At 43.0% G+C, this 288358-nt stretch overlaps 2 protein-coding genes across 7 annotated transcripts in view; both read right to left on the reverse strand.

Moving 5' to 3' along the window:
* The window catches only part of LOC126419230 (GDP-D-glucose phosphorylase 1), a 98968-nt gene extending 93919 nt beyond the window's left edge, over positions 1-5049 (reverse strand). For all 3 annotated transcript variants that reach the window (XM_050086369.1, XM_050086367.1, XM_050086366.1), the window contains exons 1-2: positions 4456-5049; positions 4079-4371 (exon numbers count right to left, since the gene is read on the reverse strand). In XM_050086369.1, coding sequence (XP_049942326.1) covers positions 4079-4371; positions 4456-4650 — 488 coding nt within the window. In that variant the 5' untranslated portion in view covers positions 4651-5049. The remainder of the gene's footprint in view (positions 1-4078; positions 4372-4455) is intronic.
* A 9826-nt stretch (positions 5050-14875) lies between these two features.
* Positions 14876-198542, reverse strand: LOC126419879 (choline/ethanolamine kinase). Of its 4 annotated transcripts, none has more exons than XM_050087130.1 (8): positions 198389-198542; positions 103772-103884; positions 44371-44599; positions 41010-41143; positions 39820-39936; positions 37971-38238; positions 31411-31581; positions 14876-16093 (listed from the first exon to the last, which is right to left on the reverse strand). In XM_050087130.1, exons 1-8 carry the CDS (start codon positions 198404-198406, stop codon positions 15983-15985), a joined length of 1161 nt encoding a protein of 386 aa, XP_049943087.1. In that variant the 5' UTR covers positions 198407-198542; the 3' UTR covers positions 14876-15982. The 4 variants fall into 4 exon arrangements, 3 of the variants coding, with proteins under 3 accessions (XP_049943087.1, XP_049943086.1, XP_049943088.1); XM_050087129.1 differs by lacking the exon at positions 198389-198542 and adding an exon at positions 132361-132543; XR_007576018.1 differs by lacking the exons at positions 14876-16093; positions 198389-198542 and adding exons at positions 33722-33909; positions 132361-132571 and having other exon boundaries at positions 31446-31581.
* Positions 198543-288358: the final 89816 nt, after the last annotated feature.

A 288358-nucleotide genomic window follows, 5' to 3' on the forward strand; every position in this document is an offset into this window, starting at 1 on the left:
AATTTCTTTAAAATCACCTTATTAAACCAAAACTAACCACCATATTTTATAATTAAGTTGATTGCTTATTTTAATTTCGTGCAACTTCACTAACAGTATATTAACCGATATAACAAAAACAAAAAATTGAGCATTTAATACAAACTGAAATAAAGTATGAATAAGTACAAGTCTTTACATAATAGTTCTGGTCGATGACGTTTGAAATGGAACTATTAAACAAATTAAATACGTAATGCTTGTTTTTGAGTAACAGGTATATGTACATAGCTTAATTTAACACAATAGGTACTAACAATAGTTTGGAAACATCTTTCTATAAAATATACATTAACACTAACCTGAGACAAAAACTAGGTTTTGAGTTGAAAGCAGTTTCCCTGTAAATTGTCTTGGAACTTCACATATTACATTTTAATAAAGCTGACTGGGTTTGGTTTCCATCACTTTCATTAAGAATGTATGCTCTCCCTGTCGGAGTAAATGGAGTCACTTTTGTGAGAACATCCACAACTGACACCCACAGGACATCTGCAGTGCAGGATAAGAGAATGACTTAGGTAGCTGGTCCACATGGATGAAGAAAAGTTATTTTCACTTCATCAAGTTCTTCGTTTTTTTCTAAAATGTACCCACGCCACCAGTTTCTGCCATATACAGCGGTGACATAGCCTGATACATCTTGTAACTTCAGTTTGTCTGGTGATGTAGTTACTTCCCTCCCCCAACTCTGCATATCACCTGAGAAGTATTTGACTATTAATTTTGATGTAGTGTTGGGAATGAAAGCGTGAAATTGCTGTGTTCCTTTGATTGTCAATGCCTCTTCAAGTCGGTTTTTTAAGAATATTTCTGAAGCAGCGTAGTCTTCTTGAGTGGAATACGCAAAATCAACATTTGTGATGTTATCTACTGCCCACTCAAATAGATCTCGTACGGGTTGGATCTGATTTTGGTATGCCCTTTGCAAACTTGCATGAGCTGCCAGTCTCTTTACTGAACCCCCTACTCCATCACAAGGCCTTTTCCCATGTGCTGTGGCTGAAAAGTGCCACTCAGCTTTTATGTTGAAGTCTTCCTCATGAAGGCAAAGGTTCAGGAAGCTTTTCTTATTTTTATACCAAGTGGCAGAACCGTCAGAAAAATAGTATATATTTTTTGGAATCTTTTGAAATGTATTTGTTAGATATGAAATTAGCTTCTTTTGAAAGGTGTAAACAGCAGCTGTATTGTGCTCCAGGCAATCAGAAACAATGACAAAGCTCATATGCTCAATTTTGTCGTCCTGTTTGTAATATATAAAAAAAGGATGAATGGTAATCTGTTGTCTTGTCCAGTGGAAACTCTGAGCTTCATCCTGTAGAATTATACTATAATTTTCTGAAAAATCACATATGACAACAAATTCAGATTTCATAAGGTTTTCTCTTGTGGAGTTAAGAAATGTTCGTTGTTGCTTGGCAATGAAGTCATGCTGAATCAAAGTCGACATCTTACTACAAAATAAATCTATGATTTCTTCAGAAGTTTTCTGAACAATTTCCAGATTGCATTGGTCAACTGACATCCACTGTCGGAACTGAACTTGTTCAATTAAGTTTTCATGAAAAGAGCCTTTTAAAATTTTATGTTTGACAGTTTCTTCTGGGCAGTATTCACTGTTTCCCAAGTTGCAATCAACTGATGATGGGTTGCAAAGCATTTTTGCAATGCACTGCTTATAATTGTTTAAGCTGCTGTTTGTTACTGTATTTAGTTTGGCATTTTCTATCATTAATTTTATGTCTTGGTGAGTTGTGCACATGCAGACAATGTGTGTTCCAATCCGGCCAGCTAATACACAATGTTTTGGTCTCAACTCAGCAAATTTAGAGAAACCCATTTTTATGTTAGGAAACTTGTCTTTAAAATGCTTGTAAGCTTCTTTAAGGTTACACAAAATAAGTCTTTTTGATATTTTTGTTTTATTTCCATTTGTTTCTGTAATTGTCACACAATCTTTAATACCTGGCATTGCCCTGCTAACTTCATCATTTTCATAAAATGAATGTACAGTTTTGACAGTTTCTGTTGGACTGCCGAACAATGTAATTAGGAGCATTAAATTCCCTCATTATTTTCCTGACACTCCACTTTTCAGGTAAGCTTGTAAGAATCATTAGTTTTTTTGCTCTACTTACAGAATTTTTAAAGTTTCTTTCAAGATTTTCCAGAACGGATTCATCAGTATCAGTATCTGACGAAGAAGTTTCAGGAGCAACAAAAAGTTCACGTGTCATTGATGAGATTTTCTTCACTTTTGATTTGGCGTAATGCCTAAATGTTAGTTTTCTCTTGTCAATTGGGGACTCACCTAGTTCTTGAAGCGTTGTGTTAAATGTTTTAACAGCTACTGAAGTTGGAGTGAAGTCAGGGTCTTGGTCTCGGATGATTATCTCTGATCCAGGAGATTTTTCTTCAACACTTTCATCACTGATGGGCTCTGGTGTATTTTTCAATTTCCTACATTTATCACAAATCTTGGCACCACTTGGTATTTGAGGAAATAATTTGGGCATCCATGTTGTGACATATCTCAGTTTTTTTTCTGTCTCTAATAAAATGATTTGATTTCTTCAATGGATTACAACACTGAACTCTTACAGCACTGCACTTTTTACTTGGTTCCATATTTATACAAAAACCACTTAAAAACTGGCCTTCAATGTATAGATTTACTTGAAAATGAACTATTAAATATAATAGATACAGACTGGTCAACACAGAGGTAATAATTGATTTGCACTAAAACCACAGTGCACAATAATGCTGTAGGCACACAAAGCCTTAGAAGGTAACAATGCAGACTACATCATCTCAACAATGGCTCCAGTCCCTGAATTATTGTACAGACATCAAGCCCTATGTATACGGTCCTCTACTGATGTACTACCTTATACGTCAGTTTGGTCAAGCTAGGGCCATTAGTGAAAAATAAGAGTCCGGAATAAATTTTTTTAAACAATGAACCCATCATCATTCCACATTTATGTTTTGCCATGTGATTTACAACAGTATGAAATAGTTATGGAAGTATTTTGAAAATTATCAATTATGTACTTTTTGTAAAAAAATTAAATCAAAATATTAATTACCATTTTGAAAAAGGTTATTAATTAGAAGCTATGGTTTTTTGTGTATCACTGGAAAGAGCATGAAAAATGCTACAAAATGACACCTTTCCCAGTTCTCTAGCTCAATTAGGGCAGCTCCTAGGGCAATTTAAAAAAAGTCCGTTCACACATTTTTGGCCAGTTTTTGAAAAGTTTACACGACCATATTTCAGGAATGGTTTGAGGTAAAAAATTGAAATTTGGTATTTTTCTTAGTTTCGGCACCCACTATGTGTGTACCAACTTTCAGCAAAATCTAACAGGGTGAGGTAAAATTTTTACTTAAAGTGTGTTGATTTGACATGGAATGACTCACCTGTATTACCTGAGGAATCTAGGATTATACTAAAATTCTCTATGTATTACATCCTTATAGGCTGTAAAGGCAAGATTACTCTTTAAATGTGCAAAGAATGATTTAAGCAATCATTCAACCTGTACAACATGTGTGAATGGAACATGAAGAAATTCTAATATGTTGTACAATGGGAAGTACCTTCTGCCACGCACTTCACGGTTGTTTGCAGAATGCAAATGTAAATATCCAATGAGATGTCTCAAAACGGAATGCTGCCAAAGAAAACAAACCAACAAGAAATTACCAAACTGATGTCTAGTATTTACATTCAAGGGCTGATAATCAAGTGACCACATAGTGACAAAAAAGATGAAGAAAGAGGTAAGGTCCCCATTAAAGTGTAGATGCATTACATTAAACATTATATCAGTATGCAAATAAATTAATAAATTATATGTAGAAACTGTCAACGAAAAATCTTGGCCACTTCCTAACTGATTCTGATAATATTTCAACATACTGAGAAGTTTTGCAAACCATTTAACAATGAAACACGTCTAATCCTTAGGCAAGGCGACAGTAATATTAAAATCACGAAACTGTTATAACTCATTAAAGAGATACTTACGGATTTGAACTAAGAAGCATAACTTCTATTGCCAGCTGCAAACTATATTGTGTAGCAATTTGTGGTAAGCAGTTCAGCCGTGTGGGTAAAAGTAAACAATGCCCAAACTCTAGTGGGCTCTCATTAATTATCACACAATGCCTATTTGTTGATGTGTCACATTTTCTTCTCAGCTCAAAAAGTATTTCAGTCTCGTCTATTTTCGTAAAATTAAATCTGTCGTGGTCAAAGGGCTGCGTCAGGCTTGTTATTTCCTCGGGGGCCCTTCTTTTAAGAGCGCGATCTGTATTTAACTGATGACAGTTTTTGCAAAAATTCCAGATTAATAAAACAATATGGGCTGTAGCGTTTATTATAGGTCTTTTATTGTTTCTCACCTGTGCCACAAAAGAAAATTTTCCCTCTAGAATTTTAGAATGTTGTATATTTAAAACGTATCGGAAGACACCACGCTCCAACGCATCTTTCCACGTATTTTGCAACGTTGAATCGAATACACTTCCACTTTGAACACTACTGTCACTCCGTGATATTTCGTAGATGAAATCAGTTTTACAGTACTCATATTTCATACCGAATTTTCAATAGATAAAACTAATGTAACTCACTCCTTGCGTCAACGTGTGCAGCACTGCTATTTTGACAATACCACAGTCTACTGTGGACAATACGCTGCCACGTGTTGGTATCGAATTTATTACCGATTATGATCACTACAGCACTAAGTGTTATTTTCAAATTAATGAACAACAGTATCAAAACACACGAAGGTTGGCGTTTAACGCCCCGTAATACTTTCATGCAACATATACAGCCAGTCCTAATATTACAGCATTTTTCAAATAGTTTCTGAATACCTATATTTTGGAGCAAAAGTCAAAAGGGAAGTAATATTACATGTCGCAGATGTTTATATTTATTTCAGAAGGAATCGGGATGATTGTGGTAAGACCTTAAAACTTTGACACGGACATGCTGCATTCAAATGAATGTTTAGCAATTGATATCGATGAATCGATGTAATTGATAACAATGAATCGAATAAGTAATCGAATTCAGAAAAGTAAACCGTGACTAATGACTATTTCTGGAATTGAAAGAAAACTTCGCTCGCAACATCTATTTTTTTGTATTATCGATTCAAAATTTTTTTCACCGTTCACACTTTAGTCACTAGTATGTAATGTTATAAACATCGTACCGCAATTTAATTGTTGTCTTTGTTGAGCTATCAGCAGCTTTACCGTTAATACATACATATACAGATTAATCCTTGTCATGAATACGACATTTCGTAATGATGTGGAATATGTCATTTTAACATAAGTTTTCTTTACACAATTTTTTTTACCGTTACTACTTCATATCTAAGAATTCATCTATTGAATAGGAGGAGTTGTCATTCGGAAATTCTTTTAATTTGCATTTAAATGTTGGTTGGCTGTCTCTCAGACTTTTGATACAATTTGGCAAATGATCAAAGATTTTTGTGGCAGCATAATTCACCTCTTTCTGTGTCAAAGTGAGAAATAATCCAGAATAGTGAAGATCATCCTTTCTTCTAGTGTTGTAGATATACACTTAACTGTTGTTTTTTAATTGGGATCGGTTATTAATGACAAATTAAATAAATGAATATATGTATTGCGATGGTACTGTGAATATCCCGAGTTGCTTAAATAAATATCTGCAAGGTGATTTTGGGTAGGCTCCAGCTATTATTCTGACTACACGCTTTTGTGCAATGAATACTTTGTCTCTTAATGACGGATTGCCCCAAAATATAATGCTTGATGAAAGAAGTGAATGAAAATAGGCATAGTAGGCTAATTTACTGATATGTTTATCACCAAAATTTGCCATAACCCTAAGTGTATAAGTAGCTGAACCTAACCGTTTCAGCAGATCATCGATGTGTTTCTTCCAATTCAATTTCTTATCAATGCACACACCCAGAATTCTACTTCTATTCATAGTCTATATTTATCAATGATGTTATGCCATTTACTGTACAGAATTGTATAAACTGTGTTTTCTCGAAATTTAGTGAGAGTCTATTTGCAGAGAACCACAAATAATTTTCTGAGAGACACTATTTCCAATTTCCTCAGCTGATTCTTGCTTGTTAGATGTGATTACTATACTTGTATCATCAACAAAAAGAACTCGCTTTGCATCTTCATGAATATAGAGTAGCAAGTCTTAAATATATATTAAGAACAATAAGGGACCCAAGACTGAGCCCTGTAGGACACCATTCTTGATATCTCCCCAGTTAGGGGACTGTGCTGGTTTTTGCAGACTATCTGCACTGATAATTTCAACCTTCTGCATTCTTCCATTTAAGTATGAATTAAACCATTTGTGCCCTGTCCCATTCATACCACAATAGTTAAGCTTATGTAGAATAATTTCACGATTCACATAATCAAAAGCCTTTGAGAGATCACAAAATATCCCAGTGGGTGATGTTCAGTTATTCAATGCATTTAATATTTGATAAGTGAAAGCGTATTGTGACGGTACGTCACATAAATATTGACATTTTTATCGGTTGTAAACCGCAGTTAAAGAATGCTATGAATATAATTAGTGTAAAAGATATAGTTAATGTTCTTGAAACAACTGATATGTAGAGATAATTTAAGAGTAGTATCTTTATTTAATGTCTATGAAAATAGAAAAAAGGATGTTATGTGCTACGCCATCCGTCGATACTTTTTATGCTCCAGTCATACTGTGCCTTGTGTTCTTTTAATTGTTGCAGTGTGTGGCTTTTTGTGTGCCCTACTTTTAAACAGTTTTTCATCTCCATTTTACAGTCCCCCTTTTTTTGTCTATTGCCTTCCATGATGTTCCCCCTTTTTTATATCTATGTTCACCATATTCTCTCCTTTGTATATTTTTCACTGTTTTCTATTGTTTGTTCTATGTCTTTCGGCTGAAGAGCAGCGCATATGCTGCTCTGCCAGCCCGCCCCGATGGGGAAATTTTTATTTTATGTAAGTTATTAGTATTTCTGCTATAATAAACCTGTTATTACTATCACAAAATGAATTTCTTTGTAATAGTTGTCACCTCAAATGCTCGCAGTGGCTAACTGTTTTTAATAGGCATTTCTTCAGTAATTTGCGCTGTGAGAAGCTCCCTTTTTAAACTGCAACAGATAATTAATTTATGTTGATGTTCATGTTTTTAAATTATACAGATTCCATGAGTTCAGTAAGTTTTATCTTGGCCGCTCCACGGCAACAATCGAAATTCTCTCAAGCCTTGCTTTGCAATCAATAAATAGAAATTAACAAAATTAAATTCAATTCAGGTAATGGCAACTATATTTTAGTCATCACGTTCAAAATCTAAAGTTGGTACATGAATAACTGAGGCCCCTCAGGAACCCGTTTCATATTTACTTATGCACGTAAGTAAAGGTGATAAGAAAAGGCAATATCCCTGAGAGAAAGAATCATGGTGATAAGTTAAAAATAAAAATATATGTGTAATTTCTTTTGTGTATGATGTAACGAATGCCACCGACATCACAGTATACAGCATTTTCTGTTGAAAAGCCATTCTAGAAACCAAATGGACATTTTGTTAGTACTTCATTTTTACAGATATGTGATGCTACTCTTGAATACATTACTTTTTCAAGAATTTCGGATAAAGCTGTCAGAAGTGAGATTGGGCGGTGATTGTTAGCATCAGATCTATCTCCTTTTTACGCAATGGTTTGACAATAGCTTATCTCAGTCTATCTAGATAAATTCCCTGCTTCAGTGAGCTACTACATATGTGGCTGAGGATCCCTCTTATTTGTTTGGAACAAGCTTGTAGTAATTGGAAATGACATTAATTCCATGCGAGCTTTTACTTTTGGGTGAATTTATTATTTTACAAAAATAAAAAAAGGAGTCGCGTATTTTGATAGGGCTGCAGCAAAATACTGTAACAGCAATGCGTTTTGTCCATCTGGCATGTTTTTTTGAGGCACTGTGACTGAGTTGCCGAATATTCGGCGGAAAACTAGCTTTTAGTTGTTTGGAATTCACATCAAATCATTTGTATTTTTGAACATTTGAATCAATTCATCACAAGTCTTCTTCATTAAGGCAGTTTTTGCCAATTCAAAGAATGTTCCAGCAAACTTTACCTAACATTAAAATGTACTTGTTTCTGAATATCATCTGAACCAGGTTTGATTTTATGGCATTCAATTTTGTAAAAAAAATTAATGTTTCCCTATTAACTTAAATAGATGTTCCAGCAGATCAATAAAAATGTAGTTTAAAGCTGTTAATTTCAAAATGCAACTATGTGAATTAAGTTTTGCATGCATAACAACCACATTTGAGACATATTTGACTTGAGGAACAACTCTGAATTGAGGACCCCTCTCATGCTGGAAAAACCAGTCAGAAATGTTTTAATGTTTGATTTCGCCTGACGAGCTTTCTTGGGGTGAGGCAAACTCGAAGTCATGCACTTGCTTGATTATTGGTTTGATTCAGGATTGTAAGCATAGAACCAAATTTTGTCACCTGTGATGATTTTTTAAAAGAAGTTTGGATCATTTTGGGACTTTTGTTCAGCAGTCAGAGCACGAATTTGGCACCCACACTTTTCATTCCCAAATCTTCTGTCACTGTTTGCTGCACTGTACTCCAAGGTATTCCTGACAGTTCCACAATTTTTTAAATGGGCCACTGTTGATGATTGCCAAATGTTTTCAACATTTTCATGTGTTCAGATTATGGACGGACACCCAGAATGACGTTTGTCATACATTGACATTTCACCATTTCAAAAATGGACGAGAAAACCACTCAAACACTTGAGTTTACCTCATAGCATTGTCGTTATATGCTGCTGTTAACATTTCACGAGTTCTGAGTAAAAAACATAATTTGCCGACACTGTTCACAGAAGTCAGCTATTGCAACAATGAAAATCACACAAAACAGTTATCACTATAATCTCTGCAGAGACTAGCCCTGACATTCTTCAGTGATGGCACTCTGCTTACCAACTCTGTGGAAATACCAGACTATGGCCATGTTTTTTTGATTTGGAGAAACCCTACGACACCTGCTGGTGGACTGGTATCCACTGCACTTTACACTAGTGGGACTTCCGATGCTGCCTGCGCCGTTTCCTTAAGGAATTTTTAAAATACCAAGTTTTCAAGGTATGTGTGGTTTTTATTTTGTCAGACACCTTCATCCAGGAGAACGGGGTGCCTCAAGGCTTTGTCCTGATTGTTGTCCTCTTTGCTACAGCCATTAACTCTATTTTGCCTCTCTCCCACCAGGCATCTCTGGCTCCCTTATCGCCAGTGACTGATCTACTGCAGTTCTCTAAGTTCCTTGAGCACCCTCTTCAGCAATGTCTTGATCGTCTTTACTTACTGAGCATTGACAATGGCTTTCACTTTTCCACTGACGGAACAATTTTTTTAAATTTCTGGTGGTGCTGTTAGTTTCTTCCACTATCTTTACGTCTTGGGCCTGTTGCTCTTCTGTTTGCCGAAACTATGAAATTCCTGGAGCTCATGCTTCATAGAAAACTTTCTTGGTCCTCCTATGTCTTTCCTGGCTGCAGCTGTACCCTGTCTCATAGTGTACTAAGTGTTCTAAGCGGTACTTACTGGGGAGCAGATCAGACCACCCTTCTCCATTTGTACCAATCCCTTGTTTGTCGAAAACTAGACTATGGGTGTTTCATTTACTCATCTTCACATCTGTCCAACTTACGCCCCTCGATACAATCCAATCTTACGCCATCTCGATACAATCTGTCATTGTGGAGCCTGTTTGACCAGTGGCACCTTTTACACTAGCCTGGTTAAGAGTACCTATGCAGAAGCTGTCGAACTACCACTGTCATACCAGCACGATGTCCTCCTCTGCAGATACGCGTGCTGTTTGCCTGCCGTGCCTACCCACCCAGCCTGCATCTCATTTTTCGATGACTCCCTTAACTGCCCGTGTGGAGCACATCCCTCTCCACTGTTACCTCCTGGAGTTCACTTTTGGCTCCTAATCAAGCAGCCTAACTTCATGCTACCTGCCACATTCCCAATGTGTGTAAACCCTTCACCACCTTGGCTTCATGCAGCAGCCTGTGTTCATCTTCATTCACTTCCTAAGGAAATTACTCCAGATTTGACCTATTGCAGTAATTTTCTTGATCTCTGCACACAACCTAGTGACAGCACCTTCGTATACACTGATAGCTTCTGCTCAATATTTACAGCAGAGTTCTGTGCCTGTCAGACCACCAGTACATCTGATGACACAGGCTTTTTAATTGTGTTATATTCTCCAATTTTCAGTGCCCTTCAGAGCCTGTGTGTGCTGTAAACAGCCCATCCCTTAGTGCAACAAGTCCAAGAGAGCTCACTTTTGAGGGAGCCACTGTGACATTCATGTGAGTTCCTGGTCACATTGGTTCGACAGGAAATGAGGATGTTGACATTGCTGCCAAGGCTGCAGTCCTCCTACCTCAGTCCATTAGCTCTTTCATTCCTTCGGATGATCTCTGTATTGCCATTTGTTGGCAGGTGGTGTCACTTTGGCATCACCACGGGCCACCACTTCACAGGAACAAGCTCCAGGGAATTAAACCTTGGCTAACCTCCTCTCAGCCCTCTCATCACAATATCATTCTAGCTAGTTTGCATATTGGGCATTATTGTTTTAGCCATTCTCATTTGTTAAGTTGTGATCCCTCACCACTTTGTGGTCATTGTCGTCAACCTTTGGTTTGCCATTTCCTGGCTGAATTCCCTTTTTTTAACCTCTTATGCTCTCATATATGTTTGCTGTCTGAGTTATCAGCTGTTTTAGTGAATCATGTGTGGGCTGTTTATCGTGTTATCCATTATACAAATATGGCAAAGGACATGTAATCTTTCGTTTGGGACCTCTGCTGCCTCTAGAGCATATTTTGTGGACCTTTCTACACAAGGAAGTTTTTGTTATTAGCTCATGTTCTTTCCATCGACTGGGCTTAATGTATTGTCATTTTTAAGTTCTTTCACTTCCTGATGTTCTAAGGTTATTTCATGGATGCTTATAACCTTAGTTGTTTTTGCACCCAAAAACAAAATAAAAGAACTGACTCTGAAATGTTTGCTCTTAGTGGCAAAACTTTGAACTACAAAAGCTCTGCTCACTAAAAAATTTGTTTGTTTCGTTTGGGTACCCACTCGTACTGTAGTCAATATCTCAAAATGTACAAGACCGGGCTTCTGCAGTGTAGTAACGCAGCCTATGTAAACAATCACTGTAAACTTCTTTCTTTTGATATTGTTATGCTATAGCCTAGGGTTTCTTTTTTATGCACTTCAAAATGTATACATTTAGATGTGTGAGAGTGGCCTCAGTTGCCCGAGATTGCAGTCGTGTGTGTGTGCGTGCGCGCTTGTGTGCATGTCGATATATGGTTTTCAGATATATATTCTACCTTTATGATTATTTCTTTGTGAAGGATCGACAAAGCAAACAGTATATATAATGTAATTGCTATCAGTTATTTTAGGGAGCATCCCATGCACTGACATTTATGATCACAATATGACTAATCACCAGCTTGAATGACTGAATACATAGCATTAGTGTGATATTTAGAAGTAAAATTCTGACTTAACTAGTCTAGTCATTTCGAAACAGCCATCTCGAAGAGCAAATGTCTGTCTGAAGAAATGAAATGAACTACAGCTGAACTTAACTTACATTCTATTAATTGTTTGAAGATTTTCTCTACACAATGTGCTCCAGTCAGTATGTGAACACACACTTGAGAAACTCTACGTAAATTTAAATTTAATCACATAGACATTCAATAACTGATCATCTGAGAAAATTTTAACAGGAGTCTAAAGAAAGAAAAGAGAGATGGATAAAAAAGTATCTGATAATAATTTTTTCATCAAAGCTGAATAGCACAAAATTTGAAATAGCACCATAAATCTAACAAACTTTTTACTTATCTGAAGACACTATATGATAGATTTTATTATGTTGTTTGACATATATGAATTACAAGCAAGGTTTAATGGTCACAAAGGTGCTAATTACTACACCAATAGATTATATATACATTCAAACCTCCATATAACGTTTATCAATACAACGATAAACCCGGGTACAGTGATAATTTTATATGGTCCCAGCCGGTTTCCTATATGTATTATGTTAATTATCCTTCATTACGATGACGACATAAATTTAGCTACACACTGTAATTACCAAGACAAAATTTCAAGGAATTTACTATTTCCTACTAAGCAGCTCACTATAGCGGTAGGTATTGTTTGTTTAGCTACTACACCTTTGGCACTTTATTTCCAGAAGCTTCACTATATACTACAGTACTGTATTCATTCTAGTAGTAAAGAGAATAGCGTACAACTGTGGGCGAGCTTGCTGAGTGGCAAATGTCAAAGAGGTCCTTTGTTGGAATGAATGTTTAGTTTGTCCATTATTGAGTTTCAGTAGCAGACAAAAGTGTTTTGTTGGGTTCATACGAAGCTTACCTCTCTGATTTTTGCGATCTGTGAATGTTTTTATTAGAGGTAAACACTTTGGCCTTCACTGATATCTGGAGAATGGCTGGAACTCTGAAAAAATAAGGTTGGAGACAAAAATGGAGATTTTCAAAGACACTGTAATGGAATGAAACAAATAGACATGGTAAAAAGTATGGACTTGCACAATCAAAGTTATATACATTTCTTAAAAAGTGAAAAGAAATTTGAAAAAGTTTTGTAGGTAGCAAATTTAACCCTTCAAGAAAAAAGAATGAAGATGACAGCTGCTGAAAATGTGGACAGTGCTACACTGCGGTGGTTTAATGAGGTGCATGTGCAGAATGTACCAATTAATGGTCAATTGATATGTCAAAAAGACTTAGATTTCACTAAGTTGCTTGGCGATTCTAATTTTAAAGCAAGTAACGGGTGGTCGTAATGATTTAAGGACAGGTATGGGATCATTTTTAAAGTGATTTCAGGAGAAGAAAAATCAGCACCTTTAGGTGACACAGAATTTGCAGGAAAATACCATGTGTAAACTATTAGAAAAGTACAGTTCTGAAAACTTTTACTATGCAGATGAGACAGGATTGTTATATCAACTGAAGCCAGAGAAGACGATGGCCTTTAGAGGGGAGAAAAATGTGAAGGAGGGAACTAGTCTAAAGTATGCCTAACTGTCCTTCTCTGCAGCAACACATCAGGGACACACAAATTGACACTACTGGTGATCAAACAATCAGAAAACCCACGGTGATTCAGAAATGTAAGAAGCTTACCAGGTATGAGGGTACATACATTTTAGTTTACTCTCCATTAATTTACAAGTTAATTTAGTACAGTATAGCTTTGGCTGTAATGTTTTGCTACAGTCATATTGTAAATGTGATTTCGTTTATTGCAGTAAATTACACGGCAAATTGGCATCTACTCTTTTTAGTGAGTGAGTGCTTTCGCTTCATAAAGAGATTTCAATGAAGACTAAGAAAATTGCATTGCTACTGGATAATTTCTTGTGTGCATAACATGCCAACCTTGAAGATCGTTTAACTCTGCTACTTCCCCATGAACTGTATTTCTATTCTTCAGCCTCTGGATATGGGGATAATTAAGAACTTCAAGACAAAATACTATTCAAGTTTAGTTCAACACTTGATCACAAACTTGAAAGAAAGGTGAGCAATTCCTACAGCTTCAGTGTGAAGCAGGCTTGTGACATGATTGGTAGTTCCTGGAACAGTGTACAGCTGAATGTGATTGTGAACTGTTGAAAAAATGCAAGAATTTCTGAAAGTGAAGATGTTGGTGAGAATGTTGTGGTGGATTAAATAATGCAGGATGATATTCAAAGTGATCTGGAGATTGATTCAGCAGTTACTGGTGAAACCACAGATGTTTCAGTAGTTGAATACTTGTCAGTGGATGATGAGGTGTTGGTGTTTGAAGCATATACCAATGAATCTATCATCAAGGAGTTAAAGGGCAATTCACCCATTGAAGATTCTGAAGATGACAGTGATGTGGTTAGTGTGAATCCTCCTCCTCCTCTGGTAGAGCTAATAGGTCAGTTAGAAACCATTCAGCAATTAGCATCTTCAATCCCCAGTCTTCCAGCACAACAATTGATTGCGTTAGAGGAGATAAAGACAATATCCACAAGAGAATCTTTAAGGAAAAATAAATAAAGGAAAATAAGCGAATTCTTCTGTACACAAAAGTAAGATATTCTACAGGTACAGTATTAATAAATGAAGTGAACAAAATGTGTTTTGTTATTTGTCTTTCAATACTATTTTTCATCAGAAACGTACTACAGTAATGTACTTCTCAGCCACGAAAACATGTCTGCTTGCTCCAAGTCACGACAACAAAACCTCATTATAACAATAATCCTGATACAACAATTTAATTTTCGTGGTCCCATGAAATTCTTTATATCAAGATTTGACTGTATAATGTACTTTCATGTTGAATTTTTGTAATACGACACATGGTCTCAAATCCAAATCATTGCCTTTCTGGATATATTAAGACCTGAGCTCACCCCACAGATAGAGTCAGAACTCCAGCCGGCATCAGTGCTCTCTGAACTCCACGAAGGCTCTTTCTCTTTCTTCCACATTTGGCAAATATCAAACATTGGTACAGTGTATAAAAAGGAGAAGATTCCATTAAAAAAGCTCTCACACATGTGTGCGTGTGCATGCGCACGCATGCACACGTGTTCATGGGTACAACAAGTTTAAGAAAGTATGAACAAGACTGTTTATTACAACTTTTATTTATGCACGTTGAATGATTCTGAGTTTGTTTTATAAATAATACAAATTTCTGAACACAGAACAATATCTTTGTACAAAACAAAAAGCAGATTTCTTTAAAAAATATATGGACAACACAAATTACAAACATAATACTTTGTAGACATACTCATGACACATGATTTAGGTAATGACATGAATACATGTGAGCAATGAGATTACAATGTAAAAAAGAAGAGACAGTCTCAAATATGCATTGCACCCAACATACTGCTTGAAAATTCACCACAGCCCTTTCACCTCTTACATTGGTTTAGTCGTAACTGCATATAACTGCAAACACGACTAATGCCACCACTGATGTGTGACATTACATGATTGCCTCATGGAGTAATGTACCCCACAGCTGTCTGCTCTGTTTCTAAGTCAGCCATGTTAAAAAGAACATTTTTGATGCAATCTGAGCAATCACACTCATTATACTGATAGATAATTTGTTTGCATTTGCTCTTGATTGTAAGTCAATGTAATAACTTCATGGAACTTTTATGGAGTCAAAGTAGCATAAGAAATAGCTGCCTGCATGCAGTTCTAAGCCTGTGCTTATTGCGCTAAGAGATAAAATGCAGTAATTCATTCTGGTGCTACGCTGCTTCATAAGTTTAAATATAATCTAAGTTATTGATATTTACAGCAGTTAGCAATGCTGCACTGGCAATTTATTAGTCAAATGCAACAGAGCTTCATTTAATTTAAAATGATCTACAGAGAGACTGAATAAATAGTCAGTTACAAATTTAAAAAAAAAAAAAAAAAAAAGAAAAAAAGGAATGGAATGATCTTAAGTTACATGGATGTTTCCAATGCATGAGGAGTCTTCCATGAACTTAACAGCTCTGCCTTGCTCTTACAGAAGCTAAACCTTTGAAATCAAAGGCATAGAGGCCCTTCCACACAGGTATTGAAATACCTCAGAAGGTACATAGCTGATATGCTCAAGTTTCAAGCCTCCAGCTGAACACGATCTCCATCACAGAATTTGCAACGAGACAGATTCAGTTGCAAATTCTGTCGAGGTCAAATTCTTCATCTTCTGATCTGATCGCTTCATTCTTCTAAATCACCAATTTTCCTCTTGGTGCCAATGTCACTTGCTGCACTGTTTAGAAGTTTGCTTTTAGAATAAAAGTAGGCCTCTAACCTCGCATCAGCATATTCCTGTGGACAAAGGATAAACAAGTTCAATTTTTCGATCACTGTGAATTATAGTAAGTGTTGCATTTCTGCCTTAATTTATTTTGTAAGTACATATTAAAGTTTTAATAAACAGCATAAATTCATATTTATTTTTTAATTTGAGGTTTCCAAATTGAAGTGTAATGTACCCGAAAGCAGTTTACCTCGTGAAGCACGAGTGTCAAATACATAAGTCTACATTTGTTTGGTTATTGTGTTTCTCCACTGATAACAGTGTAACAATTGTCACACTGTGGTACCAATATCTGTTGCCACAGCAGGTACAAATACACAGAAGAGCCAAAGAAACTGATACACCAACCCAATACTGTGTAGGGCCCCCACTAGCATGCAGAAGTGCCACTACACGGCATGGCATGGATTCAACTAATATCTGAAGTAGTGCTGGAGTGTGGAGTGAACTGACACCATGAATCCTGCAGGGCTGTCCATAAATCCATGAGAACTAGTGGGTGGAGATCCCTTCTGAACAGCGTGTTGCAAGGCATCCCTGATATGATCAATAATGTTCCCGTCTGGGGAGTTTGGTGACCAGTCGAAGTGTTTAAACTTAGAAGAGTGTTCCTGGAGCCACTCTGTAGCAATTATGGATGTGTAGGGTGTCACATAGTCCTGCTGGAATTGTCCAAGTCCATCATAATGCATAATGGACATGAATGGATGCAGGTGATCAGTCAGGATGCTTACATACATGTCACCTGTCAGAGTCATATCTAGAAGGATCAATGGTCCCATATCACTCCAAGTGCACATGCCCCCACACCATTAGAGCCTCCACCAGCTTGCACAGTCCCCTGCTGACATGCAGGGCCCATAGATTCATAAGATTGTCTGCATACCTGTACACATCCATCTACTTGATAGAATTTGAAATGAGACTCGTCCGACCAGGCAACATGTTTCCAGTCATCAACAGTCCAATGTCTGTGTTGATGGGCCCAGGCATGGTGTAAAGCTTTGTGTCAGGCAGTCATCAAGGGTACACGAGTGGGCCTCCAACTCCGAAAGCCCATATCGATAAAGTTTCATTGAATGGTTCACACGCTGAAACTTGTCGATGGCCCAGCACTGCAATCTGCAGCAATTTATGGAAGGGTTGCTCTTCTGTCATGCTGAATGCTTCTCTTTAGTTGTCATTGGTCCCATTCTGGCAGGATCTTTTTCCTGCCACAGCATGTTGGAGATTTGATGTTTTACCAGATTCCTGATATTCACTGTACACTTGTGAAATGGTCGTACTGGAAAGTGCCCTTTCATCACTACCTTGGAGATGCTGTGTCCCATCACTCGTGTGCCGACTATAACACCACATTCAAACTCGCTTAAATCTTGATAACCTGCCATTGTAGCAGCAGTAACTGATCTAACAACTGCACTAGACACTTTTTTTTTTTTTTTTTTTTTTTTTTTTTTTTTTTTGTGGTTTTCGGGCGCACAACTTCAATGGTCATTAGCGCCCTGACTACTCTAAGAATGCACCGTGAGGCACAAGTTGACAACAACAACTAAAAGGGAAAACACAATAAAAGACAGACTGACAGGCATAGGATTAAAAAACATCATCAAATGTCCTTAGCGAGGTGTGTCAAATTGATAAAACAAAGAACACGAGCAGCTGCTCGTGGGTCATCCGCTAAAATGGCATCGAAAGTATTAGGCAGGTTAAGATCGAGGCGCAGTGTGTTAAGATCAGGACAGGACATGAAAATGTGTCTAACCGTCAGCAAGTGCCCACATGGGCAGAACGGCGCCGGCGCAGCCGTCAGCAGATGGCGATGGCTGAACCGGCAGTGTCCAATTCTTAACCTTGCTAAAACGACCTCCTCCCGCCGAGAAGGGCGTGAGGAGGACGTCCAAGCCACGGGAAGAGGTTTTAAGGCCCGAAGCTTGTTGTCGGTAAGTGCAGCCCAATCGGCATGCCACAGCGACACAACGCGCTGACAAATGACCCTGCTAAAATCGGACGAAGGGACACAACAAGAAGCTGTCCGAGGCTGGAGGACCGCAGCCTTGGCCGCGGCATCTGCAGCTTCGTTCCCAGGGATACCGACATGGTCAGGAACCCACATAAAGCTAACCGGCGTACCGACGTCCACCAGCTGCTGAAGAGAGCGTTGGATCCGGTGTACGAAAGGGTGAACCGGGTACGGATCACTGAGGCTCTGGATGGCGCTCAGGGAATCTGAGCAGATGACATAAGCAGAATGTCGGTGGCGGCAGATGTAAAGAACAGCCTGGTAGAGGGCAAAGAGCTCAGCTGTGAAGACCGAACAATGGCCATGGAGCCGGTATTGGAAACTTTGTGCCCCGACAATAAAGGAACACCCGACCCCGTCATTGGTCTTAGAGCCATCTGTATAAATGAAAGTCATGTTTTTGAACTTCGAATGAAGTTCCAAAAAACGGGAGTGGTAGACCGAACCGGGGGTGACCTCTTTTGGGAGCGAGCTGAGGTCGAGGTGAACGCGGACCTGAGCTTGGAGCCAAGGTGGCGTGTGGCTCTCGCCCACTCGAAAGGTTGCAGGGAGTGAAAAATGAAGGTGTTGAAGGAGGCGACGAAAGCGAACTCCAGGGGGTAGCAAGGCAGAGACATACAACCCGTATTGAAGGTCAAGAGAGTCGTCAAAAAAGGAACGATAAGACGGATGGTCGGGCATTGACAGTAGCCGACAGGCATACCGACAAAGCAGTATATCGCGCCGGTAGGTGAGTGGCAATTCGCCAGCGTCAGCATGAAGACTCTCTACGGGACTGGTATAAAATGCTCCGATCGCAAGTCGTAAACCCCGATGTTGTATGGAGTTGAGGCGGCGTAAGATGGATGGCCGTGCAGAGGAGTATACGAAGCTCCCATAATCCAGCTTGGAGCGGACGATCGACCGATATAGACGAAGTAGAACGGTTCGATCTGCTCCCCACGACAGACCACTGAGAACACAGAGGACATTTAAAGAACGGGTACAACGGACGGCCAAATATGACACATGTGGAGACCAGCTAAGTTTCCTGTCAAATGTAAGGCCTAAAAATTTGGTTGTCTCCACGATTGGGAGAGCAACGGGACCGAGTCGTAAGGACGGTGGGAGAAACTCTTTGTAGCGCCAGAAGTTAATACAGACCGTCTTCTCGGCAGAAAAACGGAAGCCATTGGCGACACTCCAGGAGTAAAGACGGTCAAGAGAACGCTGAAGACAGCGCTCCAGGACACGTGCACACTGCGCGCTGCAATAGATGGTAAAATCGTCCACGAAAAGGGAGCCTGATACATCAGCTGGGAGGCAATCCATTATTGGATTGATCGCGATGGCGAAGAGAGCGACGCTCAAAACTGAGCCCTGTGGCACCCCATTCTCCTGGCGAAAGGTGTCGGACAGGACAGAACCCACACGTACCCGAAACTGTCGATCCATTAAAAAGGAATGAATAAAAAGAGGGAGGCGACCGCGAAAGCCCCATGTATGCATGGTGCGGAGAATGCCCGCCCTCCAACAGGTGTCGTAAGCCTTCTCCAAATCAAAGAACACAGCCGCGGTCGGGCGCTTCCGCAAGAAGTTATTCATAATGAAGGTCGACAAGGTAACCAGATGGTCAACAGCAGAGCGGCGCCTACGAAATCCACATTGTACATTGGTAAGTAGGCGTCGAGACTCGAGCAGCCAAACCAATCGAGAGTTAACCATTCGCTCCATCACTTTACAGACACAGCTGGTAAGCGAGATAGGTCGATAACTGGAAGGCAAGTGCTTGTCCTTCCCCGGCTTAGGAATCGGGACAACAATAGACTCGCGCCAGCATGAGGGAACATGTCCCTCAATCCAGATGCGATTGTATGTACGAAGAAGAAAACCTTTACCCGCAGGAGAAAGGTTCTTCAGCATCTGAATATGAATAGAATCAGGCCCTGGAGCGGAGGACCGTGATCGGCCAAGTGCGGTTTCGAGTTCCCGCATGGTGAATGGGGCATTATAACTTTCACAATTCGAGGAGCGGAAGTCAGGTGGCCTAGCCTCCTCTGCCTGTTTGCGGGGGAGGAAGGCAGGGTGGTAATGAGCGGAGCTCGAAACCTCGGCGAAAAAGCGGCCGAAGGCATTGGAGACAGCCTCAGGGGCCACAAGGACTTCATTCGCGACCTTCAAGCCAGAAACTGGGGAGTGGACCTTAGTGCCAGATAGCCGGCGCAGGCTACCCCAGACAACAGAAGAAGGAGTAGAACTGTTGAAGGTGCTTGTGAAAGCAGCCCAGCTGGCTTTCTTGCTTTCTTTAATAATACGACGACACTGAGCACGTAATCGTTTATAATTAATACAATTCGCCACTGTAGGGTGGCGCTTAAAGGTGCGTAAAGCACGTCGACGAGCACGTAAAGCGTCTCTACATGCTGCGGTCCACCAGGGGACCGGTACGCGACGTGGAGAAGAAGTAGGGTGAGGGATGGAATATTCAGCAGCAGCGAGAATGACTTCCGTGAGGTGTGCGACCTGACGATCGCAGCTTGTGAAGGTTTGATCCTGAAAGGTAGCCCTGGAAGAGAAGAGCTCCCAGTCTGCCTTGGAGATGGTCCAACGAGAGGAGCACGGAGAGGGAGTATGCTGCAGGAGATGGATAACACACGGGAAGTGGTCGCTCGAATATGTATCAGAAAGTGCATACCACTCAAACCGGCGTGCAAGTTGGGGAGTACATATAGAGAGGTCTAAATGGGAATAGGTGTGAGATGTGTCCGAAAGAAAAGTAGGGGCGCCAGTATTGAGGCAGACAAGATCGAGCTGGTTGAAAAGGTCTGCTAACAAGGAGCCCCTCGGGCAGGATGCTGGAGAGCCCCAAAGGGGATGGTGGGCATTGAAGTCTCCAGTTAACAAAAATGGTGCAGGTAGCTGAGCAATAAGTTGCATCACGTCTGCCCTGGTAACGGCAGATGACGATGGAGTGTAAACGGTACAAAAGGAAAACGTAAAAGTGGGGAGAGTAATGCGGATGGCAACTGCCTGCAGGCCGGTGTGCAACGTGATGGGATCGTAGTAAATATCATCCCGGACCAGCAACATAACCCCTCCATGAGCTGGGATACCTACCACAGGGGGTAGGTCAAAACGCACAGAGGTGTAGTGTGCCAAGGCAATTTGATCGCAGGGGCGTAGCTTCGTTTCCTGGAGGGCTACGACAAGCGGACGGTGCAAGCGGAGCAGCAACTTCAAGTCCTCTCGGTTGGAGCGAATGCTGCGAATATTCCAGTGAATAAGTGCCATCGTAAGAAAAGAAAGATGAGAGAAGTGGTCACCTCGAAGGCCGCTTAGGGCCTGGCTTCGAGCGAGCACTGCCGCCGCTATCAGTAGGCGGACAGTCATCGTCCATTGGGTCTATAGGATCATCGGCCATCTCGGGAGGATGGTCGGGAGGGGGAGCTTGCTCCGCCAGTGAACGGCCAGATGTACGGCGACCAGCGGTGCGGCCAGGCGAAACGGATGACGGCCTGGGGCGGCAGCCGCTGGGTGGCGCAAGAGAAGAAATGCGCCGTGGTGGGGAAGGAGAACTGTGCTTCCTATGCGCCTTTTTGGAAGGACGTGTAGTGGAAGTACCGGTAGAAGGCTGTGAGGTCGAGGTACGGAGGAAGTCTGCACGGGATGGTTCCTTCTTGAAGGCCCGTGCATCTGACTTCGGTGTCTTCGTTTTAGCAGAAGCTGAAGAAGGTGCTGGTGTCTGTGGGGTGATGGGAGGAAGAGGAGACGTCGACCGCGCGATCTTAGCACTGGCCGAACGGACGACCGTGGTGCTGAAGGTCAGATCGCATGTCTGGGTTGCTACCTCCCGGGTAGTCCGAGGAGAGGCGAGGACAGTACTGTATTTCCCCGCTGGGAGCAGCGTGGGCTTCCTACTAGCCAATAGCTTGCGAGCAGCCGAGGTGGACACTTTCTCTTTGACCCGAATTTCCTGGATACAGCGTTCTTCCTTATAGACAGGACAGTCGCGGGAGGATGCTGCATGGTCACCCTGACAGTTCACACAATGAGGAGACAGAGGTGGACAGTCACCCTCATGGGCATCCCTGCCACAGGTGACACATTTAGCCGCATTGGAACAAGACTGTCGAGTGTGATTGAAACGCTGACACTGGTAGCAGCGCGTAGGTGTCGGGATATAGGGGCGAACAGAAATAACCTCGTAGCCCGCCTTGATGCGCGATGGCAGCTTAACACTATCGAAGGTCAAGAAAATTGTCCGGGTCGGTACAAGGTCATTGTTGACCTTTTTCATGACCCTATGGACAGCCGTCACGCCCTGCTCAGCGAGGAATGATTGAAGCTCCTCGTCAGTCAATCCGTCGAGGGAGCCAGTATAGACCACACCACGAGACGAATTCAAAGTTCGGTGGGCCTCCACCCGGACAGGGAACGTGTACAGGAGGGTGGCCCGAAGCAGTTTTTGTGCCTGAAAGGCATTCTCAGTTTCCAGTAATAAGGTGCCGTTACGCAACCTGGTACAGGATTTGACAGATCCGGCTATGGCATCTACGCCCTTCTGAATAACGAAAGGGTTGACAGAGGAAAAATCCTTTCCATCCTCAGTTCGAGAAACTACGAGGAACTGTGGGGCAGGCGGTAGTACTTTTGTCACTGTTGGCTGGTCACGTTTCCGTTTTTGGGTCGAAGTCGAAAGAGATGGAGTAGAATCCATTGCGGAGGAATCCCCCATGATTGCCAGCGTCTCCGATGGCGCGCTCCTTCCTTGTGGGGACCCTCTCAGAGGGCACTCCCGCCTTAGGTGAATGTTTACACCTCAGGTCACACCTCCCGAGAAACAGACGGAGGGACCAATCGGCATGGTCAGAAGGTATCAGCTCAGGCAATCACCCCTCCCCGGGCCTGGCCTTTACCAGGGGGTACGCGCGTGCCTTACATGTCTACCCAGGGCGGGGACTTACGCGTTACCCCGTCACCGGCTACGCGTGCGAACGCGTGGGTCGGCCTTCAGGCACGCACAGGGAGGAAGGAAGAGGAGGAAAAAGAAGAGAGAGAGGGAGAAAGAGGACAGACTGTCTCAAACGCCGAGGCGGAGACCAGAGAAGGCAAGGAGAAGAAGGCAATGAGAAAGCAAGGGGAAGAAGGCAATAAGAAGGCAAGGAGAAGAAGGCAATGAGAAGGCAAGGAGAAGAAGGCAATGAGAAGGCAAGGAGAAAAAGGCAATGAGAAGGCAAGGAGAAAAAGGCAATGAGAAGGCAAGGAGAAGGCAAGGGAAAGAGTAAGGAAGACAGTGAGGTGGAGAAGAGCAAAGAAAGGAACCAACAAAAGGAAGGAAGAAACGAGAAGTGAAAAAACCAAAAGGACCACGATGATAGGTCGTGGAACCGTCCGTCTCCGGACGCAGGCGCGAACTACCCCCGTGAGGGGGATGGACTCCTTTTAGTCGCCTCTTACGACAGGCAGGAATACCGCGGGCCTATTCTAATCCCCGGACCCGCAGGGGGGACTAGACACTTGTTGCCTTATGTAGCTGTTACCCACGAAAGCACCATATTCTGCCACTTTACATATCTCCGTATTTGAATACGCATGCCTATATCAGTTTCTTTGGTGCTTCAGTGTAGGTGTAAATTGTTGATAATTGCAGTATTATACATCTTGAGATCTCTGTCCTAGCTTCTCTGATTCAGAACAATGAAATAAAGTTGAAAAGTCAATTATCTTATTCATGCCTACCTTTTCTTCTCAGCACAAAACACAGCTTTCTATCTGGAGCTGTCAATCATAATACCCAGACCAGTGCAGCAGCACTATCCATTTTAACTTTTACCTCAGCTCAAAGAACGCAATTTCTTCTAATTCAACCCTTGTCCAATTTCTTCCCTTTTCGTCATCTTGAGTTTTATCAGTATTTTATTTAAGTAGATGAATTTTCTTTTCACAGAGTCTGATCACTTTTGGCAGGGAATTTTCATTCACAATAAGAGTATTCAGACACAATATAATTTTGAGCAGAGGTGGATCTTCCATTAAGTCTCCAACTGTGTTTTTGCCAAGCTAGCTTTCCATAATGCATCTCTTAATGTCTGCCACTTAATTCTTTAGCTGTGGAAGGAGCGTGTCACAGTGCATAGTTATGCACTGTGACACGCTCCTTCCACAGCTAAAGAATTAAGTGGCAGACATTAAGATATGCATTATGGAAAAGTGGTTTAACTTTTGGGATCAGTAGCTTTCACCTCCCTGTGCATGATCTACTGTAATGTGCCCTTGTAGTTATACTCTTTAACAGGTAGTTAAGTCAGTACTGACCTCTCAGTTTGTGACTTCTCTCTGTTCCTGTCAGAGTTCAGAACACTGAACAGAAGTATGGTGAACTATCCAACATTCTTAAGCTCAATAAAGACAGTCTTTGGCTGTCAGCAAATGTGTCGACTTATGACTTTAGAGTGTGGAATTAGGTTGTATGCAGTTTATCTTTTTTTGCGTTATTGATTATCTGTCACTTTTGAAAGTATACTGCCACAAAGAGTCTATGTATATTTCTTGTGAGCAACTATGAGAACCGAGCCCTCGAAATTAGGTTAGCCCCAAGCTACACCATGACAACAGCCTCTGAAATTAAAATTACTCTAAACATGAAAGAAGATTTTTTTGCAAGCTATTGAGTTACTGGGTCATCTTGTGTTGCACTGGTTAGTAGAGAACATATGGATTAACAATCATCGGCAATATTAACTGTTCTGTTGCAAATTCAGAGAAAATAATATGCATACAAGCACTAAATATTGATCATGCCTTGTATACACACCAGTCATAAAAATAAACTGCTTTAAAAAGCTCTGCCACTACTTACGACTTGCATAGTTGTCTCTTTAAAAAAAAGAATTTTTAAAAAAAATAAAGAAAAGAAAAAAAAAAAAACCTCACTCTCAGTACTCTTTTCACCAACGGAAATCACCATACACAGCAGCATTCCAAGGGAAGTAACAGTAAACCTGTATTGTCTGTGAAGCTTAGTACAGTATAATGTACTGTGTTCTCAGTTGTGACTGGGACAATGCAGCTGGCGTATGCTATTCAGTCTGCCAACATGCCTCTATGGTTCATTTAAAGTTCAGACTGAACACAATTTGTGACTTTATAGCAAGAATGACTGTCAGCACTAGAAGTTGCCCATTGAATTTGTGTACACCACAGTGGCATCATCCAGACATCAAACTGCTATCAGTAAACATTTCGGGCCCACCCCATAGTGGTTGCCTTTGTTCAACAATGCTACCTGATGCAGCTATCTAAGAATAACGTGTCATAGCTGCCTAAAAAGTATGGCTCATAGCTGCTATGTGGGGTGTACAACAGAACTGTGCTGCTTTTTTTTTGCATCCTACTGTGATGGCTGTGTTGATCAGGAAAGTACACAATTGGCCCCTAGGCACCCATTATGAACAGCAGTACGAAACCACAACCACTGTGATGCATGAATAAGTTTGGCAAGGGACTGGAACTAGCTCAAAAAGTGTCATGTTGTTTTCATTGACAAATTCAGAATTTGTACACCATCCAAATTCAGAATTTGCACACCATTAGATTATTGTCTTAGAATATACATCTCAAGTGTATTGTTTGTTGGTTGGCTGGTTCAGGGGATGGGACCATACAGTGAGGTCATCAATCCCATGATGTAAGATGGCAGAAATCAAGGGAGGAACAACACAAATGGCATAGTTCACTCAAGGGGGAGGTATAATGGGCAATCAGTGAGAGGTGAAGGAATGTGTGGGCAGCAGGAAGAGGAAAGAACAGGAAGGGGATGGGTGGAAATGGTGAGGGCAAGGGTGCCCCAGAAACACTATGTGCATTGGGGTACCATCACCATGGACCCATCCTGACACCCACACCATACTGTTGTCATGATACAAGGGGGACGATACCAAAGAAGAAGATACTAGAAAGGAGGAAACAAAACTGTACAACAGTCTACAAAAAATGTAAGGAAAAGATGGTGAGAACATGGCCAGGGTGGAGGCAAGGACAAGGCCTCCATAACCAATGCCTACACTAACTGAGGCACTCAAATTCCAGAGGAAAATTGAAGGATAAACCAGGGATGACAAACCACTTTCGTGAAGAAAACTGAAGATAGATGTAACAATGCGAGGGTCTTCCGCTAACAACCGAGACAAGGAAGGTGGAAGGGCATATTTAGTGTGAAGGGCCAAAAGGCAGGGGCAGTCCAGCAAAATATGGATCACCATGAGAGGACTCCACAAGTAAAATAGAAGCTGCAGCTCATTACAGAGTAAAAAAAACATGGGTCAAACTAGTGTGGTGAATATGAGGATGGCAGTTGGCCAAGGATGGTAGATTCCCATCAGCAGAGGCAGAGGGAAGAATGCCACATTGTGGGAGTCTCCTTGAGTGCACAAAGTTTATTACATGTGGGGAGGTGGGCCAGGAACCACAAGGAAACCAACCAAATAAGCAGCATCACCAAGATCAGCAAGAAGGCTGTGGATGACAGAGACCAAGGGGTAGCAGGAAGCCTTTAACCCATAGCCTGAAGTCCATTCATTGAGTCCATACGCCATGAAACTTGGGCGAGGGACAACTCCAGGGGAAGCAGACATGCCACAGGTGGTAGGCAAGAGAGAGTGTTTCATGCCTATAGAAGACCTGAAGGCATATCCCACATGATCCATGGATTTACAGCCATCGGTGTAAAAAACAATGACATCCTGAAACTACCATTAGAGCATTCAAAAACAGTGGAATGCCATTGGAGCAATAGAGGCTTTCCGACCCCGCAATAAATCCATCTGAATCAGGGGCCAAGGAACTAATTATGGAGGGGGGGAGGGGGGGGGGGGTTGACAGAGAATGTGGAGAAGAGGACAAGGAGAGGAGTTGGAAATGACGGTGGAGAGATGTAAGGCGGAGTCTAACCAGTAAACCTACCCGAGGGTGGGCAGTGGGCAGGTGACGGGCCAAAGCCACGTAACAAATTGCATAGGGATGGTGAGCAGGGGAAGAGCAGATAGTGATGACATAGGAGACCAGGAGCTGCAACCATCAAATTGAAAGGGGAGGGATCCCAGTTTCAATGAGAACACTATTGACAGGGATAGAGAAAAAGGCACCAGTGGCTAAACAGATACCACAATGACAGGTAAAGGAAGAGAAGGATTGATCAATTCACATCCCAAGAGTTGTGGGCAAGGAAGTGAAGGACATTGAGTTTACAAAAACAGGCAACCTCCATATGATGGCTAAGGGGCAACCAAGTAAGCTTGTCGTCAAAAAGGAGACCCAAGAAATGGGACTGGGGGTCCATGCACTCACGTGCTGGGCTTCAAGGTGGAGCTTCAGATGAGGCTGGACTGTAGCACGGTGACAGAAAGGCACTATCTCAACTTAAGGGAAGAGAAGAGTCCATATGGAAGCTTCCCAGATGAAACCCTGGAGCTGTTGTTTGACAGAGATCACTGAGTGGGAGATAGTCCAGATGCAGAAATCATCCACTTACAGAGCAGGGGTGACCAATGATCCAGCAGAGACTACAAACCCATTAAAAGTGTTGAGAAAAAGGACACTTCCACTCATGGAGCGTAAGGAGGGCGCGAAGGTGTCAAGCTGTGTTTTAGGCTTCACAAAGACCGAAGAAAATCACAACAAGATGGTGGCGCTGAGTAAATGCCTGCCAAACTGCAGTTTCCAATCAAAGCAATGATTGCATGAACAAGACAGGGCCAGAACATACTCCCATTCAGTAAAAGGTTCATTGTAGGATTCTGCCTCACAAAGGGGTAAAACGTAACTGGGAAGCTTCAGTTTGTTGTTTCCAGAGGAGGAAGGCAGCTGGATAGGAGGCTGACTTTGATGCTATCCCAAAAAGGGGTCATGATGCGTTCTGCGAGAAGTGACGTATCTGTGCAAAGGGCACGTGCAAGCACAAGCCCTAGAATGGAAGAATGCTGCTGACAACCTTGGAGTGGGTGTAGTTAGCCCACATCCGTGACAAGGGGACAGAAGAACCTAGAGAGGAGACAATGCATTGCCAACACACCCACTTACTCTGTTTGATTAAGTAATGGGCTTTGGTGCAAAGACATTTAAAGGCAATAAGACTGGTGGAGATCGGAAGCCACTTAAGGTGTTACAAAGCATGACGATGATCATGGATGGTGGTGGCAATGGATGTGCTACACAGTGGAAGTGGCCACTGGTGAACGGGGCCTGTTGAGTGGGGAACTGCAACATGTATAATCTTATCGAACAGATCATGTATGACTTCTTCAATACAACCTGACAAAAAAGGTGTGAACACGACTTAGGAGATATACAGAGGTGAACCAGCAGGATGGTAAGCCTAGCATGATAATCTGGTCATCTGGAGTGGGAACAGAATGAGAGAATCATATAATCAACAAGACATAGTCACTATCACCGAGATCATTGTGTCATGGCCAGTACAATGAAGGGAGAAGGGGAAAGAAGCGAGCGAAAGATCAGTGGCAGAGAAAGTGCCATATTCAGCACTAAAATGAGTAGGAGAAACATCATTAACAACATACAGGTCATGGCTTGCAAGAAATCGGTTTATGTGGGGCCCCCGACTGGATGAAACACACTGCCCCACAAAGGGTGATGGGCATTAAAATCCCCAAAGACGAGGAAGCGAGGAGGGTGCTGCTGATGTAGGGTAATTAGGGCAGCAGGTGTAGGTGGCCTGTCAGGAGGGAGATAAGAGATTGCAAAAGGTGACTGAAGAGTCCAAGTGGACCCGGACAGCACCTGTTTCCAAGGTGTACAAAGTGGAACCCATGTACTAACAATATCTGTACAGACTAACATACAGATGCCACCGAAAGCCCTCAAAGGGCGGATCCAGTTCTGACAGAGCATGGAATCCATGCAGGGTAAGTGAGTGAGCATCAGTAAAATCAGATTCCTGGAGAACAACACAAGCTGCTAAGTAAAAAGCAATAACGGATTGCAGCTCTGGGAGCTGATGGTAGTATCCAATTATAGTTCCACTGAATAAGCATGGAGTGGGTATCCAAATGGGAGCCAAAGAAGCTGGAAGTAATCTTGCTGTCCTGTCAGCATCTGTCACCAAGGACTGGGTGACAACTGTAAATAAATAAGTTGTCGGGGGGGGGGGGGGGGGTTGTGCGCGATGCAATGGCATTGCCAGGGGCAGTGCACAGGGGCCTTGTCCTGGGGCTTATGTTTCTTCTTCTGTACTTTCATAGGTTGAGGAAGGCAGGGCACAAAGGGAAAGCAGGCTTCTGCAAGATCTGGAACTGAAAGAGAGCGGGCAATCTTAGGGTGCACAGACTATGTGTCCTGTGGCTTTGCTGTGATAGAAGGCCTCCAGCCTGAAAGAAGCTGGGGGGAAGGGTTCCAGGAGGGAGCCCCATCACTGATGGGCTCCGAAGAAGGGGCAGGCACTTCTTCAGTGGCATTTGGAGGGGAGGAAGTGGGAACCACATAGGATGAGGAAAGGAGATAGGGATGGGGCAGAGGTAAAGAACAGGGAGGAAAGGGAAAGGATGTAACAGAAGCAAAGGTAGAAGTCACCAACACAGTGATGACAAGTAGCACACATGCATGGCAAAACATCGGATCCATCCTCATGGAGTGGTTGTCCACAGTCACCATATAGAGGGTCCACCATACAGCTGGAAGACGTGTTCAAAACACAAACACCGAAAGCACCTCATGGGTGGCAGGACATACCACTTCACATCACACTGATAACACGGAACATTGACCTTCTCTGGTAGAGTATCTCCCTCAAATGCCAGAATAAAGGTGCCCGTATTGGTGCAATTTTCCTCACGACCTTTCCACACATGCTTATCAAAATAAACGCCCCATCATTCCAGATTGGCTCAGTGTTCAACTTGAACGATGAAGTCCCTGAACTATATTCAGACACTGGTAAGGAGTAATGGGCACCAGGACATTATAAGATGATCACAAGCATGAAGGGCTGAAGAATAAGTTTTGACCAACAGTGAACCCAACTGCATTTTACTGAGAGGCTCCATTTCGCCAAACTTGCCTTCTACATTTTCCACAAAAAATGATGGCTCTGTGGTAGTGAATGTGTCCCTGTCTGTGTTAGTGCAGTCCAGTTAGCATGGAAAGGGTTTCTCCCCTCACTGGCGAGCCTGGCCCACACTGAAGGGTGTAGCCAGAGAAGGGAATAACAAACAGCATGAAATGATCCATTACCAACTGAAGAGACGACTGTGAAAGAAAGGCCAGTTTTTTGGAGCTTGATACATTTCATATGCAAAGTGTGTACCCTATACCATCCACTCTGATCAGGGGCTCCACCCATGGGCACCATCTGGTATGGTGGCCATTGCTGGGAGTTCCAATGCTCCAGAATGACAAGGGATCTACCATAGACATACATGGGGATACAACAGCTCAGGTATCAGAAGTGTGATCCCTGTGATATCAGTGGGCTCAGCCAGTGGTTACATAACAGCTCTACCACACAAACTGGCCACATGTGCTGGTGACCTATTGAGGTGGAAAGGAGCTTTGGCAGGGAAGGAGGGGGAGAGGAATCCATGCCATAAAGGCTAGAGAGGGAGTTCTTCCACAAATTGCTCACACTACAAAGAGAAAATTTAGAATTGGATGTCAGACCCCAAAGGGTGACCAAATATGTTTGGTAAGGGGCAACAAAACCGCAAGGGATAAGGAAACAAAGTGGATAGTCAGGTTGACAAAAGTAAGAGCACCGTGGTCTGGGGAAGGAGTGAGGGCGGCGAAGGAAATGCTGCCCATCAAGGAAGAATGGGCTGCAATAGTTCAGGTCTCTCTGTGTACTACACATGAACTCACGAAAGAACTAAGTCCCCGGGGAGGGAGGGTTCAAGTATACAGTGCTATGGGTGCAGCAGGGGAGTCAGCCATGCTTAGGCCAATATCACGTATGGATGCCTGACACCACATTGTTATATTTTAAACTAGAAAGTTAAATGAGAGCAAATTTCTACGAGATGGCTTTGAACTTCTTGAAGCCTACTTATCTTTGTGAATTTCTTTAGCCTCCACCTAATTTCTACAGGTCTGATATCTCTCTATATTGTCACCATCAACTGAACATTTAAAGACATTTCTCCTTGTAAACACAGAACTTAACTACACACAATGATTCAACAGTTTATTATTTATGACTGTCTGCAATCTAAAAATTTGAGAATGCATAAATATCCTGTTTAATAGGAGAAAGAATTAAATTTTTAATGGATTTGGAAATGTCAAATAACTTGTGAAAAAAGTATGAGAACATACCCAGTAACCAAATGGGATCTGTGACAGTTTGGCATTGACAACAGCCCATAGTCCCCAGAAAAGATGTGAAGCAAGAGTGAAGGCTTGCACTTCCTTCAACAGTACTGTTTCTTCTTCAGTTGTTGGTTGTTTCTGATGGAAAGTCTTCAGGTAAGACCTTGCGAAGACCAGCTGCACAGGAACAGAACAGACCATGTCAAATAACTGTCTCCAAGACTTTAAAAATGAGAAAGGAAGAAAGTGTGTGTTTTCTCTGTGTCAAGTCTCTTTGCAATAAAAATGCACAATGACTGAATTTGAACTAACAGTGAGTTGGTTTGTATTTTATAAGAGACTGGTGCACTAAGTGTGTGAAGTAATTGTCCTTTACATAAATTATTCAACAATATGAACTACTTTAATTAGGTGCCATTCTTAACTTTCAAATTATGTAATGTGAACTTCAAAGAGGTCTGCACAATTTTCCAGATTTATAAATGTTTTTCATTAAAATAGTTATTGGTTCGGTTTATCAATGTTCAACTTTCAGCTGCTGTTCCTCCATGACAAATATAGATGTTTAGCACAAAATCATTGTTTAGTTACTGTGAAATTCACTATAGGAAAAAAATATTTCTTACAATACTAGGAATGTATTTGTTGGAGGATCAGTGCAGAAACCAAAATATTGTCAGTAATATTTTTCCTACAGTGTGAACTATAATTTTAACAATTTTATTCTTTTGTGCTGTATTCCGGTTAATTACAGTAAATTATTTGTTGCACCAATCAAACAATGGCTGTTAACTAAAAAGGTCTGGTTCAAAATGACAAACTGATGTTAATCAGACTAGCCAATAATGTTCTTGACCATTTGTCTTAGAATTTAAACATAAGGAGAACCATCAAGTTTAAATTTAAATTCCAGATGTGAATAAAAAATGAAACTAATTATGATATTTTTGTGAGGAAAAGGTCAGTACCAGACAGACTGCACAACATCCTACATTTTTCACACATCCGTACAAGTTCCATATCCTTGGAATGAATAATATATGTTTTGCATACTGTACCATTGTAGGCATGTTTAAAATATTAACTGAATTCCAAAAATTACAAATATAATTCTCTCTTCTCACGAGTCGTATCAACATGCTCATGGTGATTCTTTGAAACATAAATTATTATTGTTGATTCTATTTTGTAAAACTCGCATATAGGAAGAAAAATGTTAATGTAGGATGCTATGCACATTGAATTTTACTTCTTTAGTATTTGTGATATATGCTCCCATTAGTGGAGAGAGAGTTGGTTAAGCCTTAGCAATATATAAAACAATACATTAATAGGAATACACTATACATCATGATAGTGTCAGTGTTATCTGTAATGTACAGTACATTAAATCAGCAATTAATCTGATGGCAGGAAATGAACATAAAAAGCAAATCAATTGACAGTTTCTTTTCTTAATTTTTATCCATAGAAGGTTTAAAATGAGTGACTAGTTTTGTAGTAAAAAGATAATGTGAATGTTCCAGTGCAAGTGAATATTGATACAGAACAAGTAGAGGATTCAAAAGAAAATGAATAATGTGAGATAGGCAGTGCTAGCCTGAAATAAATGCAGTGTTGTTTAGAAATGAGTACCTTTTGGAAACAATGTCAGTTTGCTCATGGAGTTTTTTTGAGAGTATGAATAGTGGAAGAAAAATATGATACATAGCAAAAAGTATTTTGTTTAAAATAATACATTTTTCTGTGATCCATGCAGCATTAATTAAAGATGTGTATTCACGATTCGAGCCCAAACAAAAAATGGTATGTGTATTTTAAAAAATCTTGATTGAATTTTGGTACACCATAACACGTGACTGAACATTATAATATGTTGTTTTCTTGCAAACAAAAGCAAATTCTAAATAAAAACAGAAAGGTTTTGCCTGTCCCCCTTCTTATATGATAAAAATCTAAGCACTGGAGGTTTCCCACAAAACGTCTGCTAACATGGATCAGAAAAATTGGTTTGTAAAATAAATTTCATTGCGAATTATACTGAACTTTGTGAAATGAGATGTTAACACTTGCACAGTTTTAGATGGAATACTCGTAAGTGGCAGTAAATGATGTCTGCAGTAAACTGCACTTTGAGAGAGAGTGAGAAACACACATACATCAATAGCAGAGGAGTGTCTTAATTAAAGCTTTATGAAACACGTACACACAGCACAAGAATTTTTTTTTCCACAGCTACATGAAAATGTTTAATTATGAAGCAAGAATGAAAGCACTATGTAATAATTATATGGGAATCCCTGTCATGAAAATAAACCTGTGAGAAGTGTGCTATTTTCCAGAACATGAGGTCCGCAACCCGGTTCAGATACTCCACTTTAATTTGTTAGAATGTTCTCATAATTTTACTGTTCTGGCCAGTTGATGGTCGCTCTGCTGCAGTCTCAAGAAGGTGGGACAACAGCAGGGTCAGTCGCTCAGTCGATTCACTCAGCGAACACCCAACTGGGAAATGGAAGAACACAAAAATACCACAAGACGAATCAAGACAGGTGTCTTGGATCATCGATTCTCAGCCATTAAACAAGAGATTGCTGCCCAGTCTACACAAGCCTGGAAGAAACATGATTAATGGTTGTTTCCCTCTTGCTGTGCACTGGTTGATGATGGAACTGTTTCATTCAAGAAAAATTCTGACTGAACAGTAAAGACAACAAGTCATGACGATTCATATTTACCAATAGATTTGTAATGCACATTCTTTTCAAATTTCAGGTTCTCCAATTAATGTTCTCATGCTACAAAAATGACAACACATTAAGATCTTGATAGCACTTGTGTTACTTCTTTATGTTCATACAAAAGGATATCTCCAATGTGCATCGAGTTAGTAGTAGTAGTAGTAGTAGCTGCAGCAGCAGCAGCAGCAGCAGCAGCAGCAGCAGGGACGGGGTGGTGGTGGTGGTTGTAATTTGTTTTGGTTCATATTGAATCATACTCCCATACTCAGTGTGGTGGAACTCACACTTGAAGCAAAGTTCTTTCCCATCCCTGGAAAGCAGGTGCGTTATAACTTCAGCAGCCATTGATTTAGATAGAGTGGCTAAGGTATAAGAGATGTAGATGTAGAGATCAGCAGTTAATACTGGAACAAGTACTTTATGATTAATAAAACTATAAAAGAAAACATACAATAGGCTCAAATCAGGAAAACGTGAAAATTTTGTCCTAGGCCTCTCACAGCAAAATCATGTGTCTGGAAACTGCATATGATGTAACTCCTAGATATGTGACTAAGTGATGTTACATATTAATGACTTAAGTTACTGATTTCACTCACATTTGTTTAATACATAAATTATAAATTCTTTACACAAAGCTCTCAAGATGCAAATTAACCTCACATCCACAGAAATATCTGCAATCCACCAGCTAAAAACTGTTCGCGAACTTATAATGCTACCTGTTGACAAAGGCTCCAGCACTGTCATCTTGAATTGCAAAGATAACTTGGCTGAAGGACTGTGCCAGCTGTCAGATTTACCCACATACAAACCCTGCCACAGTGACTCCTTTACAGAAATACAGCAGTCTCTCCAGTCTTTCCTCAAATCCTTAGGCCCATCCCAGAACCTCTCCTGGGAATCTCTCTCTCTCTCTCTCTCTCTCTCTCTCTCTCTCTCTCTCTCTCTCTCTCTCTTTCTTCCCCCCCCCCCCCCCCCCCCACACACACACACACATTGTTTAACCTCTTGACTGCCCTCTCCACCTCGTCCCTGCACAGTCCTGCAGCAGCACTTTAATGATCACCATGTACATCAATTCCTGTGAAATGAGCACAGTTCTGTTTTTGTGTATCCACTGTCCATTACAAATATTAATTTTAAGTAATGACAAAACATTATTATGCAGCATGAGAGCAACAATTTTGTTAGTACATAATCTTTCTACATAAGTATTTACTTTCATTAATTAATGCAATGTACAATGCATTTCTTTTTTCCTGTGCATTACATTAATCTATTGGCAAAAATAACTCTTGAGCAAGTCTAGTTTCTTCGTTTTTCATTTAACGTGTGATATCCCCATCTCTAATTATTGTAAGTAAGTTAAAAGTTCTTACCTGAATACACTTTTTGATTACCTGAAAGTTACACTGAGTATATTATGAGCTGACTGCTGTGTGAATGAAGATTCAGATTTGATTGATAAAACTGAATTTATGATGCTTGTTATATAGTACTAAGCATCTGAAGTTTCTATGTGTTATGAATTCATATGTGACAATGAAATTTAATTTGCATTTTTAAAATATTAAGAGTCTAAATATCAACATATCTACATAGTAGTCAGCTCTAAGTGATATAAATATGTTATTAAATTTGTTTATCCCCTTCACTATTATTTAAAACAAATTAACATATTCTACTGCTTTATAGTATCCAGACAGATAAATCTATTGTTAGTCCTCCTGTTTCACTATATATAATACCCCAGCCAATAATCAACAGTAATCACCATCCTTTGAAGAGGATAAAGTCAAATCTGCTTTTTCTGTGAAATAGTACAAAATTTTCTGCGGTGATAGTGTAATTGGTTAAAAATCTTGTCTTTTTCGCACATTATTGCACCCAAGTTAGAACACGGCTGGAGGCAACATAGGCATGTTCCTTCAGGCTGAAATGAATCCATATCATGTGAAAGTAAATGTATGATCATGTTGCAATGGCTCTGATTTACATTAGTCATATGCTAGGGAAGTAAATAAAGAAAACAACTCAGGATGAACTAAAACAAAAAAGCTGGCATGGGATTAGGCACAATTATAATAATTATATGAACAAAAAATGAATTATGAATTTTAACAAAACGTGTGCTTTATAGAACATGCATTCCACAAATAAACAGAAAATATTCCTGAAATGCTCTCCATGTCAAATGCATTGTCAATGTATGGTCCACAATGCTGTTTACAAGGTAATCATATAGAAACATTAGTGACTTAGTTTATTAAGTGTGTCACAAATAAAAGCATCTATACCACTATTAAAGTTTCTTTACTTATTATAAGTATCTTTTTAAAGTATTTATTTACTTGTTATAAATAAAGAAAATTTTAATAGTGATCCCGATGGTTTTATTCGCAAAACATTCACAGTGGTCATGGAAGGAAATGCATTTTCTTTATTAATAATCTTGTAAAGTAATAAAGAAAAGTGGGTAACATTGTTCTGACATGAAAGAAAAGTCATTTCTACACTAGACTGGTTTCTTCATGGCCTTAAAATATTTATGGAGCTAGAACATTCAGATCATGGAAATGTTTGAATGTGCAACAGACAGTGCCATGTTATCGTACTGGATGTAACATGCAGAAGTGTCGTAACAAACTAAACAGATTTAGCTGAAGACCTTACTATGAAAGCTCTGACAATGAGCAGTCTACTCAATGTGACAGTCCAACCACATTTTTACACCACAATATCCAATAAGTTGCCATAGGTTAAGAACTAGTAGCTGAAGTTAGTGGCATATTTTATCAAGATTTGTGTTCAGTGTGAACTATTTCTGGCAGATACATTCATAATCAAAACCATTTCTGGAGAGACTTATCTCCATTCTGCATAGTGTCTATGTTGTCAATTATTATTGTTGTTGCCAACATCAGTGAGAGAATGGATTCACTGATGGTAGAAATATGTCTTCATTTTATTGTTCTATCCTTCCTTTGGTATTAACTGATGGAAATTCAGTATTTGATAGAGTTACAACAGTATAGCATTAGATATCAATGTTCTATTTTAGCAGCTATTTTATAGGCACTGAACTCAAGTGTCAATGGTACTACATGAAATCCAGGCATCAAAAGGCCATGAAAGTCTTGCAAAGTAAACAGAAAATGGTATTTTCAGCAGTGCTATATTAAGCCAACTATCTCAATAAAAATTAACACTAGTAAAGATCTAACAGACAACTCTATCTATTACTCCCGACTCTCCCCACTGCTACCCCCGTCAGAGGTTCGAGTCCTCCCTCGGGCATGGGTGTGTGTATGTCGTCCTTAGAATAAGTTAAAGTTAGATTAAATAGTGTGTAAGCTTAGGGACTGATAGCCTCAGCAGTTTGGTCCCATAAAGACCTTACCACAAATTTCCAATTTTCCTATATTTATCACAAATTTTACTTTGTGGAACGGAAAGTGAACGTTTAATCAGCTTGCAATATAAGAAATGCCAGAACATATAAATTTTGGAGACTCTGCTTCTCTGACTGTCTAAAACAATTTGCAGTGTCATTTATCGTAGAAGCAAATTTTACATCTGTATAACTCATGAGTGTAGGTTCCATTCTTTGTGTTATAATACTGTTTTGGCACTTTGTGTTACAATGCACACTCATATTCCACATTCATATTACTGCTCAAGAGGGAGACTTTGGCCCTAATAGAAATGAACTTCAGCATATTAAAAACCACCAATATGTTGCTGTAGGCAGTGTGGAATGCATTTTAACATTTTACCTTATGCCCAGACACCAAAATATTTACACATGCCAGAATTACTTACCTGCTGCTCTGGGCTGGGATAGTGGCTGTAATTGACTGAAAAGAATGGATGAGTAGGATATGTATAATCATACACCCATTCAATGAAGTGGTTAGCCAAATCAAAACCGCGGTAGTTGTACGAGCAGTACTCGAAATCTATCAGCACCAGACGTGGTGTGCTGAGAGCCTGTTGGTCAGTGAGGTTGTGGTTGTACAACAGAATATTGCCTTCCTGCATGTCGTTGTGGCAGAATACTACTGGAGACTGCAGCTTCTTCAGGAAAGACCTGCACACAGGAAATAACACAGTTCCAGGTCATGTTCAAATAAGAGTCACTTGATAAAACAATTACAACAGGCAGACATTAGCTTCTTATCTCCATTTTCCCTTTCTAAGAATGATACTACTTTACATGTCAAAGGCAATCAATGTGCAGAAGCTTTCACAGAATAGTCTGCTCCCTACAGAAACACCATTAATGTGGAAAATTTCAAAAGCGGATGCTCAGTGACAGTTTTTAAAAGCAACTGTTACTACAATCAAAACAACCTTTACAGTTTTTATGTTACTGTACAATTTTCCATTTGTTTTGTGCTGTGTTGTGTCAAGTTGTCCCACACCTAATCGACAATTTATACGAGCGAAACAAATTACTAATATAACAAACAATGGAAAATCCAGGATGTAATGTAACAATATACTAATACAACAGAAGTTTAATACCACCACATGGCAACCACTGGACTGATGTAATTTATTTCAAATGCTCCTATCAGAGGACAGAATTAGGATTCATCTGCGCATATGGCATCAGTAATGCATTTCTACACTGACAGAGGATACAATTTAGAATGTAGAAGGTTCAGTTTAACAAATTCTGTATACAGCTCTTTCTTTCATCTATATCTACAGCTACATAGATACTCCACAAGCCACCATACGGTGTGTGGCAGAGGGTACCATGTACCACTAATAGTCATTCCCTCCCCTGTTCCACTCACAAATAGAGCAAGGGAAAAACAACTGTCTATATGCTTTCATACAAGTCCTAATTTCTTGTATCTATCTCCGTAGTCCTTGCGCACAATGTCTGTTGGCAGTAGTAGAATCGTTCAGCAGTCAGCTTCAAATGACAGTCCTCTAAATTTTCTCAATAGTGGTCATCGAAAAGAATGTCACCTTGCCTCCAGAGACAAACATTGTGTGACAACAAGGGTACGTGGATAAAAGAGTCACTGACAGACTCTGAAAGGATTTACTAATCACAGTTCACCACTATACCCCATGACCAATATGGGCAAAGCAACACAGCTTTCCAATGCGGGACTGAGTGCACTGTTAGCTGCAGACATTCTTTTGAGTATTGTTTAAAAAATCACCACAAAAAACCAAAGCCCACTGCAAAAATGAATCAGAAGTTGAGCAGCAGACATTATTGTCATCCACAGAGCAATACAACAATGATGACCAAATAGAAGTGTGACAGCTCTCATACTCTGGTCAGTTATTACTGCAGCAGCTCTATGTGAACAATCTTCTGTCACTCACTTTGTTATTCTGATCCAGGTATAAGCAATTTTACTAGTATCGCAATGTGTAGTTGACTCAGATGCTTTACAAATCTCAACACAAAATGTAAAATTTTTCTTTGTGTTAAAAATCCACATGTGCACAGTCTTTTTCCCTCACTTACTGTAAACAGTGAAATATTTTAACCACCATATGACATTTGCTTTAGACAAAAAATAAACATTGTTAAAGAACAGCAATGGTTATTTAAGAAAAAATATAGAAACACACTCCTAACTTCACTGTTTACATCCTACTGATGGCAATTAAAAAAATTGAGATGTGAATGTGGACTTACATCAACCACTTTACTTCAGATCCTAGGTTGTACTTTTGGATTTTATTGATGTAGGAAAGAACCTCAGGTTGAGCACCTTCAACCTCCACCAAAATTGCCTCTGCACTCTGTGTCCACCTGTAACAGATATATACTGTGTAACAATAGCACCCTCCAAGTATATCAATGCAAGAATGATTAAGAAGGCCTAGATAAAACTTTTCAAAGTGATACAAATATCCATAATACATACAGGGTGAGTCAGGAGGAAAGATACATGCTTTGAAGGGTGACAATATTAGTGATTCTGAACAAAAATAATTCTTCATATGGACGTATGCCCTGTTCCGAATAGTTTCCAAGATAGAACACATTTAATATCACTTTTGTATGTTTTTCTTGAATAACTCTAAAACAGCACCGACCAGAAAAAACTTTCCCAGTACAAAATTAAACTATATTAAATTTCCTACAAAAAAGGTCCTATTCATTTATTTCTCTAGAACTAATGGTTTGTGTGAAGAGGGTGCGAGAACATTGAAAAACTCTTTCGACACGCACGCGCTATAGCTTACATAGTTTTTGTAGGCCATTTTGACGTAGCATATTGAGGTAACAAGTCGAGACGAACAGTTTGATATGGGACACTTGTGGTCTATCAAGTTGGGAAACTACCTCAAATTGGCCTACAAAAACTATGTAAGCTACAGTGCATGTGTGTTGAGCGAATTTTTCCAACATTTTCATGCTCTCTCTTCGCACAAACCATTAGTTCTAGAGGAAAAAATGAATAGGATCTTTTTTGTAGGAAATTTAATATAGTTTAATTTTGTACTATAACATGTTTTGCTGAAGGGTGCAGTTTTCGAGTTATTCAAGAAAAACATATAAAAGTGATATTAAGTGTGTTCTATCTTGGAAACCATTCAGAATAGGGCATATGTCCACATGAAGTGTATTGTTCAGAATCACTAATACCATCAGCCCTCAAAGCATGTACCTTTCCTCCTGACTCACCCTGTATATTCAGGATGTCACTGCAAAATAAAGACTGGGGAAAGACTGTCTCAGAGAAACAGTAGCTTTAGTAGCCAGGTCCAAAGCTCCTACTTTTCTTCCCCATAAAGTTATTTAAAACCAATTTGATATCCTCTCAGTTAATTTTAAAACATATGTAAGTAATATTAAGACAAAAACCTCAATAAACTTACCTATCCATAGTGTCCCAAAGCCAGCGTGGTTCCTTGCTTATTGGTACATTCATCCTGTGAATTTGAGCCATGCGCTCTGCTATCAGTGGGCTCAATTTGGTATCTGCCATCTCTCTGGTTTTCAATGCCCGTGCCTAGCAAGACATTCGAATTTTGATTAGTACTTACATAGAATGTTAAAAAAGTCAGCTCTCTTTTAAAAGAAAAGCATTTATTTGGTTTCTACAGTGCTTTCCTGTATTATACTATAAATCCTGGTTATGGTCTGATTAGTCCTTTCTCTCATATGTCAAATAAATTGTGTGCTGGTGTTTTAAATGAATAACAGTAACTACTTACAACTCTGTCAATAGAACAGAAATGGTTCTCATTTAAAGCTGTGGCTTTATAACAATGACTACTGCAGAGCAGTGTCATTATTAAGTAAAATAATGGATCAGTTCATCAAGTGACTTCTAGGGTATGTTTAAGGGGACATGGAATCATATTGTCAGTGAAAATAGTCAATTTTTTGTCTTAAAATATTCTATGAGACTTCCTCTTTAATATTATTTATTGCTCTTTGTTGTACTACAATCCTAATCATATTAATTTACTGGCTTTCCAAAGTAGTGTGGTCAGTTTTTCTCGCTGTCATGGTCAACTGGAGATCTGTCAGTCTTTTATTGTGATTTCAAGACTGCTAGTTTCCAGTGATTAATTTGTGTTATGAGACATATCCCCAGCTACACTGTTTGCCAGCTTTGAAAAGATACCCTCTTGTCTGTTTGCATATACCTTTAACTTCCGTGTTTATTAACATGTGGTGAATACACATTTTTGTGTGAAAATGGCAATGGCTAGTGGAAAAGTGTTCAAAAAATGTGAGAACTAGTAGAAGAAAGTGAAGAACAGTTTACACTCAATAGGAAACATTGTTTCAATGACCCTTGAAAATCTGACATGTACAACTATGCATTAGGCTTTGCAGCTCAGGATGTAGCCCACAAAACTGTGTGTGAAGCAGTAGATGAAGCAATAAAAAAAAATGAAAATTCCTGTGACCCCACAGTAGCTTTCAATGGTACACGGCAGAAGTGGGGTCTTACCTCCAACAATCGCGTTGTTACAGCTACAAGTGTTGACCCTGGAAAGGGGATTGATATGGCTATTGTGCCAAAATACTATTGCTCAACTAATAAACTGAATAACGAACATAGTGATAAGTGTAGAGCAAATTTTTCCAGGTAACAGTGGTGGTACTAAGGTTCCTGGAGTAAAGACGCTGTGTGATCATGCTTCTCAGTGGTATAATGTATGTTTTCTATATTATTTGTGGGATGGTGATTCAAAAGCCTTCAAACATGTTATGGAGATCAAGCCATATGGAAACAATGTTGAGATACAGAAGCTTCAGTGCATGGGGCACATTCAGAAGACTGGAAGCTACACTTAGACGTCTGAATGTGACAGTGAAAGGAAAAATGGTAAGTGATGGTAAAAAATTAGATGGTAAAGGGAGGTTGACTGATGCTGGAATAGAATTTATTCAGAACTAGCAATCCAACAAAATACTCATGATGCACACACTATGAGGAAAGCTGTATGGGTCCTGTTTTTCCACATTACTTCTACAAATGAGCACCGTAGTCTCAGATTATATCCTGATGATCAGAACAGCTGGTGTAAATATAATAGGGGATGAACAACAAGAGAAGATTACAATCATTATCACAGTTTACAAGCAGTTGTAATGTAGGAAATTAAACTAGTCTTCAGGAATCTGTCCAATATAAACCTCACGAAGAAATGTCTTCATGGTAGAACACAGAACCCTAATGAAAGTGTGAACAGTGTAACATGGCATTGTCTCCCAAAAACCATGTTTATGGGTATTAACACACATCATTTTGGTGGATATGATTCTGTGCCATCATTTAACCAAGGTAACATAACAAAATGACAGATTCTTGAGCTGCTAGGAATTCCTGTTGGTTCCCTTTTCTCATCTTTTACTGAAGATAGAACTATCAAATTTTCTTCGAGTGCTTGGGCAGCTAATGTGTATGTACTGAAACAGTATTACGTTGATTGCTTGCAAAATACAAAAATAAAAAAAAATACAGGCAATAATATGACGAACTGTTTTGAAAAGTGCAACTCATAGAGGAAAAAATTAATATTCAAGTCTCTGAACAAGATATTACAATGTTATTGTTTAAACGTTGCCAGGATACATATGAGCATAAACTGTAAAAATATTAACACTCTAGCTAATATAAATTCTGAGAAGAGGTACCTTAGGTCACATACAATTTTACATTGCAAAGATGTCAAGTCCACATCCCCTTAAAGTTTTGCAGAACACAATTCAGCAGCAGTATGGCTGCTGTGACACACAAAATAATACAATGTTAATAATACACTGCTAATTTAATTGTCTTAATATGACAGAATTGTCAACCTATTCAGTAACAGGTTTTGTGAAAGCTTAGATGAAGTGAAAAGTTAAGAATAGCTTTATCACTTTTCAATTGCCTAGTGGTAGTACTTGAGTTCTGCCTCCTGTAAGTAAGTACTGACCAGCTACTCTGCGTCTCTGTAATTTTATACATTTCTCAACTGAATTGGAGGTACAATAAAGTAATTGCTATGTACAGTTTATATACATTCACCATTCTGTAAGATGGAGGTTAGTGGCCAGTTTAGTGCAGTGGTCCCAAATTGGTAATGGCAAAATTTGAGGATCAAAAAATTCAACAGCATTCAGTTGGAGGCAGCTTGTGGTATTAGACATTCTAATACAAAAGTCTCTGATTTGATAGTAAAGTGTATTCATTAATGTGGTAACATAGTCTCTAATATTCCTTTGTGTCTAAAGCTAAAGATACACAAAAATGCAGCAGTAGCTGTCACCATGACACCATGACAACAATCTCTTTGCACTACAAGAGTAATTTGTATAACAAATCTTTTCAAATAATTGTGCAAAAGTCTACTGTCTATTTGAATATTAATCCTTTGGACATATTTTAGATATTGAGTTTGAGTGGTAGCTAAACCACTGATAAAAATAATGTGGAAGTACAGTTTTAATACTTTGACCCAACAGTGATGGCAGCAATGAAGCAATAGTTGTGTTAGTACCAGATGTGCTTAACCTATGTTCACAACGATTATTAAGGAAGACAATATTTGGGTACTAACGATGGTATTGATAGAACTGCCAGTAATAAGGCTTATGTCCAGCTGGTTAGTCTGTGCTCTATACTCACAGAAGAGGGACAATAGTAACAATCTTTGCATTTGTTTCTGAAATCAGTGTGAAACTCTGTTCACATGTGTGGCAAAGATTCCAAACAATTGAGAGGCAGAAGCTCACCGGTATGTATTCCTCAATGCGGCCTCCAGGGAAGATGCCGTGCAGCTTGGGCCCCAAGCGGCGCTCCGAAAGCAATGTGAATATCACAGACTCGGTGACGAGTGCCTCAAGAGCGCGCTCGCCGTGGGTCTGCCCGTAGATGCGCAATAGTACCTGCGATGGCTCACTGCCCTTGGGCGGTGTGTCCGTAGGCAGGGCGACGTGGAACAGCCAGTTGCTTAGGCCGCCACTGCAAATAGATGAGTAATCACACATAATAAAAACTACAGTCAAGTGTCAGCCATAAAGGAGCATGCACCACTGTATAAACAGGCCCTTCTGCCAGATCATTGCTGTATAAATACAATAATTTACAGAAGGAAATCATTTTGGGGAAGAAATAGAAATAGGTTTCTTGAAATCATAATGATGTTAGCAGAATGACCTGGTGACAGTGAAGCACACTTACTGTGGCAATGTCAATCATTACTTTCTGATGTCTGATATTGAATACTGTACTAGGAAAAAACTGGAACTATCAGATGTTGGGGTAGCCTACAGAGCGTCCTATACACTAATCACAACAGCAAAGTATTTCTATCAATCACGGTAAAAGCAGTGCATGCTACTGGTGTAATTTTCACTGTTGGCGCTTCGTGTCTGATCTGTATCGGCAAATTATGGGCAGTACTGTCATGAACAAATGCATTTGTTAAAAAAAATACGTAACGGTGGTTTTAGTTTTCCCACAAATCTATTCACTTCTCCACGTAGTTGTCGTTTCCTTATAAATAGTTTCCATGAGGTTGCATTAGCTTATACAAACTCTATTCAGGGAAGTTAAACAGTTGACAACTACCTTCTTCGTTGCATCATCTTGAAAGCCTTGTCCGGCATGCCATTATTTCAAGTGCAGCATGTCGGGATTGTAGGTTTGGTGGCCGAAGGTTCCAACGGAAATCCTGTACGATTAACTGATCTCAGTATGGGTAGTGTGTTGTCGTGGAGGAGACTACTCCTAGCAATGGTTTCCCGCTATGTCAATTTTTGATAGCGTATCTCGGTCTGCTGAGTGTTTCGCATTCTGCCGAAGTGGGGTGCAACTGCTGATCGAAGATCCATGAAATCTGCCACATAGATGCGCAATCCATCCCATAAACAATAACCATTATTGTAAGACTCGAGTAAGGAGGCGTTCATTTTTCTATTTGGGCGAAGTTGGAACGAGCCACAGCTTTTACTCTTGTTTAGATTATGCCGCCATATCCGTGACAACGCGAGGAAATAAATAATTTCCATCCGTGTAAGTAGCAGGACAAAAGGCTCGTCCACTTTGCTTTCTTTGCTCTTTGTGTGGTTTGTACGCAGTTTCAGCAAACACTTTGCACACAATTTTCAATGTCTGTGCTTTCCCGTGACAGTCGTGCAAATAGTGATACTCCCAACATGACTCCACTTTTTACAGGATGTCAGCGGTCTGAATTTTATTATTATTATAACGTGTGGTCACACAAAAGAAGATGTTTAGTGTCCATACTAAATTTCAAAAAATGGCTCTGAGCACTATGGGACTCAACTGCTGAGGTCATTAGTCCCCTAGAACTTAGAACTAGTTAAACCGAACTAACCTAAGGACATCACAAACATCCATGCCCGAGGCAGGATTCGAACCTGCGACCGTAGCGGTCTCGCGGTTCCAGACTGCAGCGCCAGAACCGCGCGGCGCATCTGTCTTCGAAACCAATTCACAGACAGCGCTGCATTCGTACAACTTGTTCTGAGCAGACAAACCGTATTATAAGCAAACGGCCTTTACTTTTCGAATATAGCTTATTTTAGACGATAAACCCTTTGCCTAAGGTTGTAAAACCATGTTACAAAACTATGTTCTTTTACTTCTGCACAAGGCTGCTTGCACAGTTTTGTCAACCACATTACCATTTACATCGAAAATTGTAGGATTCGTGTTATCAGACAGCCTGCATGCTTCTTTTTCTGATAAACTACGCAATAATCAGTATTTAATTCCCGGTGGGCTTATGATGTTTATCATTTCCGTCTTAGCAGCAAATACTGTCCAATATTGTTGTTGTTCGTTATTTATTGTTCCGAATACGTGTTAGCTAGGAATGCGCTGTTATCTTCTGTCAATTTCGTCACTCGACGTCCTCTGCGTGTTTCACTGGCGTTCGCTCTGTTAGTGATCCTAAAAATTCTGAGTAAATTTCCTGCCCAAACTGATGCGTGCAGACGAATATGATATGGCTTTGTAACGAGTTATGTGACTTCGCTAAGTGTTGTGAAAGCGTTGGTGGACGAGCAACTAACGTGTCAATGAAGTTCGCAGTTCTCGAGATGTAACAGACGCTGATGTTACGGAACTGAGGCAAATATTGTACTGTTGCAAAACATTATTCTTGTTCCAATAGATCGTGTGTGTGTGTGTTTTCCCCGTGCTCGGAATTTAAAAGAGACTTTCTGCTCGACAACAGCTTACCGATAAGCTTAGTGTTATCGTACGGCAACGCTGACACGACCAACGACAAACACGCCATCAACAGCATGGCGGCGGAAATACGGCAATTACGCATACACCACTTGAAGAATGAAGAGAATGAGTGGCGATAGAGAAATGGACATCCTGAGGGAATAATTTTCTGTCAGGCATTTCTATGGTCTCACACAGGCGGCTGCAGAACCTGGAGACGACGGGAAGCAACCATGGCAATGGGGTTTACCTCGTTAGGACTGCAGCCTCTCGTCATAAAGTGGCTAACAGTTTGTGAAAACGCGAATAATGGCATTTCAAGTCCCCTTAACATGTTCTACTCAGTCTCACTCATTTACTCCTCACTGCAAACTTTTTAAGCCAAATAAAAAATACAATGTTTTAACTACATTAATATCCGTTAATGATACATTAGAGTAGGGGTTCCTAAACTACTTTTCGTCGCGCCCCCCGCCCCCTCTGAAACATAAATTATCCCCCTCCCCGGCCACTACTTTTCTTTTCCTTCCTTCCTCAACCCATCTCGCACTTTTTGTAACATGATATCTATTTAATTTAGTCCAGCTATGAATTACAACAATAACAATAGTAATAATTTTTCGAGCACAAGAGTTAAATTTTTTTTATAATTTTTTATAATTACCATAGATTTGTACTATACACTGGTGGTGAAAATTAACATTTACAACAAGTTTATAAATAACCGCAGTTGCGTTTGCAGTTATTGAAACGGAGCAAATGTGTCTTTCACTACGTACACATTTCTTTAAAAATTAGCTCGCAAATTAGTTACTTAATGTTTAACTGTTTCCCTCCATGTTGCTTTCAGTTCGTTTGGAATGTTTTAATATTTGAGGTATCATGACGTACAAATGACGACAGAACAATAGTCGACATTTAAACGCCAATTTAGAAACTGTTACATCCAATCTGATCATCCAAAAAGGGAATAAACAAGAATAAAGACGCACACGGATCAAAATTCTCAACTTTTGCGATATTTCCAGATTTAGTGTGACGCGTGTGCTTAAACTTGTGAAGAAAGCAGATTCAGACTGAGTTGGGTCTTTGAAACAGCGGCTCGCAGATCCTCTTCCAGCTGGCGCCGAGAACGTTGTTTGGACGCTCATGCGTTCACCGCCGCCGTCTACCATCATGGTGTAGATGGTCACATTCTGACCGAAATACGTTACCATTACAAATAAATATTTCATTGCGGTCAAGACTGCTTTGACTGCGTCGTTCAGCAGTTTATTGACTTCCGGTTGCACTACTATAGAAATCAATGTGAGAATTTTACAGAAGGACAAACAGCACACAGTCTTCCCATGAAACTCCTTTCAGTTTCAGTAAATTCTGTCACCCCGTCGGTACGGACGCCAACACAATTTGCTCATAACAAATTACCACCGAAAATAAATTCACCTGTAGTCCTCCCTTCCAGAATTTATAAAACACATAGTCCCCGAGCATTTCACTTTCATAACAGCAGCATACAAAAACATGAAGCTGGAAAATATTTCCGATATCAATACTGTCATCAAGTTGCAGGACGAATTTTGTGATATCGTGAAGACTCGGTAGCAATTGATTTTTCATCATCTGAGAGGTATCGACTTCACTCTCGCCAAACCTTTCTCCATGCAAGATGTCGCACATTATGACAGGAAGAATTATTTTCTCACGAGTAATGTATAATCATTTGCAATTAAGTACTTAGGACACATCTAGGGATTCCCTTGGGGCTTTCTTAGAGACTGATATCTGTTTTGTGACGAATCTGGCATTTCCTTTAAGCTGTTGCTCATCACGCTTAGAAAATTCGATGGGTTTACAAGTAAAGTCTGGATGTTTTGTTGGAAGGTGTCTTTTTATAGGCTTCAAGCTACTATTGGGTAAATTCTTCAAACAAAGAACACAAGAATGCTGATAAAGCCTAATGTCAGACAATCAACATGATACTTATGTACTTGGATTTTTGAGCTGAGAGCTAATATTTCTGATTGGAACAGAGGAAGATGTGAAAGAAGAATGTATTTTCATCAAATTCGAATCTATTTCCTTATTAGAACTGTATACTTTCGAAGGAAAAGGGGCACTGGGCGAATCAGTTCTATGCGATCTCTTGATTTGTAAATCAGCCACATATCTATGTGAATGCCGGCACTTTCATTCCTTTCTTTTAAATCCGGTTACCCACTTCCACTGAAGACGCAGTAGAATTTGACTTTTAGCTGACTCATTACCCGTGAACTGACTCCGGAAGCATGGCAAAACCAGATGGATAGTCACAATGACTGGTTAACAATTGTTATTTTAGTCAGATTTGCAAGGAAGTGGCGGGAACATTATCAAGCGGCCTATTGCCATTAGTGCTAGTTAATTTGTTAATCGCTCCCCTGCGCGTGATTAGTGAAGGGGGTTCTGTGATGAAATGTTACTAGCGACTTTTCTCAGCATTCCTGCTGACAGGGTCTGCTTGTCAATTCTTGTGAAATGAGACAGTAAATTAACGATGGACGAGCTTCTTGGTTCGTGGAAATAGAGTCTGACGCTAGCAATATTTGTTCACCGGAAGTTTTTTCCTTACATAATATGAAATATAAATATTTCAATAAAAGCCGGCGCCCCCTTAGATTATTCCTTGTGCCCCCCCCCCCCAACCCCCGCCCCCGCCCTTCCCAAGTGGGGCGCGCCCTGCACTTTAAGGACGGCTATATTAGAGCATTGTATTACGTAGGTTGTGTGTATGTTGGTTGCATTCGGATATATTCGGAAACTTCAACACACTTTAATGAGACATAGACGACAATGCGAGTACGTCAGCATCTGACACACTAGGTTTATATCGGCTCCAAAATCTGGTATTCCATTAATAACTCCACAATACTATTTCAGGCTAGTGATGTAAACATTCCATTAGCAACTCCGATAATTCAGTTTTGGCTGCTGGATTTCAGTTTACGCAATCGATACGACAAATGTGTCCTGCAAACACATTGCTGCAATTGGCACTGGGCTGTCAGGCTGGAATTTGCTTTGCTACATTGTTTAACGTGGACAAGCTTTCTAGCTATTTCAAATCTCCAAACTGTTGCAGTACCGTATTTTCCACCAGTGACCACACTTTCTTCTCAATTTCTCTGCGTGTAAAGAATTAAATTTCAGCTAAATGATCCTAGCTGACAAGCTTGTGGACAAATAGAAACGACCCGCTCTTGTAGGAACGGTGAGATCTGAGCTATAGTAGCCGCGTGTGTGATATTTACGGCACAAAATCCACTATGAACATGGTGATTTTATCAGACCAATCGATGCTTAGGTCCTGCCCACGGCTGTGAAAGTTTGTCCCACCACAGAAAGCAAGTATTTTAATTCTGACAAGCAAGAACTGGACTCTTTACTGAGAAAGAATTTCATTTCGGAGCTAGAAGTATGTCGGTAAGTTTTTCCGATAATCTAACAATGTTTCTTGAGTTACACATGGAGGTACGGTTAGAAACATTGTTCCGCTGTGATAGGTACTAATATCTTAAAATGTTCGCTTTCTTGTCGTCCTTACGTCATCTGGAAGCCTATCACAGTAACAGGTAGTTGGGCCCCACTCACTGCTTGCGCTCGCCGAACAGCTAGTGGTAGCTCTCCGGAGTCAGCTCCAGTGCCGCAGAGAGAATGGTCTGGTATCAGCTGGAGCTTCAACTGGGACGGCAGATGCGGCGGACACGGAGGCGGCTCAGCGCTGAGCTGGTCGTCGCTGTCTTCCAGGAAGGCCGATAACGCGGCAGTACAGAACGGCACGGAAGCTCGCCCCTGTCACACACACACACACACACACACACACACACACACACATTCCTGGCGGCGTCCCAAGTGCCAGTTAAGTTGTCTGAACTGTGGGAAAGTCCAGTCCCACGATTTCCATCAGGTTAACTTCAAAACAGATTTTTTTGTTTTGTTTCGTGCTTATGTGTTATTAATTAATGCAAACGCATATTTAAAACGACTCTCCGTGTTCTTTTTGGCGGAACAACTTCGAAATGAAGGTAAAGGCACACCCACAGGACAAAAATAGTACACTTGAAGATGAGGCAAAAGATTATGACTACCTGTTTAATAGCGTATTGGTACACCTTTGCAATGTAATAGAGCAGCGATTATGTGTAACTTGGATTCGGCAAGTCCTTGGTAGGCGTGTTCTCGCCAATGGATGCAACCAGAGCTGGCGCGCTGAGAGTGTTTCCGACTGGCGCCAAGGGCAGGGTTTTGAAGCTTTCCGCTAACCACAAGCGCGGCCCAATCAGCAGCCTACGGGCCGCCGCCATTGAGATGGGCTTCCGCCTTGTGACAAGCGGCGGCCACAGGCAACAACGTACGGTTCGTGGTCAGCGTCGGCGTACCACAGTTCTACTGTTGAATTCTCTCGGGTTTTGCAGTTCGTAGCTACATTTCGTAGTGGGGATCAGCCTGCGAGGCTTTGTCTACAAGTGGAGTCGCCTGTAGCCTTCACATAGGGATACGTGTTTAATACAGTGATCGGCAGTGATGCGCCCAGGACAGACATTGTCATGTTGACACGTTTTTTAGTGACGCACGCCTTGACAGGCCACTACTTAGTTTTATCTGTCTGCAGGCGTATTCAATGGGTCGATGAACAATTTAAGTACCACAGCGCAATAAAGTGTATATTTGTGTGCCACTGATTTGTTTGCACTGTCCAGCTCAGAGCACCTGCACGTAATGCGTCGTGCGCGAGCCGTTCTACCCTGACAACCCGTACACATCAGTAGGTTTCCTGAGGATAGCAACTGACCGTCTCCGCACAGGTCACACAGTTCCCGCAAATGGCCGGCCGGTAGTTCGTGGGAGCGGAGCTGCCTCCCGGTAGCATACCAGGTGCGTTCCATCCGATTCACATGAGACGAATGTGGTGCCCAAGATTCCGACCTGAGTTCTCCATCACGCTCCTCCAACCGCTGTAGTACGATTCTGTGCTCGTGGCACAGATAATTACGCCGCTGGAAGACGTAAAACGATGGGATATAAGGAGGTGCGCAGTTGGTTTCACTCAGGCCACAGCCGTCACGATGCCTTCAACTATCACCATAGGTCCCGTGGAACCGCAAGTGAATATTCCCCGTAGCATGATACTGCCCCAGCCGTGCTGCGCCCGTAGCCTGATGGATGTTCCTAACAGCCATTCGCCCGGATGGCGGCAGCATTCAATCTCGCTGTGGTTGGTTGTTATATTTTTTCTGAACAGCGTGCAGATGAACTCCAGAGGTGTGTGCTCGCTGTGACTGTGGTCCGCACTCCATGTTATCCCGACTTTGTGAAGTACGATGTTTCCATCTGAGCAACCACACTGCAACTAGAAAGCTATTCGTTTTCTTTTGTGGTGGAAAGGTAAAACACAATCAGTTCCCAAAATATCTTTCAGTATACCAAGAACGCTGCCTCACCTTTAAAAAGCAGCCCGAAACAACAGAACAGAAATTGACAACCAGAAACAGCTTGATTAGAAAATTGCTGGACCAAGCTGGGGACCACTACATATAGCAGCAGATGCACTGGTCTAGTCTGTTGCTGAGTATTGCTCTCGTGTACGGAGAAGTTACCGTATTAAAGCGTATGATGTACACCTTAATGATACAATGACGCTAATATATGGAATAATCAAATCCACGCCTCTTCCACGGTTACCTGTTCTGTCGAAAATTGCCCATCTTTACCTTCGGCGACAGCTACACATGACTCTAGAGTGGAACAAGAGCGGCACTCGCTCTCCACATATCTCCTAGTAAATAATACTCTGAGCTCCTTGCCCCATAATAGGCTTAAGTCTAGGTAACCTACTTGGAACCACACTCGACCCACTTATGGCTTGAAAAGACAATGGAGGTCAGAATGACCAAATCTCTGCGTTTTCTACACTATAGCAGAACCCCACGCCATGTTGGTGTTTCACGCCCCGTCTTTAGAGACGTTTATTTTTCATACTCCGCTTACAAACTTCCGCTTTTGAGTATGCGTATAGGAGGTGCGACCGAATTTTTGTTTTTCTTAAAATGATTTCATTTGTCTATAACAATGCTATCCATTTCAAAATAGTCTCAAATATTGTGCACTTCAGCCAGCGCTTTCTCCCATCCCTGAAACACTTCTTCAGCTCTACAGTTTTCAGCTCTCAGTGATGCGTTTATAATCTCACCTATGCTTGTAAAACAAAGGTCCTTTAAGGTCTCTTTATTAATTATATAAGACACTGTCAGAAAAAGAGAAAGCCATCAAATTTAAATTTTTAAAAAAATTGTAATTTTCTAAATCGCATACCTAATCAAACATTAAAATGTGATGATGCTACGTAGTCAACGAACTAGTCGTCACATTTTAATGTTTTATAATGTACGCGATCTAGACAATAATCAGTAACTTTTTCTTTTTAATTCTACGTTTCCTTTATTTCTAGGAATAGAAATAAAGTCACAACCAGCCCTGTCTGGCGAATATGGAGGCTGTGGCATCATTACACAAAAACTTCAACAACAAGAAACTAAGTGTAAACAGGCGCATTATGTTGGTGCAAAACCCACGAACTGTTTCGCCAAAAATCCGAGCGTTTCTTTTCTTTCCTTACGGGATGCCTCGCGCAAATAGCGTTGAACTTGTACACAGTACCCATTAATGATCGATCGATCTTGTGCGAAGATTTCATGGTGCACTGTGCCATTAAAAGCGACGGGAAGCGCAGTCTTATTTCACCGCACCTGTGAAGCTTTTTTCGGTTTTGGCGACCTTCAGTTCTTCGAGTGGGATGATTAAGCCTTGGCGTCGACGTCATATCTGTCAATTCATGTTTCATCACCCCCCCCCCCTTATGACACGTTCCTGTTGTCTGCATCGATGCTGACATCTAGAGACTCTTAAGCAACTTGCATTCGTCGTTTTCGTTCCATATTCAACAATTTTGGAAAAAATTCTGCTGTCATACGTTCCATACTCAAAACACCGAAAGCTTTCATGGCGTAAGTTGATACGTCAACATCATCGCCGACTTATTGCTGTTCGGGAATCGTTCATAACCATTTCCTTCGCGTTTTCCACGATATCTTCAGTTGACGACCTGTGCGGCATCATCTTCAACGTCTTCACGTCATCTTCGAAACTCTTGTTTTATTCATGTGTAGAACTGTTGCGCTTTATTCCGTTCTTGTGGCAAAATTTAATACAAATTCAGATTAGTTTTTATACAAAGTAAATGATCATCGATAATATCGTAACATGAGTAATAAAAAAAATACAAATGTGTGTGAACTTATTGGTCTTAACTGTTAAGGTCATCAGTCCCTAAGCTTACACACTGCTTAACCTAAATTATCCTAAGGACAAACACACGCACCCACGCCCGAGGGAGGACTCGAACCTCCGCCGGGGCCAGCCGCACAGTCCACGACTGCAGCGCCTCGACCGCTCGGCTAATCCCGCGCGGCACATAAGTAATCCTTTTGCAGGTGACAACAGACTAAACATTGCACAGATACTTTTCACACATTTACCGACACAAAAAAAAAAAAAAAATCGCGTGATAGCTTTTAAACACACGTCTTGGATCTAGATACGCCCCCATACAGTAGTTGTAAGATGCAGCCAACGAATGCATTTCCAGGCAGCCCCAGTTGAGACTGTAGGTTTGTGGCGACAGGAGTTCTGCGTGGTCTGTCGATCACGCACTCAGCCAGCACACCGACGGGACGACGCTCTGGCACGTGAAAGCACGCACGTTTCCACGACATTTGAATTTTGCGGGCAAATGGCTACGAGTCCACAAACAGCGCTACGCATATCTTCATTCGTCCTTATTGAAGCAGCGTGGCGACGGGCGAACATCGAGTGGTGACGACCCGCTGCGGTCGTGAGGGAAGAGGGGGAGGTGGACACATCCGCCCAACACGTTTTGAAATCTTGTTCGAGAACGGGTTATTCTGCGCGAAAAATAGTAATACGAATACCTAGTATGTCAATTTCACTGATATATATGTTCAATATTTTATTCGCAGTAGTCTCGTCTTGATATTCCGCAGTTATATATGCGCTTCAAGGTCAAAATGAATAAACCTGCCGGCCGGAGTGGCCGTGCGGTTCTGGGCGCTACAGTCTGGAGCCTAGCGACCGCTACGGTCGCAGGTTCGAATCCTGCCTCGGGCATGGGTGTGTGTGATCTCCTTAGGTTAGTTAGGTTTAATTAGTTCTAAGTTCTAGGCGACTGATGACCTCAGAAGTTAAGTCGCATAGTGCTCAGAGCCATTTGAACCATTTTGAATAAACCTAAGCAACTGAAGAATTATGAACCGAAGTTAATCATATTCGATTTACAATTTAATCGTGTCATTAACGTTTAAGAATAGCGCATCTCCTGTAAATTGGAGTCTACTTGAATAGTGTCAGCTACGACAGCGATGTTAATAATCAAACAGTGGTACACTAGTTATTTGGTGATACACTGATTCGTTTCACTGACACTGCATTTGTGAACCGCAATATGAAAATGTTCAAAATAAAAAAAAAAGTCTCTGGCACCAGCTACAGGTTAGAAACCGCACGCTGAGGCAATTAACAAAGTATGTTACCAGTGTCGAAACAGTATTTCACAAACTCGTACTCGCTCCACTGAACGGTAATTGGCGCTCGGCCTATAACGGGGCGTAGCGGGTGACGAACAGTCGGTGCGCGCGGAAGTTTGAAAGCCGTACTTCCAGAAGGTCATAATTGCGTACTGCCAGAACTACGGTCGAAATTATCGCGCAGGATCGATTGTTGGGGCTGTTATCTAGCAAGGGTGCTTGTTTCTCCTTAAAACGCAAGTTCAAGTTGGTGAAGTTACCTTGTTACAGCAAATAAAGAAAATCGGAAGTGTACAAACTTTTATTTCGATATGAAAAAGCGCAGGCAAAGTCCTATGCGTATATTGATACAACAGAATCAACAAGGTTAACTACACAGGTTATGAAATTCTGCGAAACCCCGAAGTAATGCTAAAATTGAAACAACAAAATGGATCGGAGCATAATAGATGATCCGAAAGAAACAATAATAACACAGCTTGATATAACAGAGGAAAAAAAAATAGCAGAAAATTCACGACTGGGCTGTTGGCCTGGCGGAAAGAGGCAAGAGACCCGAAAAGCTTGGTCTGAGGAGCAGAAAAGAGCATATTCTGGGAGAAAGTTATACGGACACAAAGAAAAAATAAAACAGTACCTCGCAGCAAATGCCCCTTGTTGTACGTCGCGTGCTCCAGTATGGATCATACTTGAATCATAATTTGTGAGCGGGAGGAGTGTTAACACTGCTGACAAGTGCTACGGCGAGCTCTGACATCACGGTGGGTCCCCGGCGATCGATGGCACAGTCCGGTTTCCCTGGAGTCTCATTCATGTCTCGCAGCGTCGGGGACAACCGGCACACGAGGTATGAATGCTATACAGGGAGGCAGCTGCGTGAACCCGTTTCTCGTGGCAGCTCCCACGTTCTCCAGGATCTTTCTGCCTGCGGCCATTCCTAAACCCAAGTATACACTTCCTTGCGTGTGACTCACCTTTCATTGACAAAAGCGTCCATACAAGCACGTTTCGGTTGGCGAGCTCATCACGTATCCGTTCAAAACATGCCCCGACCTCCGGCAAACCTGTCGGGGGACACTCCAAACTAGCACCTGGAGAAGGGTTTACGCTTGTGTTCTCGTAAAAGTAATATAATAGTTCTAATGAGACGTCACAGGATCAGTTTCGTGCCAGGCGGAATCGTTAGCATACCCGAAAACTGGTTAATGAAATATTAACGTACTTACCGAGCCCGCAACCAAGTAGTTCAAAAAATCAAATAATTGGTGATTCCAATCCGTTGCAGATATACTTGGAGACCCTTTGCTAACGGAAGTGATGGCCAAGTGATGTAAGACTGGCTAAACAACTGGGCACCTGGAGTACGAATCAGTACAAAAATTAAAAAAGTTGTGGAACGCTTGCCTGCAGATCACAGTCCTTTCTTTGTGTGCGTGGTTGAATCTCACTTTTCATAATATGTGTTCCATTCTTTGGCAAGAGGATGGAAGCTGTTGCGAAATTTATACAGGATGAACGAGAACTCCACTGACAAACTTTCAGAGATGGTAGTATGGACGAAAAGAAGGAAAAAATGTTAGTAAACACAAATTTATCTTAAAAGCTCTTTAGCGTAAAAGCTATGAGCACTGTAAATATTCGATGTTGTGAAACATCTCTTCAACCGAACAAGACGTCATAGCTCTTACGGTACGCACTTTAGAGTAGTGAAGACAAGTGCTGGTACGTCTGATTCCTTCAGACTATCAAACGGCGTGAGACAGGGCTGTGTCCTATCCCCACAACTGTACAACATCTATGCAGAACACGTCATTAGGAAAGCTCTTAACTGGTGGGAGAACTATCAACAACCCCCCCTTTTGCTGGTGACACTGTGCTTTTAGCCAACAGCGAAGATGAACTTACTGAGCTACTAACAAGAATGAAGGACATTAGTCTAAAATATGGATTAGACTTCAATCTTAGCAAGTCCAAACTAATGATAACTGATCGATAAGAACAGATCCAGCTCACAGGTCGATTAAAGGAACTGGAAGACGTGCATTCCTTCATCTATGTTGGGCCAACCATCTGCAGCACGGGAAGTTGTGAACGTGAGATAAGAAGACGCATCACGCTAGGGTGAGTGGCTATGAAGCAGCTCACCAAGATGTGGCAGAGCAGAGCAATAAAAAATAGCACAAAGATCTGGCTAGTTGAAACACTCGTGTTTTCTGTCTTCTTTTATGGACACTCTAGGCCAGAGACAAACTGCGCATTGATGTGTTTGAGCTTTGCTGCTACGCATAAAATGGACCGAAAGAAGAACAAATGTGTCCATTACTGAACAATTCGATATCTCCAGACCCCTTTCTTCTCGAGTCACCGAAAAAATTCTCTAGTTCTTTGGCCATATTGTGAAAAGAGATGGAGAAAATCTAGAGAAAATAATCTTGCAAGGAAAGATCGAGGACACGAGATCAAGAGGAAGAGCAGCGAGTTGATGGATGGATCAAATCAAGAAGATCTCCGGTCCACCTCTTCAACAGGCAGAGAAGCTGGCAACCGTCCGGGATGGAGACGCTTAGTTCATGGGGTCACGTCGCTCAGCAATGAGCACGACTTATTATGATGATGACCTCCCAAAATACGGAAAGCCAAGAGCTTGCAGAAGAAGAAGTGTGTTTCACAATATCGAAGATCAACTAGTGGTCATAGATATTATGATATGCGTTTTAGAGCCCATATTTACTAAACATTTTTTTCTTGTTTTGGTGCACACCTCTGAAAGTTTGGCGGTGGAGATGTAGCTCACCCTGCTCATTGTTATTTTAAATAAATACATTTTGGTGCGAATAAAAGGGAAAAGGATCAGTGCATGTGTCTACATATTCGGCTGACGTGATTCCTCTGGGGAGAGTCTGCCATTTCATGGTACGTCTTCAGTTGTATCTAGTCACGGTACAATATTATTTTTCATTTTTTAAGAGTCATTCGCCACCTGCAAATATCCACGTGTGCAGTCAGTACTTAACTCTTAACTTCGCCGGTGCTCCTTGCAACTAACAAGGGAACATCCCCATCGCACCGCCCTCAGATTTAGTTATAAGTTGGCACAGTGGATAGGCCTTGAAAAACTGAACACAGATCAATCGAGAAAACAGGAAGTAGTTGTGTGGAACTATGAAAAAAATAAGCAAAATATACAAACTGGGTCGTCCATGCGTAAGACAGGCAACATTAAGGGCAATGTGAAGCGAGGAGCGCCGTGGTCCCGCGGTTAGCGTCAAGAGCTGCGGAACGAGAGGTCCTTGGTTCAAATCTGCCCTCGACTGAAAATTTTAACTTTTTATTTTCAGTTTATGTGAAAAACTCTTATGTTTTCATCACTTTTTTGGAGTGATTATTACATCCACAAGAAAACCTAAATCGGGCAAGGTAGAAGAATCTTTTCACCCATTCGCCAAGTGTACTAGTTAGGTGGGTCGACAACATATTCCTGTCATGTGACGCAATTGCTGTCACCAGTGTCGTACACAAAATATCAGACGTGTTTTCCTGTGGAGGAATCGGTTGACCTATGACCTTGTGATCAAATGTTTTCGGTTCCCATTGGAGAGGCACGTCCTTTCGTCAACTAATCACACGGTTTTGCGGTGCGGTCGCAAAACACAGACACTAAACTTATTACAGTGAACAGAGACGTCAATGAACGAACGGACAGATCATAACTTTGCGAAAATAAAGAAATCAAAATTTTCAGTCGAGGGCAGATTTGAACCAAGGACCTCTCGTTCCGCAGATGTTCACGCTAACCACGGGACTCCTCGCCTGACATTGCCCTTAATGTTGCCTATCTTACGCATGGACGACCCAGTTTGTATATTTTGCTTATTTTTTCATAGTTCCAGACAACTTCTTCCTGTTTTCTCGATTGATCTGTGTTCAGTTTTTCCAAGGCCTATCCACTGTGCCAACTTATAACTAAATGTTCCCTTGTAAGTACCAATTCTTCGCACCAATGATGCTCCAATTTAGAAAGCCCACTTCGGGTGAACGTCGATACGGTTTCTTAACCGCAGCCATCTCCTCCCCATGACCAACTTTTTCACCACTCCCAATAGCCATCTGCGCTATGTTTGCAATATCTCTAACGATCTCTCTGTTGTCGAGGCGTTAAATCCATTGATTTCTACTGCAATCGCTAGAAAAATAAATCGTTACAAGACTCAACATATTAGACACGTTGTTTGTTAACACTGCGGCCGTGTTACCCCCGTAATGAGGTGGTTTCCACATACTGCACCGCACTGCCGCTCCAACTGAGTCCGTTCAGATATCCACGCAGTTCTCATCCAAATGCAGCCATTTTACGAGGGCCTGTTGTACACTGAGACATTTCTCGCGTAATTACCAAGTACGAACGGATTATTCGACGTTCTACCCAAAATTACGAAGCGTGGGGGTGCTTGGATAAAATCACAAGTTTCACATTCGACCTTCCTGACTTATGTTTCTCTAAATCGCAGAGGAGGAGAAAGGCTGCGATGGAAAGGCCACAGCGGATTTTCTTCTGCATCATTGTTCATTTCGAGCAGCTTTTTGGCCCGTCACTAACGATCTCGTCGTCGACGGGACTTTAAACCCTAACCCCCCTCCTTTTCTTTTGGCCGCACGTCGCTAACAAAACCGGCGCAGATAAGCTTGGAGAGTGTAAATACCCCGCCTCCTGGCCCGCTTAAGGTGCAGCGCAACGCGCGAGGTTCTCGGCGGCTCCCTAACCGTGCGGCTCTTAGCAGGCTGGCACGCTGTGGTCCGTTTGTTTTCTGCGCCGGTATCGATCCGTTACAGCTCACGCGAGGGGGAAGCTTTGCATGCTCTACGCAACAGCAACTAAGAGGGACTACAAGCAACCTTCAGCAACAGAACTTTCTAATACAACTGTAACAGCACTACAGTCATGACCCCACAATATACTAAGTTCGCCACTACAGACTGTTCCAGTTAACAGTCAAAAAGACACAATAACTCAAATTAGTATTCTGTCTTTTTCTGTCGTCATAAGCGTTTTGAATCAATAACTCAATCTTTAAGGAAATCAAATGGCATTTTACAGATTACCAGCTTCACTTCCACCTGTCGCTCTAGAGACGAAGTAGCTCTTAGAGCAATACGGGACTTAACATCTACGGTCATCAGTCCCCTAGAACTTAGAACTACTTAAACCTAACTAACCGAAGGGCGTTACACAACACCAAGTCATCACGAGGCAGAGAAAATCCCTGACCCCGCCGGGAATCGAACCCGGGAACCCGGGCGCGGGACGCGAGAACGCTACCGCACGACCACGAGCTGCGGACTAGCTATTTATAGTTCTACTTTAAATGCGAACATGTGTGTTAGATTTTGCCGTGACTGTTCATTGATATCGAATGAAACAACAAATTTGCTGCTACCAGTCACTGTTTATTTATATCCACAATGCGTTTCAATCTGGTGGATTTTTGTGTGTCGATACGACATGTGAAATCTGTGTTACGACTTTGGAGTAACTAGTGGCACTGTCTAGTGGACAAACGAAACACTATTTCAGATCATGGTTTTGGGGAGGTTTCTGATTAAAAACTAAACGTAAATGTGAAATAAAAGATCTAAAACAGAATATCTCGGCTGGGCACGAGCTCACGTTTCTGCCGTAATTGCTCGAGCTCGTCTACCCATCTTTTGGGAAGGCCACAGCATTAAAGGCGGAACAGGAGCTGGGAACAGGGAACAATGGGAACGGAAATCAACCTTACCGAAGGGATACTTTAGCAAGCAGTGAGGACGCATCATTACGAAAGCACCTCTTACGCCCACGTGCTGTGTATTCAAACGTAGAACATTACATGCATCCGGCATACTTCCTCTACGAAGCCTAGAGTAAATAGGCTACAGACGCACCACGCAAAAGATCACAAACTTTCAAGGGGAAGGGAAAGACAGCATCTCTCCATCTAGTTATGGCGGGTATGTGTAATCCAGGCTGAACGGAACTTGTCAAGCAACGAAAACGATACAAGACAAAAAAATTATGATCAGAGTGAAAAGGCGCTTGCTGCCTAACGAAGAGCAAAAGAAAAATAATGGCAGGGGAGAAGGGTGTAGTGGTTGGAGGCAGTGCCGAGAAATGCAGCAAACTAGAAACATGAAAAGCATTTTAGCAAAAAATAACAATGAAGCTCCAACTTTTACCATCAAATATGTAACAAGACATAAAACCAATGACTGTGCACAAAAGGTAGAAGTGAATCGAAAGATCTGGGTTCGGATCGCCACTCAACCCTATTATTTTTCGTATGACTTGTCTGTTCCTGCATCTCTGGCAATGATGTGTGAATATGAAAAATGCAACTTCCATAAATATCGGGGCAAAACTTCAAAGATTAGGAAAAGAATAAGCATATCACCTCCAGTGCCTAAAAGCAGAGTGGCGTTCAAACGGACCTTCGGGTTATGCACAGCTTTGCTATTTTTTTACTAATTGTATGAAAAGTTAAATTAATTAAATATTACACCAATTTAATAGCTCATACGTGTTATACAATCTCGATGGTTTACCATATACGTTCACAAGTCAACTATTGATAAAACGGAAGATATCATTCGGAATGTTCAGATGGGTCGAGGAATTCCACATTTCAGGAGAACGTAGCAGTCATTGTGAACCTAAATGACCAGCTGGAAATGGACGAATCCTTTTGGGGTGCCATTTCTGTCGAATTGTAAGCATTAGTTTTCGCAGACTGTTTTCACATCGCAGTAATTGTTTGGAAGGGGGTGAGAACAATGACATCAGCTGGCCGTGAGACGTCCGTGATATCTACAAGATATGCCCTCAGCACTAGAATAAGACAGAGGCAGACGATTATACGTATCTCAGAGTCCGTCGACACACATCGTTGACGAAGTAAGGGACCCGTTCAAGACACTTTAAAGACAAGAGAAGCAGTCGGCATCTATCCCATACCCCCGTCCAACCCAACGGGACTGAAGGGTGGAAGGTTTCGCCCAGCTCAGCCGCCTCAAAACTTACTGGAAAGTGCAAAGAGACACCTACCCTGTGTACGCAGCAGCAGACCACCGCAGGTGTACGGGAGTTTAGCGGTCAACATAAACTGTGCTAGTCTGGATTTCGAAACGCGGAGGAAAACGCCGCCTACTCCATCAGCTCGCTTCTACGCGTCAGCTGCTCGTTTGCCAAGAGAGCGTACGGCCGCTGAGTCAGTGATTACGAGAAGGCAGAGAAATTTTCCACACGTCCGATACGGCCGTCCCGGAGGATACTGAACCTAGTCTGGCCACGACAGACCGTCGCCGGCCAAGAGTACGTCGTTAAACCTAACAGTGGATATCCGTGTTTGTCCTTTACGCTGACAAACACAATAGTATTGGACTACGAGCGTGCCAATCGATCTGAAATTACTAATTTACAACTACGGCGACAGCCTGATGAAAGCAAGCACTGAAGGGACTGGACAGTATAGTTGGGTTCGGGTTCGATTACTGGCTGGTCCAAAAACTTTTCCTTTCACATTTTCTCACTATTTAGTGTATGTCGAAAGAAACCCCGCACCGTCGTTCGGTCCCATATCAAACTATCAAACTGTAATCCCTCCTCTGCCCCCCCCCGCCCCCTACCACCATCACCACTCCCCCCATCCCCACAGCCAAACACTGTCAATGAGGAACAATGGGCTCTTAAGGGTCCAAATAACCACTCGCCGATCTCGGCTCTGAGTCGGTTTACATTCAGCAGAATACAACTTACAACAGTATGGTTATTTGGAGGATAAAGAGCGAGGTCATCACTCCCTAGTTTATGAGATGTTCTACCTAGAGCTAGTGACAAACAGAAATCTGATCGAAATGTGATAGGGAGAATGAGGCAATGCTAACTTCCAGGAGATGAGCATGTTTTTGTGTCACAGGGCGGAGAAAAGTGTTTTTGTGCTATTTATCTACTACACATTACGGAATAAAGAGGAAATGTATGACAGTTTTATTGGATCGCATGTCTGGACATTCGATAGAGAGGTCTTTAGACAAAAACTACTCAGTTTTAAACAATGGCAGTACAAACGAGTTGGATCTTCTCGAAGCAAGTACCTGTGATTCAGGAAAGTCACACGTTTTCAAAAGACGGACTAGCACGTCGAAATTCGATCATTTCTCAATGATTCGACAACTCTGAATTGCTGACACCTAAAAATAACAAGTGGTATGGGACTAGCAACTATAGTCAACAACTGCGAGGGCGGGGGAAATAACTGTAGTTAAACGTAAATTCTGCAATAATGAACGTTCTATTTTAAATTACCATTTACATTCACACGGACACCATCATCCGTGTCAGTTCATGGCGGTGGTATTTCAATAACCTGAGTAGTTACGACATCGAGGGTGTTCCGTATAAAGTAATGATCTGAAGCTTCTGTTCTCCCAATTAAGCTAAAAGAAGTTTAAACAATATTACGCCACCTTCTCTGCATCATTTTATTACCTCTTAACGCTTACTTTCAAGATAGATAACCTGATATCTGAAAGGAAATGCTGTCTAGTGTGGCCACGTCAGATAAAACATTGCGAAGCGCCGTATTACAAAATCGAGCACTCTATCAGTACACAATAAATGACCGGTTTATTACACTGTTGCTCGAAGTTTCTGACACATAATCGCTATCTCCTGGAAAAGATTAAAGATAAACGCTTACACCGATCTGGTTCTCAGTGGGAAAGTCGCGCCTGGTAACTGCAGCGGAGCCACAGAGCGTCTCCCTACCTCGCTGCACACAGAATTTACGCAGGACGTGTTGGGGTAAAAAGGTGCGGATCACGCACGGTCCTCTCAGGGTTGCAGCACAGTCTCCCAATTGTCAGTGTAAATCAAGCCGGCTCAGGGTTAAGGCATCAGATTTACAAGAGAGAGGCGAATGCTATGCTCAATACAAGCACATATGGCCACAAATTGGTTGGTTCCAGAAGACATTACGCTAATTCCCTGTGAAGCCGTCGGCACATGGACCGTGCACTCAACGCTGAGCTTGCCTAGCGAGGCCCACGAGAAAGACAGGCCGTGGCGCCTACGTCACGAAGGTAGGCCTGAACTCAGTCGTTCGCTCAGCTCAGCAGACAAAATGCGCTTCTAGACCTGTTAACTCGCAGCTCGGCGTGTACATACTAATGAGAATTATATCTTCTACTTTAATCTGTTATTATTAAGTCCTACTGATAACCACAAAAAAATTTAAGAGCAATATTCGACATACAGAAATGGTATAACAGCTTGTTCACAGCATTTACTCTCCTCTGCTTAACAGTTCTCATATCATACAAGTGGTGCCTTATGCAAATGATAATCATTTTGGCATGATTTTAGTTTCATTGTACCCCAGTAAAACCGTAACATACTATAAGCAGCCCTATGGACTTCTAATCATTGTAGGACTAATAACAGTGATTCCAGTAGAACATGCAATTCCAGTTTGTAAGTACACATCTAGTTACGAGTTAACAGGTGTAGAAACGTGGTTCGTCTGCTGAGTTCAGCGAACGAGCGAGCGCAGGTCTACCTTCTTCTGACATCATAGCATGGAAGAAGCACGTTTCAGAGTCTCTCCGAAAGTGAAGAGAAATACATAGCACGTGAGATATTATGAATGTGCGTCTGAACGGAAGACGCCATCTCTCTTCAGTACAAAGTCACCAGACACCACATTGGCCTGCAGTTGAAGCCCGTACGCATGGAAATAGATATCGTTTCCAAGCACCAGAAAATTGAGGATCCCTTGAAAACCAGTCATTAACTGTACGATTTGTTGTAATCAAATGACGGGAAATGTCATATTGGTGGTTGAGAATTATTGTAACTTGAGTATTATGGAACTCTGCCATTTCAAGACGACGGCACCTTGAGGATCCATAAAAAAACGCGTTGTTCTTCGCACAATTTGTGTTAAATGTCTTAATAAAATACCTACGATTAAAGCTTTCACGAGATGGTAAGATGGAAAATACGGTCGTAATTCGCGATCGGTGCAGCCTAATGACCAGAGACAAACAATTTTAAGTTATATAATGTGTTACTGGTTCGAGTCTCACTGGATCCAGGCTTCACGTTTCCTTACAGGTTCTGATACTTACTTTATAATTTAATTCAAGTCTATTATACAATAATATTCAATGTTATGTAAGTATTAAGTGCTCTCTTTGTGCCGAGTATGTTTGTCCGATTGGTTTTATCTACAGGTCAGTTTGCACTACTTGCAATAAGATATTTTGCAATTTCTAGTTTCAAATTTTATATTTCACATTTTGTTATGATTATGCTACTGAATAGGAACACTGATCAAATAATAACGACCTCACAGTTTTACTAAAAAGTAAGACTGATAAAATAATATTTATGTCGAGAACTATTGCAAATTTGTGTCTTATAAGCTGATGTCCTTACTGACTGTACATCGAACTTTCCATTTTGCCTTACAACATGTTCATGGGTACTCAAGTTTTCATTTATGTATGATACTGAGAGGATAACACGACTAGCATATGGACAAGGGAGGAAACGTGCGTTTTAAGAGAGATAACGTAGGAATTTTAGACCCAATGTTTTCGTGAGCTGTGTTATTTGCGAGGAGGATACAGCCGGTAACCGTGGTTGAGGCGCGCTGCGATCGCGTATCACACGTTGAGTCGCACTTATGCACCGGTTGCATCGTTCAAAAGCACACAGCATGTACCGACGGCTCAACCCCGCCTATAGCATTGATAACGTTCTCAATTCGGTTACGTGCAAAGTCCACAAATTTCTTCATGAATCCCATATTCATCCGGTTACAGCCGCTGATGATGAGACTCCACAGAGCTGCGAAATTGTGGCGAAGCTGATTGCTACATTTTACGTGCTCTTCCAAACAGCGCCAGGAATTTCCCATAAAATTAACGGATGATTAATAGCGACATTCCAGGTGCGATTAGGTGCCCAAGTGTCCGTCAGACTAGGAATATTTGCACGCAGCCCTGTGGACATAGTTCAGACGACGGGAGTGTCCGCAGCACACTCGCCAATACGACGCACAACAGGGGGCAACACTTATTCACTTCCGGCCTGAATCACACCCACCACAAATTGTTGGTACTTAACGCACAGTTTGTGGTGGGTGTGATTCAAGCCTCATTGCTCATCGGTGCAGCTGACGCCCTGTACCGTCAGAGGAGCTGCAAAACCACACCACACGCCTCCAGTCAAGCTGCTGTTCTGTTCCTGTGCTGACATTCCAAGACATGAAGCACCAGGTACCTCTGTAACCAGTGGCCTTATGCGAGCTACCAGATTCCTTCCCCAAGATCGCTCGGAAGCTGGTTGAGTCTTTCACAAGTGGTGATACTCGTCTCTGATCAGTATCTTTTACAGCCCTGTTCTTACGCCACGTTACATGGAATCGAATGGCATACCATCTCTTGTAGACACGTTGGACATTGTGCATTAATACAACAGCAAACCGGTGAGCTTCACCCACGGTGTGGTCCTGGGTATGTCCAAACACGATAGCTCCTTCCTGCACTCATTCCAGACAACCGACTGGTGCGTGAAAATGTCGGTTGGTTGAAGGAGGAAACCAAACTAGCGAGGCCATCAGTTCCATGATCTAATGTAGCAGAAACCAAGGAAGGAACAACACAAACTGCACAGTCCAGTCAAGGGGAAGAGAACTGGACGGAAGTGTGGGGAAACGAAGAGCAGGGGTGCCCCAGAAAAGTTATGCACATTGGGGCACCAGCACTGCCATCGACCTGTCCAGATCTCCACACCGTACCATCGTCACGATGCAGTGGGACAACACCAGGGGCGGAAGACAAGAGGAGGGGAAGTAAAATGGCACAAATGAACAGACAAAACGTAGGGGAAAAGGGGAGAGAGAAACAGGCTAGTGTGGATGCAAGGTCAACGCGTGCGTAAGAAATAGTAGTGCTAACCTGGGAGGACAAATCACTTTGCAAAGAAATCCGAGAACAAACGTAACCATGCGAAAGTCGTCCACTAACACCTGGGACAAGGAAGGTGGGAGGTCATATTTAGTGTGAAGGGGCAAAAGGTGGGGGCGTCCAGCAAAATATGGATAACTGTGAGCGGGGGAGGGAGGGGGGCGTAAGCACAAAGGGGACTGGGGGTGGGGAGTGGCTAATTGCGGAATAAAAAAAAACGGGTCAACCAAATATGGCCGATACGAAGACTGTAGAGAATGGTCTATTCCTGCCGGGGGAGGAATGCCACGTGGTGTGGGAGTTTACCTTGAGTGTGTGAAGTTTGTTAGACAGGAGGGTAGCCTCCAGAGAGTCGGCCCACGTCTGAAGACAAAGTGTTTGATGTAAGGCCACGGAAGTGCCCCGGGAGGTGTCACGGATAACACGGAGGGGGTAGGAGGCCGCCTGTCCCCCCACCATCCTCCCAGCCACACGATCAGCAAGTTCATTACCTGGGATACCTATGTGGCAGGGAACCCAAATGAAATCAATCTAACAAGAAGCAACGCCAAGATCTGCGAGAAGGTCGTAGATGGGAGAGACCAAGGGAAGGCGGGGAAAACACACAGCGATAGCCTGAAGGCGACTCATTGAGTCTACTCATACAGGTAACAAAAGCTGGGTGAGGGTGGACTGTTTAATAAAGCCGAGGGCCCCATAGATGGCCATCAATCCCTCGCTTACCCCCCACACGTGGCAGGCAAGAGATGGTGTTCTGTGCCAACAAAAGACGTGAAGGTGTATCCCACTTGTTCCGCAAGTTTAGAGCTATCAGTGTAAAAGCCAATGGCTTAGACTTTCGGACCCTGGAAGAGACCCATCCGAATCTGGGGTTGTGAGGGGGGGGGGGGGGTTGTCGGAAGGTGGAAATCACAGCTGAGCACAAACCGGTAGACCCACCCGGGTGTTGGCAGCCGGCGGGCGACGCAAAAAGAATAGGAGGGGTGAGTAGGGGAAGAGTAGACAGTGATGGCATAGGAAACCAGGCGCTTGGAATCGAAAATCGAAAGGGGAAGAATCCGAGCGTCAACCAGATGACTACTGACAGGGCTAGTGTGAAAGGCACCAGTGGCTGAACGAATACCACGACGGTGAACTGGGTCCACGAGGACCAGCGTGGAAGGGGCAGCTGATCCGTAAACTTCACAAACGTAGTCCAGAAGAGACCGAGCTAATTCCCTGTAAAGGCGGAGAAGGGTCGAACGATCTGCGCTCCAAAATATGTGGGCAAGGAAGCGAAGGACGCTCAGTTTACGGAAACAGCCAGTTTTCAAATGGCGGATACGGAGCAACAGAGTAAGCTTGTAAAGAAAATCCCTGGAACGTGATTGTGGGGCCACGGTCAGATGTTGGGGGTCGAAGTAGAGCTCTGTATCAGGAAGGACCGTAGTACGGCGACAGAAATGCACCGCCTTCCACTTAAGGGAAGAGAACCAACAACCGTGCGAGGGTGTCCACGCGGAAGCTCGCCGCATGGCACGCTGGAGGCGTCGCTCCGCAGAAGCCACGGAGTGGGGGCTGGCTTTCACTGCCGTCACCATGGCAGCCGCCTCTGATGTGAGCACGTCTGTCCGAATCGCTGCGTAAACGCAAAATGCTGCAGTTACAACAACACACTATGCATTCAACAAACTGACAAACACACAATACCTGTGCCAATTCCCATACAGTATTGCGCCAATATCTTTTTGTGTCCACTGCTTGCAGTTTCAAGTGACACTTTTAGCTCCGCCTGTGCAGTGCAAACGAACAAAAGCACATCCGCGGCTGTTGGCAAACAAAAGCAGTAAAGCGGAAAGAAAGCAAAGCTCGGCGATTGCTAATCCTCACGCAATGGCTGCTGCGTAGACGTCGTGAAAACACTGCCACAGAAATATGGCGTCAGTACTTAACATGTCCTCTACAACCACATTTCCCACGACTTAAATTTATTTTATTTACTTGTGAGCCGCCCTGCACTCCCTTCACCTCTGTGATCATTATTAAATATCGCTGTTATTACGAGATTCCACACCACACACTACTGTTGTTACAAGTTACGATTTGTGATGATTCGCCTGTCCCTAATATTTAGTACGTCATTCGCCACCCGCAGACGCATCTCATCACCAGCGTGGATTTCGAACGCCTGTTAGGATACACGCGGGGTGCCACAGATTGGAGGAAACAATATTTTACACGAGAATTTTATTTATGCGTAACAGATGTGCAAAAATCGTGTACAGGGTGAAGTATTTCCTGATAAATTCCTGCGTGGATCTACTGCGATGCTACTGATAAACGTGTAAATCATTCGGCAGGAATGTCTCGTGTTTCCAGTAGAAAAAACGCTGTTTATTCCATCCGTATTTTTCAGATGATTTGCTTTACATCGCTACAGCCTATCAATGAATGACAGCCTAAAAACACGTGTAAATTTCATACTAAGAGGTTAATAATAATGATAATAATAATAAAGCTGAAACTAGTCGGGCGACAGGGAAAGATAGAAATATAATGGCTTTGCACAAAACAATATAATGCTTAACACGTATCGTGCTATGGTAGGCGATGCATTTTTGCCTTTCTGCGCGAGAGGGGGTATTCCAGACCTTTATTGAGAAACTTACAGTCTAACGTAAAATGCGATGACGATGCAACTTTACTTTTTTACACATATACAGAGCATTGCCAACGCCTGCAAGTTAGAAGAAACGCTAGGACCAATGGGGGCTCGAACTACTAACGTTTGGTAGGAAATAAGTAAGGATGACTTGAACATTATGGTTCAACGTCCCGTCGATGACGCCATCATCAGAGAGCACTAGCTGGGACTGTGGCCACAGGACGCGTCCCGGCACTTGCAATAAGCGACTAACGGAAGCCAAGGCCGAACAGGGAAGTGAACCCCGGTCCTTCCGACAGCGAATGGAGTATCGCAAGCATTGCGCCGTCTCCCACTGTCCCAGCCAGCAGGACAGCGACGTGTCAACAACATTTTGCCCCACAATAGACATGAATGGACGCAGGTGATCATACAGGATGCTTACGTACATGTCACATGTCATTAGAGTCATATCTAGACGTATCAGGGGTCCCATATCACTCCAATTGCACACGCCCCACACCAATACGGAGCCTCCATCAGCTTGAACAGTCCTCTGCTGACAGGCAGGGTCCATGGATCCATGAGGTTGTCTCTATACCCATACACGTCCATCCGCTCGATACAATTTAAAACGAGACTCGTCCGACCAGGCAACATGTTTGTAGTCATCAAAAGTCCAGTGTCGGTATTGATGGGCCCAGGCGAGGCATAAAGCTTTGTGTTTTGCAGTCATCAAGGGCACATGAGTGGGCCTTCGGGTCTGAAAGTCCATATCGATGATGTTTCGTTGAATGGTTCGCACGTTGACACTTGTTGATGGCCCAGCATTGAAATCTGCAGCAATTTGCGCAAAGGTTGCACTTCTGTCACGTTTAACGATTTTATTCAGTCGTCGTTGGTCCTGCTCTTGCACGATCTTTTTCCGGCAGCAGCGATGTCGGAGATTTGATGTTTTACCGGATTCCTGAAATTCACGGTTACACTCGTGAAATGGTCGTACGGGAAAATCCCCACTTCATCGCTACCTCGAAGATGCTGTGTCCCATCGCTCGTGCGGCGACTATAACAATACGTTCAAACTCACTTAAATCTTGATAACCTGCCATTGTAGCAGCAGTAACCGATCTAACTACTGAGCCGGACACTTGTTGTCTTATGCAAGTGTTGCAGACCGCAGTTCCGAATTCCGCCTGTTTGCATATCCGTGTATTTGAATGCGCATGCCTATACCAGTTTCTCTGGCGCTTCAGCGTAGATGTGAATCACATTTTACAGTACAAATCCTATATGTCGCACCACATATTCTCGTCTTTTATACCCACGTCGCATGAGTTCGAAGCGGAAGAATAAGTAAATGATTTACCGTAGTATTCCCAGAAGACTAATAAACAGTTGCCTTTAGCACGGCTATGACGCTCTACCAACTCACCTAGTAGGGAACTTTACATTCAGATCTCTCAGACACGGTTTGCCCATGCTCTACAGCTCTGGCGATTCTTTTAATTACCGTTTACACATTTTCTACTGGACGACAGCACAAACTAAATCGGTGTTTTGGTTGATACTCTATCGACACACAACGTTCAGTACCGATTTGAGTGTCTGACATCTGGAGGTTTGGGTGCAAGAATCCTGGCTCGCGGATACATGTAGCTGGAAATAGTAAAAAGTAGCACCGCATTCTTTTGAGACGAGAGACAAATATAGCATTGATGGCGTTGGGCACGTTGCGGCTACTCAAAATTATAAATGAAAGCGAGGTTAGCTGGTGCTTCTTTTCTTTCTTTAATTTCGTAGAAGCATTTATGTTTTAAAGTTACTTTCTCGAGCGTTATGAGAAAAGGCACGAACGTTTCGCAGAACTTTTAAGTTATCTGCGTGGAACCTGGTTTAAGAAACGCTGGTCTAGGCTGTAGCAAAGTATTTCAGCTGCCAACTAAACTGGCAGACCGTACGAGGCGCCGACTTGTCCGACTCCCTCTGAAATATTGACACAGCCGTATGACCTTTCACTCCTTCTTCTGCACCTTTAAAATCCAGACTTAACGCCGCATGAGGTGCTCGAGGATACTGAAGATTCCTGTAGCGTGGACGAGCAACACAGACGCTCCGAGACCTCACAGGGGTATGAGTCAGACAAGCAGCTGACATGAGAACATCGTCACGGAGGATTGGTAGTAGAAGCTGGGTGATAAGGCAGTAGTCAGTCACAGGCAAACACAGGAAAAGTACGGCAGTGGGCCACGGACAAGGCCGCTGCCAGCGCATCCAGTCAACAGCTGGGAACACCAGCTCGCAGCGAGGAACACAATCTACCACTGCGCACTGACCTACGTCGCTTTACCGATCGAGGTGGCGCGGTGGTTACCACAACGGACTCGCATTCGGGAGGACGAGCGCCATCCACATTTAGGTTTTCCGTGATTTCTCTAAATTGGTCCAGGCAAATGCGGGGTCGGCTCCTCTGCAAAGGGCGAGCCGATTTTCTTCCCAGACCTTCAAAAAAATGGTTCAAATGGCTCTGAGCACTATGGGACTTAACATCTGAGGTCATCAGTCCCCTAGAACTTAGAACTACTTAAACCTAACTAACCTAAGGACATAACACACATCCATACACGGGGCAGGATTCGACCTGCGCCCGTAGCGGTCGCGCGGTTTCAGACTGAAGCGCCTAGAACCGCTCGGCCACAACGGCCAGCCCCAGATCTTCCCTGAGGGCCGAAGGTACATCGAAAATTATGAAAATACGATATCTTTAATTAGTGATTAAGATAGTTTGAAGTATTTTTTGTGCGAATGTAAAAGTATTTTGAACCAAATGCTTATTTAAGGTCCTAAAGGTTAGTTTAAATGGCAGCCCATAGATGCGAGACCCACTTGTTGCTATGTTACTTCTATTCTCCTCATTCCTAAGTCTAGGGAGCTTTTTCTTCACTGCTTTGACGTTACAGCTATTGCCCTACATTGTTCGTTGTTTTGGATCCAGTTGTTTGCTGTGATAATAACGTAAAACGCGTTTTTTTTAATTATTTCTAAGCGAAAAATTTCCAATATTGGACTTCACACTTTTCAAGGAAAGAACAAAATATGTTCAGTATAATTGAAACAGTATTAGTGTTGTCTATGGCATCCGTTTTATTGGAAGGTGGTTAACTGCAGGGAAAACTTTATGTGCTATTATGGGCTTAACCAAGCCCTTCTGCAAAATTTCGAAATATTCATCACTGCAGATGCTTGCAAATCAATGGCGGATCTACGACAGGCGTAGTGAAAGAAGCTGTGAATTTAAATGATCAGTGCATACCAGGAATGTAAGGTATTAAAGACACTATAAAACTTTATTTGCCGTAACTTTCGTTTTTTCTAGCGTAACGTAGCTTTTCCCTGAAACTGTTTATCCCAGAGCAGTGAAATTTTAACAGTCAATTGCCTTAGTGCGTGTCTATAAAGCGACATGCCCTTAGCTTTCTAGATATATTGTGAAGAACAATATGGCCTTTTTATTTTATAAAACTGCTCGAAAAACGGGTCGTTATTAAAACATTGTTCAAAATTATAATTTTAATATACTGTTTGTAAAAGAAAAGTCAGTTTGTTAGCAAATAGTGTAAAAGCATGATAAATAAATTGTTAATACTTCCTAAGAAATAGTTTCGTTTCACTTTGTCCACATAGAGCAAGAATTTTCTTTAGAGTTTATACTAGTTCAGGGATCACGAGCCACTCTGAGAAGTGAACTCGAGGCCGGAGTTGGCATTTATATTCGAAAGTATTATACATGCAGAAACACTGACACACTATACACCTGGCTGCATCCTCTGATTCTGAATTATTTATCGAACAACTACACGCATTATTAAGGGTTTTAACTTCCAAACAGTTATATGAAGAGCACATAGTAATTTAAATGTTAAGGGCAAATTTAGTATGCAGCTATACTCAAGTCCTTTGTCGTTTCATATAACGTATCTCTCACTCTTACTGTGTGTAACAACAGCGCTGCTATTAGCAGCATTTCTATACACACCGAGATTTCGAAACAGGTTGTATAAATACTTGCGGTCAAGCTACACGACTAGTGAATGAAAATGGAACGGACGACTAATAAATCAATAATTTTAATAGCACACTGGGAAGATATACACAACCCACTTGTCAGTGAAAAACGCAATATATTCCGTCGAGTAACCTAAAGCTCAAAAAATTGCATTTCCAAGCAAGTTTAACATCTTTCAATTCCCATTTTTTAATTTTTTCCAGTATTCGTGGAGATACGGAGATCAACTGTTACTGTTAATAAATATAACTTCATTTTTCGAAGCAGAATTTCTCTGCACAGTGGCGCTTGTAATACTCTTTGAAATTGCTAAGCGAATCGGTCCTCTGTGGCGGAATCGAGGCGAGAGAGCGATCGATTACAGGCGATAGCGCCAGCGATACGTCGCTCGGGTGTCGGGTCCTAAAAATGTCCCTTTCGCGTTGAAGGGGACGCGTGCATCCAGCCTTTGCTACCACGGGTGAGTAAGGGATGAAAGGAAAACAGAGGGTAAGCTGATACGCAGCATGACTTTCGATGAGAATACTGTTTTTAACAGAAATCTAAAAATAAAGGTACTTAAGGAACCAATTTCTTTATAAAATAGGGACCTAATGAACTTTTAAGGAACCAACAGGGAAACAAAATACGAAACATCAATAAATTTCTTTTTAACGAAATGCACTACCAGATAAATCCGAGAGACGATTTAAAAAAGAAAGTCCAACAAAAATTTGCAAGTAAAGAATAGTCTATTTTCCGTTAATGTGTTCCCTCCTTTTGAGGCATCTTCAGAATAATTGAGACGCAAAGCTCAGTCTCTGGTGCCTAGTCTTACTGGTTGAATATTTTAACTCCAGTTTATTTTTTGCATATCATCAGACACATATCTATTGTTCTGAAGATGACCAAAAGCGTGAAACGAGTTAGCAGTGTATAAATAAAGTGCAATCAAGGCTGTTCTAATTTGCAAGTCATTATCACAGTTTCTAGTGTCATCCAGTATCGAGTGGTAGAATATAAAGACTACACAACAAGAATATCACACCACTTGCAATTAGGTAATATAAGAAAATAACTTTGTCAAAGAACACTTTGATAGGGTTCGACATTTGATTCATTTACAATTTTATTTCATTTTTTCCTGTTCCTTTACATATCGCCATATTGGAATCATAAATCGAATAAAAACTCAAATTGTAAATTAAACTTCAACATTCTTAGCATCACCACAGTATCTACAAATGAGAGTTTTTGACAATTACAAAGACAACTTACTTTTTCTTAAAGCAAAACGCCCCCCTATGAAGTATCGACCTTGCCGTTGGGTGCTTGCTTGCCTCAGCGATACAGATATCCGTACTGAGGATGCAACCACAATGGAAGGTATCTTTTGAGAGGCCACACGAACATGTGCTTCCTGAAGAGGGGCAGCAGTCTTTTCAGTAGTTGTAGGAGGGCAATAGTCAGGATGATTCACTGATCTGGTCTTATAACATCAATCTGAACGGCCTTGCTGTGCTGCTCCTGCGAATGGCTGACAGCAAAGGGAAACTTGTTGTGGTGGTGGTGGTGGTCTTCATTCGAAAGACTGGTTTGATGCAGCTCTCCATGCTACTCTGCCCTGTGCAAGTCTCTTCATCTCTGAGTAACTATTGCACCCTAAATCCGCTGACTGTATTCATCTCTCTGTCTCCCTCTACGATTTTTACTCACCACGCTTCCCTCCATCTGGTCATGTGGCACAGGCTTTTGTCGTTCTTTCTCGCCACTTGAGCCGACTTCATTCACACAACGTGCAGAAAACACTTTTTCCAACCTCAGTTGCTAGTTTGGTTTTGTCTTACAATTGTTCTTATGAGCTTTCGTTTCAACATGTCATTCAGTTCTTGAAAAATCATGGTCAACACTAAAATCACTGACACACTAAGCAGAATAGTGATGATTCCGAACTTTTCTTGGCCTCTGATCCAGTATCCGGGAGGGGTAGCCGAGCGCTCTAGGGCGTCTTGCGCGGTCCGCGCGGCTTGCGCGGTCCGCGCGGCTTTCCCCGTCGGAGGTATTTGGGCGTAACATTGCAGAGCGATATGAAGTGGGAAAAGCATGTAATGGCAGTTGTGGGGAAGGCGGATAGTCGTCTTCGGTTCATTGGTAGAGTTTTGGGAAGATGTGGTTCATCTGTAAAGGAGACCGATTATAAAACACTGATACGACCTATTCTTTAGTACTGCTCGAGCGTTTGGGATCCCTATCGGGTCAGATTGAGGGAGGACATAGAAGCAATTCAGAGGCGGGCTGCTAGATTTGTTACTGGTAGGTTTGATCATCACGCGAGTGTTACGGAAATGCTTCAGGAACTCGGGTGGGAGTCTCTAGAGGAAAGGAGGCGTTCTTTTCGTGAATCGCTACTGAGGAAATTTAGAGAACCAGCATTTGAGGCTGACTGCAGTACAATTTTACTGCCGCCAACTTATAATTCGCGGGAAGACCACAAAGATAAGAGATTAGGGTACGTACAGAGGCATATAGGCAGTCATTTTTCCCTAGTTCTGTTTGGGAGTGGAACAGGGAGAGAAGATGCTAGTTGTGGTACGAGGTACCCTCCGCCACGCACCGTATGGTGGATTGCGGAGTATGTATGTAGATGTAGAGGTTCGAGTCCTGCCTCGGGCATGGAGGTGTGTGTCGTCCTTAGCGTAAGTTAGTTTACGTTAGTTTAAGTAGTGTGTAAGCTTGGGGACCAATGACCTCTGCAATTTGGTCCCATAAGACCATACCACAAACTTCCAAAAATTTTGCGATCCAGTTAAGAAACCTTTTTTATCCAGACATTTGAACCTAGTTTGCTTTACCTTGCACATCCGTACGTGACCTCTAAACTTCAGCACAAACACAGTGGTTTATTGCACGATTAGCTGTGGGAAACATGCAGCTGAACACGCAATACATTATTAGTTAATAACAGGGCTACACAGTTGAGCCGTGTCGGCTCGTATCAATTTCTCTTCCGGGCGACTTCCTCTGCCCGGTTTCTCCTGCTGGACATCCGGTGGCGCTGCCGCCGCCCCGCGGCCGAATTTGCGCAGCGTTCGAGTCTCGTTTTGGACAGCGCTGGGACTAAGCTGGGACTCAGAGCTGAACCGGTCGGGACGATGGTTGGCCGATTGTGCGGGAAGTGACCAAAGTCTCCGTTCCGTGACAGCCTGATGGCTATTGGTTTTCAACTGAAAGTGTGATGTCGCCGCCGCCGCCCATTGTGTTACCGTTCTTCGAAGTGAGCTCTTGGTAACAAGCTCTCAGTTGGCGATACACTTCCAACCTTTTTCCTTGCCTGTGATTTCATCAGGAAGGGCCGTTGGTTGGTCGGTCGTCTCAGCGGACAACATGTATTGGCTCTTTTGGCCGCTTCTGGGTCCTCTGTGCTCCTGATTACTTGTATTCGTGCCTGTTGCTGCACAGTGACTGGTTTTAGTATTGTGTGACCTGCTTATGGTATTGTTTCGGATGGATCTGCGAAGGTTTCCAACTAATAGATTTTTTTTGTCAAATTTATTGATACATACAACACTTTTGAGTGTGTGTATTACACTAAACATTACTACTGGTTTTACAGAAGTGGTTTATTAATTTTGAGCACTGCAATGTAAATAAAATAAGTAGGAATAATAAACAAATGAACGGCCTCTTAGCCTCTCTGGAATCCTCCCAGAGAGTTGCCCGTCCCTAGCCACGGGGAGGCGGGCCGCTACCACCATGAAACCACTACATTTATACCTTACTTCTGATCCCTCCACCACCATACTGAGCTAACTACAACTACAATCTACTACAAGTCAGAAACTAAAACAATCAACAGATTTACGTATTTACATTTTGCGCAGTAGATCTTGAGCGCGCACACGCTATTTAACCTCTCCCGAGGCAGACTCGCTGAGCCTCCTTTGTGATTTTGATTATCAATTTTGCGAAATTGTCGAACAATTCACTATTCCTCAAAATTTTTTCAACATTTCTCGATTGTAAAAGCTGCCTCTCAACTGAGACAGCTTGTTCGTATGTTGGACAGTCAAACACTATGTTCAGGCGATCCCTCGTTGGCACCACAGTCGCGCTCTGGTGCTGGCCTTTTCCCTATTCGGTGTAGGTACGTGGGATAGGGACCCCGACCCGTAAGGAAATGAACTAGGCTTCATTACTTTGTTCTTTTGTCTTTCCCTTACAGTAGTTAGATACATATGGCCCGTATTAGACCTATCCCATTCTTCCTGCCAAATGTCAAGCATTTTTCCTTTAATAGCTTTAACACTTATTAGAGGAATGCCCGTTACTTGGGGGTATATCTAGATGAGACATGGAGCTTCATTCAGCATATCCAACTAACAGCGAGTCCTACTGGGATAGATAGGACGATTACGGCGCCGAGTTGTTAAACTTTTTTCTTAACTTTGTTGAACACGGAACTCCGCAATAGACGAGTACTACGTGTTCCCATGCCGACCCAACGACGTCACCAATTACGATTGCAGTGAACACGAGATCATCGAGATTGGGCCCTCGATCAATGGAATCGTATCGCGTGGTCGATGGTCGTTTCCGAATACGCGGTCATTCAGGCGAACGCCTGCTCGAAACATGCGGACGCAGGTCGGTGGGGAAAGCGGCATGCTATGGGACACATGCACCTGGGCATACGTGGGACCTGTGTTGGCATTCGAAGGTACCATGACAGCTGTGAACTATGAACATTATTGTGCACCACCTCCGACCCTCCGTGCTTGATGTCTTCCCTGACGGCGATGGCAACTTCCAGCAAGGTAATTGGCTGTGTTCCGAGCCCAGAGTCGTCGTACAGTGGTTTGAGAACAGTGACAGTGAACTCGCGCTGTTGTCTCCGCAACCAAATCAGCCTGATCATAACCTGACTGAACATGTCCTGAACGCTGGCGGGTGTCGCCTCCGCACACACAAACCGCCAGATCGTGATTTGCGGGAACCACTTGAGCTGTGAGTAGACACCCGGTTCCGCGAATCTCTGGAAACTTACCGAGGACTTACTGAATCCACGCCTCGCAGCATCGTTGCTCTACTCCATTTCGGAGGTAGACAAACACGCCAGGCTTTCGCTTATCAGTGTAAATACTATAAAATACGAGGCGGAGGATTGCAGTAACCTTGTCGACACGGCCCACGCTGCGTCCTTTTATCCTCTCCCGGATGTGTGGCCGACCTCAGCGTACTAACACGTGGGGCAGACAGTCGCTGTCAAATTCCATCACGCTGTCACGTCACCACGTTATCAACAGCTGACTGGCTTGACCCGACCGATAACCTAAACGCGGCGTTCAGGCCGTGCGCCTCAGCCAACAGGTCCAGTGCCCTCCCTCAATGATTCCTGACCTCCGTATGGTCACATTGTAAGACACGCAGCCACTATTTTTGACCTCTAGCAGTCGCATCGATCACGGTCCATATGGTGTGGTTAACAGCCGGAAATGCAAGGAAAAAAAAAAGTTTAGATGAAGTCTATAGTAGAGCATGAACTTCTGTTTACAGTAAACAACGAAGTTCTGCGTGACTCAGCCAGCATCGATAACACGTGAACACAGAAAAGTCCACTGACACAGGAGACCTTGAGCACATTTGTGCCACCGTTTTCTTGTGTATCAGTGGCTCGTGGCAGGCGTGTCTCTCTCCCCCCCCCCCCCATCCCCCGCCCCCTCTCCCCTCCCCACGGTATCCTCCCGCTCAATAAAACTTTGCATCACCTCTATCTACTTGAGAAAAAGGGTAGGATACTGGATTGGAGGGCGACTGCAGTGTTACTGTCCAATGACCAAAAGTATCTGCAATTAAAACAGCATTAATTGTGGAAGCATGTTACTTCATCAGTTATATGAGTTGTTCTGATTACACTAGGGAGAGCAATAGAAGGGATGACCATAAACAATTAAGCTTTGAATAAAGTACAGTCTAAAAGGAAATTAAAGAATTTATTGGTGGCCGAGTCCTATAACACTGGTAATTAGACCCTAAACTGATTACTTGTGAAACTGTATTTTGGACTCTGCGTAACACCTGATTTCGAGGCAGCTTCAGTGCAGTAACGACATCTGTGTAAACAAGCCTGGCCAACTCATGTGTGTGATAATTCTTGGGTATAATAACGTTTGACATATCTCACGCACTTTAGTACGTATACATTTGTGTGTATGTGACAAGCGTTTCAACCAACGTGTAAATGAAAATAAATGCTACCATGCAATTGAGGCAGGATCTGAGGTTTTGCACGCTCCGGCACGTTGCTCGGACACTGGACAGGGGAGGTGTCAATTTTTGTACTTTGTGAAGATGGCAGAGCGCCTCCACACAGGAAGTTGGAACCCGACAGTAATCTGTAGACCAAGACTGACAGTGTTGGTACTATCATTATTGACTATTTGTTTTATTTTACTAGTCAGTGACGTAGCTTGGCTTTTATGTTAATTGAAGTCACAATGTTAATATCGGTAAGGAAGCTTGTTATAAATGACGCAGGTCGCAGGTTCGAATCCTGCCTCGGGCATGGATGTGTGTGATGTCCTTAGGTTAGTTAGGTTTAAGTAGTTTTAAATTCTAGGGGTCTGATGACCTAAGATGTTAAGTCCCATAGTGCTCAGAGCCATTTGAACCATAAATGACGCAGACCTTTATATGGAGGCTGAAACCGATTGCGAATAAGGGCTTATTTATTAAGAGCACTTGGTGGTTGAAGTATGGCTTTAAGGATCAGTTTTAGACGAGAAAACTAGACGGGTTAAGGGACCTGGATGTTATGAGGGCCCAAAAACTGGAAGTTTTGTATTTAATAAAGTTTTTTAAGTCTTCCTGGTTCTAGAAATATATACTTTGTGTACAGCACTGCATTATTTTCGAGTTTGAATGTCTTTCTGAAGCAGACGTGGCGCGTAAACGCCTAGCTGTCACACTACTGTCAAACACAAAACCCTGTCTACGATGTCTCTCCAATTTTGCCGCCGCTATTTCTATATCAACTCGTTTGTTTAATATATTTGAACATATCGACTGTGCAATGTGCAGAGATTTATAGCAATCTATCTTTCTGTCGATACAAGTATATTACTTGAGTTTACTTATGTTTTCTGCGTGCGTTCTTGCTGTAAATTTGTTGTTGTGACCGCGTATTTCAACCATTTGACATGGTAAAGTGCCAAAAACGTTTTAATGATAAAAGTAAAAAGCAGATTAGAAACCACGAGCAGAGTAGTTATCAAACATGAAAAGTAGGCTGCTACGGTGGACAGGGAATGTGCCGCTGAAGCTGAAAAAGCTGCCGAAAGCATGGCGAAGAAGGCCAGAACAACAAAGAAAAGAAAAAAAACTGAAGATGAAAAGAACACATGGAATCAAGACTATGGAGCTGGAATGTTTGACGTATTACGGCTGAGAAGAAAATGTCATGCAAATCTTTATTTTAAATTTCCAGTAATCAACGTTTTTTCGAACCTACATGCCATTATCTCATCCAATATTAAAGCTACAAAAACAAAATTTTGCACGAATAATGCAGGGCTTGCCTACAAAGTGAACTACATTATTCAACAAAGTACTAAATATTTTAAACTGGGCATGTAATGACTTCTTAAATTATTAGGAAAGAAAACTGACTTCTAAAAAACTTTTTGAAACATACTCAATCAACAAATTGACAGACATTCCTGGTTTACTGTTTCAACTAAGAAAGAATAAAATTTCTTTTGACCTTTTATTTGGAGTAAAACTACACTAAATCAGTATGTAAGATAAAAAAAATGAATATTGACCCCACTATGTATTCCACAGTTTTAATTTTTTCACATTGAGATCACATCGTACTAATTTTATTAAAGTATCATTACAATAGCTATTACAGTTTTGAGTTATTAAATTTCATAATAATGGTAAAAACAAAAGACCATGACATACAGGTCTCCATAAGAGCGGTCTCAGATGGATGTCCAAGGATGTCATCGTGCCATTTAGCACTTCAAACTGGTGTGTCAGTAACAGTCTGTGTCCGCGGATACCTTGCACGAGCGCGAACTAAAACCTTATACAAGAATGGAAGTGCACCAGCTGACTGCTGTCTGGCCTCAGCTGGCCACTGCGCTCTGTGCATTGTGCAGAGACTGGGTCTGAAAAATGCCTTTTTACACTTACGAAATACGGCTATATATATCGAAAAATTGACATTAAGTTCGGAAAAATCGATACCAGATAAGATAGAAACTATCATCAAATACACCTCTTAATAGCGTCATTGTCGACATACGCCCTTGCATTATCCGGCATAAAGAAAAGCCGTAGTGTCTTCCGTTAGTAGTAAGCCCTTTGAAAACCAGGTTGCAGCCTATTGTTCACACAGATATCTTAAGTTACGGTTTGAAGGAAAAACATCGGTACAATAATTCATACTGCACACCACACGCCTGTTTTTACACCGTGTAGAGGCAGCACTTAATATGACGGAACTGACGATTTTCAGAACGGCAACGCCGACTGTTCTGAGAGTTCACGTATCTGGATAAATGGAGTCATGCATTTTGAGGAACAAAAAGAGTAGTTACGGAACAACATCTCTATCACGCACAGACTGAGATAGCCAATTTTTTTCTCGATCGTTCTCACTTTGCTCTGTTTCAGATTTTTAATTTTCGTTCCGTACCACTTTATGGAGCTACAAATAATTGTTTCGTAAATATTTTTAGCATTATTTCACAACTTGTTGGATATGCTGGATTTAATCATACGAGGGTGAAATATGAGATCACTGAATCAAAAAGGTGGCACTTATATTCATATTAAGAACATATAACGATGTACTTTGCATATACAATCGAATACTAGAAGGTATCAGGTAGATTATATAATGGTAAGACAGAGATTTAGGGACCATGTTTTAAATTGTAAGACATTTCCAGGGGCAGATGTGGACTCTGACCACAATCTCTTGGTTATGAACTGTAGATTAAAACTGAAGAAACTGCAAAAAGGTGGGAATTTAAGGAGATGGGACCTGGATAAACTGAAAGAACCAGAGGTTGTACAGAGTTTCAAGGAGAGCATAAGGGAACAATTGACAGGAATGGGGGAAAGAAAAACAGTAGACGAAGAATGGGTAGCTCTGAGGAATGAAGTAGTGAAGGCAGCAGAGGATCAAGTAGGTAAAAAGACGATGGCCAGTAGAAATCCTTGGGTAACAGAAGAAATATTGAATTTAATTGATGAAAGGAGAAAATACAAAAACGCAGTAAATGAAGCAGGTAAAAGGGAATACAAAAATGAGATCGACAGGAAGTGCAAAATGGCTAAGCAGGGATGGCTAGAGGACAAATGTAAGGATGTAGAGGCTTATCTCATTAGGGGTTAGATAGATACTGCCTACAGGAAAATTAAAGAGACCTTTGGAGAAAAGAGAGCCACTTGTTTGAATATCAAGAGCTCAGATGGAAACCCAATTCTAAGCAAAGAAGGGAAAGCAGAAAGGTGGAAGGAGTATATAGAGGGTCCATGCAAGGGCGATATACTTGAGGACAATATTATGGTAATGGAAGAGGATGTAGATGAAGATGAAATGGGAGATACGACACTGCGTGAAGAGTTTGACAGAGCACTGAAAGACCTAAGTCGAAACAAGGCGCCGGGAGTAGACAGCATTCCAATAGAATTACTGACAACCTTAGGAGAGCCAGTCCTGACAAAACTCTACCATCTGGGGAGGAAGATGTATGAAACAGGCGAAATACCCTCAGACTTCAAGAATTATATAATAATTCCAATCCCAAAGAAAGCAGGTGTTGACAGATGTGAAAATTACCGAACTGTCAGTTTAATAAGTCACAACTGCAAAATAATAACGCGAATTCTTCACAGACGAATGGAAAAAACTGGTAGAAGCCGACCTCGGCGAAGGTCAGTTTGGATTCCGCAGAAATGTTGAAACACTTGAGGCAATACTGACCCTACGACTTATCTTAGAAAATAGATTAAGGAAAGGCAAATCTACATTTCTAGCATTTATAGCCTTAGAGAAAGCTTTTGACAATGTTGACTGGAATACTCTCTTTCAAATTCCAAAGGTGGCAGGGGTAAAATACAGGGAGCGAAAGGCTATTTACAATTCGTACAGAAACCAGATGGGAGTTATAAGAGTCGAGGGACATGAAAGGGAAGCAGCGGTTGGGGAGGGAGTGAGACAGGGTTGTAGCCTGTCCCCGATGTTATTCAATCTGTATATTGAGCAAGCAGTAAAGGAAACAAAACAAAAATTCGGAGTAGGTATTAAAGTCCATGGAGAAGAAACAAAAACGTTGAGGTTCGCCGAAGACATTGTAATTCTGTCAGAGACAGCAAAGGACTTGGAAGAGCAGTTGAACGGAATGGACAGTGTCTAGAAAGGAGGATATAAGATGAACAACAAAAGCAAAACGATGATAATGGAATGTAGTCGAATCACGTCGGGTGATGCTGAGGGAATTAGATTAGGAAATGAGACTCTTAAAGTAGTAAAGGAGTTTTGCTATTTGGGGAGCAAAATAACTGTTGATGGTCGAAGTAGCGAGGATACAAAATGTAGACTGGCAATGGCAAGGAAAGCGTTTCTGAAGAAGAGAAATTTGTTAACATCGAGTATAGATTTAAGTGTCAGGAAGTCGTTTCTGAAAATATTTGTATGGAGTGTAGCCATGTATGGAAGTGAAGCATGGGCGATAAATAGTTTGGACAAGAAGACAATAGAAGCTTTTGAAATGTGGTGCTACAGAAGAATGCTGAAGATTAGATGGGTAGATCACGTAACTAATGAGGAGGTATTGAATAGAACTGGGGAGAAGAGCAGTTTGTGGCACAACTTGACAAGAAGAAGGGACCGGTTGGTAGGACAAGTTCTGAGGCATCAAGGGATCACAAATTTAGTATTGGAGGGCAGCGTGGAGGGTAAAAATTGTATAGGGAGACCAAGAGATGAATACACTAAACAGATTCAGAAGGATGTAGGTTGGAGTAAGTACTGGGAGATGATGAAGCTTGCACAGGATAGAGTAGCATGGAGAGCTGCATCAAACCAGTCTCAGGACTGAAGACAACACGCTTGCCGTTTTGGTATCAAAGTAAAATGTCTTAAAAGTATTAACTTCTTTCGGAAAAGTGCCAACTGCAGAATTCTGCCCGCCTTGGAAAAATTTCTGCGGACGCCCATGGCTACCCCGCCCTCCCTTTTTTTTTTTTTTGCAGAACTCTAGAACGAATTCTCTCTCTACAGCCCAGTATGTGCTACTTTATTATAATGTTTTTGCAGTGGGCAGTCGGACAACGCAAATTAAGTTTGTTGTTAACTGCAAACCAGGATTTTCCCTCTCTTGAGTTGCCTTCCTTTTGGAATATATCAGCTGTTAATGCATACTAGGTGTGTTAAAAGAATAACGGAAACATGCTTTAAAGAAATTTATTTATTCGCCTAGACCAATGTTATCTCCCTTCGACATTATACACTTATACAGCGCCTTTCCCAATCCGTCAAACACTTGTCGAATTCTTTATCTCTGGGATAGCTTTCAGCTCTCTAAACGATGGTTTTTGATTTCCTTGTATGCTTAAAAGACGCCGGTCGTCTAAGGATTTATTTCCGTTCCCAAAAATAAAATGTTCCAAAAAACAAAAAATCCTGACAAGTTTGGAAACTGGGCATCATTAAAGTATAACTGTTTCCAAAAATTCACCATCAAGTAAGGAAATTTATGCATGTGTATTATTGTGGTGCAAAAGCCACGAGCTGTTTCGCCTCGAATCCAGGAGTTTCTTTCGAATCTCTGCACTCAGACGGCGTTGAACTTTAAACCAGTATTCCTTATCGACCTGAAATTTGCTGGCAGCTTACAACTGTTTGCCGGAGCGGCTCTCGAATCTGGGACCTTTGGGTTTCGCGGGCTAGTGCTTGCGCAACGTCTCCCACAACCTTACTTCCGCCAGTACCTCCTCTCCTATCTCCCAGGTCTCAGTGAATGAGTCGTGCTTGTACAGCTCAGTCTGTACAGCTCTTGCACGTGAAAGGCAAAGGTCTCAGGTTCGAGTGCCGCTCCGGCACATATTTGTAACGTGCCAGGAAGTTTCTCGTCGAAGCGAGCGAGTTCGCTGGTTCTAATGGACCAGGACGCCGAAAGTTTGTCCCCCTTTTCCTACGAATGTGGAGACCTAACAGTATCTCTACGGATGTGATTACAGTTTCCATCTGCTTTTCCGAAACTTTAGTAGTGCAAAGAAGTGAGTTAGTGTTTTGCACTGTTGCCCCATACGCAACATTTAATGTTCAGCTGACACATATAATGATAAAATCAACGTACGAGCTGATTAGTTTTGGATGGCACACTGGAGTGGGCGATAGCGACATCTCTAGAGCGTCTTCAGATAAGAATTGTCATCACGTACATATAATGCATGACATGGGAGAGGGGGGGGGGGGACGCCGGAAAGTCATGCGATGAAGTTGTTTTCCCTTTGTCTGTAAGTACGATACCAGAGATCGAACGACGATGTAAGACATCGCGACTTACTTTCTGAATACCATACTTTGCCGGAATTGGAATCGCGTGCGTTGAAACTTTTCCTGCAGTCAATAGTAATTTCAGCGAAAGACAAAGAAGTCAACAGTATTCTAGGGAGCGGTAAATAGTCTTTAATTACAGCCGCGAGGCAAACTACAGACAATTCGGGAACACAGCGCTACACGTGGCACGCTCTGCCTACATACACGGCTGTCATTCGACGATAAATAAATTGTCTTCACGCCTTTGCACAAAAATTGAATAATGCCATGCTGCACTTGCTTGGTGCCATCCACAGCACAACACTGCCGTCACAAACGCACTTTTCTCGTATGAGCTCTGAAAGCCACAGATCAAAACACTCGGCAAATTCAGAATTTCATGACTTCTGAAAAGCATTTTAATGAGTACCACATAAACGTTTATTGGTGAAAGAAAGATTATATTGGGTATCTAGCGAAATTTGCGACTAAACAGGATGTTTTCGTAGCGAGGACGCAGTGCGTTATCTTGGATGGGGAGTCGACAGATGTAGAAGTAACTTTAGGCGAGCCATAGGCAAGTGCTCAGAGTCACTTTGTTCATGTTGTATGTTGATGACGTGGCAGACAATAGTCACATCACAATTTCCGCAGATAATGCAGTTATTTATGAGCTGAAACAAGCTCTCTAAATATCCAGCCAGATCCCGGTATGATTTCAAAGCAGTATAAAGACTGGCTACTCACTTTAAATGTCGTATGTGAAGTATGCTAGCGGTAAGAGACAGTAAATGCCTTCTTTGCACTATAGCAATGGAGACACTATCCAAGACAGTGCTGCCAAAGCAGAGTTACTAAACACAGCCTTCCGAAATTCCTTCACCAAAGAAGTAGTAAATATTCCAGAATTCGATTTAAGAACATATGCCAACATGCGTAACGTAGAAGTACATATCCTCGGAATAGTGAAGCAACTTAAATGACTTAACAAAAGCAAGTCGTCCGGCCTAGACTGTATACCAGTTAGGTTCCTTTCAGAGTATGCTGATACAATAGCTCCATACTCAAGAATCACCCCGAAGAAAACTGTCTATTGACACACAGTCAACACGGATTTGGAAAATTCTTGTTAAACAACTAGCTCTTTACTCGCATGAAGTGTTGAGTGCTATTGACAAGAGATTTCCAAATTTATTCCGTATTTGTCGATTTCCTGAAGGCTTTTGACACTATACCACACTAGCCGCTTGTAGTGAAATTGCGCGCTTCTTAATTACGTGACTGGAGTCGTGACTTCCTGTCAATGCGGTCATAGTTCGTAGTAATTGACGGAAAGTCATCGAGCAAAACAGAAGTGATTTCTGGCGTTTCTCAACGTATTGTTGTAGCCCCTTTGCTATTACTTATCTATATAAACGATTTGGGAGACAATCTGAGCAGCCGTCTTAGGTTGTTTGCAGATGACTGTCGACTAGTAAAGCCATCAGAAGATCGAAACGATTTAGAAGAGAGATCTGTATGGTGCGAAAATTGGCAGTTGACCCTAAAACGGGAAGTTCATCCACATGAGTGTTAAAACGAATCCGTTAAACTTCGGTTACACGATGAATCAGTCAGATCTAAAGGCCGTAAATTCAACTAAATAGCTGGGAATTGCGATTACGGACGACTTAAATTGGAAGAAACACAGAAAATGTTGTACGGAAGGCTAACCAAAGACTGCGTTTTATTGGCAGGACACTTAGAAAACAACAGATCTGCTAAAGAGACTGTCTATACTACACTTGCCCGTCATCTTTTAGAATACTGCTGCGCGATGTGGGATCCTTATAAAATAGGACTGACGGAGTACATCGAAAGAGTTCAAAGAAGGGCAGCACGTTCTGCATTATTGCGAAACAGGGGAGAGTGTGTCACTGAAATGATACACGATTTGGGGTGGACATCATTAAAATAAAGGCGTTTTTCGTTGCGGCAGAATCTTCTCACGAAATTTCAATCACGATCTTTCTCCTCCGAATGTGAAAATATTTTGTTGACGCCGATCAACATAGGAATAGACGATCACCATTACAAAATAAGGGAAATCAGAGCTCACGCGGAAACATATAGGTGTTCGTTTTTACCGCGCCCTGTACTGGATTTAAAAAATACACTCCTGGAAATTGAAATAAGAACACCGTGAATTCATTGTCCCAGGAAGGGGAAACTTTGTTGACACATTCCTGGGGTCAGATACATCACATGATCACACTGACAGAACCACAGGCACATAGACACAGGCAACAGAGCATGCACAATGTCGGCACTAGTACAGTGTATATCCACCTTTCGCAGCAATGCAGGCTGCTATTCTCCCATGGAGACGATCGTAGAGATGCTGGATGTAGTCCTGTGGAACGGCTTGCCATGCCATTTCCACCTGGCGCCTCAGTTGGACCAGCGTTCGTGCTGGACGTGCAGACCGCGTGAGACGACGCTTCATCCAGTCCCAAACATGCTCAATGGGGGACAGATCCGGAGATCTTGCTGGCCAGGGTAGTTGACTTACACCTTCTAGAGCACGTTGGGTGGCACGGGATACAAGCGGACGTGCATTGTCCTGTTGGAACAGCAAGTTCCCTTGCCGGTCTAGGAATGGTAGAACGATGGGTTCGATGACGGTTTGGATGTACCGTGCACTATTCAGTGTCCCCTCGACGATCACCAGTGGTGTACGGCCAGTGTAGGAGATCGCTCCCCACACCATGATGCCGGGTGTTGGCCCTGTGTGCCTCGGTCGTATGCAGTCCTGATTGTGGCGCTCACCTGCACGGCGCCAAACACGCATACGACCATCATTGGCACCAAGGCAGAAGCGACTCTCATCGCTGAAGACGACACGTCTCCATTCGTCCCTCCATTCACGCCTGTCGCGACACCATTGGAGGCGGGCTGCACGATGTTGGGGCGTGAGCGGAAGACGGCCTAACGGTGTGCGGGACCGTAGCCCAGCTTCATGGAGACGGTTGCGAATGGTCCTCGCCGATACACCAGGAGCAACAGTGTCCCTAATTTGCTGGGAAGTGGCGGTGCGGTCCCCTACGGCACTGCGTAGGATCCTACGGTCTTGGCGTGCATCCGTGCGTCGCTGCGGTCCGGTCCCAGGTCGACGGGCACGTGCACCTTCCGCCGACCACTGGCGACAACATCGATGTACTGTGGAGACCTCACGCCCCACGTGTTGAGTAATTCGGCGGTACGTCCACCCGGCCTCCCGCATGCCCACTATACGCCCTCGCTCAAAGTCCGTCAACTGCACATACGGTTCACGTCCACGCTGTCGCGGCATGCTACCAGTGTTAAAGACTGCGATGGAGCTCCGTATGCCACGGCAAACTGGCTGACACTGACGGCGGCGATGCACAAATGCTGCGCAGCTAGCGCCATTCGACGGCCAACAACGCGGTTCCTGGTGTGTCCGCTGTGCCGTGCGTGTGATCATTGCTTGTACAGCCCTCTCGCAGTGTCCGGAGCAAGTATGGTGGGTCTGACACACCGGTGTCAATGTGTTCTTTTTTCCATTTCCAGGAGTGTAGATAACTGTGAAGGTGGTTCGATGAACCCTGTGATTTGCAGAGTATCCATGAAGATGTAGATTGTTTAGAAATGATCACAAAACGACAAACAACGTTCGAAGAACTAGAATTAAGTGAGGAGGGCAGGAATATGCAGCAAACTAAGTGTTGCTACCGGAGGGGACGTGGCGATAAGATCAAACTAATTATAGAACACACAGCGGCATTTAAGCCGAAACGAGTAATACAATGGGATGTATCTTCTACTATGCATAGCAGTGGACGTACAGAAATAATAGTCGTTCATAGCAAAGACTTCGTTGTCCACAGCTCGTTGTCTAGTGGCTAGCGTTGCTACCCCAGGACCACGGGGTCCCGGGTTCGGTTCCAGGCCGGCTTGGGGATTTTCTCTGCCCGAGGACTGGGTGTTTTTGTTGTCCTCCTCATTTCACCACCACCACCACCACCACCACCACCACCACCACAAACTTGGTTGGAAACACGTTTCGTGCAGTTATGTCACGTCGCCTCTTCCATTATATTACCATCTCGTGGCCGATCGACAAATATTCCGGGGAATACAAGCTTCGTCCACGTTTCACCTGGATGACCCTTGCACACTGCGGCACTAAACAAATTGTTCCTGGTAGGTGAAATTATGTGGACCAGTGAGGCTCAGCACACGCTCTCACTCAAACAGAAGCGGGCAGCGTAACTCGCCAGCCCGCGATGAATGGAGGCCAGGCTTTCAGAGAACTGCGCCCTGTGTGTGTGTTGCTGCGGGACTCTGGTATCGGGAACCGGCAGGGGTATCCGGCAGCTCCGCGATAACCCCTTCAGGAAGCATTCTGGCAGCCTACCGGCTTCGACCGTGCCGCACGACTCAGCGGAATTTACAAAAATCGCAGAATGTTACTAGCTACGAAGTGGTACCCAAAAATTCCCGAAATACATGACCCATAATTGTGGAACCACACTTCTAAAATAAAAACAGTTGGATAAGCAGAAAATTTAAGTCCAATAATATGACATGGGAGAGGAGAAAATCCTATGAAGCCAACTCAACAACACGGTGGCCATTCTGGAAGCCGCCATCTTGGGTGCAGTTCTTAATACTCCAACGGGAAGGGGGATCACAAGTGACGTATCAAGCCGACAGACAATTACATGAAAAGGACAATAGTGCCTTTTATGTGGATTAGCTTTATTTACTCTCCAGTTACACTGCACCTCCTTAAAGATGTCATGAAATCTGATATCATCAACACAAGCCGAACGCATTCATATCATCCTGTTAGCGGGAAAGGAACAGTCGTATTGTGCCAGAGGATTTCAGCCGACACCACCAGTACTTGTTGCATCAGGCAGGAAACTGACGTGAGCCGTGCATCAGTAATGAAAATTTGGTACACGTGTTGGTTTAAGTCCATGAGGAATGGGTCAAGCGAATAACAACAGCCTTACAACGTGCTGGCCTAAACATCGAGCACATATTGTAGCCTTTGTGTGTTATCACCAACGTCAGTGTTGTTTTGTACGCAACGTGACATAATTTGAGAATGTTTTATTTAAGACACGCTTAAAACGAAGACTTTTTCCGTGCTATTTTCTAGTTATTTGAGATGTTGCATGACCTGCTTTCCAGTTTCATCCAAGAAGGCGAGCTCCAAAATGGCCGCCTGGGTGAGAATACTGCCTTACACGTCTTCCCCGTCTTGTTTAACACTAATTGGCTTTGAATGCATGTTTATCCACTGTTTGTTTGGAAAGCGATCTTCCATATCCGTAAAGCACTCTGTATTATTAAAAGGATTAGGTCATACTTGAGATACTATTCTGCCCCAATGACTAAGCCTTGACATGGCGGAGGTCTCAGTACTCAATAATCCGGACGACCAATGCGGGGCAGCCTATTTCTGATGGCTGGGCGCTTGGTAAGAGGAGACAGGGAGCCAATGAGGCAGCAACGTGGAAGAAGATCAACGACTTCTGGGGCGAATGAAGATATTAATCTCAAGGGCAAAGAAGGCGGACGAATCATCGCTAGTAAAGGCGGAGAGGATGGACCTCAGCACGGCGGATCTATCGGAGGAGGCAACCACCAAGCAGAGCAAAAATCCAGGTCGCGTCTTACTTTTAACAGGCGGCTACGTGGTCAGCGTGTCTCTACATGTTGATGACGGCTGCAAAAATCAGTAGCCTCTGTCACCAAAGTGGTCGGCTACGAAATGCGGCTGTTCCCATATTGGGCGGCCTGGTAAGACCCATCTGGCGATTCGATCACAGATGTAACATCCCACGAAGGGGCTAACACCCCTTCCTAATTTACTTTCAACCAAAACATGATGGTAAACACTGAACGGTAAAGTACTCCAGGAGGTAAACAATCCTTCGTCGCTGGAAACAGTGATGCAACTAGACCGTCGGATTCTGGAGGTCTTACAACACCATGGAAGAGTCGGATCTCCCTGGAACTCTCACATACGGCCTTAGAAGAAATATATGCTAGGCACATTTAACATCAACACACTACTAAGCACTGGGAAACTTAAACAACTGACGGATGTGTTAAACGCAACATACTCCTACTAGCACTTCAGGCAATCAGATAAGGTGATGAGAAAAGCATTTGAATCAGAGGACTACGATCTATAAAGGAAAACCAGCCATAAAGAATAAACATTCACTATGTTTGGAACAGTTTCCATGGTCAAACGGAATCTAACAGAATCCATAACGAATTTTCCGTAATCCTGGTTCATAGAATTGACAAAATTTCTCAGAAAACAAACTAATTCGTTAAAATGCTTCCCGCAAAGAACATGAGAAACGGATGAAATCAGAGAAGAAATTATAGAAACAGGGAAAGAACTAGAACAACCACGAAGAAAGAAACATAGTTGGTGGAATAAGATATGTGACGAAACAACAGAGCATGGACTAAGTGCTTGGAAATAATGGAACCCCTGCAAAAAGGAAAGAAACTGGAACACATTCACTGAGATCAGAAAACAGACGTCAAGAATTATTCTAACAGAGAAACGGAGATATGACAAAAAACGATTAGAGGAAATAGATACAAATTTCAGACAGAACAAGAGGGACTTATAAAAACTTTCTAAAAAGAAATAACAGGGTACAAGCCGATGAGCCTACACTTCTAAGATTCAACAGGTAAACTGATTAGCAACGACAAAGACAAATGTGAGTTACTAGCAAAATCAAAAATTTTCTCAACTGCTAGAAACCAACGCAATGACTAATTTTCAAACAGCCTCAAAAGGTAAATCATCTTCAGAACCACCATCACTGCATCAAATTGAACAATACACTGGCCAGCTGAAAACGGCATATGAGCTGAGATGTGGAAACTGGGAGGGAAGCAGGCAGCTGAAACCATTTGTGAGGTTATTAAAGACTGCTGGGGAAGAAAAAGAATACCAGACGACGGGAAACAAGCCATAATCCATCTGCTACATAATAAGGGTGACATAAAAGACGCCGACAATTACCGAAGCATATCTCTATTTCCAGTCACCTATAAAATTATGTCCAAAGCTCTGCTGATAAAGAGAGATCAAGCAGGACACACAATTGGCTAGTACCAACCACGGTTAAGAAAAAATAAATCGTGACCACAGCAAATTTTTAACTTTAAAACTATACTTAGGATCAGAACAATGAGGAACCTTAACACACCCATTACATTCATTGATTTGAGAAAAGCGTACGATTCTGTACACATACAGTATTCCTAGCACTGGAAGAAGCGGTATCGACAAAACCACCTGACAAATAGTCGAGCAGACACTTACAGAAACAACTCCGAAACTTAAATTTATAGGAGAAGTTTCTGAAGCCTTCAGAATTAATACAGGTGTCCGGCACAGCAACGGGCTCTCACCGATTTACTTCAGTCTGGTCTTAGACAAGGTCATGAGAGACTAGCATAAAGAACTACAAAAGGAAGAAATCTAAGGAATCCATCTATGAGAAGCAAGAGGAAGATCTGAGGCGAAATGTCTCGCTTTTGCTGACGATATTGCAGTAATTTCTAAGGACAAAAGAGAAGCAAAGATAATGATAGAAACTCTTCACAAAACTGCATCTAAAACCGGATTACTAACATCAAATGAGAAAACGGTATATATTGAACATAAACACAGAGAAAAATATATACAACCGCAACATGGAAACAGCAAAAGAGTTGATAAGTGTAAGTGTCTGCGAGAATGGATACAATCAAATGTGTTGGGTAGCACCATAAGTAAAGAAAGATCGAAAAAATAGAATTAGCATACAAATTCACGCAATATCGATATAATAAAAGCTCAGTATCATTCCAGGCAAAAATTAAGCACTAGGCAACAGTAATTAACCGGGAGCACTTCATGGATCCGAACGCCTACCACTGAATAAAAGAGGTGAACAAGAAGAACTGGAAAAGAAAGAAAGGAACACACTCAGAAAAATTTTAAGAGCTCAAAAGAACAAAGATAATATCTGGACGAAGAGAAGAAATGAATATCTATATGGAAAAATAGAAACCATCGCAGACACATGAAGAAAGAGGAGATTAAAATATTACGGTCACATGTACAGAATTATTGAAACAGGCTAAACGAAGAAAATCATTTCCAAATAAAATAAAAAATACGCGATGGCTGGAAGAGACAAGAAAGGACTTGAGAAAACTTAACATCGAAGAAACACCATATATGATGGGGAAAGTTGCAGGTTACTGGTCAATACAGAAAAATTTCCTGTCCAACAACAAAATTCACAAGCTAGGACGGTGGTGTCAAATGAACAGAGGCAGGCCATCAGCCAACGCATGAAGAAGTTCTGGAATGATAAAAGGAAAAAGATTGTACCTTTGTCTTAGGTCGGTCTATAACTAGCCAAATTCTGTAATAAAATAATAAAGGATCTTATTCTGTATCAACACCTACGTCTTCACCAGGAAACGGAATACACCGAGCCCAATGTTTCTGCCTCGCCGGAAGTGTATGCTGGAGGTCTTTCTTTGTTAAGAGGTTTGGTATTCTCTGGATGCCGCTTCATGTTCCTCCACTGTATCAAATCTTTACCTCTTCGGTTTCATTTTCCTCCCGGGAAAAAGGGAGAAGCCACCAGGAGCTAAGTCTCGCAAGAACAGGGGGTGCGGAGGAACCTTCTTCCTTGGTTCACTTAAAAAAATTCTGGATAATGACGGCCCTGTGCGATTGCGCATTGTGCTGGTGTACTCTGTCGTTGGTGTGCCACTTCTACAGGCGTTCTCCTCCTGTTCTCACTCAAACGTCAGAACACCGCCATAAAACTGATTGTTTATGACATAAATAGGAAGGACGAGGTATCCATGACCAGTCTCGTGATTAAAACAAATAACAAAAACGTATCAAAATGAACTTAATGTTCTTTTTGACATGTCGGGCTTATTTTGTCCTAGGTGAAGGACTCTTCCATTGCGATTATTGCTGTTTCTGGATCATAGCCATAAATCCAACTTTGGGCAGTAGTTACAGCCTTTTAAAGGAAATTTGGATCGTCTTGAAGCAGGTGTTTAAGTACTCTGCAGGCTTCCACGTGATGTTGCTTCTGATCGTCTTGAAGCATGCGTGATACGTACTCTGAGGCAATCGTCATGTTAAATTTTTCTGACGAAAGCATTCACATGTTGCAGCAGTCTACTATCTTGCAGAAACGGGTCCCTCACTCTCTGTACATTTCCTCATTTGATGTCAGTTGACAAGAATCGTCAAAATCCTTGTATGTTCACCCATTTTTGGACGCTTATTCCAATTTTAAGTCCATGCCTGACCCAAGGTGTTCTCTCCTTAAGCTTACTTCAACATTTGGTGCGTTTTTCAGCTGTTTTCCCAAGTTAAAAACGACACTCTGTATGGACACGTTGCTTTTCCATGTGAAGCCATTACAAAGCTGGAAATTCACGGAAACAACAACGGAATTATGTTTGCCAAGAGTTAACTAAAGCACTCTAGCTCGCAGCCACTTGGCACACTGATTTCAGAAGGACGTGTGAGTAGACTCCTAATGATACCTCAGTGTATATTTAAAATTTGCGCGCAAAATTCATATTTTGTGTACTTCTGGATACCACCTCGTATTGTCGAGCCAGACATAATCAGGTTCGGCTGTTTGTGTCGGTGACTAGCAGCATAGCTGGGCTACAGAGGAAGTCTATTGTGGAATACGCCGGAAAACATTTATGAAAATCACGGAATATATAAATCACGGTGGCCTGACACGAATTTGAAAATTGCTTCTACACAATACGAATCCAGCGAATGTAACTCTGCGCCACCACTATCAGAGGAAGTTATTTTCAGGGCGTCAGCTACGGTTTAACGCAGAGTTCTATACATAGCAAAGTCGCCAGTTAACACATCTGAGCTTACGCGAAAATCTTCACGAGTCGTTTACTATGTTGGGCATGTTCGGGAACCCTTTCAGCACGCGTAACAATGAAGACCCCTCTGATGTTGCTATCGACTGTAGGATCTTACAGTACATTTCACTCACCAGATTTATTTCATCACTACGTGCCACGCAGAATTTTCACCTTATGACGACGACACGTGTTCTCAACCGCATCAACTCGACCGGCATTTCTAGTATTTCAGTAACTGCTGCACCTGGGGAAATAAAATTAATAAAAAGACGCATTACAGCTGATGGCATTCTCAGTAAAAGCGCTGTGGAAAGCACTCCATATAAGGAGCGTACTACGCTGCTTGCAGTGTTGTTCTTGAGTGCTAACAGTCGGCACTTGAGATAAGTACGTTGAGTAGAAGCACCAAAGGCCGCAGCAGCTGAGATGCCGTTGGCGAGATTACGTGACGGTCAGCAACCGCCCAGTACACAGGTGCGATGTATTTTTCGAGTGTTTTCAAGCAGCCATTTGACACGTGGCGATGACCGCGTTCCTCGAACGATACCTAACTTTCTAAGATAACTGAGCATCAAGATTGAACTTATCGAGCGAATTTAGGCCCAAGGTCTCGACTACAAACTGCGCTTTTCCAAAGCAAAACCCAATGTACAGCGCGAACACTGACGAAAAGACACTCTCCGACTGCACCGTCTGCTGTAAGACAGCTCGTCACGACAGTATGGGACCATCAATCCAGAAATAGCTAACTGTTCAGTGAAAGTGAAAAACTGTGTCGCTCTGGTCACAACGAAGGCGTTCCGGACTTTCTCAGAGTTGGATGTTCCTTGTTATCTCGTTCGGAATTAGTTTACAGAAAATTTTCCTGGACTGAACCAAAGGTACTAGCCCTTGCAGGTAGCCTGCGTCACGAAATGAAAAACCATTGGGGCAATGCGACTGTAATACATTATAACAAGATATGAAACTTCGTCGCCCAGTATTATTACTTACCTGATGAAGCATTGCTTCAACATTTTACAATAAGTCGTGATCCCGAATCCAGAAAATTTTTTACGGAAACACTGTAGTATTTTTTTCGGAGACCCTAAAACGAAAACCAACGCCTTATGCAAAAAACGATTACTTGTAATATTCAGAGAAGAATACGCAACTAGTATGTTGCGACCTCTAATACACGTTTCATTTGACGATCACGACGGAAATATTAGTTATATTTGGACCGACGGTGAGGCGCGCAGGCATCCAATCTCTGATAGTAAGATGAGGTACGAGTGGTACTAGTATTGTATCGCTGTAGAGTGCCAACGTACTAGAGCGGACATGTTTAAATGTGTTGTTAGCTCCTTGCTAGTAACAAAGAGGAAGAAACAAAGAAATCACCTGAACATTACTGCCGCTACCCTACAGTGGTTTAGACAAACCTGAATCTGCATGGGAACACGCTATTTGAAACAATCTCTCACGAACGCCAGGTCTACAAGCTTCACAGTCTCGAGCCACAGCTAATGGGCAGCACATAGGATACCTAGCCATGAGTTTTATCCTCTGTGTTTTCTACTGAACAGCAGTTTCCGACAGTTACCATTTCTGTCCTCTACTCGTCTTCTAGAAGAGGCAGCAAGTTAAGTTTTTACGGTGGCAACAACTTCACATTTTCTGGCATCTCACTATGAAGTTGTTGAAGGACTTGCCGATCATTCAACAGATACACTTACAGAATGAAACTGTCACTCTACAGCGGAGTGTGCGCTGATCTGAAACTTCCTGGCAGATTAAAACTGTGTGCCAGACCGAGACTCGAACTCGGGACCTTTTGCCTTTCGCGGGCAAGTGCTCTACCGACTGAGCTACCCAAGCACGACTCACGCCCCGCCCTCACAGCTTTAATTCCACCAGTACCTCGCCTCCTACCTTCCAAACTTCACAGAAGCTCTCCTGCGAACCTTGCAGAACTAGCACTCCTGGAAGAAAGGATATTGCGGAGACATGGCTTAGTCGGTAGAGCACTTGCCCGCGAAAGGCAAAAGGTCCCGAGTTCGAGTCTCGGTCCGGCACACAGTTTTAATCTGCCAGTAAGTTTCAGATACACTTACACTATGCGAAAATGTTCAAATCAGTTGATGCAAATGCAGTACTAAAAGTGATCTGGAGTGAAAAGAGAAGGAAAGTGGAAAATTATATCTTCATTTATTGTACAGAAAGGAATGATAAACTCAAAAATATTACTTAAAGAAAGATTAACGAAGTAAAGAAAAGTTGAAAAGGGAACTGTCGGCATCTTGCAGGGTTGTAAATATGCCATGCGAATAAGAGTGAGCTGCAATGAAGTCACCGTCTCTTGCATGCTGTGTGTGTTCCGAAATGGCGTGCACGTTGCGTCGCGATATTTTCGTTATCACCACTTTTTAAACGTTAACTAAACAATCAAAGTGAAGCTGGTTGTGCAACTTCCAAATTGCGCGCAATTTCGGTCAAGGGTCCAGCTGCAACAAGGAGGGCGGGTGGTGGTGGTGGGCACCCACAGATGCAATAGGCCGTGTGTGAAAACAATAGTCTGCTACTACTGGTGCTGTTGGTTTCGCGCCTAAATGTGTTTTTCCCACACGGAGTTGATTAACATTTTACTGCACGTGTTTTGATAGTTGTACTCTTTTTAGTATTCATTATAGCCGACGGAAAAATGTCAAATGTTACACCAACATACTACAGCTAAGGAACTTCTCGTCGATGCCGAGCGTATTGCACACGAACACAAGCTCAGATTGGTGTAGGAAATCGGCTGCGCCCTTTCCTAGGAATCATCCCAGCACTCACATTAAGCGATTTACGGGAATCGTAAACGTGGATGGCTGGACGGGATTTGAACCGTCATGCTCTCGCCACTTCGCTCGGTTGGTTCAAATGGCTCTGAGCACAATGGGAGTTAATGTCTGAGGTCATCAGTCCCCTAGAACTTAGAACTACTTAAACCTAACTAACCTAAGGACATCACACACATCGATGCCCGAGGCAGGATTCGAACCTGCGACCAGAGCGGTCGCGGGGTTCCAGACTGAAGCGGCTAGAACCGTTCGGCCACAGCGGCCGTCGCCAACTTTGTCTGTAGTGCCTATATGGCAGTTCGCAGAGGGCAAAACGGCGACGTTGTAAAGTATTCTCCGTTTCTAGCACAGCTCTCTTAGTTTCACACAACTAGTGAAATGTGACTCCTACCCAGAAAGCTACAAATTATCCGTTACAGAACCGACTGCTACCAAATGCTTAGGTATGTTTTTTACAGAGGCAGCGATTCAGCAGAAGCCTTACCGCTGACATGAGCCAGGAACTAAGAAATCGGAACTCCATCTTGTTATCAAAGCTGACACCCAAGTTTACTCTAGGGGTGCACAGTGAATTATATGTCATCGATATTCCTATCACCCCATTTAATTTTACTTAATCGATTATCCCTACGATTAAATATTTCAATTTTTCGTTTTTTTTTTGTTTTAAAACCTACTGTTAGTTAAGTTGCGGTCTATAGCTTGATTCCGGGAAAAAAAGCCCGATTGTCACTTAGGACTTGGCTCAAATGGTTCAAATGTCTCTGAGCACTATGGGACTTAACATCGGAGATCATCAGTCCCCTAGAACTTAGAACTACTTAAACCTAACTAACCTAAGGACATCACACAACACCCAGTCATCACGAGGCAGAGAAAATCCCTGACCCCGCCGGGAATCGAATCCGGGAACCCGGGCGCGGGAAGCGAGGACGCTACCGCACGACCACGAGCTGCGGACTCTCAGGACTTGTCGTGAAACGTCGGCACAAGTCGCAAAATTTCGCGTCGGCTGTGTTCTGTTTACGATTGCTGCCGCCACTAGCGATCTAACAGTAATGGCTCTTTAATAGCGTGGCGGAGTGTTGCGTGAGACAGTTCAAAAATTAATAACGCAACAAATGCATTTGAGCATGAATGTCTCCATGATATGCTTTCACCAACCTTGTTACCAGTGTCGAAATTTATACTGTTGCCGCTGATGGGTACGAAGCGCACGAACCGTGAGTTGTCAGTACTGGCTCGAATTAAGTACTAAACATTTCCCCTTTTCCCGCCCGCTCACCAACACAGCGGGAATACCGTTCCTCCTCTGCACCCCAAGCGCCTACGGGCATCCGTAACCAAGCCTTATTATTGTGTCCATTTCCCAAACTACTGTATTTCGTGTAGATAAGGGCCAAGTTAGAATCATAGAACCAAAGAAACCAGTTCTAGTACGGAAATAATATGAAAAATATGACGAAGGTTTATGTAAATGTAAGCTGTCTTTGAAGAAGTTGAAATATGAGAAATAGAGCAAGTCTGACTTATCATTTGAAAATTAACCACGTGTCTTTAAAAGAATCTTTAACTACTCTGGAAGCCTAAATTGAATTTGTGCACTGAGGTGACAAAAGTCATGGGATGGCGACACGCACATATACAGATGGCATAGTATTGCGCACACAAGTAAAGAAGGGCCGTGCATTGACGGACGTGAATTTGTACTCAGGTGATTCGTGTAAAAATGTGTTCGAAGTGATTATGGCCTCACGACGGGAACTAAGGGACTCTGAACGCGGAATGGTAGTTGGAGCTAGATGCATAGGGCATTTCATTTCGGAAATCGTCAGGGAATTCAACACTCCGAAATCCATACTGTCAAGAGTGTGCCGAGAATACCAAGTTTCAGGCATTACTTCTCACCGCGACAACGCAGTAGCCGACGGACTTCACTTAAAAGACCGAAAGCAGCTGAGTTGGATAGAGTTGTCAGTGCTAATAGGCAAGCAGCACTGCGTAAAACAGCCGCAGAAATTAATGTCGGATGTTTGACAGACGTATCCGTCACGACAGTGCGGCGAAATCTGGAGTTAACGGGCTATGGCAGCAGACGACCGACGCGAGTGCCTTTGCTAACAGCACGACATCGCCTCTCCCTGTCTCGTGAGCATATCGGTTGGACCCTAGACGACTGGAAAACAATGGCCTCGTCACATGAATCCCTATTTCAGTTGGTAAGAGCTTACAGCAGGGTCGAGTGGGGCGCAGACACACTAACCCAGGTGGCTCCATAATAGTTTGGATTGTGTTCATGTGGAATGGACTGGGTCCTTCAGTCCGATTGAACCGGTCATTGACTGGAAATCGTTATCATTGGCTACCTGAAGGCCATTTTCAGCCATTCATGAACTTCATGTTCCCAAACAAGGACGGAATTTTTTTGGATAGCAAAGCGCCATGTCAGAACATTTTGGACAATTCGAGCGAACGATTTAGCCACCCAAATCGCCCGACATAAATCCATTCCAACATATATGAGAAATATCGAGAGGTCAGTACGTGCCAAAACTCCAACACCTGCAACAGTTTCACAGTTATGGACGGCTATAGAGGCATGGCTCAATATTTCTACAGGGAACTTGCAACTACTTGTTGAGTCCATGACACGCTGAGTTACTGTACTGCACCGAGCGAAAGATGGACCGACACGATAGACTATAAGAAGATATCCTATGACTTGTCACCCCAGTGTCTGTTTCTGCTAAAAATAAAACATAAAAATGAAAATCATGTGTTTCATAAAACCGAGCAATGGGTGTTAGTTACAAAAAGAGCAAATCAAAAAACAATAGAAATTATGAATTTGTGATTTCTGACAAATGAAAGAAAAAACTATCAAATTCGTTTTCACATCTTCGATGCAGGTAGAAGCTGAGCAGAGACCACTACAATCGCTGTTATGAAACAAAGTCGCAAATAAGAAGACGCAGTGCGTTCTATGGTATCAAGAGACAAAAATCTCCAACTACTGAAGTCCAACCGATACGGCCACGAGAGAGGGAGAGGCGCTGCAGGCGATGTGCTGTTAGCCAAGGCACTCGCGTCGGTCGTCTGCTGCCATTCGAAAACAATGCGGAAGAGAAGTACATGATAGGAGTATTGTTACGTGGTACATGAAGTTCAAACAGACCGGTAATATGTTATCTTTCGTGAATAGTGAACAGTGTCAGAGATGAGAAACGGCTCTCTTACAAAGCTCTTTTCAAATCAACTCTACGTGAGTCTAGTAAATTTGTGATTCCTAGGACCACAGTGCGAAGAATTCTACACATATAAGGCATGGGCTACAACCAGATAAAGCCTTTTTCAGATGAGGCTACTTTTTACGTATCACGTAAAATTAATAAGCACAATGTGAGGATACAGGGTTCGGGAAGTCCGTACGTCGCCTTAGAATACGCTGAGGATTCCACTACAATGGATGTGTGGTACAGTCTAAGCACAACATAATCATTGGCCCTTTCTTTTTTGTTGAAAAATTAGTAATAGCAAACACCCATCTGGACATGGTGGAACAGTTTGCGGATCGCAACTGAGAGACTTGCAACCTGATGTGTTTTTCAAACGAGATGGTGTACCATCACTTTTGTAATTGCAGGTTAGAAATTTTTTTAATGAAACATATCCTGATAGGTGGTTTGAGCAAGATGGTGCCACTGCCTGGACTGCAAGGTCGCCAGACATCAGCCCTTTGCATTCCTTTTTGTGGTACTACGTAAAGGACATGGTTTACGCTATCTAAGTACCTTATGTCAGTACACTAAGGAAAAAGTTTGACAAATGCTGTTGCTGGTGTTATACATGGAATGTTGTCACACATATCGCGTGAAATCGAATATCGATTTTTCGAGCAACAAACGGCACACATGCTGAAGTTTATTCACATCCTAACGAAAACTTTGTCAGTAACTCTTTCATTTGTCATAAACCACAAATTCGTAAGTTCTATAGTTTGATAATTGTAGGAAGACTTGAGGCCCACCCTGTTTAAGTGTGATAACATCGCTGTGTTTTTGTGGAATAAACAGTTCTATCATAAAAAATTAATTTTAAGGGAATGCTTTATACAGCTAAAAATAAAGACATGGCATTAACATTTAAGCGAATAGTTGATTATTTGGATACAATTTATCGATATGATTAACTGACTTACTTAAATAATAGACTTGTTCACACCCGCTCGTTCTTAGTTTTACTCTAATATTGCTATTGGAGAGCAGTCGACTGACCTGATCCTCTTTAGCTGGATGTCCTTGGAGGTGACTGACTTCCAGGCGCCGTGCAGGTAGTCTCGGCAGATGCGCGCCGCCCGCTCTCGCATCTCGCTGCCCTCCACGTTCATCTGACAAAACAAAACAAAAATATCGTTCATTTCCATAGTTACGGTAACACAGAACTAACATCAAACTCTCGTTGTTGGACATCGAGAGAACGAACAATCAATACGATGCGTATCGCTAACGTACGCCAACGGTGTCCACATAAAACACTGATTCAGCTTTTACTGCGTGCACCAACATCAGAAAAACTGCTCCTGCCAACATATGGTAGAAGCAGCTTCTTTAAATTTGGTGGTCTGTCAGTTCTCATTACATTAATGATTTTTCGGTCAGCAAGCACGATGTTCATGGAGGGAAGCTGCGCGTGCAGTTTGTGCACTGTCCTGGCAAGAATTCTTAGCTGCACAGACAGAAGAACAGCTTCATCAACTGAACCACAAGCACATGTATAGGAAAACACGGAACCATACAACCACTAAAGGCGCTGCAATTAACTACGGCGAAATGCGTTTGGCAAAATGCGAATTGTATGTACAATATTCAGTCGCGGGCAGACGGCTTTAAAACCTTTCATTCAGGACGACAGATGTACGCCTTATAGTTCCTCGTATTTACAGTTTAACGTTGAAGTCATTGAAGGCATTTTATTGTAGTAGTTTGTCATACAGGGCGACTTTGCAAAATGGGGCAAATTGTGGGAAATGATCACAGAAATGACGATGATCCGAAAAAGGTCATATGGGCTTACGGTCGAAAATGCGTTTAGAGGGAGGTACACCCACTTAAATGTGGAGGTGAAAGATCCTTGGCAGCGTAGGTTTCAATAATTGAAACCACACACGAGAAAATAACAGGCGAGTGGGAATATTCTGTCTCTACTAGTGTTTTAGTTCCACACATAAGAGGGTAGTGATGTGGTAGCCACATCACCCTCCATACCACCAAAGGCATTCCACACGTAGGGCTAACTATTTTCCATAAACAAGGCCACATTTTGAAACCATTTTAAACACAAAATAATATTAACTTTTCCTTCTTGGAACAGTTTGCTTCATTCTATTTGCTACCCTACAGTACTTTGTGTTCAGCCCGTCGACATTTACTACTCGCGTAAAAAAATTACGACGTACCTTCACGAGTACTTAAAAACACGAGCGCACGCAGATGTACAGTAATTACATTAGCAACGCTGACGTTACAAAACAATTGTATAACATCTGCTACCTCATTCCAAACAATATTGACACAGTTTAGGTCAAAATAAAGAAGGGTTATCAAGTACAGTATTAAAATCTTGAGATCTACATAAAACAACTATAGGAAAGAATCCGATACACAGAAAATAAACACTATAAATGCCGCCTTACCGCATCATTACTACACATAAATACTACCGGTCTATATGCCAAGTATACATACTATGAGGGGTCTTAAATCAGCTGGCTACAAATGAAGCACCACAGAACGAACCAAAACCAAAGATACAATTTGTCGTATACTATCTTAGTGTAATATCAAAACAAATGTCGGGGCGCGTAATTACTTCCTATTTCAAACATTAAAAACTTACTTTACGAATTGCAAAAAGAAATATTATTTACTACACTCAAGTTTCGTAGTTCCTCATAGCCGGATTCCATGTGGCAGTACCACGTGGAAATTACTAACAAGCAGAAGACAACACAGATACACAAAATGTGCCTCCTGCATTTGAAACGCACACATAAGAAGCCCATTTCAGAAACATTACACAGCTGCAACGGCTACACGGAGCAGCGACTTCCATCAAGGAACGACGACGAAATCCCTTGCCAAGTTCCAAGAATCGGTGCACATTGAAGTTGCTGAGCGATTTCGATATATATCGAGCGGTCGATTCTCGATATGTTGACAAGAGACACGACAAAAGACGAACGCATTGGAAACGCATATATTTTATGGTGTTGAACATCACGACGAGAACCGGTCACTACATAGGTGTAACAGTTTTGTTTAATTAATGCAAGCTTAATGAGAAAGCTACAATTTACATTTCCTACGAATGTGTTATAATAGGAGTATCTGGTTATGCAGGTTGACTTAACTGTGACCCAAACGATCAGCAATTATAATGTTTGTGAGAAACTTTTGCGTGATGTCGATAAAATTCTAAGCATATTTCCGTCTCTGTCTACCTGTAACTTCGCCGTTCAGTTTCCGTTAATGAAACAGAACTGTTACGCCCATATAGGGACAGGTTCTCGAGGTACGTTGTGATATTCAATAAGAGACCTCTAAGCATGTTGGGTCTACGTCGATGACAAATAAAATAGAGCTTGTACTTACGCAGGTTGCAAATTCTGGATCTCAGCAACTATTGGGAGATAGACTGCTACCAGTTACTCCTAACTACGCGCAAAAAACGAATTCTGCTTTGTGTCAAGCCACAGTCCGAGAGTAAACGTCACTGCCTATTTGTAGCGAGAAGTTACATCTCGGAATCAGTAGGTCCACGACCTCGATTAGGTACAGTCACGAAATATTCATTCAAATTTAAAACTTTTTTCACGCGCAAGTCGTAGCAGGTATGACTCTGCCTGAAATAATATGAATTACAAAAATCCCCCAATGTCTATTAAGCCTTTCGTAGATCAAAATGTTAAGATTTGCATTGGCTTCTTTTAATAGAAACCATAAATGGTAACATTGAACGCCATGTCCGTACATTAACGTTGCCAAATTCATGTATTCATCGTAAAAATGCTGGTGGTAAAAATGATACATTTAATGCAACAAGAGCAATATTAGAAATAGGTCCTTAAATCACAGCCAACAAAAGTTTGACTCACAACTTTTCCTTTCCAACTGCATCAAATAAGAAATTGAACACTGACGGACGCATGACACGATTCAAGTCGCCAATAAAAAATTTTAAACTTTTAATCTCATTTCGAATGTTCCCAAATATTTGTGAATATAAACGTCACAGCCTCGGAATAAAGGAGTGAAATATTTGTAACCACCAGCATCTTATGTCATATCGTTCTCTGCTAGTACAGTGTATTCATATGAAGTTGAACATTGACAAATTTGTTCTTTAACATAACGACGTTTGAGGAAAAGTGGGAGAGTCTCACAGGACACACATTGCCCAGATAGTCGCAGGTTCTGGAAATACAGAAAGTGATATATGTGCAACTGATCCCGATCCCCCGATCTCCCCTCTTTCTTTATAGACTATTTGAGAGACTTCCACATTTGCTCGATATTCTGCGCGTATACAGAAGGCTCATCACATACTACAAATTCTACGGAATGATTCACAAAATCGTGATCAATATTTTTCTTCTTTAAAGCTCGATATGACTTCCAAACCGTCAGCGATGATCTTCGTATCGAGTAATTGCATTTGCGGCGCCACAGCGCTTGCAATTTTTCCCCTTTTGAATACATAAGCAACATAAGACACTTCCGAGAGTCCCGCTAGAGCCCTTTAAAAACCCGGATGTGTTCTTTTACATTTCTGAGGTTTCGCCCTCTTCCGTACTTACGTGTAGCAATCTAAGATTCATCATCTTCCGCCACATTATTCTGACCGCCAATCGGAACACTGTCGTTAGTCAACATAGCAGGCTTCTCCACAAAACCCGTAATAATCTTAGACGGTATTCACTGACATGTCAGATTCCACCGCAGTCTCCTCCAAAACGCAGTTTCTCAATTTCTTATACAACACGCAAAAACTATGATGCTTTGCTGAATAATTAATTTAGCATCTTGGAACCAGGTGTTGGCACGTATGTTAAATTTTCTCCTGTATTTTTTACACGATAAGGATAATTAAGTATGACTTCTCACCTTGCACAGGGTAACAATTTGCGGCACCAAAATGCATGCAATTTCTCGCATTGTGGCTAGGAAGGTGTCCACACTCCCGACAAAATTCCAAATATTTCGTTGTATCGTTCAAACGTGGAACCAACTCCTTCCACGTAAGAAAATGCGACACATTCATCCCGCTAGCCTCCTCTGGTACATCTACCTTTTTCAAGAAATATTTTAGTGTTCTCAGCCGACTTTCTGCACTCAAAGTCCGCACTTCCCGCTTCGAGACTCGACAGAGCCGAACGTTCGATATGTATCGCTCGCAATGGGTCTGTTACTTCGATGTGCACGAATTCTTGTAAATTAACAATGCCATATCAGAACACGCAAGCAGAGCCTTTAAATAGTATCAGTATTGCAGCAAACAATGGTAAATTGATGCAAGCAGCGCTCCTAGATATTCACCTTGAATTGCGGCTCCTATTTCATGCAACACATAACAAAGATGTATAAATGTATTTCCTCCTTCGATGGAAACAAAGCACTGTGAACCTTAACGACCAATTCGAGTAATCGAATGCTGAGCGTCAAGTTTTTCCTTCCACAAACCATATACCATCTTGTGAAATCAGCGTTTCTAGCCCTAGCATTGTTCACGAATTAAGTTCACGCTAAGTAAAAATGTTTTACTGGTCCGCTTGCTGTGAAATGTTTTCTAATTTAGAAAGTGTTCGCATTCGCAATTTTTTTGATCACTCGGCATCGGCAGAAATGTAACCATTTCAATCGCTCGAAAACGAGAAAAGTGTACACTGACATGCTGATATTACATCATCGTCGTCGTTTTGGCCCTACTGAGTTATGTTATTTGAAACAAACGGTATTTTCAGAGTTCCATTATACCTCTTCTTCATGGCCACATTTATTTGTTTATTACTTTCAGTCTCTCAGAACGGACTATTTTTTTTTCCTACCGTCACGCCACATTGTTCTGGTCTTCTATGTTTTTTCTTGTGATGACAGGTGTACAGCTGTGAAAATTATGTGTAATAATTTCTCTCCCTGGTGTATAAAGTTGTGTTATACCTGCTTCCTTCGGGTCTTTTACTGCAGCTTTCTATATTATGGTTTTAATTTTAAATTTACTGCGGCGTTATTACAATTCAGTCTGTAGCATTCCCCAGTGTCTATAAAAGCCAACAAAATCAAAGTCTTCAAGGGAAAGAGATTCTACTGCATCTCCCAGTCGGTTAATATTTTTTTATTATTTTTTTTTTACTTCCTAATCGTCCTAGCATATATAAAATTCACAGAGAAAACCACGTAAGTACACTACCTAAAATCACACAACTTTATTTTTACTAACTCAAACACATATTCGAACTTGGAAGAAAATGTTTCCCAATATTTTGTAACGAAGAACAATATTTCAATACACTTGTTTTCAACGTCACTTTTTTCTCGTACGTTGTCAGCGCAGGGACTGTTTTTCCGTAAATTCAATCTAGACGAAACGAAGCTCAATTGAGTAGATCCACGATCGTAAATGACGGGTGTTTACTTTAAAGGCGTGACCTAAATTTTCAAAAGAGCGGTATTAGTGTTATCAGCGATTCCAAGTGAAAGTTGAGTGTAATCTTAGATCTGTTGCCAGCGACAATGGGGTACATACGATGTACATCGGTATCACCGCTGACAACTGTGTCGACTGGGGTCTGAGAGTTTTCAACCAGTGTGTCTTTCACATTTTCGTAAATGGTGAATACTGGGTATATTCGTTTCGGAATTTGAGAGATAGTGATTACACTCGTACGAAAGTTTAACACGAATTTTGCGCGTCACAACAATGAGCAGCTGACGGCCTTGCGGACGTATTATGCCACGTCATCGCGCTACAATAACGTCTGACCTCATAAATGTATTTCAGGAGGCAAATGGCACGACAGATTGAAGATTCTGTGTTCACCCCTTTCCCAATCCATAACGATGTATTCACAGTTGTAAAGCTGCACTGGCGTTTCCACAGTCATGGCACGATCAGTGGCCGGAATACTGCATGTCAATGAACTCCCGGCCAAGTCACGACCCGATCAATGATTGATAAAGTTCAGTGAGAAGAGTGTGGAGATATTTCTTCCAAGTCTTAAGCTTTAAAATTTCCGCTCAGCAGGGAGAAAGTTATGTTACTGCATGTATTATTAGAAAGTGACGAAAACCGTGTTTACTCTTGTTATTGCGTTTTTGTAATGGTTGGTAGTGGGGTTCGGTGAAAAGGGAGAGTTAAAGCTGGTACCTGGAAACGCCCTACACTTCAGTGTAGCAATCAGGGGCCCCAGTGAATACCATCACCACATGAGAGAGCAGTAAAAGGTTGGATCGTACACACTCTGGCATAGTTTGTTGACCAGGAACATTGCTGGCAAAGTGATAGAATTCAAGATTCCTTCCGACGTCGGGATTCGACTGGGCGACGGATCAGGTCCAGTGTCTCTTAAACATGTAGTGGTTAGCAGCTGATGCTGAAACCATATGGTCCGAGAAGATTAATGAAACATTTGTGGTGCAGAGATTTATATTTTTGGGAAGAATTTTTATGACGGTCAAATAATCGAGCATCGTCTAGACAGACATAAACTAATATCGTGTGAATATTGTACGACGACTGTAATTGGAGACGCCACGCGAGTAATGGTGACGTTCGGCATCATAATCTGATTTTCTTGTTGACTTCTTTGGGGATCTGATAGAGCAAAGATAAGAAACTGGTTCTAGCTTCTTAGGATTCCCTAAGTATTTAAACGATGTGGCGTGTTCCAGATGTTGGGCACTGAACATATAATCGGACAGTATCGTGTTCTTAATTTACTAATGTCATTATCGTGCATTTATTCACATATTAGGAGAACGACAATTCAGTAACGCAAATAGAAATACTATCTAAGTCGCCCAGAATTTCCTTACGACCATGCAGTGAAGGTACCTTCCTGGAGATAGCAGGATCGCCAGCTAATAATCATTGTTTACCTGATACTAACTGAAAAATCGTTTATGTGCGTATGCGGAGAAAATTAGAAGTTGTGCTCAATCCCTTAGGTGGATTGAAACAGCACAACGCTATAATAGACATTGTCCTGTTGGAAATAGTATGCTGTTGCCTTTCCCCGACCTTTGAGCAAACTTACCCAACCAGTTATAAGGGGACCTACAATTTAACGCGAATCCTGATCCACGACGCGGCGCGGCATTCTTCACAACAACAAACTTTAGGGGCCGTCACACGAACATTCCTAAGCGCGCGATTTAAGGTGAGCCACGCAGATCCGTGCGCAAGAATGCGCTTGCGAACGCAAACTCTTACGTGAGCCGCAGGTTGAATACGCCCCGTATCTCTGCCCGCAGGCGTGCGGCGTTGTCATGCGTACTATTGTGCTGTTCGCTCTCTCGCTGGTTTCTCCGTTAGTTGCCTACAGTAAGCGGCGGGATAGTTGTGTGCTCTTTCGTAGATTATTATCAGTAACCTACACTACGCGACACCATCACGGCGGATTATCGTAGCTGAACCACGCGTTTTGGGGGAATTTGTAACACCTACAGAAAGCAACAGTGCTTGTGGAATGTGAGATCTAAACACTATGTAAATAAGAATTTAAAGACTGAAGTTTATGATGAATTAATTGCGTTTTACAAGCCAGGTTTTCCTCGAAGCGAACCGTGATATTGTTTGAAAAACTTACGACGCTTATTAACGACTTGCTTTTATTTACATTCCTCCAAAAGCGGCCGAGGGGAAACGTTGACTACACCGACCGATTTGTATGACAATATATGCGTATAGTCAGGCTGTTACCAGCACCACTCCATGCTTCAGCACCTTTTTTCTCCAACGTCTGCTGTGTCTCACACTTCCATTCCAGTTCAAGGCACTGTTTCCATCAACACATTTTAAGGCCAATTTCGTACCACAGAGTGGTAATGGTGGCGAGTTTTTTCACTCGTTTTAGAGCAATGATATCACCAAAAAGTATTACTTGGATGTCTCTGAGAATTTTCTTCCGTGTAATTTTCAGCAAATTCTTACATGAAAAATAGTAATACAATAATTAATGGTGAGGCAATACTGACCCTACGAGTTATCTTAAATTATAGGTTAAGGAAAGGCAAACCTGCGTTACTAGCATTTGTAGACTTACAGAAAGCTTTTGACACTGCTAACTGGTATACTCTCTTTCAAATTCTGAATGTGGCGGTGGTCAAATACAGGGAACGAAAGGCTATTTACAATTTGTACAGAAGCCAAATGGCAGCTATTAAAGTCGAGGGGCATGAAAGGGAAGCAGTGGTTGGGAAGGGAGTGAAACAGGGTTGTAGCATATCCTCAGTGTTATTCAATCTATATATTGAGCAAGCAGTAAAGGAAGCAAAAGAAAAATTTGGAGTAGGAATTAAAATTCAGGGCGAAGAAATAAAAACTGAGGTTTGCCGATGGCATTGTAATTCTGTTAGACAGAACAAAGGACTTGGTATAGCAGTTGAACGGAATGAACAGTGTCTCGAAAGGAGGATATAAGATGAACATCAGAAAAAGCAAAACGAAGATAATGGAATGTAGTCAAATCAGATGATGCTGAGGGAATTAGATTAGGAAATGACACTTAAAGTAGGTGATTTTTGCTAAGGAAGCAAAATAACTGATGATGGTGAAGTAGGGGGGATATAAAATGTAGACTGGCAACGGTAAGAAAAGCGTTTCTGAAGAAGAGAAATTCGTTAACATCGAGTATAGATTTAAGTGTTAGGAAGTATTTGCATGGAGTGTATCCATGTATGGAAGTGAAAGATGGACGATAAATAGTTTAGACAAGAAGAGAACAGATGGTTTCGAAATGTGGTGCTACAGAAGAATCGTGATGATTAGACGGCTAGGTCACGTAACTAATGAGGAGGTGCTGAACAGAATTGGGGAGAAGAGGAATTTGTGGCACAACTTGACTACAAGAAGGGATCGGTTGGTAGGACACGTTCTGAGGCATCAAGGGCTCAGCAATTTAGTATTGGAGGGCAGCGTGGAGGAAAAAAAAATCGTAGAGGGAAACCAAGAGATGAATACACTAAGCAGATTCGGCAGGATGTAGGTTGCTGTAGGTACTTTGAGATGATGAAGCTTGCACAGGATAAGTTGCATGGAGAGCTGCATCAAACCAGTCTCTGGGCTGTAGACCACAACAACAACAATTAAAAGTTTCAATCGTTCACCTTCAGGACCCGCCGTCCAAGTACATCAAAGTAGTTTGAATCTCTTGGGAATTTTATTAGACGGCGACGATGTGGAAGCGGCTGTGGCAAATTTAACCTTCGAGGAAGGAGCAGCTGTAACACGTTCCTCTGCAGAAATGCTCTTCCTCACATGTGTGTCGTGGCAATGTATCATTCTGAAAGTGTTGCGATAACTGGATAACTGTCTCTCAGCTCTTTAATCATAGAAGCACGATTGTGACTAATTATACTCAGTAACCCCACTACCACAGTATTTTTTATTTATGTTCATGTTTAGAGCTCCAACACATACAGCTGTAATAGCGGTAATAATACGTGTTCGGTCCGTTTTTACACGGAACACGGCTGCAAGTATCGTAATCGCCGCGCTCACGCCACTCAAGATTTTGCAACTGATGAAGTCGACACGCCACGATTGTGCGGGGATCTGAGCGCGGGATTTACCATCGAAGGGGGAATCACACTCACTGGAAAGTCACCGTTACGTAACCGTCACGTTTCTGAGCGTCGACGGTCATGGGAATTTATGAGATTTCACGAAAGAACGTCGAGGCGTTACAGCTGCTTCATAAAATACTCACTAGAGGCGCTATTTCGGAGTTCATGGTAGATCGTCATAAAATGCCGAAATTTAGTTTAAAGCAGTTTGCAATGATTGCTACTGCACCTGATGATGAGGAACAGAGACCAAAAAGTCTGGGTTAGAAATACGTTAAAAAAAACGAGACCGTGAAGGAGAGTTCGACGCACTTTATATGGAGCTGAAAGAGGAGGAGTCGTGGTTCTATAAATATTTCAGGATGTCTAAACAACAGATTACCTGTAAAGCAAGATACAAATCATAATAACAAAGAGAAATTCTACATTGAGGCGTCCAATATCATTTCGACAGAAGCCTACGGTTTGTCTAGACGAGCCTTTTAGTATGCTTGAACAATGTGTACATATACTTCTGCTACCTGCTGTTCGTCAGTAATTTATTAAGAACCATGTTTTAAAAAAAATGGTTCAAATGGCTCTGAGTACTATGGGACTTAACTTCTAAGGTCATCAGTTCCCTAGAACTTAGAACTACTTAAACCTAACTAACTAACCAACCTAACTAACCTAAGGACATCACACACAACCATCCTCGAGGTAGGATTCGAACCTCTGACCGTAGCGTGTTTTAAAGTTCTGCATGCCACATCAGCTTTACTCCCGGTTTTCCTTTTCGCTACAACACTGCAAAAATCGTGAGTGAAAGCACACTGAACAAGTTATGTCTCGTTTATTTTGTATTCCTTCAGTGTACAAAGTAAAATATTTTAAGTTTGTGTTATCTTTCAGTGCCTATTAAGATCTTTTCGCAGTAAGTGATTGGGAAATATTTTCGTATTAGCTCACACTGTGTAGTTAATGCAACAGTTGTTTGCCAAGTGAGCGACATAATGGCCTATTGAAATATTCTTCCCGAGAAAACTTGACGTGACGTTCCGTTGACGGCGTGTGTGAATGCCACCATTTGAACTACAGACGAGAATCTTTTGACGTGACTGACATGACAGTGACGTTCCGTCAAGTGTGAATTCACGTTTATAGGCCGACGCTTGCCCGCGGCACTCCAGGACGCCGACTTGCACTCGTCCATAAAACTTCACTGCACACACCTGCGCTTTCAGGCGCCCAGTTCTGTGGCGCCGTCGAAACCGCACGTGCGACGTGTCAGACGTCAAAGAGACGATAAGCGTAAGCAAAACTCTTACAAAGAGATTTGTAGTATGACATTTATCCTCTTTGCCATTAGCGCTATTATTTATTACCCCTTTCCCAGACAAATATAACAAAAAACTACGTGTCAGACGTCAAAGAAACGATAAGCGATAGCAAAACTCTTACAAAGAGATTTGTAGTATGACATTTATCCTCTTTGCCATTAGCGCCATTATTTATTACCCCTTTCCCAGACAAATATAACAAAAAACTGCACTAGCAAATAAAAGCTGTATTACCCACAATTACTGATTTCTCTGTTATTTGCGTTGCATACTAAACAGGGCACACACTGTGGCCTAACAGAACATCCCTCGAATACTGGCTCGTGTATTTGCAGCCGCGTGGCGTTGCCTGTACGCCACTGGTCGCACACAGCTTTGAGAACTGAGATAAGAGAGCCGCGCAGAGCTGGGATTAGCGGCGACAATGAAGCAGAGGCCGCGGCCCCATTCCTCTGCAGGCCTACCGCCAGCTCAGAGCGGGCCCGCAGGTCTGCACAGTGCTGCATCCCGCCAGCGCTGCCAAATGCGGACACGCGCAGTCTTCGCTCAGCCACCGTAATAACTGCACCTTCCCAAGTGCAACGAGTCATCTGTCAGTCGTCTAGCGTCCAACCGACACGGTCAAGAGCCCAGGCGACCTTCTGCTGTTAGCAAAGGCACTCGCGTCGATCGTCTGCCGCCACAGCCCATTAACGCCAAAATTCGCCGCACTGCCGCAAAGGATACGTTCGTCGGGCTATTTCTGTGGTCATTTCACGCAGTGTTGCTAGTCTGTCACCACTGACAACTCAACGCAAATGCTGCTGCTCTCTGTCGTTCAGTGAAGGCCGGCGGACACTCCGTCGTCCGTGGTAAGAGGTAATGCCTGAAATTTGGTATTTCTGCACACACTTGACGCTGTGGGTCTCTCACTATTGAATTCCCTAACTATTATAGAAATGGAATGACCGATGCGTCTTGCTACAATTTCCATTCCGCGTTCAGAGTCTCAATTCCCGCAATGAGGTCGGAAATGTGGACACATGTACCACCTGAGTACAAATGACAGCTCCGCCGAAGCACTTCCCATTTCTACCTTGTGTACTCGATACTAGCGCCATGTGCACGTATGTCTATCGTTACACCATGACTTGTCACCTCACTGTAGAAGTGGGTGTACTTCCAAACTCAGATATGAGTGTTTAACTTAATTTTGTCGTACGGCTTAAAGCTGTTATGTTGTTAACTACTTACACTGTTTTATAATGCCGCCTTCAGATTCGTAAGTTTCTGTTTGAAATATTAGGCATTTGTCGCAATGTAATCAATAGTTACTGAAACTTCACGAGGACCAATGATCTTGCTACTCTGAAATGTATGTTGAAAACGTCTTTTTTGAGTGATCATTGGAAATTCAGACGTTTGAGCAGCCTATTTGTATAGCCAATGTTGCAACGAAGATTTACTCTGACAAGCCAAAACATAATGACCTCTGCCCACGGTGACGTTGGATGCTGCCTGGTCGCGTTGCGGGCAGGTGACGCGGTAACGAAAGTACGTTAGTGGAGTGGGCACAGAGGGGAATCACCCTAGCGCAGGTATGGGCTGCAAGTGGAGATATCCATTGAGATAAGAGACTTTGAGATAGGCAGACGGTTATTACGCAGAACCTCTGACGGAGTATCTCGAAAATGGCGAAGCTGGTCGAATGTTCACGTGCTACTGTCGTGAGCTTCTACAGGAAGAGAGATGAGGACCACCAGGCGCTAAATGCTATGACGACCACGACTCTTCACAGAACGTGGGCTTCAGAAACCTGTCTGCTCTGTAAGGCGGGACAGATAGTAACCCGCGTTCCTGCGTGCGTGATGTCTTCCCTGACGGCGATGTTACCTTTCAGTAATATAATCGTCCATGTATTGGAGCCTGAACCGTGCTACAGCGGTTCGAGCAACATTATTGTTAAGTCATGTTGATGTCTTGGGGCCGGCCATGCGGTTCTAGGTGCTTCAGTCTGGGACCGCGCGACTGCTACGGTCGCAGGTTCGAATCCTGCTTTTGGCATGGATGGGTGTGATGTCCTTAGGTTAGTTAGGTTTAAGTAGTTCTAAGTTCTAGGGGACTGATGACCTCAGAAGTTAAGTCGCATAGTGCTCAGAGCCATTTGATTTGATGTCTTGGGAAACCAAATTCGCCTGACGTAAATCCTATGGAACACATCTGGATCACTGTAGGGCGCCACCACCGCACATGCGTATCAATGCCCGTTATTTACGGAAATTACACGATCTAGGTGTAGACATCTACTGTCACATACCTCCACAAACCTACCAACAAAACTTCAAATTCCTGATACGCAGAATCCGTAATGTATTTCTTTCCAAAGACGGACAAACAAGGTATTAAGCAGGTAGTCACAATGTGTTTCGTCGCATCAGTGTATTTCCTTTCCGATCGGGGGAAAGATAAATATTGATCTTTCACGTGACACACACATTCCAACCTCATCTAGACTTCACGCTACGCTAAATATCAGTGTCACTAGAACCGAGATTCTGTATTCAAGACCAATTCGCTGATGAAACGATATCAATACAAAGTGCGTAAGTGGTATACATACCATCAACAGAAACGTGCATGTGCGGCAAAAGCAGACTGAAGGAAGGACCGGCCACACTATGCGATCAATTTATATTTACTTATGAAGACGTCATCTGGTATCAAGTTTTGGCTACCTCATCTACCGTCCTTCATTCTCTGCCTCTAATTTGCCCCAATACGCATCGCCGATGTATGTACTATAGAACACAAAGCTCAGTAACGTTCGCCCTGAAGTTTCTGCAATCACTCAGAAGTAATTGCTGAATCTATCGCGACAGCCCACACACGATGAAATTTTCTACAACTTGTTGGTATGGCATTCTGAGTTCCTACTGGTCCTCTGCAAAACAGAGGCTGGAGTCTGAAGGTATATAAAGCCCAGTCACCACCACAACGATCATCAGCCTTTGACAGTGGCAAGTTGTGTCCATGTGATTCTCACAATACGAAGTGGTCAGCAAGTAGCGATGCCAGCGGCTGTGGTGATGGGAAATGACCAAACTCGGGACTATCGTCATGTAAGTGTTTATAAAAAATTTATCAATTCAAATTTGCGACAGTTTTAAAATTTCGTTGTCAAGCTTTCAAATTTTTAGAGATTGTGATACATTTTCGTAACAAGTGGCTATAAAAGTTCTTTTGTTTTTCTCTTGCTATTGCAGTCTTCATTACCAAAATGCTGGATGAGTTAGCATATCAGGTGGAAGTTGAAAATCACTAGCAAGCCGAAGAGGTTGTGCTACCAACATACAACTACATCTCAAAATTCTGTGTGTGACGGTTTACATGTTCATTCTCGATGTTGCTGTGGCTGCTGGAGGCTGAAATGCAGCAAGAACGTAAGTACACTTGTAATATATTGCTTTTTTTCCAATCATGTACAGATATGTGGGACATATATCCTTCACTGCTGTAGATGTTGCTATGGAGTAAGAGGAGGAGAAGAAGAATCTAGCAGGGGTAAGTGTCGAGAATGATGACCACGAGTCATCACTTCCATCGGGTATGAACTTTATTTTTTCGTGGTTACGTATAGTCAATATCTCACTGAAGGCAAATACAGTACAGATTTTTGTTTTTGTTTTTTATAATCAATATCTTGTTGCAGATGATTTCCGTGAGATGGATCGGTGGCTCCACAACAGTTCCGGCAAGGCTGAAAACCGGAGGGGGTGCATAAGATGGCGGCTACTGAAAAGTAGAGCCATCTCGCTCTTTTGGATGAGGAAATATTTGATTGGGTGGGAAAACTGGCTGAAAGTGTTTAAAAAGGCACATGAAGGTCTGTGAATCCAAGGAACTGGTAGGTGTTGTTATGGCTTCAAAAGAACATGAGTTCATTGCATTGCTCACCACCAGAAATGATGTCCATTTCTTCTATACGCTGACTTCAAATGTCTCCTTACCCATATCACCCGCTGTGAAGGTAACCCCTTACCCTCACATAACACCTTCACGCAAAAACATGTACCGTTGCGGCGGCGCACCAAATTGCGTGTTCATACGATTCAAGTCTTGACCGCTATGAATTTTATGTCAGGGATAATCCTGCGGTTCGGTTGCTCATTGAGCTTGGAAAACTCATGGGATGTTCACAGGCTTTACAACACCCCCATAACCGAATCGGAGGAGGATAAAAAAATTATAGAATGATGCCATTAACTGCCATATTTGTGGGCTACAGATAGCTTCATCTATTGGGTGAAGAACTGCAGTCCATATGAAGTAATTGGGTGCAACGGTAATGAATTCGACACATCGGGATACGCAGCCGACAATCCTTACGTATTGTTCCTCAGAACAAGAAGGTTATCGGCTTGATTAAAGATGAAGCGGATGGATTGCCGATTGTGGAATTTTTGGGTCTAAGATTCAAAATGTACGCATATTGTACAATACACGGAGCCACCCAGAGGCGGGCTAAGTGTGTGCGACGTGCGGCATCACGTGTCCTCACGGACAAATGCTATATGCAGTGCCTGTACGGTGGTGGTCGCGGTGCTCCGGCGGTACAGCAAACTAGTCCTCGATCGCGAGGTCACAGCGTGTGCACTGTGCTCCAGTGTGAAGTCGGACTGTCACCCCAGAGTCATTTGTGATGACGGGATACAAACCCTTCCGTACTCACATTATTTACATGAAGCGCAGAGGGGGTGGAGAAGTCCGACGGTGTGAAAGAGAGAGTGACTGGCTGAATGAGAACTTTTGCCGAATAGTATGATTCTTTTATCACAGTGTAAATGTGTGTGTCATGTCTGGTGTGCCTCCATGTGTGATTGCCTGTGTGTATGCTTGCGAGTGCGTATACCTGTGTGAATATGTACGCCTATGTGTAAATACATTATGTTTATTTTTTATTAGTTCAAATGGCTCTGAGCACTATGGGACTTAACATCTGAGGTCATCAGGCCCCTAGAACTTAGAACTACTTAAACCTAACTGGCCTATCGACATCACACACATCCATGCCCGAGGCAGGATTCGAACCTGCGACCGTAGCGGTCGCGCGGTTCCAGACAGAAGCGCGTAGAACCGCTCGGTCACAACGGCCGGCTTTTTTCTAAGTAGCATACTATATTATGCATATTTTAAAAATTGGAGTAAAATCATCAATAAAGGGTAAAAAATTGTAGATGGAGAAGAAGTAGTTTTACTGTATTTTATCTGTTTTGCACTTAAAGTGCGTGTATGATTGTGTGAGTGCATGTGTAAATAGGATAGTTTTTAAGTTTCATCTACCGCTAAGTAAGTCATACTAGTTTTAAGTGTGACTTCTACCCAGTTCACTTTAGTGCAGCTGTATGGTATGAACATTTTGCGGCCATCCACTTCACTGTATTATTATTTCAATTGAGGTGGGAAATGTTTTAGAATCATCCATTTCAACGTATGCTCCGTGCTTCGTATAGAATTTCACTAGTAATAGTAATACTGTACGAGAAACTGTAGCTCGTCTATGAATCATCCTGCATTTTCTGAACCATTCAAATCCGAGGGTGGTGATGAGACGTTTTAAGGGTTGATTCTTGGCAACATTACGTGTACGATCAATCTCTACCCCATTACGTTCATATCGTAGTTCCTGGAACAGGAACACCAAAGCGTTACGAGTAAGCTTTGATTCCACTGTACGACTACAATCCTTTTTCTTAAATGATCCATCTGAATATCAAACTCTTGCATGCACGAGTTACAGCGTCTTTGTGTTGGATGACAATCCTTATTTCATCGTTCTTGTTAAATATCGTTGAACTGTGAAGTTTATGCGAGAAGTATTCTTGGCGTGTGATTCGCTCATCTTATTGTACTGAGAGATGTATTGAGCGATGACGTCGTTGCGAGGTTTCAAGTGGACTGCTTTAAGAAACTAGTAGTTCTCACGTGTTATCACCTTGTAGGCCTGCTGCAGATTACTATGCTGTACACTGCGTGTGCTGGTTTTATACATTACACCCATCCTGTCTTACATGTAGACCTCACCACGGAAGTCAGCAAGTTGGTTGTTCTGGTCCACAATACGCAGCTCCAGGCAGTCCAGTGTGTTAACGGTTACTGGAAGGTATATAGCGTTAGTAGGAGCCGCAACGCTACATCTTATTCTTATACTATGTTCCAACTGATGGGAAGTGTCCGTAAATTAAATGAGTCTGTCACTGAGATATGAGTTCGTTGCAATGTTATTCTCAATTGGCTATACTGACAGGAAGAATATCCACTGTCTGATCAGACTTTTAAACTTATTGAGATCCGTCTTCAAAACCTGTCCCATTGTGAAACCTAGGAGTGGGCCTATCAAAACTTTCTGCTTAAAAGTCAATCGATGCATCACCTTCTTCATTCTAGATTTAATGGTACTGATGTTTGCACAGAGGTCAATCCCTTTTCCACACTGTTTTAACACTTCGTTTAAATAGTCAATATCGTGTGCACGAGGTGCAGTTTCCTCAGTTTCGTTTCTACCGTTAATTTCAAGATGCAGTTTATTTTTAGCCTGTGTGGTATTTGGGATGATGTGTGTCTGCAGGCCAATCAGCGCGATACTCCTCCAATGCTTAAATACCGAACGAGGTGGCGCAGTGGTTAGCACACTGGACTCGGATTCGGGAGGACGGCGGTTCAATCCCGTCTCCGGGCATCCAGATTTAGGTTTCCCGTGATTTCCCTAAATCGTTTCAGGCGAATGCCGAGATGGTTCCTTTGAAAGGGCACGGCCGATTTCCTTCTCAATCCTTCCCTAACCCGAGCTTGCGCTCCGTCTCTAATGACATCGTTGTCGACGGGACGTTAAACACTAACCACCACCACCACCACCACCACCACAAATGCTTAAATCATTTGGAGGGAAGTAATTCGCAAGGAATACAGACTATCGTTCTTTTAAAGTCAGAGTGTACTACACTGCATCCAAACATCAACTGGTGAATGGATGCTTAATGCCCATCTTTACATATCTTTACATAGCGGAAAAGCATCCGGACCAGACGAGATACCCTTCAGATTCTACAGTGATTATGCTAAAGAACTTGCCCCCTTTCTATCAGCAATTTATCGTAGATCGCTGGAAGAACGTAAAGTACCTAGCGACTGGAAGAAAGCGCAGGTCGTTCCCATTTTCAAGAAAGGTCATAAATCAGATGCGAATAATTATAGGCCTATTTCGCTTACGTCAATCTGTTGTAGAATAATGGAACATGTTTTGTGTTCTCGTATTATGACGTTCTTAGATAATACAAATCTCCTTCATCATAACCAACATGGATTCCGCAAACAGAGATCATGTGAAACTCAGCTCGCCCTATTTGCCCAAGAAATTCACAGTGCCGTAGACACTGGCGAGCAGATTGATGCCGTATTCCTGGACTTCAGGAAGGCATTTGATACGGTTCCGCACTTACGTTTAGTGAAAAAAATACGAGCCTACGGAATATCGGACCAGGTTTGTGACTGGATTCAGGATTTCCTAGAAGAAAGAACACAACATGTCATTCTTAACGGTTCAAAATATGCAGATGTAGAGGTAATTTCGGGAGTACCGCAGGGAAGCGTGATAGGACCTTTATTGTTTACAATATACATAAATGACTTAGTTGACAACATCGGTAGCTCCGTGAGGCTATTTGCAGATGACACGGTTGTCTACAAGAAAGTAGCAACATCAGAAGACTCGTACGTACTCCAGGAGGACCTGCAGAGGATTAATGCATGGTGCGACAGCTGGCAGCTTTCCCTAAACGTAGATAAATGTAATATAATGCGCATACATAGGGGCAGAAATCCATTCCAGTACGATTATGCCATAGGTGGTAAATCATTGGAAGCGGTAACGACCGTAAAATACTTAGGAGTTACTATCCGGAGCGATCTGAAGTGGAATGATCACATAAAACAAATAGTGGGAAAAGCAGGCGCCAGGTTGAGATTCATAGGAAGAATTCTAAGAAAATGTGACTCATCGACGAAAGAAGTAGCTTACAAAACGCTTGTTCGTCCGATTCTTGAGTATTGCTCATCAGTATGGGACCCTTACCAGGTTGGATTAATAGAAGAGATAGACATGATCCAGCGAAAAGCAGCGCGATTCGTCATAGGGACATTTAGTCAGCGCGAGAGCGTTACGGAGATGCTGAACAAGCTCCAGTGGCGGACACTTCAAGAAAGGCGTTACGCAATACGGAGAGGTTTATTATCGAAATTACGAGAGAGCACATTCCGGGAAGAGATGGGCAACATATTACTACCGCCCACATATATCTCGCGTAATGATCACAACGAAAAGATCCGAGAAATTAGAGCAAATACGGAGACTTACAAGCAGTCGTTCTTTCCACGCACAATTCGTGAATGGAACAGGGAAGGGGGGATCAGATAGTGGTACAATAAGTACCCTCCGCCACACACCGTAAGGTGGCTCGCGGAGTATAGATGTAGATGTAGATCATTCGTAGGCGCCAGGAGGAGCGTGATTCATATATGAACACGTAGGAATGTGTTAAAGTGTTAGCGTCGAAAATCGTAGACCACGTGTCTTCTGCCTGTGAAGTATCGTTTTAATTCTTCTGGGGGTTGCTGGTCGCCGAATGAACCAAAATAGTAGACGTTATTTGCATTTTTTAAACATAGGCTACCCAGTAAGTTCCAGGTCGCCCTGCTACATCTAGATTCACAATTCCGCATTCTTCTGATTTCCACATTGTCTCCGGTAATGTATTCCACATAAACACACCTCGCAATGTTGAATTTCTTCTTAACAAACTTAAGGAGATCTGTATTTGTAAGCCGCCCTGCGTGGTACGATAGCTAGGGGGCTTTTTCTTTTGTTTATGAAGAGACCTAGTCCTTTCTTGCATGAAGATTATTCTTTTCCACAGGCTGATGCCTCCACCATGCGGTTATGTCTCCGTGCCTTCTGCAGTTGCTCCTGAGAGTTCCGTGCAATAGCCGCAGCACCCGCACCTAGTGAACCCACCGCCGAGAGACCGGTTAGGGCAGGGACGAGGGAGGAAATAATTCTACCCGTCGTTTTCGATATTGATGGAACGCTGGCTGGTTTAATCGATCTCTTTTTTTCTCGCTCCTTTCTTCTTCAGGGCGTATAACGCTGTCATGACGCAATTTTCCATGCACACTTTGGTTGTCATGTTCTTCCTAGGCACCTTACGTGCAGCCCTCATAACTTGGCTGAACTCAAATCCAACTTAACTTTACCACGCCTAGCTTTCTTAACTGCAAATTCTGCACGTATTGCCTTAGCTTTATCAGCTAAAATTCGACCGGCGATGTGACGATGTTTACTTGCTGCGTATGCGATGTCGTGCTCCGTACGCCCTTAATCAAGCATATTTATCCTCTTATCACCATGTGCCAATCGTTTTTGAAGTTTTGTTATATCCAGGAACGTGTAATTCGGCTGGGAGTGTGTGGAGAATGCCGTCTCCTCCTCTAATGCTTCTCCTATCACGCATGTTGTGCTACTAAGGTGGTTGTGGTCTGCACACCCTTTTATATAGCAAATCATCAGCGTCGATCCAGCTATTTTGTGATGTGGGAAAACCAAGCCGTTTAACTAACGCTCTATACTCTCGTCGCCGTATGGCCCTCTCTGCAAGGTGCACATCCGGTTCCGAGCTCTTCTGTAACTCTTCTGTGTAAAAGCATTCTGAAATTTCAGAAGCACTGCTGTCCTTTGGGAGGTAAGTTCTATGATTCGTTCTCTGCACTTTAGAAACTGTGAATATCTCAGTTGACCAGTTTGGCATGTATGACTTAAATTCTGTCTTGTTTTGAAATACGTACTAAATTACCTACATTAAATTGCTGTTTGCGGAGATTAACATTTTAATACGACTGTATAATGTATTTAGAAATCTATTATCACAAACACGGATTTGTCTAATTTTTATTGTGCAGTGTTTTGTTTGATTATACTGTGCAATCATTTGCGGGAGGATATCGGCCGCTTTTTGTGAGCCATGAAGATTGAATCGATCCACATTTGGGCTCTCAGTTACATACCAAGTTCTGTGAAACCGTGTAGCCAAATTGTGTTTTTTTCCATTTGAAGATATAGGCTGCCTGCCCAACATGTATGGCTTTTTCACCACTGACAGCGCGTATTTTGTCTACCCTAGCGTTGCTGTGGCGGTTGACGAAGTCGTCAATGTCGTCGTCGTCGTCGTCGTCGTCGTCGTCGTCGTCGTCGTGGAATTTCACTAAGCGTTCATCGAGAGATTCGGTAAATGGTTTAAAGGTTTCTTGTAGTGTCTGCTTGTGCTTCAAATCCCCTAATCTTGGCAGCCCTAAGTTCTCTCGAACGGCCTTCCGTCCATCTGTGACTTTATGCTTAGTCGACGTCTTGTTTTATACTAATCGGACTTCCGTGCAACGTGAGGTTTTACATATCCGCTCTTCTTCTTCTGCTGCTTCCTCTTCTTGGTAACAATTGTCTTTCCTTCAGTTAATTCGCCCACTTTCTTTCCAATGGCGTTCATTCAAAATCCCCGAGTCAATAACAGATATTTCCGCCCTTCATTTAAGTCGTTTACTTTCTTTTCGATTGTATTAACCCGATTATTCAGTGAAGAATTCATGGAGGTTCCGTCTATATCTGCTATCATTCAGTGTTCTTGTTTTATCAATAAAAAGGGTTTGCATTATCCTTCACTAGCTGTTTTGCGATTCTGGAATATGACTCAGATGAACTACATCAACAGCCACATGGTGACCAAAATAGAAATATCGTCGAATTTGCATCTCTGTTTTCCACAGCAACATCGTCAGATATGAACACTGTGTGGCTTTACTTTTTCCGGTGAAGGGATATCACTGCTTTCACTGAATAACGTTTATGTCGCTATCTACATCCTGCAATATCTCTATAATAGTTGGTATTTGGGCTGAAAGTGTGTTTTTGAAAATACGCGTACGTGCTCAAAGTGACCTGCATCCGGATGTGTTAGCAGCGACACGAGGACATTTGTCTTGCCGCAGTTGGATGGATCTAAGATCAATTCACACATGTTGTCGGGAAGGAGTATGCCATTCTGTTTCTGGTCTTCTTGCACACCATCAGAGCCCCAATCGCTTACAGCAAAGTCTTGATGCTTCACCGACCCTGCCGTGATAGCTACATCAGTTATTGGCGTCCAATGGGTTTCTACAGAAAATAATCAACGCTATTTATGCCCTGTCATGATACCGACAATGTCAGGGACTGGTGTGCAATAGACTTTTACAGAGAATTTAGTTAAATAACCATTTTCGATTGTTGCATATTTGTAGTGAAAAAGCTGATAGCAGTAGCTTTAGCACTTGCAGTATAATGAGAGGTAAGAAATAAAACACATACATGGTTATATACATTTTCAACCAATAATCATACACTGTGTGCACTACATCAACAGGTTCTTTATGTTAAAGCCAATGCAGAATATAGAAAATAAAGGCTCCTTGAAAGCACAGAATTCAGCATCTATTATTCTCAAAGTTATTGGCAGTATCTTAGTTTCTGTTGGCACCATATTGAGCCGCTGTTCGAAGACTTCTAAATGCCACACTTCTTACAGTGATACTCTGCAATGTCCCTATACACAGCTTTGGCATAGGGCAGCCATCTGTACAGTCTTTCCAACACAACGAATAAGTCTGTAACGGTGGAACGCTGCAGATAAATGGATGTGTCACCCGATTTCACACGGAAAGCAGTTATTGTACACTGCTCTAGTGGGTACAGTAAGAGCAACACAGTAAATGTCCGGAGGATGGCTCAGATGATACTCTGCAGTGAATTGCTGCTTGATGTAGGCGTTTGCACGACACAGTTCATCCCATTCAACTTCTGTAAGCCCCACTACTAGCTACATTCTCGACATCTATTACAATACGCCCGTCTCTGTCTGCAGATGTTTCTATACCAATGTGCAAAAGCTTTGGACCGCTAGCGGTTAAGCTATACACTGAGGTGGACAGTAGTGATGCACAGGGCTTAACTGGTATCTTATCTACTACACCCTTTGTCCACGCAGTATCACTGGAATATCGTACGATGGCGCGTATGATGGGATCCAGTATGGACCTGCATAATGCTGATCAGGACCCGCAGTGCACGTCTACAAGTCAGGGGCTGGCTGGGTGTCTTCAACCGACAAGAGCAGCTCACTGTCCTGTTCCAACAAGCCGATCGAGTTCACGACAGGATTCCAGGGTGCTGCAGCTGCTGCGGGTCCCAATGTGTTGGCACACGTCGCTGCTGGAGACCCCGACAGGCTGGAGGACGCATCCACAGATGAGCAAAGAAGAAAAACCGTTACAAGCGATATTAGCAGCAGAAAGACGTCGTCTTCCTCACATGGCAGTGAAAGCAGACGTTAAGAAAGGGGTATTTACTCTTTCGCAGCTTCTTCCTTTTCTCCTGGCTGGGTAGTGCTGGATGATCTCGGCTGGAGCTTCATGCTAATTGGAACTGACGCTGCAGAGCTGTTGGACCTGCCATATGTCCCCGATGTGATCGGATGCTGTGTTCCTATTGGCTACTGCCAATCTGAAACGCCTCTGGTGGTATAATTGTGCTGGGAGGTGCACCTGGGCTTTCCATCCAGAAGTGCGAGTCCCAGAAAGGACACCACCATTTTGAATTTCCTGCCATTCCCGGCTGGGGGAGGTGGGGTGGGACATTAGCACAGCCCTGGGACAAAGAAATTGCCGCAAAAATTCGAAACCACCGCGAACAGAGTAGGTGGTGGAGGGAGAGATCTGGGAAGCGGGAGGGGCAGGGGCCCACGTGCCGGGTGAGGAAAACACTTGACATGCAGGGGAGGTGAGTGGTATAACTGATAGATTAAATTAATTTGCGCATCAGTTTGACATCAAAATTGCACCAGGAGCCACATCATCCCACTACTCACGTCATAGTAACACTATGTGTGACGACTGTGGTCTTACGATATCTGTCCGAGAAGTTTCTTTAGTGGTGCGTATGACAGCCAGTGAGGACGCTGCTTTACTGCAGGAGATTGTGTCGTGGTCGTTTGGATTGTCCCCTGCTTACACCGACGTTTCCACTCAGAAGCGTGCATCGTCAGCAGCGCCTCGCGTAGAAACACGTTCGCTTGCAAGGACATTCGCAACCGCGGGCACCACTGACGGCCTTCGTACCCCTGTTTACGCAACGGAGCAGCCCGAGTCGCCGTATGAATGTTGTGGCATCAACGCCTCGCAAGCGAGGGTCGCCGGATCGATCCCTGACTAGAAAAATTGCGAATTACACTATCTGCTTTATGTCGCTGGTAACGGTAGCTACAGTGAAATAGCCAGTAGTAACCGACCTTACGAGGTATGATCACGTCAAACTGGTCGTAGGGAAAGCAGAAGTCTGGCAAAGATCCCTGAGACAATTCTAAAGAAATGTAATTCTGCGACAAAAAGCTGCTTAAAAGAACCTCTTTAGACCGATTCATTAATATTGCTCGCCAGTCTGGAATCAGTAACAGGTAAAACAGGTAGAAGGGAGAGATAAGATTCAAAGAGGTGGTCTCATCTCTTCGAGCGTACTGCAGTGGAGGATTATAGCACCATTACTGATCGAAATATATGTAAATGGCCCAGTTGATTGAGGCGGAGGTTGCAGCATGCTGTTCGCCTTTGATTACATACACAAGTCACAGCGCTAAAAAACTATAGCGATGTGCAGGGAGGTCGACGATTGGGCCAGCGATGGCAGTTGACCCTCAACACACTGCGGATGAACAAGCGGGATATCTCGTTAATTACACGACTGCAATGTTATCATTACAATCTCAACCCACTAAATATGGTGGAACAGCGAATGCAGGAGCTAAACAGATTCATTACATGATTTTCGAAAAAGTGTAGTCCACCCACAATGAGATAGCTTACAAAACCTCGTTCGATCCATAGCTCGTTTCATGACGGGTTCCTTCGGGAAACTCTCGATTTGTACGCCAGTGCTTATCGAACTGCGAAGGCATACAATTTAATAAGAGAGGCGTTGTGCATTACCGACGGGAAAGTGTACAGATAAAACTGCTGGAGTACAAATGCTTCGCAAGTCAATGTACAGCTTCCTTGTACATATGCCTCACGGGAAGGCCATGAAGTTAAATTTCAGGATATTCGAGTTCACCAGCAGTTAGTTCTTGCCCACCACACGATTCTCAGACAGGAAAGGTGGTGGGTGAGTGACATGAGAAGTACCCTCCGCAACACGCCATAAAGTGACTGCGGAGTGTAGATGTAGATTCCAAGATACAAGATAGACGAGAACCTAATGGAAACTGGGTGGCTGACATTAGTAAACATGCTGGAACAGCGTGGGAAGACCGTAGCGCACGGAGGAGCCTAATCTGTCCAGCAGGAGTTGATTTTGAATGGCTGAGGATATCTCGCAGAATTACCATCCTATGATGCCGGATTATTCGAGCTTATACGAAGGAAACTACCACGTGTTCTTCACGCATACTAATGGCAATTAGAACACCACCAGGTCTCATCTGCCTTATGTACTGAAGTCCTGTCTGCCACGCACACTCCCTTCTCTATCAATTTCACAATGGAGGAGGAGGGGGAACGTCTGCAAACCCACCTGTGTCTCCAATCCTTTACAGTGTTGCTCAACGATACTTTAACTCGTGTGCTGTTGAAGACTACTTCATTAGACTTTCAATCTGTGCGTGAAAGCTTAAGGACTGTTCTCGAACAGAATACTTCAAAAGCCCGTACAATTTTCCGTTCTGATTCCTCTGCTCTCCATGTCTCCGAGCTATATTGGACAATATAGTTGTTTAATATTTTTAAATGTTAATATCTTTTTGTTGAATGTTTGGCTTGTGCAATTCTGCTTTTGATCTCCTGGGATGATGTACGACCTTTTTTCACTCTACTACTAAATAAATCTGGTGACTTGCTTCATATTATCTCCGTTCAGACACAGGCTTGCTGCTATTGGAACTTGACTAGACATAAGAATTTCCATTTTCTTAGTTATTTTCGTGTCATAACTTTCGAGAAGCCGTGTTCATGTCTCCCCTACGGCCTTTTGAAGCCTTTCCAGATTTGTCTGATATATCATCTTCAAATCTAAGCATTTGTTTATGTTTAGTCTATATATAATTACTTCAGTATATGTACCTGCAAATTTGTTCAGTGCGTCCTTCACGTATATGTTGACGAGCAATGTGGAAAGGCTGAACCCTGCCGGACATCTTAGTTACGCTAGAAAATTCTGCGTTATCGTCTGATTTAGACAATTGCTGTCCGATTCTTGTAAAGCTGCTGGATTATTTTCCTGTCCCGATAATCAATCTTAGCGCGCATTAACATTTGCACCAGGCTACGAAGTCGATGAAGCTACAATCAGTGTCTTATTAATTCCGAGCATTTTTTCATACAGTATTCTTAAGTTAATTATTTTAATTCTCGCTTTCTTTGGATTTAGGAAAGATACAAGAACTTGAAGCAAACATCTACATCCATACTCCGCAAGCCACCTGACGGTGTGTGGTGGAGGGTACCTTGAGTACCTCTATCGGTTCTCCATCCTATTCCAGTCTCGTACTGTTCGTGGAAAAAAGGATTGTCGGTATACTTCTGTGTGGGCTCTAATCTCTCTGATTTTATCCTCGTGGTCTCTTCGCGAGATATACGTAGGAGGGAGCAATATACTGCTTGACTCCTCGGTGAGGGTACGTTCTCGAAACTTTAACAAAAGCCTGTACCGAGCTACTGAGCGTCTCGCCTGCAGAGTCTTCCACTGGAGTTTATCTATCATCTCCGTAACGCTTTCGCGATTACTAAATGATCCTGTAACGAAGCGCGCTGCTCTCCGTTGGATCTTCTCTATATCTTCTATCAACCCTATCTGGTACGGATCCCACACTGCTGAGGAGTATTCAAGCAGCGGGCGAACAAGTGTACTGTAACCTACTTCCTTTGTTTTCGTATTGCATTTCCTTAGGGTTCTTCCAATGAATCTCAGTCTAGCATCTGCTTTACCGACGATCAACTTTATATGATCATTCCATTTTAAATCACTCCTAATGCGTACTCCCAGATAATTTATGGAATTACCTGCTTCCAGTTGCTGACCTGCTATATTGTAGCTAAACGATAAGGGATCTTTCTTTCTATGTATTCGCAGCACATTACACTTGTCTACATTGAGATTCAATTGACATTCCCTGCACCATGCGTCAATTCGCTGCAGATTCTCCTGCATTTCAGTACAATTTTCCATTGTTACAACCTCTTGATATACAACAGCATCATCCGCAAAAAGCCTCAGTGAACTTCCGATGTCATCCACAAGGTCATTTATGTATATTGTCAATAGCAACGGTCCTACGACACTCCCCTGCGGCACACCTAAAATGACTCTTACTTCGGAAGACTTCTCTCCATTGAGAATGACGTGCTGCGTTCTGTTATCTAGGAACTCTTCAATCCAATCACACGATTGGTCTGATAGTCCATATGCTCTTACTTTGTTCATTAAACGACTGTGGGGAACCGTATCGAACGCCTTGCGGAAGTCAAGAAACACGGCATCTACCTGGGAACCTGTGTCTATGGCATCTGAGTCTCGTGGACGAATAGCGCTAGCTGGGTTTCACAAGATCGTCTTTTTCGAAACCCATGCTGATTCCTACAGAGTAGATTTCTAGTCGCCAGAAAAGTCATTATACTCTAACATAATGTGTGTTCCAAAATTCTACAACTGATCGACGTTAGAGATATAGGTCTATAGTTCTGCACATCCGTTCGGCGACCCTTCTTGAAAAACGGGGATGACCTGTGCCCTTTGCCAATCCTTTGGAGCGCTACGCTCTTCTAGAGACCTACGGTACAGCGCTGCAAGAAGGGGGGCAAGTTCCTTCGCGTACTCTGTGTAAAATAGAACTGGTATTCCATCAGGTCCAGCGGCCTTTCCTCTTTTGAGGAATTTTAATTGTTTCTCTATCCCTCTGTCGTCTATTTCGATATCTACCATTTTGTCATCTGTGGGACAATCTAGAGAAGGAACTACAGTGCAGTCTTCCTCTGTGAAACAGGTTTGGAAAAAGACATTTAGTATTCCGGCCTTTAGTCTGTCATCCTCTGTTTCAGTTCCATTTTGGTCACAGAGTGTCTGGACATTTTTTTTTCGATGCACCTACCGCTTTGACATAAGACCAAAATTTCTTAGGATTTTCTGCCAAGTCAGTACATAGAGCTTTACTTTCCAATTCATTGAACGCCTCTCGCATAGCCCTCCTCACACTACATTTAGCTTCGCGTAGTTTTTGGTTGTCTGCAAGGCTTTGGCTATGTTTATGTTTGCTGTGAAGTTCCCTTTGCTTCCGCAGCAGTTTTCTAACTCGGTTGTTGTACCACGGTGGCTCTATTCCATCTCTTACGATCTTGCTTGGCACATACTCATCTAACACACATTAGGTTAACAATACGAAAATTTATAAACCGTTGTTTGTAAGCTTTATTAATTTAGAAAAAACTTCAGAAAATGTAAACTGGTAAAAAATGATACAAATTTAAATGCGTACATAAACAAGAAACAATCCAGCAACGTTACAGGACGTTACGTGTAATAATTATACTGCGGTTGGTGTGACGTACCTGATCGTGAGGTAAGCGGTGACGACGGGAAACTGCTTGCACAGTCCGGAAGGATCTGTCCGGGTGGTTAAAGGTAAGGCGAACTTGCACGAGAGCTCTGAGCAGAGAGGTGACCGCCATGCGTGACGGACGCCTCAGCGGTGCCGCTGGTGACGTCACGCGAGTAAGAGCGCGTGCACTTTGCCCACAGTGCTGGCAGCGACTCAGCTATTCCTGCCGCACCCGGCCTACACTGTGGGGCGACGCAGCTCGCCTCGGACTGAACCTTGGCTCGCCTATCAACAGTCCCCGCCACCTCGCCTCGTGGGGAGGGCAGCGGAGGGGGTACAACGACAACCGAAATCAGCAGCACATCGCCAGCAGCCAAGCAGATAAACCAGTCCTTCGACGAGGGAAACAGGTTGTTCCAAGTCGTACGTATATCTGCCAATGGGCATTGCGGAAGAATGGCCAAACTGTTTGGCAAACAGTTCACTTTATCCTTAACCAACGCTGAAGGTTGGTTCACACCAATCTCTCTAGTCATTAACTACGGCACAGATGGGGACATCAACTGCTGCATATTTTGCCGGCCGAAGTGGCCGTGCTGTTAAAGGCGCTGCAGTCTGGAACCGCAAGACCGCTACGGTCGCAGGTTCGAATCCTGCCTCGGGCATGGATGTTTGTGATGTCCTTAGGTTAGTTAGGTTTAACTAGTTCTAAGTTCTAGGGGACTAATGACCTCAGCAGTTGAGTCCCATAGTGCTCAGAGCCATTTGAACCATTTTTTTGCTGCATATTTTACCGCGTAGCCGCGAGGGATTAGCCGAGCGGTCTACGGCGCTGCAGTCATGGACTGTGCGGCTGATCCCGGCGGAGGTTCGAGTCCTCCCTCGGGCATGGGTGTGTGTGTGTGTTTGTCCTTAGGATAATTTAGGTTAAGTAGTGTGTAAGCTTAGGGACTGATGACGTTAGCAGTTAAGTCTCATAAGATTTCACACACATTTGAACTTTTTTTTTTTTACCGCATAAAATAGGAACTACTTGTAGCAAGTGGTGTACAATCCCACACGTTGGACAGGTATCACAGAGTGTAGCCAATACACTGAAATATTGCAAGCACAGGATTTCGTACTTGTGAAGATCAGCGTACTTTCAACATTAAAGGCAATACCAAATTACTTGCTAACAGCGGAATTGAGTACATAACTTGGTGTGCCACTCCAAGTGGACAGGTCACACTGCCCGGTGTAACATGCTCCCTCCCGGGAGTATTGCAACTTTGGGTGTGCGGGACTGGACTTTCCCGGCCCTTTGTGCACGCAGGTACTGCTTAGCGGTCGTTGAGAGCTAACCCATGAAAACTGGGTCCAGTAAAATACGCCCCCAATCAAAAATCTGTAAAATATGCGGCCAGTACCTGCTCCCTTGGTTTCACGGCTTACCTGCGCCCGGTCCGTCTCCCCACACGAGACCGAACTGCGCCCCGATATACCTACTCTAGGGCAGTAGCCGAGTGGCCGAACAAATCACCAAGTACCGCTCCAGCTGTTTTAGAGTTGACATCCTGCGACTCGTGTATTCCTGTTACAGTAGTTCCGATATGGAAGTTTCAACGAGCATTCGCAGTAAGCCGAGTTGCCACCATGTAGGTTATTCTTACATAGTGAAGAGAACGAAAGAAGACGGGATTGTGACGTGGCACTGTTCTAGACAAAAGGAGAAATGTGTAAAATCGAGGCTTCGATGGCGCTGTTTTTTCTTTCCTTCACTCGAGCGTCAGCGTGAATCTCTGGATGATGCTCGGCTGGAAGTAGAGAAGACTTCGAACCAGGCAAAGGAAAAAAAGGTACGAGAGAAAGGCATCTCTATTTCCAAAACACATCCGGAGGAGCTGGGTTGCCAGCATAATCGAGGATATGATTTTGTCAATGAAATGCCAGCAGAGCAAGTAACGAAGAGGCTTTTATACTACCAGCGGGCGAAACACCACAGGAAAATGGGACAGATTCCCAGGCAAAATTGACCTCAAAGCAAAGTTACTGTTTATGAATGGTGGCAGCAGTTTTCTGCTAAGCGGCAACAAATTAGGAGAAATGATAATATGTGTTTTAGCGGAAGAGCAGGGGAAAAGGCTCCAAGAAGTAAACAAAAGATTTTTTATGGACGATACGTTCAAGTGCTGTAGCAAATAGGTTCTGCAAATAGTCACCATTCACGTCAACTTTCGGAATACAAATAATGAAAACAGACGTATATCCAGTCGTCTTTGCATTATTGCCACACAAAAGAAGAGAGACATCCGTCTTTTCCGAAATTTCGTGGAAAATATTCCAGATTAGAAACATCCAAACGTGACTGTAGATTTCGAATAAGCAGCGATTTCTGCGATTGAAGTTTTACTACCGACAGCCGAAGTGCATAGATGTTATTTCCACATGAAAAGTCTTCCTGGAGGAAAGTGCAAGATCTAGGACTTACTCATTAATACAATGAAAAGATACGAGACAACATATACGCGTGTGTGCTGCGCTAGCTTTGCTGTGGCCTGTAGACGTATATGATGGAGCGAGATACATTCACAGGCAACGCATATTGCCAGGCTTTCTGAGTTCGATTACTTTGTAGACAGCTCATTGAAAAATGATGAAAACCAAACCTATCAACCTCTGGAGTTCTTACAAACGGCGCCATCGAACGACCAACGCTGTAAAAGGCTAGCACCACAAAATTAATGAAACGCTTGATAGACCAAATCCTAAAATGAAGTAATTCGGTGTATGAAAACACAAGTGGAAAATTCAGCAAGTGTATTAATGAGGGCAGAGCTGTGTATGAAAGATAAATGAAACAAAAAAAGGTCTACCTGAAACGGGATGAAAGGTTGGAAAAAAGAGTAAGAAATAACGAAGTGTATGGTGGGATCAGAACTTGCTTGAAACCTTCTCCTATCTACGATAAATGTACAAAATGTAAATAGCAACTTATAAATAAAAAAAATTACACTGATGATGCTTATAAGCTGATTTTAAAAACACCTAAATGACAATTTACGTTTGCCATGTAGCCAGTCCAAAGGCTGGATAAAGTGTGATGGAAATCTGATTATTTTGAGAAACTTGGCCTGAATACAATGGACGGCCATACGAATTTGGTTTTCTGTGGTTTTTCAGATCATTCCAGGCAAATGCTTGTATCGTTTTTTAAAAAGACCGTAGTTGCTTCCTCCCACTTGTTGTTGTTGTTGTTGTTGTTGTTGTTTTCAGTCCGAAGAGCTGCACGGGATTAGCCGAGCGGTCTACGGCGCTGCAGTCATGGACTGTGCGGCTGATCCCGGCGGAGGTTCGAGTCCTCCCTCGGGCATGGGTGTGTGTGTGTGTTTGTCCTTAGGATAATTTAGGTTAAGTAGTGTGTAAGCTTAGGGACTGATGACCTTAGCAGTTAGGTCCCATAGGATTACACACACACACACACACACACACACACACACACACACAGTTTATCTGATTATTAAGGAAGCAGAACATGAACCGGAGATTTCCTTAGTGACAAGCGACTAGCACGTAGCTTAGAATTTTGGAATTGCCTCGCCAACGTCGACATCTTTAGTTGGCCCCTTTTTTGTTGACTAACTGCTAAATGAGACAGTCGTGATTGAGCCACAGTGGACCTGTGATAATTCTTAACATGACTTTTGAAAAAATCTCTCTCAGAACGCCATCGAAACACACAAAGTTTTTTTTTCTAACTTAGCGGCAAAATAAAGTTGGGAACGGTTTCGGAGAAAATCTTTGTCGCGAAATTTCTGCGACACCTTCTTCAAGAATCTCGTGATAATTGTCACTGATTTTCGTATAGTCATGGGAAGTTTCGTTTCTGAAGTTTTAATCAAATGGCTAGGATCTGAAACAGTATCTGATATACGTTCCACAGTTTTGCAGTGTGTATCTACTTCTTGGAAAAAGCTGTCGATGCGTTCTTAACACTGAGCTCAGTTCGCAGCGCCCTGTACAGTATGGCTTGAAAATGCGAGCTCGGAAACCTATTGGTAACGTCCGTCAGCTCTTGTACCTGCCGGGCAAGGGTGTTAGTGAAGACTTCCTCAACCCTTTCTGGGCGCAAATTCCAATGGGCGCAGTTTTCAGTACACCTTGAGAGCGGATGCGCCAGTTACAGGAGACACCGAAGGGGACGGAAGTCGAGCACTAAAGCGGGAAAACTAGTGTAATTTGTAAAATACCACGGAGGAGTACTCTTTATATTGCCAAATAAAGAATTGTTACTTAACAAATTGTGTTCCGTCCAAGCACTGCGAGTGGAAATAAGGGGGGGGGGGGGGGGCGTGAGTCCTCTCGCACTACACACTCAAAACCTAAATAAATGTACCCATGCATGACTAGAGGCCTACAAGTGACTTGCATACAAGTGGTCTATACAAAGTTACTTGTTCTGACAGTGGTAACTTTTATATTGACCAAAAGGCACAGACGTAGCTGCTAGGCTAGATGGACACGTGCGTAACTGGAGGTTGCAGAAGACTTACTCCACCTTCTACATCAACATCTACATAGATACTCCGCAAGACACCTTGCGGTGTACCACTACTACTTGTCACTCCCTCCCTGTTCCACTCCCAAATAGAGCGAGGGAAAGACTGTCTATATACATCCGTATGAGTCCTAATTTCTCATATTCTCGTTGCTTACGCGTAATGTATGTTGGCGGCGGTAGAATCGTTCGGCAATCAGCTTCAAATGCTGGTTCTCTCATTTGCTCAACAGAGTTTCTCGAAAAGAACGTCGCCTTCCCTCCAGGGATTCCCATTTGAGTTCCGAAGCATCTCCGTAACACTTAAGTATTGTTCGAACCCATCGATAACAAATCTAGCACCCCGCCTCTGAATTGCTTCAATGTATTCCTTCAATCCGGCCTGGTAAGGATTCCAAACACACGAGTAGTACTCAAGAATAGGTCGCACCAGCGTCCTTAATGCGGTCTTCTTTAAATGCACGTCACACTTTCCTAAAGTGCTACCAGAAAACTGAAGTTGGCCACTCGCCTTCCCTACCAAAGTCCTCGCACGCTCGTTCTGTTTCATATCGCTTTGACGTTACGCAGAGATATGACTGTGTCAAGCAGGACACTACTAATACTGTATCCGAACATTACTGCTTTGTTCCTCTTCACTATCCACATTAACTTACATGTTTTCATATTTAGAGCCAGTTGTCATTCGCCACACCACGTATAAATTTTGTCTAACAAGGGAACCTCCCCATCGCACCCCCCTCAGATTTAGTTACAAGTTGGCACAGTGGATAGGCCTTGAAAAACGGAACACAGATCAATCGAGAAAACAGGAAGAAGTTTTGTGGAAGTATTAAAAAATAAGCAAAATATACAAACTGAGTAGCCCATGCGCAAGATAGGTAACATCAAGGACGGTCTGAGCTCAGGAGCGCCGTGGTCCCGTGGTTAGCGTGAGCGGCTGCGGAACGAGAGGTCCTTGGTTCAAGTCATCCCTCGAGTGAAAAGTTTACTTTTTTTTATCTTCGCAAAGTTATGATCTGTCCGTTCGTTCATTGACGTCTCTATTCACTGTAATAAGTTTAGTGTCTGTGTTTTGCGACCGCACCGCAAAACCGTGCGATTAGTAGACGAAAGGACGTGCCTCTCCAATGGGAACTGAAAACATTTGATCGCAAGGTCATAGGTCAACCGATTCCTCCACAGGAAAACACGTCTGATATATTCTATACGACACTGGTGACGGCATGTGCGTCACATGACAGGAATATGTTGTTGACCCACCTAACTTGTACACTTGGCGAATGGGTAAAAAGATTCTTCTACCTTGCCCGATTTAGGTTTTCTTGTGGATGTGATAATCACTCCCAAAAAAGTGATGAAAACATAACGGACTGACAGATAATAATTTTCTGAAAATAAAAAAATTAAACTTTTCGCTCGAGGGAAGACTTGAACCAAGGACCTCTCGTTCCGCAACCACTCACGCTAACCACGGGACCACGGCGCTCCTGAGCTCACATCCTCCTTGATGTTGCCTATCTTGCGCATGGACTACTCAGTTTGTATATTTTGCTTTTTTTTTTCATAGTTCCACACAACTTCTTCCAGTTTTCTCGATTGATCTGTGTTCCGTTTTTCAAGGCCCATCCACTGTGCCAACTTATAACTAAATCTGAGGGGGGTGCGATGGGGAGGTTCCCTTGTAAGTCGCCTTGTACCTTCCTACAGTCACTCAACTTCGACCCCTTGCCGTACGCCACAGCACCATCAGCAGACAACCGCAGATTATTGCCCACCCTGTTCACCAAATCATTTATTTATATACAGAACAACAGCGGTCCTTTCACACTTCCCTGGGCACTCTTGACGATACTGTTGTCTCTGACTAACACGCATCGTCGAGGACAACAAAGTCAGTTCTATCAAGTCTTCGAGCCCCTCTCATATCTGTGAACTTACTCCAGATGCTCATACCTACGTTAACAGCCTGCAATGGGCCACCATGTCAAATGCTTGCCCGAAATCTAGTAATATGGAACCAGCCTGTTGCCGCCATCCATAGTTCGCAGCATATCGTGTGGGAAAAGACCAAGCTGAGCTTCGCACGAACGATGGTTCTTAAAACCATGCTGATTCATGGACAAAAAATTCCGAGTCTCAAGAAAGTTTATTATATTAGAACTGACAATATGTTTTAGGTATTAGACGATCACTCCTACAGTGTCTATTCAATTTACCCATTACACTGCTCATTTTTAATTATTTTCATACGTTTCCGAATTTATCTTACGTACAGAATGGTTTTTATTTCAATCGACTACACTGTCTATCGTCACACATTACAGTCACAGCTCCTACAAAGAAACAAGACTTGACTAGGAAATCGTTGCTTCATCTACGTGACATTCTATTGACTCGGCGAAAAGGTGGTATAGCACCACGTCTGATAATAAAGGTGTTACGTGTTGTATAACATCTCATTTATTCACGAAAGAAGGTGCTAAGTCAACTGTAGTTTGACCGATTCTTCAGTATTTATCGTCACTCTTGGGGCCTTACTGGGTTGGATTAACGGATGATGTGAAAAATCCCAAGAAGAACACCGCGTTTCCTTACGGGTCCGTTTAATAATCTTGAGGGCATTACAGAGTTACCAACTGTCTTCCAACAACAGCGGCATAACCTCGGGTGTTCATAAGCCTTCTAAGGAAGTGGTCGCGGAGGTTTCGTGAATAGCGACAACTCTTGTTCGAACAAGTTTGCGATATATGTTTCTTCGAAAACGGCACTTTCCGAGTAGTGCCGATATTCGTGGTAACTTATTATCTCTTATCATATTTCACCATTAACAAAATGTTATTTTCAAATGTGCCTCTATCAATGATTAAATGAAAGTTTTGTTCGGGTTATCTTTGAGTTGTGCCTATATATTTTCGGTTTATATCGATTACTGTATTTCTTTATTTATGTATTTTGATAGTGAAAGCATGCTGTCTCCCTGAGCAAGAACTCCATTTAATTAAACCTCTCCACAGTCTCCAATAAGAATGTACCAGAAGGCAATGTAAAGGTTAACGAAGTCTGGAAAAACGTTTGTGGAAACAATCCTGCAAACTGTAGCTTATCTAAATAGTTATTTACGTGTTAAGGATAAAACAACGTGATTGTGACACGCCGGAAGACAATTTTTCCGCGTATTTATTTTGTTAACAACTGTTTGAACTTTTATACAAAGTGACGATAGATTTAACATCGTTTATTTCATTTTTAGCGGGGCCAATGAATGTGGAAAAAAATAAGGTAGAAGTAAACGAGAAAAGCAAACCGAATAAACACTCGGCAAACGAAGAATAAAAATTAATATTTTATTCAGGTGATACTGATCCCAACTAAGGGAACAGCAGCACTAATGAAAGTTCACCAGAATCTCATAATTATTTAAGACACAGGAATGATAATAGTATTGAAACATTCATTGCAATGAAAAGAGAGAGAAAAAGAAAACAAACGAATACGGGCAACTGGTTAACTCATCCTTCCAAAAAGCTTAGAAATACTGGTAAGTCATACATTTCCAATATAACTGAGAAAAAAGTGGCTGGGAATTAAAAGAAGCTGCCCAGAGAAATGTATGGAACAATTTTACAAACAGAAAAGAAGGATTTTGATAATTACTGGCTGCTACGGTATTTACATAGACAGCGAGACTTCATTGTCGCGAAGATGTTGGAAGTCATGCCTACATATCGCTATGTTGAAGAACAAAGTAGCACAACAGCCAACAATCCTTTTTATTTCCAAAAAGATGGGACCGATTAAGAGTTTGGAATGTGTTCTTTATGAATAGCTTGAATATAAATCATAGGATCATTCGGAGTGTATTAGAGAACAAAGTTGATCTTTCGACGAGCATCGTTGCAGAAGAACTTCCTAACGTACTAACCACAAACTGCTAGATGAGAAAATTAAAGAGGGAGTTAGACAGTACATAAACTCTATTCCAAAAATACACAGTCATTACTTCCAAGCTGACTCAAAAAATATACACATGGCAGCAAAACGATCGCCCAAATCTATATCCACTACGTAAATGAATGTTTACATCGAGATGACCTGCATGTAAACTACGTAATGTTCTACAGAATTTTCACTCAAGAATTTAATTAGTAATTCCACACACCAAAATAAGACCATTGTCAGCAACGTGTCTCATACCAGAATGCGCCTAATGCAGAAGTTCAACTTACAGAAAGCTATGATCGTCACTTACCCGGAAAAAATTTAACTCATAAAGAGAAGAAAAGAGACAAATGGGGAAGTAGCGATAACACCGTAGTAACGTGTTTTGGTATACAAGCAATTTTTCAGTGTCCAAAGGGTGAAATCTCAGTGTTTTACTATAAAAGTAAACTTAATATATTCAATCTTACAATAAATGATACGACCTGTTTTGTTTGCTACGAGGACGAAGGGGATCGTAGTGGTAAGGAAACAGGGACCTGAGCGTTGCGGTACATAGAAAAACGATGGAACAAATTAAGTTTGTTTTTTATACATACAGTTGCAGTGGCAACAAAAAACCAGATACATGTTTTGTTTGTATCAGTATGCTGTTAATAAATTTACTAGTATAACATCAATTACCAACAAATTTTTGTTCAAGGGACACACCCAAAGCGAAGGTGACACTGCTCACTGTGTGATCGAAAGGAGAGTAAAACGAATATTAAAAAGAGGTCCAATAAATACGTCAGACCATTTCGTATCCATATACGTTCTACTAAAAAGACTGGTCAATCATACGATGTTATTAAAATGTCGCATGAAGATTTTTATTACATTGAAACACGCTTTAGTGAAAAGAAGCTTCATTTCAAAATAGAGAGATTGTAATAAGTGACGTCAAAATTATGAAGGTGCTACAAGAAACATACTATTCATTTTTTTAACAAGACGTCGTACACAGATAATGATTCCAAGGAAACTGATACTCAGTTGAAGAAAAGACGAAAAGTAAAGGATTCTCTGGTACTTCAACCCGCTTATGCCAAAAAAGCGTCCATTATCTGGGAGAAGGAAGAAGGACTGACTTGAGTTAATTAAGCATAACAGTATCTCCGAATTTTAGTCTTCCGTTTATAAACATCTATAATATCATTATAACGTTTATTTTGAGTCCATACATTAGTGTTTATTTCCTTTACTTTAGACTGTATGTACAGTTGTAACCTTTAGAGTGCAAATGCATTTTTCTGAAGTAAAAGCGTAAGTACAAAAAAACCTCGAGTGTTATGTTTGTTATATCATTACAAATCTCTTGTTGAAGGTGTGAACTGCGCAGAACCAAATTACACGCCTTCTACTTTTGTTACAATTTAAAAGATCGCTCCTAAAACCGGTACTCTTTGAATTGTGCTAGCATCACAGCAAAGCGGCGACGTACGACTCCAGTATGGCAGCGTGCTGCGAGCAACCGGCCATGCTCCTTGTGCCGTCGTATCGTAGCCGAGACCGTTCCTCCAGCACTGTCAACATGTAAGCAGGTCGTACGATTTTAATGTGAAGGGAGGAGCAGCAGCGATACGTGAGAAGCCGAGATGACATTTCTACCACAGAGAAGTCGCGGCATAATCGCATGTCCCCACACGCATAAGGAGCAAGACGAGCAGCGTGTCAGCACATAACGCCCTTGCCCACGCCCACGCTTCCGCCCACGCTTCCGCCCACCTGTCGCATCGAGCGCGAGCCCCACAGTGCGCTGACGTCATTCCTCACGGACGTCAATGCTCCACGCGCTGGTTGCGAGCATGCGCAGTCATCCAGCAGGCTGCTGCCGATAGATGCACCCAGCGTCCTCCCGTGGTCACATCCTTTGTTGAACTTCCAACTCTCCCGTCTCGGCATAGAATGCCAATGCCTACCGCCTTATTACTTCCTAACACCACAACAAAACCCGCTACCCCAGTAGTGTTATTCCCAGGAACCGGATCGTTCTAATTCAAGTGAGGGTACTCACAGAGGTCCGGTGTGAGCCGTAATTATCGTATAGCAGCGAAACTTTGCACATATTCTAAAGCGTTAATGCGTAACCGGCTTCTACTGGCAACAAATTAGTTCCACTTCTGGCCACCAATTTCAAGTCTGGCGATATGAGTGCAAGAGAGACAGATAAAAATGTTTCCGTATGTAATGAATTAGGAGCGGCACGTGGCCAGAAAAGGTGAAACAAATGAAAAAGGCATAATGTTTTTATCATCAACCGGCGCTTACACAGTTTGTTGAATACGAGCACGGGGACGCCGGCGAGGTGTTTTACAGAGCTACATTTGCACCTGGCGGCCAAAATTGAACCTAATTTTTTTTCCCCGCGTAAATCGGTTCTGCTTTAACGCATTGGCATATCTAGCAAGTTTCGCTACTACACGATAACTGCAAGCCACACTGGGCCTCCGTGAATAGCTGCAAATTATAACCACCCAACACGTCACGATCGCAGGACTCATAATCAGTCAAGCTCGTTCTATCTGCCTCTTAAATCGGCACCCATGTTTATGTCTGTCGGAATGCGTTCGATACAGTTACATACGATCGCATAATTAATAAAATACGAAATTACGGAAGATGAGCCCACCTTTGTGATTGGAGTGAACAGTTGGCGACTATAATACAGCGTAAAGAAAGATACCCCAAAGCGACTGTGGTTAACGTCGAAACCATGAAGCAGTTGGGAGATGATTTTCTATTCACGATAGTCACAACGCTAGGATACTGTAACACAATGCAGGAAAATCTGCAGAGGGTCGACACTAGGTGCAGGAATTACGCTCACCTCTGCCCATTACCGGCGCATAAACGACGTCCTTGCAGTGTCTACGGTGCCAGTTTGAACTGAGAACTGTAAACATCGTATGCGCTATCGACCAGCGAGTTGGGAGCAGGCGGCGTTAAAGAGCGAGCTTGGCGACCACAGCGTGTCGACGTCGTCGTGTGAGAAATCGCAGTGGAGCGACGTCTCTAAAACTAGTGTTCAACACAGACAGTCACCGGAATGTTTTGGAGAAAGAAACTGTGTCCGAGGTTTGTCCCGCCATTCCTTGTCTCGCCTGCTGCGAAGTGACTCAAGTGCAAAACGCGCACAGTTGGAAAAACTCATCACGGGTGACGAGACTTCCTGTTGTCAATAAAATACGACAAAGTGCAGAAATTCACATGAAGGATCAATACTTTCAAGAGATAACGGACATTCAAGACAATGTGACGTGCAAGTTTAACAAATCGCGCAAAGCATGACTTTTCTGACAGTTTCGTAAGGTTATATGAACGTTATGTGCTGTACTCAAGTGGACGGTAAGGGATGGGGGTGTGGGTGCGGTGAAGACTATGTACAACATCTGAAATATTAAATGCACCATCTTTACGTTTCTCTATATTCTATTAATCCAGTCTCCAAATGTTTTGGACTGACGGGGTAAACAGGCGGAAAGAACCGTTATTTGATAACGCGATTGCAGCAATCACTAGAAACTGTCAAAGACATTAAAAATCGGAGTATTCGTGCGGAGCGCTTTATACACAGCACGGAAAAAATGCCATCCACTCAACGACAAAGCTGTTTTATTGGCAAGTGACGTGGCAGGTGGTTCGTCACTGGATGAGTACACGAGAACAAATCCAGAGAAAATGAAACACACGTCACAGTAAAGGGTGTCCCAACAGATGCACCGCCACACAGTGCCAACGGTTCTTGCCGTCCCTGAGAAGTAAGTTCCCCTTTCATCGTGTCGCACACCTGTTCATGTGGCGAGACAGCTGGTCATCATGCTGGCCAGGGCAATTGTTGTACATAACGAGCATTAGCAGTATATAGACGGTCATTGGTTTGCTGAGAAAGCATAATATATTCGCATCAAACTGCAGTGACACGAGCGTAGCAGCCTGTGCAATGCAGCGACAACTGGATACTCTACCCTGCGGGAACACCTGACGTGACTGCGAGTTCTATCTGATGGCCGCCCTGCCCACACCTTCAAGTCTGGGAGGTGGGATCTGTGCATCGCGGAAGAATGGATCCCTGTACAGGCAGCTCACCAGGTCTACGCCGTACGCGTACGCCCATGTCACTCACTCGCGCACAGACAGAACCTACTCTCGCCACTGAAAACATCAGAACGCCATTATCGGTCTGTAGCCTCTAATGTTTCCTGCATTAGGACCACGACCTAACGCCCACCAAAAAGAATTCCACCAACGACGCAAATATTGCACGCGGAAGTCTGCTCTGCGCATCCCTGCATGGCTGACATACAACAGTGAATGTTAGACAGGGCTGTGGTGTTCGACGAATGAACAACGGCGTGCCACCCTTACCGACCCGCGCGACGGTTGCGCTCCCGTGCGCGCTCTTGACAATGCTGCCCGCAACGACGTTTTACACGAGGGTCCTCATCTCTCACCGCTCACGTAGGGTAACAACACATACACTATAGCGCCAAAGAAACTGGTATAGGCAAGCGTATTCAAATACAGATACGTAAACAGGCATAATACGGCGCTGTGGTCACCAACACCATATGAAGTGTCTGGCGCAGTTATTACTCGTAGATCGGTTACTGCTGCTACAGTGGCAGGTATCAAGAGTTATGAGAGTTTGAACATGATGTTCTAGTCGACGAATGAGCGATGGGACACAGCATCTCCGAGGTAGCAATGAAGCGGGAATTTTTCAGTACGAACATTTCACGAGTGTGCCTTGAATATGAGGAATCCGGTAAAACATCACATCTGTGACATCGCTGAGGCTGGAAAAAAGATCCTGCAAGAACGGGACCAACGACGACTGAAGATTCGTTGAACGTGATAAAAGTGCAACCCTTCCGCAAATTGTTGAAGATTTCAAAGCTGTGCTATCAACAAGTGTCAGTTACGAACCATTCAACGAAACATCGATATGGGCTTTCGGAGCCGAAGGCCGACTTGTGTACCCTTGATGACTGCACGACACAAAGCTTTACACCTCGCCTGGGCCCGTCAACACCGACACTGGAGTGTTGATGACTGGAAACATGGTGCCTCGTCTGACGAGTCTCTGTGGAGACAACCTCATGAATCCATGGACCGTATGTCAGCAGGGGATTGTTCAAGATGGTGGAGGCTCTGTAATGGTGTGGGGCGTTTGCAGTTCAAAATGGTTCAAATGGCTCTGAGCACTATGGGACTTAACTGCTGTGGTTATCAGTCCCCTAGAACTTAGAACTACTTAAACCTAACTAACCTAAGGACATCACACATATCCATGCCCGAGGCAGGATTCGAACCTGCCACCGTAGCGGTCACGCGGCTCCAGACTGTAGCGCCTAGAACCGCACGGCCACTCCGGCCGGCGCGTGTGCCGTTGTTGTGACATTGGACCCCTGATACGTGTAGATACGACTGACAGGTGACACGTACGTAATCATCCTGTCTGATCACTTGTATCCATTCATGTCCATTGTGCATTCCAGCGACTTTGGGAATTCCAGCAGCACACTGCGACACCCTCCACGTCCAGAATTGCTAGAGTGGCTCCTGGTACAATCTTCCGAGTTTAAACGCTTCCGGTGGTCATCAAACTTCCCACACATTAAGATTATTGGCCATATGTGGGATGCCTTGCAACGTCCTGTTCAGAAGAGATCTCCACCTCCTCGTACTGTTACGTATTTATGGACAGCCCTGCACGACTCATGGTGTCAATTCCTCCAGCACTACAGACATTAGAGGAGTCAATGCCACGTTGTGTTACGACTCTCCTGTGCGCTCGCGGTGGCCCTACACAATATTAGGCAGGTATATCAATTTCTTTGGCTCTTCAGTGTATTACTGCATTCGAGGTTGGTTTACGGTCCACTGAGCCAGCGCGTTGTGGACGTAGAAAGCCCGGCTATACAAGCGGTACGTCCGTTGCTTCGCTAAATTCGCTAATAGTCTTGGCCATTAACACGTCCGTATCCGTATCTGTTGCCAACGGCCTTGCCGCTGTGGTAACACCGGTTCCCGTCACATCGCCGAAGATAAGCGCTGTCGGGCAGAGCTAGCACTTGGATGGGTGAGCATTCAGTCTGCCGAGCGCTGTTGGCAAGTGGGATGAACTTAGCCCCTGTGAGGTAAACTGAGGAGCTGCCTGATTGAGTAGTAGCGGTTCCGCTCTCGGAAACTGGCATACGGCCGGGAGAGCTGTGTGTTGACCTCATGCCCCTCCATACCCGCATCCAGTGAAGCCTCTGGGCTGAGCATGACACGGCGGCCTTCATGGCCTCTTCGGGCAGAGTTAAGTTATTTTTTTTTAATCCGTATATGTTACCTGTAGCGGTTCTTCTTAGCGGTGATGAAGCAACCAGGCGTTTTAGTGCCCGAGATGAAATTTCACTTTCCAAAAGACGAAATATTCTTACTGGCTTCGCAGGAGGAATCGAACACACAAGAGCCGATAATACGTATCACTATGAAGGTACGAACAGAACTGTACGAGCTGTTATCAATGTTTTCTCATGCGCAACAACATAAAACCGTATCGAATGAAAAGAGTGCAAATGCAGATACTCATATTTTACAGTCAAATTCCCCACAAAACTATTTAAAATGTTGTGCTGTGTGAAATTTGAGATCAACACCAATCGAGCGAGAGAACATGAGGAGCGTTCGTGGTGTGGCGGCGGCCCTGCAGCTGCTCGTCCAAGTGGGAGCGCTGGAGGCGACGCGCGTGGCGCTTGGCGGCTGGGAGGAGGTTGCGAGGCGTCGTCACCTTGGCGCGTCTCGGAATTGACCTAGCGGATAGTACTCGTACGAGTAAAATGACCGGAAATTACTTTTGGTGGGCGGCACAGTGAACGCACATGTTTTGATAAACATTTTGAAATGAATCATCCCGCACACCGTGACATCGTTGTGGAATCTTCACTGCACCAGAGTCATTACTTATACCCTGAAGCCACTAACTGTATCACTATGCAAAGAAGATGAGACGAGTGCATTATGGTTCAAAGGAAATTTAGTGAATTTGGCGCACTGCCCTGAAGCCAACGTTGGAATGAACACAACTTCCGTGCCCCACCAATTTTCGCATAAGCCAACCAACAAATATTTACTCTACCCCTCGGAATGAAATTCTGCCGTTTTGTATAAGAACTTGATGAAACATCTTTCTGAATATTACACAATGAAATGCAGGGAAATTCGTAGAAAATTTGAGAACAGAATGTATGTCTATTTCTCTAAGGAAAAAAAATATGCATCATGCAGCAGCTTTCTACCACGTACGAGCCCAGCCAGAGTTGGCTTAAGCTGCAGCAACTTGTACGTAGGGAGCAAAGCAAGTGGATTTCAAACTCTGTTTACCCCTCTGGCAAAAAGTTGAATAGGATCTCCAAAATCTAGCAATTTTGTCCTAGACTGGTGTCCTTCACGCAACAGTTGCTGCACATACCCCACTAGTTGACCAGGTCTGAATGATAGCGTCTCTCTTGGTCAACGTGAGTTACAAGTTACTGGTATTTTGCGGCCCACGACGAGCAGCAAAACGATTGCACATTAAAAGCCAGAATAATGATAAATCACGAGAAAATAACAACACTGGCTGGCCCGCCGTTACTGTTTGAGAGAGCAGTGGTAGCATTCCGACCACGAGTACCAGCTTCATGAGAGAGTGTTGCAGCCTCTTCCGAGTGTTATGAAATGTAACTGCTGTGCAGACATTAAATACAACCATGGATAGATTCTGGAAGCGGGTTAGAGTTGAATATTACCGAGGACAGAAATCGTCACCGACAACAAAGAACTTTGAAGATGGGATGAAACGAACGAATACTGCTTTGAAAAAGAGGCCACAAGATGAACATAGTAATAGCGAAACTATGGCAATGGAGTGCAGAAGAATGAAATCAGGCGGTGCTGGGGGAGTTACAACAGGAAATGAGGCACTGGACGTAGTAGATAAATCTTGCCATGTGCCAGCAAAATAACGCACGTACGAAGTAGGACTAGAACGCTAACTGGTAATAGCGAGAAAGGAATTTCCGAATGGGAGAAATTTGACACGGAATATATTTAAGTGTTAGGTGGTGTTTTCTGGAGGTGTCTGTAAAGAGTGCGGCCATGTGTGCAGGTAAGGCGTGGATGATAAACAGTTCAGATTTAAAAGAAAAAGAAAAAAAAAGATTCTAAGCTTTTGAAATGCGATGCGACAGAAGAATGCTGAAGACTGGATGGGCAGATGAAGTAATTTATGAGGATGTGAATAACATGGCGAAAGAAAGAAACTTGTGGCAGAGCATAACTAAAAGAATGGATTCCGTGATAGGACACATTTCGAGGCTTCGAGGAATCTCCATTGGTAACTGAAGAAAGTGTGGCAGGTGAAACTTGTGGAGGGAAGCGCAGAGATGAATATAGTGGTGAGGTGGTGGTGGTGGTGGTGGTGGTGGTGGTGGTAATAGCGGTAAGTTCCTACGGGACCAAACTGCTGAGACCATCAGTCCCTTGGCTTACACACTAGTTAACCTGACAAACTAACTTATGCTAAGGAACACACACACACACACACACACACACACACACACACACACACACACACACACGAAGGAGCACTCTAACCTCCGATGGGGAAAGCCATGCGAACCGTGGCACGTGGCAAGGCGCCCTAGACCACGTGGCTACCCCGCCCGGCATAGTGACGAGGTTCTAATGGATGTGGGCTGCACGCTTCAAGAATACACAAAAAAAATTTGCACAGATAGACTGGCGTGGAGAGCTCCAGCAAAGCAGTCTGCGGGCTGAAGACCGCGACATCGTGTCCCTGTACGACAAAGCCATCATCCCCGATGGTGGGGTATCGGACGCTACAATGCGAAAGACCGGTGTCTCGGCCTCTGAGCCTGGCGTCTGACACGGCCTCGTGTTCGGCGGCGTGAATCGATGCGGGGGTACTACTCACGTGGTCGCCGGCGGCCACCTTGCAGGCGAGCTGGCGCAGCAGCCCCGCCGTGGCGGCGAGGCCCCTGGCGGCGGGCGGCCGCATGGCGGCACAGCCGGCGCGCCCTGGACCGCCACAGCAGCTGCCGCAGCCGGGCGCGCAGGCAGTCACGCACGTAGACGGCGCCGCGCTTCCCGGCTCGGGGCCCGCCGTCTGCGGCTGCGGCTCGCGGGACTCCAGCCTGGCGCCGACTTCGCACCGCCGGGCTCGCCTCGAACTGCCCGCAATCGATAGCGGCCGTCTGGTCGCGCCACCACGCCCGCCAACCTCACCCCGCCCGCGCGCGCCGTCTGGGCCTGCGCGTTACCGCTGCCAACCTCGTAGCGAAAGCACTGGTAGCCATTTCTGAGGGCCACTTCATCTGTTGTCGTGGTATTCAGTACTGAGATTCGTTTGATGCAGCTCTCCGTGCTGCTCTATCCTGTGCAAGCTTCTTCATCTCCCAGTACCTACTGCAACCTACATCCTTCTGAATCTGCTTAGTGTATTCATCTCTTTGTCTCCCCTCTACGATTTTTACCCTCCACACTGCCCTCCAATACTAACTTGGTGATCCCTTGATGCCTCAGAATATGCCGATTTTTACCCTCCACACTGCCCTCCAATACTAACTTGGTGATCCCTTGATGCCTCAGAATATGCCGTACCATCCGATCCCTTCCTCCAGTCAAGTTGTGCCACAAATTCCTCTTCTCCCCAATTCTATTCACTACCTACTCATTACTTACGTGATCTGCCGAACTAATTTTCAGCATTATTCTGAGCACCACATTTCTAAAACTTCTATTCTCTTCTTGTCTAAACTATTTCTCGTCCATGTTTCACTTCCATTCATGGCTACACTCCATACAAATACTTTCGGAAACGACTTCCTGACATTTAAATCTATACTCATTGTTAACAAACTTCTCTGCTTCAGAAACGCTTTCCTTGCCATTGCCAGTATACATTTTATATCCTCTCTACTTCGACCATCATCAGTTATTTTGCTCCCCAAATAGCAAAACTCCTTTACTACTTTAAGTGTCTTATTTCCTAAACTAATTCCCTCAGCATCACATGATTTAATTTGACTACATTAAATTATCCTCGTTTTGCTTTTGTTGATGTTCATCTTATATCCTCCTTTCGAGACACTGTCCATTCCGTTCAACTGCTCTTCCAAGTCCTTTGCTGTCTCTGACAGAATTACAATGTCATCGGCAAACCTCAAACTTTTTATTTTTTGTCCATGGATTTTAATTCCTATTCCGAATTTTTATTTTGTTTCCTTTACTGCTTGCTCAATATACAGATTGAATATCATCGCGATAGGCTACAACTCTGTTTCACTCCCTTCCCAACCACTGCTTCCCTTTCATGCCCCTCGGCTCATATCTGGTTTCTGTACAAATTGTGAATAGCCTTTCGCTCTCTGTATTTGGACCCTGCCACCTTCAGAATCTTAAATAGTCAAAAGCTTTATCTGGGTCTACAAATGCTAGAAACATAGGTCTGCCTTTCCTTTATCTTCTAAGTCGTAGGCTCAGTATTGCCCATGTGTTGCAACATTTCTACGGAATCCAAACTGATCTTCCCAGAGGTCGGCTTCTGATTTATCTTGCTGGCATCCGAGCGGGTGTAAGGCTTGAGATTATGCTTTCACAACTGAAATGCCTCGTCGTAATTATAACAAATGGTATCTTTATTTCCATCAATGTAAGCTCTTCATCTGCTGCAAATACGTCTCCGTTCGTGATAATTATGTGTTTGCATCAATAGAAGCACAACAGTTAGTGAAATTCCATAGAGTTTAGACCTCTTTCGGATTTTTACGGAAAGATTCTAGAGGTGGAGGAGGCAAGGAGGTAAGTACCAAGTGTTTGCGCATAACTAATATTTTACGAACTATGGCGCTCACGTACCTTGCTGGTATCCGAAAATCACGCCCGAGGGACCCGAAACTTTCGCCTGTAGCTAGAAAGTTTTAACACGAACGATAAGTGGGTGTTGTTCAACAGAAGTTTTTTGAGGGACGTAGAGAGGGTGCGGTCGTATTTTGTAGTGTTCCGCTACTGGACCCGGCAAACGTTGAACGCCTGCCATCCGATGAAGGCGGCCAAAATGCTGGTGAAGCAGGGCGTCACACTCCACAAACCATTGCTTCCTTGTCCTCCAGTGACACTCCCACTGCCAACTCTTCCTTCTCAGTCCGCACATCGAGGAAATCCCACTGAGATTCAGTCAATAAAACGCGCCAACAACGGTGGACTGCTGCAGCGCTTGGCTGGTGAGCAGGAGCCCCAGGATGATGTGGGGCTTTTCGTGAGGAACATGCCACGTCATCTCGTTACTGCCGCGAAAATTGACATTTTAAGCTGCGTTACGAGATCTGAATGTTTTTGGGAATAGTTACTGCTCCATCAGTCCTTCCAGTTCTTCCCTTCCACCTCCGCTCGAACGAACTTCATAACCGTTAGACGCCTCGTCGGTTGGAGACGATGGGTACACCTTCTCCCACTGATAAACGCCCAGCCACAGGTAGGTGACATTGCTACTACTATTGAAAATAATTACTATGACGATGTGAACACAATGTAAAGATAATGTAGAAATAGACAAACTGTACAAGCACTGACTCATTTTCTATAAACCTACTGTCTTCATAGAATTTTATGTTATTTCACAGAAATGCAAAATTACCCATTTTAAACCGATGTTGTTGAATACGTATGTTTTTATGCGGGAACTTACTGCAAAGTCACTGCCATTTTTTTTTCATCAGCTTCTACTGCAGTTTGCACTGCACTGGTAGCTATTCCAGCTATATCTTCTTTCACCAGGCTTAACACAATATTGAACAGATGGATTAAGCCTAAAAAAATTCTGAACCTCTCTTTATAACAACGCAAACGGCAGGTTACTGAGTTACCATAAATTCCTTCACTTTTCCGTATTTGGAAAATGCTGTGAGGGCAAGATGATCTAAGCATTACCGTAATTTCCTCTTCGTCTTCTTCCTCGTCCGTCAAGAAACGTAGACAGGTATGAGCATGAGCATCTATGTTGCTAACTCGCGTGCTTGTTCGTTCCACAGAGGCGCCACAGTGAATGGCATGGCCGCCACGGTGGGCAGTCTCTACGAAATAAGACAGGCAGCGACGGAGAGCAGTTACTGCCGGCCGCTAGGCCGCGAATTCGCAGCCACGCAGTACCTTCAACTCTCTCGCTGAATTTTGGAGACACGGTCGATGTTCTAGACAGTGAAGATGATTTGGGCGAAACAGGTGTCTTCGAAGGCAACTGCAGTACAGAGTGTCCGGGAACAGAAGAGTAAAATGGTGGAAGACACTTTTCATTAGCTGCGAGTATGGAATGCATTTTGGTTACACAGTTCACTTCAGACCAAGAAAATGACAATAACTGATTGCACTACCAATCTTACTGACAGCTGCAGATAACCAAAATCGACCTGTAGGCTGACTGACACAGACATTTCCTGCAATATTTACCACCCACAAGCAAAAAATATGCCTTCCTTGTATGTTATGTTTGTTTTTCAAAATAAAAAAAAGTGCGAAAACATCTCGCGAGGACACACATTATCATTGCGAGCACTGTTGTGTACGGAATCCTGTTTTAAAATATTTGATACGAAAATGGACTATAAATCTATGTAGAAAGTGCTGTTGTATTGAAATACGATATTCATACCTGATCATTAACTATTTGTGAACTTATTCTATCTGTCTGAATGTAGGACTTAATTTTACGGAAACATCATCATATGTAATACAATTTGTCCATGTTATACAAGACAGGAGTTTGTTCATCGTCGCATATTAAAGAAGACAAAACTGGCTTTAAATAGCGGTAATCTTGTATCTATATGTTCGATATTTTCTAAGCTATAAATTTTTGAACATAGCAAAAATTGCCTGTATTCTGCCAATGTATGGACAAGTATTGTGCCGGTACGGAGAGAGTTAACCGCGCGCTGCTGCTTCTGCAGCACTGCCGGTACCGCCTCGGGCAGGCACGGAGCACCGGCTCGCTATTTGCGGAGCGCGGCCTGCGCGGAACGAACGCGAGCGAACTGCCGAGGGACACGTGGTCGCCAGGGGTGGCGTAGGCAGTGGAGGCGGAGGCGGAGGTGGAGCTGCCCTGTCTTCATGGGCTGCAGTCACGCTCAACAGACACGCCATGCCGCAACTAGGCCCGCTGATAAAATATCGATATAAAAGCCAAAATATATCGATGTGTCAGCGATAAACTCCAACCGATATATCGATATCAAAATGACATCTTTAGTGCCAATATTTTCATTTTACATTATCTTTTTTCACAATTTTCAACGAAGTTCTACTTTTGAAACTGTAGAACAACATAGTTTTAATTTCACTGTGTGAAGAAGTCCGACTACTTTTTGAGCTTTCACCAAGTCCAGTCTCTCTCTCTTTGACAGTCTGTAGCGTTACAAAAAGGTACGGCCAAACTTGCAGGAAACATTCCTCACGCACAAATAAACAAAAGATGTTATGTGGACATGTGTCCGGAAACGCTTAATTTCCATGTTAGAGCCCATTTTAGTTTCGTCAGTATGTACTGTACTTCCTCGATTCACCGCCAGTTGGCCCAATTGAAGGAAGGTAATGTTGACTTCGGTGCTTGTGTTGACATGCGACTCATTGCTCTACAGCATCAAGCACATCAGTACGTAGCATCAACAGGTTAGTGTTCATCACGAACGTGGTTTTGCAGTCAGTGCAATGTTTACAAATACGGAGTTGGCAAACGCACATTTGATGTATGGATTAGCACGGGGCAATGGCCGTGGTGCGGTACGTTTGTATTGAGACAGATTTCCAGAACTAAGGGGTCCCGACAGGAAGACGTTCGAAGCAATTGATCGGCGTCTTAGAGAGCACGGAACATTCCAGCCTATGACTCGCGACTGGAGAAGACCTAAGACGACGAGGACATCTGCAATGGACGAGGCAATTCTTCGTGTAGTTGACGATAACCCTAATGTCAGCGTCAGAGAAGTTGCTGCTGTACAAGGTAACGTTGACCACGTCACTGTATGGAGAGTGCTACGGGAGAACCAGTTGTTCCCGTACCATGTACAGCGTGTGCAGGCACTATCAGCAGCTTATTGGCCTCCGCGGTTCATCCAACAATGTGTCAATCCTCATTTCAGTGCAAATGTTCTCTTTACGGATGAGGCTTCATTCCAACGTGATCAAATTGTAAATTTTCACAATCGACATGTGTGGGCTGACGAGAATCCGCACGCAATTGTGCAATCACGTCATCAACACAGATTTTCTGTGAACGTTTGGGCAGGCATTGTTGGTGATGTCTTCATTGGGCCCCATGTTCTTCCACCTACGCTCAATGGAGCACGTTATTGATTTCATACGGGATACTCCACCTGTGCTGCTAGAACATGTGCCTTTACAAGTACGACACAACATGTGGTTCATGCACGTTGGAGCTCCTGCACATTTCAGCCGAAGTGTTCGTACGCTTCTCAACAACAGATTCGGTGACCGATGGATTGGTAGAGGCGGACCAATTCCATGGCCTCCACGCTCTCCTGACCTCAACCCTCTTGACTTTCATTTATGGGGGCATTTGAAAGCTCTTGTCTACGCAACCCCGGTACCAAATGTAGAGACTCTTCGTGCTCATATTGTGGACGGCTGTGATACAATACGCCATTCTCCAGGGCTGCATCAGCGCATTAGGGATTCCATGCGACGGAGGGTCGATGCATGTATCCTCGCTAACGGAGGACATTTTGAACATTTCCTGTAACAAAGTGTTTGAAGTCACGCTGTACGTTTTGTTGCTGTGTGTTTCCATTCCATGATTAATGTGATTTGAAAAGAAGTAATAAAATGAACTCTAACATAGAAAATAAGCGTTTCCGGACACATGTCCACATAACATTTTCTTTCTTTGTGTGTGAGGAATGTTTCCTGAAAGTTTGGCCGTACCTTTTTGTAACACCCTGTATACATGCACTGAAGCGCCAAAGAAACTGGAATAGACATGCGTAATCAAATACAGAGATTATTTATAAACAGGCAGAATACAGCGCTGCGGAAGACAACGCCTTTGTAAGACAAGTGTATGGTTCAGTTGTTAGATCGATTACTGCTGTTACAATGGCAGGTTATCAAGAGTTGAGTGTGAACTTGGTTTTATAGTTGGCGCACGAGCCATGAGACACAGCGTCTCCGGGGTAGCGATGAAGTGGAGGTTTTCCCATACGACCATTTCACCGTGAATGTCAGGAATCCGGTAAAACATCAAATCTCCGACATCGCTGCGGCCGGAAAAAGATCGTGTAAGAACGGGACTAACAACGACTGAATAGAATCGTTCAACGTGACCGAAGTGCAACCCTTCCCTTGCTGCAGATTTCAGTGCTGGGACATCAACAAGTGTCAGCGTACGAACCATGCAACGAAACATGATCGAAATGGGCTTTCGGAGCCGAAGGCCCACTCGTGTACCGTTGATGACTGCACGGCACAAAGCTTTACGCCTCGCCTGGGCTCGTCAACATCGTCATTGGACTCTTGATGACTGGAAACATGTTGCCTGGTCGGACGAGTCTCTCTCCAAATTGTATCGAGCGGACAGACGTGCACGGGCCTGGAGGCAACCTTATGAACAGTTCTTCGTTTTCAAATGCTTAGACATATCTTTAGTCTACAGTTATGTACTTCAGCACCACACGAATAGCATATACTGTGTTCACCACCATTCCTCTGAGAATTTGCCCGCAACAGATTGCAAAGTTTGTCGATTAGTGTGAGCTGTAAATACTCTGCACCCTTGTGGAATTAGTACGTTGTAAAGGCCTCTGTTTCTCGTTATATTTATTATATTTTTGTTATCTTTGTAACTTATACTATTTTATTGGTATAATTTCAGTAACGCTGTATTTTATTGCAGTGTAACAACTTGGCTGTATAATTTTAACAGGTTTGCAGTTATTTTGTGGGAATATCTCGCTATTACAATTCTGTGGTGAATTTAAAATAGGCTAAAAAGCTGATTGTTGGCTCCTAATTTAAAGTAGTGTGAAATTGAAGCAAATTTGTACTTCCTTTTAGTTACAAAGTTCATTGGTTAATATACCAGTATAGTGTTTGAATATTGCTTGCAGTAACGCTAAAAAATTATATTTCTGCAGTTGCAAATATTTTGTTATGGGATGTTAAATAACGATATGGTAACAAATTACTGGATATTTGTTTTGTAAATAGTATGATCATCTAAGTGCACAGTTCAGCTATTTTTACAGATTTCATAGCTGACTATTTGAGCACCTATGAATATGAAGTAAAATGTACTGCTAAGTGTATTCCTGACAATACAAAACTGATGTTCTAGTGTGTAAACTGGCTTGTTTCTGTACGTTGCATTAGTACTTCAAATTTAATTTTTATGCATATCATAGCTGATTATACATGCAGTAGGTGTGCATCCCAACTAAAACTGTTAAACTTCTTATCTTGATTATATCAAATGGAAGAAAAATGGCCTCTACGTTGATAGTACTACGGGAAAAAGAATGCTTTTTTGTATGGAACCTAAACCAATAATTTTCATACAGTTTCCACTTATTCCTCCAGAAACTGTTACGTCAGTGCCGAAATCCCTAATATTTCTGGCAATGGACTGATTAAAAAAATATTTTTGTATACTGTGAGCTACTACTGCTGACACTTAGATTTTACTTAAAACAGGAATAAAACGATCGGCTGTTTTGTCACGATGTACATCAGGCTTGAAGAGTGAGAAAAGGCGTTAAAAAATTAGTTTTCAATTGTCTGATTATGAGCAAACCTTCACGAAAGCATACTGTTTCGAAGCACATACTCAGAACGGACTGCCAATTCAACACATGAACGATATGAGGGTAGGTTTAATACAGGGCTTTAGCGGAGAAACAGACTTCTATTACTCGCCAAGATGGCGAACTGCTACGCCCACTGGCTTTAACTGACGCCTGTGCTGGGCACAGATAACGCGACGTCCCCTGTATTCTAACCGCCTTGTCAGGCGCACGCTGTCAGCTGGTGTCGCCGCAGGGACGCCTGCCACCGACCGGCAGGCCTTGGTGCCGCGGCGTACCAAGTCCCTGTGCGGCTCGAGCGATCACGCAACACGACTAAGTGGCGGACAGAACAAGAGCGCACGACGCGGCGATGATGGGTGTGCAAACACAGCTGCTTAGCTCCTGCCATACGAAGGGTGTCCAATACATGGCGACCATATCTGATTTTAGAACAGAAGAAACAGTCTCGGTTGCACATGGTAGGTTTATTTAATCTTTACATGATACGCGTTTCGCCTGTTCTAGGTATCATCAGACAATCCCTGGGGAAATTACAAACTGATAAGTATAAATTGCTATTAAAGGTAACAATAAATAAAAAGTAACAAAAGAAATACATGCATCGATTAGACTATATAGTACAGGGTCATATTTGTGTTTTTTTTTGGGGGGGGGGGGGGTTCTTTATTGATATCGCTGTCAGAGGGCGTTCGCACGATCGTGTTATAGCAGCTCTAAAATACTGAGTTTGTAGTTCTTCGGATGACTGGAGGAAGAGTGCACTGTTGAAACGCAAGTAGAAGGCTTTCTGAAAATTTCTAAGGTAATTTTACCGTCATTCAGTCGTAGTGAAAGGTCAAGATAGTTTAAGACTCCATCTTGGTTCATTACTTCACGGGTGAAGATTAACTGAGGATGCAACTGATTTAACTCTTCAATCAGTGACTCAGTCTCTTCGCGAAAATAATTAGAATATCATCCACATTTCTCTTGTACAGGATGATTTTTTTTGCTAATGGGAGATTTTCGTTTAAAATATTCAGATGCGTTTGTCCATCACGTTGAATCTGAATATAAAGAATTACACAGTCCGCGCTTTGTAATCCGTAAAAATGATTACAGCTATGTTGGTAAACCGTCTATACGACGAACGAAAAAACATTCAAGTCTCCATTATTAATTCTTCGCTAACATGCGCGGTGTGTGAAAGCAAATGTATGGCTATCCCATTTCTCTGGTCGTTTTCGTATAACTTGGTTAAGCTACTGCGGCATGTTTTTTTGGAAGGACTCTCCCATGCTATACACGCTCCCCCATAACGAGCAAACTATTACGAATTTATTATACAAGTCACGTGTCTACAAAATTAGGTGTACAGAATCTATCGGTCAAACAGGGAGATCTTTCGAAGCCAGATTCAACGAGAATCTACTGACATAAAAAGGTCAGTGGAAAAAATTTTCCCCTCTGTCCAGCACCTCAAATCTTCTGACCATTGGCCTCCAAATTTAGAAAACCTTAAAGCCAACTAAGGCAAGAAACGATTTATTAGAAGAGTTTGAAATTTGTAAGTATCTTTTTCAAACCTCCAAATCTAATGAACGAACAAGTCTGTCTGAAACATCACACATTTTTTGATATAACGATATATATCTTTAAATGATGGTTGCCACCTTATTGAATATTTTATTTAAGTCGCAGCAATCAGTCAAGTTTCAGCGCTCCACCTTGTGCGCCTGCCTTTTCTCGGCGAGGCTCCACGCGGCCTTGACACCTGGTTGGCAGTCTCGCTGCCTGCACGACAGTGAGTGCTCACAGTGTTGTAAACAGACCATATTTGTGTTCATATTTTTACTAACATTTTTAGCTGTTTCTTTATTCTTATTAACGCCCATTGTAAGGAGTGTGTCAGAACTCTCCATTACATTGAAAATAATATAGTCAACTCTATTCTTTGCATTGTGAAAGCACTCAGGTATCGATAGTAACAATCTGAGGGCGAAACATGGGAGCGCGATTCTAGACATTGTTGAGAGGCGAGGTCGGTCTGCGGGAGTTGTAGTAGCGTCGGTCTAGAGCTCGGAGACGGAAAACGTGTCACGCTGCCCTAAGGTCGGTGATGGCAGATCTTTCCACTGTCGAGAGCTGATTTCATTCACATAGCCAGGAGAAATGTAGATGGCTTAAATACGCTTGAAGATGGAATTGAAGGTAAAATTCGCAAGCATAGCGCAAAAGCAATTGCAAGGTTAGGCTCGTGATTGTTAGTCCGAATTTCCAATAATTCCACGTTTTGCTTGTCAGTTAAAGAAGCCTCCTTATCTTCCAAATAATAATAATTATTCTCCACATCTAATTAATATATTAATGCTGTGGTTATTAAATGTTGATGTAACTTTGAAATAATTTGTTAATCTGGCACTCAGCCAATACTGACACCTATGTCATTTTCATGATGATTCTGAAGTTTTAAATTGACTTAATTTATGAAATCCCTAACCACAAGTTATTTAGTAGTTAACAGGATCAAAGAAACTCCTTTTTATTACATTCATTCTTTGCAACGACAAGCTTTAGCCGCTACTGCTGCAAATTGCTGTAAACCACATGGAAAAAGGCAGTCGTCTAAAGGGGCGAGCGCAAAACTTAGGGCCAAAATAGAAACAATGACACGTCACAACATGTCGTGTACTCTAATCCAGTAAATTCCGTTGCTCAAGTCAGATTCTGCATCACTTGTAAATTCTTGTTCAAAAACGCAGTCAGATATTAGTTGAACATACGCTACACCATTCATTTGCCAAAGGTGTATCAGTGTAGCCATTATATTGGTATTTTGCACTCTTGTTTTTTCTGCTCACTGGATTTGCCTAAGTTAGGTACCCCTTGCACGCATTAACAGTTTCCTTCTTCCTACTGTCATTACCTTTGTGTTGCTTCTAGGTGACGTAATGAAACACTGGCAGTGGCTATGTAGTTGTTACCTTTCAGTCTCTGTTACGATTGACGCCTCGGTCACGATTAGTAAGAATTTTTATTTGTAAACTCAGTTATGATGCAATATTTTATGAGTTGAAATGTATACCCTTCAACACCCTCACAAACAAATATAGCTCTGTGCTTCGTAGTCCAATCGGTGTACGTCTTCCTTTTGTTATTTTTAATTTATTCATTTGTTATTGCCTTTAATAGCAATTAATACTTATGTCAGTTTTTAATTTCCCCAGATTGTCTGATGATGCCCAGAACGGGCGAAACGCGTAACTTGTGAAGATTAAATGAACTTATTGTATCATGACTTTTTCTGTTGTAACTATATGTTATGGTCGCTGTACCAGTGCCACCGCGGTAGTTACGGAATGGCATGATTTTAATGAGATTTTATGTCTTTCTTCAGTTTACTTTTCTGGCCCTTAAGCTTTTGACTTCACTGCTCCAGACTACAGTGCGTGAAAAATGTTTAGATTCTGTCCTGTTTGTGAAAAAGGGCTAGAGAGTTCGAATAAGAAGAAATTTAATGTCAAAGGTTTTACAATAGCAAGTGATCCTAGTGTGTGTATGTGCGTGGGAAGTCACAGTCATGATCAACGTTGAGTACAAAAGATACAAAATGGGTAAGAAATGCAATAAAACTTCAAACTACGTGTGAAAAACTGAAGTGGCTTCATTACTGCTTGTCTCTAACTTACTTGAAAGACTAAGAAGATGTATTTTGTGATGTAATAAGGGTTACGTCAGAAGATCCACCAATAGCTCAGTTCGCTGTTTACCTTATACCAAATTATATTAGTGAGGAAAATGCATCTTTCGGTCATTCACATTATTGTACGTAACTTGAAGTTTGAAACAACCTTACAGTCGGCTAAATAATGTCAGCTGTGGTTCCATACCGAAAATTGACAAGATAACTAAGAATATATCACTATTCATCCAGAACAAAATTTTATAATTCCAGAACGGTGAAAATAACGGGTTTCAGTTTTTGAAGTGTGTTCCGTACAAAGCTGAAACGTTTTCGTTAACTTAAAAGTGACTTCTGCATAAAAGTACTTTGAACTGAAGCTCGTTATGTAATTTCTCCCCTTTAAACACTTTCCTTCCCCTACTACCAATTAGGATATTTATGATAATGAGGGTATTACAAGAGGCCCCGTGTAAAATTAAAAATAGAAGAACATTGGGCAACGGTGGAAATAACACGGAGCTGACTGAATATGCATCTCACACACTGAAAACCAGATTTATCCACTACATTAACAGAAGCCGAACAAATAAGAAAATTCCAGAGGACGAAAAATTGGCAGCAATAATACCTATTTAGAAGAAAGGAAACAGAAGTAATTTCGAAAACTATGAGTGGGATCTCTCTGCTAAACATGTGGAACAAAATTTTAAAATATTAACGCAGAGACTAGAAATAGTTGTTAATATGCTGCTAGAACAGCAAAAGGGTTTTCGAAAACGTGGATCGCGCACAGGTAATACGTTTGCTATTAGAGAAATCATTGAGAAGCACACAGTTCGTTAACGATAGGTACCTACTATTGATAGACTCAACAATAGAGAGATACATCAACTATTCAATGACTACGTGAAATATTTAGCTAAAGCAAATAGATAAGAGCTATGAGAGATAATGGGCAGAAGAGGAATAGTTCTGCTCATAATAACGGTCGTAAAAGTGTGTACTAAGGGTCAAAAATTGCCACTGCAGGAAGCGGAAAATCTAAAACCAGGAAACGTTTTGGAGAAAGGTAAGAATGCAGATTCTCTCCAGATCTTTTTACAATTTATATTGATGATCAACTGAGGCAATGGGCAAACAAATTAATTTTTTATTGTATGGGTTCAACGAAAGGAATTCTTGTACGGCATTACAACATTTTGCTGAAGATCAGGTCGTGACTGGTTACAGCGAGAACACACGCTAATAGCAGATCATATTTTATCCACAATAGCTACTTAAGTTATACTCTATGGGAGAAATGGACATACAAACAAAAGAAACATTTAATTACATTAATGTAACAATTTATAGAACTCTCAGGACCGAAGTAAGGAAGGAAAATAATTTGTACAAGACGACGTCGGTATGAACAGTAACATACGGAAGTGAGGCATAGGCTGTAAGAACAAGAAATGGACGAAGAGCACGAACACTGGAGATGCGATTTGTGAGAAGAGTAACTGGGTACTACCAGACAGGAGTAAGAATGCTGGTATCAGAGACGTGGAAGTGAAAAGCTTAAATGATTAGATGAAGGAATACGGGAATAACTTTAAGGACCATATCACAGTAATACCAAAATTAATGATGAGTCATTACCCAGTGGCCAGAAGATCTCCAGGAAGACCGAGAAAAAGGCGGATATCAATCATTTCAATCATTAGGGCGTAACAGGCAGATCTGTAAAACATATATAAACAAGGTTGACATTTTTTAAAATTTTGTAATAATGTTTTTCTTTGCCGTAATATTGCTATTCACTTACAATATGGGATGTTGACATGTTGGGAAGAGTGGCCAAGAGAAAATCATAGGCCTGCTGGTAGCTGCAGAGTTCGTGTACTGGCGGCGCGGGCAGTTTTGGACGAGCTGCGAGCTCGGTGAGCTGAGCACGCAGAAGTTTCCAGAGTTCGGTGCGAGCCGTCATCAGAGGCGACAGCGCCAGATGACGCGTGGACCATCAGCCAAAATTACGAAGCGTGTGTACAGAATAATCAGTGAGCCGGACCAGCGTTTAAGCCTACGAAGGGACGCAACAGTGGCGAATGGTCGGCAATGTGTGTGTGTGAGGCGTGTAAACAAGTGTCTCATTTGCTCTCCTCGCGCGCAGCTGTGTGTTGCCGGCAACACTGAAATGCAACCTGATGAGAAACAAACAAGTGCGGAAGAAACGCGCACAGGCGCTGAGAAGCGGACGCCTCCGCTTACGTGGCCCCGCCGCTCCTTGCGTGGGGTCGCGGTGCCACACCACAGCACAGCACAACACACCACACCACATCTCGTCACACGAGGAGGCGACGCGTCACTCGATACGCGTGTTTACCGCACACGCCTCCGCACCAGATAACCGACTACGCGGCAGCCTCGATGTTTACACGCCACGCTTCTCTGAAGCGTGCTTGCATAATGCAAGCTTACCCAATGAGTTTCTGCTTCTTGACACACACACATACACACACACACACACACACACACACACACACACACACAGCGAGAGTTATTGCAGACTCAGCAATTACTGCCACATTCTCACAGCCCAAGAAACTTTACAGAGAAACTATAGAAGGCAGTCAAATGAAAACGAGACGAATGGGGATAGTAAGTCAACTGTTTATTATTTCGAAAACAATCGCCGTAACATTTAATACATTTATCCCATTGAGACAAGACGGTCAATGCCTTTACGAAAAAATGTTTGCGGTTGCATGTGAAACCATGATTCCACCCAGCCGTGCAGCTCTTCGTCCAAAGTATATCGAAGGGCACGAATGTTTTTCTTGAGGGCTCCAAAATTATGTCAATTGCATGGGGAGACATCGGGACTGCACGGTGGGATGTTTAAGGGCGCGCTCGTTGCCGAGGCTGGTTCGATTACGCTGCAGAAGTTTCGCTGCGGAGCCCTTACACACCCTCCACTCGATCTCTCCCTATGCGATTTCCATGTTTTGGACGAAATGCTGCACGCCAGGGCGCAATCGTGGTTCCCTAGGCAACCGCAAGCGTACTTCGAGTAAGACACTCACAGTCTTGTCTCGCTGTGGGCTAAATGTACAGACAGTTGCGGAGATTTCTTTTTCAATAATGTGCAGTATATTTGCTTTTCTCCACAAGATCGTTTTCATTTGACTGTCTTTTGTTGTTGTAGATGTCAGGTAGAGAGTAATCCATCGAGGGGAACAAGTGACTTGTAAATAACTTAGTCTATAAATTTTGAATATTGCTCACCAGTCTTACCAGATTCAGTTAATCGAAAGGAGAAAAGATCCAACAAGATGCGACGCATTCCCTTACCGGATAATTAAGTTGGCACGACAGCGCTACAGAGATGCTCTGCAAAGTCCAGTTGCAGACGCTACGAAAGAGGCGTTGTACATCAAGACGAGGTTTATGGGAGAGTACGTTCCGGAGAGGCTCCAGCAGCAGATTACCTCTTCCCACTTACAAGGGTTTGCCATGCCTCATACGTTGTTGAAATTTAAAATAGCTTCCATTCGTCTCAGAATGGATAAACCGTAGCTGTCGCGCGGTTCCAGACTGTAGCGCCTAGAACCGCTCGGCCACCCCGCCGGCATCCTCGACACTAAGTCGATCTTTGAGAGTACCAATGGGCCTACTGAATACCACAATATGCCTGCCCAAATCATCACAGAACCCCTGTCATGTTCCACTCTTGGGACGTTATCACGGCCAGAATGTAAGAGCAGTGTGAAAGTTCTCATCCGACCAAATGGTATTATTCCATAGCTCCACTGTCCAGGCTTTGTGGCTTCGGCGCCATATTTTCGCTTTACGTCCTATTTGCATTACTCTGGAGTGACACTGGAATTCCAGCGCGCCCTGCATTTCCCTGCTTGTGGAGCTCCCATCCTCTTGTTTTGCTGCCGACAGCGTTGGCGAGTGCAACATTTAGTTCCGCAACAAGTTTTGCACCTGTCGTCCTCTTATTTTGCGACACAGTCCTCTTCAATGACCGTTTGTTACACTCACTCAGCACACACTTTCATCAACTTTGTGACTTAGTGGATAATGTTTTTCAGCTTTCCCTGTATGGTATGCCATATAAATCCGGTGCAGAGCTTCTAAACACCAAACACTGTCTATCTTGGTTGGGGAAGCACGCGGCATAAGAGCACCAAAAATTTGTCGACGTTCGAATTCACTTATCGCAGACACAATGCGTTCACAGCTACACATCACACCGTTGCGAACACGACCAACACCGTTGCGAACACGACCAACACCGTTGCGAACACGACCAACACTTCCAATGTATTGAGGAGAGTGCACAGGTGCCGCTCGTGGTCAGGTGGCACAGTGCAAAATGCAGGCTTGGCTGCCATCTGCATCTATGTTCAAAACCAAAGATTTCTGACACTGCTTTCATATTTTTCTCCAATTCCAGTGCATCTCACCTGGCGCCGATTAAGTGATTCCGTGTTCAAATGCTAGGCTCTTCCATGGAGTCTATTAATACAACGTCATTACAAGCCGACAGCATTATGGTATGTCGTTAAAATTTCCACTCCCACTTGAAAAAAAGGCCCTCCTGGAAACATTCCTGAAATAGCACGTTCATTTTTACAGTAAACGAATTTTTCTGGTACTAATATATTTCACTTCCCACATATTTTCTTTGCTTGGTTTAGATCTTTCCTCAATAGGAAATGAACGATAGCTTTGCATTGTAAATAAAAATATCGACTGTTATAAGCACAAGCACGAAACTCAGACTGGCATGAAGAATATCATGAATTGTTTGTGTGCGACAGTGATTTATTTAGAATGTGTTCCGTTTGTGCTGCAAACTACTGGCCATTAAAATAGCCACACCAAGAAGAAATGCAGATGATAACCAGGTAACCATTAGACAATTATATTATACTAGAACTGACATGTGATTACATTTTCGCTCAATTTGGGTGCATAGATCCTGAGAAATCAGTACCCAGACTCAGTACCTCTGGTCGTAATAACGGCCTTGATAAGCCTGGGCATTGAGCCAAACAGCTTGGATGGCGTGTACAGGTACAGGTGCCCATGAAGCTTCAACAGGATACCACAGTTCATCAAGAGTAGTGACTGGCGTATTGTGACGAGCCAGTTGCTCGGCCACCATTGACCAGACGTTTTCAATTGGTGAGAGATCTGGAGAATGTGCTGCCCAGGGCAGCAGTCGAACATTTTCTGTAACCAGAAAGGCCCGTACAGGACCTGCAACATGCGGTCGTGCATTATCCTGCTGAAATTTAGGGTTTCACAGGGATCGAATGAAAGGTAGAGCCACGGGTAGTAACACATCTGAAATGTGGGTTTCACAGGGATCGAATGAAAGGTAGAGCCACGGGTAGTAACACATCTGAAATGTAACGCCCACTGTTCAAAGTGCCGTCAATGCGAACAAGAGGTGACCGAGACGTGAAACTGATAACACGCCATACCATCACGCCGGGTGATACGCCAGTATGGCGATGAGGAATACGTGCTTCCAATGTGCGTTCACAGCGATGTCGCCAAACACGAATGCGACCATCATGATGCTGTAAACAGAAGCTGGATTCATCCGAAAAAATGTTTTGCCATTCGTGCACCTAGGTTCGTCGTTGAGTACACCATCGCAGGCGCTCCTGCGTCAAGGGTAACCGCAGCCATGGTCTCCGAGCTGATAATCCATGCTGCTGCAAACGTCGTCGAACTGTTCGTGCAGATGATTGTTGGCTTGCAAACGTCCCCATCTGTTGACTCGGGGATCGAGACGTGGCTGCACGATGCATTACAGCCATGCGGATAAGATACCTGTCATCTCGACTGCTAGTGATACGAGGCCGTTGGGATCCAGCACGGCGTTCCGTATTACCCTCCTGAACCCACCACTTCCATATTCTGCCAACAGTCATTGGATCTCGACCAACGCGAGCAGCAATGTCGCGATACGATAAACCGCAATCGCGATAGACTACAATCCGATCTTTATCAAAAGTCGGAAACGTGATGGTACGCATTTCTCCTCCTTACACGAGGCATTACAACAACGTTTCACCAGGCAACGCCGGTCAACTGCTGTTTGTGTATGAGAAATCGGTTGGAAACTTTCCTCATGTCAGCACGTTGTAGGTGTCGCCACCGGCGCTAACCTTGTGTGAATGCTCTGAAAGCTATTCATTTGCATATCACAGCATCTTCTTCCTGTCCGTTAAATTTCGCGTCTGTAGCACGTTTTCTTCGTGGTGTAGCAATTTTAAAGGCCAGTAGTGTGTATGTAAATAAATGCAGGCTCACTAGCACGTTCTTACTATCGAAAGAACAAATAAAACGGCGCTAAATATTCAAAAATTCTTTTGCAGAGCAGTAACAGATTAAATGCTGCAACTGAAAACAACATAATCGAAAATGTTAGTCACCTGTTGCTGTCTATGCGGATTTAGATATACTGACGTCAAAATACGTCCTAATAAAATCTTTATTAGGTACAGACTTCAATGATTTCAACACAATATGACGTATGCTGCGTTCCCGTTAAGGAAACAATTAGCATGAATCAGCACCTCCGACAGGCGATGCTCCATTTGTCGCATTGATTACACCGCCACAGGAGTGCATCGTTAATGCCGGCAATTTGCTCTGCACGAAAGAGCCAGCAAATACGTACGCACATTGGTACAATTGGCCGGAAGTGGGTTTACTTGTGAGATCGTGATACGCGTTCGCTCTCAGCGACTGCCCACGTAACGCATAGCTGTGTCGTGACTCGCCGCTTCTGCCACCCGCCGCCTTTCGGGAATGCTAATCACTCACAGCCGACCAGATGGACAGCCTGCGTGAACCGTCCTACGCTCTGTGCAAGTACTCTGTAAATTTGATGCGAGTTGTGAGCCATTTATCGAAACTTTTTACTTGTTGAATGCGCATTATCTCGGCCAACTGCTGCTAAGCAACAGCAAATTTCGGTTCACAGCTATCATAGAAACTCCAACAGAAAGGGAAAGTTTAAATCTGAAGTGGTGAAAACCATGTCCTGTACTGTCGCTGTAACGTTTCACCATTATGTACGGAAATTACAATTTCTTATACCAAATACTTGTGTACGTCAGGGAGACTATATTTAAAATTAATAAAATAATGTTTTTCCCTCGTTTTCATTATGACGTTGTACGTTACCTAATGGCTCATAAGGCTTCATTCCATAACAAGTAACATATCGTTCCCTAGCTGCCCTTGTATGCAGGCACTGTTCGGTGTTGAATAGATTACTATCTGACTATAGGCAGGAGTAGTTTTTTCCTCAGCCTGGAACTAATCAGTCATGCTAAATGAGTTGTGGCCGGACCCTACAACGCGAGCTTAAAGAGGGAGCATCACTGCGCAAACCACCTGACGGTGTGTGGCGGAGAATACTTCTGTGGCACTATCAGATGCCCTCCATTCCTGTACCATTGGAATGGCGCTTGGGAAGAATGATTAGTTGGCTAGTTTATTCGGCTGAGAGCGGTGGGAGGGGGGGGGGGGGGCAGGGGGAGGCACCAAAAATCGAAATGGCCAAAGTAGTCATTGGACGAACAACACAAACAGCGCAGTCTAGTCAAGGGGAAGGGTTGGTAGGAGTGATTGTCGGCAAGCATCTATGTTAACTTTTAATTCCTCGAATTTTTCTCGTTTTGGTTATATCGCGAAATGTATGTGGGACGAATTAATACATCGTCCGTCTCTTCCCGGAATGTACTCCGTCAGAATTTCAGCACAAAACTCTCCGCGACTCACAACGCCTCCCTAGCAGCGCCTCCCACTGGATTTTGCTGAGCACGTCTGTAACGCTCTTGTGTCCGACTAAACTACCCTTTGACGAAATGCACTGCTCTCCGCCTACACTTCCCTATATCTTCTATCAGTGCCACCTGGTAAGGGTCCCATAGTGATGGGCAGCACTCAAGAATCGGACCAACAAGTGCTTTCTACCCCACTACCTTATTGTATGAGTTACATTTCCTTAAGATTCTTTTATGAATCTCAGAGTGGTATCTGCTTTTCCTCCGTTTCATGTGGTCATTCCGCTTCGGGTCGCTCCGGGTGATTAATCCTACGTATTTCACGGAAGGCAGTGTTTTCAGCAATTTGTCACCAACAGTGTATTTTTACAGTAGTGGATTTCTTTTCCTATGTTTGCGTAATGTGTTATGTAAAAAGCAACATGTTGTTAACGAGCTTTTTTCGATCTTAAAAACAAATAAAATTGTACATGTCTTTCATTGCAGACCACTGATTATGCTTTACCTCAAAGCGAAACGAGTCTGGTCAAAAGAAAAAAAAACGCATTTTCTTGCAGTTGCAACGATAGAACGAAAATACCCTCAGCAATTGTAAAGCAACTACGAACAATCTGGCCAAACAAAAAAATGGTTCAAATGGCTCTGAGCACTATGGGACTTAACTTTTGAGGTCATCAGTCCCCTACAACTTAGAACTACTTAAACTTAACTAACCTACGGACATCACACACATCCATGACCGAGGCACGATTCGAACCCGCGACCGTAGCGGTCGCGCGGTTCCAGACTGAAGCGCCTACAACCGGTCGGCCACTCCGGCCGGCCTGGCCAAACAAATGGAGAATGTAGTGAGTTACATTTTCTGAAATTCAGTGTCGGCTGCCTGAGCCTGCACCATTAACCAATCCTCTGCAGGTCGTTCTGCAAATCGACACACTCTTGTGGATAATGGCATCATCTGCGACCAGTCTTAAAGAGCTTCCGACGGTTTCTGCTAGCTCATTTATATGCATTGCAAACAGTAATGGCCCTATCACACTCGCCTGGGGTTACTCCTGGAATTACGTCTGTCAATTTTGTTCCATTTAGAGCGACGTGTTGAGTTCTGTCTGCAAAAGATTTTGTATCCACCTCAAATCTGTGCCGGTACTCGGTGAGTTGGTATTTCTCACTGGACGGCAGTGCGGGGCGGTGTCAAATGCCTTCCTGGAAGTCAAGCAACATGGCGTCAGGCCGAGCGTCTTCTCTGTACGGCCGTGGATCTCACGGAGGAACAGAGCGAGCCGAGTTTCGCAAGATCTCAGTCTGCGAAATCCATGCTGATTTTTATTGAGGAGATTTTCGTTCTGCAGAAATGTTAAAATACTTTAGCATAAAACACATTCAATAATTTTAGAACAGATTGATGTTATCAATTTTCCGTTTGACAGCCGGTGTTTCGAACATCCATTGCAGAAAACGTTAATGAAAGCAGCATGTTCTAGAAGAGATGCGAGCAGGAAATGGAAATGGGTAGTGAGAATGCCCACGTTCTGATCCTGAAGGGCTTGTATGTTGACTAATTTTATAGGTATGTCTAGGAGCTCGCGCAATAGTGGACTTATGTGGCAGACCTCGTGGGTTGTAATATTGGATTGCCTTCTGGGGAGGAGGTGGAAAAGTAAGTGACGCACTGTCAGCACGATAGCGAGTTTTCACTACACGGCTTTTGTAATCAAAAGATTGCATTTCCGTCGTGTATGTGTAATCTCGAACAGAAGACGTACAGACGATGCCGCTACTGCACCACTGACACAGTGACCAACAAATAAATTTTTCTAGGCCGCGTTCACGAAGTAATTTATTTACACGTCTGGTTTTCAAACAAGTCACGACACATCTCCGACTGTCTCATAGCTAAATGACTTCGTACTCTAGGAATCGCGACAGCACCTTCCACGCGTATCCCTTGCAATGAACAGACTAAGCGCCCTCACCAATCGCGGAAGTCTTCCTTAAAGACGACTACTTAATGAGGCTAAGACCAATCAAATGGAATTTGCTCCAATTACACTGCTACAAGGTAGTTATTTTTCTTTGTAAAGTTGAAAGATCTGTGAGTCTGAAGTCATTACGAAGGAGCAGTAGCTTGGTTTGAGGAAGGAACAGGCTTCAGAGACTTGAGAAAAGATGGGGAAACAAAATCAGGATGGCGAGCAGCGGATGTGAATCCAGTTCTTCCACAGGCCAAGTATCCTGTGCCATCGTCCTCGGTACGAATAGGCGCTGGTGCACAGTTTTGAAAGAATATGTTTCTGCCCTGTTACGGATACTTGCCCACTGATTCACTTCACAACGCAACTGTTTGGATACGTGATGTTTTCACATAGTGTGGTCATCACAAATGTGGCTAACGACAGCCCCATGTTGGGGCAGCACGGCGCCACTGAGTGCTCTAATAGAGCTGTCCTTGCGGCCACGCTGCCACTGGATGCTGTTCGCAAATGCGTATCTATTTAGGTCATTCGCACCGCCGATATGGGCTTTGCCGTATGTCAGGTGCAAGCAGTTTGGCTGTTTAACACCGGCTTGGTAATCTGGTGACTGGTGTCTTGTGCGTGATCAGTCTGAGGCCTTGACAGTGTTCTCTGCAGGGATCAGCAGAGGCGAAGTTCTCGTGCTGATTCTGATCTGGGCTGAAGGGAGGTAAGTTCCGGACTTTCTATCACTTCTTCCATCTTTGGCCTAGTTGCTAAAAGCAATAACCGTTGGTGAAAGAGGCTATAGAAGCGTCTACTGTCTTAAGACCACCATAAATGATTCAGCAGTGGTGGCAGAATTGGAGCAGGAATAACGAGTTATGCTGCACGGGGTCATAAAATTGTACAGAATTAGGATGTATGTCGGAAGGCTCAAAATGATGAGTATCAACGAACGTGAAGGTTGGGTCCAAATGTTATTAGAAGGAAAGGCCTCGCAGCAAGTAAGGTATTTGGTAGTTTGGATGTTTGGTGTTAGAAAATATAAGCTATGCGAAGAAAAAGTAGATGAAAAGGTGAAATTTTTATTGACAGCGCGAAGAATTCTGAAGAGTTTTATGGAGTGTTTTGTCTCGAGTGACAGAGTTAGACAGCCAAAATTAGAGAGGAAAAATACTTGGATAATTTTGAACAGCAGTTGTAGAGAGGAATGTTTAAAGCGAAATGGACTGAGGAATGAAGGAGTGTAAGGGGCGACCAAAAGTTTGCGTTTGAGGGCGTTGCTAGAGTGTATATAAAACTCGGCACGACTCCGATGCAGGTATAAAAGCATTGACATGTAGGCACGGGATTAGCGAGTGTCTTGTGCCTTTCCGGCTAGCGTGCGGTAAATGCGGAAACATTAACTATGGCGATGCAGGTACCAACTGCGTCCAAACAGAACCAACATTGTTTTTTTTTTTTCGCTACTGAAGGAAAAGCACCGGTCGACATCCATCAGAGAATTGAGCATTTATATAGGGCAGCACGCCTGTCGAAATCCACCGTTGTGGAAGGGTGCGTTAAGTTCCGTTCTGGTCGGGATTTGACGCCGGTCGATGTGGGAAGCCGGCCTACTCAGTGGGAAACACTCGAGCACCCGCCCTGTACTGCGTATCTCTACCCGTCCGATCACCACGCCTTCACTCCTTTAAAAGAAGGTCTTCAAGGGTCGACGATCCATGTCTGACGAGGGTGTGCAGACAGTTTGGGACTACTTCAAGCAGCACGACACGGCGTCCTACCAAACGGGTACATTCAACCTGGTGAGTCGGTGGAATGATTGCCTTAGTGCTCACGGAGATTCTGTCTGACTAGCAAACTGAATCTGGACTGTACTTCCTTCTAACGGAAACTTTTGATCATCCCTTATGATATTAAGAGTAGGAGAGGAAAGGAACCAAACGAAAATGATAGAATATTAGGTCGAGACACATTGCGAAGAAATTGGCTGCAACGAAGAGTCATCGAAGGAAAAATTGCAGCGAAAACGGGGACAGGAAAAAGGATTGGAATATTGACTGATAATAACAAATAGAATTAATCAGCTGATTAAGGATGAGGCACAGGACAAGGAACGTTGAGAGACTAAAGTCGGTATTTGCCTTAAGACAGATCTACGGGAAAGAAGAAGAAATGGCGTAATGTTTTTTTTTGTAGATCTAATGGGCACAGGTACACACCACAAGGCAACATACAGAGAGGCAGGAGGCTACGGGTATCGGTCCAGAGAATGATTTCATGCAGCTCGCAAAGCCAATTTATTCTCTGAAGGTCTCTTCATCTATTCTCAACTACTGCAGCTGACACCCATATGAAACTGTTTACTGTACCATATCTAGGTACCTCTACAATTTTGACTCTCCACACTTCCGCCCATTACGAAGTTGACGATTCCTTGATGTCAATTTGTGTCATATTCTATTTTTTCCTCAATTCAGTACACGTTCATTAGTTGCTCGATCTGCCCCAATAATCATCATTCATCTGTGGAAACTCTCGAATGCTTGTATTTTCTTCCCGTTTGAACTGCTATAGTCCACGTTCCGATTCTGCACAAGGCTGCACTCCATACAGATACGTTTAGAAGAAACTTCGTAACACACACAAATCTACATTTCATGTTAAATTTCTCTTTTTTAGAAACAGTTTTCATTTTATATGGTCTCTACTCCGGCCATCAGTTGTTTCGCAGTTGAAATAGCAAAACGCATCTTGTAATTTTCCTGTCTCATTTCATAATCTAATTTACAAAGTTTCGCCTGATGTACTTCGAGTACATTTCATTATATAGTGTGACTCCGTGAGGTTACAAATTCTCAGGGACGATGAAGGATAAACGTATCTATTGGAGATGAAGTTACCTGGTCCATAAACGACCGAGTCGACAGTTATAAGCGATCATCGGCCCAACACCCTCTGACAGCGGACCCCTCCCACTGCAAGCTTATTTCGTGAACGGTTACACATACAGAAACGCAGTTTTCAGCAAATGTTATAGCGTCGAGAGGCACGTAGTTTTTTTGTTTGTATAGTGTTTCTGGCGGTGATACTAACGTAGATATTGATGCAGGTAGGCTTTTTAACAGAACCATATACTATCCCTTTCACCTGTGATGAGTACAAGGATTATCAGCAGCGGATTTTCCTCTACAGGAAGGATTTTGCCGATGGTTTTTGCATTAGACCATCAAAATTACGAGATTTCTATCATCAGTCCTCTTTACCGACGAAGCAACCCTTACCGGAACTGGCTTCATCAATGTGCATAGTCGTCGTCTGTGGGCTACAGTCAATCCTCGGGGAATGGTTGAGGCGTCTCACCAGCATCAATGTGTGGGCAGGGATTTTTGGCGACCACGTACCTGGACTAGCTATTCCACAGCACCTAGACGGAGTAACTTACTTTGACTTACTGCGGAGTACTGCTTCTGCGCTGCTTGAGGATGCGCCTTTGGCAGGACGAGAGGTTACGTCGTTTCTGCATGACGAAACACCACTCCACTTCCGCATTACATTTCTCCATCACTTAACAGCGTCTTCCCCGGACGTCGGATAGGACGCGGAGGCCCTGTAGCATGACCTGCTGGATCACTGGACTTAAAGCTCCCCTCCGATTTTTACCTCTGCGAGTTTCTGAGAAGCGTTGTGTATGCTGAACGAGTTCCCGATCTGCCGACCCTTCAACAGCGAGTTCACGGTGCCTGTGGCGCTATTCGAAGAGAACGGAAAGTGCGAGAGTGTGCGACAATCCACGACGCGACGTGTGAACGTCTGCATTGCATCCCAATGGACGACTATTATTATTATTTGGGTTGAGGCTGCACTCGACATCATGGTCATCAGCGCCCTGACGAAAAGTCAGCATGCAAATACCATGTTTGTTGGTTGTTTTGGGGAAGGAGACCAGACAGCGTGGTCATCGGTCTCATCGGATTAGGGAAGGATGGCGAAGGAAGTCGGCCGTGCCCTTTCAGAGGAACCATCCCGGCATTTGCCTGGAGTGATTTAGGGAAATCACGCAAATACCATGGATTGGGGCGAAGGCTGTCCGTACATGCGGAGCAGTTTATAATGAATTAAAGTCCGCCGCCCTTTCCCACCGTCCCACGGAAACCGTTGGAATGTCTGTTGTGGTGTGGGTGCGATGCAGCTCTACACTATGTTCTGAGACGATTGTTGTCGTTGCTAGCACACCACCCATGCTCATAGGACTTCTTTCCTCCCTTTCTAAACAGGTATCTGTTCGTGCTGTCTGTCAATGTCCACCCTGTATCGAAGAAGCGACAGGGTGGGAGAAAACTGATCACACAGTGTTTCCCCATGCGGTTGCCTATTTTCGGGCTTCAAACCAGGCGGCGTGGAAGATTGACGCAACGGCCGATCACTTTGCCCCCACTGGCCGCTATGGGACGCATTTAGCCTCAGCAGAGGCAGTCGCGCAGCGCATGAAGGCAGCCCTGTTAGAGGGGCTCTGGTTTATATCGGGAGCACTCCCCGGCGATGGGGCCGCTGATAACCCTCGGCACACAACTGCTGCAGGCTGGTCCATCTATCCTTTCGCTCAGGAACACAGACGTCACGCACTGAAACAGCGCGAAACCAGCTGCGAGTGACGGCGTTCGAGGTGACGGCCACGTGGAGATGTCTGATCAAAAACGCGTAACGTACCTATCCGATCCGTGTTAAATAACGAGAATTTCATTTTATTTTTACGAAAGAATTTAATTTATTCGTCTACATCAATGCTATCCCCTACATAATAATTCCTGTCAGACACTGTACACATATGCCAGCGCTTTTTCCAATCCTATGAACACTTCTGGAACTGTCTTTCGCTTACCTTCAGGCTCTCTCCGCGATGCATATTAAATGTCAATCCTTTAAGGATTCTTTATTTTTAGGAATAGAAAAAAGTCACATGGGGCTGTGGCGAATAACAGGGCTGAGGCATTATTACGGTAAACAGCAATGCACAATTTCGGAAACCTGTTGGGGTTGTGAATTATTTTACTGCGGTCGATAACGACTCTTCACAATGGGTAGTTTTGACGACGAAGTACACAGGAATGTGACAGCTTCCGTAAGTGGTTTACACTGCCTGCGTACGCCGTCTTCCTGACGAACAGCGAACAGTCTTAGCTAATAGCTGTGGCTGTCGGAACTGAAGTACTACACGCTAGTTTATTCCTCTGTTCCTGCGAAGCTTATTCATGAATCTGCCAGCGGGTATCTAATAAGTGTACACTGTTTGACATAATGGAATAAAATCCCGGTTGGGATGAAGCGCGACATTCCACTGCCCCACACAGTATTTTTCGGCTTCATGAATTCAGTTTAAAGGCTACGAAGGATAACATTTTAATTTTCTTAAAGCAGGTACGCTGCTGGCCTCACTGAAGTCAGGAGCGTCTGCTGACATACCAGGTCAAGTTATGATATTTTAAACTGACGAAGTATGTTAGTGTTATTTTATCTTTGCTCGTCCTACTGTTCCTTTTAGTCATAGTTAAGGGGTAGTCATCTTTGAAAATTTCAAATATCTATTTTTTGCTTAAAATATTCTCTGCTTTATTGTGGTGTTCATCTCAAGTTCGCCAGAAACTCTGTTATCGAGATACCAGCCGAATTGTGACAAAGTGTCTCTGAAAGCCATTCACAGCGGGGAAATGTAGTCGATATGTGATTTCAACTTTATAGGCGTTGTGGATATTATGAACGTGCCTGAACGTGAGATTGGACCAATCTGTTACAAGTTGTGCACAAAAGCTAGCGGAAGGCATATCGAGTGAGCAGTGCAGCGAATCAGAGAAGCTGCCAAAGAGGCCCACAGGACCACGATGGCTACGAAGAAGGTGGAGGACCTCCTTTCCGATCTGGACGGATTGCTGCATGTTACAGAGTTTGCTTAGCTTAACTGTCAGCGAACGCTTTTATCTCTATTTTGTGAACGAAGAAAATGACATTTCACCACGTCGGCATTTTGTTAGAACTTAATTTTTTACCCTACGTATGCTGATAGAAAATATACTCAAAATGACTTTTACAAAATAATTTTGTAACAGGTCCAGTAGCATATATTCGGGAATTACCGCCAGTAACCACTGTTACGGCTGCAAGGGGTCCTTTGACATGGTGCAGCGGTTACACCGAGCGTGGACACACCAAGTTTTTTAAAGACAAAAGTGTGAGGAATGAAATTATATTATCAGATTTAGCATATAGTTTTATTTTACTTGAAAAAATTACGAAAAGAGAAATAGATAACTGGAATCATTATTTTCGTGGGACACACGTAGAGAACTCTTCGTCCATCCGCAACTGATTTAGGATGTCTGAAGGGAAATTTCAATTCGGAAATATCTTCCTAAGAGAGATCTTCTTCTTCAATTGCCTTCTTTCTTTCACTCGTTTTCTCTCCTGCTTTAACACACTCTTCGAACAGACTCCCGAGCATGGTACAATATCTCCATGTTTCGTCGCTATAGTAAATCGCACAGGCTGAAGGATTAAGTTAAGAATGTCGCGCGCCTAAGGGAGCTCAATTATCTGAGTGAGGAAATGCGTCGACATCTACGTGATTACTCTATTTACAATAAAGTGCCTGGCAGAGGGTTCATTAAACCACCTTCAAGCTATCTGTCTACTGTTCCACTCTCAAACGGCGCGCGGAGAAATCGAGCACTTAAATTGTCTGTGCGATCCCTGATTTTTCTTATTTTATCGTGATGATCATTTCTCCCGAAGTAGGTGGGCGCCAACAGAATGCTTCGGAGGAGAAGACTGGTGATTGAAATTTCATGAGAAGATCCTATCGCAAAGAAAAACGTCTTTGTTTTACTGGTTGCCACTCCAATTCACGTATCATGTCTGTGGCACTATCTCCCCTATTTCGTGATAATAAAAAATGAGCTGCCCTTCTTTGAACTTTTTCGATGTCATCCGTCAGCTCCACCTGATGCGGATCCCACACCGCACAACAATACTACAGAATAGAGCGTACAAGCGTGGTGTAAGCAGTCTCTTTAGTAGACCTGTTGCACCTTTTAAGTGTTCTGCCAATGAAACGCAGTCTTTTGTTTGCTCTACCGACAACATTATCTACGTGATCGTTCCAATTTAGATTATTTGTAATTGTAATCCCTAAGTATTTAATTAAATTTACAGCCTTCAGGTTTGTGTGACTTATCGCGTAATAAAAATTTAGCGGATTTCATTTCGTACTGAAGTGAATAACTTCACACTTTTCTTTATTCAGGGTCAATTGCCACTTTGCGCACCGTAAAGGTATGTTATCTAAATCATTTTGCAATTCGTTTTGGTCATCTGATGGCTTTACAAGACGGTAAATGACAGCATCATCTGCAAACAATCCAAGACGGCTACTCAGACTGTCTCCTATGTCGTTAGTCTAGATCAGGAACAATAGAGGGAGCCTGTAACACTTCCTTGGGGAAAGCCGGATATTATTTTGTTTTACTCAATGACTTTCCTTCTATTACTACAAACTGTAACCTTCCTGACAGAAAATCACGTCTGTCGCACAACTGAGGCGATGTTCCATAGACACGCAGTCTGGTTAGAAGACGCTTGTGAGGAACGGTGTCGAAAGCCTACTGGAAATCTAAAAATATATAATGAAATTGACACCCCCTGCCAATAGCACACACTACTTCACGAGCATAAAGAGCTAGTTGTGTTTCACAAGAACGATATTTTCTGTATCCGTGCTGACTATGTGTCAATAAATCGTTTTCTTCGAGGTACTTCATAACGTTCGAACACAGAATATGTTCGAAAAACCTACTGCAAATCGATGTTACTGATATGGGCCTGTAATGCAGCGGATTACTCCTACGTCCCTTTTTGGGTATTGCTGTGACTTGAGCAATTCTTCAGTGTTTAGGTACGGATCTTTCTGTGAGCGAGCGATTCTATATAATTGCTAAATATGGAGCTATTGTATCAGCATACTCTGAAAGGAACCTGACTGGTATACAATCTGGACCGGGGGCTTTGCCTTTGTTAAGTAATTTAAGCTGCTTTGTTACACCGAGGATATCTACTATATTTCTCTTCTTGGCAGTTGGTGTTGATAGGAATTTAGGAATATTTACTTTTGTCGTCTTTGGTGAAGGGGGTTTCAGAAACCCGTGCTTAATAATTCCGCTTTAGTGCCACTGTCATCAACCACTTCACCGTTGTTATGGCGCATTTAAGATATTGATCTCATCTTGCCACTGGTGTGCTTTATGTATGACCAGAATCTCTTTGGTTTTCTGCCAGATTCCGAGACAGAGTATCGTTGTGGAAATTATTAAAAGCATCTCGCATTGAAGCACCCGCTGTATTTCGAACTTCTGCAAAACTTTGCCAGTCTTGGGGATTTTGCGTTCTTTGAAATTTGGCACGCTTCTTTCGTTGCTTCTGCAACAACGATCTGACCCGTTTTGTGTACCATGGGGGATCAGTACCATGACTTATTAATTTATATGGTGTATATATATTTTTTTTCTCAATTGACGTCGATACTATCTATTTGAAATAATTCCACATCTTTTCTACTCTCACACCATCAGATCGGAAGGAGTGGAGACTGTCTCTTAAAGCGGCGTGAAGAGCATTTTTATCACCTTTTTAAAATGTATTTTGCGTTTCTTTTTGATGGTTGTGGGTGTTACGGTATTCAGCCTAGCAGCAACTGCCTTGTGGTGGCTAATCCATGTATCAGTCATGATACTCCCTATTTGTCCAGAGTTATTTGTTGCTAAGAGGTCAAGTATGGTTTCGCATTTAGGCTTGGAGTGGGCTCATGAATTAATTGTTCAAAATAATTGTCTGAGAAAGCATTCAGTACAATTTCAGATGACGTGCCTTGACACCAAGTTGTGCAGTATAGACGCCGCGCGAAGAACGATCGTAAACGTACTTACGTCACGGCTTATGCCGAGGCGCGCGCGAGCCGGTAGCCGGTGAGTAGAGCCGTGAGTTTTTGCTACTGGCGCAGCGGACTGCAGCGCGGCCTCGCAGGAAGCTACTGTGTTGTGTTCCCCCCGCGACCTGGCAACGCTGCTACCCAGGGCGCCCATCCGCTGCCTCGATAGCGAATCCCTTAAGAGTTCAATTGAATCTCGGAAAAAATGCGATATTATCGCGGATTTCCCGCGATCGCAACTGCAGCGTGCTGAAACTAATTCTGCCTCCACTGTTACTGCCGTTCTCCAAGACCGAGGTTGCTGAATGTTCTACTCTCGTCGCACAGCAAGTTTCTTATGATATTGACGGCAGATGTGATTTTCATGGCCAGAAAGCGGGCGGCGAGATGGGAATTGATGTTAATCAGCCCGTGCGTCAGAGTCGCACGTTAAATTCCATCCCGCAGTGTGTTTTGCTGACTTGATATTTTCTCCGACATACCATTAATTAAAGCTGGTCGAATCCCTTGATGCCGTTGGAGAGAAGATGGTATGTTCCTCTACTCATGATCGACATAAAGTTGAACTTACTTTCATCATTCTGCCAGCCACTCGAAACGAAGCAGTACCAGGTCGCCACTGCAGCTTGCCTAAGCCACAGTCCCTCCTCCGCCAGTGTGTGTTGCCACCATACCATACCATAGCATTGGCCCACCCGTTGCAGTTAGTATTCTGGGTAGAGGTCATGAGGTGGGTTGGCAGCGGATGTACTCTGTTTGCCAATGGCAGCGTCGATGTTAAACGCCGCTCTCGTGTGAGGACACATCTCTCACCTTAACAGCGATGGAAATGGCGTCGTGGACTGACACCCTTCCGCGCAGATGTAGGTTGTCCGCGGTTCCCCTCGTGTTCCATCTCTAATGAAATTGATGACGATGGGGCGTTAAGGATTAACATATTTCGTACTCAAACACAAGAACAGTACTGAATGCGTAACAGGTGGAACCGCAGTGAAATTTCCGTGAAGAGAACTTTTGTTAAATTTCACGAAGCTGTAGTGCAACGAATGCACAAGGGAAAACGTGTTCCAAAAACGGAGAAAGCCGCGAACTGTGAAAGTGCAAGCACGTTTTTCTGTTTCAATTTTTCCTAACAAGGAGAGAAAAATTTATCCAGAATAAACAAAGAATATGGAAAAATTGTCTCGTATGTGCAGCAAAACGTGCAAACAAATTACGTGTTTGATACTTAAAAAACAATCACTGCATTGAAAACGGAGACAGCAAAGTGTGTTCGAAAACGGTGGAATTTCGAACATAGCTCTCATTCCCTCCCGAAATGGAGAACTTGGTTCTTTTGAATTCATTCTAGCAGACATTGGGGCAGGGGAACCCGACTCTGAATAACGACTGACGGCACGATGTTTTTGCACTTGCGACCCTTACATAGCCACAGGTGGTGGTTTCCCGTCCGCGGTACTAACTAGTCTGCACACCCTTGATGTAGACGATTAAATAAAACTTCTTTGAAAATCCCGTTATTTTTCGAACACTTTCCGTGTGCATTAACATCTAGTTTATTTTAAAAGGAAAGCAAGCTCAAGTGAGGGAAGAAATAGTGTTATATAGGAAATGCTTTGAAATTAACAACAAACGTAATTTGCGTTGGTCGCGAGAACAGTAGAATGAAAAGGAAAGCTGTTGACGCCAGCACTGTGCCCGGTTTTACATCCAAAGCGGGTGGTTCTGTTTTGGAAGGCGGTGACAGCTGCCCGCCCGCCCACTACGTTAGCTGTACATATGCGGCCTCACGGGTTTCCGGTTTTCGCAACCACGAGAGCGTGCAAACAGCTGCGTTTCGCAAGCCAAGTTCCGCGAAGGCAATCGAGATCTTACGTAAGGCAATAACAATTTTCTGCGAATGCTCCTACGGGCAGACTCATTAGCCACCAACTTATAAACATGCAGCGACATAATGTATTCTGACTCAGATCTGTGCAAGGTCAATCAAACCAGTTTGTTGTCCCGCATCTAACAGCCATCTCGGGGAAATTAGCAACAGTCAGCAAATGGGGAGGTTAGAGCAGGTTATTTTTCAAATTACAACAAAGGGATTGCATGTTGTTAATCAAACGAGGGTATTAAGAAGTGTCCCAAAATCATACAGGAGACGTGAATGGTTAAAATTAGGAAAGAAGTCCTGCACTCATGTGATCGGAAACAAGCACTTGTTGAGAGATGGGCGAGCAGAACGCTCAGTACTGACTGGTGTAGGTTTCCTTTGTCTTGCGTTCGTTGCTCATCAGTTATTGGGTGGGTGTGCCTGCTGGGTGTCCACTGCGGTGCTCTTGGCAGACAAAGCAGCTGCAACTGTCTCCTACGGTTAGCCTCCACTCCAGATTTCTACGCCTCGTAGGACGGTGTACGAGACAAAAGTTTAACAGAGGTTGGTCAAGGAGCTCCAGTAGCATGGACTCTTCGCTCACCTGACATCGGTGTCTGTCTATCGAGACGTCACTCCCGTAAAACGGGAAATTTTACTGCCCCGAGGCGGTTAGTCAGTGAACTCTACCACTTTGAAGTCATAGAAGTGAGAGTAGATGGAAGACTTATTTAGAAGTGTCACGTTCCAAATACTGTGCAGCAATTGAGTGCTGCTGTCTTCTCCGTAAGATTGATCATTGTCTATGACACAAACACGAAGGCTTGTTTACTTTGTTTATCTTCACACCGTTATCTCGTATGGTGTTTTATTTTGGGGCGCCTTTGTGCTCTTACCAAAGCTATTCTTTGCCCAGAAAAGGGCGTTCAGATTGAACTGCGGTTTAAGTTCGGAAACTTAGTGCAGGCTGTTTTTCGGGCGGCTCCAACTCAGTCTTCCCTGTTAATATATTACATCGTGACATCTGTTAGCAATACGGCTTTATTTAGGAGAAACTGTGACAATCACTCTGAGCACCGGACGGAACAAAATTCCGGATGAGTGCGACCAGAACTCGCGCACCAACTGCCCGTACAAACTTAATCATGTGTGAAGATAGTTCATTCATCCCGGAAATTTACAATTACGACACTTTTTACCTGTTATCGATACTGGTAAGATATCAAAATATGTCGGATAAATGACTATATATTGATTGCATTGACTTAGAAGCTTAAGTATATCCACCGTCAAGGGTTCATAGATCTTACCATGAGACATTTCAGCTTCATACGCCCGCTCATTACCGAGAAAAAGAGGTCTTAAAGAATGATTGACAGTCGGATAACAAATTACAAAAAAGTATCTCCCGTGATGTAATTGCTGATTAACAGTTTTCAGCTTTTTTTTCTTTCCTTGTTTTGCGGAATCTTGCTTCCTGCCAAATTTAATGCTTCTAGGCCACCGGTAAGTTCCATATAGATTTTGATGCGTGTGTTTGCCAAGTATCAAAATATGTGACATAAATAGCCGTATCTTTTGACTGCACTGACGCAGAGTTTCAGAAGCTTAAATTTTTTGCATCGCAAATAGACCACAGACCTCAGTACAAGACAAGTTTCAACTTCATACGTCTACCCGATACTGTGAAAACGAGTTCGTAACTGTCGGACGGACAGACATACAGACTGCCAACAAAGCAATCCTGCAAAAGTTCCGTTTTACCGTCTGGTGTAGGCAACCCTGAAATACGGTGTGCATTTTCATAACACTTCCTTTAGAAACTTCCTGGCAGATTAAAACCATGTGCCGGACAGAGACTAACTTACGTTTCATATCAGCGCACACTCCGCTGCAGAGTGAAAATATTCTGGAACCTTCCTTTAGGAAGATGTGCAATATTTACCAGACTTAATTTTCAACTGGCTTCCAGCGGAACCGAAAGAGATGAGTGATAGATTATTCAAGTCCACGTTGAAAAGTTTCTTTGCGGCACAGTGTTTCTCGCCGTATTCGAGAACTTTTCTGTGGTTTTTTATTCGTATGCTCTTACAATTGGTTCCGCGTTTTATTAATTCTGTCGTTTATAAATTTTCTAAATAGCACATAAATAAGCAATTTTGTTGGACTCAAGAGATTGACAAGCGGTCAAATGGTGGACGCCTGGAAAAGGGCGCCAATTACCTCGCGAAAACCTACAAATAAAGTTTCAAGAACAAGCATCAAGTCAAAAATGTAAGAAAGAGACTAACGAAATAAGATGCTCAAAGTAACGGGCAGCTGAGAAATATTAATTAATTAAATGGAGTTACGTAAATACAAGATGAACCTAAGAAACGGCACGTCAGTCGGTCACACTGCTACAACCCGTCAGTGATCTACACCACCCGCTCTCTCGTCCCTTTTTCATTTTAGTTTCAAAATAACGTCAAAAAGTCCATATACGTCTCCCTGCCGGCGACAGTTTCATTGCAAACGCAACGGGATACAAACGCTGCTCTTTCGGGTTAAGAGTTTACTTCGTGATAGGAATGCATTCATTCACTAGAATTGACTTTTATACACTGCATCTCGTGCCTGCGTGTGTATTTTGGCTTTGCGGTATCAGTAAGTCTCATCGCTCCATCGTTTGTTCTCATTTGGTTAATATACACCCGTTTTCCGAGTGTCATCTGCTATAGAATTCGTTTAACAACTGCGACACCAATAGCAGCAATTTCTGTACTTTCCTTCGGGAAATACGTGTTTTATGACATATCAGCAATTAATAAAGGTACAGTACTACATTTCGCTTTGTCTAATGACATTCATCTTTCTAGATGGGTGGGCTTTTACAGGTATGCAGGTATTTGAGATGTTCCGCTAACATTGATCAATGCACCACGCCTTCCTTGTCGAAACGAAATCTTGCACCCTTACATCTCTTCCAGATACGAAAGATTCAGCAGCAAGTTGTACAAGAAATTTGTGTGCAAGTTGCATACTAAAACCGAGAGTACGTTCCATACACAAGATGCCACTGGGACCGTGACTCTGGACAAAGGAAGGTTAGCATTACAGATGGGGCACAAAATAGGAATCCAGCCGCGTCCTTTTCCAATCAACCATCCCAGGATTTGCCCTAAGCGATTTAGGTGAAGTATGCTAAAACCTATGCCTGGATAGCCTGACTGGGATTTAAACCACTGTTGGTCCAATCAACCACGCCCGGGTTTTGACCCAAGCAATTTAGGGGAACTACGGTAAAACCTATGCCTGGATGGCCTGACAGCGATTTGAACCACCCTCTCTCCAGTGCGTTACCACTTCGCTACAACTCAGTATGCAGGGATGACCCAGTGGATAACATCGGTAGTCCCATTAGGATTTACGCGGATGATGCCGGTTTGTACAGAGAAGTCGCAACGCTGGAAAAAGAAATGCAGGACGACCTGCAGTGGATCGATCGGCATTTGATCCCCACTCAACACTAACAAATTCAAGTACTGCAGGCAGACAGGCAGAAAGACGCCATTGTACGATCACACGACTGCAGAACAATGAGAACAATGTCTGGAGGCAATCATACCTACTAAATATCTGGGTACAAAATATTTGATCAAGAGAACATCCTCAACCATGTGTTGCTGTCCATGCAGACGCTGTGGTCTCTGGTCCTACACTCCCATGCTTTTGTTTGACGTGGGTGTGATTCCCCCTTCAGTCCCCCCCATGATTGACTGACCCGACCAACATACATTTATGTTTCAATAATTATCTGTTGGAACCTGAAGATGAAGCTTCATGCTTCGAAATCGGTCGTGGAAAAAACTAAGGATGCGCTTGGTAACTTGAGCGGATTTTTATTCTACAAATATCTCAGACTATGTGTACGTAGCGATTTAAAGTGGAACCAGCGCAAAAAACTGACCGCAGTTAAGCCAGATTCCACATAGATTCATTGAAAGGAATTTTAGGCCGACAATGAAGGAAGTAGCTTACAAATCCCCCGTTTAACCAATAATTCAACATTTTTTTGTCAGCGTACCAGGTAGCCAGCCTCCGTAGCTGAGTGGTCGGTGCAGAGGAATGCCATGCGAGGGGCCGGGGTTCGATTACTTGCCGGGTCAGATATTTTCTCAGGTCGGCGGGGACCGGGTGTTGTCTTCATCATCATTTCATCTCCACTATCAGGCAAGGCGTGGAAGTGGCGTAAACTTTAATGAGTTGCACCAGGCAGTTCCGCGCAGGTGTGGGCCTGGCTCAAAGCGTCATCATCATAATCGCGGTCACAGAAGGTCCAAAGAAGAGCACAGCATTAACCACAGGTCCATTTAGCAAGCGCGAAAGCGTCAAGAAGACGCTGACAACTCCAGTGCCAGAGCTACGAGAGAGGCGTTCTACACCTCAGTGTGATTTATCATCAAAATTCGTCGAGAGTACTTTCCTAAACGAGCAGAGTAATATATTGCTTCCTCCTACGCGTGTCTCCCGAAAATACCGTGAGAGATTCGAGTTCACACGGCAGCTTAGCGGTATTCTTCTGTCCCTCGCGACTGGAACAGGATACTAGGGTGGGGGTACATGAGGTACTCTCTGCCGCGCTCAAGAAGGTCGATTGCGAAATTCAGATGCAAGCTTCGGCTTTGCGAAGCCGGTGTTCTGGGAAGCGACACGAAGCAAAAGAGGCAATCGTCTATCGTGGTTACTGAGGGAAGACAAGTGTGTCACCGTCTCTTCTGTTATACTATAAAAACAAATGGTAGGTGGGTGCAGGGGGAACGTGGCATTCCGATGCGTTCAGCAAGCCGTGTGCCGCATAAGGCCACACGCAGCTCTGTGTACAGATGAGGCAACACGGCGAGCGCGGAGACACGACCGACGGTGGTAGCTTCAGTGTCCAAAACGTAAATCATTGGGCCATTCTGGGCGAACAATGCGCGCTGCCACACATTTAGCGCCGCGCCTAAATAATGCGCACAGAAGCAAATGAGCCGTTTAATGACGCAGATAAGCGGAGCAACCACTGACAAGTGGGAGGACGTGGCTGTTCCTCTAATGAGTCAGCCAGCGATAAGGGCCAGCGTTTAGCGACACGGCTAACTACTTAACGAGGCACGCCTGGAGCCAGATGGCTCAGGCAAAAGCGCAGCTAGCACTGCGCCACGTGGCTTCATTTCACCTTTCCTTCCCACGAGAATACGTCGTCTTCCAAACACGTTCGCTGAACAACACTGAATGGGAGGGTGGGGAGGAGGGGGGGGGGGGCGGGCGGGCGCGCGCTCGTGTGTGTGTGTGTGTGTGTGTGCTTTAGCGTAAGTTAGATTAAGTAGTGTGTAAGCCTAGGGACCGATGACCTCACCAGTTTGGTCCCATAGAACTTAACTCAAATTTCCAAAAATTAGTTATCTGATTGCACATCACAGTTATACACTTTTTTCGATGTAGCACTACCTATATTCAGCAACGACCTGTAATTTCACATCCACGAGAGAGAATCCTAGAGGAAGAAGAGAATGAAGAGGAGCAGGAGGAGGAGAAATGTGACTACAAAAATGATTTAGTTCCAATCAGAAAACGCCCCAAGACAGAAAACCTGTTCCACTGCAACAGCGAAGATGTTGTATTGCATGCATCTACCTGAGACTGTTAGTAAGATCAAGAAAATCCGTCTCAGATATAAGTTGCCAGGATTTAGGGGTTTCACATTTGTACAGTGCACCGAATACAAAACTACTTGTTTCCAAAACGTAACGAGGAAAATAACTTTCACATGACGTGTGTGCCAAGAAACATACCTCGATGAAACCTGCATCATATACCAAAAGAATTACAACTGTAGTGCATAAGGTAACACAGTTCAGTGTACTACGTTCAAAGATTCAGAGGCCAGTACGCCCACGCAACATTATTACTCCCACGCCTGTAGCACCTGGACAATCAACCACTGTTTTGAAGAGAACATTTGTTGTTAGTTACTTTACATACACAGTTGTAATAGTTTACTCGAATATCTGATTTTCTTTTATGATATGGAGGAGACTATGATATGGAGGAGACTATGATATGGAGGAGACTATGATATGGAGGAGACTATGATATGGAGGAGACTATGATATGGAGGAGACTATGATATGGAGGAGACTACATAATATATGAACTTTAAATACTGACGACTGAGTTAAAACCTATGCAAAGGAAGTATCCGTCAAATATTTTTTTCCTTTTGTCTTTAATCCTTCTCTTAACTTATCTGTTTACTCCTAGCCTCTATCTCTACGGACGTATGGTAGTGTGTGAGTTAATTACCTTCAGACAGCCATATCGCAGTGTACTGTCCATTTTTTAGGAGGTAATCAAAAATGTCTTTTTAATGGCCCATCATTTGGAAGTGTCTGAGTTTTGTTTCACGCTAAGAATTAGCCAGCTTTCACGCTCTCCATTTAAACGTCATTACGGCTATCACACGCAGATAGCTACTAAATTGCCGTAATTTTACACAGTCTGCTTGCTGTATTACGCCAGTTCGAACAAGATTGGTGCACTCTAAATGTTTAAAACTCGCAGTCGGAGAATAAATAACCAAGCCAGCCACTTCTAAATCGTAATATTTCGTGTCCCAATACTTGATTTGAATCGTTGGTTCTAACGCGTGTCACAGAAAACGAACGTCTTCCCAGAATAAAAATTGCTGAAAGAAATCCAGTTTTCACTTCCTTCGCCTTTTAATTTTAAGTTCAGTATGAACCCTGTCACATGTCACTGCAAAGTTCTCCTCGCTCGTAATCTTAAGCACTGCGCCTATTACGTATGTCTGCCCGCAAAGCCAGATGATAGCTCTTGCGGCGTAACAGCTGATCGATGGTCACCGCCCCGTAGGGCGCTGAAAACGCACCGGCGGACAACACTTTTGCACTATCGAAATATCTGCGCCGATGTGGCACGTGCAATGTGCGCCCAAAAGAATGTGACCAAACGTCGTGGCGTTCCGTTCACTGCACATACGGCTGAGATCCACCAAGGCTGGTTCAGTACAGAGCAGCTCATGACTTTCAGCACTGATGTGTTACAGTCTACGAATACAGTATCGTCTAGTCACAGACTGGAGTCAGTCGGGCCATGCAAATGCTGCCAGAAATAGCACTTTACCGACGTGAATGGCCGCTTGATGAATTTTATGACAGACGGAATAATGCTTGACTGCTGCTGTTCAATGTAGAGAGTGAAGTAAACGGAAACCTAAATGTAAATGGCCGAATTCAAATGTGAACCACGCTATCTTTGGTTCTAATTCCAGTTACTCTACTGGCTAACTGCGTGAGAGTTTTGCCACAGAACATCGAGCATACAGAAGAACAAGCACTTGAAAAAAGGTTGTCAAATACAAGGTGGTTATAATTAAACCTTCCCTTCTTGAAGGGGACCCATAAAAAAGTTATCTTTGGATGATGAAACTCTGTGGATACATTTGAAAGGATACGTTAAGAAGAAATAACGAATAAACCACTGAAACATTTTAATTTCCACATAGGAGGGTAATATTTGTTAATTTCGTACCATATTAACGTTCCAGATCACACAGAAGTCCACAGAACACCATGTGACAAAAACAGCTTCTGTTTTATATGAAACAAAACACGGAATCATTTACTCCACCCGATATCACTGATGCGAGCAGAACTCCATCAGAATGTAACATATTTACAATACAGCCAAGAAACCTTACCCAGAATCGATGTGGTGAAACCAGCTTCTGTTAACTAAGAAACAAAACCAAATATAGAAATCAGCCAATAAGAAAGTGACATGGACTGGCAAACTTGCAACGCTCCAAGTGGCCTGGCAGCGAACCCAGGTCATGTGAGCACAAGTCCCTGTATTAGTTTCACCCAGTGACACCGATGCTTCTGTTCAAAGTACCAGTACCGCCGCCTGCCGGTAAGTCTAGACACACTACTAAAAAAACAAATTCTGCTGTGTTCAATCTGAGCATCATTCCTACAAAATTGGGTACCCGTAAGATCGAAATGTACGTATCTACACTGGCTGAAGTGGCAAAGTTTACTTATAACGCCCCTGTATATTCTGAAGAATTTAGCAAATGACAAAGTTTCCTCGGCGGCATCTAAGAATACTGCGCAGTTCCAATTTACCACATTCCTAATGAGTATAGCTAGATACGAGATTCCACACAGGCATGCTAAGAAACCGAATGGGGATGTGGTTTACAAAATTGCAGAACACGGTATTCCCTCCTACGCACTTTGCCGTTAGTGTATAATTGTTAAAGGGCGTAATTATGACACGGTAAGCTCAAAGTTCACACACTGATATTTCATTCCTCTGACACCCATAGCACTCCTCCTGTAAGGTAACATGTGAACCTCCAGCTTTCTCATTGAGCGTACGTGTACTGTTCGATTACACTCATCATCATCATTTAAGACTGATTATGCCTTTCAGCGTTCAGTCTGGAGCATAGCCCCCTTATAAAATTCCTCCATGATCCTCTATTCAGTGCTAACATTGGTGCCTCTTTTGATGTTAAACCTATTACTTCAAAATCATTCTTAACCGAATCCAGGTACCTTCTCCTTGGTCTGCCCCGACTCCTCCTACCCTCTACTGCTGAACCCATGAGTCTCTTGGGTAACCTTGCTTCTCCCATGCGTGTAACATGACCCCACCATCTAAGCCTGTTCGCCCTGACTGCTACATCTATTGAGTTCATTCCCAGTTTTTCTTTGATTTCCTCATTGTGGACACCCTCCTGCCATTCTTCCCATCTACTAGTACCTGCAATCATCCTAGCTACTTTCATATCCGTAACCTCAACCTTGTTGATAAGGTAACCTGAATCCATCCAGCTTTCGCTCCCATACAACAAAGTTGGTCGAAAGATTGAACGGTGCACACATAACTTAGTCTTGGTACTGACTTCCTTCTTGCAGAAGAGAGTAGATCGTAGCTGAGCGCTCACTGCATTAGCTTTGCTACACCTCGCTTCCAGTTCTTTCACTATGTTGCCATCCTTTGAGAATATGCATCCTAAGTACTTGAAACCGTCCACCTGTTCTAACTTTGTTCCTCCTATTTGGCACTCAATCCGTTTATATTTCTTTCCCACTGACATTACTTTCGTTTTGGAGACGCTAATCTTCATACCATAGTCCCTACATTTCTGATCTAGCTCTGAAATATTACTTTGCAAACTTTCAATCGAATCTGCCATCACAACTAAGTCATCCGCATATGCAAGACTGCTTATTTTGTGTTCACATATCTTAATCTCACCCAGCTAGTCTATTGTTTTCAACATATGATCCATAAATAATATGAACAACAGTGGAGACAGGTTGCAGCCTTGTCTTACCCCTGAAACTACTCTGAACCATGAACTCAATTTACCGTCAACTCTAACTGCTGCCTGACTATCCATGTAAAGACCTTTAATTGCTTGCAAAAGTTTGCTTCCTATTCCATAATCTCGTAGAACAGGCAGTAACTTCCTCCTAGGAACCCGGTCATATGCCTTTTCTAGATCTATAAAGCATAGATATAATTCCCTCCATTATTTGCCGTAAGCTAAAGATCTGGTCCTGACAACCTCTAAGAGGCCTAAACTCACACTGATTTTCATCCAATTGGTCCTCAACTAATACTCGCACTTTCCTTTCGACAATACCTGAGAAGATTTTACCCACAACGCTGATTAAAGAGATACCTCTGTAGTTGTTACAATCTTTTCTGTTTCCATGTTTAAAGATTGGTGTGATTACTGCTTTTGCCCAGTCTGATGGAACCTGTCCCGACTCCCAGGCCATTTCAATTATCCTGTGTAGCCATTTAAGACCTGACATTCCACTGTATTTGACGAGTTCCGACTTAATTTCATCCACCCCAGCTGCTTTATTGCACTGCTATCTATTGACCATTTTCTCCACTTCCTCAAATGTGATCCTATTTCCATCACCATTCCTATCCCATTCTACCTCGAAATCTGAAACATTACTGATCGTATTTTCACCTACATTGAGCAACTCTTCAAAAATATTCCCTCCATCTGCCCAAGGCATCCACAGGATTCACCAGCAGTTTTCCTGACCTGTCCAAAATACTTGTCATTTCCTTCTTACCTCCCTTTCGAAGACTGCTAATTACACTCCAGAATGGTTTTCCAGCAGCTTGACCCATAGTCTCCAACCTGTTTCCAAAGTCTTCCCAAGATTTCTTCTTGGATGCTGCAATTATCTGTTTGGCTTTGTTTCTTTCTTCAACATAACTTTCTCTGTCTACCTGAGTTCTAGTATGTAGTCATTTTTGATACGCCTTCTTTTTCCTTTTACAGGCTGCCTTGACTGTGTCATTCCACCAAGCTGTTTGCTTCATCCTACTTTTACACACTACTGTTCAAAGACATTCTTTAGCCACTTCTAGTACTGTGTCCCTGTACCTTGTCCATTCCTTTTCCAATGACTGCAATTGACTACATTCAACTAACTGGTACCTTTCTGAGATCGTTGTTATGTACTTGTGCCTGATTTCCTTATCCTGAAGTTTCTCCATCCTTATCCTCCTACATATGGACCTGACCACCTGCATTTTCGGCCTCACAATCCCAATTTCACTGCAGATTAAATAATGATCAGTGTCATCAAAGAATCCCCTGAATACACGTGTGTCCCTCACAGCCTTCCTGAATTCCTGATCTGTTATTATATAGTCAATGACAGATCTGGTTCCCCTGCCTTCCCAAGTATACCGGTGAATGTTCTTATGTTTAAAAAAGGAGTTTGTGATTACTAAGCCCATACTGGCACAGAAATCCAAGAGTTGTTTCCCGTTCCTGTTGGCCTCCATATCCTCTCCAAATTTACCCATAACCTTTTCATACCCTTCTGTTCGATTTCCAATCCTGGCATTAAAATCACCCATGAGCAGAACACGTCCTTTACTCTAACAACTACATCACTGAGTGCCTCATAAAACTATCCATCTTATCTTGATCTGCCCCTTCACAATGCGAATATACTGACACAATCCTAATTTTCTTGTATAGACACTGTCAAAGCTATCCACATCAGTCGTTCGTTTACATACCTTATTGCAACTACACTGGGTTCCATTTCTTTCCTGATGTAAGGCCCTACACCCCATTGTGCTATTCCTGCTTTGACTCCTGACAGGTAGACCTTGTATTCTCCCACTTCCTCTTCTTTCTCACCCCTTACCCGAATGTCACTAATAGCTAAAACATCCAGCCCCATCTTACTTGCAGCCTCTGCCAGCTCTACCTTCTTCCCAGAGTAGCTCCCATTGATGTTAATAGCTCCCCATCTCATTACCATTTGTTTGCCAAGTCGTATCTTAGGAGTCCCTGGTTTGTCAGAGGTGGAACTCCGTCACCTCCAAAGGTCCGAGGCATTTTGCTCTGATTGTTGCCAGCATCATATTTAAAGTACCAGGGTAGCAGGTTGATAGCCTTACTTGCCCCGAGTCCCATTGGGTTTTACCCCTAACGGTTGAGGGACTAACCGGTGAATTTGGTAGTCTTTGCGGTATGAGCACAAAGGTGACCACGACTCAGAATATGTCCGAGATGCCCAGCCTTATTCCACAGTAACTGGTATCCCGACTGTCGGGACCACTTACTTTCGATTACACTATTGGAGACAAATCGTTGGAAACAGTAAATACGGTAAAATACCTAGGGCAACCATCCGGAGCGACCTGAGGTGATATGGCCACATAAAACAAATATTATGAGAAGCAGACGCTAGATTGACATTCACAGGGAGAATCTTAAGGGAAAGTAGTTCACCCATGCTCATGCCAACTAAGAACACTGCATTTCGTCACGAGATCTCTAACTCGGTGCGAGAACGTTGTGGAAATGCTCAACAAACCCAGGTGACGTAAGCTACGAGACACGCGTTTTGCGTGACGAGAGATTTACTGTTGAAATTCCTAGTGCGTACAGCTGTTGGACAACATGTTGGCGTCTCGGTAAATGACCACGATGAGAAAATCAGATTAGAGCTCATACGGATCTTCACCGACAATGATTCATAACGTGCGCCACTCGTGAATGGAACTGAAAAAGGGAGGAAAGATAATGGTATGAGGAGTACCCTCCACCACACACCGTCAAGTGGCACGTGGAGTGCACACGTAAACTGACAGATCACGAAAATTTGTGTCAAATATCGAGAAATTTGTTTAAACGGCATCTGCGCTGTTAGGAATCACTTTCGTAGCGTTAAGTGGACGCGACGTGCAGTTGTTCGTTGAAATTACAAGATGTTTATTCCAAGGATTCCGCCACTGCGAGAAGCCAAAGCGAATTAAGTTCCCGAGGAATTTCTTAGGGTACGTAACGCTACTTATTTCTCAGTTAATGAGTTTAAACATGGTCTCAAGTGTCACTGAGACAGTGCTGTAGGACAGCAAAACGAACTGGCGTGGGACAGACACTACAGTAAGCGCTGGGTGCCGCGGTTGCTGCCGTTTGCACATTCGTGACCCTGCATCAAACGTGGTTCTCCTAACAACACTTCCAAGTCAAAGCAAAAGTCAAAAGCGTGGACAGAATTCTGTGGGACCTCAGGAAAGACAGTTTTGACAGTTGGAAAGACGATTGATGGCCACTGCTTCCTTAGGTTTGTAGAGTGTAATCCCGATAAGATTAATAGAAGACCGAGACTGCTGGTGTAGAGCTCTTACATTACTCACAGTGACGAATGTGCAACTGTTACAAATATTAGTTTTCCTTGTTTTTTTTTCCTGGTGATTTAACCCAATGTGACTGATTCCTATTCCCAAACCTGAAAATTGCCACGGTAGCAAAAACAAATGAGCAATTGTTCGCCATCATAAAAGATTATCTTTCATAACGAAACAAACAAGATTGATGGGCTGAAAAAGTGAGTCCATAGAGAATCGGAATTACGTGCATGAATTTTTCCTAGTACCAGGCTACACAGCTTATACCAAAAGCAGATGTAGCTTCCTAAATCTTAATCTATACTTCGCGAAAAAAAAAGAATAAAACGATTGGTGGTGAAGTCTAACTGCCTTCAACTCTCTTCGCGAGATATATGCGATAGGAGCCAGTGTATTGGTTGACTCTTCTAGGAACGCACGCGCTCTGGGAACGCACGCGCTCTGGGAACGCACGCGCTCTGAAGTTTAACACTGAACCATGCGGTGACAACGCCCGTTGCCCCGTCTGCCACTTGAATTGGATGAGCATACTAGTGACGCTTTCGACTGCTAATTGAAGCTCTGATGAAATGCGCTGCTGACTCTTCCAACGAATACAAATTTGGCATCTGCCTTACCTGTTATCCCTTACCTGTTATCAGTTTTGTGTGCCCGTTCCACTTTGAATCGCTCACTACCCATACTCTTCGCTTTTTAATTGACGTGACTGCTTCCTCGATTGTTCTGCAATCTTGTAATCATAAAATTTTCCCATCATCTTCCACTAAATGGGAATTTACTAAAAACCTGACTCGTAATCGCGAAAGAATTTTCTTTTCTTCCTTTAAGAAAGAACAATCATGAAGTATTCTCATAGTACGCAGTGTCGTGAAAAATACTTATTCTGCGTTTATTTAGCAACAGTTTCATAACATCTCAAACTAACTCATGAAGAACCAGATACTGGACAACAGAACTGAGCATTCACCAACTTCATACGAACATAACTACCGCTACCATAAAATTCACAGGTGGGAAGGACGCGTGTAGCAGCTGTCAGCTTAGACACTGCACTGACCCCCAGAACAATGTGGCGTCCCTGACCCAGTGAATTTAGCCGCAGGGTCGTGTCGTCCAACCGGCGTCCCAGATCGAGTTGGCGACGGGCTGACGTGGCTGTGACGTCACACGAGCGTTATCGCCTGCACCCGTTACCTCTGGGGGCGTCGCAGTACGTGAATCAACCGAAAGGAAAATCACACCAGTGTCTCCGGTTGTCGCTAAGAGGGCAATACCAGCCCTCCAAAACTGCTCCAAAGCACTTTTGTGCTGGAAAAGTGTAATCATACCTCTGAAGCGATGTTGAGGATATCAGATTTCAATGTCATCTTATGTAAGTTAAGTCGAGCAAGTAACTTTTTGTTGCAAAGCTCCTCTATGGGAGCGTTAACTTTAGGGCAAGGTACACAGTTTTCACAGCACGTGAGTCACAGCAAATACCATCACTGGTTTATATATGCACCACGTACGTTGCGTCCTGAATTAAGGAATTTTTCTTTACAGGAAACAACAGTCTGTAAAAGCTATATGGCCTCCTAGTATGACAGGAGAAAATGCCGATGGACTACATAGAAGCAGTCGTATTAACAATTCAGAGATGACTTTCGAGTAGCAAAAATAATAAGAGAATATACCTAACTTGTCAACGAAGCAATGCTTTTCGATGCGGCTAACTGGGTCCTGTACGCAACAGACTAAGCAAAATCGATAAAAATTAGTGCAACACTAGACATAGAACGTACAGTTCGTAAGATACCGAAGTAGTTTCGAAAACATCAGAATGAAATGAATCAGAAATGCAACTCTGAGCTACGATTAAAAATGCTCACACAGGACTGTATACGTCTGTAGAAATCTGTTCCCAATGTGTTAAATCAGTTTCAAGCAAGGAAACAGATCAGCAATCACTTGAGTCCACCTCCTTGCACCAATTATATTACCTGGTACTTGGCATGTCTTTCACCTGGGTAACTCTGCCGCCCCCACACACGCCCTCGCAGTCACAGTCAAAACACGAGGCGCAGAACAAGGGTGAAAAAGAGCAGATAAATGATATGCAACACTGTGGTAGGGAACAAAATGGTTTTCTAGATTGCGTTTATGTAAGTGAGCCCATTGTGTTCCTCAGCAGGTGCGTAGATGACAGGTTTTATCATTTGTAAGGCTGTATGTAGCTACTGAATAATTACAATTTTACACAAAATTTAAAACGCACTTTAAAACAGAGAATACAGAACACTGTTTACGAAAGGATCGACAGACCAATTTTCCTTGTCTTTAACAGTACAATGGTAAAAAGTAAATGAAAGCATTGTGCATCCACAGTAAATAAAACTGAAAACATAAATGTGCGAAGAAGTGAAAGGTACACAGAAAGAATAATGCAGTGACTATCAATAACTTTAGCACTAAATCTTCCAATCCAACAGAAGATTTAAAAAACGGTCGCAGCTCGTCTTTACAATTATCTCCCACTTTGACAATTGACTCGGGGGCCAATTATGAAAATGTAAGCGCATCTGTATAAAATGCATTATCGCCAACCATGTTTCCAGAGCGCTTGACGCTTTAAGCCATAATAACTGGCCTCCAACCAACAGCGTCTCCCAGTCTATTTCTGAACGCTCCCTCCTGGTAGCTACGCTCCAGACAAGCCACCAGACACCCCCTCTCCCTCCCCCCACCTCCCACTCTCTCTCACTCACTCTCTCTCTCTCTCTCTCTCTCTCTCTCTCTCTCTCTCTCTCTCTCTCTCTCTCACACACACACACACACACACACACACAGCTAGGCCACGCGTCGTGGAGAAGTGATGTGCTGCCTTAACGCAAGCGACAAGACGAAGGCAACAGGTGCGAAAACGCACGTGATAATGGCGCGCAAGCGGTTTGTATATCTGATGTTAGAGTACAGTACCAGTGCGCGAAACTGTGAGGTCTATAAAAATTGAAGGTCGTCACAGTATTTCAACCATTTACCTCACTATCACTTTCTATCCGCCTACGCCAGATTCCTGTGTTTACACTTTGCTACTGGCGTCTGTGCATTTCTCCGTTCCACGCTATAACCTAAACAGCCCGTTAAAGAGCCGTGCCGTAACATCATTCATCGCTTTCTAAACCGCATAACTCACCTATTTTGCTAATACAATGCGTACAATGCGTACAATGCGGACCCCCCCCCCCCCTCCCCCGAGGATAGTCCTATTCCTTATAACCGTCATAATTTTGAATTAAGCTACGTTATTCCTCAGTTGTGGGATAACACATGCTTCTGTGCTGCAGTGCAATCCTAATGTACTTAAATATAGGAATACAATGTGCGCTGGCAATCAGTGTTTTGTCAACAACATAAACAGCTGAAACGTCTGAAACGACTTGACACACAGACAAAGCAATTTCAAAGACTAGCGACGCCCTCATGCTATGAATCTCACAGCTCTAAAAGGCAGTTTGCAGGCATTCAGGAGAAAGAATCTTGCTGATGGTACAATACCAATAAACTGGGTGTGGTTCAGTGCTTTACTTGCAACGGATCTCCACCACAACCAAGTTCAGTCGTCTCCTGCAGCCATTGTTAGCGTTTACAAACAAGCATAACAACTGATTTAACTTACCTTGTCAATGACGCCCATCGTGAATAACTTCTGACTGTTGTAAAGGAATGACTAGACAATGAGAAAGAAGCTTCGAGAAGTGGCTAGTAACGACGGTAGGAACGGAGTGGTATAGCGACCAGCGCACTGAACACGACTACTCTCTTCGGCTTACCTGCGGCAACTGAGACTGCGTCCCGAGCGCTTTCTCGCAGCGCGGCGACGTGGCGGTGGAGGGGGATGGGGGGGGGGGGGGGGAGCTGTGTAAACACGGCACGCTATTGGGCCGCGTTGGCGGTCGGTATCGAACCAGCTTCTTCTCCAGTTGGCAGTGATAACCACATCGTACGACACGCGAAATACTTTCGAGAGAAGCGCACTTGGGCTCGCGACTGATTTAATCACTTAGACTCGGCATACATAATACTATGTAGCACCTATTCGGATCTGTTCAGTTGACGAGTTGCTACTTGGCGTATTCATATCACCCGATGGTAGCTATTATAAACCAGTAATGATATCAGTTGAGTTATATGAGCCTGTGTTTTAACTAATTATTCAGACAGTATAAGATCGCATAGGCCGTCTGCAGACGGCTATGTTACGAATCTTTGTTGCAACACTACGCTCTTCTACAGACGCCAGCGAGTTTCGTTTGTCGCAGCGCTCGCGCCACCAAAGATTTTCATTGCACCACACCAAAAACTGCCATCGATAACGAGAATAATTCCACTATTTCCTGTACGGTTCTGTGTGTTGGCGTTGTCTGTTATATTCTAGTTAAGAAAAAAGTTGCTACTTCTATTCTGTAAATAGTATAATTTTGTTCAGCACACAATATTTTAGAAGCTAATGTACATTTCTCCTTTCAATTTTTGTGCACGTCAACTGATTGCCCTTAGTACCCAAGTCGCATTACCTTCCAGTCATTATCATTAATGCTCACAAACATTATAATCCATTTAACTCACCTTGTAAATTATAACAATCTTCAACAACTGCTGATAGTTCAACTGGACCAAGAAGCTTGTCTTGTACCAGAATTCACAAGTTATCTTTGAACGTCAAAAGCCTGATTGAAATTTTGTATAAATTGAAATTATATCTTATGTAGTAATTCCGTGCAGTGCTGTTCATCTGGCATTTACGAATACATACACGTCGGAGTTACATAGCGATCTCTCAGGTCGTTTAATCTTTTTGCAATAAGTGACATTATCTGGTAAGCGAATTAACTGTGAATGAAAAATACATCCAAGCGCACGCTAACTGAGCAGAGTTAGCGCAGTGATAAAAATCGTAGGATAAGATACAGGTTGACCTGGAGGAATGGTCAGTATTGAAAGATATGACAAGAATGATAATTTCAAGTAAAAAAGACCTTGTATCTAATACGCGTAACTTAGGAGCTAAGAGCACTACATCTTCGTTACTGTGAAACAAATCTCTTACACTGCAAGCTCTATGTTTCTCTATTCTGACAGGTGGTGGTACGGATGAAACCAAGAAAAAATGTCGAGGAAATATTGGCGCTGAAGTGCATACCTTAAGAGCTGTTGGCACTTGCTCATTTTCGTCACAGTGGGAAACATCCCTTCTACTGATCAAGTGCTCGCAGCCCTTAACGTACGCATTTTAGAGCCCTTGTGTACTAGATGTTTTACGTAAAATGATCGTTCCTCTCATATCTCAGAATATTGATCAGTTGTTCTGCGACATGTTCACAACTTATAAATTCGTGATAAAGTTCGGCTGCTTTACCAAAGGTGCAATGAACTTAGGATTTCGTCTAACTGCCAGACTTCCTTAGCAGGAAATGCTAAGCAAAATAAATAAAAAGAAAGAGCAGACGCAATGAGATAGGATCAGGATTTCAAAAGGAGGACATTACGGCCAACCGTAACCTAAAATAACATTATCTGCGTAGTTTAATAAATGGAATAGAAGCAGAAGATTCATAACAATGATTTGTGCATTTTTCAAATCCTGTCAAATTTCTCATCTGTTCCTATGACGACCTAAGCAATCTTCATTAGGTGATTTATGAAATGAAGAGGAAAGCGCGAACCGTCCATTATTCACTTGCACCAAATAGAAGCCGCAACAAAAATCTTTTATACGCGTATTGGTTAAGGCAGAGGTGGAGATTCTCCCTCGAACATTGATTAGATAGAGTCTTGCTGCCAAATCGAACGAGAAGACTTATCGGTGCATGCGATGTTCAGTCACTTGAATAATATGCTACCTACCTATCTGAAGGCATTGTGTACACTTTGTGCAGGTATTTTGTACGATATCAAAATGTCTTTATTTAATACCACCATTGTTTTACGCGTACTTTTCTAGCAGTTTCATGTTCGAATCATTTGTCCATGTAAAGTTTGTCGGTGTGGCCACTGTCCGCAAGAAGTATATTAATTTCCGTTTTATTAATTCAGTCGTCATTTTGATGATGCAGTATAAAGTTTATTTACTGTCCCGAGACGTTCCGCCTTTTATAGTAACGTCATCTTCTTGGATTTAATCTGAAATTGACGTGCGATATTTATAGGTCTGAAAACAGTTCACACCATAATTTTTTCATGAATAAAATGTTACTTGTTTGTCCTGCCAAATTACGAATAATGGGCACATACTTACGTAGAAATCTTTTGGTTTTGTTCCATACATACTTGGTTTGTTGTTAGATAATTGCTGTGATACACTTCACTACTGACGTTGCTAGAACCAAAGTTTCATCTTACGAGACCTGAGAGAGATTTTCGCTAATCTACGACAAGTCTCACAAGTGTTATGTAAGCAACTTCCTTTTAGACTGATAACATATTCCCAGCATGCCACTAATGAACTGTAGTTTACCTGTTTTACCTGCGACTGCGACTATGTGGTCTTTACATTTCATGTCCGCGCAACTACATGGTGTTCATGATTACATTTACAACTTAAGATTTTTGAAACTTTACGACCTTAATACTCCTTTAGGCCACGACAGAGCGAGTGTTAGCCGAATGCCGACGAGCATTCGCATGTGGCGGCCGACTCGCACCACACGTGCACTCACTCTGGCAACAACCGAGATTCTCGTGAGGAATGGGAAGCGAGTGGCCATCCGTCCTACCTGTATTCTGCGTAGCTAGAACACAGTTCCCGGTCACTCGCACTGGCGGTAACGCAGAGAGCCTTGGAACAAACAGGCTGTTCCTGAGGACGCTGAGTTCACGAAGTCAACAGGCAGGCAGAAACAAAGTGCGAAGCGTAGGAAAATTGTCCCAAGCATACACAAACAGAGAGCCATCCGAATACAAAACGTGAACTCGACCAAGGCCAATAACTATCAGTGGGGCGTATCGAAAGCTTCACAGAATATCGAGAACTGCTGGACTTTTTTTTTTTGTGACGAAATGCTTCAGCTTAGTGGCGGGAATACCTTTGTGGATGGTCCACGTGTTACTTAGTATTCATTGCAATCTCTTGATGAGGGCGTGGGGCTTAGTGTCCTTCCTCCCTTATAGTAGGTTGGTGAAAGTTGAGGTGGATGGTTACTGCAGGACTTCGACAATTGCCTGAGACATCTGGACACGGTGCCAATGCTTAGGGGCTACTGATCCAACATATCATAGGGTACATGCCATTGGTCATAGTGATCCTGGTTTGTGTACGTGCTGGATGATGGTTTCCTGAATATTTGGTTGGTTGGTTAAGCTCGTCATGTAGGTTGTGGATTCTTGCCCACCTGGGCGCCCCAAGAATGATTCTAAGACATCGATTTTGCGAAGTCGAGATGTTATCCCCCACGTGGAACACAATATAAAATATCTGGCAGCTATGTTTCTCTATAAAGGCGATGTTTCATACTGACGTTCATCTGCAAGCTGGCCAGTACGGGGATGGCTGATCAGTTGGAAAATCTTGATCCCCTTATCCCATAAATGCAGTTTAAAAAGTAACTTCTTTTTGAATGTTACGCTTAGGTACTTGATCCGATTGCTCCGTGGGATTTCCAGATTGCGAAGGAGCAGCCAGTCTCTCAAACCGGAGCGGTTACGCGTGAACATCACTGCTCTCGTTTTGCTTGCGTTGATAATTGTGTATCCCTTGATTCAATCTTCTACAATCGGGAATTGACGTTGCAGGCGAGCGATGCCCGTGTTGGCACTCCGGCTACTGGTCAGCAAGGCAGTGTCGTCCCACTGTAGTCAGGTATTGAAGGGCCGAGCACACCGATTAGGTTTCCAGACACGAGAGTCGCTCGAAGACTTCTTAATAGAACACCGTATCCTGTCCTTTAAAGCGAGTGTTCATCAGATAAGGGTATCATCACAACTGCTCTGGGGAAGTCTGATAGTGTAGCGATTGGTCTGTAGTTGACGAATCTGGGGAAATCACTGCCTATCACGGTTTCCCTAGAAAACAGAGCAGTGGGACAAAGCCTGTTCTGGTGCAATTTTGATATAAAATTAATTATGCAAATTAAGTAAATAATCAATGAATTACCACTCACCTTTGACGATGCCTCATGGGTTTCTCCAGCTGGCATGTGGGTCCTCTTCAAGGAACTCCCAGCCCCCATCCCTCCCATGACGTAATGGCGTAATACGGGGTAGAGGACCAGGAAAATATGGCAGTAAATTCAAATTTATTGGCGGGAATATCAAATTTTGTGTGTATTCATGCTGAGGTTCGGTGATCAACTGACCTAGAGGGCGCTATTTGCCATCCCCAGTCTCCACTCCTCCCTCCTTTGTTCCCCCATATGGAAACTGGCGAGAAAAGGGGGCAGTCTGTGCTGGGGTGCTGGATAGGACTGACATGACCCTTTATTTTGTACACAGAGCGATATACTGTTTATTTAAACAATTTGAGTTGTAATCAGACAGTAGTTCCATCCAGTTTCGTCAATAGCTGCTGGATGTGTAGTGGGTATTTTTGGTATTAGTGTAGCGCTGGAGATTTGCTCCAGGCATGTAGCCAACAGCCCTACAGGCAGGACAGAAGTGAATGGCTGCTGCTGGGAGGAACATAAGGACGTGGAATAATAATATTAGGACAGCGACACACACTCCCGATGCACCTGTAAAATCCTGCCCTATAAACGGGCCTCCTGTAGCAAAATAATTTGAGAACAAAACACACACATACCTATTTACACATCACAAGTAGCATTCTAGCCAACAGAAACATGGGAAATACCCTACTGGCCATTAAACCTGTTACACCACGAAGATTACGTGCTACAGACGCGAAATTTAACCAACAGGAAGAAGATGACGTGATATGCAAATGATTAGCTTTTCAGAGTATTCACACAAGGTTGGAGCCGGTGGCTACACCTACAACGTGCTGACAAGAGGAACGCTTCCAAACGATTTCTCATACACAAAAAGCAGTTGACCGGCGTTGCCTGGTGAAACGTTGTTGTAATGCCTCGTGTAAGGAGGAGAAATGCGTACCGTCACGTTTCCGACTTTGATAAAGGTTGGATTGTAGCCTATCGCGATTGCGGTTTATCGTATCGCGACATTGCTGCTCGCGTTGGTCGAGATTCAATGACTGTTAGCAGAATATGGAATCGGGGTGTTCAGGAGGGTAATACAGAACGCCGTGCTGGATCCCAACGGCCTCGTATCACTAGCAGTCGAGATGACAGGCATCTTATCAGCATGGCTCTAACGGATCGTGAAGCCACGTCTCGATCCCTGAGTCAACAGATGGGGACGTTTGCAAGACAACAACTATCTGCACGAACAGTTCGACGACGTTTGCAGCAGCATGGACTATCAGCTCAGAGACCATGGCTGCGGTTACCCTTGACGCTGCATTACAGACAGGAGCGTCTGTGATGGTGTACTCAAAGACGAACCTGGGTGCACGAATGGCAAAACGTCATTTTTTCGGATAAATCCAGGTTCTGTTTACAACCTCATGAAGGTCGCATCCGTGTTTGGCGACATCGCGGTGAACGCACATTGGAAGCGTGTATTCGTCATCGCCATACTGGCGTATCACCCGGCGTGATGGTATGGGGTGCTATCGGTTACACGTCTGTCACCTCTTGTTCGCATTGACGGCACTTTGAACAGTGGACGTTACATTTCAGATGTGTTACGACCCGTGGCTCTACCCTTCATTCGATCCTTGTGAAACCCTACATTTCAGCAGGATAATGCACGACCGCATGTTGCAGGTCCTGTACGGGCCTTTCTGGAAACAGAAAATGTTCGACTTCTGCCCTGGCCAGCACATTCTCCAGATCTCCCACCAATTGAAAATGCAAAATGTCTGGTCAATGGTGGCGAGCAACTGGCTCGTCACAATACGCCAGTCACTACTCTTGATGAACTGTGGTATCGTGTTGAAGCTGCATGGGCACCTGTACCTGTACACGCCATCCAAGCTCTGTTTGACTCAATGCCCAGGCGTATCAAGGCCGTTACTACGGCCAGAGGTGGTTGTTCTGGGTACTGATTTCTCAGGATCTATGCACCGAAATTGCGTGAAAATGTAATCACATGTCAGTTCTAGTATAATATATTTGTCCAATGAATACCCGTTTATCATCTGCATTTCTTCTTTGTATAGCAATTTTAATGGCCAGTAGTGTATATCGTACGATATTTATTCAGTGGAAAAAATCAGAAACGGGGATTATTTTTTGTCAATACACCTCGAATTTCTCACATGAAATGTAATTCCTTCCATTTAAACGAATTATTTTCGAAGATGGAAGAAACTGGACAATACGGGCCTTTTCACGTCGCTAAAGTATCGTTACTTCTTGTGATAATCCTGTACAACACTACGGCATAGGCTATACTTCCTCCAAGTATTCTCTCATCAGGCAGAAAAATATGTTTCCTTATCTGTTACGTCCTGCATCACAGGACTAGAATGTTGGACTCATTTTTTGGCTCACGATGGAGCGCTAACAGCATACTCTATATCACAAGATTTCTCCTCACTTGTGAACTTTGTCTTAAAGTAACCAAATGGCTCTTCATATACGAAGTCTCCCAAGGTAACAGCACAGAGGAGCTCTAAATATCAGGTTTATAGTATGTATCACTGATTTTATTACGATTATCGTCTCACCCTGTGTTGGTTCTGTTAAAAGATCTCACTAGAACGAAAAAACGCCTGGTTAAAACTCCAGCTCTCGAGTCGTACCTGTGGTACTCTCACCCTTGCAACCAAACGCCTAGTGGCATGTCATTGATATCAAATCAACAGGCTAATTAATTGATAAGAGAGCCCCTTTGCACGGTGGTAATTTTTTTCCTGCAATCAGATTAAACTTACCAGGTAACCATTCCACACGCTTCTATGACATCTCTGGAGGCTTTCTACAGGCTGCTCTACACAATGGATTCCGTGTATGACCCTGTGCAGGGCTGTTTAGGTGTTTTGAAACATAAACAGTATTTACAATGTGCTTCTCTGTCCTCTCCACCAATCACAACCATGCGGTGTTTGCTAACAAATACCTTGCAGAACTATGGCTGTTTCGTTTTTCTTAACGAGATTCTGCTGTATGTATATTGAGGTAATAGTGATACATGCAAGGTGACTGCTCTCTTTGACGCTTCTCTGGAAAAGAGAACCACCTGCCTCTAAATTGACATGGATCTGGGTTCAAGGATGATAGAAAGTAGATGGAGTGATCGCTTGAGATGAGGTGGTAACGCGGTATGATTTAATGACGGACTGATGATGCATTTAAACTGAGGGAGATGTTGCTGCAGGCCATGTACATTTAACCATTTCTTCACATCTTTCTCTCTGGGTGTATAAATTGTGTGGTATAACTTTTGTTCGACTAATGTTTTGTGTGTGTCTTAGAGCACTATCTATATGTGATCGTTAACAGCAAACCTCACCATACCACAGTCAGTAGAGGACTTCCAACGCATGTGTGATGAAACATGTCCTATGGAAATCTTATTTTAGCACTCTCCTCTTGATGAACTAAGATTTGAGTGAAGTACTCGATTCCCCTGCCACATCTTGGTCATAAATCAAGTCTTCAGTTCATATTCTAAGTTAGTGGCAGGTGTTTGTGAGGTAGTGCAGTCCCTGTGTATGCATTTGCTTGACTGTTGTACTGTGTACGGAGTTGGTGGAGCGTGTTGAGTAATTTCACGTTTCAAACACTGATGCTATGCATTTGTTTCCTTGTAAGAGGCGTCCTTCGTTGCTGTGATCGTTTTTTAGGACTGATGTGAGTATAGTATAATTTCTGAACTGTTCCTGGGTGAGAACAGTGGAACAGAGGGCACTATGCACCCCGGAAAGCTTTATCGTGCATATATCACAAGGGCTCTAAGCTTTTACTTTGGGGTGGAAGGGAGTAGTTTTATCATCTAAGTTTGTCACAGCAGTGAGTGGCACAGAAAACTTGCAGGATGGATGCATGTCAGATGTTGGACACACATGTCCTGCATAGTGTGTTGCACATGAGTGTTCCACATGACTCATATTTTGGAGACCACATGGCTATAACATTATAGCGTGTTTGCGTCAGAAACATGTAGCCTTAGGAGTGCATGTGTGTATGTTCTACGATCATCTCTCTGCTGCCAGTATCTTCTTACTACTGACTGCAGACAGTAGAACTTTAGAATTGATAGCACAGTTGACTTATGTAAAATGATTCAAACTCCATCAGTCGGTGGCTCCACCATGCATAAACCACACGTTCCTTCTGAACCGTCTTTTATTTCATCACAATACTCATACCCACTATGCACTGATAAGAGGTGCTAATGTCTTTAGTATGCGCATCTGGAGAGATCTTTTGCACTTCGATGGGTGCTGTGAATAAAACTGGTGCAGAACAGCCATCGCTGAATAGCAATTTTGGACTCAGCTCGCTCTGTTCCTTTATGAGATGTGGAATGTAGTGCATATAGTATCCCTCCACTTCTGATCAGCTGCAAATTAAAATGGTGACTGTATTGTAGGGAGGTTTGGTCAAAGACAATGCGGGAAGATCTTTCAAACTCCAACTTTACCCTAAGAATGTGAGAATGCTCTGTGACTAATACCAGTGTAGGAAAAGATGTGAAATCTTAATCGTAAATTACGCGCTATGATGGAAGTGATAGAAATATATTGCATCAGTATATGGCACTATGTGGTATACTTTGGTGTGTATGTTCAAGAATTAACCATGAATGGATGTACTGCACAGTCGTCTATCATAAGGTAATCGCAAAGTAGTGGAGGTGGTTGAGCGATGATAAATTTGGAAGCATGCTGCCATGTCAGCGTTGAAATTACGGGAAAGCTGTTAAATTGCTAAAATTGATCATACTGTCAACGGTTGTGCTTGTTATAGTACAATGACCTACATCAACTGTGTCTTTTCCATCCCATCTGTCCACTGGTATGCTGCTGATTACCATATGATGATTGACTGATACCACTTGTTTGAGATGGAGAGATTCTTGGTGCGAGCAACACCTTCTGGGGCTTTCCAGCAATGAAACAGTGATTGCATACATGGCTGCCACATAAGGAACCAATCGAAATGGAACAGTGAGACACCTGCTACCCCATCACTGTGGAAGACGACATTAAATGCAGAGGTCATCACCTCCAAACACGTGTTTGGAAACACTCCACAATGCCACAAATTCTTCCAGTTTTCATATTTTATGACGTCTTCCACGGTTTTTGTCCATAAGAAACACCGCCTCTGTGTTTTATTTCAATCATCCTATGTGTTGTGGGAGAAGCATAGTTTACACCAAGCGATATCCAGGTTTCTGTAAGAACCAATGGATCGAAACATGTTAATGTCAGCTTAGCACCTGACACAGACCTCGGAGTCATGGTGGAAAAGCAAAATGTATGGCGGTGTACAAAGCTGCAGGCACACACTGCCTGGATATGTTACAGCAGAAAAAAAAATGTATCAGACTACATATAAAAGAGCACAGGGACCTTCTTGTGTGACTGATAGTGTGTGGGATATGGCCCTCCTACAATATAGGCGATGAAACTTTACATCGGACTGCACAAGTGACTTCGATCACTGGCCACCTGCTCCAATGCAGCAATACCTGTAAATTTAGTAGGATAGCCACATATGCTCGAAATCACCACTCAGACAGTATTTGTTTTCAATATATTGGAAGAGAGGAACGTGGTAATATCGTATTGAATTCCCTATCAGTGACATTAGTGGAGTTGTTGTTGGTCATAGTTTTTCTCTTTTGGATGGTACAAAATAACGAGGATAGAGAGAATTTTTTGGTGACAGACATGAATACACCCTGAGGGATGCAGATCTCCTTTGATCTGTAGTACCTGTATGTGATTCAGAGACACACTGCACTGCAGTAGCAAAATCCTCATCCTTTTTCCAGTTTCCTTATGGTGTGAAGTCTTCCTAATTTTCCCGATAAGAAACACTATCACAGCTGCTCATAATGTCTTTTCTACTACCTCGTGTTTGCAGGAGAAAGTTTCGTTTGGCGCTGGGCTTACACATTGTACATGGCTGGCAGAGCTATGACACCGTGTTCCCATTTCCTCCGAGTGATCTAAGCATGGCCCTGTCACATTAACTTAGCTCACCCTGTTTCTCCACAGGATGCAGAAGGCGGTGGATATAGCGCTCTCAGACTTCCGATCAGTTCCGTCTCAAACTGGAACAATCACATGGACAAAGCTGCAAGGAGGAGGGAGCAGAGACAAGATGGACTGTCTAAATCCATGCTAGAGTTTTGCAGATAGGTTCAAAAAAGGTAACTCGTTTCGAGATATGATTTACCAGTGGCTGTAATCAGTAAAATACATCATCATAGGTTCCAAAGCAAGTATGTTGGTGAATAGAGAGAGACATGATTCCAAATAGCAGGCAGCACTTCTTTCTACCAGAAAGCATAAATCTGAAAAGCCAGTGCATTAGTCACTTGAAAGCCGATTGTACATTTGATAGTCGATATGGTCTTCCTCCAGCAGAGGCAACGAAACATTCCACAGGTCCATGGAAGTGGCTTCGTTGACTGGTTGCCTGCTCCAGTGAACCAATACATTTGGTTGATGCCAACACACAGATGATATTTGTTTCTCGATATACTGGACGAGAGAGACATGGTCAAATTTTATTGAGTCTCTACTAGGTGATTTTACAAAGTTTTTATAGTTCATAGTTTTATTCAGTTGGGTGTTACAAAAATAGCTAGGAGAGAGTCACTGTGCTATCCTTTAACGCTTGGACACAATTACACTATTGTATTTCTAGCACGGTAAGCACAGGAGTACAATAAAGGAGATTAGATTATTAGGGATATTTATAGTTAGTCATTTGATATCGATGAATTGTAGGTGATGCTTTTGAATTTCTTTGTGCAACCCATGTATACTATGCATGGTTATTAATTTCCTCCTGTATGTCAGTGTACTATTTTTCACATTGTGATAGATCTCTACCTGTCAGCCTTCTAACTAATTGTAAGAGTGCTATTGGGACATGTTGAGATTTCAAGGGAATTAGCAGGGCTCTGTACCTTAGCTGGGGAGACATCTTTTATTCGTCGTAAACAGGTGAATTTAAATTCTGTATGCTAAAAACTGGAGAATACTGTAGGTCAGCTATACCGTGATGAAAGGGGAGTTAATAGGTGAGATCCATACTGTTTCTTGTAAGTGTTGTGGGCAAACATACTGCAACCTCTCGCTTACTTATCGTGAAGTGACTGCAGTGAGAAAATTAAGAGCTAATACGAAAGTTTCTACAGAGAGACGCTCAGCAGCAGAAGTTCTTTTTTTCTCAATGAATAAGAGACAACATTCTTCCGTGATTTTTTGTGGCTTTAAATGGATGGACTGACATCTCAGCAGGCAGACTAAATATGCTCACTTCACAAGCCATCGTACGGTGTGCGGTGAAGGGTATCCTGTACCACTACTAGCCATTCACTTTCCAATTCCACTCGCAAATACAGCAAGGGAAAATGGATACCTATATGCCTCCCTATGAGCGCTAATTTCTTGTATCTTCGTTGTCCTTATGCAGAATGTGTGTTTGAGGCAGCAGAATCCTTTCGCGGTCAGTTTCAAATGCCAGTTCTCAATAGGGTTCCTTGAAGAGAATATCGTCTTTACTCCAGGGATCCCGTTTGAGTTCTTGAATCATCTGCCCACTAATTTGGGAGGAGACAATAAGATCACTTCTGTAGGGCTGTATTCGGAAAGAAACTTTCGTCTGCAGACTCATACACGTTTGGAATGTGGTGGTCAGTGTACTGGTATTTTGTTATTGCTCACTGTGTGAGCCTTTTTGGGATATTTCGAAAACACATCTCAGAACGTTCCAGTTTGCAGGATGGTGGAAGAAAATCATATTGTTCAACATACCGGGATTTACCGCAGATACATTTAAATGCCGAGCCTTTTACAAGTCTGGAACCATTAACATGGAGGTTCGCGCCCCAGAGGGGATCGGGATGGCAAACAGCGCCGTCTGGTGTTGATGTTATGATACAGGTTAGTTGGTCTCTGAACTTCAAGCCAGCTGCTGTGGCCGAGCGGTTCTAGGCGCTTTAGTTCGGAACCACGCTGCTGCTACGGTCGCAGGTTCGAATCCTGGCTCGGGCATGGATGTGTGTGATGTCCTTAGGTTAGTTAGGTTTATGTAGTTCTAAGTCTAGGGGACCTCAGATGTTAAGTTCCATAGTGCGTAGAGCCATTTGAACCATTTTGAACATCAGGGTGAATATGCAAAAAATTTTATATTCCTGCTAATAAATTTGAATTTCTCGCCATCTTTTTCTCGGGCCGCCATCTTTGATTAAGTCACATGAGGTGAGGGAGCTGGGAGTTTCCTGAGGGGTACACATGAGCTGGCTGGGGAAAATCCATGATATCAAGAAGTGGAAAATAATTAATTGATCAATTAATTAATTTGTATAATTAATTTGATATAAATTTGATATCAAAATTGCTCCAGAACTGGTTTTATCCCAATACTAGGTAGTAGCACAGACCTTCTAATCTGCTCTCCCTGGACCATCAATACTTCACTTGGCAGGTATTTTATCTCCTAACTGACAGTTTCATTTGAAGAAAAATGCACACAGGAAATCTACAGAACAATGATAGCCAGTAAATGTAATTAAATTTGAATAAATGTTGCAGAAAGACACACAAATGCAAAGTAGCCTGTCACAGTGTTTTATAGAAAGCATCCATAATTCTTGGTAACTTTGTGAGATGCCTGCTTGCTACAGGACAAGGAATGAAAATAGAAAAACGCATCAGACAAGCAGATATCCATTCGCGAATCGATTTAGTACACACACACAGAGAGAGAGAGAGAGAGAGAGAGAGAGAGAGAAATGTTTAACTTAAACAAACAATAAAATATAAAAATAATCTCATACACATAGAAGTAGGGGCCGAATGAATGTGCTTACTACATTGCGATCAATGGAGCTGCGATGCGGAACTCTCACGGTGAAAAACAGCATGATCGCACGTAAGCAATTATTGCGCGCTTACGAATGAGAAACATGCTGACCAAACCGGATGGTCTTAACACAAGGCTGTTCAGGGTGGTGGAAGGCAACGCTAGTGTATCAGAATGGCGGCAACTGCCGTACTCCTACTATCCGCGATCAATAAACGTCCGAGATCAGCAACCGAATGGGGCTGCAGAGTGGCTGTTCATGCAGTTTGTAAATTCGGACGCCGCCCCATAGTGCGCGTTCGCAGCTAGCAAGTATGTCCCCTCCAGCCAGGGAGGAAGCGAACCGTTGGAGCAAACTCACTCCAGCAGATGGCTCGGTCTCCTTGACTCCCACGTTGAGACACTTGTTTGGGCGGCAGTTCCACGAATAAGAGTGGAACTGATATGCCTCCATCACCGCATGGCTTCAACTGAAATTCAAATGTAACAACCAGGCACTTTTAAGTAATTTCGCCATCTTGAGCATGTCCTACACTAAACAGATAAAGAGTGTGAAAATTACTTCGTTCCATCCACTCGTTAGTCCTCCAAGTAGGCAGTCAGTTGGCGGAGTATTGTTCGACGGGGAAACTCAATCTAACTCCATGAGTTAACCAATTAAGTTTCGTGATCTTTTAATTAATGATCCGAGCAATCAGAGATTTTTACCAATAAACTCTAAATTTTGCGCGCAATTCAAATTTGTGGTTGGAATTATGAAATTAAGTTCATTTGTCCCTCTTTCTTTGTGAAAGGGACTGGTCTAGACAGCAGTTATAACTGGAGGGCTCACCTAAACATCTTCGGGTCATGATAGGACCACTGATATCTGTATACATAAACTGACGAACAGAGTAGCAAACTATCTCCTTAAGACGCTGCAGTGAGCGACAAAGTGTCTTCGTTGTGTGTATGTATAGGTACCGTTTGTGTGGTTTCATTAGACGCCTCCCTTATCATGTATCTGTGGCTTTTTTTGCGTCATGAGCCTCTCGGGAGGAGAGGCACCTGAATCATTTCCATGGCCTTGTTCCATCATGTAACTTGCTGAACGTAACTGAAACGAGTGAATGCGAGTTTTCGTGAGAGTAGCCAGCAGCGTCCGTCTCCGGCTGCAAGTTTCCAAATAGCTGCAGAGGACGTAGAAAGGCAAGTGATCAAAGCTGGTATAATACTAGGTAAAAGAATTAAGTTGGCAGATAATGATGTTCACATCTTCGGTGGCATCCAACATCACAGGGCAGGGGAAACGGTGAGGCTTTCGTGCGAAAATGGCACTGGCTGTTCTGCTGGGGCCCGGTGACAGACATTTGGGCAGTCGACGGATGGAGGTATTTGAATTATTATTAGTACATGCGTTTTAATCATGTTTATTTCGGTTTCTTTTGGTAGGCAGGGTATTGTGTATGGTGTAAATAATTTCCTGTAAGTATTTAACGTCGTCTTGAATTTTTTTTAGTAACAATACTTTGTCGGTGGGTGAGTACCAAGTGTAGGGTAGAACAAAAAGACTGCCTTCCCACACCAGCAGTGTATAGTAGTGTATTCGTTCTCAGTAGGATAAATTTACTAAACGAAACTACGGCATGCGCAGGACTGAATTTTATATTTTGCACGAGTTTTCCGAAGTTGGATGTCTGCAGATTTGTGCAACCAGTATTGTCAATGGAAGAGTCTCAGCCTATTCTTTGTTAACCTACACTAAATGTAGGCACCTGCAGCACGTGAGCATTATACGAAACGTATTCTAAATTTCAGTCGAATTCTTCCATTGTAAATCAATACTTTTTCATTGAGAGAATCTGGGTTTCTCAGTCACAAATGAGCTGACTAAAATGTGTTGCATTTTCCAATCAATCGGTAGACTGATCTCAACCTGTAGTGTGGAATAAGTATTTGCATTGCCAAATTATTTTTGTGATTCCAAAACTGGGTAGTTCAGTGGACTTTCCCGGTCTGTGGAACATGATCACCTTTAGCTCGTCGTTCCATAATTATTCGACATATACTCAGTCCTTCAAGCCGCGCGGGATTAGCCGAGCGGTCTAAGGCGCTGCAGTCATGGACTGTGCGGCTGGTCCCGGCGGAGGTTCGAGTCCTCCCTCGGGGTGTGTGTGTGTGTGTGTGTGTGTGTGTGTGTGTGTGTGTGTGTGTCCTTTAGGTTAAATAGTGTGTAAGCTTAGGGACTAATGACCTTAGCAATTAAGTCCCATAAGATTTCACACACATTTGAACATTTTCAATCCCTCAACGTTCGTGGATCGTTTGTACGCTCTACTATTTTTCTGAAAATTTTCTCGAGCTATAACCCGATTTTTTCTTTGCATGTATTGTCCCTTGTGTGAAGATGTGTCGGTTAGCTCACGTTGCACCTCATATTCTCCGCTGAGAAGGGAAACTCGCCAGTGTACACCCCCCTCCCCTCTCCATCCATCAGATGTAGTGCCGAGGTGGCCCAGTGCATAGCCCGTCAAAAACTGAACACAGATCAAGTGTGAAAACAGGATGAAGGTGTACTGAACTGTGAACAAAGAAGCAAAATATAAACAGGGAATGGTCGAAGCTCAGGATGTGCAACAACTGAATTGGGAGAAGGACGCATCGTGGTTGTGTAGTCACGATGTTGGCTCTAAAGATGGAGATTCGTGTTCAAATCTCCCTTGTACGTCTTTTTTCACAAAATTATGAGCTGTACGTCTGGTCACTGACGAGTCTTTTCTCCTTCTGCAGTCTTGGCAATTATCATAACATAAATTCGTTATAGAATATGACTTATGTGGTAAGAATATATTACCGTCGCAAATGAATGTGATGAATAGTGAGAGCAGGCGAGATGTCCCACAGACCTCTCACAGAAATGAAAACAACACGTAAAGGGTGTGAACTGTGTTGCAACAAAGGAATTCGAGAGTCAAAATTCCCAAAACGGATCTGAAGAATCATAACACGAAGTACTTGTGTAGAACAAATAGGAGGTATTACGTCTGGAGGTCCCTTCGTTACATCTCGCTGCTGCAAACGAAAGTTACACGACACAGATACAAATTTCAATACAGCGAACAGGCACGTCAATGACCGGACGGGCAGTTCATAATTTTGTGAGAAAAAAAAATGGGGTACTAGGAAGATTCGAACACAGACCTCCATCTTCGCAGTCCAACGCTATGACCACATAACCAAGCGGCAGTGGCTCTGCAATTTAGCTCTATGTTAGACGTATTAAGCTTGCACCGTTAATTTTTTTTCATTTTGCTTCTGTTCTCATAGTTCAGTACATCTTCTTCCTATTTTCACACCTGACCTATGTTCAGCTTTTGACGGGCTATGCACTGGTCCATCTTACCACTGCATCTGAGAGGTGTGGGTGCGATGGGATTTCCCTTATGAGTTGCTATTGGGCTTTGTGGCAGTTTTGGTAGTAATAATGCGTAATTACTTTCGTGTTGTTGTGGTGTGAGCGAGTGCACGGATGCCGGAATCATTTTGCTGATTCATCTTTCCCTATGTTATCCCAACCACCACATATCATTGTTCTGATTCCGTGCTCTGATGCATTTCATTGAACCTTGGAGTAGAGGACCACACCAACCTATTATTTTGCGGATGCTGTTGTTTTGCCTGTACTTGCTCCACGTTCAACAGAATTGTTTAACGAACTGTTCAGACTTTATGCTGAAAAGTAACTCCCGATTTCTGCATTGCAATCCCGTCCCACGTCTCTAATGTATTTGTGGAAGAGCGCGTTGGAAACCTCAGTAATTAATTTATAGTCCTATCTTGCCTCCTTTATTAACATCTTGAATGTAAAAACTACCCGTTGGGCTTTCTTTCTAAATGAATAGCAGACGCAAGTAGTGATTAGGCCTGTAGTACGATTCTTAAAGTAAGGAGGTGTATAATTTGAAGTAACTAGCTAATCTATTCTTTGTTACTTTGACAGATACGTTTCACATCACAACAATGTCCAATAAGAAAGCTATTCGTTGTGACTTCTTTTGAGATAATTATCAGATGCAAGCAGTATTTAAATGAGCCTATAGCTCTATTCTTGAAAGAAGGAAGTACATCAATTGAAGTAACTGACTGATCTATTCTCCATTCAGATTATTTAAGAGATAGGTTTCACACAACGGACGTTGCTTTCGGAATTTTCGAGTGTTAGGTACAAATGTCTGGGAATCAGTTAACAAAAGAAAATTAGGAAATATATACAGGATGTCTAATATAAAAATTGCTTCCAGGTTTAAACGATTCTTCTTGTTTTCCCGCAGTTATCTTAACACGGTGTTGTTTTGTGTTTTTACATTTATAATTTGAAAGTTGGTTTTTGTGTCCTTTTTCATATACTGTGATTTTTGGGATTTTTATCATTTCGTTTTTTGTAATGTGTGATTTTATGGGGACAGTAGGAGGAAGACTGATAAGTGTATGTAGTTGATTTTGTATTTTCAAGTTCTAAATTTACAAGTTTCTGTTCGTTCATGTTTTTCTCGTAAAATGGAGTCACGAAACCGGTCCGAAAGTACTTCGTGGCGGATGAAATGTAACATGAGGGAAAATTCGACGGAATCAGGAACACAAGGGACGTGTGATTACAACTGAGAGTCACTCGAAAATATTCACATGAGGTTTGAGGCTGGGACACTGAACGGGAGGCAGTTCCATTGCCTAGTAAGCAAGACACTGAGGACGCTGGCAGAGAGCCGTACTTACAGAGTGTGTGTGTGTGTGTGTGTGTGTGTGTGTGTGTGTGTGTGTGTGTGTGTGTGTGACGGTGGATCCTGGTAGTCTACAAGATGAATCACACGACTGTAGCACCGACTTGGGGATGTTACTGTTAGTCCAAACTCAGATCACACGCAATTATGTAAAAATGTACAGAAAACTGTGAGACTCAGTGAGTCAAGACTTGAGCGTGGATCGTTTAGCGAGTCTAGCTTTGAAGAAAACTGTAAAGGAGGATTTGAAGAAAGATGTAAGCAAGGATATGGAAGAAGAAAGAAAAATTCCAACCGATCAAAGTAAAATTCAGGGTGAAAATACAACTAAGAAAATTGCAGAGATGTGTAGGAGTCTAAACCAGAAGTTTGGATCAAAGTAGACTGTTATGGGAAGAATTTAGGAAAGAACAATAGACAATTTTTTTTAGAGTAAAGATCAAAGCGGAACAAAGTACGTGAAGAGGTTGAGGATCTAGAAGAAGCAGTGCAGACACAACAGGTGAAAGACTGGGAACAGATTAGAGCCCACTATGTGTCAAAACAGGAGCTGGAAGTTAAATTAGAATCTTTAAGGGCAAACACACAGGAATAAAACTTAAATCTGAAAGGTGAGCTGAAAGCGTGAAGTAACTTGCGAGTGCGGATAAAAGCAGTGATGGGACTGTGGCGATTGCGGTGGCTGCCTCTAATGATTTAAGTCTCTGTTAAAGTTTAGATAACGCCAGTACGAGGTCAGCCGACGTCACCGAGGGCTCACATGGGAATCATATGAGAGTTTGGCGAAGTTAGAGGAAACTTTAGGTCATAACGGTGGCGGTGATAGGAACGTTAGCCAAGGTAGGGGTTACGGGGTGGATCAGTTCTACTTCGGACACGAGGATGAGTGGTGTGGTGAACGGGAAGAATGCGGGACCGCACGGGGAAGGAATAAGATTAGGCGGCATTTCTGTTAGCATACTGATCGGAGACCGCGCAAGACTGCGTAAAACACAACGTCGTAATGCTGCCAGAGTATGAAAAGTCAGGCTATCCGAGTCCAGCAACATTCTTCGAACAGATGCAGCAAAAGATTGTGCTTTTGTACAACCATTGTAGTCCGGCAGAATTAATTAGAATTTGTACTCAAAGTTATCGGTAAATCTTAGACACAGCATCCAAGTGGAGAGATGCGAGTTGAAACGTCCAAAACTTTTTTAAAGGAACTGGAGTACGATGTGGGGGATAACGGGATACGAAAAGACCAGCGAGACCTGAGTTATTACTACGATCTGCCGCATAACAGGGGTCGAAGTAGGGGCAGGCACAGCAGGCGCGAGAGGACGCAGGGTGGCGTTGGATCCCCTAGGCGACAGAATGGACGCAATAGGGATAGAAACAGTCATTATGAATAAGTGTCATATGTTGACAACGTAATGACTTCTACGTTGTTACGCTTAATGCTGTTGGGAGCCATCAAGGGCATTCCAAGATAGCAAAACAGAGACACAATGCAGAGAGCAGGAAAAATTGGTCGCGTTTAGGTTATCTGAGATAAATAATAGCACTAGAGCCCTGCAAATTGCAAATGTTCTGGGCAGCTGTCCCAGGGGGAAGTTTCACTTCAGAGAATTAACTGGTAACTCCATCCACCGCCTAGACACTGTTGTAAGGCGTCATTATAGAAGACGGCCGCGGCAAGGCATATCTTAGAAGAGGCAGCAAGCTATGATACTTGCTGCTGAGCACTGCAACGTCAGTGGCTTCACACAGGTTAGAGCGCTACTACAGCAACCTCCACCCACAGAAGGACGGAGGGCGGGGAGAAATGATGTAAAACACTGATGTTGCTGGCTATAATAGGATGATGCGTACGACTGCTGTCTCTGATGCTTTCCTGGAAAAGAGAACCCTCTGACTTTAAATTGAATTGGATCTACGTTATAGGATGACTGGTTGAGAGGGGTTGTAGTGAGGTATGAATTAATGGTAGATTGCTGATGCATTCTAGCGAGGGAGACGTTGCTGCAGATCATTTATCAAGCACTTAACCATTTTTTTCCGTTCTTCTCTCTGTGTGCATAAGTTGTGTGGTATAACTTGCACTTGACTCATATACGATTGCATGTTCTGTTTGTTACTTAGAGCGCTACCTACCTATGATTGTTAATAGCGAACACCCCCATACCACAGTCATCAGAGGATTTCCAGGACAAGTGTGTTGAATCATGTCTATGAAAACCTATTCCAACATCCACCTCTAAACGAATGAAGATGTATGTTAAGTACTCCATTCCTCTCCCACATATTGGACACAAATCAAGTCTTCAGTTTCATAACTACAGTGATTGTAAGTCAGTGAAAGGTATTTGTGATGTACTGTAAAATCCTATGTATACATTTGACTCACAATTGTCCTGCTTACGGAGTCCGTGCAGCATGGTGTGTAATTTCACATGTCAAGCATCATTGCTATGCTTTTGTCTCCTTGTAAGACGCATTTTCTGTTGATGATGATCATTTTATAGGACTGATGCGACCATACTATAATTTGTGAACCTTTATCAGATGTGAATAGTGGGCGCTATACATCCCGGAAAGCTATATTGATCATCTATCACAAAAAAGCTATGTTTTTCTTTGGTGTAGAACGAAGTAGTTTTATCAAATGGTTCAAATGGCTCTGAGCACTATGTGACTTCACTTCTGAGGTCATCAGTCCCCTAGAACTTAGAACTACTTAAACCTAACTAACCTAAGGAGATCATAAACATCCATGCGCCTAGAACCACTCGGCCACTCTGGCCGGCGAAGTACTTTTATCATCTCAAAGTTTGTCACCATAGTGAGTGCGATAGAAAACTTGGGGGTTGGATGTATGTTACATGTTGGACATACATCTCCTGCGTTAGAGTATTAAGAGCACCTAACTCCACATGACTAATATTTCATTATCCACATGTCTTTAACATTATAGCATTTTTAAGTGCAGAAACGTGTAGCCTAGTTCGTCGTTTTTTTCTCTGTTGGATGGTACAATATAACAAGGATAGATAGAATGTTTGGGTGACAGACATGAATGAACAGTGAGGGACGCAGATCACCTTCAGACTAGTACCCGTATGTAGTTTGCAGATGCACTGCAATGTAGTAGCAAAATCATCATCTTTCTTCTAGTTCCCATATTATGTGAAGTCTTTCTAATTTTCCCGATAAGAAGCACCACCATAATTCTCGTACTGTCTTTTCTGCTACCTTGTGTTGTACGAGAAAACTTCGTGTACAGTCGTGAACAAAACGAGCGAGACCCCTCGCCTTTTCGTTATGCTGACCCACACGGCTTTAAAGTCTGCTACACAGCATAACAGGCAAGGCGACGAAGTGCTACCAACATACTATGCACAGGCGTGAAATTGACAAACTATCTGAACTTTTTTAGACTGTTTTCAATAATTTGTAAGACTATATTAATGCTGATTAGTGCGTTAAATACAACACGTAAATATAAGACAGAACTGAAAGAAGAAACGCTAATTGGTATGAACTGTACCAAAAACATGAATTTCAACTTATCGAGATAACTGTTTTAGTAAGACAAAGAACCCCAGATTGTTACGAATTAGCAAAATATTATCCGCATTCGGCCGCGAAACGGTCTGTGTCAACGTTCAGACCAGTCATACTGGATTACCGTTGCTGACCTACCATGAAAGTGTACAAATTTAGCAATGAGTGAAGATTCATAACGAAATTCAGTTAAAAATCATTCAGTGCCAAACTTAAGTCAATTCCATTATTGACAGAAGCGGAAAAAGTAGGCAGTAATATGTATGAAATTCTACAAGAGTGTCATATTGACATCCACAGGGCGCCAGTACAGAATAAAGGTAGCGATAAAACGTATTGGGGGCGCAGGAATTTCTTAAAATTGCTTTACTGGTATTCTACCTGGCTCCATCGAGATTAGAACCGAAAACAAACCAGACCTTCCTTTCATTACTCTAGCAGACAAGCCAGGCAAACAGCCCTCTATTATTACCCCAGACATGAATAAGCCGGCAATTTCGCAATGAAAATGGCAAAATGATCTGCAGTTTCTGTTGCATAGAGCTTTCTGGACTCAAAAACATGAATTTTCTTCCTTTATGTCACCGCTTATGTGACAGTCATTCTGGATGTTTATCGAAATAACAAAATACTGTTATTAGAGAGTAAATTTAGTAGGATAATTCTGCACCACCCCAAGAAATAAACGGCTACATAGCTGCCAAACGTATTCTACACTGTTTCAAATTCTCCACTAGACTCGCCACAGCCAGAAAACGTTCATTAGCCGAAGTGTTTCTTAAGCTAGCTAGCAATGGGAATGTTCGCACTTCTAAAACGAGGTGGCATTAATACTGGGATGTGAATTACAACGTATATAGGCAAATGGATTCTATTTGCATTCCTGTAAACGTGATTTAGATCGAAAGCGTAGCTACGATTAATATGGTGATGTATCGACTGCAACTAGAACGTTTCGAATAAAGAGTAGGGGTTGTTATTTATGCGGCCCTCATCTTCAGTAGCTGTCGTAGCTGTTTTCGTTGTTAGGATTTCGTCACCTAAACCAGTAATAACGGAACCCTACTAGTCTCACTTTCTTGACCGTCTATCGGTCTACCCAACCCTTAAAACCCGTTTACCTCCAGAACGGGTAGACATAATAAGCGGAAATGTATCGCACTTCTTGCGGTAACCGGTTCCTTGGTGGTGTAAAAAGGTGAGCTATGTCAACGTAATCTAAAGATACGGCCGTTTATGTAAAGAAAATTTACGCGAAAGGTCAAAAAATGGGTTCAAGAACTATGCGGCCAAACTGCTTATGTCATTAGCCCCTAGACCTAGAACTACTAAAACCAACCTAACCTAACACACATCGATGCCCGGGGAAGGATTGGAACCGACGGCGCAAGCAGCCGTGCGATCCGCGATATGACGCCGTTGAAAGCACGGCTAACCCGCGCAGGCAATCTGTTAATATCATCTGATGTTGCTAACAAGTTATTTACTTCTGGTGAATGATTTTCTGTGCAATTCATTTAAGACAGAATAACTAAAATATATTAGTTGTTACGGAAGACGAAGGACGCGTAATTAATTTCCCTCTCTTTATTTATGATGTTAGATTCGCAGTTCGAGCACACCTATTATCCATAACCACACTTTAGCGCCACACAGATATGTGAATGAAACACATTGGCGTACAGTTTTAGACATAAAAAATGACCGCCGGCCGGCCGCCACAGAGACTAAGTCCGAGTCGTTCACTTAAGGTGGGCAACAAAACGCAATCTGGCAACACTGTTAGCTGCGGAAGTGAACGAACTGAAGCGGGTGTCTTTCGACGTCCGCTCCGAGCCCGGGAACCCGGGCGTGGAAAACGAGAACGCTACCGCACGACCACGAGCTGCGGACGCCCCTTAAGGGATCGAACGATTGTCGAACATGATTATTTCCCACGTTTGTTGATAAACAGTTCGTGTGGTGGTGATTCTCTGAAAATAAAAAATCAAACTCTTCACTCGAGGGAAGACTTGAACCAAGGACGCCTCCTTCCGCAGCTGCTCTCGCTAACCACGCGACAACGGCGCTACCGAACTCACACTCTCCTTGGTGTTGATTATGTTGCACATGGACTACTCAGTTTGTATATTTTGCTTTTTTTTCATAGTTCCTCACAACTTCTTCCTGTTTTATCGATTCATCTTTGTTCAGTTTTTCAAGGCCTATCCACTGTGCCAACTTATAACTAAATCTGAGGAGGGTGCGATGGGGAGGTTCCCTTGTTAGCTATGAACCAACTGTAGCAAAACGGAGCATCCTCGTTACCCAGGTGATGGATAAGACGACTAATTCTCAACATATGTGTCTATGTAAGCATCAATTTCTGTTGGAACGTGCTTACTGGACCAAATAACATACATTTCCTACGTCAATGCGAATCATGTAGCAAATGTAATTTAAAGGACATAAAAATATCGAGTGAATTTACTAACGTACTTATGAACCATTCACGAACATAAATCGATGGTCACATAGTTGTCAACAGTATTCTACAGTATTGCCATTGTCCATTAGACTAGCGCAGGAAGAGAACGTTCGTTCAGCTGTGCTGAGATATCTTGCACTGACGAAGCTCGAGCTTCGAAGAGGCCACAGCATCGTCTGCCACCATTTCATGGGAAACGAAATATCTCAAGTATACAGTCTTAGACATAAAAACTGACCGCCGGCCGGCCGCCACAAAGTCCGAGTCGTTCACTTAACGTGGCTAATGAAACACAATCTGGCAACACTGTTAGATGCGAAAGTGTTAGGAGGAAGTGTTGTCTGCTTCCGAGATGTTCTCGGATTGTGTGAGCCCGTGGTCTAGTGGTGCCGGCACGGTAGCTCAGTGTGTTCGGTCAGAGGGCTAGCTGCCCTCTGTAATAATAATAATAATAATAATAATAATAATAAAAACTGAGTTAGTGGATCAACAACGAACTGAAACGGGTGTCTTTCAACGTCCGCCCCGAGCAGATACAACGAACGAAAACGAACAAAATTATATAAACTTCGTGCATTCTAAACTTATGGTCGCCTGTTCGCGTCCAAATGTTTTTTTTTTTTTTTTTTTACCAAATTTCGGGCTAAAGTTATGAGTCTGATTGAGCATCGAAGATAATTCACTTAACATTCTACCTACCAGCAATAACAAGTATTCCAGAAACAGCTCCGCAGGACAGCTCGTGGCTGCGTCGCGATCATAACAGCTTACGCTCGAGCGTTTCCTCGCGCTGCAGCGGCTACCGGCCACCGGCCAGACGCCACCCGCCACCTGAAATCCGGCGCCGCCCATGTGAACGCGGCGCCACGCTCTCAGTGTATATATCAACTGTCATTTTCGAATTCGAAGTTCTAGTTATCATCTTGCAGCTAAGCATTGGATTTTGCATACTTGAAAATCATGAACTACAGTTAAGCATTGTAAAATTGAGTCGCAAGTGGAAAAAGGTGTAACATCTGCAACACAACGTTTACTTTTGGTATAACAGAGAGGTGAATGCAGAGCAGGCAGCTAGAAAGATTTGAACTGTGTTTGGAGCGAGTGCTTTTGGGAAAAATATGCCAGAAAAAGATATTCGTGTTTCAACAAAGATCGTTCTGGAATGAATGATTTTCCACATTAAGGAAGTCTCGACTACTGATATATGTGATAGATTACCATTTTGCCATCATGCGGCATTTGCATTCAACAGGCAAAGTTCAGAAGTCTGGTGTAGGAGTACTGCATGCTCTAATTCGAAACAACAAAAATCAACGGAGTGACTATTATTGAACGTCATCAGGTCACTCATCGAGCATTCCTATGCAGTAGTGTTACTGGTGACGTGTTACGATGCCTTTATCGTTAACTTCCTAAGAAGAAATGAAAGGCTGAGCCCCACCAAAAGGCGTAAACTCGAGGAAAGAGTAGTGTGAACATAATATTTTACATCTGATAAATCCAAAAGTGGCTACGAATTCTGCCCCCAGGGTGTGTGCAACACAGCTGGAATTTGTTGCCAACATCTGAGACACCTTTCGGTCGCAGTGTAGGAAAATCGAGCAACAGAACTACATCACCTGTGCTACTGCATGATAACGCACTATGTTGATTTGAGAAACAAAACTATCCAGGAGATTGATAGGAAAGTCCTCTCTCAAGCACTTGTCCCTCTCGTCATATATCTGCAAAATTTTACCTTTCCCGCTCTTGATCCATCAACCGTCAAGGAAATTCATTTCTAGACGAAAATACTCTTAAACCTACTCCGGTTTAACGACATCGTTAGAACCAGTAGGTTTCTACAGGCGTAGAATTGGTAAACAACTTTAGCATTGTCAGATCGTTTCAGATATCGTGAAAGAAAATTCTGCTGCTGATTAATTTCTCTTTGATAATTACTGTTGCGTTTAGTAAACTAATGGAAAATGCAATAAAAATATTCACTGTACTAATACAAATTAAATTCAGCTTACTACAAAAACATCACGAAGGCAGTCTATCTTAATAAAGCATTAAGTCTCTGTGAGACGATTGAGCCTATTTTAACGTGAATTAGTAGGATATTACCGACTTTTGACTTCGAAAAGATCTGTATTTATTTCATTTCCTGTACCATTCGTAAGTATTATGAAAATGTGACATTTCATAGATAAAATTATGTATTCACAACAACAAAAAATATGTCGGCAGAAAACAAAAGTGGCATTATGAATTTGGCAGTACCATAAGGTTTTCGCTCTGACACTAAGGGTTACTGAAAGCAGCAAGACGAATTTTGCTCGAGCGCTGTCTTACGATTCCCTTATTGAGTTTTTATCTGCCTGCTTGTAGCTGTGCTACAAAAGAATAAAAAATCTGGCTTTCAGCGAGTCTCGAAAGGCGAACGAAAGCAGCTTGCACCTGGTAGCTAAGCATGTTACCTGGGAACTGGTTTTTTCCTAAAGTGGGAAGACATCCTTTTGTGGTTGAATTGTTGGCAAATTCTCAGTCAGACGTGTGCCGTTGGTCTAAGCGTTTCCGGGTGTTGAATTTGTACCAATGATTTTTCTACAGGTTTTTTCTGTCCCAAATAGAGAGTTGAAGTCTCCCATTAGTATTTTCACGTCATCTTGGTGAATTTTGCAGTATTTTCGAGTGTGTTCCAGAATTTTTCGACATTTTCGGTGTTTTTTTTACTATCGATGTTGGTGGCGACACGTGCATTGATGAGTATATTTTTTACTGGGGCTCTGAATCAGCATAGTCATAAGTCGCTTGTTGATAGGCCGGCCGCGGCGGGCGAGCGGTTCTAGGCGCTTCAGTCCGGAACCGCGCGACTGCTACGGTCGCAGGTCCGAATCCAGCCTCGGGCATGGATGTGTGTGATGTCCTTAGGTTAGTTAGGTTTAAGTAGTTCTAAGTTCTAGGGGACTGATGACCTCCGCTGTTAAGTCCCATAGTGCTCAGAGCCATTTTAACCTTTTGATTGTTGATGGGTGTGATTTCTTTGACAGAGTTGACGATAGATCTGTGTTCGAGAAATGCAATGCCGAAGATTGGTACGCCTTTCGCTACCTTTTGTTGTATTTTGCTGTTGAAGATGCAATGGTTTCCCTAATGCAAGGTTTCATTGTCAGTTAGTCGTGGTTGTTTAAGAGCAAGGATGAGAATTTTTTGTCGGTCGATTTCTTTTGTGAGATTATTTAGTTTTCGTGTTTGGATCAATGTATCGATGTTTACTTTTAAATGCATGTCTTTTGCTTGTAGGGAAATTTACCAGAGATCTTTGATATTCTCTGCCGTGCTAACCTGGACTCCCCAGAATCCGAAAATCCAACTGCCGCCTGTCGACAGCCGGGTTGTGTACCACCTGGAGTAAAGTTGACTTTGCTTGCATAGGTCATGTTTGCTTGTGTTTCATTGGTTTGGCTTGGGCGATTACAGGACCAGAGGGTGTTGAAGCCTTTGAAAGCAAATATTTTCAGCCGAGCTCATTGAGCTAACAGGCGGTGACCAGAGTAGCGGCGATTTTCACTCAGACGTGTCTGGATTTTGGGTTCAACGGATTGAGTAGCCGTTCAGGATTGTGTTAGTATTTGGTTCACCCCTAGTATCTGATTTCCTCGGTACCACCCATATGGGGGAGTGTTTCACTTATCCGCCACACGCGATTATTATTATTGTCATTATGTCATCAGCAAATCCGGTATGGTGTATCTTCCCACCACTGAAATAGATGTGTATTGTTCGATTCAGTATTTCCATCACATAAATGTGGGTTATAATTACGTTACATTGCTGCTAGTAGACATATTTCTCACTTTTTCTTAGACAGTTGCTATCTGTTACTCCATCATAGGAATTTATGTGCGCAGCACTGTTGCAATACAGACGTTCAAGTTATCCGATTTCTGTAATTTCATTTCGATACCAGATCGTTCTAATCGGATTCAGCCAGGCAGTCTTAATGTGGATATCCGACTACGACTCTCATCATATGATAGACTGGGTAAACCACATTCTTAATCGGACTGTTGAATATAGATCACTTATCTATGACAGGGCCTGAATTCTTAAACACTGTAGAAAATACTAATACAATGTGCTTATTACAAATACGTTATTTAAATATAAATGTATGAACTAACTAGATAACAGTTTATTTACAGGAGCAGAGCCCCATCCATCATAGCAGAGCAGTGCGAGATTGGTTTCAGGGCCAAGAGAGGATAAAGTTGTTGCCGTTTGTTCCACGATCACAAAACATCAACCAGATAAAGAATATGTGGGCAGAGGTAACAAGGCCATTGCCACGTGGATCTACAAAAGCAAGCGACCTTTGGACGAATATAGAAAACATATGCTGGGAAGTAAACCATCACGCTACGCTGTCGACGACTTAATGAAATCAATTCCCCTACGCCTTCGAGAAATCTTACGTAATGATCGTGGGTGGGTTGGTTACTGAAAGTATAAAAAAATGTTCAAATGTGTGTGAAATCTTATGGGACTTAACTGTTAAGGTCATCAGTACCCAAGCTTACTAACTACTTGACCTAAACTATCCTAAGGACAAACACACACAACCATGCCCGAGGTGAGACTCGAACCTCCGTCGGGATCAGCCACGCAGCCCATGACTGCAGCGCCCAGACCCTTCGGCTAATCCCGCGCGGCTACTAAAAGTATACTCGTCCACAAAACCCATGTGGACAATTATCTGATAATCGGTCAAGCTTTGCTTTGTCGCAGCTCTTTAGCATACAAGTCCATTTACTTTCAGGCTGGTCCTTACAATTCTTGCAATGCAAGGTAATTGAAAAAACTCATCCACTCGACGCCAACTGAGGAACTGAGTGGTGCATGTGTTGTTCAAGACACAGTAGTTGTCACCCTCACTGGAATCGATGACTGTGTGTGTGTGTGTGTGTGTGTGTGTGTGTGTGTGTGTGTGTGTGTGTGTGTGTGTGTGCTTTCGTGTTCATGCACAATGTGAATCAATACTATTAACATTAGAGAGACAACCAACAATAAATATTGCATCAAATATGACTGTACAGTATTTTAATGCGATGGGAAGTTACAAACTGAATTTTCATCCAACCCAAATCCTGCATATTACGTTAAGTAAGATGTATTAACTCCATAGTATCGTTAGCAGAGACAGTGCGCTCTTGTTGTCGAGGCCCGCGACAAGCACAGCGATCAGCAGTGCCCAATGCCGCCGCGGTTTGTTTATGTTGGCTGAGCGTGGACACTGCAGCAGACGCTTCGCCATAAACAGAAAGAAATCACCTTGGCTCTGACTGCAGTGAGCGGATATCACTGCCTGTGTGTTCTTATAGTACCCAACGTGAGACTCTATTCACAGGTGCCATGGAGCAATTGCAACGGGCCTTCAGCAAGGTTCCGATGACATTAAGTTTCCGCCCCCAATTGTTCGTGGCCACGGCTTGAGATTCGCCCTTAATGACAATCCGAGTTGGAGTCTCTCTTCAGTTACATCTAACCAGTGCTCACCTATTGCGCTATTGTAAGAACCGAGATGCAGTATTTTGGATTTAAAATTTTGTAAATTTGTGATAAGAACTTATGAGACCATGCCCCCCGGCCATTATTCCACTCGCTCGCCCCCACACTGTATTCCCGTGTGAGTTCGGACGATGTTGTGCGTCTAGCACTGAAAACTTTAGAGGAGCCGCCGAGACCCGAATAATTATACAGGATGTTTCAGGAGGAATAGTAAATATTGTAGTAGGTGGTAGTATAGACAAATGGCAGAAGAAATGCCGTATAACATGTGTCCAATTTTTATTTCGTACATACAGCTGGGTTCAATGCATTTCCGTTTCATATGTTGGTCCTTACAGGACCCAGTTGTCTACACTTCCTTGAAAATCACTTCCAGCGTTATTGGAAGAGGTTCATTTGGCTACGGAAATGCCTGTGTTCCTCCAGCATGGCGGGGCTCCTGCAAATTCTAGTCGTCAGGTGACACATTTTCTGGAAGATGGATCATTAGATATGGGCACTTTTCTTGGCCTTCATGGTCCCTGGACGTTCTCTCTTTGAATTTTTGCCTGCGGGGATGGTTAAAGGCGAAATCTACAAAGAAAAAGTAAACCCAAGAGCCGATTTGATCGTTCGGATTATGAATAGTGCAGCCCTCATAAAAGAATGCAAAGTCGACCTCAGAAGAACTACACGTGGTGTTATCGAGAGAAGTCAAATGTGCATTGAAGTTGGTGGGGAATTTTTGAAAATAAACTTTGAACGTCCTCATTTGCCTTTGATTTGAGTTTGTTAGGGTTATGTACTAACAGATGTATCTCTGTCCTCAATAAAATGTGGACGCATTTATGTGGAATTTTTTTATACCATTCGTCTGTACTACCACCTGTTAAAATATCTACTATTCCTCCTGAAACACCCTGTATATGGATATATGTGTGGTGTCTGTTCTTTGGGACATGTCCGAAAGGAAATGCTTCATGGCATTCTGCAACGACCTTCGATCTAGTTTCATGGGCTGAAAGATTTCAGAGCTGCTTGGCTGTCTGAATAAAAGTAGATGCTACGATTTTTGTAGGGTCTACTCTAATTCTCCTCCGTGCACATGCTGATAGAAGATGTCATGTAATACTGAGGTCATCTTCCCTAAAGAGATTCTAGGCAGTACACCAGATCCGGTACTTTCATCTGTTTTCGACCTGTCAGTAAACCACTATATTATGTCTCCTGCACGGTGTAGTGGTTCGTTCTTCCACTGCCCACGCGGGAATACAGTGTGGGGGCGAGCGAGTGGAATAATGGCCGAAGGGCTTGGTCTCATAAGTTCTTATCACAAATCTACAAAAATTTTAAATCCAAAATACTGCATCTCGGTTCTTACAATAGCGCAATAGGTGAGCACTGGTTAGATGTAACTGAAGAGAGACTCCAACTCGGATTGTCATTAAGGGCGAATCTCAAGCCGTGGCCACGAACAATTGGGGGCGGAAACTTAATGTCATCGGAACCTTGCTGAAGGCCCGTTGCAATTGCTCCATGGCACCTGTGAATAGAGTCTCACGTTGGGTACTATAAGAACACACAGGCAGTGATACCCGCTCACTGCAGTCAGAGCCAAGGTGATTTCTTTCTGTTTATGGCGAAGCGTCTGCTGCAGTGTCCACGCTCAGCCAACATACCAAATCGCGGCGGCATTGGGCACTGCTGATCGCTGTGCTTGTCGCGAGCCTCGACAACAAGGGCGCACTGTCTCTGCTAACGATACTATGGAGTTAATACATCTTACTTAACGTAATATGCAGGATTTGGGTTGGATGAAAATTCAGTTTGTAACTTCCCATCGCATTAAAATACTGTACAGTCATATTTGATGCAATATTTATTGTTGGTTGTCTCTCTAATGTTAATAGTATTGATTCACATTGTGCATGAACACGAAAGCACACACACACACACACACACACACACACACACACACACACACACACACACACACACACACAGTCATCGATTCCAGTGAGGGTGACAACTACTGTGTCTTGAACAACACATGCACCACTCAGTTCCTCAGTTGGCGTCGAGTGGATGAGTTTTTTCAATTACCTTGCATTGCAAGAATTGTAAGGACCAGCCTGAAAGTAAATGGACTTGTATGCTAAAGAGCTGCGACAAAGCAAAGCTTGACCGATTATCAGATAATTGTCCACATGGGTTTTGTGGACGAGTATACTTTTAGTAGCCGCGCGGGATTAGCCGAAGGGTCTGGGCGCTGCAGTCATGGGCTGCGTGGCTGATCCCGACGGAGGTTCGAGTCTCACCTCGGGCATGGTTGTGTGTGTTTGTCCTTAGGATAGTTTAGGTCAAGTAGTTAGTAAGCTTGGGTACTGATGACCTTAACAGTTAAGTCCCATAAGATTTCACACACATTTGAACATTTTTTTATACTTTCAGTAACCAACCCACCCACGATCATTACGTAAGATTTCTCGAAGGCGTAGGGGAATTGATTTCATTAAGTCGTCGACAGCGTAGCGTGATGGTTTACTTCCCAGCATATGTTTTCTATATTCGTCCAAAGGTCGCTTGCTTTTGTAGATCCACGTGGCAATGGCCTTGTTACCTCTGCCCACATATTCTTTATCTGGTTGATGTTTTGTGATCGTGGAACAAACGGCAACAACTTTATCCTCTCTTGGCCCTGAAACCAATCTCGCACTGCTCTGCTATGATGGATGGGGCTCTGCTCCTGTAAATAAACTGTTATCTAGTTAGTTCATATATTTATATTTAAATAACGTATTTGTAATAAGCACATTGTATTAGTATTTTCTACAGTGTTTAAGAATTCAGGCCCTGTCATAGATAAGTGATCTATATTCAACAGTCCGATTAAGAATGTGGTTTACCCAGTCTATCATATGATGAGAGTCGTAGTCGGATATCCACATTAAGACTGCCTGGCTGAATCCGATTAGAACGATCTGGTATCGAAATGAAATTACAGAAATCGGATAACTTGAACGTCTGTATTGCAACAGTGCTGCGCACATAAATTCCTATGATGGAGTAACAGATAGCAACTGTCTAAGAAAAAGTGAGAAATATGTCTACTAGCAGCAATGTAACGTAATTATAACCCACATTTATGTGATGGAAATACTGAATCGAACAATACACATCTATTTCAGTGGTGGGAAGATACACCATACCGGATTTGCTGATGACATAATGACAATAATAATAATCGCGTGTGGCGGATAAGTGAAACACTCCCCCATATGGGTGGTACCGAGGAAATCAGATACTAGGGGTGAACCAAATACTAACACAATCCTGAACGGCTACTCAATCCGTTGAACCCAAAATCCAGACACGTCTGAGTGAAAATCGCCGCTACTCTGGTCACCGCCTGTTAGCTCAATGAGCTCGGCTGAAAATATTTGCTTTCAAAGGCTTCAACACCCTCTGGTCCTGTAATCGCCCAAGCCAAACCAATGAAACACAAGCAAACATGACCTATGCAAGCAAAGTCAACTTTACTCCAGGTGGTACACAACCCGGCTGTCGACAGGCGGCAGTTGGATTTTCGGATTCTGGGGAGTCCAGGTTAGCACGGCAGAGAATATCAAAGATCTCTGGTAAATTTCCCTACAAGCAAAAGACATGCATTTAAAAGTAAACATCGATACATTGATCCAAACACGAAAACTAAATAATCTCACAAAAGAAATCGACCGACAAAAAATTCTCATCCTTGCTCTTAAACAACCACGACTAACTGACAATGAAACCTTGCATTAGGGAAACCATTGCATCTTCAACAGCAAAATACAACAAAAGGTAGCGAAAGGCGTACCAATCTTCGGCATTGCATTTCTCGAACACAGATCTATCGTCAACTCTGTCAAAGAAATCACACCCATCAACAATCAAAAGGTTAAAATGGCTCTGAGCACTATGGGACTTAACAGCGGAGGTCATCAGTCCCCTAGAACTTAGAACTACTTAAACCTAACTAACCTAAGGACATCACACACATCCATGCCCGAGGCTGGATTCGGACCTGCGACCGTAGCAGTCGCGCGGTTCCGGACTGAAGCGCCTAGAACCGCTCGCCCGCCGCGGCCGGCCTATCAACAAGCGACTTATGACTATGCTGATTCAGAGCCCCAGTAAAAAATATACTCATCAATGCACGTGTCGCCACCAACATCGATAGTAAAAAAAACACCGAAAATGTCGAAAAATTCTGGAACACACTCGAAAATACTGCAAAATTCACCAAGATGACGTGAAAATACTAATGGGAGACTTCAACTCTCTATTTGGGACAGAAAAAACCTGTAGAAAAATCATTGGTACAAATTCAACACCCGGAAACGCTTAGACCAACGGCACACGTCTGACTGAGAATTTGCCAACAATTCAACCACAAAAGGATGTCTTCCCACTTTAGGAAAAAACCAGTTCCCAGGTAACATGCTTAGCTACCAGGTGCAAGCTGCTTTCGTTCGCCTTTCGAGACTCGCTGAAAGCCAGATTTTTTATTCTTTTGTAGCACAGCTACAAGCAGGCAGATAAAAACTCAATAAGGGAATCGTAAGACAGCGCTCGAGCAAAATTCGTCTTGCTGCTTTCAGTAACCCTTAGTGTCAGAGCGAAAACCTTATGGTACTGCCAAATTCATAATGCCACTTTTGTTTTCTGCCGACATATTTTTTGTTGTTGTGAATACATAATTTTATCTATGAAATGTCACATTTTCATAATACTTACGAATGGTACAGGAAATGAAATAAATACAGATCTTTTCGAAGTCAAAAGTCGGTAATATCCTACTAATTCACGTTAAAATAGGCTCAATCGTCTCACAGAGACTTAATGCTTTATTAAGATAGACTGCCTTCGTGATGTTTTTGTAGTAAGCTGAATTTAATTTGTATTAGTACAGTGAATATTTTTATTGCATTTTCCATTAGTTTACTAAACGCAACAGTAATTATCAAAGAGAAATTAATCAGCAGCAGAATTTTCTTTCACGATATCTGAAACGATCTGACAATGCTAAAGTTGTTTACCAATTCTACGCCTGTAGAAACCTACTGGTTCTAACGATGTCGTTAAACCGGAGTAGGTTTAAGAGTATTTTCGTCTAGAAATGAATTTCCTTGACGGTTGATGGATCAAGAGCGGGAAAGGTAAAATTTTGCAGATATATGACGAGAGGGACAAGTGCTTGAGAGAGGACTTTCCTATCAATCTCCTGGATAGTTTTGTTTCTCAAATCAACATAGTGCGTTATCATGCAGTAGCACAGGTGATGTAGTTCTGTTGCTCGATTTTCCTACACTGCGACCGAAAGGTGTCTCAGATGTTGGCAACAAATTCCAGCTGTGTTGCACACACCCTGGGGGCAGAATTCGTAGCCACTTTTGGATTTATCAGATGTAAAATATTATGTTCACACTACTCTTTCCTCGAGTTTACGCCTTTTGGTGGGGCTCAGCCTTTCATTTCTTCTTAGGAAGTTAACGATAAAGGCATCGTAACACGTCACCAGTAACACTACTGCATAGGAATGCTCGATGAGTGACCTGATGACGTTCAATAATAGTCACTCCGTTGATTTTTGTTGTTTCGAATTAGAGCATGCAGTACTCCTACACCAGACTTCTGAACTTTGCCTGTTGAATGCAAATGCCGCATGATGGCAAAATGGTAATCTATCACATATATCAGTAGTCGAGACTTCCTTAATGTGGAAAATCATTCATTCCAGAACGATCTTTGTTGAAACACGAATATCTTTTTCTGGCATATTTTTCCCAAAAGCACTCGCTCCAAACACAGTTCAAATCTTTCTAGCTGCCTGCTCTGCATTCACCTCTCTGTTATACCAAAAGTAAACGTTGTGTTGCAGATGTTACACCTTTTTCCACTTGCGACTCAATTTTACAATGCTTAACTGTAGTTCATGATTTTCAAGTATGCAAAATCCAATGCTTAGCTGCAAGATGATAACTAGAACTTCGAATTCGAAAATGACAGTTGATATATACACTGAGAGCGTGGCGCCGCGTTCACATGGGCGGCGCCGGATTTCAGGTGGCGGGTGGCGTCTGGCCGGTGGCCGGTAGCCGCTGCAGCGCGAGGAAACGCTCGAGCGTAAGCTGTTATGATCGCGACGCAGCCACGAGCTGTCCTGCGGAGCTGTTTCTGGAATACTTGTTATTGCTGGTAGGTAGAATGTTAAGTGAATTATCTTCGATGCTCAATCAGACTCATAACTTTAGCCCGAAATTTGGTAAAAAAAAAAAAAAAAAACATTTGGACGCGAACAGGCGACCATAAGTTTAGAATGCACGAAGTTTATATAATTTTGTTCGTTTTCGTTCGTTGTATCTGCTCGGGGCGGACGTTGAAAGACACGCGTTTCAGTTCGTTGTTGATCCACTAACTCAGTTTTTATTATTATTATTATTATTATTATTATTATTATTACAGAGGGCAGCTAGCCCTCTGACCGAACACACTGAGCTACCGTGCCGGCACCACTAGACCACGGGCTCACACAATCCGAGAACATCTCGGAAGCAGACAACACTTCCTCCTAACACTTTCGCATCTAACAGTGTTGCCAGATTGTGTTTCATTAGCCACGTTAAGTGAACGACTCGGACTTTGTGGCGGCCGGCCGGCGGTCAGTTTTTATGTCTAAGACTGTATACTTGAGATATTTCGTTTCCCATGAAATGGTGGCAGACGATGCTGTGGCCTCTTCGAAGCTCGAGCTTCGTCAGTGCAAGATATCTCAGCACAGCTGAACGAACGTTCTCTTCCTGCGCTAGTCTAATGGACAATGGCAATACTGTAGAATACTGTTGACAACTATGTGACCATCGATTTATGTTCGTGAATGGTTCATAAGTACGTTAGTAAATTCACTCGATATTTTTATGTCCTTTAAATTACATTTGCTACATGATTCGCATTGACGTAGGAAATGTATGTTATTTGGTCCAGTAAGCACGTTCCAACAGAAATTGATGCTTACATAGACACATATGTTGAGAATTAGTCGTCTTATCCATCACCTGGGTAACGAGGATGCTCCGTTTTGCTACAGTTGGTTCATAGCTAACAAGGGAACCTCCCCATCGCACCCTCCTCAGATTTAGTTATAAGTTGGCACAGTGGATAGGCCTTGAAAAACTGAACAAAGATGAATCGATAAAACAGGAAGAAGTTGTGAGGAACTATGAAAAAAAAGCAAAATATACAAACTGAGTAGTCCATGTGCAACATAATCAACACCAAGGAGAGTGTGAGTTCGGTAGCGCCGTTGTCGCGTGGTTAGCGAGAGCAGCTGCGGAAGGAGGCGTCCTTGGTTCAAGTCTTCCCTCGAGTGAAGAGTTTGATTTTTTATTTTCAGAGAATCACCACCACACGTACTGTTTATCAACAAACGTGGGAAATAATCATGTTCGACAGTCGTTCGATCCGTTAAGAGGCTTCCGCGGCTCGTGGTCGTGCGGTAGCGTTCTCGCTTCCCACGCCCAAGTTCCCGGGTTCGATTCCCGGCGGGGTCAGGTATTTTCTCTACCTCGTGATGACTGGGTGTTGTGTGCTGTCCTTAGGTTAGTTAGGTTCAAGTAGTTCTAAGTTCTAGGGGACTGACGACCTTAGATGTTAAGCCCCATAGTGCTCACAGCCATTTGAACCATTTTGAGCCTTAAGGAGCACTCTGATACCTTACAGTTCGGAAAATATTCATTGACATTGTTATTGAAGTCGCGAGCTATATTTGCTGGATTCATATTGCCCACGGAATGCATCTCACGTATTTAATGCACTCTCGTCCAAAGTAGGGAACAGTCAACTGCCAGCCAGGAAGCCTCGTTAGCAGGAATACTCTCTTCCGCGCGCTGTAGTCGACTTACGTCATGTGTTTCGATGTTTGTTTAGGTGTAGCGTCATCATACTACGGCGCAGTTACCTCGCATCGGACGGACGGACAGATAATAGTTGTCTGAAAATAAGAAATTAAACTTTTCACTCGAGGGAAGACTTGAACCAACGACCTTTCGTTCCGCAGCTGCTCACCCTAACCACGGGATCAGGGCGCTGCTGAGCTCACCCTATCCTTGTTGTTGCCTATCTTGCGACTGAACTACTCAGTTTGTATAATTTGCTTATTTTTATCATAGTTCCACACAACTTCTTCCTGCTTTTTCGATTGATCTGTGTTCAGTTTTTCAAGGCCTATCCACTGTGCCAACTAATAACTAAATCTGAGGGGGGTGCGATGGGGATCTTCCCTTGTTAGTGGTATTGTGTGTTGGTGGCGTTGCCAGTTTACATACTGTGCATGTAACACAATAAATGCGTTGGATGCCTGCTGTGATCAGTTTACTAGAAAAACGTTTGTTGTCATCGTAATTTATGTGACTGGCTATCCGACTTCCAATTTGACAATTTGTGGAAAAATTGTTTACCTTGCTAGTCCTAGTTTCAAACATTGCCTGACAGAAAAAGTGGGCATGAAGGAGTCAGTAAAAGCAATTATTCGCTATCACAGCAAACTTTTGAATCCACTGGACACTTGAATTTTCTATATTGATTCTGGGAGTTTTGTTATTTCTCTTGTTATTTACTGTCTCAATGTCATCCGTGAGAATAAAATTAAAGGCAGTTGGATTAGGTTCCTGATCTATAAACTATGATTTAATATTCTGCGTTGCTAAATAAATATTGAAGGTTATATTCTTTACGTAAAACGGAGTATCGGTTTCAGTCCTAGGATTGACGATAAACTTCATAAATACAATTACAGAGTAGTGGCATATCGATTATGGCTCCTCACCATTAACAATAGTTGTTACCCATAGTTTCGTATTTGCTATTTTACCGTCGTTACCCTTTAGAGACCAACCTGATCTTTCCACAATGCCATTTTTGACTTGCTTCTTAATATGTCCTGTAACTACAGATTTGTTGAAAATATTAACTGTTAAATACGCTATTCCACAAATTAAAAACTTCCAGTTATTCTTCATATCTTGAAACTTACTACCGTTGACTTTCACGGAAGAAAAGATACATAATAATAAAATGAAATCAAAGATTAGAATGTCAAAGCATAGTGTGAATGGTTAAAATGAAATGAACTAAAAATCATCATCTTGTCTACAACACGTTACTCTTCCAGAGAACTTCGCAACCTCTCAAAATATTTTACACCTCTGATGTTTAGCCACATGTGGACAAATTGTGGGTCTCATGATGCAGCACTGTTTAGCCGTCACAAAATAAAGCCACAAAAATCAGTAAATAAAACTATTCTTCTACTGTTGCTCCGAATTGCATATACCAACCGCCCTCTGCTGCGACAACGACTCAATATTGGGTATTTGATTTTTCTCTGCTTTCTCGGGCCTCCTTACCTCTCCTTCTAGCCCAACCTTTGTTCTCCAATTACGCCTTCATCGGCGAGCTTCTCCTCAATATTTTTCATTTGTTCTGAATTGTTTTGTACCCTTCTTGCACATACACGTGTGTCATGTATTTTTTAGAGACTGCATGCATATGTAAAGTATTTCTTCTCTTATCAAATTTAATATTAGATATCTTGTAATTTGTTTGTCCACATTCCACTTACTGCGTTAAAAAGAAAAAAAAAGTTGAAACAGCTGTTGCAGCTGATTGGTGAAGGGCTGAAAAAAAAAAAAAAAACATCTCTGCTGATGCTGCTTACAAGGGAACCTCCCCATCGCACCCCCCTCAGATTTAGTTATAAGTTGGCACAGTGGATAGGCCTTGATAAACTGAACACAGATCAATTGAGAAAACAGGAAGAAGTTGTGTGGAACTGTGAAAAAATAAGCAAAATATACAAACTGAGTAGTGAATGGGTCACATAAGCACAATAATGGACTATGTGAGATCAGGAGCGCCGTGGTCCCGTGGTAGCGTAAGCAGCTGGAGAACGAGAGGTCCTTGGTTCAAGTCTTCCCTCGACTGAAAATTTTACCTTCTTTATTTTTGCATAGTTATTATCTGTCCGTTCGTTCATTGACATCTCTGTTCACTGTAATAAGTTTAGTGTGTGTTTTGCGACCGCATCGCAAAACCGTGCGATTAGTAGTCGAAAGGACGTGCCTCTCCAATGGGAACAGAAAACATTTGTCGCAAGGTCATAGGTCAACCGATTCCTCCACACGAAAACACATCTGATATATTCTATACGACACTGGTGACGGCATGTGCGTCACATGACAGGAATATATTGTCGACCCACCTGACTTGTACACTCGGCGAATGGGTAAAAAGATTCTTCTACCTTGCCCGATTTAGGTTTTCTTGTGGATGTAATAATCACTCCCTAAAAAGTGATGAAAACATAAGAGTTTGTCACATAAACTGAAAATAAAAAATTAAACTTTTCACTCGATGGAAGATTTGAACCTAGGACCGTTCGATCCGCAGCTGCTCACGTTACCACGAGACCACGGCGCTCCTGCGTTCCTATTGTCCTTAATGTTGCCTATCTTCCCTTGAACTACTCAGTTTGTATATTTTGCTTATTTTTCACAGTTCCACACAACTTCTTCCTTTCTCAATTGATCTGTGTTCAGTTTTTCAAGGCCTATCCACTGTGCCAACTTATAACTACATCTGACGGGGGTGCGATGGGTAGGTTCCCTTGTTAGTACCGCGTATAGCCTCCTTCAGCTTCCACAACAGCTCGAAGTCTGTTGGGCATTGAGCCCAAAACTCGAGCCACATAACTAGGAGACTCAAGTAACTCATTCCAAGCGTCGTGAATCACATCAGAAAGCTGTCGGCGAGTTGACGGTGACTGCCCCTTTTCTCGTATTACTCTGACCATTTCTGCCCAAATATTCTCAATGGGATTCATGTCAGCTCCTTTAGGTGGCCATTCCCTTACAGTAATATTACTATGATCGTCGAACCACCTCTTAACCACACGTGCCATATGAATAGGCGAGCGATCTTGTTGGAACATGATCTGATCATCGCCAAATCTTGCTGTCACACAAGGCAACATCACGTTCTCCAGAATTGATATGTAATTGCGCGCATCATATCTTCCTTCCACTTCTCACAGGAGCCCACACCCTTCGGCGGATATCCATGCCCATACCGTTACCGACTCCCTGCCACTCCTTCGGCAACTGTAAATATATTTTCGGTTATACGTAGCACCTTTAGGCCGGTAAACAAGTACTTTTCCGGTTGATGCCGTAGAGAAAACTTTTTTGTCCGTGAAACTCACTCGCCTCCAAAACTGGAGAGGTTTGTCGACATTTTAAGCAGCAAAAGCAAGACGAGCTTCTCGGTGGGAAACACTCAATGTCTCTTTCACAGCAGCGCTTCTTGCTCTCAGTCCACCTTCCCTTAGACGACGAGTGTCGGTCTTACTGCTAACATTGAGACCCAAAGTTTGCTGAATTTGTCGTGCGTTGACAAATGGGTGGTTCTCACTGAAACGGCGTATCTGCTGACCCTGAGCTGCTGCTGTTTTGCGGCGACGGGCATGAGGCCTCCCATTCAGGTTACCACTCTCTTCCTTTTGTCTGATCCACCTGGCTACCGTCGACTTGTGAAGACCCATAGTTCTTGCTATATAGCCATTTGATGATCTCTCTGCATGGAGTGCTATTATAGCGCCATTGTCTGCGTCAGCTAGATGGACCATTTAGCGTTGACTGAATGATTCGTCGCCGTTAATATCTGCTGCGGAAGCAGCGCTAGCAGGAAATAGACTGCCTCCTCCACGACGGCAGCCACAACGCAGTGGCCAAGTATGTGTAACACGGAAATCGATGGCATAAACGAGAGATCGCAAGCCCGTACCCGTGTCATTACATAGTGGAGCAACTTAGAATCTGTAATTTTTCTCAGAAGGGACTGCTCCACTCTTGTCATGTCTTATCCTGATAAATATTACACGAAATGAAATGTTTACGTTTTGCATATGCGGCAGGCCTAACGCAAGAAACATTTCTGAAATATCTGAGGCAAGCTGAAGAACATTTCGTGAATTTTAGCTGTAGAAGGTTGCCTTATAAGAAGGAAAACGTGTTTATCCCCGCTCGCCGTGTTTCCAAATGGCGCAGTTTACTCTGAAGCATACATAATTCTAGCCGGGCGTAAGAAGCGACTCGACTAACGAGGGGAACTCACCAGGTGTCATAGGCTGATTGTCCGGAGACTTTGCTCAGTGAAGGAGAGGACAAAATAAGCGAACGTGTGTTTCGGCTTATCTGCAGACACTCTACCGTTTCCGAGAAACCGACGGCCATAGTTATCAACGCGCTGTTGCTATAGTGTAGATACCTTCTGCAACCGAGAACGCAATTGAAGCGGTGGCTCAGTGGCTACCGTCGTTCCTTCTTAACTTTGATTCCCGTGTTCGAGACCATATTGGTTTTTTATTATTATTTTTTTCCTGCCTCTCTATCAGAATTATCTACGAATTTTTTTTCTAATTTATATTGAAATAATGTTGTCATTATTCGACAATTAACTTACGTGTAATTAATGAATTTAAAAAATAATAAACGAATGAGACAAGCTGATCTAAAATCATCTGGTCTGCCTCATGTATCGTTATATCCAAATGGTTTATAAATGTTAATCTACATTCAGATCGGATGATGGCACCTTTAGTGTGTTGAAACCGGTTATCCAGTAAACAGTATTTAAGCGATCTTGGCTTCTGAATTATTTCTACAACATAGTGATCGCCCCACTACGCACTATGTGTTCCCTTTTTAACTTATTTCTTTACACAGTAAATTAACTGACGAATAACGACAACAGTGTTTCAACATCAATTGGAATAAACATTCGTAGATAATTCAGAGAGTGAGGGGGGAAAAAAAGGAAAAACCGGGTTTAGAACTCGCAGCGCAAAGTTCCGTAGTCGCTATGGTAGCCGCAGAGCCACCGCTTCAGTTGAATCCTTACCCGCTAAGAGGTATCTACACTATAGCAACAGCGCATTGAAAACTTTGACCGTCGTTTTCTCAGAAGAGGTAGAGTGTAAGCAGATGAGCTTATTTTGTCCCCTCTCTCACTGAGCGAAGTTTCAGCAAGATCGGGGTGTGACACTTGGCGTGTCCCCACGTAAGTGGCGTGCGTTGGAATTCAGTAGACAGAATGCGTCCACTTTCCTCGACTACTCATTGACATGTTTGGAAATTTTCTTTCTTGTAGTGGCACTTTGGATTATGAGGGCTGGTTTTCCTGATAACGATCTAGTAATGGACTTTGCTCCTAATTTACGTTACTGTGTAGTAGACCTACTGCAACTACTTAAACCGGAAATGTTTGTTTATTTGGATACTCCGCTTCTTAGTTGCTACATTTCGCTATAATATTTTCCTTTGTTTCAAAACGGCAAGTTAAGATGACTACTGCAACTTGGTAACATCAGTAACAATTTAATACTTTGAAACAGTTGTGTGTGGTGTACGAGGAGTGTACTCTGTTTAATGAGGAACACATTAAACACGAAAGCTGCGTCCAATAACAATAATTAACTTTCGGTTACATGACAAAACACAAGTCGAAGCACTGTCAGTTCATCTCAGTACCCAGTAAAACAAACTGGAACGATCGAAAACACACTTTTGTGGGGAAGGCAAACGAATGACTGCGTTTTATTGGCCGCACACTAAGAATACGCAACAGGCCAACTGAAAACACTGCCTACACTGCGTTTGTCCGTCCACTGCTATCATATCCTTGACAGACGTGATTGACTGTGCACGCAAAAACGTCCAGGGAACGGTAGCACGATTTGTAATGTCACGAAACAGGGGAGAGAGGGTCCCAGATTTGATAATCGAGTTGGGGTAACATTCATGAAAACAAAAGCGTTTTTCGTTGCCGCGAGATCTTTTCACGAAATTTCAATCACCAACATCTGTTCTGAATGCCAAAACATTATTTCCTCGGGACTTACACAGGAAGAAACCATAGTAATAATGTAATTCAAGGCTCGCAAGAAAAGATTTAAGTGGTCCTTTTTCTCGCACACTGTTAATGAGTGGGACGGTAGAGAAATAGTCCGAACCTTCTGCCTGGCACGTAAGTCTGGATTGCAAAGAAATCCTGTTCATGTAGTCATGTAGATGTAACAACGAAATTGTAATCGCGACATGTGACTTTCATTTGATTTGAACGTCGAAGTTGCATGCTGTTTACTTACTTTTTGTTCATTAGCTTCAGCCACATGCGAACACCTAGGCGCGTTAAATTGATATTGAAATAAAGTGTCAAGCATGAACCAATAACAATAAATTCTTCCCTACTTGTTATGGTACTGCAGTATCTGCCAGCGTTTTCAGAAGTGGATATCGCATACGACGTTCCTAGGGTGTTTATAAATGGATATTGCAGACGACTTCAAACAACGTTTGAATGTAGCTTCGTAAAAGTTCCGTGATCAAACGATCTGAGTTGCTGGCGAGTACAGTTTATCCTCACTAGACAGTATATTTTATCATTATTTATGAGATGAATAGGGTTTCGCCGGGTGCGGTGGCCGAGCGGTTCCAGGCGCTTCAGTCACGAACCGCACGGCTGCTTCAGTCGCAGGTTGGAATCCTACCTCGGGCATAGATGTCTGTGATGTCCTTAGGCTAGCTAGGTTTAAGTAGTTCTAGTTCTAGGGGCTGATGACATAAGCAGTTTGGTCGCATAGTTCTTGAACCCATTTTTTGACCTTTCGCGTAAATTTTCTTTACATAAACGGCCGTATTTTTAGATTGCGTTGACATAGCTCACATTTATACACCACCAAGGAACCGGTTACCGCAAGAAGTGCGATACATTTCCGCTTATTATGTCTACCCGTTCTGGAGGTAAACGGGTTTTAAGGGTTGGGTAGACCGATAGACGGTCAAGAAAGTGAGACTAGTAGGGTTCCGTTATTACTGGTTTAGGTGACGAAATCCTAACAACGAAAACAGCTACGACAGCTACTGAAGATGAGGGCCGCATAAATAACAGCCCCTACTCTTTATTCGAAATGTTCTAGTTGCAGTCGATACATCACCATATTAATCGTAGCTACGCTTTCGATCTAACTCACGTTTACAGGAATGCAAATAGAATCCATTTGCCTATACACGTCGTAATTCACATCCCAGTATTAATGCCACCTCGTTTTAGAAGTGCGAACATTCCCATTGCTAGCTAGCTTAGGAAACACTTCGGCTAATGAACGTTTTCTGGCTGTGGTGAGTCTAGTGGAGAATTTGAAACAGTGTAGAATACGTTTGGCAGCTATGTAGCCGTTTATTTCCTGGGGTGGTGCAGAATTATCCTACTAAATTTACTCTCTAATAACAGTATTTTGTTATTTCGATAAACATCCCGAATGATTGTCACATAAGCGGTGACATACAGGAAGAAAATTCATGTTTTTGAGTCCAGAAAGCTCTATGCAACAGAAACTGCAGATCATTTTGCCATTTTCATTGCGAAATTGCCGGCTTATTCATGTCTGGGGTAATAATAGAGGGCTGTTTGCCTGGCTTGTCTGCTAGCGTAGTGAAAGGAAGATCTGGTTTGTTTTCGGTTCTAATCTCGATGGAGGCAGGTAGAATATCAGTAAAGCAATTTTAAGAAATTCTCGCGCCCCCAATACGTTTTATCGCTACCTTTATTCTGTACTGGCGCCCTGTGGATGTCAATATGACACTCTTGTAGAATTTCATACATGTCACTGCCTACTTTTTCCGCTTCTGTCAATAATGGAATTGACTTAAGTTTGGCACTGAATGATTTTTAACTGAATTTCGTTATGAATCTTCACGCATTGCTAAGTTTGCACACTTTCATGGTCGGTCAGCAACGGTAATCCAGTATGACTGGTCTGAACGTTGACACAGACCGTTTCGCGGCCGAATGCGGATAATATTTTGCTAATCTGTGACAATCTGGGGTTCTTTGTCTTACTAAAACAGTTATGTCGATAAGTTGAAATTCATTTTTATTGATGCAGTTCATATCAATTACCGTTTCTTCTTTCAGTTCCGTCTTATATTTACGTGTTGTATTTAACGCACTAATCAGCATTAATATAGTCTTACAAATTATTGAAAACAGCCTAAAAAAGTTCAGATAGTTTGTCAATTTCACGCCTGTGCATAGTATGTTGGTAGCACTTCGTCGCCTTGCCTGTTATGCTGTGTAGCAGACTTTAAAGCCGTGTGCGTCAGCATAACGAAAAGGCGAGGGTTCTCGCTCGTTTTGTCCACGACTGTACATGGTTGGCAGAGCTATGACAATATGTTTTCATTTCCACTGAGTGATCAAAACACGGTCCTGCCGCATTAACTCAGCTCGCCCTGCTTCTCCACAGGATGCAGAAGATGGTGGATATAGCGCTCTTGCACTTCCGCTCAGTTCTGTCTCAGACTGGAACTAGCACAAGGACAAAGCTGCATGGTGAGCGGGGCAGAGCCTGAAGGGCAGTTCCAACATGCAGAGGGACCGTCTAAAACCACGCTAGTGTTTTGATGTATCCCCTTAGCAGATAGGTTCGGAAAGTTGACTCGTTTCGAGATAAGAGAGTGCTACGAATATGATTACCAGTGGTTGTAATCAGTAAAATACATCTCCATAGCATCCAACAAATGTATGTGGTTGAATAGAGAGACTTGATTCGAAATTACAGACAGCATTTCTCGCAGAAAGTGTAAGACTACAGATTTGAAAAGCCAGTGTATTGGCATGGGGTTTTGTACATTTCTTTCGATATCAGTCTAACGTTGCATCTTTTAAAGTGACTCATCAGATAACATATCATCTACTGTATGTGATCATTATCAATCAATGCCGCACCTTGATTTATGAAGCATGTATAGGTGTTAACACGAATATCTTTCGCGAAACCTGTGTGTGTCTGTAGAACCAAACTGGTCGCTTAAAAGACGATTGCGTCTCTCTTCCTAACATACACTGGTACCACTCGCAAGGAAAACAAATGGAGCATGGCCATCGATGCTGATTTTCCCTCAATATGGTTTGGTGTTGCCAGTATTCAGTTATTCGCGAGATATTATACTCAGTAGGCTGTGTGAGAGATTCCTTGTGATCAGGAGGTTTATAAAGTGTGTGCTAGAGTGTAAAGATACTGTGCTCATTGTTAAGACATGTGCAAATGAAATGACTACAGCCAGTTGCAAGGGAGGTCAGGATTTGACATGGGAAAGTACGATTTCAGCGAATCGATAGTCGTAAGGGATAAGACAGATTTTACATGGAAAGTTATATCCAGTCGTAAGAAGAATACAGATAATATTTCGAGCACCACAGTTGTCAGGAGGAGGCATTTCTGATGCTTCACTCACTGTCCAGTGTCACCAGATTGGCGTTATCAGCAGAATATTTTATTGTAACTACACTGATAAATATGTGGCTGATTTCCTAGGACGATTGCACCTGGTATGTTAGGGCATGGCAGAAGTAGCCATCGATCAGAATGAACTGACATTTACGACTGAAGATTGAAGCCGTCGCTGAGCCACTAAACCAATCAAGCAGGGTACAACCGCTTCGCCCTCTGGTCAAGTGAATAGCGATGTAATACTCAGTTTGTGTTAGGCAGCCCTTCATGATCGCCTGTGTTGCGATTATTGCCCGATTTTTACGTGGATATTTGAGAAGACTTAATATGGCGGGTGTTGGCACTGGATGTATTGATAACATTTGTGTTCCACCCACTCTGGTCATCCTGGACACTCAACGGCTGGGCGAGTCTCTGGGGCGGGCCGAGTGCAGCTGCAGACTTGCTGTAATCGCTCAGATACGCCCCACACAGCGGCAACTAGTGAATGGTAGAGCACTAGCCCGCCAAAGGCAAAGGTCCCGAGTTCGAGTCTCGGTCGGGCACACAGTTTTAATCTGCCAGGAAGTTTCATATCAGCGCACATTCCGCTGCAGTGTGAAAATCTCATTCTGGAAACTAGTGGTATGCAATATCTGTCCTAGGGTGCTGCTTTTGACACTGGGAAGCGAGCATATGGGATGTGTGTGTGTTTCAGCGATCTCCAACATCTAGAAATAGCTACTACTACTACTACAGCAGATTGGATTGTGGTTCAAGTGTGTTATGTCTAGTGCTTCTCAATACATTGCAGTCGGCCCTGTCTTGCAGTGGTATTTGTTGCTGCCTCTAACCTAGCACCCAGTAGGACCTTCTTCCTCCTCCCATATGTAGTGGGGATAACCAGTATCCACCAATAGGAGACAAGAGAAAAATAATCAGGGAGGGGGAAAAGTAGGATTTGAGAACCAGGCAGTTGTGCGATTGAATCCCGCCAAATATACTAGTTCTAGTATGCACTAATAGCAAGCATGGTAAAACTGGCTGCGCCCAAAGTGTATCGATTTAATTAATTAGTCAATTGGCTTGATAGAATGAGTCATTCAAATTTGGGGATTTACCAATTATCCACTACTTTATTCAGGACAAAGTGAAGGTAGTGTAGCACACGACAGATGCTACCTACTAGTTAGCGAAAGTCTTTGTTCCATTCGCTACAGGTTTTCATAGCAGTGGAAGTGTGTGGAAAAAGGGATGTGACAACTATCAATGCCAGGTGAGCATGAACGGCGAAGGGGGTAGAGGAGAGGGTTGAGAGGAAGGAGGGGTGGGGGGCATCGTGTGTGTGTTTGCATACATTGGTTCACACAAGCAGGAAGCATCTACGGTATGTTGATGATTTTCACTTATGGACCGTCTGACAGCAACAGACGGTCCATAAGTGAAAATCATCAACATACCGTAGTATTACGCGCAACTGAGGAGCACAGATCCAAAAAAATTGAGGAAGCATCTACTTGAGAGAGAGAGAGAGAGAGAGAGAGAGAGAGAGAGAGAGAGAAGGGGGGGAGGGGAGAATGTGTTTCGACAGGAATTCCTCAGGTGTCGGTATCAAAGGGTTGCTGCCACCTGAAGCATTTGTTCAGGGGATGTGTGGCAGCTGACAGTGGCCATGGGACGTGTGTGTGTGTGTGTGTGTGTGTGTGTGTGTGTGTGTGTGTACACTGGGACGCTGGCATGGTGCGGCCTGGCAGATGGCGCATGCTTCACAATAAAAAGATATTTAACAGCGTAATTATGTCAGTGAGTCATGTCGACAGTATTCCTTGTGAGGTCGCGAAAAGCGCCGCAATTGTTCGAATATTCCTCAAAATATTTAAATAAACAATGTTCTGTACACTGCAGTCAATTAGTCAATTTCCTGGCAAGTTATTTAAATAAATAAACTATATTTGAAACACTGCTTTGTATCATATAAATTGTTTAAATAAACAACATTCCACATATTGTCTTGTCTACCAGAAATTGTTTATACAATATTCCATACACTGCAATCGATTTCCTGTGAAGCAGCCCAACAAGTCAGTTGTTCTCCACTTAATTTCCAGGTGGGGTAGGGGAAGGGGCAGTGGGTGGGAGGGAAAGGGTTAATTACATGAACAATTTAATTAATGAGTCAATAAAATTAATAGGGAGGGAAGTGGCTAGTCGAACAACTCAGTCCTGAAAGTGTGCTTATATCAGTGTGGGGGAGGGGAGAGGGTTGGTGGTTTCCACACTGGGGTAGGAGGAGGGGAAGGGTGGGATGGGATGGGGATTTCTTGGAATGATGAATTGTCAATCGCAGGTGTCACAAACCACTTAGCAGAACAATAGGTTAAGGGAAGGGGAGTATCAAATCAATCAGGTTTCACAATTTAATTTTATATCAATTTGATTTCAAAAGTGGTGTAGATCAATAGGTTGAGGACCCATTAATCAAAAGAAAACAATGGGTTAAGGGCTGTCATGAAGCAGAAAAATATGTTTGCCCCTGAAAGTATGCTAGCCTCCAATGTAGGCAACCTGCACTAAAAGTGGGGTGATATCCACTTTACCCAAATACTCAGAGAACCCTTTGATCGTTTTTAATAATAATTTTATTTATGTGAGTATAATAGTAGTTGTCTTGTACTGACAAATACAGTGTGTCATATTCACTGTCACTACACAGGGCCACTTTTTATCGTCATTTGCATTGATGTCCTTTATGCATAGTTTTCATAGTAGTATCACTGAATGGTGGTTCTGTGTCTCAGAGTTATTTGAGAGATAGAGGTAGATTAGAGGTATTCTCATGCCTGCCCACCAGAGAATTCTTGTTAAGTAGTTGTAGTGTTTCCTGTTAGACCAAAGAAATGAGGCTCTCGTAAATAAGGTGAGAGGGAGTTATTTGGTGGTGAAGATGCTTTAAAAGCAGACCGAGAAGAATTGTGTAGAATTCTGCAGGAACACTAGAGTGTGGGGCGATTAAGAACATGAGTTTAGGTTAAATGAACAAAGGAAGTATCTACGTGATTACTTTGCTATTCACAATAAAGTGCCTGGCAGAGGGTTCAATGAACCACCTTCAAGCTGACTCTTTACTGTTCCATTGTCGAATGGCATGGGAGAAAAACGAGCACTTAAATTTTTCTGTGTGAGCCCTGATTTCTCTTATTTTCTCTCTCCCTATCTCTCTAAAACTATGTGCCATACCTTTAGTGTATAAAGCGAGAGTAGAGAAATAAATCCAAGAAATTTTAAGAAAAGAAGTTACTGAACGACTGGTTAGCTGTTACGACAGCTTGTTCTTCGTTGTCTCAAAAAGAAACGATAGTGTGAGATACGTTCGGTACTCCAGACAAATTAATACTGGAATTCTCCTACAGACTGGCGGGCATGAATGCTTAGAAGAGCAGTTACAAAAATGTTACGGGGTTCATGTGCCGACTTCTATTGAATATCGTGCTAATTCCTAGCAAATCGTATTACATCCAGGTAGGTTCGCCATGTAAAGTATATCCGTTAAAATGATAGCTATGATAAATAACGTGAATAGAGAATAGATCAGGTAGTTACTTCAATTTGTACACCAACTTCCTTTAAGAATCCAACTAAAGATCCTTTCACATCTTGCTTATGAATATCTAAAAAAGAATATAGCTATTTTTTGCATTTATCAGGTTAATGAAGGAACCAGAATAGGCATCTAAATTCATTAATGAATTTTTCAATTCACACTTCCACAGATACACTAGGAATTGGGCATGCGATTGCCATATAGAAATCGGGAGCTACATTTCAACATATGGTCTGAATGATTTATTAAACAATTCGATTGAACGTGGAGGGAGTAAAGACAAAATAACAGCATTCGCAAAACAATAGGTTGGTGTCATCTACTTCACTAGAAAATCAATGAAATGCATCAGAGCACCGAATCGGAACAATGACCTGGGGTGGTTGGGATAAGCTACGTAAACAGGAATTAGGGGAACGAATCTGGCACCTGTACACTCGGTCATAGCACAACAACTCGAAATTAATACCGCATTATTACCACCAAAACTACTACCAAAACCGATATCTACTCAGCAGAGCGTATCTCGGCTACTGGTATAAGATACATCGTACTCACACGTGACAATACATTCAAATAAGAAAACCAGGGTATACATAGAACGATAAAAGTTTCAGAAAAATAGTAAAGGGTACAAATGATTAGCATGTCAGAAAAGTAATAGGAAAACCAACTAAATGTGATCAAGTTCCACAAATCTCCAGTCTACTGAACTACCCAGTTCTGGAACCAAAAAAGTAATTTGATAGTGCAAATACTTATTCCATACTATAGATTCAGATCAGCTTATCGTCCGACTGGAAAATATTACACATTTTAGTCCGCTCACTCGTGACGGAGGAACCCAGATTCCCACACTGAAAAGGTAGTCATTTACAATGAAAGAATTCAATAGAAATTTAGAATACGTTTCGTACAAAGGTTACGTGCTGTAGGTGCACACATTTAGGGTAGGTTAAGAAAGAACGGGCTAAGACTCTGCCACTGACAACGCGGCTGTCTGGTTGTACAAGGCCGCAGACTCCCCACTTCCGACATGTGAAGCAAAATCTAAAATTCAATTCTGAGCCTGTCGTAGTATCGCTAAGTAAATTTATCTTATTGAGAATGAATACACTACACTGCCGGTCTGGGAAGGCAAAATGTTTCTGTTCTGCCCTACACGTGCGGCCTAGCCCACTCACCGACGAAATATTCTTACTAAAAAATAACTCAAGAATGACGTTAAATCTTCACACGACATTATTTCCGCGATAGCTAGCACGCTTACCCTGCCTACCGTAAGAAACTGAAATAAACGTGACAAACACTTGTACTAATAGTAATTCGAATACCTCCATCTGTGGACTACCCACAGGTTAGTCCGCAGTCACCGGGCTCCAGCAGAAAGCCTCATCGGTTCCCCTGCGCTATGGTGTTGGAGACCACCAAAGATGTGAACATCATTACCTGCCAACTTACTCTTCTACCGACTATTGCACCACCTCTCATGACCTGACTTTCTACTTCCCTTACAGCTATTGGCAAGACTGCAGTAGGAGACGGCCACCTACTGGCTACTCTCACGAAAACTGCCGTTCACTCGTTTCAGTGACGTACAACAAGTTAAATGATGGAAGAAGCCTATACGAATGATTGAGGTGCCCCGTTATTGGTAGCATAATTAAGAAATCCTACGACACACTTCCTTCCAAGAGGCTCATGACACAGAAAATCGACAGATACAAGTAATGTAAGCCGCCCCCCCCCCCCCCCACACACACACACACCCCTCTCGGGGAAAAGAAAGATTACTGTATAGTCAAGAGTTTTTATTTCAAGAAAACGATTTAAATGTCGGTATTACACAAGTTTTCAACAGAGTGCGGCGCGAACTTTATGGCTATTTATAAGTCGCCATTCGCCTTCCAAAATGTCAGTAATATTCCGTACCCCCAAGTCTAGCCCCCCCCCCTTCCATTCTCCCTACAAACTATCGTATGGGTGCCCTTGGCTCTGGTGGAGGTAAGATACTGATATAAGGTACATCTGAAAAGAAAGCTCGGTGAATGGTCTCAGAAAATAGGGGAAACTAGAGTTACAAGCAAATTACCTTTAGTGGCCTTCAAAGTAATCACCATTAGCCCCAATACACCCCTGACATAGGCTGTAAAGCTTTTGGAAACTAAGCAAACGCTCCTTGTGAAATCGTGCGAAGCACGGGACGTGTCAGCTTGATACAGATTCCACGGATTATTTCTTTCAGCGAGGGGATGCGCCATCCACACGGCGGTATGAAGGTTCGCACATATTCATATCGACATATTCCAAACCGTTCAATCGATCGTACTCGCCGCGACGACGCTGTGTTTTGCTCCTTGCCACATGGAACTCTGGATTTTGCATCCTTGGATTTCTTTTGATGGGGTTTTGTTTATATACCTCCTTCGCTGAAAACAATTCCAAAACTCAAAACGCGCATTTCTAGCGCTCGTGACTTTATATATGCTGCACAATATGTGGCGTAAAATTGATTATCGGTTAGATATTGTCCATTTGGCAAAGGAAAGGCAGAGAATACATATGACTGAAAAAATTTTTTGAACGTTTTTCTACAGTCTCTGTAGTTATTATCCATACATTGCTATGGATTCAAAAGTTACAGCTGTTGGTAATGGCTAGTCATTTTGAACTGCATCTTATACGTATTTTGCATGAAGCTAAAACCAGTAAACCCAACAGCCTAGGTGGTGCAACCAACCATTCGTACGGTAAACAGAAAACTCGCTCTCTGCCACGACTGTATTAGCACAGCCAACAAGCGTCACATGCTCAAGAAGCGCCAGAGAGTTATGGCCAGATACTTGCCACTGCAAACATCTCTCCAGACAAGCAGTATATCACAGAAGTCACGGATCATCCCTCACACACTGCTACACAGTTTAATGTTGTGCTCGCTGCACTTCTTTATTGTTAGTTGACCAAATCTTCCGTTAATTTACGAAAGCTAACAGTACTTACCAGCTTCGAGTCCATATGGACCGGTTATGCTCAGCTACTGTGTCTATTTAAAGTTGATAACATGTACAAAGATCAGCCACTAACAGTCTGCTTTTTGCAAATCCAGATTTCAATCACTATGTGGTAATCCTCAGCGCCAGAAACATTTAAGGATACATTACAGTAAGACGCATGCATGAATAAAAGCATACAATAGTAGTACAAGGTTTGAACAGGAGTAGGCCTAGGTGAAAAAGTAACATACTGGCAAGATGCAAGTCAAATTATCGATTATCGTAGTCTAGTACGGCCTATTTTTATAGGAAAGCGATAATAATGATTTTATTTGTATCCTACCGGTGTGTTACTTTACCATCTCCTCTTGTACGAAGCGTATACAATCCTGTTCTCTTTTAAAAAGCTTATACAACTGTACTGTGTTTTGATTAATGCATGTGTCTTGTTGTAAACTCTCCTTATATGTTTTTAGCACTGATGATAGCCACACAGTGGCTGAAATCTAGATCTGCACTAAACAGATCACTAGCGATAGAGTGCTATACATTTGCTCAACTTTCGATGGTATTTACATTAGTTTCTCGAAGGATCAATGCGATTAACGTCGACTCAACAATATAAAGTAACTTAAGACGCCACGTTCTTTGACCTGAGACAATTGCGTTGTGTGTGTGTGTGTGTGTGTGTGTGTGTGTGTGTGTGTGTGTGTGTGTGTGTGAGAGAGAGAGAGAGAGAGAGAGAGAGAGAGAGAGGAGCCTGCAATGGTTCGAAAACCGGTTAATGGTGCAATAAATCCTATCAAATTAAAAAAGTCAGCTGGTCGCATATTACACCTACATAAAATGCCAACTGTTATGTGCTCGTATGTCTTTACACAGACTTTATCGTCGAATATACCACCTATGTAGTAGAACGTTGGCTGCATTAAATGTAGGCTAAGCACACACTGCATAATAGCGAAGCGCAGGCCCACCACGGTTATAAAACAAGTGAAATCCTCAGACGTTCTGTATACAACTACTCTAGGATACGCTTAGCGCGTGGCTAGAGCAGTCCTAACCTCGCTTAGATAAGATGCAAACATGGCTGCAGTTCTGAATACAGAACGAACATTTATTTCAACTGTCACTACACTGATGGTGAATATCACAGTAGCCACAACAGTAATAATAATTTCACTTGATTCATTACACAACAGCTGTAGGAAATGCTGTGCCTCCATGCTTTCATGGTTACGTATTCATAAGAGTGAAAACATTTGGACGACTAGTCGCTTTCTTACGTTGTTTACTGACTGAATAGTTCTTTGCTAGAGTTTAAAGTATCACATTTACACGACGACGGCGATGATATGTTTTTGTTCACGATCAAGTTCACGCATTTTGTTTTAATTTCACTCTAAAGCGATAAAAGAACCTAGGTATACTTCCTAAAATAATGCCAACTTTAGCTGCAGAAGTAATAATAACTACTCACAGCACATTAGCCTTCTGGCACTGCAGAACCCATCATCGTTACAGAAACGTAAATATTACAGTCGAAAACAGTACTGGATATTCCAAAGATAATTATTGTATATTTTACGCAAAGATTAATTTTATACATACGAATCACATCTACAAAATATGTCGATTGCTCTGAAAAATATGATCGATGGCAATAATAGTACGATGAATGAACTGCGTGAGAAAGGAAAGAGGTGGGGAGAGCACGTTTTACGCAATGTGATTTTGAAAAGACAGTGATTTCTGGTGGAATCAAAGCTGTGCACCGACAGTTCTGTATAGTTTCCATTATTCGTAAAAGGTAACGTAGCTACACAAGTGTGAACATCTACATACGTTCTCTACAAATCAATGTGAAGTGCGTAGTAGAGGGTCCTCCTGTTGTACAAGTTATTAGGGCTCCTTCTCATTACATTCACGTATGGAACGAGCGAAAAATGATTGATTAAACGATTGTGTGTACTCTGTAAGTAGTTGAATCTCAATAATTTTCCCTTCGTGGGGGACCACAGTCATACTGAACTTTCTGGAAGATATTTTCGCCATTTGACAGTAGATTTGTATTCATTTATTTCACACAATCATGGTTTAGATTTTATCGCCATCCTCAAAGTGCAATTCGAAATAGCAAAAAATGTGCGACCTGCTAGATGGAATGTCATGGTCAAAATAACATTTCTCTTGTCTTATAAACTTGTCGTTGCATTAAAGGTTATGAGTACATAGTAAAGACAGGTAATATGTGTGGTGTCACCGCCAGACACAACACTTGCTAGGTGGTAGCTTAAATCGGCCGCGGTCCATTTAGTACATGTCGGACCCGCGTGTCGCCACTGTGTGATCGCAGACCGAGCGCCACCACAACGCAGGTCTCCAGATACGGAATAGCACTCGCCCCAGTTGTACGACGACTTTGCTAGCGACTACACTGACGAAGCCTTTCTCTCATTTGCCGAGAGACAGTTAGAATAGCCTTCAGCTAAGTCCATGGCTACTAGTTTGATAGTGATCGTATGAAATGTCTCAACAAGAAGAACGATGTATACAACAAGGATAAATAAAAGTTAAGTATTCGAGGAGCTGCATACTTTTCTTATTAGAATTCACTACTTATCCTGTTCCAGAATTCACGCCCGTCTGCGTTAGATAGCGTGCATTTCGGCCCCGTCTATCTACAAGGTGTTGGCACATTTGCCAACACATCAATATGGCTAAAACTGTACATAGCAAACAAACATTAGTACGCATTACAGTTCGTTAATGTTTATTTACTACCCACAGTTTCAGCCGCATTATGTGTCTCTGACATAAACACATGTCCTTTAATACGACGACTGATTTTAGGATCAGACAGATGTTATTTCCACGATGATACTCTATTTAGGCAGTTCTGACTCTTTTTGAGATTTCAAATTGCCGTTGAGAATGGCCGTAAAGACGAAATCATGATTGTGTAAAATAAATGAATAAAAATTTGCAGTCAGCTGGCGGAACAACAAAAAATAGTCTAATCTTGTTTTCGTGATCCTTAGAGAAGCGTAGGTAATGGGTTGTAGCATAACAGATTCCTCACTTGAAGTTGTTTCCTGAAACTTTTTAAGAAGTCTTTCACAGGATAGATTCCATCTATTCTCAAGTGTCTGGCAGTTCATTTCTTCCAGCACTATCCCTGGGCTCAAACAAACGTGTGACCACTCTTGCTGCCTTTTTCGTGGTAATTCAAAATCTCTTGTTTGTCTTGCTTACTACTTGCCCCATTCACTTGTGTAATATTCTGGGATGGGCCGTACGAGTGTTTTGTAAGCCACACTTGCATTTCCCTAGTATTCTGTCAGTGATCTGAAGTCTGCCTCCTGGCTTACGTGCGAGTGAGCCTACACTTCTACAAATTGTTGTATACAGGTATTTGTGTGGGTTGACCGATTCCAGTTGCCACTCGTAGATACTGCAGTCATAGGGTACTACATTTTTTTTCATTTTGTAAAGTGCACAGTTTTCCATTAGGAAAGTTTGCAAGCTCTGCACAATTTTGAAATCTTATCGAGGTCTGACTGAATGTTTGCATAGTTGTTTTGAGGCAGTACTTCATTATAGGTAACTGCATCATCTCTAAAAAGTCTTAAGTAACTATCAGTACCGTTTGCAAGGCATTCATCGTGAACAGCAAATGTCGCGATACACTTCCCTGGGTAGCACCTGAAGCTAAAACTACGGCTTTCTATGACTTTACAACTGTTAATAATGATGTCTTCCAGACGCGGGAAATAATATTTAAAACTGTCAACCGATCTTACAGTGTGCTTGAGGTGTAATGGAAAACCCTATCCAAATGTATACCCCATCACGGATTTTTTTCAGAATTTCTTGTTCTTTAGAGGAACATGTGATGACAGACATTTTCAGGCGATGATGTAGAAATTACTGAAGACAAGATTTGTTTATTGGGTTCAAAAAATGGCTCTGAGCACTGTGGGACTTAACTGCTGAGGTTGTCAGTCCCCTAGAACTTAGAACTACTTAAACCTAACTAACCTAAGGACATCACACATATCCATGCCCGAGGCAGGATTCGAACCTGCGATCGTAGCGGTCGCGCGGTTCCAGACTGTAGCGCCTAGAACCGCTCGGCCGCTCCGGCAGGCTGTTTATTGGGAAAAGGTTTAACGCATTCGTTGAGTGAAATTAAATTTAAGTCGATGCTTTCTTCTTTAAATGTATCGCTACTTCAGCTTGCTCCTACGCATCTTACGAACGGTAGTCGCACTCTCACCGATGTGTTTGCAGCGAGATCCGCAAACAGAGTAATTCGTACCCTTCAAATATTTTCACCTCTTATGTCTGTCGAAGACATAATTTTGATGACGTACTCACTGTAAGTTCCAAAAAGAAACCATAACTGAATACCTACCGAGACTTCAAACTCATTAATTTATCTGAACTTGCAGCTGTGGCGCAAGAAATAGGGTGGGCGGCGTCCTCTATTCCCTTCTCGGACATAAACGAAAAACTTCATGAATTTACCAACAAACTTACTCAACTATATGAAAAATATGCTCCTCTAAATACTGGAAAAGCAGGAAGGAAACCAGAACTGAAAACCTAAAACAGTTCATGCATCTCACGGACGCTGAACATCGGCTATGCAAACAGCGCCTCTCTTCTGAAAATGATATTGCTTACAAGCAGAAACGGAACAGTTAGTCAAGGTGTTAGAAATGGTTAACTCAGACATGGCCACACATTAACCAACAACAGAAGTAGACTAGCTGCCCCATGGAGAAACCTGCGTGGTCTTGGTGTAGCCAAGTAAAAGCTGCAGTTGATCCCATTGCCCGAGACGAAAAACCGAATTGGTATTTTACATCAGCTACAACCACAACTGAACCGCAAGTGAGACAGAAACTTGTTGATTATTTCATGAGCGTAAATGATTGTAGCCACGAAAAATTCTAAAGCATGTTGCTTGCAGAGCGATCGTGCGTATTACATCAACATCAACTGGACACGATGATATCACAATCCAAATGATGAAGCTTATTACTGACCCACTACTGCCCGATATAACAGATATTTCAACCACACCTTAATCACAAGTGTTTTCCCTGAGGCCTCGAAACAGGGACTAGTTAAGTCATTCCTAAAAAGGACGTTGCCGCAACAACTTCTGACTGCCGACTTATTTACATTTTTTCAGCACTGTCCAAGGCCTTGGAGTATACAGTCCACGACCAGGTAACAAACTACACAGAGTGCTCTATAAACAACCTACTCGACGAACACCAGTCACGTTTCTGAAAATATTGGAGCACAATATCAGCTTAATAAAAATAACAGATGACCAGAAGCTTGCCATGGGTGCATAAGAGGCGACTATCATGTGCTTCTTAAACTTCGGCAATGGCTTGACACTGTCGACTTCGAAATTTTGGTTGCCAAACATAGCAGCCTAAATTTCTAGCCAGTGCTGTGCAGTGCTTTCGCACGTACCTGACGTCTCGCCGTCAAGTCACAATGGGGGCAGGCAGTATCAGGCGTCCCCCAGGCTTCGATATTAAGTCCTGTACTCTCTCCATTGTATATCAGTGGCACGTCATCAGGTTTGACCACTACAAATAACACATGTACGCTTGCTTTTAATACAGGGAACGTAAAAAAAAAAAAAATGCTTTTGGTCCAGAACTCTCTCACTGCAAAAACTGAATTGGAAATATCTGCCAAAATAGCAGAGAAAATGCACCTGACGATGCATAGGAGACAGGTCAGGTACACTGTGTCTGCCCTACAAGTACTTACCTACAGAAACTGCAGAACTCTGGAATTTTTCAACTTCGTGTTCGAATTTAATAACCTTTATGCAAATATAATTTGATAAAGCTTTCGACATCACTTATAATGCTGCTGTAAACTGTCACCGTAAGCTTCTGTTTGCCGTAAACTTTGACAGCACATATGTGTGTCAGAATACGATGGATGCAGTTGCATGTAAGGACCACGCTCTTCTCGACGTCTCATCCACAGTAAGAATAATTTCAAAGAGGTGGCAGTGGGTCACGCGCCAGTGATCTCCTCAGCAGTTCTCATCTTCTTTAGAGTTTCCTTGTCAGTCATCATGTGAAACTAATGGAGAAGTAAAATAGTTACTCTAATCTTAAAGAAATCTACAAGGGGTAGTCAAATAAAAATCGAACACCCGGAACAAAGGGACCATTGAAAGATTCCATTCAGATGTAACCACATCACTGTTTAAGAAATTTATACCACTGGGGAACGAGACGATCTATTCCTGTTTAGTAGAACGCAGTTGGGCGCTGATATAGCCGCAGCCGCGCCCACTGTAGCTTCTTCGTCGACGTGCATGTCTTTATCCAGGACGCCAAAGATGTGAAAATAACACAGAGGATATCGCAGTGTTTCCCAACCAAATCACTTAAGCGTAGCCTTCATCCGATTGACAGGGTGGGGGCGGGAGTTAAATCGTGCAACAGGATGATTCCGTTTGACAGCATTCCTGGGTGTTTTGATTTTATGCTCTGTCACAGTTTCCGCAAAGTGCGTTCATAAAGCTGCGCATTGATTGTAATTCCACGTGCGGGGAACTCGACAAGCGAGTGCCCCCGCAGTCAAAGAAGGTCATCATGTGAAAGGCCTCCATTCCACTTCTCAGACTTCATTTGCGCTATCTTTTATGCAGCTGTGTCCTCACAGTCTCTTTTCATAAGAGGTTGACAACGGTTTGTGTACATTAAGCAGCATATGTGCACGAGTTGATTTTCGGGCAAGGAATAATTTTTTTCTGCTGTGAGTCGAGGCTGGCTGTAACTTCGTTAACAGGCAGTGGTCCGCCGCAAGAGGCAGAGAGACAGGTGGTCGTTCAGAGAACCGGCCATTCCGGTGGGCAGGCCACACAATAGGCTCGCCTCCCACACAGAAAGCTGTCGCCGCACCCCGCAGGGGCGGCGAGCCTGTGAAAGTACACATTCGTCACGCCAGGGGTGGTAGACCTTACTTTTCTGATAGCCAGTGCAGGGCGTTGACTGTGGAGAAAATGGAGTGGGCACAACACTGGCTCCCACAACAGAATCTGAAAACTACCATGAGCAGTCAAACAGAGAACCGACTCGTGGCGATAACATATTAGACCTTCTGGTGACAAATAGACCCGAACTATTTGAAACAGTTAACGCAGAACAGGGAATCAGCGATCATAAAGTAGTTACAGCATAGGTGATTTCAGGCTTAAATAGAAATATTAAAAAAGGTAGGAAGATGTTTCTGTTTAACAAAAGTGACAAAAAGAAGATTTCAGAGTGCTTAACGGCTCAACACAAAAGTCTTATCTCAAGTACATATAGTGTTGAGGATCAGTGGACAAAGTACAAAACCATCGTACAATATGCATTAGATGAGTATGTGCCAAGCAAGATCGTAAGAGATGGAAAAGAGACACCATGGTATAACAACCAAGTGTTAGAAAACTGCTACGGAAGCAAAGGGAACTTCACAGTAAACATAAACATGGCCAAAGCCTTGTAGACAAACAAAAATTACACGAAGCGAAATGTAGTGTGAGGAGGGTTATGCGAGAGGCGTTCAACGAATTCGAAACTAAAGTTCTATGTACTGACTTGGCAGAAAATCGTAACAAATTTTGGTCTTATGTCAAAGTGGTAGGTGGACCAAAACAAAATTTCCAGACACTCTGTGACCAAAATGGTACCGAAACAAAGGATGAAAGACTAAAGGCCAAAATACTAAATGTCTTTTTCCAAAGTTGATTCACAGAGGAAGACTGCACTGCAGTTCTTTCTCTAGCTTATCGCGCAGATGACAAAATGGTAGATATCGAAATAGATGACAGAGGGATAGAAAAACAATTAAAATTGCTCAAAAGAGGAGAGGCCGCTGGACCTGTGGGATACCAGTTCGATTTTACACAGAGTACGCGAAGGAACTTGGCCCCCTTCTTGCAGCGGTGTACCGTAGGTGCTTAGCGTTCCAAAAGATTGGAAAAGGGCACAGGCCATCCCCATTTTCAAGAATGGACGTCGAACAGATGCGCAGAACTATAGACCTATATCTCTAACGTCGATCGGTCGTAGAATTTTGGAGCACGTATTATGTTCGAGCATAATGACTTTTCTGGAGACTATAAATCTACTCTGTAGGAATCAGCATGGGTTTCGAAAAAGAAAATCGTGTGAAACCCAGCTCGCGCTATTCGTCCACCAGACTCAGAGGCCATAGACACAGGTTCCCAGGTAGATGCCGTGTTTCTTGACTTCCGCAAGGGGTTCGATACGGTTCCCCACAGTCGTTTAATGAACAAAGTAAGAGCATATGGACTATCAGATCAATTGTATGATTGGATTGAAGAGTTCCTAGATAACAGAGCGCAGCATATCATTCTGAATGGGAGTGATTTCAGGTGTGCCGCAGGGGAGTGTCGTAGGACCGTAGCTATTCACGATGTATATAAATGTCCTTGTGGATAACATCGGAAGTTCACTGAGGCTTTTTGCAGATGACGCTGCAGTATATCGAGAGGTTGTAACAATGGAAAATTGTACTGAAATGCGGGAGGATCTGCAGCGAATTGACGCATGGTGCACGGAATGGCAATTGAATCTCAATGTAGACAAGTGTAATGTGCTGCGAATACATAGAAAGAAAGATCCCTTATCATTTAGCTACAATATAGCAGGTAAGCAACTGGAAGCAGTTTATTCCATAAATTGTCTAGGAGTAGGCATTAGGAGTGATTTAAAATGGAATGACCATATAAAATTAATCGTCGGTAAAGCAGATCCCAGACTGAGATTCATTGGAAGAATCCTAAGGAAATGCAGTCGGAAAACAAAGGAAGTAGGTTACAGTATGCTTGTTCGCCCACTGCTTGAATACTGCTCAACAGTGTGGGGTCCGTACCAGATAGGGTTGATAGAAGAGACAGAGAAGATCCAACGGAGAGCAGCGCGCTTCGTTACAGGATAATTTAGTAATCGCGAAAGCGTTACAGAGATGATAAATAAACTCCAGTGGAAGACTCTGCAAGAGAGGCGCTCAGTAATGCGGTACGGGCTTTTGTTGAAGTTTCGAGAACATACCTTCACCGAGGAGTCAAGCAGTATATTGCTCCCTCCTACGTATATCTCGCGAAGAGACCATGAGGATAAAATCAGGGAGATTAGAGCCCACACAGAGCCATACAGACAATTTTTCTTTCCACGAACAATACGAGACTGGAATAGAAGAGAGAGCCGATAGCGTACTTAAGGTACCCTCCGCCACACACCGTCAGGTGGCTTGCAGAGTATGGATGTAGATGTAGATGTAGCGTGGCGCCAGATTTTTTTATATCACGTTGAACATGGGAAAACTCAACTTGATTGGCTGTGTGCTTATGGTGTCAGAAGTAATCGTAGAGCTGCCTCGTTTTTGCGGGGAAAGCTTCGATTGGCTGACTGTATGTTGCGTAGGAGATGAAGGGAGTTTATGTGTTGGTGGAAAATGATTCAGTTGGTGCTGAAAAAGCACGGAGTCACTCTCATTTGCTGAAGGCCATTTTTGGAGCGATTCTGATGGAGACTCCCGGCCAAGGAGCATTTTGCTGAGGAAGATGGAAGACAGGCGTGCCGAGCTGGACAGCCAGATAGAAAACCTGGCGCAGCGAGCGAGTGTAGCCACGGACTCTGTGAAGACAGGTAAATGGCAGCTGTTTGCCGCATCACCTCTTGTGGCGGACGACTGCATCCTTTGATGAGAATGTTTGCGTCTTTGGAGTTAGGGAAAGTCCAGTGTCTGTGGACAGCTTATTTTCACCAGTTTTGAGTTGAGCAGACATTTACTGCTAGACTATTTTGTCGGTTCACAATCGTAATCAACTGTCGAATGCTACTTACATTCAGACGCCGTTATTCAAAATTCCTACCTATGAGAAGTAAGGGGACTCATTCCTGTTTCTATCATATCTTTTGGCAACGATTGTTTATGATGTTTATGATGCACAGAAATTATTCTCATCCATTGCATTTTCGTTTTCTTGTTTGTGTTGCCCAGTTGCTACTGTTTGACTTCAGCAGTGTGAAACCTTTGATTCATTATCTCGGATGGGTTATTATTTTTTGCGTTGATTATCACTACTGGTGCGAGTGCACAGTTACTTACTGTGAGAGGGCGTCTCTAGTTGGCGTCAGTCTTGTGTGTAGATCTCAGTAGGTTTCTGAAGGGTGTTTTTCCGTGACAAAGGTAAATTCTGGAACAGGAACTCGTAATAAGTATGCACAGGCTGCCATTTAAACACCGAACACAAGGAGGAGCCATTGGCAACATCGTACCGTGCAATGTACATAGAAGGAAAGGTGATGATCTTGAGCTAGCTGGTCTACTTACGTTCTCTCTTCTCACCAGGGATTTGTGTTACTGGCAGTTGAAAGCATGTTACAAGCTTAAATTACTTAATGAAAGCAAGACCTCCAGTCCAGAGTGAATACCAATAAGTTTCTTTCTAGTCTATGCTGATGTAATAGCTTCGTTCTTAGTAATCATATTCAACAGCTCGCTCGATGGGAGATCCTTGCCAAAAGACTGGAAAGTTGCACAGGTCATACCAATACTCAGGAAAGGAAACAGAAGAAATCCCCAATTACAGACGTATATCACCAACGTTCAGAGGAAAAGGTATGTTTTCACGCCATCAGCACGAATTCAGAAAAAATCGTTCGTGTGAAACACAGCTAGCTCTTTATTGCCACAAAGTAATGAGTGCTATCGACAGCGGGTCTTGACTAGATTCTACAATTTCCGGATTTCCAGAAGGCTGTCGACACTGTGTGTCACAAGATTTCTAACTAAATTGCGTGCCCATGGAGAATCGCCTCAGTTGTGTGACTGGATTCGTGATTTCCTGTCAGAGGGATCACGGCTCGTAGTAACCTCGAAAAATCGAAGAGTAAAACAGAAGTAATACCTGGAATTCCTCAAGGAAGTTGCTCCTCTGCTGCTCCTAATCTAGATGAACGATTTAGGAGAGAATCTGAGCATCCCTGTTAGATTGTTTGCAGATGATCCTGGCATTTACCGTCTAGTAAAGTCATCAGAAGATCAAAACGAATTGAAAAAGTCTTAGACACGATATCTGTATAGTGCGAAAATTGACAACTGCCTCTCAATAAGAAAAACGGTGAGACGATCCAAACGAGTACTAAAAGAAACCTGTTAATTTCGATTACACGATAATTCACACAAATTTAAGGCCTGTCAATTCGAGTAAATACCTAATAATTACAACCACGAACAATTTGAATTGGAACGATCACCTAGATAATGTTGTGGGGAAGGGAAACAAAAGACTTTTTTTTATTGCCAGGTCACTTAGAAGATGCAGCAGCTCTAGTAAAGAGAGTGCCTGCCAACACTACGCTCGTCCGTCCCTCCTAGAGTATTGCTGTGGTATACGGGATCATTATCAGACGGAACTGACATATGACTTCGAAAAATGTCAAAGAAGGGCAGCTCGTTTTGTATTATCGCGAAGTAGGGCAGGAAGTGTCGCGGATATGATAAACGCTTGGATGTCAGTCATTAAAACAGAGGCGATTTTCCTTACGGAGAGAGCCTTTTACCATATTTCATTCACCAACTTTTTTCGCTGAATGTGAAAATATTTTACTATCGCTTACCTACATAGAGGGAAATGATTATGTAAATAAAATAAGAGAAATCAGATTACCTACAGAAAGATTTAGGTGTTAATTTTATCCACGAGTTGATAGAGAATGGAATGGTAGAGGAATGGACGGAACTTGGTACGAAGAACCCTCTGCCAAACAGTGAATTGTGAATTGGATAGTAGTCTTGTAGATGTAGACGTAGAACTCTGAACACAATCACTGTCGACCAGCGTTATTTCAGAGTGAGGCGAGTGGCGAAAAACAAACCAGAACAGTTCAAATGCAACGGTTTGATGAGGAAGCGATGGCGTTAATGAGTGAACTATCCGAAGAACAAGTGAAATGTTCGTTGTGATAGTTACAATAATAGTAGAAATCTCCATCTGCATTATTATATACATCGCACGTCATTGCACCGTGTTGTCTTAGGGTACTCTGTACCAATTGTACTGAAGTCCTGTCCCATTCCGTCTGCGGATTGAACGAGGGTGGAAAATGGCTGTCTCTATTCATCTGTATGCGCCCTAATTCTTCTGCCATATTCTCATGAGCCCTACTACAGGTATACAATGGGGGCGTCAAGGCTGACGATTTTCGTATTTAGTGACCAATGAAAACTGTAAAAGATAATGGACGCACGTGTGTTGCATAGAGACTGCCAATAAAAATAAAAAAATAAAACTCCGTCCGAAGAGGTCTTGAAGACCCAACGGTACTGACGGGTCGCCGTGTCATCCTCAGCAGTTAGGCATCACCAGATGCGGGTACAGAGGGGCATGTGGTGAGCGTACCGCTGTCCCGGCCCTTGTCGTGACCTGTGCTGCACCCGGACGGTGACCCATCCAAGTACTAACCAAGCCCGACAGCGTTTATTTTCGATGATCTGACGGGAACCGTTGTAACCACTGCGGAAGCACGTTGGAAACTTAAAGAAAAAGAAAAATTTTAAAAAAAACTGAACAAGTGGTAGTAGGACTCACTTCCTGAGGGCTCCATACAAATGTTATTAAGTCCATATATTATAATAATAATTTCATATGGATCAATGGCCTGGTTGTAGTCTTTCCATTGGACACCAGTAGGCGACTTTCATGTTCCTAACCCACCCAGTTAGCCAACCGTGAAAGGGGGACTTGAAGTGTAATCCGAACCACGTTTTGTTTCTGGTGACTCATTACATCTCTGAGAAACGGAAACTGCCTGCGGTGCAACGCGGCCTCTCGGTTTGTAGGCACGCCCTTCAGCGCTAGACCACCATGCTCGGCAAGTATGCGGACAATTCATCTGTGGGTTATCGTGAGTGACTTTCCGAGTATCGAAATATGTGACAGAAATGGCCATATCTTTCGATTGTATTGACTTACAAGCTTAAATTATTTATACCGTCAAAGGTTCGTAGATCTCAATACGTGATACAAGGGTTAAGTTGATGCTTCTAGCCATTTCTGAGGAAAAAGAGGTCTCAGAAGTCTGACAAACAGACAACAAAGTGATACCATAAGGCTTTCGTTTGAATCTATTGACATATGGAATTCTAAAAACTATGCATTTGACACCAAGATACCTTCCCTGAATTTTATGTCGTATTAATCCCAGACTTAAAGATGCTCACATGCCAAAACTAGTATTCTATGAATAAATGTGCTTTGCAATAGCTTTCGATGATTCCGTGAAAACATTATCGGAAGTGGAAACGTCGGTGTTTGAATCTGAAGGCCTCGTTTATACAAGAGGATAGGTTGGACAACCGTGTTACATAGGCCAATAGAGCGCTGTAAGGGGGGGCAGGACGTCAAACGGGCCGACTTGGAGCAGGAGAGGCACCACTGAACATTTTAATTTCCACTGTCTACACTTTTACAAATAAATTCATTAAACTTTGTCAGCATGACCAGGAAGGATTCAGAATGTACACTCATAGCAGTGGAATTCTAAAACATAACGAATTAATTTGTTTTACGTGTGAAATTCCATTTTTTTCACTTACCAATGGCAGTATTTCTTGCTATAGGTACACTTTTCTTCATAGGTAAGAGAGATTCTTCGACGAATTGGGCACAGCATACAAACCATTCTTAAAGTTGTATGAAACTCTAGAATTTTCCAATTCTATTAAAAACTGGTAAAAATTGAGGTAATTAACTATAAAATTTGTGTTCTTCCTAAGCATGAAGTTTAAAATATAGCAGTTCATTCGTTTTCTCATAAATTAAATAAATTCTAAGTACTGCATCTCTTTCCAGTCAGTACACATTTTAGTTTATTAATGTCTGATATACCTATTATGTTTTAGAAAGTTTAATTCTGAAGACGACGCTCATAGTAGCGTCGAAACCTGGTCAACTTTGACTTAATATTTGTGACCGAGGGCTTATTTGTTCTAATAAAATTCTAGCGTTTCATACACCTGTGAGTATGGTATGTATGATGTGCAAAATTCATCGAAGAATCTCTCTAACTTATGAAGAAAAGTGTACCTATAGCAACAAAGGCAGCCACTAGTAAGTGAAAAAATGATGAAATTTCGCAGGTAAAAAAATTATTTTGTTATGTTTTCGAACTTCCTGCAATGAGTGTGAATCGTGAATCCTTCCTGGTGATCCTGACAAAGTTTTATGAATTTATTTGTAGAAGTATAGACAGTGGAAATTAAAATGTCCTGTGATGCCTCTCCTGCTCCAAGTCGGCCCGTTTGACGTCCTACCCCCTTAATCTGTCGCGATAATTTTCTGCAGTAGGTCCACTGGTGGTCGTAGCAAGGCCAACGAGATTACGAACTTCAATGTGGGTCAAGTAAAGAGGATACGCGGCGACTCGGAGTGGTGCGTAAGCCGCGCTGTGGCCTGCGGCAGTAGGTGGCGGCCAGCCGCAAATCGTTACTTGCGCCGCAGACACCAGCCACGCACAGTGGGTTGCGGGAGGTCAGGCCTGGAAGTCTGCCAGAGGCCACGCCCTTCTGGGAGAGGCGGCGGCCGCAGGGCTGCTCTTCCCAGTGGGTCACGAGCCTAGTCGTCGACACCGTCTCCAAACGGAGACTGATTTCTTGCAGTTCTACGTGCTAGCCTCACCTGTAGAGACCTCTTTACCTGTGGAAGATATGAAAGTCTGGGTCGCCCTGTACAATTTTTGCTTCCCATACTTCCCTTCGATATTTGTATTACTATTATTTACCTATTTATTTTTGGCTTTCGGCAGCAAGGGCCATACAGCCGACAGACAATAGTTACGAAAGTGCCGTACTGTCGTAATTGCAATTTCCACAGTAGTGCACAAACAGAAGTTCTTAATGTACACGACTGGCCATTAAAATTGCTACACCACGAAGTCGACGTGCTACAGACGCGAAATTTAACCGACAGGAAGAAGATGCTGTGATATGCAAATTATTAGCTTTTCAGAGCATTCACACAAGGTTGTCGCCGGTGACTACACCTACAACGTGCCGACATGAGGAAAGTTTCCAACCGATTTCTCATACACAAACAGCAGTTGTCCGGCGTTGCCTAGTGAAACGTTGTTGTGATGCCTCGTGTAAGAAGGAGAAATGCGTACCATCACGTTTCCAACTTTGTCGGATTGTAGCCTATCGCCATTGTGGTTTATCATATCGTGACATTGCTGCTCGCGTTGCTCGAGATCCAATGACTGTTAGCAGAATATGGAATCGGTGGGTTCAGGAGGGTAATACGGAACACCGTGCTGGATCCCGACGGCCCTGTATCACTAGCAGTCGAGATGATAGGTATCTTATCCGCATGACTGTAACGGATCGTGTAGCCACGGCTCGATCCCTGAGTCAACAGATGGGGACGTGTGCAAGACAACGACCATCTGCACCAACAGTTCGACGACGTTTGCAGCAGCATGGACTATCAGCTCGGAGACCGTGGCTGCGGTTACCCTTGATGCTGCATCACAGACAGGAGCGCCTGCCAAGGTGTACTCAACGAGGAACCCGGGTGCACGAATGGCAAAACGTCATTCTTTTCGGATGAATCCAGGTTGTGTTTACCGAATCATGATGGTCGCATCGCGGTGACCGCACATTGGAAGCGTGTATTCGTCATCGCCATACTGGCGTATCACCCGGCGTGATGGTATGGGGTGCCATTGGTTACACGTCTCGGTCACCTCTTGTTCGCATTGACGGCACTTTGAACGAGGACGTTACATTTCAGATGTGTTACGACCCGTGGCTCTACTCTTCATTCGATTACTGCGAAACCCGAGATTTCAGCAGGATGATGAACGACCGCATATTGCAAGTCTTGTACGGGTTTTTCTCGATACAGAATATGTTCGACTGCTGCCCTGGCCAGCAAATTCTCCAGATCTCTCACCAATTGGAAACGTCTGGTCAATGGTGCCCGAGCAACTGGCTCATCACAATACGCCAGTCACTACTCTCGATGAACTGTGCACGCCATCCAAGCTCTGTTTGACTCAATGCCGAGGCGTATCAAGTCCGTTATTACGGCCAGAGGTGGTTGTTCTGGGTACTGATTTCTCAGGATCTCTGCACCCAAATTACATGAAAATGTAATCACATGTCAGTTCTAGTATAATATATTTGTCCAATGAATACCCGTTTATCATCTTCATTTCTTCGTGGTGTAGCTATTTTAATGGCCAGTGGTGTAATATGAAGACACTAAATGACGAACGCCCGACAGCCAGCGGTAATTACAATGGTGCCAAGCTAATGTCAATGCAGTTCTCAGAACAGGACAATGGTAAGAGTGTGAAGTACAAAGAAAAGTTTGGAATATAAATTAATAACACAAAATCACGAGCCAGGTTTCGAGCCGGGCCAGTTCCAGAGGAGAATGACATTCACGACAACTTATACAGGCGTCCCAGTTTGAGAATCGGGCTAGTACCATGGGAGAAAAGGATCCACATTACTTATAGGTCAGAGCTGAATATAGGCGTCTTTTAAATAGTTCCTGAGCAAACAATTCTTATATGCGTCGAACTGGTAAGGTAAATCAATCACACTTGTAGTGAGGGAGTAGCCCCTCACAACCAATATTTGTACAAGATCGCCTGTGCGGCTAAAAACTTGGCAAGTGCCAATGTGACGTCATTCAGGTCAGCCACCGCCATTGTGTCTTGATCAAAGTGTCCAGAAGCGATGATTTTTCAGCCTGTGCATGTGGGCGTCAAACACCCTTGCCCCACCCTCATGCGGCTGAGAGAAGTCACGTGATATCTAATAAGCTTCTCCCAGACAAACCGTGGCCGAGAAGAGATGTTCGGTTCTGTGGCCGCCATTTCAGTGTTGCGATACACGCCAGTGGTAATTTCAGTTGTGATAAGTAGCTTTCTTAACCGTCGAGTTGAAACCTGTAGATGCGATTGGTGTTGGGCGGAACTGTCCTTCCAGAATGCGCCTATTAGCGAGGCAATCAACAGTTTCAAGGATGCCTTGATGCCCTTTTATGCAAAGTAAGTGGACGTCAATGCCCGATGTCTGCAGGTGAGTTATGGCCTCCAAGGCGTCCAAGAGATTTCTCTTAGTCTGTTTATCAAACGCCGGAAGTTGCAGTTTCTGCAAAACACTGTGCGAAGATCGTTGCGAACTGGAGTGTCTGCGTGCTATATTAAACGTCTCCCTGACGGGCAGCAACTCTGTCGTGTAAATAGTACAGACTGTTACGGCGTAAAGTCAGCGCCAGCACGCCAGTCTGGAGTGACAGAGAAGAGACGGCTGTGAGAAGAGGCCAGCCAGCCGCACGCCGGCCGACATCCCTCCAGGACGACAACGCGCCAGCAGCGGCTCCTGCGTGAAGAGGACACAAGCGCCGCGCCCAGTTGGTGGCAGCCCACTTCGATAGCAGCTTCAACGTTAGCCAATTCGTTAGCCGACGCATGGTAGCCTCTTTATTAGAATTTCTGTGTAGCTCAATTGGAGATCAGCAGTCACTGCACTTCAACTGATTTTGTATGTCGTCCTTTCCTTGCCACAGATCTGTGTAACCAAAGTAAAATATTTGTACTTATCATAATAGAAATCGTTAATACGATTTGTTTGATTGTTTTTCTAGCGAACTGAGAATACAGGATTCCTAGACAATACACAAACAACTTACCTTCTACGACGGTATTACTGATTTCCGAAGATGAGGTTTGCTTATGAGGCCGTTCTATTGTGTTTTCATCAGCAGCATTTACCAATACGTAGTACGCATTAATCCGTTTGATTTTTAATGCAGTATCTTTCTTTTCAGGTTCGTTTAGAGAAGGAAGAAGAAGTAAGTCCAGCTCCCTTTCATTTTCTACATGTAACCTATGGAAGACTCTGTTTACTCCTAGATAATGCAATGTGGTATACTACTTGAGCGACTCCAAAATATTCATATTCTGTCTTTCCTTTTAATAATTTAATCGAGTAAATGTACACTAACTTATATTTCGTTTCAAGATATAAAATCAATTTACTTTCATAAGATGTAATGACATTATATTCAAATGCTTTCAATGCAATACGATTTATTCGTATAGCCAATATACACGTTATATAGAATGACACGACATTTCATAGCATTTGTATCTGGTCATGACTACACAAGAACTGAAGCACTTCGGGATGGTATATTACTCGATAAATATTAGTTATTTAATTTTTTCAAACTTCGATAGTAGAATTATGAAATATAAACTGCCGGAAAAAATGCAACACCGACAAGGACAAAGTCATTTTATTGAGAAGTAATGTGTCAGACAGTTCAATATTGCAGGAATGTATCATAACTAGTTCAGACCAAGCGAGACACATATATCACAGCGAAGAGTGTGCAACCATCAACAAAACCCAGTGTTCCCTCGTCTGGCGGCACCGCAAGCCTGTGTTCTCGCATGCGAACGATCGTAAATGTGCCGAATTGTGCTCTGTCATAGCTTGTCCCAAGTACCTTGCAACGTTTGTTGCAATTCGGTAATGATTCTTGTAAGCTCTGCGGAACAGGGAAGTTCCCACTTCACTATGTTCCATACGTGATCAACCGATGACTTTGCTCACCAGGACACTCGCCACTACGAAGATCATACTGCGTGACAGCAGCCCTATGTGGGTGTGGACTGGTCTGTTGAAAAAGCACACCACCTTTATGTCGAAGAGCGCGAGTATAGCAATCTGTGCAATGTGGCGGTCACTGGGTACTTCACTCTGTAGAAACACATCGAGTTGTAACTGATGGCTCCCCCCTCCCCCCTTAAGCCTGTTGTGGGACGTTTGTGTCTTGAGTGAATGCACTCTGGAGCAGGCTGCTCACCAGGTCTATGCTGTACACGCGTACACAGCGCATATTATCATAACTGAAGACGGCAGGGAGCATTCCACCCTCCAGTCAAGTCTTTCACGACACCAGAGTTGCCGTGCTTGGCAGTGTCGTAGTGTCAGGGGTACCCTGGCCCGGGACACACGTGATCCTAGTCCTGATGCTAACAGAGGGTTCCAGTCGTCCATGTTGACACAGCAGATTCAACACGCGCCCGGATTTCTTTCCTGGATGATGTTCGGTCGGCGACTGTTGCTCGGACAGTGGTTTGATCTTGGCATACATCTGTACTGCACGGACATCTAGAATCTGGTCTACAGATGTAGGAATGTTTTACAGACAGCTGAAAGGATCACTCATCACCGATACATTGTACGCAACACGTACAACAGTCAGTCGATTCGTCTATCCAGCTTCCCTCAGGCCTACAAATCGACCCCATTCATATGGTTGAAGCTGTTCAGCAGGAGTACGTACTCACTGGCGGAGCATGCTCGTACCCTAAAATGACTGGTGGAAATACTGTTCACCTCTAGACTCAGCACAGAGTCGATGGCGCACAGGCAGGCCACATGATAGCCGATGGCGGTGGCGAATGAATGGTTAGCACTACAGCCCTTCAGTACGCACATATTATACCAGGTGTCATTGAGGATGCTGTATTTTTTCCGGCAGTCTACAATACTGTTAGAAGTGTGCAATACTGAACGTCGGTATCTTCTCGCGATCGCGTAAGCTCTGGCGGTGTTACAACACGCTGTAGCAAGCCGACAGCCTGGGTACTCGGCCATCGCGAGGCTGAAGTGGGCGCGACGCACGCGTGACGAAAATATTATCATATTTGGCGAGGAAGCGAGCATCAGTGACGTCACAGCCAGCAGTGCGGCTATATGACGGTGAGGCTACAACGACAAGGTGGTCATTCACCACTTGACAATGTTCACCGGCCTTTAAACACCCGATACGGTTGAAAACCCGAGAAAAATTTATTATTGGGGTACAATTGTCGAGAAACTGCTCATAAGCGACGCATTTCTGTAGCCAGTGCTAAGCGACGATTGAGATGGTGCAAAAAGTGACGCCAATGGAGAGTCGATGACTGAAAACGAGCGTGTCCTGTTACGAGGTGCCGGGGTTAGGAGTGTATTTAACACTAAATACTTCTACAATCTTCATATGGAAATGATGCTCTAAGCCCCCCTTTTCTAACTCAGAAATTTGCTGTTGCACGTGGATTAAGAAGAAACGCGAACTGACTGTAATCGACCCTGGAAGTGAAGTAGAAAATAGTTTGGCTCCTGTAATAATTTAATTTGATAGAAATTAATTTGAGAAAGGAAAGTTTCATTAACGTAGTGAGAAATGAAAGGATTGCTCTGCCGATCTACAGAATGAAAGTTCTGTCCAAAATAACAATTTGATTTATTATGACTAAAATAAAAATAATAAACAAAACACATGAAACCTTTACAATACGTCAAATTGGATACTCAGATAAATTCTGTGAAGGTGAAGTTGTCCATAAACTAGCGTGAGACATTTATGACCAAGTGGTATGTGGAGCCAATTCCTTGCAACTCAAATCTTAAGAGAAACACACAGCCAACCCAACATTAACTGCTGCTACAGTAGTGAGACAATGAACACCCAAGACAGAACCACATTAGAAAAAGACGGGAACAGGCGCGCTCTGCTGAGCTCTGATTATCACATAGCAAAATTCCCTAGTCTGCCGGTGCTGCGGACATACATAACCAAGCTGTCTTCTTATCTGCAAGGACACGATCTGGCGTACCGGAGGCGATGGCTGGTTGCTTCGACGTCCCGTCATGGTGATGATAATGTCGCGAGTATAGCCCGAAACAAATTGTCCTGGTCTGGTTCCAGACTAAAGACTTCCTAGCAACACAAATACGCCTCTGAGGGAGACGAAGAAGGCCTGCCACACAATCACTGACGGTACAGTGATTGATTTTAACAAGCGAAGTCATACAGTAACTCCGATGCAGTCAACTTTAGCCAAAACTGCTCAAGACGGACAACCTAGGCCGCTTGTATGAAGAACGCTCAATTGCCAACTGTACTCGGAAAGTTACGTTGAAGACGAAACTTCAGCAACTTCGTCAAGCAGTTACAATTAAATGAAAGTATATTAGACAGCCAACGGAGAGCAGGCTGTCCAGAGCAGCGAGAACTCAGTCTTGTAACCTACTCTGACCGAAAGGCGAGAGCCGACTACCAAGAGCACCAGTACAAGCCAAACACAGAATATTACCGCCCCCACGACAGTGGCCGTGGTTAAACGTGCCAGTCAGTAATTCGTAAACCGGTGGGAAATTTCACTCTACTGCCGAAGCACTACTGTTCCACCAATGGAGATACTTGGCTCCAATTTCTGATACGTCACAGAGCTATTCCCTGGACAAGCCAATCACAGTTATGATTTTGCAGAAAACGCTGGACTTTGCCCGCCATGACTGCCAGGGAACACAAGTCATTCTCACGCCTCCCTGATAGCCCGTCAGAAAGTGTTGTCAGTAAGTTTCTGCGAAGTAACGGAATCTCTAAGCTGAGCCGCTCCTTCAGGTCCCTGAGGACGTGTCGCCGCCGCTCTTATGACAATTTCGGCGTCTGGACAGCATCCACTCGACTCCCTCACGCACGTCGGCATAACCCTTTCAAGCTCAGCAGAACCCGCCTGTCACCGGACCACCTGGGTGACGAGAGACGCTGTGTGGGAAGTCTGCGTGTGAAGGAATAGCAACTTTTCACGCATGCAATTAGAGAGGAAAATATTCATATCTTCTGAGTTCTGAATACTAGCCTTGTAATGACCGTACTCGGCTATACTTCCCCAAATCGAATTACTCAGAGTAAGATATAAATATGAGAGGGGGCAAATCACTGTGTGCATCTTAAAGGCCTGCCAACTCTCACTGTGGTAATCAGACTGAATGATCTGAGTTCGACGAAAGGGTGGAGAACGTCACATGTATTCACGTGTATTGCCAACAGGAGGTGATGTTACAGTATGGGGATTTTTTCGTGGCTTAAGGAAACGGTAAATGCCGAAGGATGTGAATACATTTTACAGCATTGTGTAATGCTTACAGTGGAGCAAGAGTTTGGGGACGATTATTAAACGAGCACGACAGTGCACCCTGCCATAGAGCAGAATTTGGGTAGCAACAGTTTGTGAACAATAAGATTTCTGAAATAAACTGACCTGTCCGCAGTCCCAACCTAAACCCAATGGGACACCTTTGGGATGAGCCAGCCTGTGGTTTCGGCTCTTAAGAAATATAAAATGGTTCAAATGGCTCTGCGCACTATGGGACTTAACATCTGAGGTCATCACCCCCAGAACTTAGAACTACTTAAACCTAACTAACCTAAGGACATCACACACATCCATGCCCGAGACGGGATTCGACCTGCGACCGTAGCGGTCGCGCGGTTCCAGATAAGAAATATACATTCATATACATATACATTCAGGCACCTCACTGCCTGTGCCTCCACCAGAGTTCAAGACATCATAAAGGCACCTCATAATAATGTCGACTGAAAGGTTCCTGGGTACTTTTGATCATACGATTTTTTCGCCGGATTGCTTACTCTACCGCTCAATAAAAAAATGCAACATTTACTGTGTTTCGAAACTCTGGTGTATCTAGACGATGCTGCTGTGGCAACTGCCTTTCCTTCTTTCAACAGAACAATGGATGAAAATTTGGTATAAGCAGCGTCAAAGCTCGAGAACTTGTTGAAAAATTGACATTGAACCAAATGAATGATTGCCAGTTTTTTTACCCATTGGTGGTCCAATAATTGATATATTGCTGTTAATCATGACAGCTATATTTAAAAAAAAAAGCTTCCGGTGGGACATTGCAATCCTGGGTGGAAGGATATCAAGATTTCATTATGACAGTCTTATCGACAGTGGGAAAGAGGAAAAATTACAGGACCTGTTGAATGAAATGAAAAGTCTAGTGAGTACAGAATACTGGGTGAGAGTAAGCGAAATAAAAACAAAAGTAATGAGACATAATGAAATGAGATTAGCAATAAGCTTAACATCGAAATTGGGTACCACAATGTATAAGAAGTGAGGGAATTCTGACACTTTGGAAGAAAAATAAGGCGTGACGGACGAAGCAACGAGAACATAAAAAATCAGACTAGCGCAGGCACATAGGGCACTCTGCTAGAACCAAACGTCAACCTTAATTCGAGAAAGAAATCAACGAGATTATGTTTGGATCGCAGCACTATGTGAAAGTGGACCACGGACTTGTTTTCAGTGATCTACAGCCAATAACGCGATAAAACAGAGATCGATCTCTTCTAATTTTTCTGCACACTATGTTACTTTCAGAATAGGTTCGCAACCCTTGCGGCTCTTTCCTCTTGTCGCTACAGTCCCCTCCAGCTACAGTCCTTCCCGCAGCCAACTGCATCGTCTGCGAACAGCGTCACGGAGGTTCTGATGTCATCCAGTAGATCATTTATGTAAATTGTAAACAGTAACAGCTCTATAACGCTTCCTTGTGATGCTCGCCAAATTACCTTTTACGTCTGCCGTTAAGAACGGCTATCTTGTTCAGGCGCCGGTTACATGTTTGCACCCGTCACTGCCCTTCAAAGTAGTCACCAGCGTTGTGTAGAAACCGTTGCCAGCGATGTGTAAGGTGTAGTATACCGTTAGCAGACCCTGTTCTGTTGATGGTGCGAATGGAGCGGTCTACTGCCTGCTGAATCTCTGGAACAGTTCTGAAGCGAATGCCACGAAGTGGTTCCTTCATCTTCGGAATCAAATCAGTCACAAGGACTTAATTCCCTATGTTGGATGGTACAGTACTTCCCAGTCCCATCAACCGAAAAGCGCAGCCACAGCTTGCGCTGTATGCGCCCGCGCGTTGTCGTGCAAAATGACGGATGGGTTGTGCAGAAACTGTCGCCGCTTCCTTCACAAAGCTGGTGGCAGGTGATGCTCCAAAAACGAACAGTGATACGACTTAAGTCCTTGTGACTTTGATTTGATTCCGAAGGAACCACTTCGTGCCATTCGCTTCAGAACTGTTCCAGAGATTCGGCAGGCAGTGGACCGCTCCATTCGCACCATCAACAGAACAGTCTTTGCTAACGGTATACTACGCCTTCCACATCGCTGGCAACGGTTTCTACGCAACGCTGGTGACTACTTTGAAGAACAGTAACAGGTGCAAACATGTAGCTCTTTTGTATCGGTTGTGAATAAATAGTTGCCACTATTTAAGTTACAACCCTCGTATTTTGCTCTGTGGAATTCAAACGTGCGTTTTTTAATGGAAGCGGTCAAACCTGTATTCAGGACAGTGGAAATTAAAACCTCCTGTGGTATCTCTCCTCCTCCTAGTCGGACGTTTTCATATCCTACCCCCGGTGCTTGGTTCTATCCCTCCAAATCATCCCACCAACCAGCCGAAACCACGTATTGTTTGGACGATCGGTGGCGTAGTGAGCGAGCAGACACAGGTGACACTGCAGCTCAGACAGTTCAAAAATAAATATAGACTTCAGCGGCTTCGTCTCCTCGTGGTGAAGTCAGCGCTCGTCAAGTGGCACGTCGAACCGGGATTCCACGCACTAACGTTTGAAGAGCATTAAGGTGCACCCGGCAATGCCATCCGTACAACATGCAGCATCATTGTGAACTGTTAGCCAGCTATTTTGTGACGAGGAAAGCATTTGCTGTGTGGGCGCTTCAGAAAATTGGGGAAGATGACGATTGGTTGCTTAACTTGCTGTGGAGCAACGAAGTCCATTTCACATTCCGAGGTTTTGTCAACAGCCAACACTGAACAATTTAGGCTACCGAATATCCTAGTAATATCACGGAAGCTCCACTGCATGACGAGAAAGTCACAGCGTGGCGTGGATTTACCTCATCAATGTTTCTTCGAGAAAATGCGGGACGCTGCTTTTACAGGTGCGAGGTACTCCGACGTGTTGCAGACTCGCATCACCCCTCGCCTGGCTGATCAACACCTGCTGGAAGGCGCAGGATGGCGCAGGGTGGCTCTCCACTCCATATTTCTACACTGTGAAAGAACTCTTGCGCACATTTTTTGGTGAGGACCTCATGCTGCGCCGCCTCTTCCGTCATTATTGACCTCCCAGGTCCACAACCTGGTTCTTGGTTGTTAGATTACCTGAAGTCGCAAGTCTACCGCGATCATCCATCCTCATTAGGGATGCAAAAAGACGACATCCGGCGGCAGTTTCCCAACCTCGACTATTAATGAATGATGACCGACATGTTGAGCATCCGTTATAAAGAACACCGTCTTCGCTCAAAGTCAGTTTTATGCTAATCATTCATTTTGTGTCACATGAAGAGCAATCTGTGGTTTCAATAAAACCCCATGTCACTTCAAGTATGTATCTCTCTTTTTACCTCTTTACTTTTACTATTCCGTAAAGTACTGAATTTTCAAATGTTAACGGACATTGAGGCTACCTTGTAGCAGGATCTCCCATCCACTGATTGACCATATAATTTGCTAATTTCGTGACCTTTTTTTTTCTTCACTGAACAATTCCTCCACTATTACCATCTACACTTTATCAACATTGTTTGGTGGAAGATGTGCAACAGCAGCGCACTTGCAGCAAAAAACTGGGCTTCTTCAGAGATCCCCGTAATCCTCTGTGAATCCTAGTTCCTGTATTTTCTTCCAAAAATATTAGCGGAAGAGAACATTGCAACTGGAAAGTGGTGATCGGGGAATACTGTCTTCAAAGCTTTAATTGTAGCCTTTCAAGGACCAGCACTGCAAAGTGGTTTAAATGGCTCTAAGTACTATGGAACTTAACATCTGAGGTCATCAGTCCCCTAGAACTTAGAACTACTTAGACCTAACTAACCTAAGGACAACACCCATACCCACGCCCGAGGCAGGTTTCGAACCTGCGACCGTAGCAGCAGCGCGTTTCCGGACTGAAGCGCCTAGAACCGCTCGGCCACCAGCACTGCAGTTTTCGGTGACCACCGAAGCTTTTTATCGTTCAATTAAAAAAAAAAGTCTGTCATAAGTATTTTGACTTTTGTCTGCTAGCAATGCAGGTGAAACAGGAAACACCTTTCTCCATTCTGCTGTGCTTCCGACGTCAAAGTGTGTGGTATAAAGTTTTTTGACTTCTTTCGAACAATTGTAAAATGTCCTGTCGTAAGAACAGTTCCATTATCACACAAAATTTTCTCCGCTTCTTCACAATCGAACACTATGAATTTACCAGGAACATATCCATTGTCAGTTTTCAGATAACTATTACATTTAGTTAATTTCAAAAGTTTTCACTCAGTTGAATCTCCGAAAAAGTGCCATGGTTCTGGGTCGTCCAAATAGCTTCCCTTTCTGATTTACTCAATACACTCTTGAAATTATCATAACTTGGCATATCTGGGACGAAATAGAAACCCACATTGAAACGCCAAAGAAACTTGTATAGTCATGCGTATTCAAATACATAGATATAAAAACAGGCAGGATACGGCGCTGCGGTCGCCAACACCTGTATAAGACAACATGTGCACGGAGCAGTTGTTAGATCGGTTACTGTTGCTACAATGACAGGTTATCAAGATTTAAGTGAGTTTGAATGTCGTGTTACAGTCGGCGCACGAGCGATGGGACACAGCATCTCCGAGGTAGTGACGAATTGGGGTTTTCCTGTGCGGCCATTTCACGAGTGTACCGTGAATATCAGGAATCCGGTAAAACATCAAATCTCCGACATCGCTGCGGCCGTATAAAGATTGTACAAGATGGGACCAACGACGACTGAAGAGAATCGTTCATCGTGACGGAAGTGTAGCCCTTCCGTAAATTGCTGCACATTTCGTTGCTGGGTCATTAGCAAGTGTCAGCGTGCGAACCATTCAACGAAATGTCATCGACATGGGCTTTGTGCCCTTTATGACTGCACCTGGGCCCGTCAATACCGATGGACTGTTGATGATTGGAAACATGTTGCCTGGTCGGACGAGTCTCGTATCGAATTGTATCGAGCTGATGGCCATCTACGGGTATGGAGACAACCTCATGAATCCATGGATCCTGCATGTCAGCAGGGGACTGTTCAAGCTGGCGGGAGGCTCTGTAATGATGTGGGACAGTTGGAGTGAAATGGGACCGCTGATACGCCCAGATACGACTCTGACAGTTAACACAGGGGTAAGCATCCTGTCTGACCACCTGCATTCATTCATGTCCATTGCGCATTCCGACGGACTTGGGCAATTCTAGCAGCAGAGTGCGATACCGTACATATCCAGAATTGCTACAGAGTGGCTGCAGGAACGATCGTCTGAGTTCAAACAGTTCCACTGGCACCAAACTCCATAAACATGAACATTATTGAGCATATCTGGGATACCCTGCAACGTGTTGTTCAAAACAGATCTCCACCATCTCGTACTGTCACGGGTTTATGGACAGCTCTGCAGGATTCATGGTGTCAATACCCTCCAGCACTACTTCAGACATCAGCCGAGTCCATGCCACGTCGTGTTGCGGCACTTCTGCATGATTGCGGGGGCCCTACACGATATTAGGCAGGTGTACCAGTTTCAAATCTGGGAACTCCTCTTCAGAAATTTGCGTGAAAGGCACTGTCGTTTTCTCTGACGTAAGTTCTCCACTGTGAGTAACATGGTTGATCAGTTTTCTACTACCGATGATGATTCACGATTGACTCTGTGAAATGGTTTCGCTAACTTCATAAAAACGGTTTGTGTTCCTAGAGAAATATATGTCGCAGCAGCGACTAGGTGGCTCTTGTACAGGGTTCGCAGTCTGCCTCGAGTTCTTCAGTGGCGAATCTGCGCAGCGTGCTGCAGTCCTTGAAAAATCCGCAATGCTGAAGGTGTCAGTTCAAGGTAATCCGGCCAGTGTTTACTACGCACACATACTCTGGCATAATTCCAGCTGTATCGAAGGCCGAGGGAATACATTGGTGCGCAACACTTCGCGGGATGAATAGGTAATGTGTTGCTGATCGATGTACACAGCCTGATTGCGCCAGCTACATATCAAGTGAAAATCACATAGGGCTCCTGACCAAAAAATAATCAAACTATGAACAACACAACAAATATTGTGTGTGGCATGGATTGTTCCTCAAACCACTATAGTACTATTCTCGTCTTGCGATGCGAACAGTTATCCTATTGGAAGATGCCAGTATGAAGGCGTGCGTATGCACCGAAACAACATTCACTAAGCCCATAGCGTGCCTTCTATTACCGTCGGAATGCAGATGAATATCCTCCATAGCGTAATACATCACCTACTGGTGTGTCCTTCGTGCGGCGCGTCTTTCGAGTAACCATACACCTGGATAGTGGCGTATCTAAAAACGACCGTCGACGTGGTGTAACAAGATAAGTGATTCATCTGACCGGGCCACACGTTGCGCCGGCCGGAGTGGCCGAGGGGTTCTAGGCGCTACAGTCTGGAACCACGCGACCGCTACGGTCGCAGGTGCGAATCCTGCTTCGGGCATGGATGTGTGTGATGTCCTTAGGTTAGTTAGGTTTAAGTAGTTCTAGTGGACTGATGACCTCAGAAGTTAAGTCCCATAGTGCTCAGAGCCATTTGAATCATTTTTGAACCACACGTTGCCGCCGCTACCCACTCGATCCGGAACACTGTCGCCTGTACCAGCGTCGCACTCTGTCGTCAGACGTGCCGCCAATCGCCGCCCATGCTGCTTTTCAGAGCAGGAAAGCACCTGACGTTCACGTTGTTTGCTGAGGCCTGGACCTGGAGCACGCTGTCGCGGTTTAACTGTCCGTCCATAAATGCTCACGACAGCAGCACGCAAACACCCAAACAGATTCGCCACTTCTGAGATGCCCGTTCGCAGGTACTGGGCCATAATAATCTGCCTTTGCCAGTCAGTGGACTTTCCCACTTTCTGTACGTATCGCCGCTGGAATGATGTCCCACAGGTCTCTTATGTCAGAATCTTTCGATGTATCTACCCCTTCGATTCTTTCCACAGTACCTGTTCACTTAAACACGACTATGGACACACATTTGAATCGGTTTTTCTAAGCCCTTGGAAACGCCAGAAGCTAGAAACCAACTCCATTTAGAAAAATTGTAGTTAACATTGTATGTATAACTTACAAAGCAGGACCAAGAGCAGTGACTTTTAATATAATAATCGTAGAAAACACATTTGTTTTTGTACTCATCTATCCTAGCATCCCACAATCCCGGCAACGATTTATGCATTTCGAAGACCTCTAATAATAATGCTTTGGAATCATTTTTCATGCAACAACAACTAAATCAACCTAACCGTTTGATCTGCGTGTAGCACGCAAGATATTATGAAGAATATTGTCAATACTGTCCATAGACGACACAACGTTTCTATGCACCGCTATTTCCTAAGTTTTTCATGTTTTCAATATTATTGCGCAGCCTGTCAGTCTCACTCCTAGGCCATCAATATTATTACATACACATAAAATATTGTCAATACTGTATGAATGTGTGGTTTTTGTTCTTTCGGACATGTCTGAAAGAACAGGTATCACACAGGATCCGCAGCTGTGATACATATTATGTAAACTGTAGGGGGAGGGCGAGAAAGGAAAGGAAATGGCTCTGAGCACTATGGGACTCAACATCTGAGGTCATCAGTCCCCTAGACTTAGAACTACTTAAACCTAAGGACATCACACACATCCATGCCCGAGGCAGGATTAGAACCTGCGACCGTAGCAGCAGCGCGGCTCCGGACTGTAGCGCCTAGAACCGCTCGGTCACCGCGGCTGGCAAAGGAAATGAGTTAATGACGTCAGATGCATTGGGACTTCGTGCGGACTCAGCAGCGACGAGTGAAAACGTGTCCTGGATTGGTACTCGAACTCAGGATCTTCTGATAACTGGGCAGTTGTATTAACCACTGATCCACCCAGCCACAGTGTTTATCGCAAATGTGCAGACTATGATGGCACTCTCCCCAGCCGAGCCACATCCCAAATTCGCGCTACCCTTTTCTCAGGCACCGTCCACATTCTCCATTCCCGCTAATTTTAGATTCCCACTAGGGGTATAAAGTAAATGTGCATCCACACTGAAGATTGTGGATTCACTGCCCATTGAGGCGAATTAGTTATGTGAATGTCTTGTGTTCTTTCACACGTATCTAAAAGAACAGACATCATATATTCATATAACTGATTTGCTTCGATGGGCTATGAGTGGACAACCATCAATGGAGATGTCCATTTATATTCAACCTCCAGTGGGAATCTAAAATTAGCTAGCATGGAAGACCGGGACGGGGACTGTGGCTAGTTGGTGGTAGGTGGGAATATGTGTCGGCCAGGGAGCATGCCGAGGCAGTTCACGCATTTTTGATAAACACTGTGCTCAGGTGGCAGTTGCTTCAGCACACCCACGACTGAACAGCCTCAGCGACAATGTTCGGACATCCGCTGGTAGGTGGTTGAACATCTTCAGGGCTGCTGTTGGAAAATTGTGCAGTGTCTAACTTAGGTGACAGCTTGGAATGACAATTTCTACCTTTATTTCATGTGCCGCAGGTGTGAATCTCCTGCCTCTTGCAGAAGGATCCTTGATTTTCTTTTATATAGATAAGAGAGCTGAAAAAATTGCCTAAATATTGTCATTATTCCCGTCTGCTTCAAAATTCTTACAACCTTCTTTTGTAGAAGTAACATGTTTTTCCTTCCAGTAGAGTGCCCCACAGCAGCAGAGCATATGTGATGTGGTTGTGGAACAGTAAGTAATATATTGTGATTAAGTACTGCTCTATTTTCGTAAATTTGAGCTACCTGAGGAGATAAATTCCTCTTGAGGGCTTCGAACACACATGTGCAGTGTGTCCGGTCCACATCAACTTATTGTTAATTGTGATTGCTAGGAGATTGTCACTGTCAACATTCACGGTAAATGATAACATCCAAACAGTTGCAGGATAAAGATTTATTGAAATCCTTGACCATGTTTTCGGTATATTTAAATAAACCTTCATCAGAAGCAAAAATACACTAAAATCACATCCTGCAGTTGAGATACATAAAACAGTCGTGCCAAAGGGGGCGTTAGTAGCTGAAATTAAAATATCACCTCCATCTGTACAGCATAATTACGAAGAGGTGGTCTATGCGAACACGGGGTGTCATCAGTACTTAGCCTGTGAACTGCAGGCTCCTTGAATGCAGCCACTCTGCCGCCTGTCTCTTAGGTAAGGTGACAGAGTCTCATAAACGACACCCTTTATGCTTAATTTTTTAATTTTTCCAACAGTATCTTATGAGAGATGCAATGGAATGCTTGCTTAGATCACAAAGAACTAAAGCCATGTGGTTCTTTTCCTCAAATACTTCCGTCATTTCTGTTATTGCATCAAGTATTGCAGTACATGTAGATATCCCCATTCTAAATCCATGTTGGTTATCCAGGAAGACGTTACCCTCGAAGTGACATAACAGTTTGTTCTTCATTATTGTTTCAATTACTTTTGCTAATATAAGTATTACAGATACTGGTCTATAGCTAGATGGACTGTTAGGATCACCTTTTTTACATGCTGCATAGCGTCCCCAGTGCTATGTTACGAAAAGACTTAAAAACGGTATTTATAATATATATATACACTCCTGGAAATTGAAATAAGAACACCGTGAATTCATTGTCCCAGGAAGGGGAAACTTTATTGACACATTCCTGGGGTCAGATACATCACATGATCACACTGACAGAACCACAGGCACATAGACACAGGCAACAGAGCATGCACAATGTCGGCACTAGTACAGTGTATATCCACCTTTCGCGGCAATGCAGGCTGCTATTCTCCCATGGAGACGATCGTAGAGATGCTGGATGTAGTCCTGTGGAACGGCTTGCCATGCCATTTCCACCTGGCGCCTCAGTTGGACCAGCGTTCGTGCTGGACGTGCAGACCGCGTGAGACGACGCTTCATCCAGTCCCAAACATGCTCAATGGGGGACAGATCCGGAGATCTTGCTGGCCAGGGTAGTTGACTTACACCTTCTAGAGCACGTTGGGTGGCACGGGATACATGCGGACGTGCATTGTCCTGTTGGAACAGCAAGTTCCCTTGCCGGTCTAGGAATGGTAGAACGATGGGTTCGATGACGGTTTTGATGTACCGTGCACTATTCAGTGTCCCCTCGACGATCACCAGTGGTGTACGGCCAGTGTAGGAGATCGCTCCCCACACCATGATGCCGGGTGTTGGCCCTGTGTGCCTCGGTCGTATGCAGTCCTGATTGTGGCGCTCACCTGCACGGCGCCAAACACGCATACGACCATCATTGGCACCAAGGCAGAAGCGACTCTCATCGCTGAAGACGACACGTCTCCATTCGTCCCTCCATTCACGCCTGTCGCGACACCACTGGAGGCGGGCTGCACGATGTTGGGGCGTGAGCGGAAGACGGCCTAACGGTGTGCGGGACCGTATCCCAGCTTCATGGAGACGGTTGCGAATGGTCCTCGCCGATACCCCAGGAGCAACAGTGTCCCTAATTTGCTGGGAAGTGGCGGTGCGGTCCCCTACGGCACTGCGTAGGATCCTACGGTCTTGGCGTGCATCCGTGCGTCGCTGCGGTCCGGTCCCAGGTCGACGGGCACGTGCACCTTCCGCCGACCACTGGCGACAACATCGATGTACTGTGGAGACCTCACGCCCCACGTGTTGAGCAATTCGGCGGTACGTCCACCCGGCCTCCCGCATGCCCACTATACGCCCTCGCTCAAAGTCCGTCAACTGCACATACGGTTCACGTCCACGCTGTCGCGGCATGCTACCAGTGTTAAAGACTGCGATGGAGCTCCGTATGCCACGGCAAACTGGCTGACACTGACGGCGGCGGTGCACAAATGCTGCGCAGCCAGCGCCATTCGACGGCCAACACCGCGGTTCCTGGTGTGTCCGCTGTGCCGTGCGTGTGATCATTGCTTGTACAGCCCTCTCGCAGTGTCCGGAGCAAGTATGGTGGGTCTGACACACCGGTGTCAATGTGTTCTATTTTCCATTTCCAGGAGTATATATATATATATATATATATATATATATATATATATATATATATATATAATGTACCCGTAAAACAATAATTTCTCTGTGTAAGTTTCGGGTGCAAAGAAATATAACAAAATGATCTAAAGAGACGATAAGCTACGATCTTTTGTTAATTTTTTAGTCGTCTTCACTTCTTCTCTTGTCTTGATTGCGTGTAGACGGACATCTTGCGTGTGCTGGCAAATGTAAGCATATTTGTACTAATTAAGCAGATAATATATTCATTTAATATTATTGTGCACTTTTAATTTGTAAGAGGTGATCCCGATTTCATGTCCGCCTTCCTTTGAATTAACCTGCATTCGAGTAATTTACAGTTCAACAATCGCAGCAGCCGATGCAGCCAACGACGCCATTACGTGGCGATATTATAAAAAATTTGCGGAAGCGAAAAACTCGCCCGTTATTAACATAATATTCATTTTTCCCCACAGCCGCATGACGTTGCAGAAAATGCGTAGATTTAAGGTTCTTATTTTCAGTACCACAGCCGAGAGCCAGAGCCAGGACTCCGACTACAATGCAATGGTTAACGGAGGTAAGAAGAAATACTCTCGCGCGCGTGTGGGCCGCAATTGTAATTAATAACTAAAGATTTTTTGCTTTAAAGTGAACTGACTAGCCGAGGAAATTAATATGAAAAGTTTATTCCATTGTCCAATTTATATGTTCCTGTTTTAAGATTCAGTGAGTCTAACGTTCATTAATGTAACAAATAATTTAAGATTAATATTGTTAAAAAGGAGAACTTCACAAAAGCATTTAATCGTAAATCAAAATTGAAGGAAATATCATTATTATTAAGGCCCACCGCGTAAGTCGGCAACAATCAATATAATAATAATAATATATTAAATTACGACGGCCAACTGACGCGAGATGCTGGCACTGACTATAACAATGCCATCTAGAGGTCGCTTAAGGTTACGCAGAGCTCGCTACCACAGATATACGACCAACGAACATGTCATCATTTTATTAGCCCAGTGGAAACCAGACTGCAGTTAGCTTTTACCCCATTAACAACTCTACAATATCTTTATTGGTTCATAATGTATGTTATTAATAAACTGACCTAGTTTAAAGCAAAGAGTAGTATTTGCAAATACTACACTGTGTGAAAAGTTCATTACCTCTCAGCAAAATCATAGTTTAAGAATAGAGTTGTTTATGTTACTAAAAAAAAAAAAAAATCACGTGCTCGGTGGCAAGATATTGTCTGACAGATATAGAAACTACAGTCAAAAGAAAATTGAAATTATTTCTTCTTCCTGCCCTATAGATTAATTTTCATTTAGGAATAACATGCGTATGTGCAGTACACCATTATACTGGGTTACTTACAAGCATTTCCAGAGTTTCAGAAGATATTGCACGAAATCTAAAAGCCATACGGAAAATAGACACATTTTTCCTTTCCAGGATCTGTCAAACCTGACATTGTTGTTACGTTAGCATGCTTTTTAAGTTTCGTAAGTGCATGCAATTTTCCTGTACTAAAAGACTTGTTAAACTTTATGATTTTATTCATTATTAGCTTATTATTTGTGAATATTTTTATAAATGGTAATAAGTTTATGTTGTATATTAGTCTTGTTGGAATAACGGCGTTCAATTAAAAATTGGTTCAAATGGCTCTGAGCACTATGGGACTTAACATCTGAGGTCATCAGTTCCCTAGAACTTAGAACTACTTACACCTAGCTAACCTACGGACATCACACACATCCATGCCCGAGGCAGGATTCGAACCTGCGACAGTAGCGGTCGCGCGGTTCCAGACTGTAGCGTCTAGAACCGCTCGGCCACCTCGGCCGGCGGCGTTCAATCAATAAAGATATTTCGCCGTATACGATATGCTCTTCGCCCATACCCCAATCAGTATTTTTGTATGCATTTTTGTATGAACCCCTTCATATCCTGATATTGCAATAAAAATAACTTTTATCGTAAGTAAGAAAACAAGCAGCGCAGTAACTAGTAAGATCACAGTCACTATCCCATCTGCACTTTCGTCATAGGTTACTATTGTCTGCATTTTTAAAGACATTTGTAAATGCATGTACTGCTGAATAATGTTACATATTTCACTGTTTTGTAAATTTTGTTAGGGAAGTAGCATTATTAGTCAATGATGATACTTCTCCCCACACATAAAGGCACCCCTCCTTCCACTCTCGCTTCTGGTTTAAGTGAGTTTCCAAACGAATCTTAGGCGACTCTTTCTTCTATATCGTTAGATTCAACAACGCTGTTATGTTACTGGCTCTCCTTTGTATGAACTACGACTGTTTGGAGAAAGTCTCAGCGTGCTGTCCCCCTTCTTTGCTTCATTCTGTTCCAATCAGACGTTAATAAATCTTTTGATTTGTCGATGTACTTTCGTTTGTACACTTTTGACTATAGTTTTTTTAGTTTCCTTATAGACATTTGCTTCTATTACCTGTACATTTTTTCTTCTACTACTTTTATTGCCAATTTGTCCGTCTACTTTTAGTGAACGCTTCTAACCTCATTACAACTACCTGGTGGCTTGTGTTAGTAATTAGTTTCTGAAACTGCGTTTCGCCATCAGCCGAGCACCGATGCGAGGAATGTAATTGATTGCCAGAATACTATGTATTAAGGCATTTTATGTGTATTTGAACGTAACTGTGGATGTTTTTAAACACTTTTAATGTCATTTACACGTTGTGCTTGTTCTCTCACGGTAAGTAAATCTAAGTTATCAGAGAATGTGGTAATGAGCTACACTGGTGACAGAACAGTGCTAGGAAAAGAGTGAAGGAGACAGAGCTGGGGAGGCGGGGAGGGGGAGATAAAAAGAAAGAGAGATTGGAAGTGGGTGAGAGCCAGTGATAATGAGAGAGAGAGAGTATGTGACAATGACAACCCGGGGAGGGTGATATAGTGGCAGGGAGAAGAGACAACAGCATTACGAAGCAAGGAATGAGATATTAGCAGTAAGGGAGGGCAAGAGGGAGAAAGTGACAGAGAGAAGCGACTGTAGTAGTAGGGCAGAACGAAGGGGACTGTGTCTGTGGGACAGGAGACAATGACAGAGAGACACAAAGAGATAATGACAACGTTTTGAGCAACGTAGGTGATTGAGAAAGGGTACACTTCCAGAAAACAGATGCAAAATCTTCAAGGAAAATGTCATTTTATTGGCTAATGAGCTGACTGGCAGTTCATCATTGTAGGAGTGTACGATA

Source organism: Schistocerca serialis, chromosome 9, assembly GCF_023864345.2.
Source record: "Schistocerca serialis cubense isolate TAMUIC-IGC-003099 chromosome 9, iqSchSeri2.2, whole genome shotgun sequence".
NCBI lineage: Eukaryota > Metazoa > Arthropoda > Insecta > Orthoptera > Acrididae > Schistocerca > Schistocerca serialis.

Excerpts from the sequence above, each read along its gene's own strand:
- LOC126419879 (XM_050087129.1), bottom strand. The coding sequence starts at position 132,480 with ATGGCGGTCACCTCTCTGCTCAGAGCTCTCGTGCAAGTTCGCCTTACC. Across the intron at positions 39,937-41,009 it reads CTTTGGGACACTATGGATAG|GTGGACACAGAGTGCAGAGG; the intron begins GTAAGTTTATTG and ends TATCTGTTACAG. Across the intron at positions 31,582-37,970 it reads ATCCCAGCCCAGAGCAGCAG|CTGGTCTTCGCAAGGTCTTA; the intron begins GTAAGTAATTCT and ends GTTCCTGTGCAG.